This window comes from Panthera pardus, unplaced genomic scaffold, assembly GCF_024362965.1.
Source record: "Panthera pardus isolate Hobbes unplaced genomic scaffold, ASM2436296v1 HiC_scaffold_8, whole genome shotgun sequence".
Taxonomy (NCBI): domain Eukaryota; kingdom Metazoa; phylum Chordata; class Mammalia; order Carnivora; family Felidae; genus Panthera; species Panthera pardus.
Window position 1 is genome coordinate 6,323,334 of NW_026527013.1, and position 288,358 is coordinate 6,611,691.

The 288,358-nt window shown below is 47.3% G+C and overlaps 3 protein-coding genes and 2 long non-coding RNA genes across 10 annotated transcripts in view; 3 read left to right on the top strand and 2 right to left on the bottom strand.

Annotated features, from left to right (window-relative positions):
• Nucleotides 1–9,706: 9,706 nt before the first annotated feature.
• LOC109254181 (uncharacterized) lies at nucleotides 9,707–25,992 on the top strand. The gene is made up of 2 exons (XR_002074677.1): nucleotides 9,707–9,807; nucleotides 25,233–25,992. It is a non-coding gene; the product is annotated as an uncharacterized LOC109254181 (long non-coding RNA).
• Nucleotides 25,993–42,257: 16,265 nt separating this feature from the next.
• Nucleotides 42,258–179,746, top strand: INSR (insulin receptor). The gene is given in 24 exon segments (XM_053896637.1): nucleotides 42,258–42,724; nucleotides 61,676–61,806; nucleotides 61,809–62,195; nucleotides 62,197–62,236; nucleotides 125,194–125,515; nucleotides 132,031–132,179; nucleotides 133,226–133,370; nucleotides 137,189–137,403; nucleotides 138,345–138,471; nucleotides 140,033–140,283; nucleotides 141,777–141,944; nucleotides 146,403–146,604; nucleotides 148,294–148,329; nucleotides 153,153–153,424; nucleotides 155,028–155,167; nucleotides 161,183–161,342; nucleotides 165,565–165,667; nucleotides 166,950–167,017; nucleotides 168,970–169,214; nucleotides 170,152–170,262; nucleotides 170,354–170,513; nucleotides 171,894–172,023; nucleotides 172,345–172,479; nucleotides 174,827–179,746. Coding segments are annotated over 24 exon segments (4,152 nt in total). The 5' UTR covers nucleotides 42,258–42,624; the 3' UTR covers nucleotides 175,182–179,746.
• Nucleotides 179,747–196,570: 16,824 nt separating this feature from the next.
• The window catches only part of LOC109254168 (zinc finger protein 558-like), a 100,259-nt gene continuing 8,471 nt past the window's right edge, over nucleotides 196,571–288,358 (bottom strand). For 2 of the 6 annotated variants that reach the window (XM_053896653.1, XM_053896654.1), the window contains 6 exons: nucleotides 204,408–204,485; nucleotides 203,751–203,839; nucleotides 202,982–203,108; nucleotides 199,729–199,824; nucleotides 199,137–199,219; nucleotides 196,571–197,778 (listed from right to left, as the gene is read on the bottom strand). In XM_053896653.1, coding sequence (XP_053752628.1) covers nucleotides 197,002–197,778; nucleotides 199,137–199,219; nucleotides 199,729–199,824; nucleotides 202,982–203,108; nucleotides 203,751–203,839; nucleotides 204,408–204,438 — 1,203 coding nt within the window. In that variant the 5' untranslated portion in view covers nucleotides 204,439–204,485 and the 3' untranslated portion in view covers nucleotides 196,571–197,001. Of the gene's footprint in view, nucleotides 197,779–199,136; nucleotides 199,220–199,728; nucleotides 199,825–202,981; nucleotides 203,391–203,750; nucleotides 203,840–204,407; nucleotides 204,529–207,668; nucleotides 207,761–207,986; nucleotides 208,706–288,358 lie in introns of those variants that run through there. The other 4 variants (XM_019427860.2, XM_019427859.2, XM_019427861.2 and 1 more) reach the window with 4 other exon arrangements.
• Nucleotides 218,124–269,076, top strand: LOC109254179 (uncharacterized). The gene is made up of 3 exons (XR_008420139.1): nucleotides 218,124–218,242; nucleotides 266,767–266,882; nucleotides 267,252–269,076. It is a non-coding gene; the product is annotated as an uncharacterized LOC109254179 (long non-coding RNA).
• LOC109254167 (zinc finger protein 558) overlaps nucleotides 268,285–288,358 on the bottom strand; it is a 21,056-nt gene continuing 982 nt past the window's right edge. Inside the window, exons 3-6 of the mRNA XM_019427857.2 lie at nucleotides 287,848–287,974; nucleotides 272,707–272,802; nucleotides 271,975–272,057; nucleotides 268,285–271,493 (exon numbers count right to left, since the gene is read on the bottom strand). Coding sequence (XP_019283402.1) covers nucleotides 270,711–271,493; nucleotides 271,975–272,057; nucleotides 272,707–272,802; nucleotides 287,848–287,974 — 1,089 coding nt within the window. The 3' untranslated portion in view covers nucleotides 268,285–270,710. The remainder of the gene's footprint in view (nucleotides 271,494–271,974; nucleotides 272,058–272,706; nucleotides 272,803–287,847; nucleotides 287,975–288,358) is intronic.

The window sequence follows — 288,358 nt, forward strand, 5'->3', positions numbered from 1 at the left end:
CCCCCCCGCCCCCGCCACTGCCACTCTGTCTCTGTTGGTCACCGGTCCCCCAGGCCCCCGTGAAGGTCACTCACCAGAGAGAGGCTTGTCCTCGCTGCCGTGGGTACCCAGCCCGGCTACCAGCTCCTGTGGCCCCCACGACCCATGGCTAAGGCTCCCCGGCGGCCCAGGGGGAGCACTGGTGGGGCCCTCAGGAACCGCAGGGTGACCCAACTCTGCCTCAGCTTCCTCTTTCTCAACCGCCTGCCCGCCTGCCCGGTGCCTCTGTGGACCCCAGCCTTGGGGGGAGGCAGGGGTCTGAGGACAGCCCAGGCCAGGTTCTAGAAGCAGGGAGCCTCCCCGGCCGCACAGCTGGAGCACCCTGAGAAGTGGGGTGGGGAGCAGGGCGGGGAGTCTCAGCAGCCTCGCCCCCACCCCAGCGGCTTCCTGTGGAACCAAGTGCTGAAGAGGAACGGGGTGCCAGGGCCTCACCCGGGCACACGGGTGCACAGAGGTGCACAGGGCACACGGATCGTGTATGCACAGAGACACGGGTGCTCCGACCCCCAGGGACCCGCACTGGCTCGTGCGTGGGGACCCACGGGGTCACATGGACACACGGAGCGACCTGGGTCCCCGCGGCGTTCTGGTAAATGTTTAGCAACCACCTCTCCGGCAGAGAGAGAGGGAGAAGCCCTGATGTGTATGCAGCATGTGCTGACTCCTGTGGTGTAAATACTCCCCCGTAGCTGATTTCAACACCGACCTGATGCACTGAGCGTCCAGTCGGGAGGAAGCGCTCAGACACGGCTCCAGAGTGTCGCTGGAGTGGGTACTCGGGCACGAGGTGTCCTCAGAGACACGGGCCCCCTCGCGCATGGGTGTGTAGATACCCGCAGGTCCGGGGAGACTCGGTGGGGGGTGGAGAGAGAGCAGTGCACCTGCAGAGACCCTTGGGCGCACGCAGGGCTCACCCAGGCTCTTACACGCAGACACCGGGGGGGGTCCACAGGCACATGCACGGGTATGACCACAACATGATGAATGGGGCCACGCGGAACCGTGTGCCGGCACGCGAGAGCGCCCACCCGGAGGCCGGAGAGGGGCCCGTGAGGAGACCGGCTCCCAGAGCCCCTTGTTATGTGTTCTGGAAGTTTGCAGGCTGCCTGTTAACTGCTGTCATCCTAAAACATTTAATTATATAAACTTGCAGATACAGAAATCATGTTAAGACTGAAAGTACCGACCACTCAAACCCAGTACCGTGTGCCTGAGGCCACTGGGCTGCGCGCTTAGAAATGGTTAAAGTGGGGGCGCCTGGGTGGCCGAAGGCGGCTGAGCATCCGACTCTTGGTTTTGGCTCTGGTCACCATCTCACAGGTTGTGGGTTCGAGCCCCACACCCGGCTCCGCGCTGACAGCTCGGAGCCTGCTTGGGATTCTCTCTCTCTCTCTCTCTCTCTCTCTCTCCTTGTCTCTCTGACCCTCCCCGCTCACGCGCTCTTTCTCTCTCAAAATACATACATAAATAATCGAAAAAAAGGTTAGAGTGCTAAATTTTACGTCATGTGGGTTTGCTGTAGTAAAATGAAGACATTCAGCCCCTCCCTAATTATCTCGCTTCGTTATTCTCTCATCCGGGGCGGTCGAGGTCGTTTGTGGCCACCGAGCCTCCCTGGGGAAACTGCTGGAGAGCGGCACGCCCGCGTGCGCGTCTTTCCAAGCCCGAGCTCGCCATGCTGGTACCTGGAACCGGGCCACGGTGACAAGCGTGGATGCCGCGGGGACCAGCAAACACAGCCTGGTGCTCTCCAGCTGCCGTCAGACCCTGTCCCGCACACAGGCTGCACACGTGTGGCTCTGCGGGCGCTTGCACGGGGCGCAACAGGCCCGTGGACCCCTAGAAACGTGAAGCTGCCGGGACACGGCCGGAGAGGGCCACCCGTGGAGACACTCACACACCGGTTGCCAGGTGAGTCCCCCAAAGCCCAAACACACAAACCCCGGCTGGCCCAGGGCCCCGCACCCAGCACGCGACCGTCCGCAGAAACATACAAACACGAGACGCACACAGGACACGAGGAGGCAGGGAAGCACACAGAGTCACGTGCACAACACGTTCTGTCGCCATCGAGTGTGTACTTAATGCAACACGCATTTATTGAGCGCCTGCTGTATGCTGGGTCTTTTTGTAGGCGGGGGATTACGGGGACGGGATGAGGCAGGCACAACCCTCTGGAGCCCTGGAGGCAGACTGTGAACCAGGAAACAGACACCCACCCCCCCACCCCCCGGCCCCCCAGGTAATTGCAGATGGCATTGATTGCCATGAAAGGAAGCAGACATTGTGATGGGACAGAGGGTGGGTGGGGGAGGTGGCTACAGGAGCCAGGGTGTGTCTGGAAGGCCACAGGAGCTGAGACCTGAGTGCCCAGAAGGGGCCAGGTGTGTAAACGAAGATCTGGGGAAAGGACACTCCCCCGAGGCAGGAAGCGCAGGGGCAAAGGCTAGGAGGCAGGACTGAGTTTCCTGTGTCGCGAGTGTCTGTGTGGCCAACGTGGGGCCGGAGGGGCACAGGCTGGCAGTGCTCAGACCCCCCCAGACCGTAAGCATGGCGGATAGGCATCATCGGAGGGGCAGGGAAGGAAGCTTGGGGACAAGACGGCTCAGAGGGTGCAGGAGCCCCAGAGACCCACACAGACGCCATCACTGGGTGGTCCTAGGAGGGAAGGTGGGTCTACAGTCCTTTGCCTGGAGGGGAGGGGTCTGCTTTCTCTGTCTCTGCCTCGCTTCTTGTCTCCCTGTCGCTCCTGTCTCTTCTCCACCTCCTTGTCTCTCTGTCTCTCTTCTTGTCTCTCTGCTTCTTCTTCTGGGCTCCCCCCCCCCCCCCCCGTCAGAATTTCAATTCTCTCAGGCCTCTCATCCTCCCAGCCTCCTTGTCCTGCTCTCTCTGTGTGGTCCAATCGCTAGAGAAAGCTCTCCCCACTCTCAGTGTTCGATCCCTTGCCCCCTGCGCTGGCCACCGTCGTCACCGCCCTCCTCCCACTGCTGAGGTCCCTGGTGGCCTCCTGGACGCTGACCCCTCAGCTGTGTGTCCCTGGCTCTCCTGCCCTTCCACTACCCTGTGTCACCTCCAGGGAGGTCCCCTCTGCTTGCACTACCCTTTTCTGCTGTCTCTGCTGGTAAAATATACATAAAGTAACATTTACTATGGTATCGGCACGAAAACAAGACACAGAGATCAACGGAACAGGACCGAGAATCCAGAAACCAGACCCACGAATGTATGGCCGATTCTAACCATCTCTAAGTGCACAGCTCGGTAGCATCGAGCACATTTTCATTCTTTTGCAACCACCCCCACCATCCACCTCCAGAATTTTCTCACCTTCCCAAATTGAGACTCTGTCCCCATGAAACACTAAACTCCCCACCCCCTTCCCAGCCGCTGGTGTCTCGTATTTGACTTTCTGTGTCCCTGAATTTGCCTGGGCTGGGTACCTCGTGAATGGAGTGAAACGCTTTTTGTCCGTGTGTAGCCGGGGTTTTTTTGTTTTTTTGTTTTTTCAATTTTTTTTAATGTTTATTTTTGAGAGACAGAGAGAGACAGAGTGTGATCGGGTGAGGGGCAGAGAGAGGGGGAGACACAGAATCCAAAACAGGCTCCAGGCTCCGAGCTGTCAGCACGGAGCCCGACGCGGGGCTCGAACGCACGGACTGTGAGATCATGACCTGAGCGAAGTCGGACGCTTAACCAACTGAGCCACCCAGGCGCCCCTTTTGTAGCTGGTTTATTTCCCGGCCCTCAGGGTTCACCCACGTTGTAGCAAGTGCCAGAATGTCCTTTTTTTTTTTAAGGCTGAATAATACTGCGTTGTGTGGCTGGACCCATTTTGTTTATCCGTTCATCTGTCCGTGGACATTTAGGAGGTTTCCACCTTTTGGCCATCGTGAATAATGATGCTATGAGCATGCGTGTGCAAATATCTGAGATGAATTCCCCAGTTTTAGGCCGGGGGAAATGAACCCATTCAGCTTTTAGCTTTAGGAGGTGGCTTTCTTCAGACGGTAGCTGCTATCTCTGCAATGACCACCAGAGGAGAGTGCTTCTCCAGGGCTCCTCTGGACAAGCTGGGACCACAGCGAGCCGAAAAAACCCAAACACCAGGCTGGGAATTCAACACCCACTACCGAAGGGCGGGGCCCCAGCCTGAGCCAGTGAGGGATGTGGGTCTGGGACACAGGTGGCTGTCTCCCTTCCCTCCTCTCACTTTTGATAGAGATGTGGTTGACCGAGATAGTTTCTGTGCTGCAAGGAAAAAAAAAAAAAAATCCAGCTGGGCTAGAGAGCAGATGTAAAAAAACAAACAAAAACCTCAAAGTAATAGAAACTGTAGAAGGAACTTATAAGGCAATTTCTACAACTTTGGGTTGAAAAGCTGCTTTTTTAAAAAAAATTTGTTTTTTAAACTAAGAAAGGAAGCTCAGAAGGCTTGAATAAAATGACAGAAATATCTGGGGTCCCCGGGTGGCTCAATCGGTTGGTCGTCTGGCTTTGGCACAGGTCATGGTCTCGCGGTCCGTGAGTTCGAGCCCCGCGTCTGGCTCTGTGCTGACAGCTCAGAGCCTGGAGCCTGCTTCGGATTCTGTGTCTTTCTCTCTCTCTGCTCCTCCCTTGCTAGTCCTCTGTCTCTCAAAAACGAATAAAATCGTTGAAAAAAAAAAAAGACAGAAATATCTGATTATATATACATAAGCACAAATTTAGGGGGAAATGTTATAAACAAAACCAATAAGTAAAGACCAGTAAGTTGTCTGAGAAGGGTTAGTACCTTCACATACAAAGAATTTCTACACATGGATAAGAAAAAAGACAAACAACATAAATAGAAAACTGAGGAATCACATGAACAGGTACTTCTCGGAACCAAAAGCCAAAGAACATATGAAAATATAGTCCTCAGGAACCCAGAGAGTGTGAGTTTCAGTGACAATGAGCTGTTACCTCACACCCAAGAGGGTGTCAACAAAAACAGAAAAGAGTGAGAATGTATGTCTGATTATTATCTTTTTGCAGATGAAATTATAGTGGAAATCAGAAAATTTGTGAAATTCTGTATATTTAATTTATTTATGACTTCCCATATTTTGTACAATTGAACTAAAAATTTCAAGCTGTTATCATAGGGGCGCCTGGGTGGCTCGGTCAGTTAAGAGTCCGACTTCGGCTCAGGTCATGATCTCGCGGTTCATGAGTTCGAGCCCTGCGTCGGGCTCTGTGCCGACAGTTCAGAGCCTGGACCCTGCTTCGGAATCTGTGTCTCCCTTTCTCCTTGCCCCTCCCCTGCTCATAGTCTCTCTCTCTCTCTCTCTCTCTCTCAGAAATAAACATCAAAAAATAAAAATTTCAAGCTGTTGTCATAAAGCACATAAAAAAGTGACAAAAAACATAAAAAAATGATAACACTTACTGCTGGCAGAGATGCAGAGAAAAGAATACTGGTGCATATTGTCATATACAGATATTCCTTGACTTACAATGGGGTTACATCCAGGGGTTACACCAACATCATAAGTTGGAAATATCATAAGTCCAAATGCATTTAATACACCTAATCTATCGAATATCACGGCTTGGCTTCGACTACCTTGAACATACACAGAACACTTCCATTCACCTACCCTCGGGCAAAATCATCTAACACAAACCTATTTTATAATAAGACACTGAATAGCTCATACGATGTATTCCACACTGCATTGAACATTAAAACCAGAATGGTTGCCAGTGTATTGATTGTTTAAGCTTGTGGTCTCATGGCTGACTGAGATCTGATTTAAAAATTCGAAGTACGGTTTCTGCTGGACGCATATCGCTTTCACACCATTGCAAAGCTGAAAAACTGTGAGTGGAACCCTTGTTAAGTGAGGGACTGTCTGTATTTGGAAACTCTTCCCCTAACGTGGGGAAGCCATAAACGGTCCCAGCCTTTACAGCCCCCACTCTGTGTCTTCTTTTTTTAAAAAAAAGATTTTTTAATGTTTTTATTTATTTTTGAGACAGAGAGACACAGAGCATGAGCAGGGGAGGGGCAGAGAGAGAGGGAGACACAGAATCCGAAGCAGGTTCCAGGCTCTCTGAGCCGTCAGCACAGAGCCTGACGTGGGGCTCGAACTCATGGACTGTGAGATCGTGACCCAAGCTGGAGTCGGATACTTAACCGACTGAGCCACCCAAGGCGCCCCGGAACCATACAGATTTTTAACCTTCGAGTCTGAACTTCTTCCGCTCAGCATAATGCATTTCAGATTCATCCACGTTGCTCTATTTCTTTGAATCACTGTGGAACGTTCCATTGTAAGTTATTCCGCTCACCCACTGACGGTCACCCACTGACGGTCACGTAGACTGTATCTAGTTGTTGGCGATTACGAACAACACCACTGTAAACATTCGTGGGAACACGAGGTTTTTTCCCCTCGGGAAAATATCTAGAAGCGGATTACTGGGTCCTGTGGGAAGCGTTCCAAGATGGTGTTAAAAATGTACCATTTCTTGAAAAAGAAGAAAGATGAGGCAGAGGGCCGAGTGAACCGCTAGCCCGTGCACCTGCAGAGGCCACATGAGCAGAAATAAGGAAAGCCCGAGGCCCGGGACGCTGGTACGAACTGTTGGGCAGCACGCCCACTCTCTAGCACTTGACTCAAAGGATCTGGAGCACCCATCGCCACTTGATGGCAATGACCACCTTTGAGAGACCCACCTGGCTTGTACCAAAACAGTCCCTTTTGGTCCTCTGCCCTGGACCTGCGACTTTCAGGACTAATTCTGTTTGCGTTTGTGGCTGAATGTAACACGTGTCCGATAAACCACCTCCTCTGCTATCTTAGCTAAAGAAAAAAAAAACAAACCCCGATGCATTCCCTGCGGCAATGACAGCACTCGGTCTGTCATTGACACATTTTAGCTATTCTATTTAGTGCAGAGGGGTAACTCATTGTGTTAGGGCCCCTTGATGACATCAGAAACCCCTGCTGATTGCCCCTGGGGCTTATGCTATCCCTGGATGGGGAAAGGCACCTGTGGTGCCCTCGATTGGAATATTCTTCTGGTCCCTTTCAACTGCATAACTGTGTGTGTGCATGTGTGCGTGTGTGTGGGTGATAACTGTGTGTGTGCATGTGTGCGTGTGTGCGTGTGTGTGTGTGTGTGTGTGTGTGTGGGTGGGTATGGGCAGAAAGCCAGGGGGAGTTTATTAATGCCTCTAATCGGTTTGTATTCTCTTTAAAAATTTTTAATGTTTATTTATTTTTTGAGATAGAGATGGAGCGTGAGCAGGGGAGGGCCAGAGAGGGAGGGAGATACAGAATCCGAAGCAGGCCCCAGGCTCAGAGCCGTCGGCACAGAGCCTGACATGGGGCTCGAACCCACGAACCGTGAGATCGTGACCTGAGCCGAAGTCGGATGCTTCACCGGCTGAGCCACCCAGGGGCCCCTACTCGGTTTGTATTTTTAAAGCAAAAAGAGCACCTACCCACCTTGCCAAAATAGACCTACACGCAGGGAGGAGATAGTATTTATTCTGTCAGGAGAAGGTCCTTGGCTCACCCGGAGACTCAGGATGGCCAGAGAAAACACAGCCAACTGCACCTCATATGTTTTTATTCGCTAATGGTGGGAGTCTGGCGTAGGGACCCTTTGTGGCAACCCCCAAGGACCCGGGGCTGGTTTCCCAAGTTCAGGCAGCAACCAAAGTGCAGGAGGCCGGACCACCTTCTCCTGCCCACTCCTTGTTGGGGACCTACCTCTTCCCCTGCTGCTGAACCCCCAGAGAACCCACAGGGGATTTCAGAGGCTTGAACAGGAAAACCACATCTTAATATAACCCAAGAAACCAACGTTCTCATAACGAGATGCCCACAGCAGCACAGCCTTGTGTCTTTCCATATTTCCAATTGTTAAGATGCATCCTGAAGCGGCTCCCGGGGCTGGTTAATCATAAGGGAGGGGTCACCGCTCTCTGAGAACTTCCCAAACAGCTTATTTCTCTCATGAAACCTTCACGGCCATCCAGGGAAATGGGTTCCATCGGTCCCATTTTGCAGCTGAGGAAGCTGTGGGCTCAGTGAGGTGAGGCTCTGTGTCACGTGGCCCTGCCCCCCTCCCCCTTTCTGCGGTGTGCAGAAACCTTTAGAACGTCTGCCTGGTTAAGGACATGCTGAGAGGGACAGACCCTGGAAAGCCACTGCAGCCAGGTGCCGACCGTGCACCTCTGTGGCTGGCCCTGCCCGTCTCTGCTAGTGGCCGGGACTCATGTGGCTGGTGGAGTGGACAGCCCCCCCGTGCCCACCACCGCACCCAAGAGAGACATGTCAGGGGACACAAGGCCACCCCCAGCAGTTCCTTTCCCACCTTTGGATTCTTCGTGCACTCCGGCCTTCCTGGAAAACACTGAGCCACTGTTGTCCTTCATCAACGTCTCCCCTCTCTTGGCCCCCAGTCTGGTAGCTTCTTCTTCCAGCCAAAGCTCCCTCTGGGGACTTGCCTGGCGTGGGACAGGGGGTCATTCTCAGCTGCTGGGTGGGGGCACACAGAGGCTGGAGATGGATGGAGCCAAATGCTGCCTTCTAATGATCAGGATAATCACCAGTGAGAGGTAGTGAGCACCCCGACACCAGGGTCATCCAAGGCTCCTGTTAGGGAGAGTCAGGCTTTTTTTTCTTCTTCTTTAAAAAAATTTTTTTTAACATTTATTTATTTTTGAGAGAGAGAGAGAGAGAGAGAGTGCACGTGTGCCACTGCAAGTGGGGGAGGGGCAGAGAGAGAGGGAGACCCCAGAATCCAAAGCAGGCTCCAGGCTCCGAGCTGTTGGCACAGAGCTCAATGCGGGGCTTGAGCCCATGAACCACGAGATTATGACCTGAGCTGAAGTGGGATGCCCAACTGACTGAGCCACCCAGGTGCCCCGGGGGAGAGTCAGGCTTTTATCTTTAATTAATTTATTTTTTATTTTAAAATTATTTTTTAAATGTTTATTTATTTTTGAGAATGAGAGAGAGAAAGAGAGCATGAGCAGGGGAGGGGCAGAGAGAGAGGAGGACAGAGGATCTGAAGCGGGATCGGTGCTAACAGCCCAGAGCCCCGATGCGGGGCTTGAACTCACGAACCTCAAGACCATGACCCGATCCAAAGTCAGGTGCTTAACCAATTGAGCCATCCAGGCGCCCAGGCTTTTAACTTTTAGACTCTAATTCTGCCCTGGCCACCACAGGGCTTTCTTTTTTTATTTTTTTAAAATTTTTTTAAAACATTTATTTATTATTTAGAGACAGAGAGACAGAGTGTGAGCAGGGGAGGGGCTGAGAGAGAGAGGGAGACACAGAATCTGAAGCAGGCTCCAGGCTCTGAGCTGTCAGCACAGAGCCCGACGTGGGACTCGAACCCAAGAAAGATTGAGATCATGACCTGAGCCGAAGTCGGAGGCTTAATCGATGGAGCCACCCGGGCGCCCCAAGAAGGTTTCTTTTTCAGGCTCTGAGTCTTGTCTTGGCTGAGATCGCAGAAGAGGGGATCAGCTGTGCCCACCCCCCAGTGTGAGCCATGAAGGGCTGTTGGTAAGTAACCACCCACCCCGTCTGCCAGCCGCGGAACAGCCTAGCACGGCACGCTGCCCCCGCCCGGCACAGTCAGGCGAAACCCGCCCCCTGCACCTGACATCACCTGACATCACCTGCTCTCTGTGGCGCATCTGTTTGGGACCACGCACCGTGGCAGGCGTGGGAAGCCATTGCAGACCTCGGGTCTCTTGGGAGGCAGACAAAATCGTACGTACGAAGCAGTGTGGCCTGTGCTCCCTGGGGGGAGCCCGGGTGAACTTGGACTTAGAGTCCAGGAGGGTTTCCAGGAAGTGAGGCTCAGCAGACGCCCGCAAGATGCGTGAGGCCGGGGCACCCAGTGGCAAGCCCTGGGCTGCAGGGGGGACCGGAAGCGATTCCACGTGTCTGGGGCAAGGAGAGCCAATGGGCGGGGCGCGGGTGGGGGTGGGGAGGGGCCCTAATAAGGAAGCCAGAGATGGAGGCCGGTGTGGATTGGGTTCCAAGACCTGGGTTTAGAAAGAACTTTAGGTTTCGCTCCATGAGGAGCCATGGGAGGCTGTATGGGGGGGGGGGGGGGGGGGGCTGGTGGCAAGGACTGGGCTTTGTTTCTGGAAGATCTCTCTGGCTGGGCGGGGAGAGAATGGAAACGGGCTGCGCTCCTGGAGGTTGGAAGGCTGGTTAAGGGCGCTGCTGTTATCTGGGCCAGAGGGTGGTGGCCTAGCCCAGGCAGGGGAGGGAGAGCAGTGGGTGGCTTTGAGGGGGATTCGGAAGGAGAACGAGCTTGATTTGGGTCCACACGGGAGGTGGCGAGCGCGAGGATGCCTCCTGGCTCTCGGCCCGGTTCCCTGGTCCACAGGTGCTGGGGGAGGTTCCTTGGGGGGAGGGGGGGCTCCAGGGTCAGCACTTGGGACAAGAGGGCCTCAATGTCTGCTCACCTATGGGTGTGACGTCCCTGCCTGCTTCCCGCCATGTGCCCATTTTCATTTCCTGTGCCCGGAATTTTCCAGCGGCCTCTCGGGTTACCTGGAAGGAAGAGGGCGGGGAAGAAGTCCCCCCACCCCAGCAGCTGGCCCACAGGGCTGCCCCCCGCTGAAGCTCTTCCTTTTCCTCCGGGGGAGCCTGTGTCAGGGCGTCTGGGAACCCCGGAGGAAGGGCAGGGTGTCTCGGCCACGGGGGCCTCTCTTCCCATGCCCTCGTGGACTCAGGGGTCACGCAATCCCGGGTCCAGGTGGGGGGGGGGGCTGGGTCATCCGGTCACGTGTGCCTGCGTCTGTGTGTTCCTTCATTTATTCTTACGGCCGCAGGGTGAGAGCTTCAGTGTGAGCGGAGCTTGAAGCACCCGTCCCACCTGCCTGCAGCTGGTTCCTTCTCCTTAATTCTCAGCTGCAGCAGCACCTGCTTGGGGGGGGAACTCGGCCTCACCCCCGCCGCTCTGCAAAACTCCCGTTTTATTTTCTCTATTGTCCGTACTTTCTTGCTGTTGTCTGAAATCGTTTCTTGGTTCACACACTTGGAGCCTGCATTTGAAAGCAGATTTGGGGAGAGTGGGGATTTTTGTCTATTCCTTTGCTGCTGGGAACCTAGTAGGTCCTCAAGAAACGTTTGTTGACAGAAGGAGAAAGCCCTTGCCCCCAGAGAGACCACAGGGGACCGAGGGACAAATAATAGGCTGATTATAACAGCAATAATGTCTAACGTTTACTCAACCTTTAGGGAATATTGAGGGAACACCGACTGTGCACCTGCGCCATTTGGAACTGGGACTCCAGCAGGGGATGAAGCTCACAGACGTCCCTGTTTGGGGTGGCCTTTTCAAGTGGCAGGGGATCGAAAATAAAAATAAAGACCGGAAGGAGGTAAAGGAGTGAGGTGTGGGCATATCAGGGGGAAGAGCAGTTTGGACAGATGGAACAGCAGGTGCAAAGGTCCTGGGGTAGTACCCCGCCTGGCATGTTGGAGGAGCAGGGAGGAGGCCCCTGTAGCTGGAGCAGAGTGAGTGAGGGGCAGAATGGGAGGGGGCGAGGACAAGGAGGGGACAGGATGGGGTGCTGCACAATCTCGTGTGCCTTGAGACGAGTTGGGCTTTTACCAGGAGGGAGGTGGGCGCCCGGGACGGCCGTGGGCAGGAGGGAGGGGCCTGACTCCCCTTTGGAGGACACTGGGGGGAGGACAGATGGTAGGGGTGCGGGTGGGAGCAGGGGGACCAGGGGAAGGGGCGGGAGATGAGGGGGCTGACCAGATGAGGCAGCGGGAGGAGGGAAGGCGGTTGAATTCGGGGTATATTTTGCAGACCGGGCACGTGGTGAGATTTGAGATTGGGTAGAGTGGGAGACTGGACAGACTGTGTGGCGAGAGAAAGCTTGTGGGTGAGGATGCCCCGAGGGTGTTGGAGAAGGTGGAGAAGTGGAGGGGTCGCGGGGGGAGGGGAGGGGCAGGTCAGACGCGGGGTGTCACCGCCTGTGTGGGGGAGATGGCTGGATCTGCAGTTCCAGGGAGGGACCTGGAGGTGCCCCCCGGGGAAGCACCAGCTCCCGTGAGTCCTCCTGGCTTCTTCGCATTACTTTGGGGGTAAACGCCTTGTGGGGAAGGTGGGGGGGGAAGGAAGGGGGGGTGCAAATATGTGTGTGCCCCTGAGCTCGAGTGCCGGTGTCTGTGGAGGGCTCACTCTGAGGCCACCTTTTCTGGCTCCCTAGGCCGAGTTTGAGTCCCCACCCCCGCCCCACGCCCCCACGCTGGTGTCCCTCCCCCGCCAGCCTCTTGTTCTCCCTCGGGTCTGTGTCAGCAGCTGGCGGGGTTTGAGGAGCTGGTGTTCCCTCTGGTGTGTGGGGGGAAAGGCAGAGAGAGAGGCAGGGAGAGTGACCCCCAGACACGGGGCTCGGGCTCGAGCGAACAGCGAGGTCATGACCTGAGCCGAAATCAAGAGCTGGACGCTTAACCGACGGAGCCACCCAGGCGCACCACCCCCCCCCCCCCCCCCCCCCCGGGCTGGCTGTTAGTAGCTCCCGTGGGATCCCCGGAGCCGAGCCCAGAGCCCCCCACGTGCGCGAGGTGCTCCGTAGACATCGGCGGACACGGGGCTAAGTGTGTGCGGCGCTGGGGGCCGGGGATACAGGCGGGAGCACCCGAGGATACCGAAGACAGAGGACGCACAGCCACTGCGTGTGGGGGTCGACCACATCTCCGTGTGCGTCACACGTGTGCGCCCGCGGGCTGAGCGTGGCCGTGAGTGTTCCTGCAGCTAAGTGTGCACGTCCGCGTGAATCCCTGTGTGCCCTGAGCACACCTCTGCTTGCCGTCCCGCACGGGTACGCCTGTGCACACGTGGCTCTCTGGGTGTGTCTGCCCAGGGGGCACACGCGCGTGCCTGCACGGGTGTGTTAGAGCATATCCGTGACTGCGGGATCCCGCGGGTGTCCACGTGTACCCAGGCTTGTCTGTGTGTGTGTTTGCAGGGGTGTATTTGAATGCCTTCTTGCCTGTGTGCTAGAGACGTGCAAACGTGTGCTTGAACACGTGTGTGCAGGTGCCCATATGAATACACGCGTGTCCCCCACCTGCTAATGTACGTACCGCACGGGTGTGTCCAAGGGGGTCCACGCATGGTGCTGAGATGCCTTCAGACCGGGCTAGGCCTGATCCCAGGATCTCCTGACGCCCAGCACTGCTCTATGTCAGACCCAGAGAACAGCTTGGCCCACGGAGACTCCCTTCTCCTCCTAGCCTTGACCCCAGCCCCTCTAGCCTCCCCCCCCTCAAGCCAAATGTGCCTTCAAAGAACCAGGATGCAGTGGAGGAAATTCCTTCTGGCAGCTTCTGGGCCTCTGGGCCATTCCCAGGGAGGAATCCAGAACTGTCTGGAGTGGCTCCCAGGGACAGGAGCTGGGACCGCGCGTGGACAGGGGCTGGGACCGCACATGCTGGGTTGTTCGGAGGCTGGTTCTGCCAGCTGGACCCAGCTCCGTGCCTCCCCTGCCAAGTCCAGAGACAGAACTGGATCATGAACCTGCTCTATTGGCCAGCTGGTGTGTACCCGGCAGTGCGTCTGGGAGATGGCACCAAATTGTCAGCGTGCCTTGAGGGGCACTATCGATCGGGCCCCGTTTTCTGAGCTAGAGGGACGCAGAGGGGCAGGACGGACCCCAGGCCTGGGTGACTCTACCCTTGTGGCTCTGAAATGAGGGGCAGTCCCCCCGCCCCACCCCCTCCAGGGAACATCTGTCAGTGTCTGAAGCTATTTTTGTTTGCCACACCAGCCAGGGGGATGCGCTTCTGTTATCCAGTGCGTGGATATCAGCACTACATCCTACAAGGCACAGAAGGCCCCCCGCCCCCCTGCAAAGGAGGCTACGACCCCAAATGTCGACAGAGACGAGGCTGAGAAACTCTTGCGAAGCTTTTTGAGAGCGTCATGGGAAGCAGATAGGATCCTGAAGCACCTGGACGTTTAGAGACATAAAAGGTGTCTCAGGTGCAAAAACACCTGACAGATGCTTCAGAACATCAGAACGGATGACTAGCCGGGAGCCCACGAAAAGCTGCTCAGCGTCGTTTCTCATCAGGAAAACGCAAATCGGGACCACCGCGAGATTCCCGACTGCACGCCTGCCAGAATGGCCGAAATGGAAAATTCAAACAATACCAAGTGGTAGCACAATTACGGAGCCACTGGAACTCTCTGCTGTTGCCAGTGGGATGTCAGATGGTCCAGCCACACTCTGTGAGTCAAACCAGGGCGGGAAGTCGCGTGAGCAGCCCAGATTCCAGGCCGGATCTGATCGAGCAGAGGATCGCTTTCCAGGCTCGAGACCAGGGGGCCTGGGGCTCATGGTGCTTCCCACGGGAAGAAGGACCCTAGTTCGAATGATTCAGGATTTTCTGTCCCTGGTGGGTACAAACATCCAGTATAATGTCGGTGGCTTTGGCTTCTTGGGAACCCTGCACTGAGCATAGCTACTGTGTAAAAAAAAGGAGTCCTTGGGGCACCTGGGGGGCTCAGTCGGTTGGGCGTCCGACTTTGGCTCCGGTCATGATCTCACGGTTCGTGAGTTCGAGCCCCGCGTCGGGCTCTGTGCTGACACCTCGGAGCCTGGAGCCTGCTTCCGATTCTGTGTCTCCTTCTCTCTCTGCCCCTGCCCCGCCTGTGCTCTCTCTCTCTCTCTCAAACATAAATAAACCTTAAAAAATATTAAAAAAAAAAAAAAAAAAGGAGTCCTTGGCATCTGACAGGGGTTACTTGGTGCCGAATCTCCAGGCCTGTTCCCAGCAGGTGGGTGTGGGTGACGGCAGGGCCGTGTCTGAGGACCCAAGGAGGATGACGCACAGACAGGTCAGGGCCTTCCTGAGCGAGGCCCTGCCGAGGTTCCCACGGCCCACACTTGTACCGCGGCCAGGTCTGAAGGCCAGGGCACATCCGGAAGCTCAGCCTCCGGGGCAGCAAAGGCGCCCCAACTCCCGCTCTTTGCAGCCATCATAACAATTATTACATTTATTGAGCATGGGCCGGGCCCAGGTGCTGAGATGCTACAAATGCCGTTTTATATCCTCCTTCCAAGAAATGGGCTCCTGTCTGCAGCTCACCGCCCTCCCGCCCCACGGGCTGTCTTTCTGGTCTTCCGACAGACCGCTCCAACCTCAGGGCCTTTGCACTTGCTGTTACTTCTGCCTGGTGTCTCTTCCCTCCGAGACCTTCACGGTGGGGACCTTCTCATTCTCCAGGCCTTAGATCAAATGTTATCTCCTCTCTGAAGTGGAACCCCCTTCCCCCCCCAATACCCTCACTATTCCACCCCTTGGCTCCATTTTTTTTTTATTACATTCATGACACTCTTTTGAGTTTATTCGTTGTTTCTGTTTCCCCACCTCCTCACTGGCATGGGGTGTGATATTTTGCCAAACTTACAGGCAAGTAATGCAGCTCATTTGAATTTATAAACTTCTGATACCCAAAAAGGTGAATTTTTCATGGGTCTCTCAGCCTTGTGTTTTTCATATTTCTGATATTGATTTCTAGGATTCCCTTCTTCTTTCCTTCCTTCCTTCCTTCCTTCCTATGTATGTATGTATGTATGTATGTATTTTTGAGGGAAAGAGAGAGAGAGCCTGAGCAGGGGAGGGGCAGAGAGAGAAGGGGACACAGAATTGGAAGCAGGCTCCAGGCTCTGAGCTGTCAGCACAGAGCCCGACCTGGGGCTCAAACTCATGAACCGTGAGATCATGACCTGAGCCAAAGTTGGATGCTTAACCGACTGAGCTACCTAGGCGCCCCAATTTCTAAGATTTCTTACCTAAAAGGTCATCTTTTGTGGGGCACCTGGGTGGCTTAGTTGGTTAAGCATCTGACTCTTGGTTTCAGCTCAGGTCATGATCTCACAGTTTGTGGGTTTGAACCCCTGTGCATTGGCAGTGAGGAGCCTGATTGGGACTCTCTCTCTTCCTCTCTCTCTCTGCCCCTCCCTCACTTGTGCTGTCTCTGTCTCCCTCAAAATAAATAAATAAATTTAAAAATTAAAAAAAATAAAAAAGTATCCTTTTGCAAATGTGTTTCAAATATTTTTTAAAGGATTTTTTAAAAAAAAGTTTTTGTTTTTTATTTTGAGAGAGAGAGAGAGAGAGATCTTTTGACTGGGGTATGGGGAGAAAGAGAGAGTGGAGAGAGCATCCCAAGCAGGCTCCCAACTGTCAGAGCTGAGTCTGATGTGGAGCTCGATCTCACAAACTGAGATCATGACCTCAGCCGAAATCAGGAGTCAGACGCTTAACCAACTGAGCCACCCAGGCGCCCCTCGAATATTCTTTTCTAGGTTTTCTTTTCTCTTTTAAGTTAAAAACATTTTTTAAGTCCTATTTATTTAAGTAAAACCTCTACACCCAACGTGGGGCTCGAACTCATGACCCTGAGATCAAGAGTCACATGCTTCCAAACTCCACCGACTCAGCCAGCCTGGCGCTAGCCTGAGCAGGGGAGGGGCAGAGAGAGGGGGAGAGACAGAGAATCCCAAGCAGGCTCTTCACTGTCAGCAGGAGCCCGATGTGCGGCTTGATCTCAGGAACCATGAGATCACAGCCTGAGCCAAACACAAGAGTCGGATGCTCAACTGACTGAGCCACCCAGGCGCCCCTCTTTCAGCTTTTTAAAAGTGCTTTTTAGTCCCTAGAAGTTTAAATTTTTTATCTAGTCAAATGTACCAGTCTTTTCCTTTGTTATTTATACCATTCGTAAATATTCATCTCATACTTTCTTCTAGTGGTGTTTTACTGCAGTGTTTTTACATTTTACTTCTTTGTCCATCTGGAATTTATTTGGTTGTGAGGGTTGATGTGCGGGTCAGACTTTTTTTTTTTTTCCCCAAACGATTACTCACTTGTCCCAGGTCCGTTTATTGAATAAGTAGCTGTTTGCGTTCTGGTTTGAAGTTGCTCGTTTATAAATACCAAATAATTATCTTTATTTGGATCTGTATAAGGGTTTTCTGTTTTCTAGATTTTCTAGGATTTTCTAGAAATCCATCTTTTTTGTTACCTGTACCATAGTGACATCTTCATAATATTCTTCCCACCCAGGAATATCTATTTGTTTAGGGTTTTTTTATCCCTTAAAAATGTAGCGATTTTGAAAAAACAAGTTTAATGATTTGTTGCCGTTAACCCCATATAAACCCATTACGTTTCCTGGTACTTACAGGTCACTTCACATTTATGTTTTTATTTTGTATCCCGTTGCCTTCCTGAATTCTTATTAACGCTAATAGTTTTTTGGCTAGATTTTCTAGGGTCAATAAGGTTATTTCCTGTAGGGAAATATTAATTGATTTCCTTTTCTCTTGATGTTTATTTTTCCCCTCTTATTTTTTCTTGTTCTACTGTGATGGTTAGGGCATCAGAGTACTAATAATGGCAACATATTCTTTCCTTTAACTGTAACAAGAAAGCTTGTGTTTCCCTATTAAACGTGATGGAGTTATTGAGATAAAACAATTTCAGTTTAGGAAAGTACTTTATTCTTTTTTCATATTCGACAATTAATAGCAACAGCTACCATTGACTGGGTTCTTAATATTTGCTGGGTACTTTTCTAAGCATTTTTCCAGGGATTGTTTCTTTTAATTCCCAACAACAACCCCTTCTTCAGAAAGAAGCTTCAGCTCAGAAAATTCAAAGAAAATCAGCCAATGGAGGAGTCAGGATTTTAAACACAGGTAATAGATCTCCTGAGCCTGCGTGCGTAACTGAACGCTAGGTCGCCCTCCTAGACCATTAAAACCTCCTTCTGTTACTAACTTGCTACATTTTTACATCAGGGCTGGATCAGGTTTGGGCTGTTTATAGAATGATTGGAACGTTTTCCATCTATTTTGGAAATTTTTACCTACTTCTTGAACTTTTAAAGGTGGAATAATGATATAGCCTTTGAGATTGACCATTTTTTGGAGGGGTTATTTTTGATAATATCTTTCGGGTTTTTCATCATTATTTATTGATTCATTCAGATGTTCTACTCTTTCTCATTAAAAAAATTTTTTTTTTATTTTTAAGCGATCTCTAACACCCGACATGGGGCTCGAACTCACAACCATGAGATCAAGAGTTGTGTGCTCTAGGGACTGAGCCATCCGGGTGCCCTGGTGTTTTAATCCTTCTTGAGTTAATATTGGTAACATATATATCTGTAGGGACCTCAAATTCCATGGAGATTTTCAAATTTTTCAGCATAGTGTGGTATGCCATATTCTTTTATTGTAAAAAAGCCCCAGTTTGCCTGGGTGGCTCAGGTGGTTAAGCAACCGACTTCGGCTCAGGTCATGATCTCACAGTTTGTGAGTTCGAGCCCCACATCAGGCTCTGTGCTGACAGCTCGGAGCCTGGAGCCTGCTTTGGATTCTGTGTCTCCCTCTCTCTTTGCTCCTCCCCCACTCACGCTCTGTCTCTCTCCCTCTCTCTGTGTCTCAAAAATAAATAAAAACATTTTTTAAAAAGCCCCAGTAGATCTAGTTTTAGAGAATACTGCTTGTTTTCTTTCTATTTCTTGGACAAACTGGCTATTCAGTTCCCAAATCCCTTGTGTGTGTGTGTGTGTGTGTGTGTGTGTGTGTGTGTTCTAATTGATGAAGGTCTTTGAAACTCATTACAAATTTCTTTCTCAGCTTTTGTTGCTTTTTTACTGACCGCTTGAGTTGCATGCTTCAGAAGTTTATTTCTACAGTAGCACAGTAGAGAGAGGTGTTCATGTCATGAAATGTAGGAGGGAGAGGGGTCAGAGGAAGTAAACTTTAAGCTATGTTTTGATGGATGGACAGAAGTTTTCTAGGTGGAGAAGTCCTTTCCAGTTGAGACAGCGGCCACAGAGGGATGAAACTCCTGTGTTTGCTAGAAACGATTATCGGCGGTAATTATTGGCACGGCACAGTTGAACAAACGGATGAGTGACATTTGTAGCAATATATTGATCTATTGTATTTATAATGTATTATGATGTAATATATTAATACGTTTGTGGGATTGTTTGATTCAACTGTAAGCTCCAGGAGGCTTACAGAGACCACTGTTTTCTGGTGCCAATTCCAGGACCTGGCCCAAAGAGGGCGCTCCAGGGGTGCCTGGGTGGCTCAGTCGGTTAAGCGTCCGACTTCCGCTCAGGTCGTGATCTCACGGTTCGTGGGTTCGAGCCCCGCCCCGAGCTCTGTGCTGACAGCTCAGAGCCTGGAGCCTGCTTCGGATTCTGTGTCTCCCTCTCTCTCTGCCCCACCCCAGCTCGCACTCTGTCTCTGTCTCTCTGTCTCTCTCAAAAATAAATAAACATTTAAAAATTTTTTTAAAAAGAAGGGGCTCCATGAATATTTATTGAAGAAACAATAAATTCCCAAGATGCCTGCAGGGACCCGAGCCTTGTTCCAGGGACTGGGGACACAGTAGTGAAGAGAGCCTTTCTGATGGGTGGTGCTGAAAGATTTCATTTGGCTGAAACATAGGGAGCCAGAGAGTGTGGTGGGAGGTCAGCAGGGGCAACTATGAGGGGCCTTGCCAGTCCACTGAGCCCTGGACACCAGGTGAACTGTATTGTATTGAAGATAAGAAAAGCCCCCGGGCTGCAGTGCTGAGAATGGACTCTAGGGGGCAGGAGTGGAAGCTGGGAGGTCCGGGAGGAGGCGCCGCGCGGGACACAGGTGGGAGGGGAAGGGTCTGCAGAGCCTGAATGGGACCCGGCAGGTGCGTGTGTCCTAGAACTACTTTGGACTCAAAGGGACCGCATCGCTTTTATCTTCGGTGGCTTCGTTGAGGTGTAAGTGATCGTGGCCGATATTTTCGTTGGAAGCATCTTTGCTGCAAAGATTTCTGCCCCTTGACTAATTGACCTCGAGGCAATTTTGCCGTAAAATCACAAAAAATCGAAAGGGGACAGTGAAAAGGACGTAATGAAACATGAAAAATGAATAACAAAATTAGAAAGACTTTATTGCGAAATACAACATATTGGAATGCATTCCACACGTGCCGTGTAGATTCGTGGGCAAATAAATGAATCAGTTACTTGGGAGAGTAACTGACTTCCTTTTGTGGACGGTACCTAAGGCCTTGTCTCCGAAGTCTTTTGTTCATAGCGTTGTGCACGTACTTGTGGATTCTTCTCTTCATTTGGTATCCCAATTTTCTTTCTTTTCGTGAACATTCCTTCTTTCATTAAGAAAGGTGTCCTGTGCTCAGTCGCTAGAGCATCTGACTGTTGATCTCAGGATTTGGAGTTCGAGTCCCACGTGGGGTGTAGAGATTCCTTAAAAAAAAAAAAAAAAAAAAAAAGAAATGTATCCGTTTCCAAATACTGTCTGCATATTTGTAACAGATTTTTATTGCCCTGTGAGAGCCTTCTCCACTGTTGTTTGTTTCTGCCATATTTCACACGGCCATCCGTTGGTAGATGTTGCAAAGCTCTGTGGGTTACAGGGGCTCAACACTGTGCCACTGTATAGACCGTTGTGAGGGCTAAGATTCATACAGTGTGAATATGAGAGTGCTGTGTCAACGGAGAAATGAAACCAAACTGTTAACCAGTTATTTTTTTAATCTTTTATGGCAAAATTGCCTTATGGCCAATTAGTTAAGAGGCGAAAGTGTTTGCAGTGAAAACGTCCGTGGCGAAGACGTTTATGGCAAAAGTACCTAGAACCAAACTGACACCTGATACGTTGCACATATTTAAAGTAAAACATCTGATGAGTTCTAACGTTTCATACACCTGTAAGACCATCATCATAATTAAGATCATGCATGTATGGTCAGCCCCCTAAATTTCTGGGGTGCATGGGTGGCTCAGTGGGTTAAGTATCCGACTTAGGCTCAGGTCATAATCTTGCGGTTTGTAGATTCGAGCCCCTTGTTGGGCTCTGTGCTGACAGCTCAGAGCCTGGAGCCTGCTTCGGATTCTGTGTCTCCCTCTCTCTCTGTTCTTCCCTTGCCTGCGCTCTGTCTCTCTCTGTCTCTTGAAAATGAATAAATGTTAAAAATAATTAATTTCCTACTGTCCCCTGATATTGTTCCCTTCTGTCTCACCCCTGCCCCCACATCACCAATAAAAAAAACTGATACGTTTTCTTTTCGTTTTGTTTTTGCTTGTTGGTCTGAGCATGTGATCTCCCTCGACATGATGATTTTGAGATTCATTCAGGTTGTCCTGCGCGTCCAGAGTTTGTTCTCCGTTTCACCAGCAGGCGGATATAGCCTAACTTCATTATTTGCCCTCCTGAGAATGGGCGTTGGGTTTGTTTCCATTTTCTGGAGGTTACAGAAAGAGCGGTGGACGTTTCCGTTCAGATCTGCACGTGGACGTGGGCGTTCCCGTCTTCTGGGCGAATACTCAGGGATGCAGAGGCTGGCTGGTATGGGAAGTGCACCTGCGATTTCTCAGGAAACCACCAAACTGCTTCCCCAGTGTCGCTATCATTTCACGCCCCCGTCAGTAGTGTATCGAATTCTAGTTCCTCCAGCTCCTTGATGGCACCTGGCCTGGCCATTGGTTTTAATTTGGGCCATTCTGGTAGATAAGGAGTGGCATCTCACTCGCGCTCTGTCTCTCGCTCAAAAATAAATAAATAAACATTATAAAAAAATTATAAAACAAAAAAGGATCCAACTTTGGCTCAGGTCGTGATCTCATGATTCATGAGTTCGAGTCTTGGTTCGGGCTCTCAGCTCTCAGCATAGAACCCGCTTTGGATCCCCTCTCTCTCTCTCTGCCCATCCCTGCTTGTGCATGCTCTCTCTCTTTCTCTCTCAAAAATAAATAAAATCATTAAAAAAAAAATAAACAGAGGGGCGTCTGGGTGGCTCAATCGGTTAAGTGTCCGACTTCGGCTCAGGCTGTGGTCTCGTGGTTCGTGAGTTCGAGCCCCGCGTCGGGCTCTGTGCTGACAGCTCGGAGCCCGGAGCCTGCTTCGGATTCTGTGTCTCCCTCTTTCTCTGCTCCTCCCCTCCTCATGTCTGTCTCAAAAATAAATAAACATTAAAAAAATTTGTTTTGTGGGGCGCCTGGGTGGCGCAGTCGGTTAAGCGTCCGACTTCAGCCAGGTCACGATCTCGCGGTCCGTGAGTTCGAGCCCCGCGTCAGGCTCTGTGCTGACGGCTGGGAGCCTGGAGCCTGTTTCCGATTCTGTGTCTCCCTCTCTCTCTGCCCCTCCCCCGTTCATGCTCTATCTCTCTCTGTTCCAAAAATAAATAAAAAAAAAAAAACAAAAAAAAAAAAACAAAAAAAAAATTTGTTTTGAAAAAAATAAAAAGAGCATGTTTTTAGGGGGTAATTTTTACTGTATTTTTTGTACTTAAAATTTTATATAAGTAACATCAGAGTGTAATATCTTTAAAAATACCGTGCTAAAAAAATAACAAAAAATTTGCCATCTTAACCATTTCTAAGTGTACACTTCTCAGTGCAACCCAAATCCAGAACCTTCTAATCTCGTACAACTGGAAGTCTATTCTTTTTAAAGAGTTTTTTTTAATTGTGAAAAATGTTAAGCCTACAGAAAACTGCCTAGTTACTTCTAATTCCGTTACTTTATGTTATTCTCTGTCCAGCATTTGTCGCTCACACAATCTGAAAATTACTTATTTATTTATGTGCTTGTGGTCTGTCTTCCTCACTAAAACATAAATTCATGAGAGCGAGGACTGTGCCTGTCTTCGTCCTTACTGTGCTCAGTAAATTTTTCTTTTCTAAAATGTTACCAACGTGTAACGTTCATTTTGCTCAGAACAGAGGGTGGTGAGGGTGGATTTCATTTTATTTTATTATTTTTTTTTATTGTTTTAAATGTTTTTTATTTATTTTTGAAGGAGAGAGAGAGACAGAGCATTAGTGGGAGAGGAGCAGAGAGAGAGGGAGACACAGAATCGGAAGCAGGCTCCAGGCTCTGAGCTGTCCGCACAGAGCCCGATGTGGGGCTTGAACCCACAAACCGTGAGATCATGACCTGAGCCGAAGCCGGACGCTCAACAGACTGAGCCACCCAGGCGCCCCAAGATTTCATTTTTTCTTCTTCTTTTTTTTTTTAAACGTTTATTTATTTTTGAGACAGAGAGAGACAGAGCATGAACGAGGGAGGGCCAGAGAGAGAGGGAGAACAGAATCGGAAGCAGGCTCCAGGCTCTGAGCTGTCCGCACAGAGCCCGATGTGGGGCTTGAACCCACAAACCGTGAGATCATGACCTGAGCCGAAGCCGGACGCTCAACAGACTGAGCCACCCAGGCGCCCCAAGATTTCATTTTTTTTTTCTTCTTTTTTTTTTTAAACGTTTATTTATTTTTGAGACAGAGAGAGACAGAGCATGAACGAGGGAGGGCCAGAGAGAGAGGGAGAACAGAATCGGAAGCAGGCTCCAGGCTCTGAGCTGTCCGCACAGAGCCCGATGTGGGGCTTGAACCCACAAACCGTGAGATCATGACCTGAGCCGAAGCCGGACGCTCAACAGACTGAGCCACCCAGGCGCCCCAAGATTTCATTTTAAAAGCCATGTATTGCTGATAGGAATATGAACTCCCGCAGGCCCTGTGGAAAGCAGTATGGTGGTTTCTCAAAAAATTCAAAACAGAATTGCCACGTGACGTAGCAATTGCACTTATGGGTACATAGCCAAAGAAACTGAAGGCTGAGGCTTGAAGAGATACTTGCACACCCATGTTCATGGCGATAGTAGTCACGATAGCTGAAAGGCGGAAGCAGCCCGAGTGTCTGTGCACGGATGAATGGATAAAGAAAGTGTGGTCTGTCCACACAACGGAATAGCATTCAGCAAACCTGCAAGGCCATTCTGACAGCTGCTACAACATGGGTGAAACTTGAAGACCTTATTCTCGGCGAAACAAGCCACTCACAAAAGGACAGATAGTGTGGGATTGCACTCATATGAGGTCCCTACCACCAAATTCATCGAGATGGAATTCATAGATGTGGGGAGCCAGGGGCTGGGGAAGAGGGATGGGGAGTTGGTACTTAATGGGGGACGGAAGTTCAGTTTTGCAAGATGAGAATGTTCTGGAGATGGATGGTTGCACAACAATGTGAATGTACTGAATGCCACCGAGCTGTGCACTTAAAAATGGTCAAGATAGGGGCGCCTGGGTGGCTCAGTCGGTTGAGCGTCCGACTTCAACTCAGGTCACGATCTCGCGGTCCGTGAGTTCGAGCCCCACGTCGGGCTCTGTGCTGACAGCTCAGAGCCTGGAGCCTGCTTCGGATTCTGTGTCTCCCTCTCTCTCTGCCCCTTCCCCACTCACGCTCTGTCTCTCTCTGTCTCAGAAATAAATAAACGTTAAAAAAAATTTTAAAAAATGGTCAAGATGGCACATTTTTGTTGTGTGTATTTTGCCACAACACGACTCAACTTTTTTTAATTGCTTAATTGGAAAAGAGTAGTACGTATTGTAAACCAAAACAAAAACAACACAAAAATAGAGAATGTGGAAGTCCCCTGTAGTGATTCCAACCACAATAATTACCATTTGTATGGCCTCCCAGAATGTAATAAACACACATACACATCCGTATATATAATTTCTTATATCCTCCAATAAATAAATAATACCCATCTACTTTGCCAAAATGCAATTATACTATGCATAATTTTCTGCAACTTTTCTTTTGCTGTAATAATAGATCGTGTTCATCCTTCTAGGTCATTATCTGAAAAACAAGACTTTGCATGCTACTTAAAAGTAGCATGGTGGGGGGCGCCTGGGTGGCTCAGTCGGTTGAGCGTCCGACTTTGGCTCAGGTCATGATCTCGCGGTCCGTGAGTTCGAGCCCCATGTGGGGCTCTGTGCTGGGCTCTGCGCTGGGCTCTGTGCTGACAGCTCGGAGCCTGGAGCCTGCTTCGAGTCTGTGTCTCCCTGTCTCTGACCCTCCCCCGTTCATGCTCTGTCTCTCTCTGTCTCAAAAATAAATAAAAACATTAAAAAAAAATTTTTTTAAAGTAGCATGGTGGTATAATATTCTATATTCTATAATATTCTATGGCAGTGTTTGGCAAACTTTTTCTTAAAGGGCCAGAGAGTAAATATTTAGCTTTTGTAGATCCAATGGTCTCTGTGCCCAAAAAACTTTATTTACAAAAACCAACCCTTGTTCTACGGCGTGAAAGTTCTTTAGTGCTTATTTACTTGGTCCCCTGCAGATGGACAGTTGGGCTGTTTCCTCCCCCTCTTCAAGGATTGCAGCAGCAAACATGGGCAGACATTCCCGGGACGGCAGAGACACACGATGGAAGAAGCTGTCTCCGAATCATCCTTCATCAACTCAGAGCGCCCATTTCACGGATGTGGAAACTGAGGTCCAGAGACATCAATGAGTGAGAAGGGACTGGAGCCTTGGCGTTTATCTTGACTATCCTAACTGACCGAATTCCTCACTTGGGATCATTTTATTCCTTTTTTTCCCCCTGTGCCATTCAGCACGTTCCCACTTTTCAGCCGAGGAGAGAGAAGGGGGGCCAGGCAGGCTGGGTGTAGGAACCTGCTCACAATAGAGTCGTTTAATCAGCGCCTGCTTGTTTTGGCCTTGCCTGATGGGTGGGCAGAGGATGTGACTTCAATACTGACCTTGGGTTCTCCTGGGCTGGGACTGGGCACTGAGGTCTCAGACAGAGCGCCATTCCTTGGACCAGAGGTCAGGCCACATAGAACTGTCAGGCTGAGGCTGAGTTCTAAGGATTTTGTTGGCTGTTGATAGCCTGGTGGTGATGGTGGGAGACAATTATTTTTTAGGGGGACTGTTGAGGCGTTCCATTTTTCGTGGCAACTCACAGAAGGTTGCACTTTCTTTTCTGTTGATGGTCTCAAGAAATAGTCGTCGGCTAATCTTTCCTGGACATTTGCTGTATGTTAAGTGCATAGCCTGCCTCGTCTCATTTAATCCGCATTAAATGAATCCACAGACCCAGGAGTCAGATGTGAAGTTCTTACAAGGGGCTGTGAGCATCACCTCTTACCTGTCTGAACTTAGCCGCCTCTGGCTCTGCTTCAGCCACACCAGCCTCCTGCCATTCTTCCAACAAGCCAGGCATCATCCTGCTTCAGGACCTTTGCACTGCCCCCTCTTGCTAGAATGCCCTTCCTCTAGATGCCCGCATCGCTCCCTCTCTCACTCCTTTCCGATCTCTGCACTGATGTGGCCACATCACAGAGGCTCTCTGGGTCTTCTTATTTAAAAATTTTTTTATGTTTATTTATTTTTTGAAAGACAGAGAGTGAGCACAGGACGGGTAGAGAGAGAGAGGGAGGGAGAGACAGACAGACAGACAGAATCCGAAGCAGGCTCCAGGCTCTGAGCTGTCAGCATGAAGCCCGATGTGGGGCTCAGACTCATGAACCGTGAGATCGTGACCTGAGCCAAAGTCCAACACTTAACGAACTGAGCCATCCAGGCGCCCCTGGATCTTTCTGTTTAAAGTTTCACTCTTTAAACCACCTCCCTGGCAACATCTGTATTCCTGTTTTATTTTTCTCCGTGGTGTACATCCCAGCCCAATGGACTTTGTATATGTCAATTACTCATTTTGTTTATTGGGTGTCTCCCTCCACGGCCGCGTGAGAAAAGGAAGTTTTAACCGCTCTGTTCACCTCTGGACCCCGCCCCCCCCCACCTCGGCACCCGATAGACTCAGTAATATTTGCAGAATGAAGGTACAAGGTGGGTGCTGTTTTAAAGATGTTTTAAACGTCTGTGGATTTCAGTGCTGCCCTTGGCCCTGCTCTGGCTCCCCCAGAGGAGAGCTGGAAGCCCCTGGAAGCCTCCCCGCCTCCTTACCCGTCACGGCCCATAGCTAACGACCGACTGCTACAGAAGTACAGGGCTCAGCTCCCTTCCGTGGAGATAGCACAAAGTCTGAGACACAATTCACACACTGGTGCTCCCCGCAGGATGGGAGCTCCTCTTTAATACATCCTTGCATCCAAAGCCTTGGCTTGGAACCCACCCCACGGGACCCGAATCACCAGAGCCCAGTTAGTGCTGGCATGCGGTCGGTGTTTCACGAACGCAAGTGACCAAGGAGCTGCTGCTTCCAAGGCAAAGCCAGCTTCTCACTCCACACACCCTCCCGGGGGCTGCTCATCCTCTGTCGTGGCGTAGGGACAACTCCGTCTCCTGCTTCGCCCTGGGCTCTAATATCTAGCTGCCTCCTGGATATTCCTCCTGGGTATCCCCCTCCCCACCCCGCCAGACCCAGCACATCCCCAAACTGAGCCCAACATCGTCACTCACTGGACAGGCTGCAGACGGACGGGGGGAAACACGGAAAGAATCTGAATTCTGATTCTATGGAATTTAGGAGCCCTGGAGCCACCCAGTATTCAAAACTTCCTCGTTCCAAGACATGTTATGTCCCCTTAAGCCTTTCCTTTTTAATGAAGCATAATTGTGTAAATTTAAGGTGTACAACATGTTGATCTGATCTCCAGAACTGGTTTATCCACAGAGTTGCAAGGTTGTGCCCTTCAGTGTTATCCTCCCAATTTCCCCACCCAATTTCCCCACCCAGCCCCTGGCAATCACCATCCTATTCTGTTTCTAACAGTTTGTTTGTTTTTAGATTCCACATCTAAGGGAGATCTTACAGTACTTCTCCCTTAAGATTTAAGCAACTTGTTGGGGCACCCGGGTGGCTCAATCGGTTAAGCATCCGACTCTTGGTTTCAGCTCAGGTCACGAGCTCACGGTTCGTGGGTTCGAGTCCCGCATCGGGCTCCTCACTGGCAGTGAGGAGCCTGCTTGGGATTCTCTCTCTCTCCCTCTCTCTCTGCCCCTCTCTTACTCTCTCTCTCTCTAAATAAATAGGGTTTCTATCACCTGATAGTATCTGAATTCACTCGCACCTCTGCTCTTAGTTTACAATCCCAGTGGATATGCTAATGAAGGAGGTGCACAACGTTGCCGGGACGGAGGGTGAGCATTGGGGTTGCAAGAACAGCGAAGAGGGTCACCTAAACTGCGCTGTGGGTCCGGGGACGGTGGGGGAAGTCTTCTCCCAAGAGGTTAGCATTAGTCGGCAAAGGAGAGTGAGTTGGGCTGAAAAACAGAACTTTGCAGGTAGAAGAAAGAGCACGTGCAGAGGCTCTGAGGCTGTAAGAGTTTGTTCTGTCCCCCCCCCCCCCCTGCTGCAAAGCGTTGGGAACGGCCAGAGCAAAGGGGGCCTGTGCTATGGGGGGAGAGGTAAAGATGAGATTCTGAGATTATCAGGAGCCTTGAATGGGGTGCTCAGATTTCAGCCTGGGGGCAGCGGAGAGCCGCGGGAGGTGTCCAGCTGAGGGGTGAGGAGGCCAGAACCCCTGCGGAGGAGGCCATGGCCTCAGCTTACTCATCTGCAGGTTGGGGATAATATCCGCCACATATGGAAATTGGCAGGAATATATATATTAATGCCGGCAAAGGGTTTGATCCCACGCATGGCACGTAGGAAGCCTCCGATAATTTTAATTTTTTTTTAACACTTATTTATTTTTGAGACAGAGAGAGACAGAGCATGAACGGGGGAGGGTCACAGAGAGAGGGAGACACAGAAACCGAAACAGACTCCAGGCTCTGAGCTGTCAGCACAGAGCCCGATGCGGGGCTCGAACCCACGGACCGCGAGATCATGACCTGAGCCGACGTCGGACGTTTAACGGACCGAGCCACCCAGGCACCCCAGCCTCCGATAATTTTAGAACGAAAGTAGCAGGAGAAGAGAAGGGGAAGAAGGACCAGGGTATGGTGGTTCGGCACCTACCCTCCATACTCGCTCACTGGCCGGCTCTGTGGGCTGCACCTCTGTGCCTCGGCTTCCCCATCTGTAAGCGAGGACCAGCAGTAGGATGCTAGAACAGCATGCTGTTCGTGAGGAGTCAAGGTTCTAGCACCTGGGCACTATAAACTCCGGGAGAGTATTTGTTAGGGACCCTTCCCTCCTCGACTGTCACCGTGTGGTCTGCCACCATACCCTTATTTACCCAGTGACGCTTTCCTCACTCGAATTACTTAAACTTACTTCCATCTTTGCCTTGCAGTAAAATATACGTAACAGAAAAGTCACCAGTCAAACCCTTTTCAACTGTGTGGTTCTGTGCATGTTTCAACTGTGCACGTTCACACGGCGGTGCAAAGGTCACCGCCATCCGTCCCCAGAACTTTCTCGTCTCCGCCAACTGAGACTCTGCCCCCACGGAACACTGGCCCTCCACCCCTTCCTCCCCCCCCCCCCCCGGCCCCTGGCTCCCACCATCTACTCTCTGCGTCTGTGGACGCGACTCCTCAGGGACCTGCTGTGAGCGGAAGCCTGTGGTATCTGTCCTTCTGTGACGGGCTTGTTTCACTGAGCCCAATGTCCTCCAGGTTCACTCTGCCGTATAAGGTGTCAGAACGAGCTTCCTTTTCAAGGCTGATTGATATTCCATTGCATGACGGGCACCTGGGTGGCCCCGTCGGTGGAGCGTCCGACTTCGGCTCAGGTCACGATCTCACAGCTCATGAGTTCGAGCCCCGCGTCAGGCTCTTTGCTGACAGCTCGGAGCCTGGAGTCTGCTTCGGATTCTGTGTCTCCCTCTCTGCCTGACCCTTCCCTGCTTGCACTCCCTCTCCCTCTCTCTCTCTCAAAAATAAAATAAACATTAACAAAATATTCCATTGTATGAATGGGCCACGTTTTGTTTGTCCGTTCGCCTACTGACAGACATTTGACGCCTGCTATGAACATGGGTGTGCAGATAAATCCTCGATCCTTCTGGATCCCAGGAGTGGATTGCTGTGGATCCTACGTTACCTCTGTGTTTAAGTTCTGAGGAGCGTCCAGACTGTTTTCCACGGCGGCTACACCATTTGACCCACCATTCCACTCTTGCCCCGTAGTGCATTCTCCACCAACAGCCAGCCTGGTCTTAGGACAGAAACCGTCCATTCCCCAGGCACAAATACTCCAACTCACCTACTATGTTCTGGGATTAGCGGTGCCCAGCACAGGACACCGGCCTTCCTGTAGTTTATGGTTGAAATCCAGGCAGCAAACGATGTAAAGACACAACCGATAGCAAACTCAGGTGGTGATAACTACAGGGGGGGGAGAGAGAGAGAGAGGGTGGCAGAGATCCCTGGGGGTGAGGGTGTGATGCAGATTTTAAAACAGGGTGGTCAGAGAAGTTGTCGCGGAAGTGGACGTTTGAGCAGAGGTCAGAAGGGAGGGGGCCAGGTGGGTATCTGCGGGAAGAGTGTTCTAGGCAGAGGGCACAGCCCTGTGCAAAGGCCCTGGGGCAGCGCTGGGTCTGGTGTGTTGGAGGAACAGGGAGGAAGGTGTGTGTGTGTGTGTGTGTGTGTGTGTGTGTGTGTGTGTGTGTGTTTGGAACGGAGTGAGCCAGAGGACTCAGACCCCTTCCCCCCACTCCCAAGGTGGGAGCCCTGGGGGACCTGACTTGGGTGCTCACCGGCGCCCTCTGGTGGCGTCTTCAGGGAGGGCAACCCGTGGGGTTCAAGAAGGGGGATGGAGGGTGCAGGGGGAAAGGGGGTTGGTGTGGGTACCAGGGTGGACTGTGCTAGTCCCGCTGAGCAATGACAGAGTGAAGTAGGATGGGGACCGAGGACTTGGGGAGAAGTGTTCAGATGCCGGATGGACGGTGCACGGAGAACTGAGAGCATCTTCTCGGGCCTGGCGGTGACTGGCAGGGGGCTCCCCGGATTATTTGGGCCTGTGCACTGGCCCAGAAGGCAAAGACGACGCCGGGTCAGACGGAGCGTGGCGCACGGGGCTCTTCCGCGACTCTCCGGCGTGTAGTATTTTCATTCCTATCAGATCCCGCTGCTTTATTTTGTTCACAGCGCTCATTGTTACCTGCAATTATCTTTATCGTAACTCCTGCCCTCCCGGCCCAACCGCCGCCCACCCCACCCCCCAGCGTGTTTATGGCTGGTTTTCTACCACTCGACTGTCACCTCTCTAAACGAGGGCAGAGATCTTGTTTGTTTTACTTAAGGCCACATCCGCCACGCAGCAGGCAAGATAAGAGCCCGTCCAAAGATGTTCCCTTCCTCATCCCTGGAACTCTGACTATGTGAGATTGCATGGCGAGGGGCATTAAGGTTGTTAATCGGCTGACCCGGAGATGGGGAGATTATCCTGGATTATCTGTGTAATCCCAGTGTGATCACAAGTGTCCTTAAATGTGGAGGAGGGAGGCCGGGGAAAGAAAACCAGGGAGAAGGCAGCGGGAGAAGGACTTGGCTTGACGTTGCTGGGATGCATAAAGGCGGCCTCTAGAAGCCGAAAGGCAAAGAAAAGGATTTTCTCCTAGAGCCTCCAGAAGGAAGAGGAACCTTGATTTTTTGTTTAGCCAGACAGTTTTGGACTTACGACCCCCCAGAACCGTATGGTAATAAATGTGTTGTTTTGAGCTACCAAGTTCATGGTGATTTGTCACCGTAGCAGGTAGGAGGTAGATACACTCAGCATGGCACCTAGTAGATGCTCAATAAACATTTGTTAAATGGATGATCGGGAGGTGCCTGCAGGGCTCAGAACCGGAGATAGTATAGTCAACCTTAAATTAAAGGGGTTGCCAGGCAGTCAGGAGGGGGCTGGTGATCTTAGAGTCAATGGGGGGGACACCTTTGGGTTGGGCCAGCTCCTCAGCACTGGGCACGAGGGCGTGTGGAGTTCGAGGTCGGAGCTGGCAAAAGCCCTACATGGGAACAGTCCAGAAACAGGAAAGGGGTGGAGGTGGGGGGGCACCTGGGCCTCTCAGTTGGTTGAACGTCTGACTCTTGGTTTCAGCTCAGGTCATGATGTCACTGTTCGTGAGTTTGAGCCCGGAGCCCTGCATCAGGCTCTGTGCTGGACAGCTTGGAATCCTCTCTCTCTCCCTCTCTCTCTCTGCTCCTTACCTGATCTGCTCTAAATAAATAAATAAAACTCAAAAAAAAAAAAAAAGTAACAGGAAAGGGGGTTTCTTGATCACCGCCCCGTCCCACAACTGCTGTTTTCACTGCATCCCAGCGGCTAAGGTGTCTGAGGCGTGTTCTTTTACTTCTGTTCCCCTCCCCCCAAACCTTAAAACTTGAAATAATTTCATTGTAAAAAAAATTTTAGGGTGGTTTGAGGTTTACAGAAAAATTGAACAGAAAATACAGGGATTTCCCATATTATGAACATCTTGCATTAGGGTGCTACATTTGTCACGGCTAATGAGCCAACATTGATGCAATATTATAAACGGAAGTCTGTAGTTTACATAAGGTTCACTGTTGGTGTTGTATCATCCTTGGGCTTTGACAATGTATACAGACGTGGATTCACTGTTACAGAATTATGCAGAATAGTTTCACTGCCCCCCAAACCCCTGGGTTCCGCCTGTTCATCCCTTGGTCCCTTCTCCAGAGCCCCTGGCAACCACTGATCTTTTTACTTTCTCTGATTTCGTCTTTTTCAGGACGTCATATAGTTGGGATTATACAGTATGTAGGCTTTTCAGAGTGTGGTTTTGTTTGTTTTACTTAGCAATATGCATTTAAGTTCCCTCCTTTTTAGGTGGTTTTTGTTGCTTTAGAAAAATCATGATAAAATATCTGTAATACAAAACTTTTAACCATTTTTAAAGAGATTTGTTTGACGGTAATCTCCACACCCAACATGGGGTTCGAACCTACAACTCCGAGGTCAAGAGTCCCAGGCTCCACGGACTGAGCTGGCCAGGCGCCCCCGTTTTAACCATATTTAAATGTACAGTTCAGGGGTGCCTGGGTGGCTGAGTCTGTTGAGCGTCCAACTCGTGGTTTCGGCTCAGGTCATGATCTCATGGTTTGTGAGTTTGAGCCCCACGTCAGGCTCTGCCCGGACAGCATGGAGCCTGCTTGGGATTCTCTCTCTCTCCCTCTCTCTCTCTTTCTTCCACTCCCTAGCACGTGGTCACTCTCTCTCTCTCTCTCAAAAATAAACAAAAAAATAAATATTTAAATGCACAGTTCAATGGCACTAAATACATCACAATATTTTTTGTGCAAGCATCACCATTATCCATTTCCAGAACTTTTCCCCCAGCTTTACTGAAGTACAATTGGCAAGCAAATTGTACACACTTAAAGTACACATACATACATTCGACATATGTAAACTTTGTGAAACGGTCGCCAGGATCCGGGTAATTAACACAGCCATCATCGGCTTACGTTTTTTTTGTTTGTTTGTTTGTTTTGTTTTTTGTGGGGTTTTTTTTTTTGGGTTTTTTTGGAGGTGAGAATGCTTACATTCTACTCTCTTAGCGAATTCCCAGACCTTTTTTATCATCCCAAATGGAAACTCTGTACTGTTAAACAGCTCCCCATTATCCCCCCTTCTGCCTCCAGCCCCTGGTAACTTCTAATATACTTTCTGCCCATGTATTTGACTACTGTAGATACTTTGTACAAGCGGAATCATACAATCTTTGTCCTTTCGTGTCTGGCTTCTTTCATTCAGTATGATCTCTTTGAGGATCATCCCTGTGTCCCTGTTGTAGCCTGAGTCAGAATTTCATTCTTTTCTAAGGCTGAATAATATCACACGTATGGATGGACCACACTGTGTCTTATCCATTTACCCATCCGTGGACACTGGATTACTTTCACCTTTTGGCTACTGTGGACAACACTGCTGTGAAGCTTGGTTAAGACCATCTGTTTGAGGGGCACCTGGGTGGTTTAGTCGGTTAAGCGTCCGGCTTCAGCTCAGGTCATGATCTCGAAGTCTGTGAGTTCCAGCCCCGTGTGGGGCTCTGTGCTGACAGCTCAGAGCCTGGAGCCTGCTTCGGATTCTGTGTCTCCCTCTCTCTCTGACCCTCCCCAGTTCACGCTTTGTCTCTCTCTGTCTCAAAAATAAATAAATGTTTAAAAAAAAAAAAAAAGACCATCTGTTTGAGTTCCTGCCGTCGACTCTTTTTGGGTATGTATCTCACAGTGCAATTACTGGATCGTACAGGGATCGTGTCTTTTTTGTCTCCTATATTTAAACTGGCGAATTCACTAGGTGAAAAATGGTATCTACGTAAATTATTTTCACTCATGTTTCTTTGGTTAGAAGTAACCCTGAACGCCCGACCCATTGGGGGTTTTATTTTCTCTTGGAAACGGTCTCTTGATACTATTTGCTTGTTATCTAGAAGGTGGAACCTCATCAACTTGAAAACACCCTTTGTATACTAGAGATATGGACCTCTTTTGTGTGCTGCTTGTTGAATATGTGTCCCCATTCTGTTGCTTATATTTTCATTTTTGGCATTTCTTTTTGGATATGTAGACGTTTTTATTTTCATGGAGTGAAGCTTGATGTTGTTATTATCATGTTTTTGGTGATGTTATGCTTAATAAGTGCTTTCTGTTGGAAGATTGATACACACCTAATTCTACATTCATCTAGGTTTTTTCTAGAAGAATAGAAAATCGTAAGTTTAGCCAATTAGATTTAGACTCTCTTTAAGATGTAGCTTTTTTTTAAAGTTATTTTTTTTAGAGAGAGAGCGTGTGTGAGTGGGGGAGAGGGACAGGGAGAGAGAGGGAATCTCAAGCCCTATTGTGGGGCTCGATCCCATGACCCTGGGATCATGCCCTGAGCCAAAATCGAGAGTCGGATGCTCATCACCTGAGCCACACAGGGGCCCCTAGATCTAGCTTTTAAATACACATTTTAAAGACTTTACAAATTTCCTTCTCAAATTACCAGATAATTATCTCAGCCCCTCTTACTAAATGACAGAATCGAGAAAATTTTTTCTTTTTTCAAGTGATGGGGAGGCACCTTTGAAATTAATTTGTTTAAAAATGGGGGCGTATTTCTAGGTTAGTTCTTCTGATATATTGATTTAACTGCCTACCTATATTTGTGCCTATGTGAATTATTTTAGCTTAAAAAATTGTTTTTAAATGTTTATTTATTTTTGAGAGAAAGACTGAGCACGGGCGCGGGGCAGGAACAGAGAGAGAGGGAGACACAGAATTGGAAACAGGCTCCAGGCTCTGAGCTGTCAGCACAGAGTCCGACGCGGGGCTCGAATCCCCAAACCGTGAGGTCGTGACCTGAGCCGAAGCTGGACGCTTAACTGAGTCCCCCAGGCGCTCCTATTTTAGCTTTTTAATATTTTAATACCTGAGAATGTTATTGCTGTCCTGATTACCTTCTTTTCCATATTTTCTTCTTGGTGCTGATTTAATTATTTTTAGATCAGTGGTTCCCAGCCAGGATTACCTTCCAGGGAACACTTGGCAATGTCTGGAGACAATTTTGGTTGTCACAACTGGGGCAGTGTTACTGGCATAGGGACCAGGGGTGCTGCTAACATCCTACAGTAATAGGAGAGCCCCCGTGACAAAGAACGGTCTGGCTCTACATGTCCATAGCCCCAAGGATGAGAAACCCTCCTCTAGACGAACTTCAGGATAATTTCCATATATATTTTTTAGATATAAATTTTTTAGAAGATTTTTTAAGGTTTATTTATTTTTAATTAATTAATGTATGCATTTATGTATGTATTTATTTATTAATGTTTTTATTTTATTTTTGAGAGACAGAGAGAGACAGCATGAGTGGGGGAGGAGCAGAGAGAGAGGGAGACACAGAATCCGAAGCAGGCTCCAGGCTCCGAGCTGTCAGCACAGAGCCCAACGCCGGGCTCGAACCCGCAAACTGTGACATCATGACCTGAGCTGAAGTCGGACACCTAACCGACTAAGCCACCCAGGCACCCCTAAGGTTTATTTATTTTTGAGAGAGAGAGAGAGAGCACGAGTGAGGAGTGGTAGAGAGAGAGGGAGACAAAGAAAGCCAAGCAGGCTCTAGGCTCCTCACTGTCAGCACAGAGCCTGATGCAGGGCTTGAACTCACCAACCGTGAGATCATGACCTGAGCCGAAGTCGGATGCCTAACCGACTGAGCCCCCCAGGCGCCCCTCTTTCTTTTTTCTTTCTTTCTTTTTAAAAAAAAATTTTTTTTTTAACGTTTATTTATTTTTGAGACAGAGAGAGACAGAGCATGAACGGGGGAGGGTCAGAGAGAGGGAGACACAGAATCTGAAACAGGCTCCAAGCTCTGAGCCATCAGCCCAGATCCCGACGTGGGGCTCGAACTCGCGGACCACGAGATCGTGACCTGAGCCGAAGTCGGACGCTTAACCGACTGAGCCACCCAGGCGCCCCTTTCTTTCTTTTTTTTAAATAGCCTTCATGCCCAGCACCCTGAGATCAAGACGTGAACTGAGATCAGGAGCCGGATGCTTAACGGACTGAGCCACCCAGACACCCCCGGCTGTTCCATCTTCCAAGCATTTTGGTTGTTCAATCTAGTTACTCTCGAGATTCTCTGCAACTCGCTTGGTGGAAGCCTCAATCTCCACAAAGCTGCAGTGGCGTCACAAACCAGGAGAAGCCCCTCCCTCAGAGATTCCAAGGGGCGGTACCTCAGCTACACTGCAGGGGTCAGGAAAGCGTGTGTTCAAGTGTAGGTTCAAGACAGAAGCGTGGGGTGGGTCTGACGATTCAAAATCCGATGGATAATGGAGTATCATTCAGCCATAAAAAGGCATGAAGTGCTAATCCCTGCTACAATATGGATACAACTTGCAAGCATTATACTAAGTAGTGAACGTAGTCAGGCACAAAAGGTCACATGTTATATGATTCCATTTACATGGAATGTCCAGAATAGGCAAATCCAGGGAGACAGAAAGTAGATTAGTGGTTGCCAGCGGCTGGGGGGAGGGGAAATGAGAAGTGTCTGCTCAGTGGGTATGGGGTTTCCACTTGGGACAATGAAACAAAATTTGCAGTTAGCGTAATGGTTGTACAGCATTGTGCATATACTAAATATCCCTGAATTGTACACTGGAAAATGGTTAAAGTGGTAAATTCTGTGTTATGCGCATTTTACCACAATAAAAAAAATCAAAACAATAAACCATTGTATTTGAATAGGGGTCAGAAATGGAGATTTATTTTTTAAATTTTTTTAATGTTTATTCTTTTTTTTTTTTTTTTTTTTTTTTTTGAGAGACAGAGCACAAGCAGGGGAGGGGCAGAGAGAGAGGGAGACACAGAATCCCAAGCAGGATCCAGGCTCTGAGCTGTCAGCACAGAGGCCGATGCAGGGCTCGAACGAACTCACTGACCGTGAGATCATGACCTGGGCCGAAGTCGTCGGACCCCCAGCCGACTGAGCCACCCAAGCGCCCCACAATTAGAGCTTTTTTGTTTTGTAAAAAAATTTTTAATGTTTATTTTTGAAAGAGAGAGAGAGGCAGACAAAGCATGAGCAGGGGAGGGGCAGAGAGATGGGGAGACCCAGAATCCGAAGCAGGCTCCAGGCTCCGAGCGGTCAGCACAGAGCCCGAGGCGGGGCTCAAACTCACGAACTGTGAGATCGTGACCTGAGCCGAAGTCAGACGTTCAACCGACTGAGCCACCCAGGCGCCCCCATGTCCGTTTTCTTATACCAATGTCACACCCTGCCTTTATAGCCTCCAAATTAAAAAAAAAAAAAAAGGGAAAAAATACGTGACTGTTGTAAGTTACTATAACTTATTGATGCAAACGCTATGTGAATGGTACAAGAGATGAAAAAGAAAAGAGAAAGAACAAGAAAAATTTGAAATATTTGAATTGACTAGGTATTTTGAGGAGAACGGATAGGTCTCCCTGCTTCTCGGGGAAAAATTATTTAGGTTGGTTCCAGATTTTGTTACAATGAATAGCCTTCGTGTGTGTGTGTGTGTGTGTGTGTGTGTGTGTGTGTATACACACACACACACATATATATACATATACATATGTATATATATATACACACACACACACACACACACACACATATATATATATATATACACACACACACACATATATATTTACTCACGGGAGTCTATCTCCCACACACACACACATATACACACACACACACACACACACATATATATATATATACATACACACACATATATATTTACTCACAGGAGTCTATCTGTGCAACATATAAATTCCTGGAAAGGAGATGAAAGGCAGAAAGGGTCAGTGCAATTTACTTGTTGAAAGTCATTGCCAAATCACGTCCCATTGATTGACCTAATTTACAACAGTGATTGCGAGAGTGTCTGCTTTCTTACAAACATTCACACTGTGTTGCCCATTTTTCTGATTGTGGGCAAACTCAGTGAAAATGATGTGGCCATATCTCCAACTAGGAAGAAAGCTGAACATCTTTTTATATGTTTAAACACCTTTTGTATTCCGTTTTTTTTTTCCTTTTCATTAGTCTGTTTCTGTGGGCTCCCCGTTCATGTCCTTTGCCATTTTAATCTTGGCAAACAAGAGTTTGGATTTTTTTTCTTACTGAAAAATATTAATATTATGTTTTGCATATTTTGTAATATAACGTGTGTCCTTTATCTGTCATTTAATTTTTTTCCTCACTTAATTTTTTTTCTCACTTTTAAAAATCTGATTTTCGGCTTTATGTATGAATATTTTTTTGCTCTCCCTATAATCTGAGTTTTCACGTAGCCAAATTTGTTATTTTTGGATTTTTGATTTGGGACTCATGCCTTGCTTTAAGAAATATTCCCTACTTTGGAACTTTAAAACAGTATTTCCACATTGTAGAGTCTCATGGTTTCATTTTTGAGTGGCTGCGGAATTCATCAGATACATTTGTGGTATCATGGAGGGGCTCATGTGCCTTCTCTTCTTGGATCTATTAAAACAATGATCTCCATGACTCTAGACTCCCTAGCATTGAACCATCTTTGCACTCCTGGGCTGAGTCCCACTTGATCCTGGGGTTGGTGTTTTGTTTTGTTTTTTTTTTAATTTGCCTGGTTCTATTAGTAAATTCTCCATGCTGGGTTTTTGCAATGCTATTTACAAGTGAACTCATTCTCTAATTCTGCACCCCTCCCCTCCTAAATGTAATGTATTAAAGCAGGTTTCCATGAAAACACAGGAGTCTGGGTTTACGCTTGGTTTCCTGCTTCAATGCAATGGAGAGCAGCTAGATGGAGGAAGAATGCACCAGAGAGACCTAACAGAGGATGCTGGGCAGGTTGGTGGTGAGGTCTCCCCCGAGCCTTCTTTGATGGGCCACGAAGGGGTTCATTGCCTACATTCAAGAACAACGATGAACCAAGCTCACTTTCTCTCTAGATCACACCTTCAGAGCGCAATGTGTTTAAATGTCAAACCAAAGCCAACCGAACAAAAACAAAGTGAAATGAAAAGCCCTCAAATGAGTTTTTCAAAATTTAAAACTTTTCATTTTGCTATGACAGTGGGGCTCCGTGCAAAGCTGCACGGGAGAGTGCAGGGAATCCCTTTGTGCACACTCTTCACCGGATCCACACATTGTATCCAACGTCCTCGCATCCACACATTGTATCCAATGTCCTCGCATCTGCTTTGTTCTCTCTCTCTCTCTTTCTTTTTTCTAAACGATTTGAAAGTCGGTTGCAGACATTCTGCCCCTTTATCCCTATACATAACTTCATTCAGTAGGTCGTTCCTAAAACCAGAGACATTCTCTCCCGTCGCCTCAGCGCGACGATTAAATTAAAACGGATTCAACACTATTATATAATTGATGGCACTTTTTGAGTCTTCTCCTGGTCATTGTTACATGACAAAAGAAAATCCAGAAGCAACGTTGGTCACTTAACGAGGGTGATGTCTGCCAGCTTTCTCCTCTGTGAAGCTGTTTTTTCCTTTCCCTTATCATCCATCGACACTTAGTATCTTGCAGAGCAATACTTGGGGACCATAGAAGCCCTCTTTGACTCCCCTAATCTCCAACCATTAATTTTAACATTCATGGATGGTTCTCGCCTGAACGGATTATTTGGAGACTGCCAAATAGTGGTTTTTCTACTTCTGTTCCAATGATTTTAATAAAAGGCAGAGATTGACTTTCAATTTTTAGAAACCTGGGGTTTTTTTTGGGGGGGGGGACTGGGGGTGTTTACAAAAGAAAACGTGGTGTCACGAAGTGGTGATGTCTCCATTTTCTCTCAGCAAGTCACAGCTGAAATGGTTCTTTCGACTTATACCCAACACACAAGTCCTGTGTCCTGAAGGAGTTCCAGGGGACGGCGTGTCCCTTTCCACGCGTTTTCTAGGACACGCTGCCCGTCTGGAACCACAGTGGTTTTGGGGGCTTCCGTGGGTCAGAGGGAAGCCCACAGCTCTGCCCAGGTTTGCACAAGGAGGAAGGGGGACCTTTCTCGAACCCACAATTCTTCATACCCTCAGGCTGTACTACCTTCCATTCGTTCTCCTTGGGTTCACGCTTGGCCCACTGCAGACGGTGAGATATTATGGGAAAGACAATCAGATTATGTCAGCCCTTTTGTGTAAACCGTCTAGGGGCTCCGCATTGCTTTTAGGAAAAGGTGGTTTGGGAAGGGGCTTAACCGGGTATATTAAGGCTCTTCCCCTTCTCTGTCTGTGTTCTGGCTCAGGCAGATGGGAGATGCTGGTCTCCCCACCTGGATCACCTGCTCGAGCTTTCCTTGGCTTCCTTTCCTTCCTCACCTTCAGATTTCAGCTCCAACTCACTTTCTCAGAGGATCTTACCCTACCCCCCCCCCCCCCCCCCCCCCCCACTTTACGCCCCAGGATTGTCTCATCAAGGGCCCTCTCCGGGGTCCACACTGTGAGGAACCCAAGTGTGTTTATTTTGCTCACTGTAAATCCTCATTACTTACTGCATGTTGATTCTCCCATTCAACAAATATTTATGAAGCAACAGATACATTAGGCACTGGGTGTAAAGACTGACACGTAGCGAAGGTTGACAGATTCCTGCTGCACGGGGAGGGGAGAAGATACACGAAAAACCCCAAGGAATTTCAGGACGCGCTGGTGCGATGTAAATGACAGAAAAGGGAACAAAGGGATGAGGCGTGGGGGCATTTGCAAAGTGTGGTCTGGGAAGGTTCCTTGGAGCACCGTGGTGGAAACAGGCACTGGAGGGACAGGCGGAAGGAACAGCCAGGGTAGGAGCCTGGAGGCAGGAGTAGGTTTGGCGTGTTAGAGGGACCGTGGGCTCAGCTCCTGGCCAACGAATATTCGTTTCATAGACAAGAGGAAGAATGAGTGCCCGCCCCCCGCCCCGCTCCTGGAATTGCGCTGGGTGCTGTCTCGGGCTTTCTTTTCCCTTGCGCCTCCTCAAGTCTGACACGCAGGTATTGTTACATCCATTACGCAGCGGAGGCCAACCCGCCGAGAGTAAAGTCCCGAGTCCAAGGCCGCACAGGAAGTGAGGGGAGGGGGAGCCAGACTCCACTCGGTTCAGGCTTTCCTGTACTTAAGGCTCCTTCCCCCACCTCAGGGAGGCGGGCGGACCACCGTCGAGCCCTATTCGCGGACGGCATTTGCTGGACACGCAGACACCCCCGGACGCTGGGTCTGTGCGTTGAAAATCGGGCGTGTCCACCTGTGCTGTCACCGGGATCTGCAGGGCCCCGTTTGCTCTCTGGCGAGCTTCTGCACGTTCTCTCCAACTTCAACCACAGGCCGCACGCCTCAGGCCACCTCCCGTCACCCCTGCCACGGAGCACACCGAGCGCCCTGGGCGCGCGTGCACGCGGCTGTCCCCAGGGCCCTGGCGCTGGGCGGGGGCGCCCGCGCGCGTCTACTACGAGGCGCGCCGGCAGGACTGGGACCAGGGTGACGCGGGCGCAACATTTAAGGGAGTCCCGAAAACCGGAGCGACCAAGATAAATAGCATTTTAATGAAATAGTAAAAAAAAAAAAAAAAAAAAAAAAAAAAAAAATCAAAATGAGCCTCCCAAAGACCAAGGGAACGAGATAGCCATAGAAACATTAAAAAAAGGGCTCCGTGTCGCTGGGTCCGGCATGTGGGGCGCCCCCAAGCTCCGGGACGCGGGTCGCGGGGGGTCTGGGGCGCCCCCTCGGCTGGGACGCGCCGGGGGCCGTCCTGCGCGGGGGCCCGGGGCGGGGAGGCCGGCGGGCGGGGCGGGGCGGGGCCTCCCTCTCCCGGGCCTCCCCCCTCCCCTCCCGGGCCTCTCCAGGGCGCCGAGTCCCTTCCCGGTGCCGATCCGCGCCGCCTTTTCCCGCCACCCGCACGGGGCCCAGCTGACGGGCCGCGTTGTTTACGGCCGAGCAGCCCTCGCTCCCGCCGCCCGCCCGCCACTCGCCGGCCCAGGTGCCCGCCCGCCCGCCCGTCCGCGCGTCCGTCTGTCCGCGCGTCCGTCTGTCTCGGCGTTCGCAGATCGCGGCCCAGAGCGCTCGGGGCGCAGCGAGGGGGCTCCGGACCCGGAGGTCGCGGACGGGGCCCGGGCCGCCGCGGTCCGGGGTCGGGGCCGCCTCCGCCGGATCGGTAGCGGCCGAGGCCCCGCGCCCCTCCCGGGGCCGTTCCGAGGGCCCTCCCGGGCGGGGGCTGCGGCGCGCGGGGCCGCCGGCGTGGAAGAGAAGGACGCGCGTCCCCCAGCGCCGCTCGGGCGGCCGCCTCGGAGCATGACCCCCGCGGGCCGGCGCCGCGCGCTCTGAGCCGCCGGGACCCCCGCGCTCCAGCAGCCATGGGCGCCGGGGCTGGGCGGGGGGCGGCCACCGCGCCGCTGCTGGTGGCGGTGGCCGCGCTGCTGCTGGGCGCCGCGGGCCACCTGTACCCCGGAGAGGGTGAGTCTGGGGGTCCGGGAGCGGGCGGGGAACGGCGCGGTGGGGAGGGCGCCCCTTGCCAAAATGGAGCCCACCGCCGTGGACCCGGAGCCCTCCTCGGGGTGCGCGCGTGTGTCGGGCTGGGGGGGGGGGCGCGGTGCGCGTGGCCGGGAAGGTAGCTTGGGCCCCGCGCGGGGCGGGATGCCGCTGACCTTGGCCTTTGCCCGCCTGGGCTCGCGGTTCCGCGCGCCGTGTGCGGGCCCCGGGCCGGAGGAACCTTGCCCCAGTGCCCGTCCCGCTGCGGGTGCCTTTCCCGAGCGCGCCTCGGACCCGTGTGTGGCTCTCTGCGACCTCGGCTCGCTCCGGAGACGGGACACGCGTCCTCCTGGGTCCCCTGTGAAGTGGGGTCTCCGGGTCCAGGCGGCCGAATGCCGGCGGCGCACACGGTTTGGAGCCAGAGTCGAGGGTCCCTTGGGGTCCCCGCGGATCCTACCCCCCTCCTTAGACCTAGGCCCGCGGCCACCCGCACTTCAGATCCATGTTTACACTTTCGGGTGCCGTTTCCAGATGTCCGGAGGCAAACTCTAGCGCCTTGGCAACCGGGCCTTTGTTGTAGCAGAAGCCCTGGCGGCTCTATCACGATTATTATGGTGAGTGCCACCAAATACCCCGGGCTTATCTCCCTGGACCTTCACACTGGCCCCTGGAGGTTGGTACTGTTGTTTGCCCATTTCATAGAGGAGCAAACTGAGGCTCAGGTAGGAGACAGTTCAACTTGCCCTAAAGTCAGTGCCGGAGGGAGAACTGGAACCTTTCTGTTGGTGGCCTGGCTAGGCTAGGCTCTGGACTGCTGCTGGATGTCCCGTGTCTCCCCGTGACCCCCACCTCCCCCTCCAGGTCTGCCCTTCGTGAAGGAGTTGTACCTGCCAGCCCAGGGAGGTCTCTCACCTCAGGTGAGCCTCTCAGGCCCCGCCCTGCCCCGGGACTTCCCTCCTGGGCCTCCCCGTGCTGGTAGCAGATGGAGTGGAGGCAAAAACCAACTCCACTCTTTGGGCTTGATGGCAGTCCTTTCCGGCTGTGGGGCAAGGAATGAAGAATCCTTTCAGAGAACATGGCTGGAGTTTCCCGACTGGTGCCGGAGGCCCCACTTTAAAAATATCTGTTGGGTTATGTTTTCAGAATTTTCCATAAAAGGAAATCAATCATGATGAGGAAGGGTCGGGGAGGGAAGGAACAGAAGCTCCTGAGTTCCCTGGAAGGGAACGAGGTCCTTGAGAAAACACACACAGTCTCTGGGGGGGGTGGGGGGGGAACAACCCAGGTTTGCTGAGCACCTGTCTCAGCTATGCGGCGGCTCGGAGGCCTGGGTGCTCGGGGTACGGTGGGCTCTCAAGAAGGGTGACCATGGCTTTGGGTTCTTGTTCAGAAAATCCAAGACCAACGTTAGACCTGTTCCAGGTTTTGTGTATGTATGTGCATATGCACCCATGTACATGTGGTTCCCTGCTCTTCTGTTCCTTGTAGCTTTGGTAATTGTGGATTTGTGCCTGGGCTTCCAGGGGCCACTGGATGGATTTACCGCTTCTTTCCACGTTTGCAGTTTCTACAAGGGCGGAGGCTTATGTGTCTTTCTTTCTTATTTAGTGTTTATTTTTGAGAGAGAGAGGGAGGGAGGGAGAGGGAGAGGGAGAGAGAGAGAGAGAGGGTATGTGCGCATGCGTGCACAAGTTGGGGGTGGGGCGGGCAGAGAGAGAAGGGGACAGAGAATCCCAGGTGGGCGCTGTGCTGACAGCCCGACGTGGGGCTCGAACTCATGAACCGCGAGATCATGACCTAAGCCGAAGTCAGATGCTTACCCCACGGAACCACCCAGGCACCCTGAGGCTTCTGTTTCTTTCGTGAGCCCAGAACAGCGCCTGGCACGTAGAAGGTGTGTGGTTGAAATATTTGTTCTTGATTCAGCTCGTATTTATGTTCTCAGCAGGACTCCAAGCCATGGGTCTTTTATTCTTCAGCTAATACCTAACATGTACTAATGAGGGTAAACGCTTGGCAGGTGGTGTTCCATGTGCTTGGAATATATAATCTCCGTTAATCCTCACCACGGCCCTGTGAGGTAAGGTTTCGTATCCGTTTTTCCGCAGGTGAGGAAATTTGACCAGGACAGTAGAGGTGGGTTTAGTACCCCAGCTGGCCTGGCTTCAGAGCACTGATTTCTTAACAAAAGGTGGTTCTCTTGGGTTTGAGCCTCCCCACCCCAGCCTGTAGTAATGGTTAACAAAATCCTATCGAATCGATGAGATGTGATGCCCCCTCAGAGGTTTGGAAATGGCAAGAAACCCTACAGGTCATTAATCTCTAATGTCAACCAGTAGGGCATTTTGGCCGGAGTGGGGTGGGGGTGGGGGGTGTGCATGTGATTTTTTTAAGAAATGAAGGACTAGGGGGCGCCTGGGTGGCTCAGTCGGTTGAGCATCCGACTTCGGCTCAGGTCATGATCTCGCGGCTCGTGAGTTCGTGCCCCGCGTCGGGCTCTGTGCCGGCAGCTCGGAGCCTGGAGCCTGCTTCGGATTCTGTGTCTCCTTCTCTCTGCCCCTCCCCTGCTCACGCTCTGTGTCTCTCAGAAATAAATAAACATTAAAAAAAAAAAAAAAAGTCTATTCTCAACCTTTGCCTCTCTCCTGGGGACCTGCCCATTATCCCTGCCTCACTCACTCACTCACTCACTCATAGAGGTCATTGAGGTGAGCTCCTGGGAGTCCCCACTGTACCCCTCTCCATCATGGACTTCCGTTGTTATTATTATTTTCTAGTGTTTATTTTTGAGAGAGAGAGAGAATGCACAAGCAGGAGTGGCGTTGGGGGCGGGGGGCAGACAGATGATCTGAAGCGGGCCCTGTGCTGATGGTAGAGAGCCTGATGGGGGGCTCGAACCCACAAACCGCGAGATCATGACCTGAGCCGAAGTCGGATGCTCAACCGACTGAGCTACCCAGGTGCCCATTGGCTTCCCTTCTTAATCTGGCTAGAGTAGAGCCTCTCACCTTCAGTGCTCTTACCGTTTGGGCTGTGATGGGGCTTGGCTGTGGGGGGCTGTCCTGCGTATTGCGAGAAGCTGAGCAGGGTCCCTGGTCTCTCCACCCACAACGTGCCAGTGACCCCTCCTCTCTCCCTGTCGTGATGACTGAAAGTGTCTCTGGACATTGCCAGCCTGTCCCCAGTTGAGAACAGCCACATTCAGGGAGATAACCTTTACCTTGTCTAGGACATTTACTTGCTGGGGGTCCCAGCCCTCCTCTCTGTTCCGGGAGCCCCGTCTGCCCGGGAGCCTTTCCCTTTTTGACCTACAAACCCTCCATACTCCCTTGAACCTCATTCCCCACTGCTCACCTCCAGCCTTCCCCTGCCAGGCCTCCCCTGGTGGGCCCCCGCCACCCTCTCTCTCACCTTTTGCCCGCTGCACTGCCCACGGCACCTGGCTTGTTTCTCCATCGCTTTGTTTTGCCAGTGGCTCTGGTGAAGGTAATCCCTCACCTCCCAAGTGCTCTCCTGTCGCCTCACCCCAGCTGACCTCTCTGGGTCCTCCACTGCCTCCTCCCTCCCAGGAGAAGACCGTTTCCCGCCTGGCTTTTCACCTGCACCTGGCTCCCTCCATCCTCTCTGCTCCCTCTGGGGCTCAGATGTTAGTTCTTTCTTCATGGAGGGCCAATCCCCACTGCCAAGCACTCTCAGCCCTTTTTAAAAAAATAAATAAATAAAGTAGGTTCCATATCCAATGTGGGGCTTGAACTCATGATTCCAAGATCAGGAGTCAGATGCTCTATTGGCTGAGCCAGCCAGGCGCCCCCTCAGCCCAGTTTTTAATTTACGTATAGCCATAGTCCTTCTAGAACAGCGGCCAGCAAACTACAGCCTAATCCTGTCTGTCCACGCCTGGTTTTATAAAGTTTTATTGGCATCATCGATGGCTGCTTTTGTGCCCTAATGGCAGAGTTGAGGAGTTGCAATCACATGGCCCAGAAAGATAGTCATACTTTGGCCCTATACAGAGAAAGATGTATTAAAGAAAGCTAGGCTCCCTGAATACATGGGTTCCACTTTCTCCACTGAGAAAGTAACAGTGATGTTCCCTACTTAGCCACGTGTATGGTCTTAGGATTTATTTCTGTGAACAGTCATCTTGGCATTGAATGAGGATCCCTTGCTGTCGGCTTTGTGTCTAGAACTCAAAAGCGATGTCTGCTGTGAGATTTTCTTTCAAGACAACGTTGTGTTGATTTCTACTGAGAATACCTATATTGGCTTATGATTTGCAGTCAGACCCTATTTATGGTTTTTTAAAATAACAAGTGGGGCGCCTGGGTGACTCAGTCGCTTAAGCCTCCGACTTCGGCTCAGGTCGTGATCTCACAGTTGGTGAGTTTGGCGAGTACGGGCCCCACGTCGGGTTCTGTGCTGACAGCACGGAGCCTGGAGCCTGCTTTAGATTCTGTGTGTCCCTCTCTCTGCCCCTCCCCTGCTCATGCTCTCTCTCTCTCTCAAAAATAAAACAAACATTAAAAAAAAAAAAAGACAAATAATGCATGCTCATTGCAAAGAAATTTACAAAAACATAGAGGGGGAAGAAACAGTGTTTCATCTTAGTGTTTTTTTTTGTTGTTGTTGTTGTTTTTGTGCACAATTATGTGATTTTTAACCCACGCATAGAGTTTTGTGTGGCCAACCCCTCAACTAGGGTACAGAACAGTCCCATCACCCAAATTCCCTCCAGACACCCCTTTATTACTACGTTATCTCCATCCCGAATCCTGCCAACACTGATCTGTTCTCCATGTTACCATTTTCTCTTTAGACTTTAAAACATATCTTGTAATTGAATTCATATTCTTAAGATTGACTTTTTTTCCCCAAGTTTATTTATTGTGAGAGAGCAGGAGAGGGGCAGAGAGAGAGGGACAGAGAGAGAGGGACAGAGAGAGAATCCCGAGGCAGCGGGAGAGGAGCAGAGAGAGAGGGACAGAGAGAGAATCCGAGGCAAGCTCTCCACTGTCAGTGTAGAGCTTAACGCGGGGCTCGAACTCACAAACCATGAGATGATGCTCTGAGCTGAAATCGAGAGTCGGGCGCTCAACCGAATCAGCCACCCTGGCGCCCCTAACATTGGTCGGTGGTCTTAATTTGCGCGCTCATAGCTCCTCATTGGTCACGGATTCCCTATTTGGGAATTTGCCTGGTCGCTAAAATTGACTCGTCACCCTACAATCAAGACCCAGTGCACTCTTGTGGTTCCTCCTGGACCTGCACGGAGCACCCAACCGTTCGAATCGCCGAACCAGCCCATTCGCAGCTGATTAGCTCTGGTATTGTGGATTCATACGATCCTCGAAGATGAAACCAAGTGTCTTTTTTTTTTTTCCGCGACGTATTTTAGTGCCACACTTTCCCACATTTTTGTGCTTTTCGTTGGAGATTTTGCCGTTGAAAAGGGCCTTGCCCATGGCGTTGACGTGCTATTTCGTGTAAGTGCAGGAGTGAATGCAAGAAGGCTTGATACGCCTCATGGAGAAAATATGTGGCTATATGAGCTCAGCTCAGGCAGGCGCTGTGGTGCTTTGTGCTGTTGGCTGTGATTCATACAGGCAGCCGATCAACACCGTATATTATGTAAGATGTATTTAAGGAGAAACGTATGTAAAACAAGGTTGTGTTTTGATCAGTTGACAAAAGCATACGGGGCCGGAGGCTTGCAGGAGCCTGACCCTACTGTGTTTCCCCTGGGGACAATGGTGTTGGCCAATTCTGTGTTCCAGGGGACTCCTCAGACATGCTGAGGATGGCCTGTGGGTGGTTTCCTATCACGACACTTCAGAATTTGTGCATTTGGGTTTCTCAGGGCCCGTGTGGAATCTTGTGGAACGCATATGCCCCTTGGGTCCTGTTTTTTTTTTTTTTTTTAATCTGTACAGAAATCCTTGGTTACATCTTGGAAAGTTTGTGAGATGGCCCCAGCCCCCTGGCCCTTGCTTCAAGGAGGGGGTCTCTCCTGTTCCGTTAAGCCTGGTGCCAGCGTGCGCTCTTGGGATTTTGTTTCTAGCACGGCAAGATTTGCTGTTCTGCGTTGCCACGTGCACACTGGATAGGAATTCCAGTCGGAGCTCGAGGCAGACGCAGGAGGATTAAAATTTGATTTCGGATCTGGGTTTTTCTTCCGATCCCGTAAGGGCAGGGTGTCACCTCAGGTTTGTGTTCGGGGAACAGCCCAGCCTGGTAGCGGGAAGATTCTTGCTTCTCTCCTGTGCCTTTGTGGGAGACTGGAAAACGTAGGTACTTTCCAAAAACTGTCTGCTACCAGCGTGGAAAAAGGTAGTGCTCGGACACAAAGGGGTAAAGAGAGGAGGGCTACCACTGTTTTCCTGTAGGCTCTCTGTGATTCTTGTTGCCAGTCTGTTTCCCCTGGTTCCTTGCAGACGATGGGAAGGGGGATGGGTTCTGAAATGTTCCTCTCGAATTATATGAGCTTATATTGTATCAAAGCCACCTGCTGCCTTTTTTTTTTTTTTTTTTTTACAAAGTGCCTTTTGTCTTGCCAAGACTTCTTGACTTCTTTTGGTTTTCTTTCCTGGGTCTTCTGTGGCACGATCCTTCCCATCTGGGAGGTAGAACTCCCAAGGGGCGTGGAAGCTTCCTAGGACCCTCTGAGTTGACGCGCGATGCCCTCCCTGGGATTGCGAAGCTACGACTGCAAAGCTAATGCCTGGATGTCCCGGAGCTTTTGGGCGTACAGAAGGTGGTGTCAGGGTGGGCATGAACCTTTGGTCCTCTAGTCACCTGTCCTTAAATATTGTGCTTTCTGCCTCCACCCTCTTCTCCTCTTGGTTGCCCCATCTCCTGCCGGTTATGTCACCAAACGTCACCTGTGTCTGCCCCTCTTTTCCCAAGCTCCGGACCGGTATCTGGGCACACTCCAAAGTCCTCACGGACTCAACACGCCCCACACTGTGCCTCTTGTCCTCACTACCCCAAGCCGGCCCTGTCTCGGTCTCTCCACGTTCACCGGGGACTGTCTCTCACTTCTCTCTTCTCTCCTCCCCCTCCCTGGGTACCAGTTCCCCAGTGTCTCCGTGGCCCCGCCTCTGTCCTTGCACCCACTCCCACGGTAGACCCCCTTTCTTCTAGGCCAGTGTGCCCCGTTCGGTTCTTCCTCTGTTTTGCTGCCACTGGGATTTCTCTGCTTCCTACTTGGGTGCTTCTGCAGCTGCCAGCTAGATCCCTTCCCCGGGTACATGAGCCGCCGCCGCTCTGGGCTGCTGTCCCTTGGGGCTCCTCATATGCCTCAGCGTTCTTGCATGTGCTTCCTGCACCCCAAGCACACTTTGTCCCCCCCTTCTGCCCATGGTCACCCATGCTTCTTCCTCCCAGGACCGGGTCAGAGGCTCCATCCTTCCTTCTCTAGCTGCATCATCCACCCCTCCCCCTTCCCTTTCACTACAGACTGGAGGTATCCGTCTGGGTGCCCACAGACACTGGTCTGTCCGTTGGAGACGCGTTCTAGCGAAGCATTGACTATACGGGTAAATGAAGTCACGCTCAAAGTGTAGGTTCCAGAAGGGCTTTGGATGTGTCTGTCCAGAGCAGGAAGCAGAGTCCTGGAGCCCCCACCTCTGCAAATTCGTGTGTTGAAGCCCTCACTCCCCAGTGTGACTGTATTTGAAGATCAAGCTTTTGGGAGGTAATTTAGGTTAAATGAGGTCGTAAGAGTAGCGCCCTAACGCGATGGGATTGGTGGCCTTCTAAGGACAGGAGGAGAGAGATCTCTTTCTTTTTTTTTGCATGAATGCAGCAAGGGGAGACCACGTGAGGCAGAGAGAGAGCCTGCCAGCTAGGAAGAGGGCTCTCCCTGCACACTGGCCATGCTGGCTACCTTGATCTTGGACTCTCAGCCTCCAGAACTGTGAGAAGCAAATTTCTGTTGTTTAAGCTTCCCAGTCCGTGGTCTTTTCGAAGGGCAGCCCTAGCTGACTGAGGTGAGAATTGGGATCAGAATTGGCTCTGAAACACAGCAGCCAGGGACACAGGCGGATAAAATGGGTGTGGGTCCGGCTTTCTTTGAAATTGCTGGGGGCGGCCCACCATGCTTATGGGGTTCTTTCCAGCAACAGTCGATGGCCCCAAAGAAGGCATCCGACGGTGTTGGTTCTGGGGTGCAGGGCTCAGTGGGGCAGGTGGGGCAGAAGAATGGGGACTCATTGTGGGGGGAGCCCTGCTGGGGAGGTGGGGCCAGGGGTAGGTTGTATGTCTGTCCGACTTGAGTACCCACCCCCCGCATACCTTGCGGACCTTGTTTAAAATGCAGGTTTCTGGGGCCTGGCTCCCGGACATAATTGATTTCTTTGGTCTAGAGCCGGGCCTAGGAATCTGCATTTCCCTCCTTTAGCGATTCTCAGGCTGGCGGTCTAGAAGGCACACTTTGAGAAACCCTATGTGATGGCTAAGGGCACAGGTGCAGGTGTTGGTGGCCTAGAGACCTGTGTGTGACGGGCTGTTATGTTCCTCTTTCCCCAAGGTTGTGTGTTGAAGCCAACTCCCAGAGGGTGACTATTTGGAGTCTTTATTTAAAATTTTTTTTAGCGTTTATTTATTTTTGAGACAGAGAGAGACAGAGCATGAATGGGGGAGGGACAGAGAGAGAGGGAGACACAGAATCGGAGGCAGGCTCCAGGCTCTGAGCCATCAGCCCAGAGCCCGATGCAGGGCTCGAACTCACGGACCGCGAGATTGTGACCTGAGCTGAAGTCGGACACTCAACCGACTGAGCCACCCAGGCGCCCCTGGAGTCTTTAAAGAAGTAATCAGAACGAGGGCATTGGGGCAGTGGGGTAAGCATTCGACTCTTTATCTCGGCTCAGGTTGTGATCTCATGGTTTGTGAGTTCGAGCCCTGAGCCTGCTTGGGATTCTCTCTCTCTCTCTCTCTCTCTCTCTCTCTCTCTGTGTCTCTGTCTCTGCCCCTCCCCTACTCTCTCGCTCATGCGCTCTCTGTCTCTCAAAATAAATAAACTTTAAAAAAAGGTTCATTTGAAAATAGTATTCTTTTAAAAAAAATTTTTTTTTAACGTTTATTTATTTTTGAGACAGAGAGAGACAGAGCATGAATGGGGGAGGGTCAGAGAGAGAGGGAGACACAGAATCCGAAACAGGCTCCAGGCTCTGAGCGGTCAGCACAGAGCCCGATGCGGGGCTCGAACTCACAGACCGCGAGATCGTGACCTGAGCCGAAGTCGGCCGCTTAACTGACTGAACCACCCAGGCGCCCCAGTAATGTATTCTTAAAAAAAAAAAAAAGAAAGAGCATTACAGCGGGCCCTAATCCAATATGCCTGGTGTCCCTCAAAGAAGAGGAGGTTAGGACACAGACCTGTGCGCCCACAGAGGGGCAGCTGTAAGGACAGAGGGAGAAAGCAGGCATCTGTGAGCCAAAGAGAGGCCTCAGGAGAAGCTGACGCGGCTGACACCTTGAGTTTGGACTCGAAGATTGTGAGAACTTCCTGTGTGCCGTCGAAGGCCCCTGGCCTGCGGTTCTGTGTGATGACGGGCCGAGCGAACCAATGTCCTGGGTTCAAGTCCCAGCTCTGTCTCCTCTTTGCTGTGTGGCCTTGAGGCAGACACAGTCCTCTCTGAGCCTCCGCCACTTTCCTCTTCTGGAGAATCTGTCTGGGCCACACGTGCGCTGTGTTTTGTCCGTGCTCCAGCCTCGTGCACCCCCACCCCTCAGGGCACTTAGCGCCCCTGTGCCTCCAGCAATTTCCAGCAGTGTCTGACTCACATGCTGCCCACCGCGGTCCCTTCTTCCAGATGTGGCCTCCGCCGTTACCCTCCCCAGGCCTGTTTTCCAGAGCTTAATCTTCCCCGGTGGACCCGGGGTCTCAGGAATTTGCAGGTCTCCTCCGGCCTTTTGATGTCCCTGCCTTGCGAACGTCACAGGCCAGGCGTCTGCCCTTCTCCCGGGGAGGGAGGACCTGCACGTCCATCTTTCCCAGGGCTTCCTTCCACTTCTCCGTCTCCCGCGGCGCCTTGTGGGCTCTTGGTTTGTTCAGAAGATCCCCTTGGCGTGTCCTCCAAGATGGTGAGAAGTTTCCAGAAGGATTATGGTCTGGATGGCGAGTGTCCCCTTCGGGGCCTTCTCTCCCCCTCTGGGCTTCTGCGTACACGATTTTCTCCTCCATCTTCCATATGCGATGGTCTGCTGTTGTTACCCGCTTCCTCTGTCCTCGAGTCCCCGAGCACCCACCTCGGGGCCCCTGACCACTGTGGAGGTGCAGTGACCCTCCTGTTTCCAGAGGGACCTTCCATCTGGGCTTGAGAACCACCTTCCTCAAGTCTCCTCTCTGGGGGCTGTTTCTTCTCTCACTGGTATTTTTTACCAGGAACTTGCAGGAAAACACTACAATGCCTGGGTCCCCGCCCCCACCCCCGGTCCACCCTCAGACCTCCCTGAGTGCACGTGTGAACCTATCTGCAGCAGGGATCTCTGGGTCCAGGGACATCTGTGTTTATAAAATTGCCCCTGACCCTGGGTGGTTTCATCACTCACCCAGGCCTCTTGAAGGCCCTTAGATCTTGTCTGAGCCTGCTTCTCTGTGATGTTTATTCTGCTCCCTGTTGCTACTGGCTCATGTGCCTTCTGTGCACCTGCTTTCCCGCTCAAGGGGGCCAGGAAAAGCGAAGCCCAGAGAGGTTACATCGCTCACTCGAGGTCACCCAGCGCCCAGTCGACAAAGCTGAGATTCGCGCCCGGGGCCATCAGGATTTCTGGTCTGTGCAGCTCATTGCTTTAGTGTTTGTCTCTTTACTCTGATGGCACCTTGTCACAGCTTTGAGCCTTCAACCTTTTCTGTCTTGCTAATCCCCGTGCCCAGCACAATGCCTGGTGCCGAGGTGCCCAGCAGACGTTGGCTGAATGAGTACAGCAGTTATTTCCATGTGGGCGATTTGTTGGTTCTGGAACCTGGCCTCCTGATTCTGCCTCGCACCTGCTGTAGTCCCCCCCCCCCACCCCCATTTCTCCTTCTTTGAGGAAGTCATTTGCAAGAGCCGGCCTCTTGGGCAGGCGGAGAATCTTCAGGATGCCTGATTCTGCCGTGTGCCCAAATTCTAAATTCTGCAGCTCATAAATCTAGGTATTGGTTCCGTGAGCTCGGGGCGGAGAACTAACACGGGTTCAGAGCTTTGATCACGCTGCTGCCCTCGTTCACAGAGAGGAGGAGGAGGCCCAGGATGACACGGCGGGAGGTGCTGGAGTAGGAAGCCGATCTGTTGTGTTTCCAGCGTGGCCCGGAACCCGTGTGGGTGGTGGCCGGACGCCTAAACCCAAGGCTTGTTGGCACGGGACTCCTGAATTTCGGGGGGTTAAGACTGGTAAGGAGGCAGAGAAGAATGTGTGGCCCCAGAATAGGCCACCAGGGAGCATTTGAAGAATGTGGAGACTAAGGATCAAGTACATTCATGATCAAACGCAGAATGCGTTCGATCTCAGCGTTGCGAAGCGTTGCCAGAACCTTCTAGACACCTCCTTCCCTGCCCCTCCACACTTTCTCCTTGCCTGCTTTGATGGGTGAGAAAACCAGGGAGAAGGGACTCTCTCCCTCCCTCCCCCCTCCTTCCCTTCCTCCTTTCCTTCCTTTTCTTTCTTTTTTTTTCTTTTTTATTCTTTCCTTCTTTTTCTTTTTTCTTTCTTTCTTTCTTTCTTTCTTTCTTTCTTTCTTTCTTTCTTTCTTTCTTTCTTTCTTTCTTTCTTTCTTTCAAGAGTGACAGAGAGCAAGCGGGGGGAGGGGCAGAGAGAGAGGGAGACAGAATCCCAAGCAGGCTCCCCAGTGACAGTGCAGGGCCCCAGTGGGGCTCTGTCTCATGAACCATGAGATCGTGACCCAAGCCAAAATCAAGAGTCAGATGCTTAACCAACTGAGCCACCCAGGCACCCCAGAAAGGACACTTTCTAAGAGACTGCTCTCATGTTAAGTCTTCTCTCCTGGAAAATCCTCAGATCCCTCTGGCTGGGCAGGAAATTCTAGACCAGCACTGTTCAAAAGAACGTGTTGCTCTGAGGGGAATGTTCCGTGGCTGTTTAATGTGGTGGCCATTGTCCACATGGGGCTCTTGAAGTTGTGGCTGGTATGGCTGAATCTTTATTTTTATCTTATTTCAATCCATTTTAGTTTAAAAAAAAAAAAAAAGGTCAGCACTCGATTCTGTTGTTGGAAAACTCTTTAGTGTGTTTGAACAGGTTGGGGAAATGAACCTATGTGTTAGATGATACACTTTATGAAATCTACATGTACAGGTCGAGTATTTCTGAAAATTTAGCATCTGAATGGAGACATTGCTACATGGCATTTTGGAAGCTTTCTTCCAAAAGAATCTTGTAGAGTATCTCATTAATAATTTTTTTAGTATTATGGGGCTCCCAGTTGGGTCGGTTGGAAGAACATGGGACTCTTGACCTTGGGGTCATGAGTTTGAGCCCCACATTGGGTGTAAAGACTACTTAAATAAAACTTAAAAAAATAAATTTTTTTGAATTCATTGTAAATATATATAGATGTAATCTATCTACCTCTATATATATTTACATCCAAGTTAGCATATGGTGCAACAATGATTTCAGGAGCAGATTCCTTAATGCCCCTGACCCACTTAGCCCCTCCCCCCTCCCCCCAGCCCCTCCCATAATCCTCAGTTTGTTCTCCATATTTATGAGTCTCTTCTGTTTTGGGCCCCCTCCCTGTTTTGATATTGTTTTTGCTTCCCTTCCCTTATGTTCATCTGTTCTGTGTCTTAAAGTCCTCATATGTGTGACGTCATATGATATTTGTCTTTCTCTAATTTCGCTTAGCGTAATACCCTCTAATTCCATCCACGTAGTTGCAAATGGCAAGATTTCATTCTTTTTGATTGCCGAGTAATACTCCATTGTATATGTGTGTGTGTGTGTGTATACACATACATACATATATATATGTATACATACATACATATGTACGTATGTGTATGTACATATATATACGTATACATATACCCCACATCTTCCTTATCCATTCATCCATCGATGGTCATTTGGGCTCTTTCCATACTTTGTTGTTGATAGTGCTGCTATAAACATGGGGGTGCATGTGCCCCTTCGAAACAGCACGCCTGTGTCCCTTGGATAAATACCTAGTAGTGTAATTGCTGAGCCATAGGGTAGTTCTATTTTTAACTTTTTGAGGAACCTCCATACTGTTTTCCAGAGTGGCTGCACCAGTTTGCATTCCCCACCCCCCCCAGAATAATTTTTCTTAGTATAGCTTACACATTGAAGTGAAATTTTTAGATACATTGCATTAATTAAAATATATGTACTTTTGTCTTCCTTTTCTTTTTTTTTTTTTTTACCTTATTAGAGAAAATTTAAAATGCCTGAGGGCATCCTCTCCCGTTACACGTTAACTCAGGTAGTTGATAGTGACTTATTAGTCTGAGAGAAGAATCTGGATCTGTCCTTTTCCCGGTGGCACTTTCCTACCTGGAATGGTGTTGGGCACAGACCAGGTCTTCTGTAGATATGTGCTGAAGGAGAGGACAAAGGGAATTATCTTGAACAACCTTTCTCTAGGCTGTCACTGCATGAAAACTGTTTCACTGTTTCCTTATTTAAGTCACATGCACCTGCTTCCTTAGGTATGTTTTTGAAAAAACGAAGATGGTTCTTCCTCCCCGCCCCCCCCCCCCCCCCCCCCCCCCCCGCACCGCTATCCGCAGGGGATATGTTCCAAGACCCCCAGTGGATGCATGAAACCGTAATAGCACTGAGTCCTATATATGCTATGTTTATTTTCTGTACGCAAATAGCTATATTATGTCACTAACAGGCGTGTAGTGCACGCAGCTTGGATGAAGGGATGATTCACCTACTGGGCGAGGCAGGATGGCGGGAGATTTCATCACGCTACTCAGAACGGTGGGCAATCCAAAACTTATGATTGTTTATTTCAGGAATTTTCCATTTAATATTTTCTGACCGCAGTTGACCGCGGGTAACTGAAACCGTGGATAACGGGATAATTGTATTAGCTGTTGCTGGACCCCCCCCCCCCACTTCCTCTGCCCCCCATTGTTCTTCTCTACCAGTGTACGGAGTGGGGATTCGTCAGGTACCACTTACTGAAAACTTGAAGCATTTTTCATTTCCACCCAGAGGTATTAAGAGCCAACAGAAGGCCCTGCGTTTATTTCTGGCACCATTTCTAACATCCTCGGGATATTTTCTGTCCCAACAGTAAATTGCTCTATTGTTGAGGCTAATAGGCACACACACAGCCTTAATGAATTGAGTTAGATTCATTGGAGGTTTTTAAAAAGCAATTCTTTATTGTTCCCTACTGTTACAGTTGTCTAATTTTTTATTTTTTTAAATATTTATTTTGAGAGAGAGAGAGCTCTCGAGAGAACACAGGGACGGGGGAGGGGCAGAAAGAGAGAGGGAAGAGGGAAAGAGAGAATCCCAAGCAGGCTCTGTGCTGTCACTGCAGAACCCGATGCAGGGCTCGATCTCACACACCATGAGATAATGACCTGAGCCGAAATCAAGAGTCTGATGCTCAACTGACTGAGCCATCCAGGCGCCCCCCCTATGGTCATCAAATTTTTAAAGATTTTTTTTTTAATGTTTATTTATTTTGAGAGAGAGAGAGAGAGTGAGCATAGGCAGGGGAGGGGCAGAGAGAGAGGGAGACACAGAATCCGAAGCAGGCTCCAGGCTCCGAGCTGTCAGCACAGAGCCCGACACAGGGCTCAAACCCATGAACCGCAAGATCATGACCTGAGCCGAAGTCGGATGCTTAACCGACTGAGCCACACAGGTGCCTGTGGTCATTAAATTTTTTTATAACAACTTTATTGAGCTATAATCCAATGCCATACAATTCACCTCTTTAAAGTTTACAATTCAGTAAATTACATCCGCAGGGTTGTGCAGCCATCACTACAATCAATTTTATTTATTTTTAATTTTAAGAAATGTTTTCATTTTTGAAAGAGAGAGAGAGACAGAGTGCGAGCAGGGGAGGGGCAGAGAGAGGGAGACACAGAATCCAAAGCAGGTTCCAGGCTCCAGGCTGTCGGCACAGAGCCTGATGTGGGGCTTGAACCCACGGACCCTGAGATCATGACCTGAGCTGAAGTCGGACGCTTAACCGACTGAGCCACCCAGGCGCTCTGCTACAGTCAATTTTAGAACATTTTTCATCACTCCAAAGAGAAACTGCAGCCTGAGTAGCTGTCGCTTCTCATTGCCTCTTCCCCAGCCCCTTGGAACCACGAAACTGCTTTCTGTCTCTATCTGTAAATTTGCCCATTCTGGATATTTCATGTAAATGGAGTCGTACTACATGTCGTCTGTGGTGCCTGACTTCTCTCACCTCGCCTTGCGTTTTCAGGCTGCATGGGTGATCATTAGCATTTTTTTTTCTTTTTTTAGTAATGAAGTATTTTTAATTAAGGGTCGTACATTTTTTTTTAGTTATCATGCTCGTGCACACTTAATACCCTATAGTGTAGTGTGGCTATAACTTTGACATGCACTGGGAAACCAAGAAATTCGTTTGATGAAAAAATTTTTAAGTTTATTTACTTTGAGATAGAGCACAAGCAGGGGAGGGGCAGAGAGAGGGAGACAGAGAATCCCAAGCAGGTTCCGTGTTATCAGCATAGAACCCAATGCGGGGCTCCATCCCATGAACCATGAGATCATGATCTGAGCCCAAATCAAGAGTCGGATACTCAACCAACTGAGTCACCCCGGTGCCCTCATTTGATGCATTTTATCGAGGTACTTGCTTTATTGCGGTGGTCTGGAACCGAGCCCGCAGCATCTCCCAGGTGTGCCTGTGGTTGTGTTTTCATTTCTCTTGGTTATCTACCTGGGAGTGGAACTGCTGGGCCATGTGGTAACTCATGGCTTAGTGGTTTGAAGAATTGCCAGACCATTTTCCACGGTAGTGGCATCGTTGTATGTTCCCACCGGTGATGTACGAGGGTTCCAGTTTCTCTGCATCCTTGCCAACACTTGTAATTGTCCATCCCTTTGATTTTAGCCATCCTAGTGGGAGTGAAGTGGATGTTACCAGATAAAAGACAGGGCACCTGGCTAAATATGAATACTCGGTGCTTATCTGACATTTAGATTTAACTGGGCATCCTGCATTTTTTTTTTTTTTTTTGATGTTTATTCATTTTTGAGACAGAGAGAGACAGAGCATGAACGGGGGAGGGGCAGAGAGAGAGGGAGACACAGAATCGGAAGCAGGCTCCAGGCTCTGAGCCATCAGCCCAGAGCCGGACGCGGGGCTCGAACTCACGGACGGCGAGATCGTGACCTGAGCTGAAGTCGGACGCTCAACCGACTGAGCCACCCAGGCGCCCCCATCCTGCATTTTTATTTGCCAGATCTGGTGCGCCTGCCTGCCTGCCACTGGTCAGGTGGGGATGGGGCTTGTGGGAGGCACAGTGGCCTCGGATGTGACCACAGCTGGGAGTCTTGGGCGGGGCTTGGGTGCCGCGAGCGAGTGTGCAGGGCTGGAACCCAGACCCTCGTTCTCCCCAGGCAGCCTCCCAACTTCCCAGTGAGTGGGTCAGCGTGTTTCTGTGTTTTCCCTTGCCTTAGCCTAATCCGCACAGAACGTGGCTGAGGAACATTGTAGCTTTATTTCCTCAATTGTTTGCTTTGCTGGTTGTTTTTTTCCCCCACCTAATGTGCGCTTCTTTTGAGATTTGTTTTCAGGGTGGATTTTTAAGCGAATGTTCTAGTATTCTTTAGAATCATGTGTTTTGCCTCAAAGATATTGGGGGGAAGGTTTAGTGTCCTGGAATACAGTAAGTAGAGATTGTGTGCTAAGCATATTCCTGGTGCTGAGGGATGTGGAGTGTGTGTGTGTGTGCGTGCATGTGCGTGTGTGTGTTTTGGCAAGGAGAAGCTGTCTAAAGAGTTTGATTATGATGACTGTTAACTTGGGTATAAGGGGCACAAGGAAAAGGGGAAAGAAACTTCAAAGAGGTATACGGAGGAAAGGAAATCAGAGAAGGGTGCCTGGAGGAGGTGGCGTTTGAGCTGGATCTTGAAGGATGATGGGCTAGATTTCGAAACAGGGAGCTAAGGTCGAAAGGGCTTTGGTAGCCGACAGGGCCAGGGCTCCCCTGTCCAGGACAGTAGCCGCTAGCCACATGTGTCTATTTCCATTTAAATGAACTAGAGTAAAATTAAATATTCAGTTTCTCAGTCTCGTTAGCCACAGGTGAAACCACGAATGGCGGCTGCCTTCCACGGTGGACAGCACAGATTTAGAACATGTGTATCAGTGCAGAAAGTTCTGTTGGACAGCCGTGGACTAGGGCAAGGGTCACCAAACTACAGCCCCAGGACAGAACTCCAGGCTACCACCTGTTCTTGTAAATAAAGTTTTATTGGAACACAGCCACGTCCACTCATTCACATTTGAGCTGCGGTGGCAGAGTAGAACGGCTTCTGCACGGACCCTCTGACCACAAAGCCGAACGTGCTCACTGTCTGAGCGTTGATAGAATATGGTTGCCCGCGCCTGGTCTAGGGACGTGAAGGCACAGAGCCTAGAGGTGATGGTGATACGTTTGTGGGAGAAATCAGCAACCACAAAATAGCTGGCATTAACTGAGCACCTACTGTGTGCTGGGCACTGCTTGAGTGCTTGGATTACTTCACTCACTGCTTCTCCTAGGTCATGTTACCGGGGGTGGGGGGGCAGCGATGGGGAGGAGCCCTGCGAGCTGGGAGGGAGGAGTGCAGGGTCACGGGGAGCCAGGAAGGGTGCTGGAGCCTGGGAAGGACCACCTTCAGGAAATGGGCACGCAGGGTGTTTGTGCAGGGGAGATCAGATCCAGCCCTTGCCACAGGTAGAGGTAAGGAGGCTGTTTTGTGGATGTCTGCCTGGGAAGGAGAGTCCTTGAGGTAGGAGAATTGTCAAAACAAATTCAGCCCTCCTTGCCCCGTTTTGGCGTGGGCACCTTTATCCTTGCAAATCTATCTCCTGAAGATTGCCAGTGTTGACTCACCCGGGCCGGCTCCCCTTTCCCTTCCACACCTGCCGTATTACTCAATCCCGTGTAATCCCAACGTCTCCGTCGCATCTCGTTCGATGTGATGGTTTTTAAAGGCTTCTAACAAGGACTGCGAAAGGAATTTTTTCTTTGCCTTTTGGAGGTGATCACTTGGGCACGGACCCTATGGAGAAAACCACGAATCAGGGGCTCGCTATGGAATCGGTGGGGGAGCCCAGCACAGAATGAAAACATGGGGCCCCTTTGTCGAAAACGATCGAGGGTTTAAAAATGGATAGAAGAGCCTTAAGCCATGACTCAAGATGCACACCTGTGAAGCTGGCCCTGCTGCTGATTTAAAACAAAAATTTTTTGGGCGCCTGGGTGGTGCAGTCGGTTAAGCGTCCGACTTCAGCCAGGCCACGATCTCACGGTCCGTGAGTTCGAGCCCCGCGTCAGGCTCTGGGCTGATGGCTCAGAGCCTGGAGCCTGTTTCCGATTCTGTGTCTCCCTCTCTCTCTGTCCCTCCCCCGTTCATGCTCTGTCTCTCTCTGTCCCACAAATAAATAAAAAAACGTTGAAAAAAAAAAAATTAAAAAAAAAAAAAAAACAAAAATTTTTTTTAATGTTTATTTCTTTTTGAGAGAGAGAGAGAGAGAGACAGAGTGTGAGCGGGGGAAGGGGCAGAGAGAGAGAGAGAGAGGGAGGCACAGAGTCCGAAGCAGGCTCCGGGCTCCTGGCTCCGAGCCGGCAGCACAGAGCCCGACGCGGGCTCTGAGCCAGCCCGGCGCCCCATCTGCCGCTGACTCTTATCACCCACCCGTGATGTGCGTGCTCACCTGTCTTGCCTTGTGCTTGTTTTCGCCTCTAGTGTGCCCTGGCATGGATATCCGGAACAACCTGACGAGGCTGCACGAACTGGCCAACTGCTCGGTCATTGAAGGTCATTTGCAGATACTGCTCATGTTCAAAACGAGGCCCGAGGACTTCCGAGACCTCAGTTTCCCCAATTCCCCAAACTCGTCATGATCACTGATTACTTGCTGCTCTTTCGGGTGTACGGGCTGGAGAGCCTGAAGGACCTCTTCCCCAACCTCACGGTCATCCGGGGCTCGCGCCTCTTCTTCAACTACGCGCTGGTCATCTTCGAGATGGTGCACCTGAAGGAGCTTGGCCTCTACAGCTTGATGAACATTACCCGGGGCTCCGTCCGCATCGAGAAGAACAATGAGCTGTGCTACCTGGCCACCATCGACTGGTCACGCATCCTGGATTCGGTGGAGGATAATTACATTGTGTTGAACAAAGACGACAACGAGGAGTGTGGGGACATTTGTCCAGGCACCGCAAAGGGCAAGACCAACTGCCCTGCCACTGTCATCAACGGGCAGTTTTGTGGAGCGATGTTGGACACACAGCCATTGCCAGAAAGGTATGCTGGGGTACGTGGGGCTCTCAGCTGTTTCTTCACTGTGTTTGTTTAGCAGCTGCAGGCGTTTGCTGGACGAGGGGGTGGCCCCTTTTATCTGCAGAGGCTCTGATATTAAATACTTCCGGCTTTGCAGGCTGCGTGGCCTCCCGTGACAGCTACTCAGCACTGCCATCGTAGCGGGAAGGCAGCCACGGGCAACCCAGAAAGAAATGGGCACGGCTATGTTTCAATAAAACTTTATTTACAAGCCAAGCTGTGGGCCAGCGTTTGCCAATTGCTGTGCTAGACCGTCGAATGTTCCTCTTGCTTGGGGGGGGGGGGGTAGAGGTGGGCAAGTATGGACTTTGCTGTAGAAAAAGAAAGTTTATTTCTTGAGTGACGAAAGAAGTAAGATTGCTCAGTGTAGACATTTGGCAAAAGAAATGGGTAGAGGAAGGAAGCGAAACAACAATCCTTATCCCACATTTAGTGGAGTACTTCCTTCTCGTGGTTCTGTTGTTGTGTTTATTTTATTTACCTACCTTTCCCTGTCTCTGGGCATTTAGATCATTTCCGGTTATTCTAAAGAGAAGGATGAGCATTTTCGGGTCAAAGCTTTATTGAGCATTTTTGTTTCTCTAGGCTTTGCTTTTCCAGAAGTGAAATTTCTGGGGCCAAAGGTTCTTGATACTGATTGCCAAATGGCTTTCCGGAAATGTTGTACTGATGGGCGCTCCTCCTAGCATTGGCTGAGAGGGAGCACCTTGGCCAGCTTTGCATGTTGTTTGAAAAATCTTTTATAATTTACCGGAGGGAGGAGCCGATGTGTTGTCATTGTTTCTGTTTGCATTTCTTTGATTGCTATCGGGGTTGAACCTTCTGAAACATGTTTATTTATCATTTGGGTTTTCTCTTCCTGTTCATATCCTTTGTCCGTTTATCTTTTAGTACTTTAGTGGTTTTTGAAATACTAGTCTCCTTGCGGTTTTCAACACGAAGGCTGTTAACCCTTTGCCAACTGTGTCTTCAGACGCTTTTGTTCGGTGGTCAAGATGCTCTGGATGTCGGCTTCCAGAGAAGCTTAAAATGTTTGGGGAGTCCGGGGGCGCCTGGGTGGCTCAGTCGGTTGAGCGTCCGACTTCGGCTCAGGTCACCATCTCACGGTTCGTGAGTTCGAGCCCCGCGTCGCGCTCTGGGCTGATGGCTCAGAGCCTGGAGCCTGCTTCGGATTCTGTGTCTCCCTCTCTCTCTCTCTGCCCCTTCCCCCGCTCACAGCTTTGTCTCTCTCTGTCTCTGAAAGCTGAATAAACCTTAAAAAAAATATATATTTAAAAATGTTTGTGGAGTCCAGAGTTGGATGTTTGCATGCCTGTCCTGTTACTCTATGTTTAGAAAGTCCTTTTCCCCCCCGTAAAATGAATGTGGTTTTTTCCCCCCAAATTTCCTATTTTAATTTTAATTATCAATAAAACTCATCCTGGACATTTGGAATCAGTTTTGTGTGCGTGATTCAAAGGGATGTTCCTCTCCCCGCAAATAACTTGTTGGGGTCTCAATGCCTTTTATTGATGAAATTTACTCCTTTGTCATGATTTGGGGTCTGTTTCTGGGTATCGGTAAACCAGTTCCTTGCGTTGGGGCCGCTACCATTCTAATCATTGTGGTTTTATAATGTTTTGATAACCAGGAAGGCAAGTTCCAAACACACCCCCGTTACTTTTTCTATTGTTTTGACTCTTTCGTACTTTGTGAAATTCCCTGGGAAGAATTAGCGAATGTGAGATCGAGGTGGGAGAAAGGGAGTGGATGCTTTATGGGTGGGTCGTATCATAAAAGATAGGGCACGGGGGGGGGGGGGGGGGGAAGGGAGGGTCTTCTTGCCTGAGCCCAAAGGCTACTTGGGTGAGTCCTGAGTAGAATCCATGGGAGCCGTGGGGAGCATAACAGAAGGTGAGGGCAGAGGCCACACCTCTTCTGAGAGGTTGGGCAGTGAAGGCAAAGAGAGCCTTGTTTGAGGATGGGCGTGGGTAGGATGATTATTATATTGTGGAGCAATCTTGGGGACGTTGGCCGGTCAGGGACAGAGAGAACGGAGCTGAACGACAAAGTTGGGGCGAAATCTCAGCACAAGTAGAATGACCACCTGTGGGTCTGGGATTTGGTAGAACAAGGAAGCTGCTGAGGTGGGGGTGGGGAGCAGGTGGGGGGGGAATAAGCTGTGGGAGCGACAGTCTAGATGGATTGGGGGGCAGCTGGTATTCACAATGGTGAGGGGAGAAGAGGCTGTTTTCGGATCTGTGTCCCGAGAGCATCTGGCTACAAGGGGAGCACTGTTATCCTCATTTTAGAGACCAGAGGGGTTACTTAACTTACCTAAGGCCACACAGCTCATAAGACCGCTGGGGTTTGTGCCAAGTCTGCGACACAAAAAAGGCATGTGGTATTTTTTTTGTGGGGGCGGGGGGACCGTCCCCTCTGTTTAGAGCCACTTGTAGGTGGGGCACCGGAGAAATGGAACATGCTTTCGTTATTTCAATGCCGAGGTCTCCACATTTAGGTGCCTTTTTGAAATGCTCTGGGCTCTCGGGTCTTGACATATTATTTAAGACATTCCTCTGTGGATTTATTTCTGTACACATTTTACTCAAAATATCCAGAGTGGTATTATCTGCAGAAATGTCCCTGATGCGAGCAGTTGTTTTCTTCCCTCATCTTTTGTTTTTGAGAACAGGCTTGTTTTTCTAACGCTGGGGGTTCTGCCGTGGGGGAGGGGGGTGGCTGTGCACCTGCTGCTGTGACTGACAATACCTGATTCCCGGCATCTGGCATTGATGTTCGCTGCTCCTGGTGTGTAATCGGTGCTGAGGTCCCCTAGGCAAGGCATTGTCCTGTCCTGGTAACAGGTGTTGAAATGATTGTTTTTGTTTGTTTGTTTGTTTATTTATTTATTTATTTTAATGTTTATTTATATTTGAGAGAGAGACAGTGCGTGAGCAGGGAAGGGGCAGAGAGGGAGAGAGAGACAGAGACACAGAATCCGAAGCAGGCTCCAGGCTCCGAGCTGTCAGCATAGAGCCCGACACGGGGATCGAGCCCACGAACCGCGAGATTGTGACCTGAGACGAAGTCGGATGCTTAACTGACTGAGTCACCCAGGTGCCCCTGTTTACTTAGTGTTTAAATGTTTATTTATTTTGAGTGAGAAAGAGAGAGAGCCTGAGGGGGGAAAGGGGCAGAGAGAGAGAGAGAGAGAGAGAGAGAGAGGGAGAGAGAATCCCAAGCAGGCTCTGTGCGGTCAGCATGGGGCTCAAGGCAGGGCTTGATCCCATGAACCATGAGATCGTGACCTGAGCCAAAATCAAGAGCTTTAACTGACGGAACCACCCAGGTGCCCCGAAATGATCGCTCTTTGAACAGGTGCCCCCGTCTGCTGAGTACAACTCCACTCTGGCCTTTTTCTCCCTTCCTCAGTTTCTTTTATTGTGGTAAAATACACGTAAGATAAAATTCACCATCTTAAATTTCTTTTTAAAGATTTGATATTTTTATTTGTTTGTTATTATTTTGAAGAGTAAGCTCTGTGCCGGACGTGGGGCTCAAACTCACAACCCTGAGACCAAGAGTTGCACGCTGCACCACGTCAGCCAGCCAGGCGCCTGCCATCGTAAACATTTTTAAGTATCCAGTTCAGTGGCATCAGTCACCCTCGCACTGTTGTGCAACAACACCCCCACCATTCGTCTCTAGAACTTTCCCCGTCTTCCCAGACTGAAACTCCGTCCCCCGTGGAACACTGACTGCCCCCCCACCCCCCGCCATCCCTGGTGCCCACGTCTACTCTCTGTCTCTATGCTTGGGAGTCCTCTAGAGACCTCATAGAGGTGGAATCAGTGTTTGGACTTTTGTCATTGGTTTATTCCACGGAGCATAACGTCTTCAAGGTTCGCCATGTGGTGGTGGGTGTCAGAACTTCCTTTTTAAGGCTGGTGGGTGGATATTCCATCGTGTGGATGGACCACATTTACGTATCCATTCATCTATGGATGGACACTTGGGGGGCTTCCACAGCAGCTAATAAGGCTGCTGTGAACGATGGTGAGCCTCTCTGGCTTTTTGGGTGCTTATGTTACCTTGTTGCCGTGGGCTCTGGAAGGCTTATCTGAAGTCGTGTGAGACTTGAACACAGAACAGACCGAAATGAACCTTTAGGGGTGCTCCCCTCTCTTCGGTGATGGACACAGGCCTGTGAATACTACCCAACAACTCTTTCAGCTCTCTAGAACCCTCTCAAATACTTCCCGGGGCCTCCAGAACCATTGTCTTTTTCTTATGTAATTATCAGGATCTGGAAGCTTCTGGGGTCTGGTCAGCATTTGGACGAAAGTGTGGGTTGTTCTCTGGACCCAGTTTGTATGCATTCTCTACAGTGTCCCTTCTTATACCCATTCCCCAAAGAACGATGCTTTAAGCAGAGAAAGCAAAGGAAGGTTAAAGGAAGGTTAAGGTAATTAAAAGGGAAAAAAAAAAATCACTGTGGTGTGTGTGGCTTGAGATGCCACCTCTCCATCACCCTGCTCACGATTTGGGGTCAAAGGAGAGGCCAAATGCAAGAGGCCTCAGAGGGACAGAGAACATGGAGTCTATGCAAGCTGGGTCATGGATAGCATTCATTGAGAGCCTACCATGGCCAGGCATTGGGGTCCCAGGGGCCACGGGAGGGACCAGCCCCACCTGCTTGGAGAGGACCTTCTGGTGGCAAATACTGACCTTGAGTATGTGATGAGGCAGCTCGGCCGGGAGAGTCACAGGAGAAGGATCTCTGTGGGTAGAGGCACCAGTCGGAGCCCCAAACTTGCCGTCAGGTTCGGAGTGTATCTCCCCCTCCCCCCCCAAATCGGTGCGTATCAGGACCCCAAAGGTCGGCCTCACTGACCCTTTTCCAGGTGCTTACAAGAATTACTTGGAGTCCTGTTCACTGGTCTTGAGCCGGATCAAGCCTCTGTCTTCCGATCTGAAAGACGGGGACAGTTGCGGGACCTGCTTGTCAGAACTGTGGTTTAGGGGTAGGTGAGACGGTGCGGGGGTTGGGGAGGGTGCATTTAGCCCAGCGCCTGGCACTCTGTGTGTTCTGGAAGCTTCCTGTGAGTGCCATGGGTCTACTCCCCTTCTGGGGAGACCAGCCGCTGGGTGCATACCTGCTGAGTTTGGCTCTAATTCTGATTTGGGGCTTGGGGCGGGCAGAGGGGAGCCCACTGCATGACCTGTGGATGAGGGGTGGGTGTTGGACCCATGGCCCCAGAGGGAAGACCACTTTGCTCACCCAGTGCCTCCAGTGCTCTGGAGACCCCCCAGCTCTGGGCTTTGGGGGGCATCAGAAGCCACAGAGCTTGCTTGACCAGCTGCTGGAGCCAAACCCAGTGGCATTTTTTTTTTCCCCCTGGGAGGCCACCCCAGCTGCTCGCTGCCAGTCAGAGGGGTGGGCGAGGCCGGGCGCGCAGGGTGCCAGGAAACTGGCCATAGTGCCACGTTACGGGGATCCGGCCAGAGAGTAGAAGCAGGAGGGCAGAAAGGAGGCAGGGTTCTCCTCCCCGGGTTTGGACATACATCCTTGTTCCAGCGTCTCTGAGCATGGGGGGTGGGTGGGGGGGCTCTGTTTAGATCAAATATTAAATACTTACTTCTGCCTTTGACATTTCAATAATCAGAATCTTCTTGGTGGCAAATGCTTCTTTTGTGCCGGGCGCTGTTCGATGCACGTCGCTTCTGACACCCGCGTCGAATCCTCCCCGCAATTCCTGCTCACAGGTGAGGCCGTGGAGGCCCCGTAGAGGTTAAGCCACTTGCCCCGGATCACATGGCTAGTGAGCAGTGGAGCCGGGATCCCCCCTGGAACCCTGGGTGTTCTGGCTCAGAATTTGAGGTATTAACCTTTGTGCTTTCCTGAGCTCAACGTGGAAAGCTGGTGAAGTATTGAAAAGAAAGAAATGGAGGGGAGGGGGGACACCCCCTAGAATTTGTCCCTGCCAGCATCCTGGCTGCCTTTCCATATAGCTCTTTTCGTGCCACCTTGCATTAGCCGCCTCCTCTGTCAGGCTAAGCTCGCTCTCTTTATCTCTCTCTCGTGTGTGCAATATGGGTGGGGGTAGAGGAAGAGAGAAAGAGACTCTTACACAGGCTTCACGCCCAGAGCAGAGGAGGGTGCAGGGCTCGATCTCACAGTCCTGAGATCATGACCTGAGCCTAAATCAAGAGTCAGAAGCTTGCTTGACTGACTGAGCGATCCAGGTGCCCCAGGCTAAGATCTCTTGAAGATAGGGACTGTGGAATTTATTGGTGTGTCCCCAGCACCTATCATGTAGATACGCAATGGCCTTTGACCACTCATTCCTAGCTAACGTTTATTGAGCACTTACTAAGCGTTGAGCATTTGACAAGCTACCTCATGGAATCGTCACCACAGCCAGCCTATGAGAGGACGCTACTCCCATTTTACAGAAGGGGACACTGAGGCTAGAGTACTAATTAAGAAACTTACTCTAGGAGGAGACCTTTCTGGAAGTGGTTTGACCTCAGGCTTGCCAGTGCGCTTGACCAGAGGTCAGCAAACTGACCCATGGGCCAAATCCAACCCATCAGTGATTTTTGTGTGGGCTGTGAGCTAAGAATGCTTTCTATATGTTAAAAAGATTGTGTGTGTGTGCGTGTGTGTGTGTGTGGAAATCTAGAGGATAATATTTTATAAGAGGTGAAAATGATATGAAATTAACATTTCAGCGTCCCAAAATAAAGTTTCATTGGAACCAGGCCGCGCTGGCTCATTTATTCATTTACATAACGCCTGTGGCCGTTTTAGTGCTAAGAGTAGTTGCAACAGAGACTGTATCGCTCTTTACAGAAAAAAAAAAAAAAAAAAAGATGGGCCAACCTCTGTTTTTGGCTCTGCACCTTATAAAGATGAGGGGAGCGTTGGGGGGTAGAGGCTGTTTTCATCGGAAATTGGGAACATCCTAGCATCAGGCTGACACAGCCCCCCTACCCCTTGTTGGCACTGAGGGGAGGGGGCTATGAAGTCTCCCCTACCCCCTTGTTGGCACTGCGGGGAGGGGGCTATGAAGTATGGGATGCCATGCCTTGCACCAGGAGCTCTTGGTTTGGCTGGGGAGTCAAAGGGCAGGAGTGAATTAACCATTCAAGGCAGCCCAGCTGGCAGAGGATGTCACAAGGCAGGTAGGTGCCCCTCCCCCTCCCCATTCCTCTCCAAGTGAGTCATCTGATCGGTGGTTCTGCACATGTCTGGAGCCAGAGCACCTGGAAATCACAATGTTCTCTAGATAACATCGCCGCAGAATATTGATAAATTAAATTCCTTTGTGGCTGTGTCACTGTAGTCCCTGCAGAAAATAGGGAGATCTGACATGTGCTCGCGGGGATCGAATAACAATAATAACAAAAGACAATACATCGCGTAGCAGGACGGGCCATTTGAATTTTTCATTCGTACTCCTTTCTGTTTTGGCGACGATCTTTTAAAAAGGTCTGGGAGAGCCGCACCAAACTGAAAAAAAATTCCACGGTCATGGTGATTTCCTTATCACCGGGGATGCTTGGAATTTTTGAGATGAACGTCTGGTGTTGGAGCCGGTTGGATAGTGTGTGGCAGGAAAGAGCGAGTGATGATGCCTCCCGTCCCCAGCCTTGATGACAGGTTGCCACTGGCATTTGTGGAAGGTGGTTCCAGGTTGGAGCGGTTTGATTCAGCTGGCGAATGATGCTTAGAAAGAGGGTAAGAAGGAAGGGTGTTCTGGGTGGGCAGAACGGCAAGGGCAAAAAAAGCCACAGACAGGTGCCTGTTCTGGGCCAGGCTGCCTCGTGCTGGGCAGAGGCTCGGACCAGCACGGGTAATGGATGTCGGATGTTTTCCCCGGGGCACGAGGCACCTTGGGGCTGCATTCCGGATGGGACCCCCGGAGCCCTTGCTGAGTCGGACAAAAAGTGGAAGGACCTCACTGTTAAGGTTGTAAGCTGGGTAGGCAGCACGTGTTTTAGAAGGCTCGAGGATGCCCTGAAGGGAAGGGAGACCAGTTGACCCCCGTGGTCACCGGGCACCTGGGGACACTAGTAGACCCAGACTGAAGTTTGCACGAGTGCCTGGCTTCCTGGAGGGAGCTTGAGGGATTCCGATTAACCACTTTTTCGCCTGGAGAAGTAAATCGGCCCAGTCCCGTTGGCAGAAGGTGGGTAGAGTTAAATCCGCAATTATGGAACGGTAGCTTGTTTGGTTAACTGGTCGGACGAGTTTTTCTTTTGTTCCCTCCTCCTTGACGAAATTCATTGACCAGTTATTTCCCACCGTGTCACCAGACCCCTTTGTCAGAGTCAAACTCTGTTCTTTGTGACTCTGCGTCTGAAGTGCCCCAGGGGGGTCCCAAGGACCTCAGGTCCTGTGGGGCTGGGAAGCCAGGGCACACCGTGCGGTCTCTCCAGGCACCTGTCCGGGATAGAACATTCCCTTTTGCAGCGGAGGGTTTCAAAATTGTGTCTCCCGCCCCTCTCCTCCTGCTCCCCATTCTTCCCCTCTCTCCTTTCTCTTTCCCTCTCTCTCAGGCTTGGAGAGAGTCTGTGCTAGCTCAGACTTACAGATAAATAACGTTAAGTAGGAAAAAAAAATTGCTTTCCTTTGGGGCCCCATTGTCTGTCATGGGGCGGGGGCCCTACGGGTAGCAGCAAATTGGGCTGATTTCCCCCAATTCTAGGTTTGGGGAAGCGACCCAAGATCCCCAACCCCAACCTCAAGCCCCGGGACACAGAGGCAGGGTTCCAATGGCGCTGGGGGCGGGTGGGGGGTGGGCTGGGCATCTGCTAGATAAAAGTCCCAAACTGTCAAGTGCCTGGAGGGTTTTCGGTAGAGGGTCCTTTGGCCTTTTTAGGAGACAAGTTTCTTTGCTTCTCGTTTTCTCCCATCGAGGGTCTTGGGTCTTTAGTGAGCCCCAGGCTTGCTGGCTGCTGTCTGGAGAGGGAGGTTGCTCGATGGGCTTTTTCTAGAGTGTTTCCAAGCGCTCGCCTATGAGAAACTGTTCACGTTGGAAGATCTGATAAGGACAGGGTTGCTGGTGCCTACAGTGAGTCACCCAGGCACAGAGCATGTGGAGCACCAGTGTTCCTTACGGACCACCTGCAACGCTTGTCCGCAGGGGCAACTGGCGTTCCCGCCACAGGTGATCTCCTTGGTGTGGAGGCAAATGGCTTTCACCTTTGCAAAAAAACTGGCGGGAGATATGCAAAGCAAGACAGGCTCGATCCGAAGCAGTCAGGATTTCTCTTCTGTAAAGAGCGATGTGTTTTGGGGCGCCTGGGTGGCTCAGTCGGTTGAGGGCCCGACTTCGGCTCAGGCCGTGATCTTGGGGTTCGTGAGTCCGAGCCCCTCATCGGGCTGTTTGCTGTCAGCCCAGAGCCCGCTTGGGATCCTGTGTCCCCCCCACCCCTCCCCTGCTTGCACGCTCTCTCTCAAAAGTAAATAAACCTGAAAAAAATAAAAATAAAAACCAACGTATTTTTATTGTGGTAAAATACACATAAGATTTCCTAGTGACATAAGATTTATTAGTGACATTGGGTACATTCACAGTGCTGTGTCACCGTCATCACCATATACGTTTCAACATCATGGCACGAAGGAACCGTGCCCATGAGTGGTCACTCACTGTTCCCTGCTGCTGCCCGACCCCCCCACCCCGCCCCAGTCCCCAACACCCACTAGTCTGCTCTCTACCTCTGTGGGTTGACCTACTCTGGATGTTTCAATATAAATGGAATCGTTGATATATGGCTTTTTACGTCTTGTTTCTTTCACCAGACACGATTTCGTGGTTCATCTGTGTTGTAGCATATATCAGGACCCCATCCCTCTTTTTGCTGAATAATACTCATTACGTGGATATACCAGCCTTGTTTTATCTGTTTACCAACAGATGAACATTTGAGCTGTTTCCCGCCTTTTGGCTATTGTGAATAGTGCAGCTACGAACATTCGTGTACAATCTTTTGTTTGAATAATTATTTTCAATCCCTTGGGGGATTGCTGGGCCATTTAGTGATTCTGTGTTTAACAGATTAAGCCAAGATTTCTTTTTGCTTTTTCTGCTTTTGGTGTTATTAAAAAAAATAAATAAATAAACTCTTGTATTATCAAAGAACACACAGATTTGGAAAACCACACAAAACGAACATAGCCTTTGGCTGCTCCTTGCCCTGGCCTCTTTGATTATTTTTTTCTTTTCTAAACTCTGAAAATTCTGTCATGCAGTAAAATGGTACTCCCTGGTCTCCTGTTTTTAGCATATGGTAAACAAGACACAGACTGAACTTCGTAAGCAAACTTCGTGTTCTTTACGGAGGCAACTTTTGCTAAGAAAATTATTTTTATAAGTGAACGAGGTCTGAGGGTTATTTGCAAAGGAATTTTACAAGGGTAAGAAAAAAATAAACAACCGAGAAGTTGATCTTAGGGTGCGTGGTTCTACAAAGACAGAGTGGATAAGACCTCGAGACACATGCCAGAGAGCAAACAGCAGGTGAATCTGAGAAAGGAAAGGTTTTCCAAGTGGGGATGAATTTGATAAAGAAAGAAAAAATTGAATCGGAGAATTATCTTAGAAATGCCCCTGTGGCTCAGAGAAGGGCATAAGTTTTCACAGACTTTCTTCACAGTTTTTGAAAAGATGCCTTTGAAAGACAGCCACAAGCCTGGGGTACTGCTTGACTTGATTCTGGGACTTCTGGCCATTGGGAGTTTATAAGCGTCTCGTGTTGGGAATGGCAAATAACAGCAGTGGGCATTGGCAGGATGAAAAATAGGAGTTAGGGACACGAGAAAGTGAGGGACACAGTGGCACATTGGCCTTGAAGTCTTGGAGGAGGGGTGAAGCAAACTAAAGTAGACCCAGGTCATAAAAGTTACACATTCTGAATCAAAGAAGTCAGAAAATGACAGTGATTCCCCCCTTGACCCACAGTGCAAATGTTGGCTACACAGAGGCCAAAAAAAAAAAAAAATTCTGTTTTTTCTCTACTTGGTGAAGAAGATCTTGTAAAGGTTCTAGCCAGCCAGGGATGGTCAATTGGAATCTATTCTCAAATTTTTAAAAAATGTTTTTTCTTATTTATTTTTTGAGAGAGAGAGCGAGAGCGAGAGCGAGTGTGAGCAGGGGAGGGGCAGAGAGAGAGGGAGACACAGAATCAGAAACAGGCTCCAGGCTCTGAGCTGTCAGCACAGAGCCAATGTGGGCTCGAACCCATGAACCGTGAGATCATGCATGACCTGAGCTGAAGTCGGACGCTTAACCACTGAGCCACCCAGGTGCCCCAACTGGGAATCCATTCTTAAGGGTCTGTTCTTTCTAAACGAGTAAGGGTAAAATGGCACAGGCTATTTTATTTTAGAGGACATTAGAGTATTTATGATATACATATTATTTACTTATTTATTTTGAGAGAGACAGAGACAGTCTGAGCGGGGGAGGGATAGAGAGAGAGAGAGGAGAGAGAGAATCTCAAGCATGTTCCACACTGTCAGTGCAGAGCACCTTGAACTCACGTAACCGTGAGATCGTGACCTGAGCCGAAACTGAGAGTCCGACGCTTACCGGACTGAGCCACCCAGGCGTCCTGACATTAGAGTATTTATAGAAGGCTTTCAGAGGTTTGGGTGTAACCCTGTTGCCCTCACGCTATTTTCTTACATCTTTCAGTTGCCGCTTCTCTTGGATGGGTAGGTGGGCTTCGGCAAGGGTAATGATGGTGAAGGTCCCCCCTCTGGTGGCAGTGGAGAATCAACGTGGTAAAATCCAGAGCTGGGCCATCCATAAGGTAGCCCCACTGGTCACATGTGGCTAAGTTGGAATGAGTTAAAGTTAAATAATATTAAACATTTGTCCCCTGGTTGTACTCCCCCACATTCGGAGAATGCAACGTAGAACATTTCCATCATTCCAGAAAGCTCTGTCGGGCAGCATTGATCTAGAGCATTTCATTGCATGGTTAAAGATAGGTCTGGGGTCAGACACACTTGGATTTGACTCCTGTGTCTGTTGTGTGACCTTGGACAAGTTGGTTCTTCTGAGCCTCCGGGTCCTTATCTGAAATAAGAAAATGGTAAAGGACCCAGTCTCATCATTTTTTCTCAACTTTTAACTGACATCGCCTCTTTTCATAAAAACAAAAATCTCATTTCTCTTTTTTGATTTTTTTTCCTTTCAATATGAAATGGAAGGTTGAATTTTTCTTTTTTCAGCCTTTTACCTCCTTGAGAGTCTGGAATATAGGAAGGAGAGGCTTGGGAAAGTTGCATACAACGAAGAGGCTATTCTAGGTACCTCTGACCAAGAAGAGGAACAAGGAAGGGGTAGGTGTGGTGAGTGGGGGCACGAAAGTGTCATCAAGAAGGAGAAATATGTCAGCTCCTTCCTGGCTTCTCTTCTCTCTCTGAGGAACAGGGAATAGAGTGCTTTTTATTGCAAGCAGAACAGAATGGGTGTAGCAGAGAGGAAGTAGGCTCCAGATGGGGAAGGGACTGAGGCAGGGAACCTCAGTCTCATTTTGTCTTCCTGGCTCAGCATGGAGTGCCCTAGTCAACTCGTGACTGCTGATAACAGGAATCTACTCAGACCAACTTAAACTACAGTGAGGAGGGGTGGTTTATTGGGAGGACATAGGGCCTTCTCTTGGAACTTGTATCAGCTAGCTTTTGCCGTGTAACAGCCCAGCCTGAAACATAATGGCTTTTACACAGCTGTCATTTATTTTTGCTCACGATTCTGTGGGTTAGCTGGGCAGGTTTTCTGGGGCTGGACCCCTCAGCTGACCACAGACACGGGCTTGGCTTTCCCGAATCTGGGCTCAGCTGGTGGGATGGCCCCAGTCACATGGCTGGCAGGCAGTGCTGGGCTGTCAGCTGGGATGCTTTGGTTTTCTTCCCTGTGGCCGCCCATCCTGCAGTAGGCTAGCTTATACTTGGATCACATGATGGGCTGGAGGTTCCAAAGTAGCCAGAGATTAATCCCTAGTGCACAAGTGTTTTCCAAGTCTCTGCTTCATGTGTGCTACCTTCCTATTGGTCAGAGCAAGTCACATGGCTAAGGCAAGCTTGAAGGAGGAGCCAGGATAGGTTCCACCTGTTGATTGGAGGACAGGAGTTTGTGGAGAGTTTTGGCATCTGGCACAGAACCCCAGGGTGGGAAATACAGTGGCATTCATGAAACATTGTAGCCAGGACTCAGAGCAAGACTGTGTATGGTGTCACTGACAACCTAAAATGATTTTCCTGAGCCTTTATTTAATTTCCTGAATTCCAGTGACTGAATAATCAGTTCCTTTCCCCAAATGACTCTTGATATTTTCTTTATCACTTGTGAAATTCAACAAAACACCATGGCCTGCTTCTGGGATACCAATTCGGTTTCATTTGTCTGTGCCTGTTCTTGTACCAGTACCATACTGATTGAATTATCATAGATTTAGAACATGTTTTATTAATGGTAGATCCAACATTTCCTGTTGCAGTTTTTCAAAGTGTTTCTTTTTCTCCTTGAACTTCAGAGTCTTTAAATCTACCTCCTCCAGCATGCGTAAAACCCATTGAGATTTTTTATTTAAAAAAAAAAATTTTTTTTTTTCAACGTTTTTTATTTTATTTTTGGGACAGAGAGAGACAGAGCATGAACGGGGGAGGGGCAGAGAGAGAGGGAGAGAGAGAATCCCAAGCAGGCTCTGTGCTGTCAGCGTGGAGCCCAACACAGGACTAGATCTCACGAACCGTGAGATCATGACCTGAGGCGAAACCAGGAGTTTAACCAACTGAGCCACCCAGGCACTCTCCCCCCCCCCCCCCCAATTCAGATTTGGGTTAAAAATTGTATTAGATTGGGGCGCCAGGGTGGTTCAGTCGGTTAAGCGTCTGACTTCAGCTGAGGTCATATCTCACAGTTTGTGAGTTCAAGCCCCGCATCGGGCTCCATGCTGACACCTCGGGGCCTGGAGCCAGCTTCTGATTCTGTGTCTCCCTCTCTCTCTCTCTCTGCCTCTCCATAGCTCATGCTCTGTCTCTGTCTCTCTCAAAAATAAATACACATTTAAAAAAATTGTATTGCCTGTAAATTAATTTGAGAAAATATACCTTAATATTTTTCCTTTCCAAGCAGGTGTGTGATCAATTTCTCCATTTATTCACATATTTTCATGTTGTTCTTTTAAAAATATTTATCCTGCACATTTCTTGCTATGATGATTCCTATATCTTAGAGTTTTTGTTGTTCATTGTTGCTGCTTTGAATGGACATATTTATCCTGAATCCCGATCCTTTAATGGAATGGATTAGTAGGTTTTCACTTTTTTTTTTTTATTCATTGTGTGCAATTTTATCCTCTACACATTTTGGCCATTAAAAAAAAATCCCATCTAAATGCTATACCTCTCACTTCACTTTTATTTTTTTTTTTATTTTTATTTTTCCAATATATGAAATTTATTGTCAAATTGGTTTCCATACAACACCCAGTGCTCATCCCAAAAGGTGCCCCCCCTCAATACCCATCACCCACCCTCCCCTCTCACTTCACTTTTAAATCTTATTCTATTGACTTGGGCTTCAAGACTAGTATTAAATATTTAACAATAGTATTCCGGGACATCCATGTTTGATAGATTTCCTAAGATAAAATCATCCTTACTTTCCTGTGGTAAACCCTAGTTGGTCGTGATGACTTGATATTTTGAATTTGATTTGCTGGGTTTGCTTTGTCTTGGTTAGTTTTTTATTTTTTTTTATTTTTTTGGATTTCTGCCTTCTGTGTTCATGAGTGAAATCGTGCTATATTTTGGTCTGTTTTCTTTTGCAATCTTTTCATTAGGTTTTATTATATGATATTCTAGCCATGTAATATGAACTAGGCAAGTTTCCATTTTAAATATTCTAGAATTGTGGCATCAGGACTAACACTTGAAGAACGAATTATTTGTTGGAAAAATCATATGGTGCTATAAACTTCTGGGCGAGTAATTCTTTGATAACCTTTGAAAAATTTCATATGAGGTTGTTAGGGAATTCAGCTTAAATTTTTTTTTAACCTCTGGAAAGATCTTTTTTGAGTCAGCTTTTGAAATTTGTATTTTCTTAGTAGTCATTTCATTGAGATTTTTGGATTTAATAGCATGATTTTATGCTTGCTATAATCTTGTTTATATATTCTACTTACATTTATTTAGATTTACCAGGGTTGGTTTTTTTGTTTTTTGTTATTTTTTTACCCCTCTGGTGTGTAAAATGTTTAGATGACTCACCAGACACCGAAATCCTTTTTGGACTAAACTGGGGGGAATGAATGAATGAATGAAGAATTTAATAACATTCTTCTTCTTTTTTTAATGTTTATTTTTGAGAGAGAGACAGAAACAGAGTGCGAGCAGGGGAGGGGCAGAGAGAGAGGGAGACCCAGAATCCGAAGCAGGCTCCAGGCTCTGAACTGTCAGCATGGAGCCCGACGCAGGGCTCGAACTCACAGACTGGGAGATAATGACCTGAGCTGAAGTCGGATGCTCAACTGACTGAGCCACCCAGGTGCCCCAGTAACATTCTTTTAATACAGTTAAAGGTTTTAAAGCCATGAATTCAACCCCTGAATGCGACTTTGGCTGCCCTCCAAGGTTTTGGCTATATAACATTTTTGTTTTCTAAAGAGTCTGGGAACATGATTTTGATTAGTTATTTTTGAGAATCATTATCACAAAAGCTGCTCTTGAGGGCTGACTCTCTTTCAGTTTCTTTATATGAATGATCTGCCTTAATCTTCTGGACAACCTAGGAATTATAATGCCACAGGAGGGAAAGTGACTTGCCCAAGGTGGCCCAGATAGTAGGGTGGGGGCGGGGCTAGGACTGGCACCTAGCCCACGGTCTGTTTTGATTGGGAACCACATGCCTTTGTGACTGCTACACTGCCTCTCCAGTTGAGTGAGTTTTAATCACTAGCTGTTAGGGTTTAAAAAAAAATTAACTTTATTTTAATAGGTTGTCTCAATGTCCAGTCGTTGGGATTAAAAATTTAACTTGTTGTGACCTGCAGGGTTTCTGCATTTTATAACTGCGGGTGGCCTCTCGGTAGCCGAGCGACCGTTCGATGGGCTTCTAGAAACGATGCTTGGACGCTGCCACAACAGGCACATTTGGGGTCAGAGCTCACAACCTCCCGTCCCACAAGACAAGCTGCCCCCCAGGACTGACATGCACGTGGGGTGTGGACATAAAGGCTTAACTTCGCTGGCGAAACGTCTCTGTCCTACCAGAGCTAGGAAGACTTGTCATCCCTCACGTGTTCTGTTATCCCCGCTGCCCTAACTCCCGAGACAGCTGGAGCTGGTTTTTCCAAAGGCACTTTCTCTCTCTCCTTCCCTCATCATGTGCTTACGGTTTTGCGATGCTGGCTTTGAGGAGCGTGGGCTGGGCCAGCGCTGAACTTGACCTGTGAGCTGCCCCGCTGTTTGGCCCTTGTTTCTATTTTTGGGTCTTGCTCTCAGCCTAAGGATAAGTCAGTGTGAGTTGTTGTGACGTCATGTGGTCAAACCTTTCCTTGAAAATGGTCTGTGATTCATCTTTATTTTTATGGGGCTGTATCATGTTAGAAGGATTACAGTAGGAGTTTTCGTTTGAAATCTAATAAAGGTTTTCATCTGCCATCTGGAGTCTGTGTTTCTTACGCTTTTTTATTGTTCGTGACTAAGACTGGTGTTGGGGTTGGTGGGGGGGGGGGTAGTTTGGCTGTTGTGTTAACATCCGTCCAGAGGATTCGTCCATCATCCAAAACCTTGTTTTCTCTGTCTTGGCTGCAGGCGGAGGCTGAGAGCAGAGACCTAAAACGTCCTCCCTTGGATTTCTTTTCTTTTCCTTTTTTATTTTTTATATATATTTTTTTCTTTTACATTTATTTATTTTTGAGAGACAGGGAGAGCTAGAGCGTGAGCAGGGGAGGGGCAGAAAGAGAGGGAGACACAATCGGAAGCAGGCTCCGGGCTCTGAGCTGTCAGCACAGAGCCCGACGCGGGGCTCGAACTCACGGATCGTGAGATCATGACCTGAGCTGAAGTTGGACGCTTAACCGACTGAGCTGCCCAGGCGCCCCCCAAAATTTTTAAATTAAATATTGAACACAGAGGGAAGGATGAAATGGATAAGGACTATTTGTTTTCTAAAGCAATTAACAATGAAAAAACATTTTACATTGTTACATCAGTAGATACTAAAAATCACTGTTTCCCCCCCCCCCCCCCCCACACCTTTTCCCCAAGTTAATCAGGTCAGGCTTTTCCATTTGGGTCAGAGTGGCGTGGGAAGGTGTATCATTAGAGCCTTAACATGCATTTTCTGGATCACGAAGAAAGTTGGTCCTCTATTATGTTTCTTGGTCACGAATGCTGTCTCTCATATTTTTTTCTTTTTGAAACGTAATGAGTTCAGGCAGTGTCGCCTGTGTGACATCACATAGGCATTTTATTATCTCCTCCCATCGCGAGAAGGGTGAATATATGTACATATAGGAGAAACATAAAATGTATAGAGGTCAGGACCATCCGCGGCTTCAGGCATCCTTTTGGGGTCTTGGAATGTATCTCCTCTGGATAAGAGCAGGAGGGCTACCTTAGTTTTAGACACAAATTGCATCCCTAGATTCTTGTCCCTTTAGAAAACATTCATTAGGTCTTTAAAAAAATGTCTATTCTTTATTTCATAAATTATCCATGCTTTATTTTAGAGAAATATAGTTAAAAAGGAAAGAACTATAGATAATCACCCTGAAATCTACCCCCACCCCCGAGCGTGGCTTCTTAATTTTGACGAGAAATCTTTCATAATTGTCTCTGCAAACATATGTATCAACTGGAATCAACATGTTGAAGAAAACGAGGTTATATGATGCTACCTGATGCCTCTGTTGCAAACTGCTTTTTCCTCCCGCCTTAAATCTATTAAAACTCTGTGTAGATATAAATCTGTATCATACTTTTAATTCCTGTATGGGCGGCATTGTAAGGTTGTTTCCAGTTTATCATTGGCATGAGATCATGCTGTGGCAACGATTTTGATATTTATTTTTGTTTATTTCTCTGATTGCTCTCAACTTTTATTTTTTCGTAGTTTTATTGAGATATAAGTTACCAACAACAGAATGTACACATGTGAAGAGAGTTTTGGCAAAAATACATTCCTGGTGCTCACTAGAATAACGTTTTGGACACTATTCTTAGAGCTTTATAGGTATTGATACATTCTATCCTCTTGACGACCTAAAGAAGTAGGGAATGTTATTCCCATTCTATAGATGGAGAAACTGAGCACCGAGAGGCTAAGTAGTTACCCGGGATCACACAGCCAGTACCTGGAATCTTCCTTCTTATCTCCATGCTCTCCTAGTTCTAATACTTCTCACACTTCTTGGGTAAGAACAGCCTTAGCTTCCCCATCTGTAAAATGGGATAGCGGTGCCTCCATAAGCGTGTTGTTAAGGTCAGTTGATAATGTGCGTGGTGCCCGGCAGTTAATTTCTAACCCCTTGGTTCCTGACTGGAAGCATCTCTGCATCTGAAAGCTCTGTGCTCCCCTCCCCTCCCCCCAAGCCCCCACTTGGTTCCAATCCCAAATACCTCCATGAGACTGTCCCCGAGCAGTTCTGTTTTTAGCATCAATTTCCCCGTAGATGTTTTCTTCCGGGGAAGTTGCCAGTGTCCCCCTATTTAGCCAGTTTGAGCTAGGGATTGGATGGATTCTCTTCTGCGGCCCCTCTTTCAGCCCAGTTTGGGGCTGAGCATTCCACCAGCACCCCGTGAATGTTGGAATGCACTGGCACCTGGGCGGTGTCTCATTCAGGGCACTGATCCAGGTAGGTCAGACCTTGATTCTGTATGTTGATATCTGGGAAGGTAGCTTAACGGATGAACTTTGTTTCCTCCTGTTTTCTAAGACTGTTCTCTTGTGATTGCTGGGGTTTGAAGGGGCTTTTGGGGTTTGAAGGACTTGTATAGGGTTTGAAGTCAGAAAGAAAAAAACCACAGCAACAGGATTCAAAGCCCTGACATTTACTTGATCTTTACTGTGTGCTAATAAGCACAGCATTCCTCATGACAGCCCTCTGGGGGACAAGATTTTAGCCTCCCCGTTTTATAGAAGAGGAAACTGAGGCAGGGAGAGGGTGGCCTGAGCCCCCCACCCTCCCCCTCTGTGCAGTGTGGTGTGTGCTTATCGTGGGCAATGCTTGGTGGCCGCCTATACCCACGGTGAGTTCCAGTGACTCCCCTCCGCTGGTGTCCCCATCCGAACTGCCCCTGCCCCCTGGCTGAGTCCCCACCTGACCCGCAGGGCTGTCGCTGGAGTCCCTCCTTGCGGTGGGGAGCATGAAGCTGTTTTGTCAGCTCTGTGACACCCTGTATAAATGCGAGCCGAAACCCAACAGGGCTCCTGGCCTCTCACTTTATACTGTTTTCTTTCTAACCGAACAAAGTACGGTTTGCGCAACCTCTCTCTGAGATGGAGGTGATAGGATCTGAGGGTGGGTATCAGGGCCTCTGGATGTCTGTGGGAGTCCACGTGTGCCCTGTGGCACGTTGGGGGTGTGTGTTCTGCAAACGTGGTGGGTCGGGCAGGTCTGTGATCTGCAGGTGCCTTTGTCACATTGGTTTGGGACGTCACATGGAGGCGTGGACCTGTTACTCTAGGTCACCAACGCCTGGGGCTCTCCCAGATGGGTTTTCTGAATCCTCCACTGGGTGCTGCCCTCTGACACATGCCTGCCTTGCTCTCCCCATGCCCTGGGGTCCTTGTTGAGAAAATTCAAAGCTAACAGAGCCAGGAGGGAGGCAGCAGCATTGTCCTTGGGTGGGTGGGATTTTGGCATCCCCTGGCATTTGACCCTAGCATTTTGGGTGAAGCAAGTCAGGATTTTCCATATGGGCAGAGCAAATGTCTGCTGACCTCGGGTAGGTGTCTTAGTAGCTTGGGCTGCTTTAACAACGTACCATAGAGCGAGGGGATTAAACAACACACATTTGATCCGTCTGTTACGATCCGCTTTTTTTTTTCCTTCTTAAATCTGTTAAAATTCTGTGTAGATGTAAATCTGTATCATACTTTTAATTCCTGTATGGACACATTTACTTCGCACGGCTCTGGAGGCAGGTAAATCCAAGATCAAGGCACTGGCAGATTCTGTTCATGGTGAGAGCCCACTTCTTGGCTTTTAGACAAGCTGTCCTCGCCGTGCCTCGTATGGCCTTTCCTTGGTGTGCACTCCTGGAGAGAGATCTCATGTTTTGAGATTCATGCACGTTGTTGCGTTTACTGATAGCTTATCCCTTAAAAGAAAATGTTTATTTATTTATTTTGAGAGAGAGAGAGAGAGAGAGCACGTGTGTGCAAGTCGGGGAGGGGCAGAGAGAGAAGAAGGCAGAGAGAGAGAGAGAATCCCAAGCAGCCTCCACACTCAGCACAGAGCCCGACGTGGGGCTTGATCCCACAAACTGTGAGATCGTGACCTGAGCCGAAATCAAGAGTTGGACGCTTAACCGACTGAGCCCCCCCAGGTGCCCTGACAGCTTATTAAAATTGCTGAGGAGTATTTTGTTGTGTGGGCCTATGGTATTTTATATTTGCCTGTTAAGGAACATTTGGGTTGTTTGGAATCTTTGGCTATTATGCATCAGCCTGCTATGAACATTTGTACGTGAGCCCTTGTGTGAACGGATGTTTTCATTTCTCTTGGATGCATACCTAGGAGTGGTGTGCATGCATTGACATATGTTTAACTTTAAGAAACTGTCAGCCCTTTTCCTAACTGTTTGGACCACAGTATGATTCTACCAGCAACGTACGAGAGTTCCAGGGGCTCCGCATCCTCATCAGCACTTGGTGATGTCAGTTTTTTTAATATCAGCCATTCGAGTGTGTGTGAACTGACTTCTCCTTGTGGCTCTAATTTGCATTTATTTGTCTGATGACCAGTGATGGTGCACATCTTTTCACAGGTGTATTGGGGATCTGTATATGCTTTGTGGAATGACTGTTAAAATCCTTTGCCCTTCCCCCCCCCCCAACCTTCGGGGGTGGTTTGTTTCATTATTTATCCATTTTGCAATCCAGAATGATGTCAGAGGTATTGTGAATATTTTCTCCCATTCAGGGGCTAACCCTTTTATTTTCTTAAGAGCATCTTTTTCTGAAAAGCAGCTAGTTTTTAACAGGGTGATATTATTAATTCAATTAGGTCCAAGTTGGTGGCTCTGAAAATCTTCCTGAAGCCTAACCCCAGATATATGACATTTGCAGAATTTTATTCTTTTTTTTTTCTTTTAATGTTTATTTATTTTTGAGAGAGACGGAGACAGTGTGTGAGCAGGGGAAGGACAGAGAGAGAGGGAGACAAGGAATCCAAAGCAGGCTCCAGGCTCTGAGCTGTCAGCACAGAGCCTGATGTGAGGCTCAAACCCACGAAACCTTGAGATCCTGACCTGAGCTGAAGTCAGATGCTTAACCAACTCAACCCACCCAGGTGCCCCAGAATAGCAATTATTTTTAAGGCCAGTTTGAGGCTTACAGAAAGCAAAAAAAAATTCTCATAGCGTTCCTTACCCTCCCCAACACAGACTCCCTTATTATTAACATTTTGCATTAATGTGCTACAACAGTCCCCCCATTATCCATGGGGGTTTTGTTCCAAGACCCCCAGTGGATGCCTGAAACCGCGGATAGCACTAAACCCTGTCTATGCAATGCCTTTTCTGGTACATGAGTACCTATGGTAAAGGGTAACTTACAAATTATGCACAGTAAGAGGTTAACAACAAAATAGAGCACTTAGAACAATATAATGTAAGACAAGTTACGTGAATGTCATGTCTGTCTCAAAACCCTTGTCCTGTACTTGCCCTTCTTGTGATGACCTGAGATGATAAATTGTGTGGGAGGCTGTGACGTCACATTTGGCTGCCACAGGCCTGCCTGTGGTGGGGCAGAAGGAGGACCCTTGACTGCTTGACTGGGGGTAACGGCAACTGTGGCTGGGAGAGGGGCAGGGACTACTCCGCGGTGGTTGTAATTGACGAGCCAATATTGATCCAGCATTAACTAAAGTCCTTAGTTTACACTTGAGTTCACATGTTGTGTGGACAGTCTCTGGGTCGTGACATAGAGTTTAATGGCACGTGTTAAAGACAATGGTTTCGCAGCCTGTAGGTTCCCTGTGCTCTGCCTGTTCATCCCTCCCTTCTTCCCAGAACTTTATTCTTCAGAGAACTAGAAATTCTCAGGGTGCCTGGGTGGCTCAGTTGGTTAAGCACCTGACTTTGGCTCAGATCATGATCTCACAGTTTGTGGGTTCGAGGCCCGCGTCGGGCTGTGTGCTCACAGCTCGGAACCTGGATCCTGCTGTGGATTCTGTGTCTCCCTCTCTCTTTGCCCCTACCCCACTTGTGCTCTCTCTCTGTCTCTCAAAAATAAATAAATGTAAAAATAAAAAAAAAGAGAACTAGAAATCCTCTTCCGTGTGAGTTTACGGCAAACATGTTAGGATGGTTTTCCCTCTATAAGTACAAGGAGTCAGAATTTAAGAAGTTAAAGGCTCTCTTTGGAGAGGGAGAAGCATAATCCTGGGCTGATGACCTTCTCAGGATCTTTCAAGGTGGGGGAAGCTGGACGTTGAACTTGCCTTGTTTTTTAGACTGTGGACCAGGTTTAAAGTTCGGCAGACATTAGGGCTGACTGGTCAGGAGTGATGATCTGATTCTGGTATGTTCTCTCAGGAAAATTTGTGAAAAATCTATTTCCAGAAATATTTTAAAGAAGGAGAGGAGAACTTCTCCCCCCCCCCCCCCCCCCCCGGGCCAAACCCTCGTTTCCATGATTTGAATGGATGAAAACATATTTTGAATCCTATCCTAAGGTCCTAATCCTCTGAATTGCCAGTTTTCTCAGTGTCTTTCCTCCTGACGACCTTGTAGCATGGAACAGGGCCACACGGCAGTGCAGAGGACAATTGCATGGTTTACGAGCCATTGTAAAGAGAGTCAGACTCAGGTCGAGTAGGGGAACATTCTGGGCTCCCTGAAAATTCCCCTACATTAACTGCCTTCTCCCCAGAGATAACTTTTTTTTTAAATGATCGCCAAGACCATATTTTTAACTAAATGCTGATCCCTACACAGTGCTGCATACTTTTGTATAAAGCAGTAGTATTTTACTTACTGTACAGAACCCTGCAAGTGGATTTTCTGGTGTTTTTTCTTTTTGCCTGTCAGGTTCTGGGTTTCTGCAAGAGCATCACCTGTTAACAGTGACTTCAGTCACATCTCAAACACAGAGTGCTGTCATATGAAAAGGGTCCACCGTGCTGGGGCCCAGGGACATCTCAGGCAAAGATATAAAGTAGGGAGCCCTGATACGTAAGGGGGCTGGTGAGGATACAAGGCTCTGTTTTGTAAAGATTATTCAGGAGTTTCCATCAGCAGGTTTGTGTCCACAGACATCAAATGACCAAAATTAAAGATTAAAAGCAAAACAACTTGGAAGTCATGTTGGAGGAAACACTTTGTCATCGTGATTGAGGGCCCATGTGAGTTTAAATCTCAACCCCCCTGCTAACTGACAATACCCCCAGGCAGGTTGTTTATCCTTTCGGGAATTAAACAACAACAACAACAACAACCACCACCTTTGGGGTGCCCTGGGTGGCTCAGTTGGTTAAGCGTCCGACTTCAGCTTAGGTCATGATCTCGTGGGTCGTGAGTTCGAGCCCTGCGTCCGGCTCTGTGCTGACAGCTTGGAGCCTGGAGCCTGCTTCGGATTCTATCTCCTTCTCCCTCTGCCTTTCGCCTGTTCATGCTCTGTTTCTCTCTCTCTCTTTCTCTTTCAAAAATGAATAAACATTAAAAAAAAAAAAACCCAGTTGTCTATATTTGTTTTGTTAAGAACAAAATATCACACATACATATACTCTCTAGCTTTGGATTACTAAAGAACTTTGTTAAGAGCCAGAATAAACAGATCTTCCAGCAGTTAGGAGAGAAAAAAAAAAAGAAGATGTTTCGCTTTCCTGAAATGCTCAAAGTTGCAGGGACTCGCCATCCTTGGTTTGAAAGTGTTGGATAGTCAGGTGGCAGGTTAGTTCAGTAGGCAGCGTGCGCGCGCACGCGTGTGCGTGTGCATGTGTGCGTGCGTGTGCGTGTGTCCGTGCGTGCGCGCGCGTGCGCGTGTGTGTGCGTGCGTGTGTGTGTGTGCACGTGTGCGTGTGCACGCGCCCGTGTGCATATGGGGTTTCTGGATTGATAGTGGCTCACAGTGCTTTGCCTTAGGGTTTCATTGTGGAAGTTCCTTCCTTCCTTCCTTCCTTCCTTCCTTCCTTCCTTCCTTCCTTCCTTCCTTCCTTCTTTCTTAAATTTATTTTGGCAAAGAGAGGGCAGAGAGGGAAGGAGAGAGAGAATCCCAAGCAGACCCCATGCCACCAGTGCAGAGCCAGACGCAGGGCTCGATCCCACATCCTTGAGTCATGACCGGAGCCAAAATCAAGTCGGATGCTTAACTGATGGAGCCATCCAGGTGCCTCCGTTATGGAAGTGTCTTGGAAAGCTGTCATCAAATAAGACGCATGCCAGCACATCCCTGGGCACACAAGGAGCTACTATGATCTGTAACCTGGCCCGACCGCTTACTAACTGTGGGAAGCCAGGCGAGTTACTGGAATTCTCCAAAGTCCCTCAACTTCCTCATCTGTAAGATGGGAATAGAAACCTGTCATAAAGGTGTAAGGGTCAAATAAGAAAAGGCAGGCCTGAGATCCATTGCAGTTACACCGTTGCTCTTATTGGAGCTTTATTATAGTTATAAATGTATTCACCTCGTTGCTGTTGTGTTATTCTTTTTAGTGAATTTTCGTAATCGAGACATTTCACACGCTCTAAAATGTGCCGATCCTAAGTGGTCGGTTCAGCAATTTGGACAGAACTCACTCGTATGGCCACCACCAGAACCAACATGGAACCCAGTGCCGTCGTCCCCTGCAGCCATCTTGTGTCTCTTCCCAATGACTTCCTCCCACCCCTGGGCACGATGTGTCGTTGTGATCACCATCATCATCATCGATCCTTGTTGTTCAGTTTATTTTTTGGAGGAGAGGAGAGTGGAGGAGGGCATGGGTAAATGGTGGTGGTGGTGGGGGCCCAGCTAGGACCCTGGACTTGTCACCCTTTTCATGCAAAAAGAGCAGGACGTAGGGGCGCCTGGGTGGCTCAGTCTGTTAAGCATCTAACTTCGGCTCAGGTCATGATCTTGTGGTTCATGAGTTCGAGCCCCGCGTCGGGCTCTGTGCTGACGGCTCAGAGCCTGGAACCTGCTTCAGATTCTGTGTCTCCCCCTCTCTCTCTCTCTCTGCCCCTCCCCTGCTCATGCTGTGTTTCTCTCTCTCTGTCTCACAAAAATAAATAAAATGTTAAAAAAAAATCATCAAAAAAAAAGAAAAGATCAAGACTGAGCCCACGACGAGGCCTAGGAAAAGTTTTGTCGGAAAAGCTTAAGAGACGTGGGCAGGTTGCGGTAAAGAGACTCAGCCACCGGCTGTTAGGATTCGAAACCTAGGAATTCGGTGGAGGCGGGAGAAGGCTGTATGGCAGAATGCTGGGTGGCACATATACACCCCGGAGGCCCAGTGGCTTTGAACTTTCTCAAGGCAACGTGGAGCCTTTTAACCCAAACAGCATTCGCAGAAGCAAGCGTGGGATCTGGAACGTTTTCCCCTCCTGGCTTGCTTTCCAGGTTCCTCCGCACTGTGCAGGTTGTGTGAACGCTTCCGAGTTTCTGGGATTCAGCAGGCCGGTGCGGCTCTCCACATGGCAGAGGCCGCCCAAGGTCTCGGGCAGCCAAGGGAGTGAGCGTCCCGCGTCCCGAGCCAGGCGGGGAAGCTGGAGGCTTTTAAAGGCCACAGCTCCGCTGTAGACACGTGTTCCTTTGGCGTTGGCTTTGTTGAAAACACATTCCCTAGATAGTTTCTGTTCCGCACAGACCTCTGGGGCTCTCGGGCCTGCTGGAGGGCCTTGCCGTGTGAGGAGAAACCTGATTTAGTCTCTCCTAGGGGAGGCTGTGAGCGAACGTTTGTGGAAGGTGCCGTGCCTTCCTGTAAGCAAGCATTTTGCACGGCTTCTCTTTCTCTTGGGTGACTTCGCGAGGCAGATGCCCTTATCATTTCCATTTCACAGAGGAAGAAGTTGAGGCTTGGACAAAAGTTGGTACCACACCCCGGCCCCCCCCCCCCCCCCCCAGCTCACAGCCTGACTGAGCCTGGGGCTGCGAACCTTTCCCCCACTTGTCTCTCCAGGCAGCCCTTGAGGCCTGTCCCTTGAAGTCCTCAAATGGCCCCCAAATCCCTCCACCTTGCCCAAGCTGCTTGTTAGTTGGCGTTTACTTCCAATCCACCTGCTAAGTGCCAGGTACTGTTCTAGGCTCTGAGGATGTGGCCCGTCAGCGGAGATGAGCTCTTGACCTTGTGAGGCCGCCACTCCCTCAGGGGAAGGATGGATGTCAGCAATAAGCTAGAGGTCAGTGGGATACCGCCTCACATCCGGCTACTATCAAAAACCAGGTGGCTCAGTCGGATGAGTGCCCGACTCTTGATTTCAGCTCCGGTCACAATCCCAGGGGCTTGGGATTGAGCCCCGTGTCAGCGGGGAGCCTGCTTGGGATTCTCTCCCCCACTTGCCCTCCTTCTCTCTAAAATAATAATAATAATAATAATAATAATAATAATAATAATAATAGTAATAATAACAAAAACAGAAGATAATCAGTGTTGGGGAGGACGTGGGGAGATCAGAACGCTTGTGCACCGTTGATGGGAACATGACAGGGTGCAGCCAGTGTGGGGAGGCAGTATGGCAGGTCCTCAAGAAAGTAAACATAGAATCACCACGTGACCCAGAAATTCCACTCCTGAGGATACACCCCAAAGAATTGAAAGCAGAGGCTAGAAGAGATGTTCATACACCTATGTTTACGGCAGCACTGTCCACAGGGGCCAAAACATGAAAGCAACCCACGCGTCACAGCCGAATGGATACACGAAACGTGGACTATATCCATACACCAGAATATGATCCAGCCTTGAGAAGGAAGGACATTGTGGCACCTGCTACAGCATGGATGAACCTGGGGGACATTATGCTCGGTGAAATAAAGCCAGACTCAAAGGGACAAGTCCTGCATGATCTCACCCACAGGAGGTCCCTAGAGGAGCCCCGTCCACAGAGACAGAGAGTAGACGGTGGGAGCCAGGGGTGGGGAAGGGGGCGGGGAGTCCGTGCTTCATGGGGACTGAGTCTCAGTCTGGGGTGATGGAAGGTTCTGGAGACGGACGGTGGGGACGGCTGCACGACGGCGTGAGTGTGCTTGAGGTCCCCGAGCTGTACCTAAAAAAGGATTAAAATGGTAAATGTTATATATGTTTTATCACCATCTAAAAAAGAAACAAGAGAAAGAAAATAAGATTAGGCTGTGGGAAGACATAGGGATTTCATTCCAGTGTGTTGTGACGTCCTTGGCAGGCTGGGGAGTGTCTTGTCCCACTTGGAGAGCTGTGCGGCTTTTTCATCTTTTGTGTCTTCTGTATCTGCTTGGTGGCTGCAACGTGGCAAGCAGCAGTGGCATTCAGTGCATGAAAGCCTAGGGAATTTGGGTCTGTTGGGGGAAAGAGGTGGGTGCTGGTAAGTGTGCTGAGGGCAAGGGGGCCCCGGCGAGACAGGGGAGTGGAGGAGAGAGGTGGGTTCTTGTGTTTCGCCACGGGTGGGCTTGCTGTGGCCGAGAGGTGGCGTCTCCCACACCCCGGGACCGTACTTACCGCGGTTATGGGTTAGATTGTGTGCCCCCGCCCCCACAAAAAAAGAGATGTTGGAGTCATAACCCCCCATGACCTTAGAATGTGACCTTATTTGGAAATAGATTGTTTACAGAGGTAATCAAGTCAAAATGAGGTCATTAGGGTGGGCCCTGCTCGGGATGACTGGTGTCCTTAAAAGAAGAGGAAAGTCAGATACAGAGACTAATAGGTACAGAGGGGCGATGATGTGAAGATACACGAGGTGGGATGGTGGGGGTGGAAGTCACCTGTAAATGGAGGGGACACGCCTGGAACAGACCCTTCCCTCACAGCCGTCCAAGGAGCCAGCTCTGTGGACACCTTGATTTTGGACTTCCCGTGTGTTTCTGATGTAGCCACACAGCTGTGGTCCTTTGTTACAGCAGCCCCAGCACAAGGTCCGTCTCTAGACAGAAGCGGGTCGAAAGCCCCAAAAGGGCTTATGTGATGGGGGGGTCTGCGGTTTGCACTGCCAGCCCCCTTGGGCTCCTAAATTTAGACCCGTGCCCCCACCAGCCTTCCAATTTGTGATTCCCCCACAGCCTTTATTCTGAAAAGTGTTTCTCCTGCCACGCGTAAGAAACATCCATGTATATGTTAGCTTTTAGAATTTTAAAAAAATTTTTATTTTTTACTGTAATTAAAACAATTTTTTTAACATTTTTATTTATTTTTGGGGCAGAGAGAGAAGGAGACAGGAACCGAAGTGGGCTCTGCACCGACAGCAGAGAGCCTCCTGATGTGGGGTTTGAACTCAGGAGCCATGACATCATGACCTGAGCCAAAGTCAGATGCTTAACTGACTGAGCCACCCAGGCACCCCTGTTAGTTTTTTTTTTTTTTTTTAAAGTTTTATGCCTTTCACACACATCTGGGGTTTACTACACTTTGTCGAGAGGTGAGACCATGATGTAGTCAAATTTGTCAGCATCTTGTGTTGAATGGTCCATGTCGTGGACAGGAGGTCGTATTTCCTTGGTTTGATTGATTGACTGACTGTACTTCTAAAGCGGAATCTGATGTTAGAGCCACTGACCCTAAGCCATCAGTCTTTTCATTCTTTTTGCCTTCACGTCACAGTTCAAACGAGTGTAAAATTATCATTAAATATCTTGCACATGTTCCTTCCTAATTTTTGAAAGCACCCAGCTTTATCTGGTCTTCTTATGATATAGAAAATGTAACCAAGTTCCAGGAAAGAAGAAGGAGAGGAAGAAGGGGGTGGGGGTGGGGGACCAGAAACAGACTTGGAAGCTCTGTGTGGGTTTTATTGTGGGATGGTAAGTCTGTAAACTGATTTGGAGAGAAGTGGCATCTTGACAATATTTATTTGCACCCTTCCACTTTTCCAAGGGTTCTTTTCTATTCTTAGGAATGTTTTATTTTTCTTCAGACAGAATATGAGTCTTGTGAGCGTTGTTCTTAGGTAGAATGGCTTTCTCTCTGTCTCTCCATCCAGCCATCCAACTACCTATTCACACATCCATCCATCCATCCATCCATCCATCCATCCATCCATTCACTCATTCATTCACTCATCCTATCTATGTATCTATGTATCTATCTATCATCCATCCATCCAACTATCCACTATCCCTCTATCCATCTATCTATCATCTATCTATGTATCTATGTATGTATGTATGTATCTATCTATCTATCTACCTGCCTACCTGTCCTGTCTACCTGTCTACCTGTCTACCTGTCTACCTGTCTGTCTCATCTATCCATCGATCCATCCATCCATCCATCCACCCACCCATTCATCTATCCATCCGTCCATCCATCCATCCATCCATCCATCCATCCATCCATCTATTCATTCATTCACCCTATCTATCTATCTATCTATCTATCTATCTATCTATCTATCTATCTATCTATCCATCCATCCATCTATCTGCCTACCTGCCTACCTGTCTACCTGTCTGTCTCATCTATCCATCCATCCATCCATCCATCCACCCACCCATTCTTTCATCCACCCATCCACCTATGTACCTTTTCATCCACCAATTTATCTGTATGTCTGACATGGGAGAGATTTTTAAAAAGCATTCAATGTGGCAACTTTCCAGAATATGGGGCAGGTATTGTGTTTTCTCTGTTCACTGCTACTTTACTAGATGCACACTAATTCTAAGAGTCACGTCGATTTCCTTCCATTTTCCAACTCTGTAATCATGGCACCCGCAGATAATGATTTGCTGCCCTTTACCAGTAATTATGCCAGTTCCTACTGTTAACCTTGTTACAGCAGGAACTTTCAGAACTGTGTTAAATGACAGAGTTGAACGTGGTCAGCTGGGCTCACTCCTCATTGGAGTGGAATGCTTCAATTGCTTTACTGCAGCGGATAATTATATAATTGTTAAGACTCTCGACCTTCCTGTTTTTAGCCTCACTTAGTAAATGGGGTGTGATCATGCCTCTTGACTGTCTCATATATCCAAGAGATACCACTGGCGTTTGTCCATTTCTAAGGACAGCGGATTCAATGTGTTAAGCCGTTAAGCTGCTAAAACAGCCTTTAAGCCCCCGCCCCAGTTCTCAAGCAGAGTGGAGTGTTGGTTTGTCACGTCTGGCCAAACGGCCACGTTCCTTCTGGAGCGGCTGTTCACGGAGGGTCCTCATGCCCGTGTGGTGGGCTTTACACCTGGGAACTCTTGGGACCCTGTGCCTTCATTGGGGTTAAGGTGGTCTTGGAACCGCCAGAGAAGAGCTGGCTTTGTGAGCAGGACCCGTGGGCGCTTTGTGGGGCTATTTCTTGTGCCCTCAGTGAGGCCCCAGGTTTGAGATCGTCTGGAAGCCTTCTCCAGGTGATGGTCACGCCACTTCCTGTGTTGAAATAGGACCTTCCTTGGGGCGCCTGGGTGGTTCAGTCGGTTGAGCATCCGGCTTCGGCTCAGGTCAGGTCACGATCTCACAGTTTGTGAGTTCGAGCCCCGCGTCGGGCTCTGTGCTGACAGCTCAGAGCCTGGAGCCTGCTTCGGATTCCGTGTCTCCCTCTTTCTGCTCCCACCCCCCTTCTCGTGCTCGGTCTCTCTCTCTGTCTCTCAAAAATAAATAAACATTAAAAAAAAAAGAATTTGAAATAGGACCTTCCTGTGAAGGTCCTGTGGGTCTCAGACTACTTTATTCCAGGTATGCTAAGCAGGAGAGCACCTTTCAGCATATAATGTTAATAATTGGCGATACATGTCAAATTTTTTTTTTTTTTTTTTTAAATTTTTTTTTCAACGTTTTTTATTTATTTTTGGGACAGAGAGAGACAGAGCATGAACGGGGGAGGGGCAGAGAGAGAGGGAGACACAGAATCGGAAACAGGCTCCAGGCTCCGAGCCATCAGCCCAGAGCCTGACGCGGGGCTCGAACTCACGGACCGCGAGATCGTGACCTGGCTGAAGTCGGACGCTTAACCGACTGCGCCACCCAGGCGCCCCTACATGTCAAATTTTTAGGGGGGGAAAAAAAACCCCTCAAAACCCAAACCAAAATGATGGTATGGCCGCTGCGGTCTTCACTGAGGTAGGCTGCTTTTCCAGTCCGCGACCGTGCGTGCATGCGTGGCTCAGCAGAGACATTGTTGGGTAACTGGTAAGGGAATATGTAGTAACCCCTGGTCCTCGTGGTGAAAGCCGGGCTCGATGCTAGGAATTGTGCTGAGCCGGCTGGAATCGACACAGACCTCTTACCGTGCTTTTGAAAACACAAGTGATTTTTATTTCATTTATTTATTTTTTATGTTTATTTATTTATTTTTATTTTTATTAAAAAAAATTTTTTTTAACGTTTTGTTTATTTTTGAGACAGAGAGAGACAGAGCATGAACGGGGGAGGGGCAGAGAGAGAGAGGGAGACACAGAATCAGAAGCAGGCTCTAGGCTCTCAGCCATCAGCCCAGAGCCCGACACGGGGCTCGAACTCACGGACCGCGAGATCGTGACCTGAGCCGAAGTCGGACGCTTAACCAACCGAGCCACCCAGGCGCCCCTATGTTTATTTATTTAATTTTGAGAGACAGAATGCAAGAACACAAGTGGCAGAGGGGCAGAGAGAGAGACACACACGGAATCCGAAGCAGGCTCCAGGCTCCGAGCTGTCAGCGCAGAGCCCCGACCCGGGGCTCGAACCCACGAACTGTGAGATCATGACCTGAGCCGACGGAGTCCCCCGGGCGCCCCTGAAAATGCAGGTGATCTTTAGGCAGAACCGCAAGTGTTGGCCGGGTGAGGAGCAGGTTATCCCACAACCACAACCCTGCTCACTGTGTCCCCAGAGCGGGCTGTGTGCATTTGTAGATTTTCTGGATCTTCTCTGTTGCTGCTTACGTCCTGGTCACCTGATCTATGACACCAAGCCTGTTGAACTTAAATGAAACATGTACATGCCGGAAAGCCCAAGCCATCCCAGTCACCTCCACGTCTACCGCTTTAGGAGTAAGAGGCACAGAACATCTGACAGCTAGTGTTGAGGGGAAGGGACTTCACGTGGCCCCGTGGCCAGCCTTCCTTGTCTCCATGGTTTCCAAGGTAAGATTTGAGCCGTTTGCTGAGGGAAATTAGCGTAATAAGTCTCCTCTGGCATATATTTCCAGTGTCCAAGTGGAAGTGCTGAGACATTGCTCAAGAGTAGCACAGGGGTGGGGGTGGGGAGTGTGCGTCACGTCAGCCCGAGGGGTTTTTACCCCGTGGTTTTGCAATATGGAAACCTGGTCTGGACTGTGGGTGCGTGGAGGGAACACTGGGCTGGTTTCTAGGATTTATCTTTCCTTGGGGCATTTCAAATTTTTGTTTTAAGTTTTATTTAATATTAGTATTATTAGTATTATTGCTATTATTGTTGTTGTTATTTTCGTGTTGTAGCCAGCCACTGGAAAGGGCAAGACTTTTCCCCTGAATTTGGGTCCAAGTTAGAGACATTTTGATCTTGGCTTGGAGGCGGTTGAGAGGGGAGGGTCTTCTCGCTCTGGGCGGAGTTTCTCTGCCCTGGCCCTTTGGACGTTCAAGGCTGGACCGTTCTCTGTGGTGGCACCTGTCTCGTGCACTGTGGGGTGTTAGGCAGCATCCCTGGCCTCCCCCCTGTCTGTACCGGTAGCTCCCCCCCCTCCCCCCCGCCCAGTGTTGGGACAACTACAAACGTCCCCAGACACTGCCAGTGTCCCCTGAGGGGGGGAGGCAGAACTCTCCCCCATTTGGGGACTCCTGGGCCAGGGTGATGGCATCTGGGGGAGAGAGGGCGCTCCACAATTGTTCTCTCCTTTTCGTGGCAGAATGGGAACCCGGAGCCAGCTGTCGGCCACGTGTGTGCAGAATCAGTGGTTTGGCCATCGCAGCTCTGTCTGCCGACAGAAACCGCATTCCGCCCCCCACCCCCCAACCCCAGGGGACCAGAGAATCCGAGGAAATGTGACTGCAGTCCACGGCGGGTGGGTTTATGGATCTCCCAGGTGCCGAGCTAGGAGGAGAGGACAAAGCGACGGGGGCGGGGGCGGGGGCGGGGGGGAAGGGGGCAGATCCGTTAAACACCTGAATCCTGACCTCATAGACCAGAAGAAAGCACAGGACGCCATGCAAGTTTATTTGGTTTGGGGTGCGGGCTGGGGACTCGGTGTCCCTAAGCCAATCTGGAGGAAGAGCCAGGGAAGGGAACGTTCAGCATTTTCCCCTGAGTGCTTCACACACAGTAGGACAGAATACAAAGGAATCATCTCCTACCTCTGATGGCAACTGGCCCACAGCAACACGGAGGGTCTCACTGTGGCTCGGCCGCTCGCCAGCTAGCTGTGCGACCACAGGCAGGTTGCTTCAGTTCTCTGCGCCTGGGTTTTTCTCATCCGTGAAGGTGCGGGGTGGGGGGGGGGGGGACAACAGTAATGCGTAAGGTTGTCGTCTTTCTGCTCAGTCCCCGCGTCTCTGTGAGAAAGGCCCCCGGGTTTATTTGTGCGCAAGCCCACCTGAGACTGGTTAGCGGGGACCGTCTCCACTCGCGGACTCCAGCTTCATTAAAACACACCCCCTGCTATATTTAGCCACATGCGTTTCCTCGGGACCACACGTCTCTCAGCTGCTTCGCCCCTTGCCGGGCACCGGCCGGGACCTCCGTCCTCCCTCCGGTGGCGACAGTGTCTTTCTTTGTGCGTTCTCGCTCCTCTGGTTGAGATGTGGCTTGGTCGCCTGGAGTGGGGCCGTCGGCAAGTCTCCTCGGCTTCACGGAGGCTCCTTGTCCCCGCGGCTGAAAACTTGGCTGCACACCCCTGGCCGACTTGACACCTTTGAGCTGCCCGTGAATGGGTTTTCAGAGCCTTCTCTTGTTTGCTTCACTGCACGCCTCTCTGTGGGCTCTTGTGAAATCATCGGGGGAGGGAAAGCCAAGTGGAAAACAGCCCTTCTTGGTGTCAGGGCTTGAGGGTGATGGAGACAGACCGTGATGGAGATTTGCATTAACCGGTCTGCACATGTTACAAGATTTTATCTTTTTTTTTTTTTTTTTTTTTTAAATTGTGTGCTGGTCTGTTCTGGTGGCTCAGAGAAGGGAAATAGTGAACTCTGGGTCTAATGAAGGACAAGGACAGATAACAGATATAGCAGATTAAGGGCTCCTGAGCACCTGGAAATGGCACAAGCCATTACTTATTAGGCACCACCTACTAGATACGTGGCCCTTGTAACCATGGAGAGAGGTAGCATTTGAGCCTAAAGTCTGGCCCCGGAAACCCAGCCTTTTCTGCTCTACTCTGTGGTACAGAGGAAGGGGCCTTTTGGGCTGGGTTTTGAAGGTTGAATAGGAGTTTGTTGAAGAGGAACCCCGATCCTGTACTGACTTTGGCCACCTGTTCTTCCTAGAATTGGCCAGAGGCTAATATCTTGGAGGCCATAATTAGGTTACTAGGGTGACCAACTCGTTTTGGTTTTCCCAGCACTTTCTTACTTTTAGTAAGCCCCGCTTCCTGGGAAACCCATCAGTGCCAGACAAACCAGAACTGTTGGTCACCCTAGGTTTCACCCAGCAGCAGAATTTTACACCCAAGCCTGGAGACCCACTGAATTCTCTTTAACGCACCCCCTCACCCCCCAACAAGGGTCTTCTCTCAAAATGCTCCCTTGTATCTTCATCCTGGGGTTCTTTCTCTAGACCCTTCCACTTCTTGGCTTGGGTGAGAATTCAGTGAGGTAATTAATGCTTGTGATGAGCAAAGCAAAGTAGCTGGCATGTGGTAACCCCCTTTGGTTTTGCGATTTTAGCCCTCTTTCCTCTCTTTGTCTGCACGGGAGCTGGCGCCCCTGTCCCTGATGGGACCAGGCTTCCTTGTCCCCTTCGCTGAGGGAACACAGTCACCCCAGCCTGGCCCTCCCCGAGGACGTGGCTGTTTGCCCCCAGGATCCAGGGCAGAGCCCAGTCACCATCAATTAGGGAAGCTACAGGCCTGCCGGAGTTACGGGGCAGCATGGGAGTGTTGAGTGTCAGGTCTTAGCAGAGCAAGTAGGAAACAGGTTCAGGGTTAGGATTCAGGGCCAAGGCAACTGAAGGTCATCGGAGGCCGGCATTTGAGTTCTGGCGGTGGCCCAAAGGGTCAAGCTGGGCCAGGTGTTAGTCAAGAGTCCCTCGTCCTTCCAACTGCTGCCACCATCAGCAGCATCTCTGCTGCTCGCAGAGCACCGGTCACCCCCGCCCCCCCTCCCCCCTACTGTTCGTTGACTGAGAACACCTGCTCAGACGCCCACCCGCCCTGGACTCTGATGCAGCCTTTCTTAACCGGTGTCGTGCAGAAAAGTGATGGTGATGAATATTCATCGGGCGCGAAGTCTGTGCCAAGCACAGGGCTCACTGTGTTCTCCACCACTTTCCCATAAGATGTGGCCGTGGGCTTTGGGAACCCGTTCCAGTTTTCATTCAAATTTCCAACCCGGCTGGGCCTTGCGACTTGAGTGTGTCCGGGAAGGAAGACAGGGAAGCAGAAATGGGGAATGTTATCAGGAAAGGAGGCTCAGTGTCTCTGGGGCTCACCGCCGCCCCAGAGCACTACGCGCTGAGTCTTTGGGGTCCTGACGCACTGGAGAGGATAAAGAGGTATCGGGTAAGCACACGTGGGTGGTGGGGGCGGCAGCTGCCTGTTCGGCCCGGATCGAGAATCTGGGAGATTATTCTGGTGGTTTGGTTGTGATGTTTTCCCCCAGATTTAGACAATGACACAGGGGACAAATACGAGCAACCATGACCTTCCCCGTGTCCTTGCTGGAAGCATCTGACACTGCAGAAGAGGGCTGGGTGTGCCTGAGGTCACTGGTGTCCACGTGAACACGCGTGGACGGGAGCCCACAGTCCTGGGTTCTAATTCTGGTTCTGCTTGCTGTGTGACCTTGGGATTCACTTAACATCTCTGTTCTTCTGTAACATCGGGCGGGGCGGTGGGGGGGCAGGGAATGCTTGCATCTGCCTCTTATGGTTGTTGAGCGGATTACACGAGACAATGTCTGCAGATCCCCTAACACGGGTGCCTGATACGGAGCTGGCCTCCGTTATTTCTCCTCGGGCTCCAGTAATGGCAGGTTTTAAACCCCCACGCTTTTGCCCATCTATAGGGAAGGACATTTTTTAACCTGGGTAAGCACCATAGCAAAGAACGAAGACCTCAAGCCAGGTTGGGGAGACCTGGCTCCGTGACCTTGAGGAGGCTTTTAACTTTTAACTTCAGTCCTGACGGCCGGTTCCCTCTGGTCGGGTGACCCAGGCGTCTTGAGGTTTCTGTTGCTTCCAACCCGTTTTGGTTTATTCACTAACCGTTCACGGAGGGCGGGCACGGGCGAATATGACCCTGCCTTCTCAGGCGCTACGGTGGACGGTGGGCATAAATGAAAGGTCGTTGGAAGAAATGGGCTTAGGGTCAGCAGAGGGAAGGGGGTCACCGCCTGCCTCCCTCCTGGGGGGAAGCTTTCCTCTCCCACCTGGTTTGCTTCTTACACTGTATTTCCCCCTTTGAATGAGTACGTAGTTTAATTACAGACAGAAAATACCTTCATCGGTTTGACATCCTTAAAAGGAGCTGATTTGTATAATGTTTGGCCAGACTGTTAATAGCTGACCAGCCTGGGTTTTAGAAAGTTCAAGTGCCTCTGTCCTATGCATTAGCCGTTAAAAACCCCACCTTCACAGGTACCTCTTCTAGAATGCCTTCTCAGACTTCCAGAATTATCTGTTCTTGGTCTCATTTTAGCTCGTATGTTTCTCTAACTAGGACTGTTAGAGATTTTTACTTTTGTGATACGATACATGAAAGACAGTAGCATCTTCTGTTTATTGAGGGCTCCTGATTTTCCAGGACCCGAGTTAGTCATTTTCCGTGCATCAGCACGTTTAATTTGCTAACCAGTTGTCATGTAGGGATTGTGTTACTCATTAACCCCTGTTTACAGACGGGGAAACTGAGGCCCAAGGATGTTGGCTCCCTTGCCCGGTTTCATGTAAGGGCCGAGTTGGTCGTTGACCTTGGGTCTGCCCGACCTCAGAGTCTGAGCTCTGAGCTCTAGTCTAGTTGCTGGCCATTCTGCCCTGCTCACGGGGTCGGGAAACCTGTGTTCCTGCACCCCCCTCCCCTCCGCCGCACCGTGTACCCCAGGGCCCAGCCCGAGGACAGCCAGAGGAGTGTTTGTGGTTTGGCTAGGGGTCATGTGACCAAGTGGTTCCCACCTGTCATCTTGGTGAGCATCAGCAGAAAGGCAGCGTTTGCAGATTCACGTGGGGAAATGGAAGGAATTTACTGGAAGGCAGGGGGTTGGGGCAGAAATTCAGAGTTAGGAATCCGAAATTTGAAGACCCTTACCGTGTGAACATTAAAAGTCTGGACTCTGGCGCCCGGCTCCTTGGGTTCAAATCCTGGCTACACCTTCATCCACCACGCCCTTGATGTGTGACCTTGAGCAAATGACTGAACCTTCCGTTTCCTTATTTACAAAATAAGGATAATTTTATACCTGATGTGGTTAGCAGGAGGGTGCAGATCTCATTATACAATGCTGGCATGGGGCTGGCTACCGTTATTTTTATTCCTCCTTGAGGTGGTTTTTTTTTTTAAGTTTGTAAACGTTTTGTTTCTTTTTGAGAGAGAGCTCATGAGCAGGGGAGGGGCAGAGAGAGAGAGGGAGACAGAGGATCTGAAGCGGGCTCTGTGCTGACAGCAGAGAGCCTGATGTGGGGCTTGAACTCACAAACTGTGAGATCATGACCTGAGCTGAAGTTGGACGCTTAACCAACTGAACCACCCAGGTGTCTCGCTCCTTGAGTTTGTGTGTGTGTGTGTGTGTGTGTGTGTGTGCGTGTGTGTGTGTGTGGTAAAATATACATAATGTGAAATTAATCATTTTAGCTATTGTTATGTGGCCAGTTCAGTGACATTCAGCACATTCACACTGTCATGCAGCCACCCCCACCATCCATCTCCAGAACTTTCTCATCTCCCAAAACTGAGACTCTGTCCCCACGAAGCACTGACTCCCCACCCCCTGCCCCACCCCTGGCTCCCTCCTTCTACTCTCTGTCTCTGTAGACGGGACTCCTCTAGGGACCCCCTGTGGGTGGGATCGTGCAGGACGTGTCCTTCTGTGTCTGGCTTCTCTCACTACACACAGTGTCCTTAGGGTCCGTCCGTGTGGTGGCAGGGGGCAGGATGTCTTTCCTTTTTAGGCTGACTATATTCCATTGTATGGATGGACCACATCGTGTCTATCCTTTCATCCATTAATGGTGCACCTTGGGTTTTAAAACCCATGTTCACACTGACCTCTTGTACGAGGGCACCCAGGTCACGGACAGCGAATGGGTTTTCCATCATGCGTAGGTGCGGTTGAAAGCTTGCTTTTCCATGTCTGGGCCGTATGTGTCTTCAGTCAAGTCTGTCTATGAGAAATGAGCAAATCTAACCTGTGTCACTAGATGTCTGTGGGGATGCAATGAAACAAGGCACGGGAAATTGCCCTGAACACGTCCAACAAAGAGACCCTGGAGGGCGGGCTCCGTTCCTCTCGGCCGCGGTTCTGAGTATTCAGCCTGCGGTTTGACACGTTCTGTTGTGCGTGTCTCCCTGCTGGCCCTGCGTTGATGAAGGTGTTGCTTTTCTTTGTGAGTGATGTTGGTGCGCCGGGCTGTGTGGATTATCCAACTTTAAACCTGGGCGAATCCTTCGCTTCTGAAATCGACCTCTCTGAGACACTCTTTGTCTTGAGACGTTAGGACCCCATAAAGGCGGACTGGCCCTGAGTATTCTCTGGTGAGAGAAGCAGAAGGAAGGTGGACATTTAATACGAATTCTTTGCAGGATTCACCAAGGGTGGGCTCTTACAGGGCCCTGTAGTGGTTTAAGAAATCCTCAGTATGGTTCGAAGCCTCACATTTTTATCTATCTACCCATCTATTTATTTATTTTTAATTTTTAAAAATTATTTATGGGGCGCCTGGGTGGCTCAGTCGGTTAAGCGTCTGACTTTGGCTCAGTTCATGACCTCGCGGTCCGTGAGTTCAAGCCCCGCGTCGGGCTCTGGGCTGACTGCTCAGAGCCTGGAGCCTGTTTCAGATTCTGTGTCTCCCTCTCTCTCTGCCCCTCCCCTGTTCATGCTCTGTCTCTCTCTGTCTCAAAAATTAATAAAAAAAAAAAAAAAAAAAGTTAAAAAAAATTATTTATGTTTGAGAGAGAGAGAGTGCATGAGCCAGTGGGGAAGGGGCAGAGAGAGGGAGACACAGAATCCGAAGCAGGTTCCAGGCTCCGAGCCGTCAGCCCTGAGCCCGACGCGGGGCTCGAACTCACAAGCTGTGAGATTGTGACCTGAGCCAAAGTCGGATGGCCGCTTAACTGACTGAGCCTTCCAGGTGTCCCCAAGCCTCACATTTTAAATGGATCTGAGAAATGACCCTCACTGCTGGCCTGGGGCTCTCCTGTGCTTCAGGGATTCACAGAGGGACCAGGGCCGGTGGGCTGGCAGAGAGTGTCACGGAAGCAGATGGAAACTTCTCTCTGGCTCTGCCTGCCCGTAGGCTGGTGGCACGGTGAGGGCAGTGGTGGCAGGACCCCCAGGGCCTGGCACATGGCAGACCCTCAGTGACACTTGGGCAGGTGGATGGTACAGTGGGTTGTGTGCGCACATCCAGGGTGAGAGCTGAGCTCCAGACGCAAGACTTGGGTTGTGGGGCCTCTGGCATCGGCAGTGTGACCCTGGGGTGGGGTGCTGGAGCCTCTGCAGCTGGAACCCAGGACTGGATGGACAGATAGACGACCTTTGTCATTTCGGCCCCGTTCACTCTTGTGATTTCCCTCTGTCTTCGCCTCGGGTCGCGTTCTAAAGCGGTGGTTCTCACAGGACGGTGATTCTAGCGATATCTGGGGATGCCTGGAGGAGAGGGGGGTGCTCCTGGCCTCTAGAAGGGGGAGGCCACCGTCCTCCCTCGACAGAGAACGATCCGGCTGCAGATGTCCCCGGCGCTGAGGTTGAGAAACCAGCCCTGGTCATGGTGGAAGTGGCAGTCCCAGATCAGTCCCAGATCTCCCGTATCTGTGACTTGAGAAGGCGCCCCAGAGTTAACTGGGTGTGCGCCTGGCAAGGGTGGGAAGAGAAGGAGGGGCTGGTAGGTGGTCGTGTCCTGCCTCACACAAACGAACATTCCCTCCAAGGCTCTCCTTGGCAACAGATCGCTTGTCGCCTCTTGCCCAGGGTGTCTCTCATGATAAGCTTTGTGGATCCTTCCGGATCGTGTTGATGGGGACAGCTCCCTGCTGGCTCTGTCGGTGGGAGAGGAGACAGGTGCCTAGCTCATGACTGTGCTCCTGGGTAAATGAGCTTGCGCGTGTTTGGGTTCAGAGGGTCACCGGGTTGTGTGCTTTCCTTTTGTTGTGAGTCAATTTAATTTGTTACTGCTAATAAAATCCGGAGCTTACCTGGCCCTGAAGCCCCAGCTCATTGAGAAAGCTTTGATGGCGTATTGTTTTCAGAGGCTGGCTTTGGAAAAAGTGGAGGATAGAGTAAAATCCTCTCCTGTTCCAGGACAGGAGCATCTCCCAAAAACTGAATTTACCTTATTACTGACTAAACTGGCAACTTGATCCCAAGGGGTCAGTTTTTCTAGAATTACCTCCTTCTATATCAAGAACACTTTGACTAAGGTCTCTGGATAGGGGCCCTGGGGCACAAAATATAAGGCAACGTCAAAAAACAGTAATTTATTTATTTATTTATTTATTTATTTATTTATTTATTTATTTATTTATTGAAAAGTGTGTTTTAGGCAGTTTTTAAAAAGTTTATTTGTTTCGAAAAGAAAAATGTTTATTTATTTTGAAAGAGAGAGAGCACGAGCAGGGGAGGGGCAGAGAGAGAGAGGGAGTCACAGAATCGGAAGCAGGCTCCAGGCTCCCAGCTGTCAGCACAGAGCCCAACGCGGGGCTCGAACTCACCGCGAGATCATGACCTGAGCCGAAGTCGGACACTTAACCGACTGAGCCACCTGGTGCCCCCGAAATTCAGTACTTTAATGTGGTATTTAGTTTTTATTTTTTGTTGTTGTTAGAGAGAGAATGCGGGGGGGGGGGGGAGGGAGGGAGGGAGGGAGAGAGAGAGAGAATCTCAAGCAGGCTCTGTGCTCATCAGGGAGCCTGATTTGGGGCTCGATCCCATGACCTGGGGGTCACGACCTGAGCCGAAATCACGAGTCTGGCGCTCAACTGACTGAGCCACTCAGACCCCCCTTTAATGCGGTATTTTTTTTTTAAGTGCAATTTATGGCCCAAACATTCATGATGAATGAAATTTCAAAATTTTATTTTATTTTATTTAAAAAAAAATGTTTTTTAACGTTTATTTATTTTTGAGACAGAGAGAGACAGAGCATGAACGGGGGAGGGGCAGAGAGAGAGGGAGACACAGAATCCGAAGCAGGCTCCAGGCTCTGAGCTGTCATTACAGAGCCCGACGCGGGGCTCGAACCCACGGACCGTGAGATCGTGACCTGAGCCGAAGTCGGATGCTCAGCCGACTGAGCCACCCAGGCGCCCCTATCCTACCCATTTTTAAAAAAGAGTATTTTACATGCTATGGTCCAAACTGACTTAAAGAGGTGTAGAGGGAAAAAGAAGGTCTTTCCATGTCGACCCCCTTCCCAGAAGCCATCGCTCCTGTGAGTTTCTTGTTCACCCCGGAGAGGAATTATATGCACACACGTGTGTGGATGCCACTCACGTCTGCCTGCCCCCCTTTGTGCACAGATACGCTCTCCTCATTGCTCTGTGCCCTGACTTTCTCCTCTGATAACATTTCTTGGAAGTCATCTGCATCTTTTTCTCTTGTGGCCATGTCATGCGCACTGTCCTTGTGCAGCCTGCAATCTGTGGACGTTTCCAGCCCTTTGTTGTTACCAACAGTGAAGCACTAGGCTGTCCTCATACTTGAAATGCACAGGATTTTTCTTCAGGAGGGGCTGTCCCGGAGTGCTGGGAGCATCCTTGCCCTTGCTCATGACGTTGGGCGGGTGAAGTACTAGTCACAGGTGGGGCGGAGCAGAACATTCTGTGTTTCAACCTGTGCGTTATTCACACGTTATTTTTATCCTCAGTCCCACACGGATCTTTTCTGGAGTAAAAACACACAACTTTTACAGAGTTGATCTCAACGTCTGCATACACTTGAGAGCAGAAGCTAGAGGTTTCAAATAAATGTCTGGTTGGTTCAGGCTTTGGGGAGGGAGGTGTGAGTTCTACGTTCATTGCTCTCTGTGCGGTGGAAGAACAAAGCCTTAGTTATTGAGGTGATGCCCGGGCTCAGGTGGGTTTACCGGCACCTCCGGGTGTAGACCATTACCTTCCACGGTCCTCCTGGTCTCACCTGTCCCCGAGGCTGTACGGTCAGCATTGCTGTTAGGCTCCATTCCAAGCCTCCAAGGAAGATGGGATGGCCAACAGTGGAACCATTTGAGCAGGATGCACGTTTTTGTTTTTTTTTTTTTCCCAATGTTTATTTTTCTTAGAGAGAGAGAGCATGAGCGGGGGTTCGGGCAGAGAGAGAGGGAGACACAGAATCCGAAGCAGCCTCCAGGCTCCGAGCTGTCAGCACAGAGCCCGACGCGGGGCTTGAACTCACAGACCGTGAGATCACGACCTGAGCCGAAGTTGGACGTTTAACCGACGGAGCCCCCCCAGGCTCCCCGAGCAAGTTTGATGTTTGCTTCCGCACGATCTTGTTGTGAACTGAACTCAGAAAGCCGCAGCTGGCAGAACGAAGCCGCTTAGGCTTACACAAATGTGTGCCTGCGTCTGCGACATCGGCCGGCTCCTCCTGGCCCACCTGGAGGCTGTCAGCCGCCACCGAGGCTCCTCCCCTCGGCCGCTTCACAACCACGTGCACTCCACCCCTCTGCCACCCTCTTCCACACAAGCGAACTTGGGACCCTTTGCAAGGGCCAGTGTCTTCTATTTTGCAGTACTTGTGAATTTCTTAACCAATTAGCGTGTGGAAAACGGTGTGACTCTTTTCTGGTAGATTCCTCTTTTGCGTTGTGTCATCAGTGATGTAAGTTTGAGCGCTGTGGCCCTAACCCTGTGTCCACACGCCCTCGCCCCTGCCCCCAAAGGTGACGAGCTTTAGGAATGCGTATGTCACACTGTCTGCACGTAGAATGGACTCTACTCCATTTCCCAGAGAGTAATAGGGAGTTGAGACCTGGCATCAGCCCGTGGCCCAGCCAGTCACTCGAGCCCTCAGTCTCGTCACCTCCCGGCTCAGGACTGGCCCAAACTCACTGTGGCCAGGCAGAGCTCCCAGCCCATGCACGTGAGGATGTCATCCTATGAGCAGTAGCCACTGCTGGTACAGCATTACTCTTTGCTGGGCACTGGTGTGGGACAGTGGATAAAAGAGCCAGGGGCCTGCTGTCCTGCTGCCCGTACTCAGTGGGCCTGATGTTCAGTAAACATGTCCACAAATAGATGGCCCAGATAATTTCAGGTCAGTGATACGTCCTAGGAAGGACTTATGCCAGGGTGGTGACGAGACAGGCCAGGGGGAGTGGGGGCTCCGTTAGGTAGAGAGGTCAGGGGGCCCCTTTGGAAGGGAGGCTGTAATGGGATGCACTGGGGAGCAAAGTGAATTCCGGGTGGATGCGACTGCATGTGCAAAGGCCCTGAGGTGGCCTGGTGTTTTGTTTTTTTTTAAGGAATAGATTTGTGTTGCCTGGTTATTCAGTGCCACAACTTGAGGCACGGAATGAACCTCAGAGCAACTTTGCAAAATGGGTGGCCACGTGGTCTTCCGTTTTACAAAGGGGGAAATGGCCTCAGAGGGGCCAAGATACTTGCCGAGGTGCTGTGGATCTTATTCTCTGCCCTAAGCTTCTAGCCACTGGTGTGCATGCCCTGAACAGAATGTCGTGTGAGGGGCGCCACGGTGGCTCAGTCGGCGGAGCGTCCGACTCCGGCTCAGGTCATGATCTTGTGGTTCGTGAGTTCGAGCCCCGCGTCGGGCTCTGTGCCGATGGCTCAGAGCCCGGAGCCTGCTTCGGATTCTGGGTCTCCCTCTCTGTCTGCCCCTCCCCAGCTCGCACGCTGTCTCTCTCTCTCTCAATAATGAATAAACATTAAACAAAATTACAGAAAAAGAATGCTGTGTGGGGTACAAGGGCAGCAGCAGTTAACATCCCTCCGTTAGACCCCCTCACCTTGGCAGCTGCCTCCAAGGGGTCTCTGGCTCTGGCAGCCATGGCCCAGGGCTTGTCTTGGCCGCTTCCCACCTGTTTCCCCGGAGCTCTGGCTGTTGCCTTCTCACACATGTGAGAATTGTTCTCCGAAGCTAGTCAAGGTTAGGACGCTTGTGTGTGTGTGTGTGTGTTAGACCCCGTTTTTCTGATGCAGAGTTTCTATTTGGGTACCTGCTGTTGAGTTTTCCAAGGTGGTTTATTTTATTTTATTTTTTGGTTGCTAAGGAAAAGTGCCTTAAATTTTCTCTCTGCATCCTGTGGAACTCTGTGAATAATGGGTAGCCGGGGGCAAGGAGCTGCCAGGGAAACACAGAGGAAGGAAATTCTGGGGGGTGGGGGGAGGGTGTCTGTTTGAGAACCAAGATGCACCTTTGATCTTCAGAGTTCACGGAGGGAAACTCAGGGTGAGCTGGGGGTGAGGGCGAGGGGCGGGCCCAGGAAGGCCAAGCCCGCACATAGTTCCGACCAGTGGCCGCGCAGGGATCTGTGGCACGCGGTCAGTGACCTCTCGGAGGGGTGGTGGTCATTGCCTGAGAGCAGTTCCAAGAACTGTAGGTCTGTGAGCCAAATATGAGGTGTTTTCCTGGGGGGTGCGAAGGGCAGATCTTCACCCTAAATCCCTTTCCATGTCCACACACTCTGAGCAGCTGGGGAGACCCCCCCTGGCCGGACCTCAGTCTCTTTGTTCAGACTAGTTTTCTCTCTCTGCATGAGAATTCCCCGCTTTCCAACCTCTTTCTCTCAGGGTCTGTGCGCGCGCGAAGGGGACATACTCTTGCTTTGGGTCTTACTCATTTGAAGTTTGAGCCCAACGTCACTCAAGGCCCAGATCCCCAACCTTCCCAGCATTCCGTAATCACAGGCCTCGGGGAGGAATGTGCCCCAGAGCCCTCCAATTATGGTTTCCTTAGGAAGCTATTAAATCTTGATTTCTGAGAGGAAAATTGGGCATTCTGTGTTTTCCCTTTCAGTCGCCAGTGTTCTGCCACCGTGGGTGAGCTCTTCTAGAAGCTTCCAAGTGGTTTCGAAGGCCGTTTAGGTACCGTCTGGAAGTGCGGTTACTTTACGGCATAGTTGGGCTTTAGAAAGAGCACGTCGTGTGTTTGATTTAGATCCCTGGACAATCATGTTAGCTGTTTCCTTTGAGTGTGGGGCTCCTGGGGACCCGGAGGGGCTGTGGATTTGGATCCAAGCAGACACCTAGGCGCGTCTGGCGAGGACCCTCCGGTGCTGGCCTGTGGGGATCCTAGAAAGCAGGGACAGCCGCAGTTGTTTCTGCCTTGGGTGCCTGGCTTGGGGCTCACGTGTGTTTGCACAGTGGCCGGCTGGATTTTCAGGGTCAGACGTTAGTCCAGGGTCCCCGGTGATCCCAGCTCTCAGGCTGCCTCCCCACCCCCACCCCACACTCGGCAGATTGAGGACTGACAGACAAAAGTGTGGATGAACACACTCTCCCTGAGAATACTTGGGGGGGGGGCAGGATAGGAAAGTTCCATGGAGCATGCTTTAAATTTGGTCACTTAATCCATCCAATGCCTCCCCGCCAGTGGGATTCAGGAGGGCTGCTATTTTGTGCAGGAGTCAAGGCCGACAAAGGAGATAGCTGAGGTGGTTGCTGGTGCCGAGGACACCTTGGAAGCCCCTTTCTTGGGCTCTGCAAGGGGCCAGATGCTGTGCAGAGAGCGTTTCGTGAATCTTCCCATCTGGTCCTCAAGACAGCCCAAGCTATTACTGTCCCCACCTACACATGGGGAAACCGAGACACGGAAAGCCGAGTCAGGAGACTAGGAGGTAGCAGCCATCCACTCGAGACCACTTGAGGTCTTCCTGAAGTCATAAGTCTTCGTGCTTCACACTGGGGTGATTTGAAGCCGTGGACTCCAGATGTGACGAGAAAGCCCCAGAGAGCAGATATGGACAAGAGAGAACTTCTCCAAGCCTGTTCGTTTTGCAGGAGGGATGGGGACCCGTGGCCCACTGTCCGTCTGTGTATCAGCTTGTTGCCTGGCGGTGAAGATGGAAGGAGAAGCTGTGGGGACAAAGGGTTCTGCCAGAAGGTGGCATCGGGCTCTCTGGTTGGTCAGTGCAAGAAAGAAACACTTTAGCTTTTACAGAATAACCTTCTGGGGAAATTAACAAGTCCCTGTGAAATTGCCTGGAGTATCAGAGTCATTGGTAGCTAAATGTTCTTGATTTGTAACTAAATGTTCCTGTTTCGGAGCCATCTGTCTGTCTCCCCAAGAGGGTGGATTTGTGTCTGTTCTACTCACCAGAGTTTAGGATGGTGTCTGTCACCCAATAGGGGCTCAGATCTGTGGCCTGAGGGGGTTGTGTTTTGCTACCTAGTGAATTTTTTTGATTTATTTTTTTTGGTGTTTATTCATTTTTGAGAGACAGAGACAGAGTGCAAGCAGGGGAGGGGCAGAGAGAGAGGGAGATACAGAATCCAAAGCAGGCTCCGGGCTCCGAGCTGTCAGCACCGAGCCTGACACGGGGCTCGAACTCATGAACCACAAGATCATGACTTCACGGGGCTCGAACTCATGAACCGCGAGATCATAACTTGAGCCGAAGTCAGACGTTTAACCAAGTGAGCCATTCAGGTGCCCCCACCTAGTGATTTTTTTAAGTTTATTTATGAGAGAGAGAGAGAGAGAGAGAGAGAGAGAGAGAGAGAGAGAGAGAGAGCGCGCGCGCCAGAGCCTGAGCAGGGGAGGAGCAGAGAGAGAGGGACAGAAAATCTCAAGCAGGCTCTGTGTCGTCAGCACAGAGCCCAACATAGGTCTTGACCACACAAAGTGTCAGATCATGACCTGAGCTGAAATAAAGAGTTGGATGCTTAACCGACTGAGCCACCCAGGTGCCCCACCTAGTGAGCTTTTTAATTAAGAAACCAAGAGTTCGTAGACCCTGTCTGTAAAGGTCAAAGGGGTCTCTAGGGTATCTCCATGGTGCAGAAAACAATCCGCCTGTCAATAAATACTGACCAGAGAGCGAGGGTATGGACGCTGTTGATCCTGGCGGGGAAGCAGAATTCCTCCGTGGTCATAGTCTGCGTGTACAAGAGGCCAGTAAGCTTTCTTGCCATCAAGCGAGAAGGTGACTTCGCTTGGGTGTGGAAAAACTGCCCATCTTTTCCGATGCTACCTGGCATCCAGTCTGATGGGAAAGCATTTCCGTGGCTTTATTTTCCTTCATGCGTTTTCCCAAAGTGTGTGCCTGGAGGCAGCATAGTTTGAAGTTCCAGGAAGTTCCAGGTGTATGGGCTGTTGGCTCAGGTAGATGGAGGGCTGCAAAGTGCATCTGGAGAGCTAGTGAGGTCTGAGGATCCGGTGGCAAAGGGGCAAACTCATTCTTTTCTCTGGTTGAAATTAACATGGGCAGGAAATGGGTCCCCTCCCCTCCCCCCCAATCAGAGAACTCCGTCTTTTTCTAATAGAGTAGCAGTGTCTGAGCCGTATACACTGTAGTGTCCCAAGAAAAGAACAGCCATGGGGCTTTGGGTGTGGAGGTGACATGTGGAGCTTCTGGTCCTTCCTAGACAGAAAATAAAGCAGCCAGACTGGCTTTAGGAACCAACTCAATAAAGAAATAAGCTGGAAGTTGTCTCCCTTTGGTCACAATGAAGTTGAAACGAGTATATTTTCTTTCTTTTCTTTTCTTTTCTTTTCTTTTCTTTTCTTTTCTTTTCTTTTCTTTTCTTTTCTTTTCTCTCTTCTCTTTTCTTTTCCTCTCCTCCCCTCCCCTCCCCTCCCCTCCCCTCTCCTTTCTCTTCTCTTCTCTTCTCTTCTCTTCTCTTCTCTTCTCCTTTGCTTTGCTTTCCTTTCCTTTGCTTTCCTTTGCTTTCCTTTGCTTTCCTTTCCTTTCCTTTCCTTTCCTTTCCTTTCCTTTCCTTTCCTTTCTTCTCTTCTCTTCTCTTCTCCTTTCCTTTCCTTTCTTTTTTCTTCTCTTCTCTTCTCCTTTCCTTTTTCTTTTCCTTTCCTTTCTTTCCCTTCCCTTCCCTTCTCTTTTCTTTAATTTTCTTTTCTTTCCCATCCCTTTTTCTTTCTTTCTTTCTTTCTTTCTTTCTTTCTTTCTTTCTTTCTTTCTTTCTCTGTTTCTTTCTTTCTTTTTCTTGAAGTAAACTGTATTTTATTTCATGGTATATCTGCAGAAATGTAGTACATTCTACTGTTTGCTTTTGTCCTGGAGAAGCTGAGGAGATTTTCTCCACTCCCTGTCACTGTGTCTAAACTCCACTATCTCATGGATGTAGCAGCTCCTGGGACATCAGCTTCTATTGACCTGTGTACATTCAAGACCACCGTGTACTTGTTGTTGAAAAGCCATCTGTCATGTGAGCAAGCATTCCTTTTTATGGTGGAGATTCAGACCTTCACAGTGGCAGATTTCAAACTCCCACATTCCCCATTTACACCTCCTTGTTCCCTAGGAGTCTGTGGTTTCTTTCTCTGTCTCCCCACCGCTAGAAAATGGTTATACCTAATCCCAAAAATGACACCCCGAACTTGACCACGTGTGTAAATATGAACAAAGAAAAATAGGCAAAGAACTCAAGGCCAAAGGCATTATTAGGGAGTAAAGGAGATGTTTTGCATTGTGTGAAGGGATAATTCTTTTTTTTTTAATTTTTTTAACATTTATTTATTTTTGAGACAGAGAGAGACAGAGCATGAATGGGGGAGGGTCAGAGAGAGGGAGACACAGAATCCGAAACAGGCTCCAGGCTCTGAGCTGTCAGCACAGAGCCTGACGCGGGGCTCGAACTCACGGACCGCGAGATCATGACCTGAGCTGAAGTCGGCCGCTTAACCGACTGAGCCACCCAGGCGTCCCAGGGATAATTGTTAATGAGGGCCCACCAGCATAGTATCAAACTTTAGAGAGTAAATTGTAGGAAATACAAGAATTGAGAAACCATTGGGGAACTTCAAATACAGTCTTGCTCATGTAGATAAACCTCGATTAGGCAACAAGGAGTTTGGATAATATGGTTAATAAGATTGTGGTAATAACAGATACAGACTGAACTTTGTACTCTGCAAATAATACACATTTTAAAGTGCTCTTGGAATATTTAGAAAAATTAATCATCTGTTAAATCTCCAAAAAAAAAAAAAAAAAAAAAAAAAAAAACCAGCCCCAACACAATCTAGTCCAAAAAGCAGACGTTGCACTGGCCCTAATCTCTTGCTGCAAGTGAACGTAAGTGGAAATTAATTTTTAAAAGCTTAACTGATCAAGCATGCAAGACAGACGCCTACCATGTGATAATTAAAAGCAAAACATAGCTCTTTGGTGAGGGAGGATCTCAATCTATAAGTATAGACTCTTTAGAAGGCAGTGGAGTAGGGATGCCTGGGTGGCTCAGTTGATTAAGTGTCCGACTTAGGCTCAAGTCCTGATCTCACGGTTCATGGTTCGAGCCCTGCGTCAGGCTCTGTGCTGACAGCTTGGAGCCTGGATGCTGCTTTGGATTCTGTGTCTCCCGCTCTCTGCCCCTCCCCTGCTTGTACTCTGTCTCTCTCTCTTTCAAAGATAAATAAACATTTTAAAAAATCATAGAAGGCAGTGGAGCGGATACAGAGACCAGTGCAGGGCTGTAAGTGATCACGCAGAGAAATCACAAAAATGAGACGATGAATAATAGAACAAATCTATATGGGAAGAAGGAAATACTAAATTAACAGGGACTAACTGATTTAGGAAACAAATAGAATGGACAAACCCAAGAACTGGGTCTTTCAGAGCTGCAGTGCCCGGTAAGGTAGCAACTAGCCTCATGAATATTGCTTCTCAGTCACGTTAGCCAGATTTCCAGCTCTCAGTGGCTACGTGTGGCTTGTGAATTTGGACAGCACAGATACAGAACTTTTCTATCAATGTAGAAAGTTTATAGGACAGTGCTGCTTTCCAAAGAATTTATAAAGTAATGTAAGAAAAAAATTGGGGGAGGGGGAAGAGCAAATATTGTACATAAAATTAAGAATGAAAATAGAAATTTAATTTAAAACCCACTAAAAATTAGGTCTGGTAATACTTTTGGAAATATTAGTGAAATTACTTAGTGTTTTAAGTGCTTATTTTATTTAGATTGATCCATACACTGTGGAAGAACCGAAGGCTGTGAATTTGCCCCAAGAGCAGCAATGCCTGCATCTCATAAGCTGTGCCATTACTATTGTTAATTTCTAAGTAGCCTGTAAAGTGTACCTTGGTCCAAGAAGCAGAAAACATGAGTAGGTAGAAACAACTTTTAAAAAGTTAACTTTTACAGTAACTGCCTAACACATGTATGTATTACATACACAAATGAAGAAAACTTTAAAAATTGTCCACAACAAACAAACAGGGGTTCTTGCACCTTGCAAGAGTGGTTTTTAGGATCAGACTGGGGTGGGCTGAGGAGGGACTTAGCAAACACAAAGACAATCGAGTGCAGAAACCTTGACGTTCTAGACTCCACACCTCAAACCCAGGCCAGGCAAGTCTGAGCACCCAGCTTCCTTGTTTGTCATTTGTCTTGTGAGTCGTGTCCAGCTGCCCAAGGTGAAAACTTGCGACCCAGCTGGGAGATAAGTCCTGAAGGCTCCACCTCCCTGGTGGTTTCAGAAGCCAGCCTCTTCCTTCCTGTCTCCTCTGCCCTTGCCTTCCTCAGCTGTCCACCAGAGAGCTAGAAAATTGCCCCACACATGGATCTGATGGTGTCTTTTCTGGTTGAAGCCCTTCTTTGGCTCCTCCTGAGGTGCATAGTCCAAGCCCCTCCGCTCCCTAACCTTCCTGTCTGCCCTGACCTCCCATGCTTCTTCACCTGTACTTTGCCCTTCATCAACTCTGAACTGTTTATAGTTCCCTAAAGGCAGCTCTGATGATTCATGCATTTGCACATACTGTACCTCTCCTGATGGGATAAAGCCAGTATCCCACTTGCTCTCCCATCTTTTTTTTCCCCCCTGTGAGCTTTACTGTGCACCTACTGTGTGCATTGCTCTGGGATGCAGTAATAAGACAGGCAAGGTCCTTCCTTTCACAGGGCTCACCTGTCTCTTGTGCATGTTGGGAAAGAAGAAACCGTGTCTGCATTCATTTCTGCATACCAGTGCCTAGAAGGGGCCAGGTCTGGATGGGCCGGGGTGGGGAACAGGTGAATAAAACCCACAGTAGAACTCAGTGATACCACACCCAGTCCCATTCTCCTTGGGAGATCCGGGTTCGAGTTTTGATCCTGCTGCCTGCTAGCTGAGTTGGCATTAGCAAAGCGGCTTTTCTGTGCCTCAAAAGGAGATGTGGGTTGAACGTTGTATTCTGCAAACGGAATACATACACATTTTAAAGTGTATTCTTGGTCCGGTGTGGTTAGAGATAACGCCCATTCATTGCCTCGGTTTACCGGAATTGGAAATACACATTGAGCACACAGTCTTCAAATCTACAGGGAACACTGGCTAGAGGGTACCCCCAAGATAGCCTGTAGATTTTCTTAAAAGTGTAACTTATGAGTATGGTCCTTGGTCTTCTGGGTGAGTGGTGGGTGGAAATATCGGGAGTAGGGTCCGAGAGAGCACAGTCCCTGTTGTGTGGGCTCTGCCCTTGCCACTACCCCTGGCCCCCGACTTGGGGGATTTTGCTGTGTGACCCTGGAGAACCGCTGCCCTCCTCTGGGCCCCTCCCGAGGGAGGCCCGCGGCCAGGGCGCCCCTCGGCCATCCCAGGCGGTGCCACGCGGTGACCCGATCTCCTCCCGGGCACACGCCCAACTCGCGCGCAGCCCAAGACGCGCAGTCGTGCTTGGGGCCGCCCGCACACTCGGTTTCATCCTTTCTTTAACTTCTTCCGAAGTTCCATTCTTTGCAGGCCCGCCCTGCAGGGTCTGCATCCTCGAGAGGACCCCCCCCCCCCCCACCGCTGCCTCCCAAGACACACACCCTCCCCGGGGCCCCCGGCGCGGACCGCCTAGCGGCGGTCACAGCCGCGAGCACCAGTCCGCCGACCGAGCCCCGCGCGCCCCGGGGGCGGGGCCAGAACTCCGGCAGCACGCCCGTTTATTGGCTGAGCGCGAGGGCGGCGCTGCGGCCGCCGCCACTGCCCGGCCCGGATTCCACGGAACGGAACGCGCCTCGGGCTTTGTACTGCGCGGCTGCCGCTGGCTCGAGGGGGCGGGGCCCGCCCTTGGACCGCCTGTCCGTTAGGAACTACACACACGCAGATACCTGCAACCGACCAATCCTGAGGCTGCCTTCACGGGGAGCCACCGCCCCCCCTTCCCCAGGCCCACCCCCTTCCTGGCCTGCGTGCGACGCCGTATGTCTCCGAAGAGCCTCGCAAGTCAATAACACACGCATCTGGAAAGCGAATCGGTTCGCGCGCGCGTGGGGGCGGCATTGTTAGGGAAAGAAAAGGGAGCGTCCCTGGTTCAAGGACACGCGTCCTTGCGGCGTCGCTTCTCGTGGGTCGCGGACTCGAAAGGGTGTCTGCTGACCCTCCCCGGCCCCACCCTCCACCCCCCACCCCCGCCGCCAGCTGTCAGAAGGTCGCCCCAGGCCCTCACACCACCGTTAGATCATCCTCTGGATTGCGGCGGGAGGGATTTCCCGGGGTGGGGGTGTGCCCGCGCCCGGGGGGCTCTGGGATCCGGGCCGGGTGTGGGGGAGAAGGGCTGTGAAACCGAGTAAATGACTCTGCAGAGTTTATAAAATTCACACTTGCAAAGAGCCGCGGGGCCCTGCGGGGAATGTGTCTGCAGGCCCATGACGCAACTGTTCCGTTTGGAAATTTCTGGAAAGCAGCAATTTCGGGGATAATAAATCTTGAAAAAAATTTTTTTTAAACTACAGGCTTTGGAGAGAAATGTAACAAAATGTTATTAACATATGTCGTGCTATGGAAACATACCTTTGGCTTTCTTTTGCTTTTTACCATACAGCTTCTTAATGAAGAAAACCCAAACCGATTTGAACTTTAAAAGGCAAAGAGAAAAAGAAGGTGGCTGTATTTTTCTAAGCCTGTCGCTGCGCTAGTCTTTCTCACTCTTCCAGGGTTTAAATGTTATTTTGGATTTTTTTTTTTTTAACCTTTTTGTTTTGATGTAGCTTTTAAGTTTACAGATGGGATGCAAGGATTGTATTCGGATTCATTAGTTGTTACGTTCTCACCGTATTTTATCTCTAAAGTATTTATGTACAAACCTTATGCACATTTTTTTCTTTTTCCTAAACCATTTGGGACGATTGTAGGCATACTGCCCCTTTACCCTTAATTCTTAAGCCTACACAGCAGCAGTACAATGATAAGAATCAGAAAATCAACACTGAGGCAGTATTTTAATCCACAGCCTCGTGTATAAACCTCATCTCTTGTGCCAGCGTTGTCCTCCTCATCAATACTATTTTTTTCCTGGCCCGGTTTCAGATCTATGACCACATTTCTTATTTAGTCGCTTTGACTGTTGATTTTGTAATAACACAAAAACGATCTTCACCTTCTGAAAAGCTCTCAGTGATACCTGGCAGCTCTACATAGTTCTGCTGGAACTATTGAGGATAGAATTATATAATTGATCAATAACACTTATTAATTGTCTACCAGAGGCTTTTTAAAACTGTGTGTTCAAATAGATGTCAGGGTAGTACACATACATACAGTGAAAAAAAAATCAAATTTGCTGGTAGGTAAGGATATTACTATCTACTCTCCAAGCTCATTTCCCTCCCTCCCAGAGGGACATATGTTGCATTTGTCCTTTTCTCTCCCCCTCCCTGTTTATTTTTAATTTAATTTAATTTTTTATTAGAGAGAGAGTGGGAGAGGGGCAGAGGGAGAGAGAGAGAATCTTAAGCAGGTTCCACGCTCAGCACACAGCCTGACACAGGGCTCGATCCCGTGACCCTGGGATCATGACCTGAGCCGAAATCAAGAGTCAGATCCTCAGCCACCCAGGCGCCCCATTCCTTCCCACCCCCCATTTAAAGGTATAATTTATATACAGCAGAATCCACTCTTTTTTGGTATAAAGTTGTGCGGATTCTGACCACCATCACAGTCAAGATACGGAATGGTTCCTCATCCCCCAAATTCCCCTGGGCCCCTTTCCACTGCTTCCTCGGTTTCAGCCCCTGGTGACCACTGATGTGTCCACAGTCCCTGGATATCCTGTGAAAGGAATCCATTCGTGTGTAGCACCTGAGACTGGCTTCTTACCCTCAATACAGTGCATTTGGAATCCCTCCACGGTGTAGACATCAACACTTCATTCTTTGTTGATTGCTCAGTAGTGCTCATTGTGCGCAGGTATAATGTTTATCCGTTCCCCAGTCAAGGGATATTTGGGTTGTTTCCAGTTTTGGGTGATTACCAACGCAGCCACTATAAACACCTGAATACAGGTCTTTGTGTGAACATGGGTTGTTTGTTTGTTTCTATTTCACTTGGGTAAACCCCTAGGTTGTGTGGTAAGGATAAGAGTATGTATTTATAAGAAACTACCAGACTGGGGCACCTGGGTGGCTCAGTGGGTTACGCGTCCAACTTTGGCTCAGGTCGTGATCTCGTGGTTTGTGAGTTCGAGCCCTGCATTGGGCTCTCTGCTGTCAGTACAGAGCCTGGTTCCGGGCCTCTGCCCCACCCTCTCTCTTACCCTCCCCTGCTGGTTCTCTCTCTTTCTCTCTTTCTCAAAATAAGTAAACTTTAAATACATCACTCTTTAATCTAAAACCTTAAAATTCTTTAAAAAAAGAAGAGGAGAAACTTCTAGACGGTTTAATAAACTAGCTGTCCTGTTTTGCGTCCCCGCTGTGTTTGTGCCTTTCCTTTCTCCACAAACGTGTTACGTTCTTCAGACACTGCTCTGCACCTTGCTTATGTCGCTTATTGCCATCTCGGAAGTGACTCCAACCTCGGAATGCATCGAGCTGCCCTCTCTGTTTATGGCTGCGTACTATTCCACTCCTCAATCCACAGAAATGTATTCACGTGGGCTCTTGCTATGGACCTTCAGGTTGTTTCCAGTCCTTTACTGTTATAAACCCAACTGGTAATGTCCTGTAGGGTGTAGACTTCTTGTCCAGGTGTCTGTGTGTACATATTCTCTCTGGTCTGTGGGGTGACTCCTAGGAGAGGAAATACTGGGTCAAATTGCACTTGCCTCCTTTGCTTCGAATCTCCTCCTCCTCCTCCTCTTCTTCTGTTTAATTTTTTTAAACATTTATTCATTCATTTACTTATTTATTTATTCTTTGAGAGAGAGAGTGAGTAAGCATGAACAGGGGAGGGGCAGAGAGAGAGGGAGACCCAGAATCCGAAGAAGGCTCCAACTCTGAGCTGTCAGCACAGAGTCCAGTGCAGGGCTTGAACTCACGAACCATAAGACGATGACATGGGCCAAAGTCGGACGCTCAACCTGACTGAGCCCCCCAGGTGCCCTTGAATCACCTCTTCTTAAGTAAGTTGACATTCTGGTTGTTCTCTCTCTCTACGGGAGGCATCATTTGGTGGGGAGCATTGCACGCTTGAGAGGGTCCGGCCAGAGGGTTCCGACACGGCGGGCTTCTCACTCTGTGGATTTGTTTTGGGGTCCATTATCAATCTTCCTGACAGGGTATAGTGGAAAAACCACCTGAGATAAAGTTTCAGGAAGGTTGTGGCTGCTTTTGCTAGGGTAACTGGAGGCCAGGGGTTTGGGGAACCTTTAGGGAGAAGTGGGAGGGCACAGGGCCAACAGCCCAAGGCACCTTGTGGGGCGAAAGGGAGATGGTTGGACAAGGAACTTGTGTGTTTGCAAGACAGGACTGACTGGTGCTGGTCTCTAGGAGGTCTGGGTGGATGTTCCCTACACAGCATGCACCTGTCCTGGGAAAGTGGGCAGACCCCGGACCGCTTGGAGGTTTCTCGAAGAGGCTGCCATTGTCTTTGGCTGTCTTTGGCAGAAAGAGCCCAGGGTAGTGGCCCTCTGAGCCTGGGCAGCTGGGACGGCTGGGGCTCGACTGGTGTCTACGAGAGGGGGCGGGTCGAAGTGCCTGGGAAGAGAAAGTCAGCCCCCTCCTCCATCTGGTCGTTTTCCATCTTGCACAACCTGTGGTTTTCATAATTCAGCCTGGGGAGGGGGGCAGGGGCCAGCCCAGTGGCATTTCTATTAAATAAGATGAAAGTACTCGGAAACAGAATGGGAGACACCCAGAGGTGGCTTATCACTATCAAAGCATAGCCTTCAAAAGTTTAACAACACAACTTTTATGTAAAAAGGAAAAAAAAAGGGAAAGAACACCCAGAAACACATTTCTTGTAACCCTTTAGTGAGGGGGGCCCACAGGATGTCAATGCCAAAGCATTTGTGGTCACTAAAATAGGATTGCCCGCTTAGGTTCGGGGCCACTTAAGGTCCCCTGGGGCCACACCATTGTCATCTGTGAGAGGTCATGTCTTCTGTTGGATAAACGTCATTTACAGCATATCCATCTATGATGTTTTATTTATTTACCTTTTACAATTTTAAAGTTTTTTTATTTTTACAATTTTTAAATTTTTTTTATTTTTGAGAGAGACAGAGACAGAGCGTGAGCGGGGGGGAGGGTCAGAGAGAGAGGGAGACACAGAATCCGAAGCAGGCTCCGGGCTCTGAGCCATCAGCACAGAGCCCGACGCGGGGCTCGAACTCACGGACCGTGAGATCATGACCTGAGCCGAAGTCGGACGCTCAACCGACTGAGCCCCCCAGGCGCCCCTGCAGGGTATCCATCTATGAGATGATGTCTGACTCCCCAGAGCCTAGGCCCTGACAGAAATAGTGACGCAGTCACAGGTATGTGTCCCTGAGCAGAGGCCAGTAAGCCATCCAGCCCCTTGCCTGCTTCTGTAAATAAAGTTTTATTGGGCATAGCCCGGCCGGTGCTTGCGTGACTTCTCTGGGGCCGCTTTGCAGGAAAAGCTGGCCAGCTGTGCCGGAGAATGAGCTGCTTCTCAGGTGGGCTCCAGGGTGAAATTGAAAACCCCAGCAGTCCGCCTCCGGCCTTGTGCGCAAGTGTTGAGTATTTTTTCTTGGCATTGTCTAGGCCGGAAGGCTTATGTGTTTGGGAAGTTTTTGTTGGGCCTTTGCTAATGCTTCTTTTGAACTCAAGGGCTGACCCTTAGACACAGCCCCAGCCCAGGAAATAGAGCCTTTCCTGCCTGTTCTCACATATGCCTTCCCGGAGGGTGGGGTCTTTGTGGGTCCGAGATAATAATTGTCTGCCTTCTATATTGCTTCCTGCCCTTGAGTTTCGGCCCTTGGGTTCCTACAAACAGGTCGTTAGTGATGATAGCGATCATAATAATAGCACCCATAGCAGCTAACTTGTATCAAACTGACGTGTGGATGGAAGGATTCTGTGCCTTTTCCACATCATCTTATTGTGAGAAATTAAGTGATTGTTGTCCCCATTTTACAGACAAGAAAACTGAGGCTGTTGCTTTAAAGACATCTTTGTGGTGTGCCTGTGGGGTGGTGGGTGCTGTGTTGCCAAAGGTGAGTGTAGGTCACTTCTTCCCTGGGCCGCATGGACCCTGTGGGTGGCCGTGGTGATTCTTTATTTCTATTTTTTAATTTAAATCCACGTTAGTTAACATATAGTGTAATAATGATTTCAGGAATAGAACCTCGTGATTCATCACTTACATATAACACCCAGTGCTCATCTGAACAAACGCTCTCCTTAATGCCCATCCCCCAGTTAGCTCATCTCCCCACCCAACACCCCCTCCAGCAACCCGCAGTTTGTTCTCTGTATTTGAGAATCTCTTATGGTTTGTCTCCCTCTCTCTTTTTATCCTATTTTTGCTTCCCTTCTCTGACGTTCGTCTGTTTTGTTTCTTAAGTTCCACATACGAGTGAAATCATGTTTGTCTTTCTCTGATTTATCTCGCTTAGCACAAAACCCTCTAGTTCCATCCACGTTGTTGCAAATGGCAAGATTTTGTTCTTTTTGATTGCCGAGTAATGCTCCGTTGTGTATATATACCACATCTTCTTTATCCATTCATCCATCGATGGCCATTTGGGCTCTTTCCATACTTTGGCTGTTGTCGATGGTGCTGCTATAAACATGGGGGTGCATGTGTCCCTTCGAAACAGCACACCTGTGTCCCTTGGATAAATGCCTAGTAGTGCAATTGCTGGGTCGTAGGGTAGTTCTATTTTTAACTTTTTGAGGAACCTCCATATTGTTTTCCAGAGTGGCTGCACCAGTTTGCATTCCCACCTGGTGATTCTTTAGACCCAGGAATATCAGATTCAGAGCCTAAAGATCAAGGTTTAACTTTGGCCCTGCTGCTTCTCAAAAGGGCCTGTCTTCTTGCCTCTGTGAAATGGAGATAATGAGGGGGGGACCTGGGTGGCTCAGTCAGTTAAGCGTCTGACTCTTGGTTTCAGCTCAGGGCATGATCTCACAGTTTGTGAGTTCGAGTCCCGCATCGGGCTCTGTGCCAATAGCACGGAGCCTGCCTGGGATTCTCTCTCTCCCTCTCTCTGCCCCTCCCCTGCTTGCTCTCAAAATAAACAAAAAAACAATATAAAAAAAAAAAAAGAAATGGAGATAATGGCACTTACCCTGTGTCCCTGCTTTATTAGAATTAAGTGAGATTCTAACGGGTGATATGTAATCCCTAAAAAAAACCTACACAGACATTCCCCCATCACCCCACTTTGCTCCTATTAGAGCTTCTTAGTTCTTTTTGGGTCCGTGACACAAAAAATCCGAATATGCACCCATGCATCGATGCTCCAATTTTTGCGTGTAAATTTTCACCATTTGTGGGGCACCTGTGGCAGGGGATGGGTCTTAGATGCCCTCTTGAGCCAGTGGCTAAAAGTTGGGTGCTTGGAACTTCTCCAAAGCTGTTGCTTTATGCCTCCTCTCTGGCTTGTCGGAGATGTGTCTGCTGGCCTGCAGGTGCGAGCCTCGTTCGGGGTGAGTGTCGTGGCAGCTGGTGTAGCGGGTGGAGACGTGGCCTGTCTCTAGCCTTCCCTCTAGACTCACAGTCAGCAAGCGGCCAGGATCGTTTCTGAGAGCGAGAAATACTACAAGAAAAATGTCATCACATAAGGTGCTGGCACACGGTTGGGAAGGAGGGAGTGACTTCCAGCGGGAAGGTCGGAGAAGGTCTTTCAAGAGTCCTGGGGCGGGGAGGACGGGAAGGAGTCAGTCACGGGAGGATCACAGCCAGGGTGCTTCAGCCAGTCGTAACAGCAGATGCAAAGGTCCTCAGGCAGGACCGTGCAGGGGCGGCGGGGTGGAGGAAGCAGGGGGTGGGGGCGTTGGTGGGGGGGGGGGGGAAGAGAGGAGATTCAAGTGGCTGCTGTCTGGGCCCCGGGGGAAGGACTCTGAGAGGCCAGTGCAGGCTAGACCTCTCAGCCTTGGTGAGGAGTTCACTTTCATTCTCGAAGCCTGTGCGGTCCGGTGCACGACCCAGTGGCTACTGTGGCTGGTAAAATTAAAAGCAAAGAATGAACAGTGAAAAGTTTAGTCCCCCAGTGGCACTTGGAACCCCTGTGCCTTCTTGGTAGGACAGTAAAATGGTGCAGCTGCTGTGGAAACCAGTATGGCGATTCCTCAAGAAATTACAGATAGAATTACCGTGTGATTCAGCAACTCTGCTTCTGGGTATATGCATAAGAGAATTGAAGGCTGAGTCTTGAAGAGATGTTTGGGTAGCCGTGATCTTTTTTTTTTTTTTTTTTTTTTTTTTTTTTTTTTTATTTTTGGGACAGAGAGAGACAGAGCATGAATGGGGGAGGGGCAGAGAGAGAGGGAGACACAGAATCGGAAACAGGCTCCAGGCTCCGAGCCATCAGCCCAGAGCCTGACGCGGGGCTCGAACTCACGGACCGCGAGATCGTGACCTGGCTGAAGTCGGACGCTTAACCGACTGCGCCACCCAGGCGCCCCAAGGTAGCCGTGATCTTAACAGCAGTATTTACAGTGCACCACAGGTGGAAACATCCCCAGTCAGTGCCGACTGATGGATGAGGGAATCAAGAAAATGGTATATACACACAACAGAATGCTTTTCACCCTTAAGAAGGAAGGAAATTCTGACAGTTGCTACAACATGGATGAATCTTGAAGACCGTATGCGCAGTGGAAGAAGCCAGTCACAAAAAAGCCAGTCCTATGATTCCACTTTCAGGATTCCTGTGCACAGAGATCGAGAGTAGATGGTGGGAGCTGGGGGTGGGGAAGGAGGTGGGGAGGCAGTGTTTCATGGGGACAGAGTCTCAGTTTGGGGAACGTGAGAAAGTTCTGGAGACAGGTGGTAGGAGTGGTCGCATGACAGTGTGAATATACCTGGTGCCTCTGAGCCGTGCCCTTAAAAATGGTTTTAAGATGGTCAGGGCGCCTGGGTGGCTCAGTCCGTTACGCATCTGACTTCGGCTCAGGTCATGATCTCATGGTTCGTGAATCTGAGCCCCGCATCGGGCTCTGTGCTGACAGCTCAGAGCCTGGAGCCTGCTTCGGATTCCGCGTCTCCCTCTCTGCCTCTCCCCAGCTTGCGTGCACTCGCTCTCTCTCTCTCTCTCTCTCAAAAATAAGCAAACGTGACAAAAATGCTTAAGATCGTCAGTTTTATGCTATGTGTACTTTGCCACGATTAAAAAAAAAATCGGTTCCTCATTGCACTAACCGCACACGACAGCCACAGGGAAGAGGTAGCTACCGCGTTGGACAGTGCAGCCTGAGAGCATTACTGTCCTCGTAGGAAGTTCCAGCCGACAGTGCTGCCCCTGTGTGAACGCGGCTTCCGGGGCCACTTCTGTTTCCCAGGGCGGGTCGTTGGGGTCCCGCGGGGCCGTGAAGTGGCTGCAACAACAAGTCTGAGGGCTGGGGGGAGGGGGTCAGGAACACTCCCCAGCGTCCAGACCTTGTCTCAGGCCACACGGAGTGCGTGAGCCGAACAGGCTGTGCCGGCGGGGGGGGGGGGGGGGGGTCCTGTCCAGCCTCAGGGAAGCCTCCTGTCCACGGACAGATCTGCCGGCAGCCTGGGAAGGGAGGGACTGAAATCAAGGGGTAATTAGGAAGCGACGTGTGGCCAGACGTGGGGAGAGAAGGGATAGGTGATGAGCCGCTGTGGGAAGCCAGGGCAGAGTCCAGCCTTTGGTGGAGAAGCTCACTTGCGAGGGACAAGAAACTGCCCCAGCCACAAAATCTATGCAAGCCTCTGACCTCCCCATCTGCAGGGCCTTCCCCTTTCTTCCTGTTCATTATCTCCCTCATTTGCAACCGAAACGTCCCCCTCCCCTTACCTCCAGCCAGGAGCTCAGTACCTTCTACCTTCGAATTACCCATTTGTGTGTTTAGGTAACTAATCTGCCTCCGCCGTTAACCTGCCTCCCCTCCGGCAGGTGGGTCTGCGGCCACCTTGTCCCTTGGCTGCGGTATCTAGATCGGGGTGGTCAGATGGCCGTTGAAGCGATAAATGACCGCTGGCCCGTTAACTTCACCTTCTCGTACCTTGGTTTCCCCATTTGTAACATGGAGAAAATGGACACAACGATAGATCTGGTCACATGGCGGTATTAAAGCCGCATGCCGGCGCCGGCTGGCCAGAACCCGATGATCACGTTTTCAGGAGATGTGTGCCCTGGTGATTGAGGAAGTGGTGATCAAAACGTGCATGGTGCAGACTTAACAAATTACGTTACAAACAAAGGGAATGGATCCTCACCACTTCCTATGCTCTCACGGCATTTTTCTGTTCCTTGTGCTCTTGAGGTTATTTGCTGCTGTTACCGCTCTATGGCGGATACGCTGTTTAATGCTCTGCTACAGTGTGTATCTCTTTGTTTTTTAAGTTTCTTTATCCCGAGAGAGAGCGCCTGCGAAGGGGGAGGGGACAGAGAGAGAGAATCCCAAGCAGGCTCTGCACTGACGGTGCGGAGCCCCACGCGGGGCTGGAACTCACAAACCCGTGAGATCGTGACCCGAGCTGAGATCAGGAGTCGGATGCTTCACCGACTGAGCCACCCAGGCACCCTGATAGTTAGTACTGTCTCTTACTGGTTCCATGTGCAACAGTATCTCTGGTACCTTCAAATGGACCGAGGCGGGGGTGTTTACACCGTGGAAATTTGCAGAGGCTGCAGGTGGGAACCTCTCTGCCTTCCTCCCCAGGGCGGTCTTAAATGTTTACGAGCACGCCGCAGGTTTGGGGGACTGGTGTGGAGCAAGCATGGTAGACGTGAGACTCTCGCTGTTATTATTTTGTTTGGCTTCCCCCTCCCTCCTCCAGACTCTCTGTCTGTGCAGACGGCACCCGGGCAAAGCTGTTGACCAGCTGTTTTTCCTCTCCCTCCAGTTTGTCCGACCATCTGCAAGTCGCACGGCTGCACGGCCGACGGCCTCTGCTGCCACAGCGAGTGTCTGGGCAACTGCTCCGAGCCCGACGACCCCACCAAGTGCGTGGCCTGTCGCAACTTCTACCTGGACGGCAGGTGCGTGGAGACCTGCCCGCCCCCCTACTACCACTTCCAAGACTGGCGCTGCGTGAACTTCAGCTTCTGCCGGGACCTGCACAATAAATGCAAGAACTCCCGGAGACAGGGTTGCCACCAGTATGTCATTCACAACAACAGGTGCATCCCTGAGTGCCCCTCGGGGTACACGATGAATTCCAGCAAGTGAGTCCTGGGCGCGGGTTCTGGGGAGGGGGCGGCGAAGAGGGGAGGCCACGTGCGGTTAGCACTGTGTGAGAAACACGAGTTAACGGGCTATGAGTGAGGGGGCGGCTGGCGACTGGTTCACATATGTACATATGTACACACACACACACACACACACACACACACACATACACTTGGATCTATGCCAGTTCTGCCTCCTGTTTTTGGTCCTGGCCTTTGGAACAGGAATCGACAAACCTTCTATAAAGGACTGGAGAGCAGATGTTTTTCAGTGTCTTACCCACCATTAAAATTTTTTTTTAATTTTAATTTTATTTTAGTTTTAAATTAAAAAAAATTTTTTTTAAGTTGGGGTGTCTGGGTGGATCAGTCAGTTAAGGGTCCGACTTCGGCTCGGGTCATGATCTCACGGTTCGTGGGTTCGAGCCCCGCGTCGGGCTCTGTGCTGACAGCTCAGAGCCTGGAGCCTGCTTTGGATTCTGTGTCTCCCTCTCTCTCTGCCCTTCCGCTGCTCAGGCTCTGTCTCTCTCTCTCAAAAATAAATGAACATTAAATTATTTTTTAAGTTTATTCATTTTGAAAGCAAGAGAGAGAGACACAGAGTATGAGTGGGGGGCGGGGGCAGAGAGCGAGGGAAAGAGAGAGTCCCAAGCAGGATCCGAACTGTCAGTGCAGAGCCTGATGTGGGACTGGAACTCACGAACCATGAGATCATGACCTGAGCTGAAATGAGGAGTCAAACACTTAACTGACTGAGCCACCCAGGCACCCCCTCTTACCCACCCTGTTAACGGTTTTCTGGGCTTAGCTTTGGTAATAGAAGACATAAAGACAGAGGTCCTTGGTTTCCCCTAGAATCCTTCCCACGGACAGGACTGTCCCAAATGATGTAGCCGCCCAGATGTTACAACCAAGAACAGAGCTGAGGTTTTTATGTTTTCCCCAACTGGAGCCAGACAGCATGCTGAGATTAGCCTGGAGCACAAGGAGGAGAGAGACTCCGTTCTAGACTGTTCCCAGGGCTTTGTTACGTTTTGAAGGACACTGCCATGAAACCATTTCCTACTGTTTGGGTGAGAAATAGGGTTTTCTCTTTTCGGAGGTGAGTCAGATTTCCTATACACATTGCAGACTTTTTGTTCATGATGTTAGATTTTTAGATGAGCTATTTCAGTGTCTCAGGGCCATAACCAAGTTTAAAAAATCTGTTTCCTGGCTTTTGTGTTGAGGTTGGAACCCCCCCTCCCCGCCGCCCCCCGCAAAACAACAAAAAAACAAATCAGAAACAGACGCACGTCCAGGGACCTTGAGCTGATCTGCTTACGTAAAAAATCTTCCTCTTCAGACTTGAGAATTAGCCAAGCAAGCGTGTTCTGGTGGGAAATTTTATTTCCCCGGGTGGAGTGGGTGGGAAGGAAAACAGTCTTTATTTCAGTTCTTATGAGCCTCTCTTTGAGTGTTTGTGAAACCTGCAAGTACAAAATGTTTTGTTTTACTTGTTTTTGATAGAACCTATCAAGTAGCTTTGTTGACCAAAAATAGGCTTCTATAAATCAACTTTGCACGCCAGACAGGGTTTGTTTTTTTTTTTTTTTCCTGGCCAGTTTATCAGTCAGGTTGGGAAAATGACCATAGTCCTTTTGATTCATTTCTGTTTTTTGTGTTTTTTCCATGTTTGAAATACAGCATGGATATTAACATCTTCCGGTGAGATGTTTGTTTCAGAGACATTGGCTTTAAATAAAAGGTCTTTTGTTTTTTTTTTTCCCTGACCGTAACTGAGACCTGAGACATAGACGAGACTTCTTTGTTGTGCTTGCTGATGGCTCAGTGGCCCCCCCCTAGAACCAAAGCCCCAAGGAACCGGCAGCCTGCCCTGTGATGTCTGGGTCCTTTACCAAGGGGAAGAGGGCAGAGGGGACAATGCCAATTGTGACTCGTCATAGCAATATTTTACTTCGTTGGCTTCAAAAAAAAAATCAATGGGGGCGCCTGGGTGGCGCAGTCGGTTAAGCGTCCGACTTCAGCCAGGTCACGATCTCGCGGCCCGTGAGTTCGAGCCCCGCGTCAGGCTCTGGGCTGATGGCTCGGAGCCTGGAGCCTGTTTCCGATTCTGTGTCTCCCTCTCTCTCTCTGCCCCTCCCCCGTTCATGCTCTGTCTCTCTCTGTCCCAAAAATAAATAAAAAACGTTGAAAAAAAAAAAAAATTAAAAAAAAAAAAAAATCAATGGCTTTCCGTCTGAAGTTATTATTATTATTTTTAACGTTTATTTATTATTGAGAGACAGAGAGACAGTGCATGAGCATGGGAGGGTCAGAGAGAGGGGGAGACACAGAATCCGAAGCAGGTCCCAGGCCCTGAGCTGTCAGCACAGAGCCCGATGCAGGGCTCAAACTCACAGGCTGCGAGATCATGACCTGAGCCAAAGTCAGATGCTCAGCTGACTGAGCCACCCAGGTGCCCCTGAAGTTTTTATTTTATGAAAGACTTTAGCTCGCTCGCCCTTCCTTCCTTCCTTCCTTCCTTCCTTCCTTCCTTCCTTCCTTCCTTCCTTTCTTTCTTTCTTTCTTTCTTTCTTTCTCTTTCTTTCATCTTTATTTTTTGAGAGAGAGACAGAGTGTGAGCAGGGGAGGGGCAGAGAGAGAGGGAGACACAGAATCAGTCTCCAGGCTCTCAATTGTCAGCATGGAGCCCGACGCGGGGCTCGAACTCACGAACCGCGAGATCACTGCCTGAGCCGAAGTGGGACGCTCAGCTGACTCAGCCACCCAGGCGCCCCTAGTGCTTTTATTTCTAATGTGGTTTGATATCAAATAAGGCCAGATATAGTTTCTTCCATTCTTGTGGTTTATCTGGGAAATGGTTTTTGGTATTTTCAGAACTGAGGTCTGGGAACCTACATGATTCATTAAAAAGCTTTAGATCACTATCTACGGTCACTTTGAAGTCCATGGTGCGAGCACCTGCGTGCTCTTTCCTGGGATGAGGAGAGTGAATATTTGCGATGAATATTAAGAGTGCAGTGGGTGTGGGGCATCCCTGTTCCCTCCCCCTAGAATACTCTGCCCCTTGATCTTTGCATGGCTCACTTCTCCTCGTCCAGGTCCCAGCCTAAAAGTCACTTCCTTTGAGAACCCTCCCCTATTTGACGGCCCTGTCTGAATTAGCATCTGAGTACTCCTGGGCACATCACACAACTGTCACTCTTTTCACAGCATTTACCACTAATTGATGTTCTAATTGCCAATATGTTCATTTTACCCAACCTGACTATAATGTTTCACAAGTGTATCGGTTGGCTCCTGCCGTGTAACAAACCGGCCAGCACTTAGTAATGTAAAACAGCACTCATTTCTGATTTTTAATGATTTTTGTGGGTTGACTGGTGGTTTGTCCGGCCTGGGCCGAGCCAGCCATGACGGATGGTATCCGATAGCCTCTCATATCTTAGATGGGCAGTCAGGGCCTCTCTCTCCACGTGGTTTCTCAGCCAAGTAGCCAAGAAGGGCCTGGCCCCAATGTACAAGTACTTTTCAAGCCTCTGCTTGCATTACATCTGTTACTGTCCCATTGGCCAAAGCAGGTCACAGGGCCAAGCCCAGATTCAGTGAATGGGGAAATCGACACCGCTTCTTGGTGGGACGGGCAAACGACCTGTGGCCACTTGTAATCTCCCACAGGCAAAGTAGATCATCTGTTTTGTTCACTCCTGTGCGCCTGCAGCTTAGAACAGGCATTGGCAAGGGGCCAGATAGTAAATATTTTCAGTTCTGAGGGCCATATGGTCTCTTCGCAGCTACACAACTCAGCCCCTATAGCGTGAGAACAGCCTTAGATGATACACAGACCCATGGGTGAGGCTGTGCTCCAACATAATGCTATTTACCGTGACAGGTGGCCTGCTGGATTTGGCCCGCGGGCCGCGGTTTGCCGCCCTCTGGCTTAGAGTATCACCTGTCACATAATAGGTGCTCTGTGAATATTTGCAGAATCAACAAAAGAGCCCAAACATTTGGTCACTATTCCATTTCTGCCCCAGCTGTTCTGATATCACCTGGGAGTCTGTGATACAATTCTGACACTGAGCACCTGGCGTGAACATCGGGCCCCGTCCTCCACGAGACTGCCCTCGCTCCAGATATCAGCCACACTTTTGGGGGACCCAGGCCACCCATAGTTCTGATCGGCTGGCTATGAACTTGGGGGTTCTCACGTAGCCTAATTCAGGTTCAATAATCTGCAACAAGTCACCGTATTAAAAAAATAAAAGCCATACTGTTCTGTGAGTCCTGAGCCTGTTAAGGGTAGTGCCCTTGGTTAGGAATGCCTGCAGGGCTCACCCAGGCTGTGGTGAGCTCCAGACGCGTCCCCACCAGGGCTGGGCTGGCCCTTGTCGTTCTTATTATGATCACAGGACACATTTCAGCAAAGACTCTCTGAGAACTTTTTTTTTTTTTAATGTTTATTTATTTTTGAGAGAGAGACAGAGAGAGAGAGAGCGTAAGCAGGGGAGGGAGAGAGAGAGAAGGAGACGCAGAATCCGAAGCAGGCTCCAGGCTCTGAGCCATCAGCACAGAGCCCAGCGCCGGGCTCCGACCCACGAACCGCGAGATCACGACCTGAGCCGAAGTCGGACGCTCAACCCACTGAGCTCCTCAGGCACCCCAGGACTATCTGAGAACTTTGAGGAGCAAGGGTGATGACTCACAAGTCCTGGAGGTTACATGGCACCCTTGCGGGCCACACAGTGAGATCACGGATAGAGAGTGTGGACTGGGGCTCCGCCGTTACTGGGGTCCTGGCCAGGGGTTGGTCCCGGCCAGGGGGTTTGCGGGTTCACTCGTTGGTATATTTAAAGCATACGAAGAGGAATTAGGGCAGGAAGGGAGGAGTGGTGTCACTCGAGAGGTCAGTTATCTAGGTCTCCCAGGGCTTTCTGACAGAGGGAGCTTCATGAGTGGGGGCATCCGAGTTCCTTATCTGGCTGTGTTGTTCGGAACGTGGGCAGAGGGATGACTTTTGAAATGGATGCCTTGACGGTCAAAGCTTACCGCCAGGCACTTACGCTACTCACACTTACAAGGACAGCATTATCACTAAAGATGCACACGTTGTCAAGGACGGTCCGAGCTCTGCCCTGTGGAGTCAGGGACGCGGCCCTCCCAGCATTCGCTGTCCAGGAAACGTCACTGAGCTGCTGTCCAGAATTTTTCCTGCGGGGGGCGGGGGGGGTCTCATCACACGGCTGTGATCAGTTGAATCCTCGTCCGTCCGTCCATGTGATTGAACTCCCATCTTCAGTGGCTGAACGACCCACACATCTAACCCCATCCTTGGTCTTTTTGGTGACCAGCCCCCTTCCTAAAGCCACCTTGGGACCACCTCATTAGCATAACAAAGATGCTCCCACCTCTCAGGACATTCCAAGGGCGCCTGAAGCCAGGGCTGGGACCGGACCGGATGTGTTCTTTGTGGCACTATCATCACAGAGGTGTCCCCAAAGAATGAATGTGCCCCGGTGTGTAACTAAGAACAATGGCAACACTGATGCTGCTACTAAAAAGTCGCCATCAGAGCAAAGACGCATGTTCTTGTTTTCCATGTGCCAAGCACTTGAGTCAAACCCCCGCTGGACTGACTTGGCCGTGTGCCCACTTCCGACCCCCTCCTGGGGGATAGAAGGTAGTGCCCGGCCTGGCCTGGATCTTGCCTGGACCTAAGGGGGCTGTGCCAGCCTAGACCGACCTCAGACCCTGCAGGGGTGGGGCGCAGGGGAGGGCTGGTTCCCAAAGGACTCCCAGGGGCTGTGTATTCTATTCGATGACCTGGGCTACAGGCAACCGAGGCAAAGGCTGCCCCCATCGCACACGATCCCGTGTGAGGTTGTGTTCTAGATGTGGGCTCGTCAAACCCACACAACAGGAAGCACCCCTTCTTCTTGGGGCGGCAGGAGGGGTCCTCCTCCCACAGGCCCATCAGCTCGGAATAATTCCCATCACCATGGTAACACCCAAGTCCCACCCCTTCAGTGTGATGGGAGACAGGGAGTCCTGTCTCTGCGGGGTAGAACGGGATCCTCCATGGGGTGCAGTGTGGATCCCCACTGATTTGGGGTATGGCAGGGGCCCCATCGTTTTGGGGTACAAGCGTGAGTCTCCTGACTTCAGGGCAGTGCTGTAGGACCTACCACCATGAAGCACTGCCATGCACCTGCACATTAGACCGTGGTTCTTACTGTCCCCACAGGGGACCATGTCTGGACATTCTTGGCTGTCATGCCGAGGGGCAGGTGCTGCTGGGGGCCAGGGATGTGGCTTAACACCCTCCAGGTGTGGGCCACCCGCACCACAGAGAATTCCCCAGCCCTAGATGTCAGCCGTGCTGTGGTCGAAGCCCCCTGCCTTAGGGTGACAGCATAGGTCCAGTCACTTGGGACCCTGTGCAGTGTGGTATCTGCCACGCTTGTGGGGTTCTGTGTGTCCTGAGCCCCCTCTCTCCGCTCTTTCTTCAGCCTGATGTGTACTCCCTGCCTGGGCCCCTGTCCCAAGGTCTGCCACATCCTGGAAGGCGAGAAGACCATCGACTCGGTGACATCTGCCCAGGAGCTCCGAGGCTGCACCGTCGTCAACGGAAGCCTAATCATCAACATTCGAGGGGGCAGTGAGTGCTCTGGGGGTGGGGGCGGCAGCCGGCGGGGACCCACCTTCCCAGACACTCATCAGTGGAGCCACCCCGAGAAGTCGGCTTGCAGACCTGAAATTCACAGCTCAGCCCTGGCCCCACCCACCCTTCGATTCTCATTTTCCGAGTTGGAAATTTGCATTCTTAGGCAGGAATCTGTGTTTTTAGCAAGTAGGAACCGGTCCCTGTTGCAGGTCTGGGGACCTTGTGTTCAGGAATACTGTCACAGGCAAAAAGGCACCCCCGTGTTTATTTATTCAGGAAACATTTATTGAATACTGACAGTGAACAAAGCAAAACCCATGCATGATGGATCTTACAAATAAACACATCCACACATAATAATGTACACTTGGGGTGGACCCTGCTATGAAGGGAAGTACAGCAGGGTAACAAAGGGAGCGGAGATTGGCGACTTTTTCTTATAAAGGGCCCTATAATAAATATATTCAGGTTTGCAGGCCAGATGGTCGCTGTCATAACTACTCAGCTCTGCTGTTGTGGACTTGAAAAAGGCCACAGAGAACGTGCGGACAAAGGGGCGTGGCTCTTTTCCAACTGAACTTTAATTACAAAACAGACTGAATTTGGCCCCTGGGCTGTCATTTGGCAGCCCCCGAAATAGAGAATAAAGGGGTTTGCTCTTTTTGAAGAGTTTCTGGTCTCGGGAGGCATATACTTTGAGCTGGAGATGAAGCAAACCAAGCAGGGAATATCCTGGGCAAAGGAGGGAGCCAGTGTAAAGGTCCTGAGGCAGGAATGTGCCTAGCTTGTGGGGAGGCCTATGTGTCTGGAGGAGGGCAAAGAAGGTAAAAGATGAGAAAAAATAAAAGCACTGGTCACTGAGAGAGGGACTTGCAGACCCTGAAGTTAAAGGCTGCGGATCATATTCTAAGGATGATGCGTTTTGAGCAGGTTATGTTGGAGTCGTTTGCAGCCTGTAGGTTGACTCCTCACTGTGGGAAATTATGAGAGGGTAAACATATTTCTGTCGCAACTCACTGGATATTCTCTCCTTTCCTTAGACAACCTGGCAGCTGAGCTGGAGGCCAACCTCGGACTCATTGAAGAAATTTCTGGGTACCTGAAGATCCGAAGGTCCTATGCTCTTGTGTCACTTTCCTTTTTCCGGAAGTTACGGCTGATTCGGGGAGAGACCTTGGAAATCGGGTACGTGGCCCGGTTCTGTGTCTGTGGCCCCAGTGCTCACCAGGAAGTTCACGAGTTAAAACAACGTAGGGGTTTTTGCCAAGACACGGAAACACCCGTGTCCACGGACGGATGAGGGGATAAAGGTGTGGTACGTGCATGCAACAGAATGTCACTCGGTCGTAAAAAGGAAGAGAATCCTGCCATTTGCGACAACATGGAGGGTGTTACACTAAGTGAAATAAGTCTGAGGAAGGCAGATGCTATAGGATCTCTCATATAAGGAATTCCCAAAACAGAACAAAACCAAGCTTAAAGCTTACAGAGACAGAGAACAGATTGGTGGACGTCAGAGACGGGGAGAAGGGGGTGAGGGAACGGGTGGTCTAAAGGTACAAACTTCCGGGGCGCCTGGGTGGCTCAGTCGGTTGAGCGTCCAACTTTGGTTCAGGTCACGATCTCGCGGTCTGTGAGTTCGAGCCCTGTGTCGGGCTCTGGGCTGACGGCTCAGAGCCTGGAGCCTGCTTCCGATTCTGTGTCTCCCTCTCTCTCTGCCCCTCCCCCGTTCATGCTCTGTCTCTCTCTGTCTCAAAAATAAATAAACATTAAAAAAAATTTTTTTTGGGGCGCCTGGGTGGCGCAGTCGGTTAAGCGTCCGACTTCAGCCAGGTCACGATCTCGCGGTCTGTGAGTTCGAGCCCCGCGTCAGGCTCTGGGCTGATGGCTCGGAGCCTGGAGCCTGTTTCCGATTCTGTGTCTCCCTCTCTCTCTGCCCCTCCCCCGTTCATGCTATGTCTCTCTCTGTCCCAAAAATAAATAAAAAACGTTGAAAAAAAAAAATTAAAAAAAAAAAAAATAAATAAAAAAAAAAAAATTTTTTTTAAAGGTACAAACTTCCAGTTGTAAAATAAATCAATCCTGGGCTGTAATGTACTGCACGGTGACTGTAATGAACAATACTGTACTCTTTATTTGAAAGTTGCTGAGAGAGAAAATCTTAAAAAAGTTCTCGTCATAAGAGACAACTTTTGTTTAAAGCCTGTGAGGTGATGGATGTGAACTTACTATGTGATCGTTTCATAATATTTACAAGTCTCAAATCATTATGTTGTATGCCTGAAACTAACAGTGTTATAAATCTGTTACATCTCAATAAAACTGAAGGGGAAGAAAAACAGTTTTTTTTCGTAATTGAGGTATATAATTGATATATTAGTTTCAGGTGTATAAGATGATTCTATATTTGCATATATTGCCAAATGATCTTCACAAATTTAGTTAACAGCCACCATCACATACAGTTACAAACTTTTTTTCTTACGACGAGAACTTTTTTAACATCTACTCTCTTGGCAGCTTTTAAGTATGTGATACGGTATTATTAACTGTAGTTATAAGGATATAACTTAGCCCCCAAAGAATCTGTTAGGAGAAAGTATCCAGAGAAGCCTGGAGAAGAAAGAATGTGCCAGAACCTGTCCAGAGACCCAGCTGAGGAAAATGATATAGTCACTCTTGGGAAATGGCAGTCCAGCTCAAACTTTGTGCCCTCCAAGGGTGCTGTCTGGGCTTCGTTATGAGTTGGAATGCAGGCTTGACCAGGGCCCTGTGATTTCTGTGTCCTGTGCCTTCTCACTTCTTGGTCCCCTCTGACATTGGCTGCACCTGCTCCTTCCTTGCTGAAATTCTCATCGGTGGCCCATAGGATTCTACTACTTGGGGATACGCTGCCTGCTTCCTTATCTCCCTCCCTTTCTCCGCCTGCCTTTGGGAGTTGGTGTTCTGGGTTCCCAGCCTTGGCCGTCTCTCTAGCAATCTTCTGCTTGTGCTGAGACCCCCAGCCCTGGCTTACCCTCAAGCCCGCCTCTAGCTGGCTGACCCCCAGAAACCTCAAACGCAACATGTACAAAATGGAACTCCTCTCCTTGCCCCAGCTGTCATTTTCTCATTTCTCAGATCCACCCCCCTCCAGGTCTGCTGACTCTATTTAGGTCAGTAAAATAACAGAAAGCTAGACTAGCTGTGTTTCATGCAGGTGGAGATGGACTGATAAGCGAGAAGTTTGAGGAAGGCTGTCCAACGAGTGCCGTCCTGTCCAACAGGAAGGTTCTGTCCATCTTTGTGCCCCTCATGGTCACAAGATGGCTGCCTCACCCCCAGCCTCATGGCTGTGGAACTGACGAGCAAAGGGGGAAGGACAAAGGCCCAGGCCAACTGACTGTCTCCTTAAAACAACCTGCCTGGAACCTCCCACACTCTCGCCCCCAACACTGATTCCTGCTTTTGTCTCCTTGGGTCACCTGGCTATTGTCAGTTGCGAGGGAGGCTGGATAAGTGAATGCCAGGAAAAGGGGGCTGTGAATGGCTTTTTGAGAAGCCAACTCACTGAACTGTTTATTTTATTTAAAAAAAAAATTTTTTTTTAATGCTTATTTATTTCTGAGACAGGGAGAGACAGAGCATGAGTGAGGGAGGGGCAGAGAGAGAGGGAGACACAGTATCAGAAGCAGGCTCCAGGCTCTGAGCTGTCAGCACAGAGCCCGACGCAGGGCTCGAACTCACAAACCATGAGATCGTGACCTGAGCCGAAGTCGGTCTCTCAACCGACTGAGCCACCCAGGCGCCCCATCACCGAACTGTTTAGACTACCTTCTTGAATCACTTACCAGCTCACTCTGGTTTTTCTGCCATAAAACTGCCTTTTTGCTGAGGCTCAGACCTTTCATTTGGATTGTACCAATGACTTCCTAGCTGGGCATCCTAGCATCAGACCAGTGCTGTCCAGCAGATATATGATACAAGTCACATGTGTGGCTTTAAATGTTCTAGTAGCCACTGTGTGAAAACTTTAAAAGAGAGAGGTGAAGTGAATTTTAGTAGTGCATTTTACTTTTTTTTTTTTAATGTTTATTTATTTTTGAGAGAGAGAGGGAGAGAGTATGTGAGTGGGCAAGGGACAGAGAGAGAGGGAGGCACGGAATCAGAAGCAGGCTTCAGGCTCTGAGCTGTCAGCACAGAGCCCGACACAGGGTTTGAACCCACGAACTGTGAGATCATGACCTGAGCTGAAGTTGGACGCCCGACTGACTGAGCCACCCAGGAGCCCCAGTAGTGCATTTTACTTAACGCATTCCATCTGAAATGTTATTTTGACGTGGACTCAATACAGGACAATGATAAACAAGATTTTTTACATCCTTAATTTGCATGTGAAGTCTTCAAAGTTTGTGTTTTTTGCTTCTGGTACAGTCAGAATGGCCACGTTTCAGATGCTCAGTAGCCAGATGTGACTAGTGACTTCTGTCTTGACAGCACAGGTCCAGATGCTTCCCTTTTCCCATCTGTCATGTGCTGGTGGCCCACTGATCTTCTAAGACACAGATCTAACCCAGTTAGTGAACTGTTCTAGAACCTTCCTTTGCTGAGGAAGGTTAAGTGTTCTTGGTTGTGTTCTGGAATGCCATGTGCTAGAGGGTTGGGCCCACTGTAGTCTTGTGGCCTGTCACCTGTTGGCCAGAGAGGCTATTTTTCTCTTCCCTGGGTCCTCCTCAGGTGCCACTGTGTCTTCCTTTCTTCCCCTCTGCAAAACCGTATCTCAGCCCATCGCTTACCCTCCTCCCCCACACGACTGAGCACAGACACCTTCCTGGCCATGGAGACTTCCTCACCTTCCCCTGTTCCTCCCACCCTTCATTTAACACTTAACAGGCACGTGCCAGGCAAGTGCTAAGGACTGGGGACGTAGCACCGAACACGATCAGCTCCAGCCATGGCCCCCCAGCCTTGGCGGTTGGAGGTGACAAACCCATGTATGACTGGGTTTGTGTGTGTTTCCATAGGAACTACTCTTTCTATGCCTTGGACAACCAGAACCTGAGGCAGCTATGGGACTGGAGCAAACACAACCTCACCATCACTCAGGGGAAACTCTTCTTCCACTATAATCCCAAACTCTGCTTGTCGGAAATTCACAAGATGGAGGAGGTTTCAGGAACCAAGGGGCGCCAGGAGCGGAACGACATTGCCCTGAAGACCAATGGGGACCAGGCGTCTTGTGAGTGGTGATGCCCTTGTCCTTCCAGCCCCTGGGCCAGATAGCATGGCTTGCCTCCCCCTTCAACATGGCAGTGGCCTCCAGGGGGTGTGCCACTGCCCCCCAGTGAGCTAGAACAACTCTGTGTGTTATAGGCTTTGTGAGGACAGGTATATCTTATCTCTTGACTACAGAGGTACAGTGCCTGATACTGGAAGATGCCACATAGGCATTGAATGAATGAATGAATGAATGATACCTCCTTATATATGGCCTCGGCTCAAATGCTCTAGCAGACCCTGCAGTTGTTATAGCTGGAGAGTGTTAGGTGACTACTCTCCTCCGACAGGTTCTTTCTTGAAGGAATGTCTGAGCATTGAAGTGCCAAGGTTTCCACTAATATCCACCTATGCAGTTGGTTCCTTGTGGCAGAATGTGGGAATCCAGGGTGGGGTGAGGAGAGCAAGGTTGGGGTGGAGGTTACGGGAGGGCTTGCGTCGCAGGCAGAGGGAATTAGTCTTTCCAAGGCCCGGTCTCTCCAAGATCTGCATGCTCTCTAGACTTATGTGGCATGTGTGCATTTGCCCTGGAGTTATGTCTTCGGACACGGAAGGCTTGCAGGGCCACATGTGTGACAGAATTGCATCAGGACAGATGTTACTCTTGAAAATCACTTTTCCCAGTAACTATTGGACAGTTGTCCTTAGTTTGGTGCTGATGCTGTTACTCAGTTAAGCATCTGGCCAAGTCGCTGGCTTGTGGTAGGGATAGTAGGGGCCACCTTGCACGACCAGTTCTTGCCTCTAAACCCTGGGAGAAGACACATGGGAATGAGACCCATCAAGGGAACAGTGGGTTGACATCTCCTTCCTCATGGATGCTCTTGGAAATGTAGGATTACCTGCTTTGGGCTGAAACAAGTTTTTAGTACTGATATTGCTGTTGTTTTTAAACTTTCCTAGGTGAAAATGAACTACTTAAATTTTCTTACATTCGGACATCTTACGACAAGATCTTGCTGAAATGGGAGCCGTACTGGCCCCCTGACTTCCGAGACCTCCTGGGCTTCATGCTCTTCTACAAAGAGGCGTAAGTTGAAAGGTTAAGAGGTGTGCAGGTGGTGTGTGTGTTCAGATGTTCCCCTCTGAGATTCCTCGATCTCTCTCCTCCTTCTGGAATAACCATCATAGGTTCCTTTAGACCATCTCACAAGTTGATGGCGTGTGAAGTTGCTAACATCTCCATCTGTCAAAACCAGGAATTGAAACAGGGTTCATTTGAAGGTCCAGATTGGCCAGTTTCCTACAGCAATATTCCATTTGGCCGCATAGACGTACATCTCACCAAGATATATCCTTAACAGAATTTGCTCAGTCTACTCCATGGGCGTTTAAAAATTTATTTTTTAAATCTATTTGGCATTTTCCCCAACATTTAAAGAATTGTGGTAAAGCATACATAATATAAAATGGACCGCTTAATTATGTCTAAGTGTACATACAGCTCAGTGGCATTAAATCCATTCACAGTATTATGCAACTGTCTAGAAATTTCTAGTCTTCCCAAACTGAAACTCTATCCCCATTAAACAACACCTGGTCATTTTAAAGCATAATTGACCCTTGAACAATGCAGGGGTGAGGGGTGCTGACCTCCCTGCCACCCATGTAGTCAAAAATCCATGTATACCTTTTGACTCCCCAAACACTTAGCTACTAGTAAGAGCCTCCTATTGACCAGATAGTAGGCTTACCGATAACGTAAACTGTCAATTAACACGTATTTTGTATATGTATTATAGACTGTATTTTCATGATAAAGTAAGCTAGAGAAAAGAAAATGCTATTAGGAAAATCATAAGGAAGAGAAAATGCATTTATAGTCCTATGCTGTAAAGAATCTGCATGTAGGTGGGTCCATGCAGTTTAGCCTGTATTGTTCAAGGGTCCACTGTATACGACTGTGCTGAAAAGAAAAAAATTTTTTTAAGATGTTATTTTCTTTTAAAGTTTACTCATTTATTTTTGAGGGAGGGAGAGAGAAAGAACATGGGGAAGGGGCAGAGAAAGGGAGAGAAAGAGAATCCCAAGCAGGCTGCACTTTGCCCGTGTGGAGTCCTATGAACTCACATACCATGAGATCATGACCTGACGGCTCAGATCAGATGCTTAACCGACTGAGCCATCCAGGTGCCCCTAAAGATTTTATTTTTAAGTAATCTCCATAGCCAATGTGGGCTTTGAACTTACAACCCTGAGATCAAGAGTTTCTTTCTCCACTGACCGAGGGGAGCCAGCCAGGTGTGCCCCTGACTGTCCTGAAATTTTAAAGGGAGATAATGGAAGTGGTGATCATGTTCATATTAATCATTATTCCATCTCTGAAGATTTATCATGTGTCAAAATGTGTGCCGAGAAGTAGTCTCTCTTACAGTCTTATCAATAAGCCATCAAGTGTTAATTGGAAAATGAGCTATAAGGGAAGTAAGTGGTCCCTTCTCTTTGGGACCTGAGTCATTTTTCCTTGTGGCATAAGATTGTTGATGAACAGGACGCAACCTTATAGGATGTCACTGTTCCCGCCGCATCTCTCCGTGCTCAGAGCGATAGTCAAGAAATGATAACCGTCTTGTCCTGCTTTGTCTTGGAAGCCCTTATCAGAATGTGACCGAGTTCGACGGGCAGGACGCGTGTGGCTCCAACAGCTGGACGGTGGTGGACATTGACCCGCCTCTGAGGTCCAATGACCCCAAGTCGCAGAACCACCCAGGGTGGCTGATGCGGGGTCTCAAGCCCTGGACCCAGTATGCTGTCTTTGTCAAGACCTTGGTCACCTTTTCTGATGAGCGCCGCACGTATGGGGCCAAGAGTGACATCATCTATGTCCAGACCGATGCCACCAGTAAGTGTTCGTCATATGAGTTGGAAATCTTGCCTTTAACAGGTTGACACGGTGATGGAAGAAGTGCTCTTTTCTGTGGCCATTGGCTTCTTTTTTAAAAAATTTAATTAATTTATTTATTAGATATTCACATATTTTTGAGAGAGAGAGAGAGAGAATGAGCGGGAGAAGGGCAGAGAGAGAGAGAGGACAGGTGATCTGTGCTGACGGCGAAGAGTCTGATGCGGAGCTCGAACTCACCACCTGTGAGATCATGACCTGAGCTGAAACCAAGAGTCGGATGCTCAACCGACTGAGCCACCCAGGCGCCCTGTGTTTATTGGCTTCTTAAAAGAGCCGGGTGCTGGGCTTTATAATTTCAAAAGACAAGACAATAGCAACAAGTCACTTGAAGGGTGTATATATATGTATACACATTCTTCCCGTTATGGAAAACTTTCAAATATTCACCAAAGTAGAAGAAAAATGAGCCCCATGAACCATTCATTTCCCAGCTTCGACAATTACAGTGTTTTGCCGTTTTTACTTCATCGCTGTGTCCCTTCCCCTTCCATTCTGGGGGGGTGGGGGGTAGTTGGGGCGGGCTGGAGTATTTCCTAGCGATTTAGTTGTATTTTCGTAAAGCCCAAGTCCTTCTCCTGTTGTGGGGGTTCTCAGCCTGGGGTGATTTGCTCCACCCACCCATCGCCGCCCGGGGATGCTTGGTGATGCCTGGAGACAGTTTTGGTTGTCGTGACGGTGGACGTGGGGCTGTGGGTGGAGGCCAGCGATGCTTTCCCTACATCCTGCACAGCAACAACAACAGAGAATTATGTGGCCCCAAATGTCCATAGTACTGGGGGTGAGAAGCCCTGTCCCAGGGGACACAGCCCAAATTTCATGAGCCAGCCCCGGCCTTTTTGGCTGGTGCCCCTCATCTTGTGTCCTCCAATGATACCAAATGACTTAACAGTTTCTGGAAACTTCTAGCTTCCTCTGCCTTGAGTCCCCCCCAACCCCCCACTGAGGGATCAGCCACCTGCATTGTTGAGGGGTAGGTTTTGTGGGGCCCAAAGGTAGTGCATTTTGGGGGACTCTTAGATGAGCCGCCACTCCAGTGATGAGGACGACTGGGATCCAAGAGCTGACGGTTGCCCCACGGCTGGGTTCCATTTGGGGCGCACGTTAACCAGAAAAACGTGAGTTTATTTGTCTCTTCCCGCTATCTTCCTTTTCCCCAGCGTCTTCCCAGTGCCCAGGACAGAGCTTGGAGCCCGGCTGGAGCCCCGTAAATGCCTGTTGCGTAAATGAATGAATGGCCATGTGATGTGTGGTGTGAGTGGACAAGTGTGCCTGCCGGGTGAACGTCGACAGGCCTGCAGCGTCCTCTGAGGTTCAGTCATCACTGCGGCGAAAATCCGCGTGACTTCTCCAACACGTGTGTCCTCCTCGCGCCCGCCCGACAGCCAGTCGCCTCCTGCTCACGGTGGACCTGTCTCCTTTCTCCTTTGCAGACCCTTCCGTCCCCCTGGATCCTATCTCGGTTTCGAATTCCTCCTCTCAGATCATTCTGAAGTGGAAGCCTCCCTCGGACCCCAATGGCAACATCACGCACTACCTGGTGTTCTGGGAGAGGCAGGCGGAGGACAGTGAGCTGTATGAGTTGGATTATTGCCTCAAAGGTGAGTGCGGGCGGGGTGTGTGGGAGCAGACGATGTGCTTTGTCCCGCTTCGAGGGAAACATCTCCCCACATCCTGGTTCTCCCAGGGTACGTGTGGGTGTGTGTGCACGCTCACACACTCCACAGCCTCTCATACAAGAACGTGCACACACGTTTCTCAACCTGACGACACCCTGGAGACTCACGTCAAAACCAGATAGCTCTTATCCCTTGCCACCATTTCCTTCTGCAATTTTCTCCTCCTCCCCCTTTTCCCTGTGGGGATGCGGCTGTGTCAACCCGCTGGGTTTTTGCGCTGAGCTAGGAATGGAGAGGCTCTTGACAAAGTCAGGGAAGAGTTCTAGCCCCTAAATTTAGACCCTTACGTTTTAAGGACTGGAGACAGCAAGGAGTGACAATCAGTTCTCTTCTGTGCTTTCCATTAAAAATTTATACTAGTGATGATTTCCCCCCTCAGTCTATAATCTTGTTTACTTAATAGGCTTCATCCATTTGTAGAAAAATAGGAAATTATTTGTGCTTCAAACTAGTTGGTATAAATTAGTTTAAAATTAAAAAAAAATTTTTTTAATGTTTTTACTTATTTTTGAGAGAGAGAGAGAGAGAAGAGACAGAGCGTGCACAGGGGAAGGGCAGAGAGAGAGGGAGACACAGAATCCTAAGCAGGATCCGGCCTCTGAGCTGTCAGCACAGAGCCTGACACAGGGCTCGAACCCACAGACTGAGAGATCATGACCTGAGCCGAAGCCAGATGCTTAACTGACTGAACTACCCAGGCGCCCCTTTAACATTTTACTTTTGCAAATTTTTTTTTAATGTTTATTTATTTTTGAGAGAGACAGAGACAGAGTGTGAGTGGGTTGGGGGCAGAGAGAGAGGGAGACACAGAATCCTAAGCAGGATCCAGGCTCTAAGCTGTCAGCACAGAGCCCAATGTGGGGCTTGAACCCATGAACCACGAGATCATGACCTGAGCAGAAGTTGGATGCTTAACTGACTGAGCCACCCAGGCGCCCCAAATTAGCTTAGAATTTTAATTAAAATTGGATTTAAAAACAAAACAAAGCAAAAAAAACCCATTATACTGGAGAAACAGATGTCATTTTCCCCCATTAGTTTTTTTTTTTTTTTTTTTGGTCAGTTTGTTTCTATGTTTGTCTGTATTTATTTTTCTCTAGATTGTTTTAAGTTAGTGATTTCCTCAGTGATTGACCTCGGGGGCAGAGGCTCAGGGACGGCTGGTGAGGCCTGGCCGAGGCCCTGAGCCCACGGGCTGCTCTTGGCTGGACCTCTCGCTCCGGCTGTAGGGCTTTGGGCAAGTCACTGAGCTTGCTTCTGGCTGCCTCCTTTTTGGGAGAAGGGGCAGGAGGCCAGATGATCTCCGGGAGCTGTCCCAGCTCTAAGATCATGTGCTATATGTATGCCTGTGACCTCATTCCCCGCCTGAGCTGAGGGTTGCAAACGTGATTTATCTCCTTCGATGCTTTATATAACTCAAGAGCAAGCACATTCCTCGGCTTAGCTGTGAGCTCTTGGCCCTGCATTCGAGTAACTGAAACCACCAGCTTGAACAACCACCGGCAGTGGCCCCTGATACTTTCTTTGCTGTTTCTTTCTTTCTTTTTTTTTTTTTTTTAAAGGGTAACCACTTTTATTCTGGAAGTCTAAATCTGTCATTACAATGTGGCTATTTAAACACGGCTTGGGGGGCCTGGGTGGCTCAGCCAGTTAAGCGTGGACTTCGGCCCAGGTCGTGATCTCACGGTTCATGGGTTCAAGCCCCGTGTCGGGCTCTGTGCTGACGGCTCGGAGCCCGGAGCCTGCTTTGGATTCTGTGTCTCCCTCTCTCTCTGCCCCTCCCCCACTCGTGCTCTGTTTCTCTCTCTCTCTGTCTCAAAAATAAATAAACATTAAAAAAAATGGCTTAATTTGTAATGATCACAAAGTTTATGTAATTAAAAATAAACTTACTAAGGAGCAGATTTTGTATGATTCCACTCATTGGAGGTCCCTAGAGGAGTCCCATCCATGGAGACAGAGAGTAGATGGTGGGCCCCAGGGGTGGGGGAGGGGACGGGGAAATCCCTGTTTCATGGGGACAGAGTTTCAGTTTGGGGAAGATGGAAGGTTCTGGCGGTGGATGGTGGGGGTGGGAGCATGACAGTGTGAATGTGCTTAATGCCCCTGAGCTGTACGTTTTTAAAAACGACTAAGATGGTAAGTTTTATGTTATGTGTATTTTACCACAATTAAAAAAATACACACAATAAGTGAGCTTGCTCCCCGCGACCAGAACTGGTTTCCTATTAGTATCAGCTATGTTTTTCCCTCCCACTCGGCTTTATTGAGGTATGTTTGAGTTGTAAGATATTTAAAGGCAAAATCAGAAGGTAGTGAAAGTGTCCATTGGGATGATTTTGATATACATACATGCTGTAAAGGGATTTTTCCCAGGTAGTTAGTTAATACATCCATTACCTCCTGTCTTTATCTTTTTTGTCTGTGTGTCTGAGAACATTTAAGTTCTGTTCCCCTAGCATATTTCAGTTATACACTGCAGTGTTATCAACTGCATTTTTATTGGGGGGCGGGGAGGGGAGGGCGCAAGTGAGCGAGGGGCGGAGAGAGAGAAGTGGGACTCGCCTGAAGTGAGGCTCGAGCTCTACCCAGCGCGGGGGTAGAACCCACGAACTGTAAGATCATGACCTGAGCCGAAGTCAGATGCTTAACCGACTGAGCCACCCAGGCGCCCTCAACTGCATTTTAAAAAATTATGGTAAAGTATATATAACATAAAATGGACCATCTTAGCCTTTTCTAAGTGTCCAGGTCTGTGGCATTAAAGCCCATTCGCACTGTTGGGTGACCATCGTGACCATCCAGCTCTAGAACTTTCTCATCTCCCCAAACTCTGTCCCCATGAAACACTGACTCCCCCAGGCCCTGGCTCCCACCATCTGCCTCCCGTCTCTGTGGACGGGACTGTCCCTAGGTGCCCCGTCACCCAGACTTTTACTGCGTAGTCAGAGAAAAACCACGCGGCACTAAGTGCCCTGCCGTGGGTGCCAGAAAGGGTAACGGGGGGTGAGGAGCTGTGTCTGACCTCATGAAAGGTCCTTTCCTCTCCAGAAAATTCTTAGCAGCCTCCCTCACTCAGGAAATCCTACCTTTTTCTTCCATTTATAATGCCATTACCAGTCCCTTTAATGGTTAACCCAGCCAGGTCAGTCCGTGTCTATTAATACACGTCCCAAGTATTTTTAAGAGTCCCTTGTAGGCTTTCACAGCTGTATAAATACTTGGGCTTCCGAATGGATACTCACCATTCACGGGAAGGTACTTCGAGCCCATTGTCTCCAGGACGCATTCAGGGGGAGAAGAAAAATGCTCAGGAGCTCCTGGGAGGCTGCAGGCACCAGGGCTGGCTGCAGGATAGGTGAATCCCAGGGCCCTTCGTGGATTGTGCCTGGAGAAAGTAGCTTTTATGTGCCTGGTTGCATCAGAAGTGTGGCTGTGCCCACCCGATGGATGGCAGGCACCCCTGGGACTGGACTCGGGTCAAGACACAGCCAGTGTGGCACTTAGCAACTTTGGGGGCACCTGGGTGACTTAGTAGGTTAAGGATGCAACTTCAGTCCCAGTCGTGATCTCGCGGTCTGTGGGTTTGAGCCCTGCGTCGGGCGCGGTGCTGACAGCTCAGAGCATGGAACCTGCTTCGGATTCTGTGTCTCCCTCTCTTTTGGCCCCTTGCCTGCTCATGCTCGCTCTCTCTCTCTCTCTCTCTCTCAAAAATAAATAAATTTCCAAAAAAATTAAAAAAAAAAAACCTTTGTGTTTTTAGGACACTACCTTCCAGCAGTTGGTGTTCTCTCTCTCTCTTTTTTTTTTCTGATTCCTTTTTCTGTGCTTATTTTTTTTAAATTTTTAAAAAATGCTTTTATTTATTTTTGAGAAAGAGAGAGAGACAATGCAAGCAGGTGGGGGGGGGGGCTGTCTTTCGGCATGCCAAGGAAATTCCTACCACAGGGCCTTTGCACTTGCTTTTTGCACCATCTGAACTGCTTGCACCAAGGTATGTGCATAGCTCACTCCTTTACTTAGTTTGGAACTGCTCAGCGGTCGCTTTCTCTGAGACCACCTCATGAAAAACAGCACCCCCAGGCATCCTCTGTCCTTTTACCCTGCCAGCTGACTCATGACATACGTATTTATTAGTTTACTGTGGAGCCCTCCATCCACATTCACTAGATTGTAAGTCCCATGAGGCAGGGTCATGCCTAGTTACCTTATGGTCTCCAGCCTGATGGGATTATGGTGTCTCACAGTTTCTGGAACGCACGGACCTGTATGGCTGCCCCGTGTGCCCAGCCCCTCTGAGAAGACCCCCCCCTTGGCTGCGTGTGTGTTGTGGGGTCAGGCGGGGAGAGATCTCAGGCCACCTGCTCTGCCCGTCTCTAGGGTTGAAGCTGCCTTCCCGGACCTGGTCCCCGCCGTTCGAGTCCGAGGGCTCCCAGAAGCACAATCAGAGTGAGTACGAGGAGTCCGCTGGCGAATGCTGCTCGTGTCCCAAGACCGACTCTCAGATCCTGAAGGAGCTGGAGGAGTCCTCTTTCAGGAAGACGTTCGAGGATTACCTGCACAATGTGGTTTTCGTGCCCAGGTCAGGACCTTTCATTGGCTTGGTGTTGGGGGTCATTCCCTGGGGAACAAGATGAAGCGGGCGCCCAGAGGGTGGGCAGGTAAAGAGGGAGATTCAGGAGAAGCCTTTTCAGGAATAGTCACCCCAAACGGCGAAAAGTTAAAACAAAAACAAAAACAAAAAAACCCTCAGCATTTGCTCCCCGACGTGGCCCAAACCCTTCGTCCCACCCGTGGGCTGCCATCTGACTTCTCAAACGAGCTCCGTTAGATTATTGAGGCACACCCCTGAGGAGGGCCCCCCCGGGCCCATGCTCCTTGTTCATCTATGCAGCTGTCTCATCCTTCTGGAAATTTCTACGGCATCTTCAAAACCTGGAGGCTTCTCCTGTTTAAGGTTGGGTTTCCTTCGGTGAATGAAGGGACTTATTGACATCCCATCCGATGTGAGAGGGTTTGCAGCGAAAATGACTCGAGGCTAGTCGGCTGTCTGCACAGACATTTAGGTACACGGCACGTTTCTTTCGAGGCCTCAAGCTTACTTGTCTGGCAAGTGCAGATAATCACGGTTCCTATTTCCTAGGACGCTGAGAGCACGTGAGTCACCCAGGCTTCTCAGCCTTGACACTCTCGGTGTTTGGAGCCAGCCCCCTCCTTTGCCGTGGGGCCGTCCCGTGTGCTGGGGGATGACAAACAGTATCCCTGCCTCCACCCCCCTAACCCCAGCAGTGCTGCGTGCATCACAGGGTTTCGTGACTCTTTGCAGTCACTTCGTTTATTTTTGAGAGAGAGAGAGAGAGAGAGAGAGAGCACAAATGGGGAAGGGACAGAGAGAGACACACACACAGAATCGGAAGCAGGCTCTAGGTTCTGAGGTGTCAGCACAGAGTCCGACGCGGGGCTTGAACCCACACACCGTGAGATCGTGACCTGAGCGGAAGTCGGACGCTCAACTGACAGAGCCTCCCAGGGGCCCCCAGTCGCTTCCTCTTTTTTGGATCCAAAGCCTGGGTTTCTCAGCTGGAGAGTCCTCTGCCCCAGGTTACGGCAGCCAGTGAGCGACCGTAGGCTGTGAGCCACGTCCTGCCTCACTCCCCTTACAGACCTCGGCAGATGGACTACCCAGAAATATCTGAGGCACAGGGCCATTTCCAAAGTGGATCGAAACCCCAGAACGCTGACACTGGGATAAAGGAAGACTCTAAAACGGCTCCTTTCAAATGCCTGCCGTCGCTCCTCACGCAAATAGATGTGTCCCCAGAACCATCGAGATGTGACATTTAAAAAAAAAAAAAATTCTTTCTTGTGTTTTTCCTCGGTGACCTTGAGTCCAAAAGAGCGCTTCACGGCACAGCCCAGGCATTGAGGCAGCTACTCTTTTACTGGTTAAAAACAAAACGCTGCTGGGCTCGAGCAAACGGCCAAGTCACCTGTGATGTTTAAATGTGATCACGTTTGACATCCGAGGGGGATCCCGGCTGGCCGGGTCTCTGGCGGGTACTTTCTCTGATTCCTGCCCCCGCCCCCCTTTCTGTGTTCTCTGCACCTGCTGGAGAAGATGTGATTCGGTTGTTGGGATGAGTGGTCCACGGCGAAGGGCAGGGCGCCCTTGGTCTGCTCGGAGGAAGTGTGGCTCCCAGAGTATCGGAAGGAAGAGGTCTCTCTGAAGGAGTTCTGTCTGTCCTCAAAGTGGTTGGTTTTGTTTCCACAGAAAATCCTTTTCAAGCCCTGGTGCTGAGGACAGTAGGTACGACTCACGTGCAGAATGTCTGCGTGGCCACTGGCAGCTTCTCGGTGCAGGGCCAGCCGGCCAGACAGGGCAGGAAGCATGCTGTGTGCCTTTGAGACTCCAGGGGCTTCTGTGGCTTGATGCATGTGACAGTCTGCTCTGCCCTTACCAGAGGCTTCATGAGTCCATACGTCAGCTGCCTTCACCCTGAAATGGGATCTGGGCATGAGTGTCGGGGAAAAAAATCTTCACTAACACACTCTTACTAAAACACAGAATCAAGGGGCGCCTGGCTGGTTCAGTCTGTAGAGCATGCGACTCTTGATCTCCGGGTTGGGAGTTCAAACCCCACATTGGGCACAGAGTTTTACTTAAAACACACACACACACACACACACACACAGGAGGGAAGGGGTAATTTGTGGGTACCTCTGAGATGCCAAACATCCCCCTCCGTGCATCCACCTGCGAAATGTTAATTTCTTAACATCTACGGTGTAGACAGAGCGTTTTGATCTGGGGTGACAGGTGCAGCATTGCGGGCGTGAGCAGAGGTGTGCCGTATCACAGAACCCCACTGAGGACAGGCGGAGAGATGCCAGGGAAGGGCAGGGCCTCAGGATGAGTCACGGGCTCTTGGGGGGCAGGGGGAGACCAGAGGGGAGGCTAGAAAGGCAGATCAGGGCCATGTGGAGGGATTTCATTGTCTCACAGTGGGTTCCCTTGTTTATTTTCGGGCATGTGTGTGTGGCGCTGGTCTGACCTCTAGCGGCCACTTGGGATATAATCTATAGAAAAGAAAGGCCTAGAAATTTGAGGCTTTGGTCCAGACCCAGGTTTCTCAAGCTCAGATGTACTCACATTTAGGGCCAGATCGCTGTCCGCTGTGGGGCCCGCCCTGTGCATGGTGGGGTGTTGAGCGGCATCTCTGGTCTCTGGGCTCACAACGCCAGGAGCGCACTTGTCCCTGAGCAGTGACCAGGGGACCAGTGTGAGCCTGTGGGGTGTGTAGGCAGTGGACACTGAGGGCCCAGACTGTGGGTAAAGGGGAACCACTGTGTATACATTCGGCTCATTTGATGACAACCTTCCATGTTTCCCATTGTTCAGACACCCATTTCTCAGTAGTTACTCATGAGGCACCAGCGTCCTGGTCAGCTGGCCCGTTTGTGCCTGGATGGAAGGAAGTGTTCTGAATCTTGCTGACATGGGTCTATCTTTGGTTTTCACCCAAGAATTTCACTGGTCTTTTGGCCCAACAGAAAATCATAACACGTGCGCCCCCAAGGAGGGTTCGTTTTCTGACCACACGTTTTCTGACTACGGTAAAGACTAAAAATTGACCTCAAGCATTTGAGCAGAGAACTTCTTCCTGGTGATTGAAAGTCAATCACTTTGATACCTTTTGGGAGAAGCAGACGTGGAGAGACTTTCATTAAAGTCCATTTGGACAAGAGTGCAAATGAGAGTATCACATACCTTGAACTCATAGAATATCGCCAACACTGGGCGTCGATGCAAGTCAGTAGCCTTCAGTGATTTTGGAAGTTAAGAAACAACTTAAAAAGGTGAAAATACAAATTGTAGGGGAGGGGAAATCAAGATCGCTGAACTTGTAAATCTAAGGATGAAAATCACAAATAATTAGAAGTAAGGCAGGAGACAGAAAACTAGGGTCGAAGGAAGATTTTCATGTTGAATTTCCTGGACAGTGTTGTGTTCTTCAATTTGAAGCTTTCGGTGAAGAGGGAAGTTTTAATTTGATCTGATTCTAGAAGAAGTTGAAAAAATTAAATATTCTAATAACCTTGGAAAATGACTAAAAATTACAGGTCAACACCTTAAAAAAATTATGTCACAAAAAGGCCCTAGACCCAGAGAGTTTTACAGGTGAGTTATTTGAAATTCTGAAAGAGCAACTATTTGCTGTAATATAGAAACTTCTCAGAGCATACCAATTTATGGAACTCTTTCCAGGTTGTTTTATGAAACTAACATGATACCCCTTAGCAGACACAGGTGAAGATGCTACATTAACAGAAACCCCAGGACCAGCTAACGTGAGACTTTAGATCCGTATGTCCTGATTGAAACAGCATGCTGACAATTTTGTTTAACTCAGAAGTGTGACGATGGTTTATGATCAGGAGATAGGGTAATTCATCAAGAGGTCCAAAGAGGAAAATCGTATGATAATCTCATTCAACAGTGTTAATTAAAAATTCCTAACCGAGGGGCGCCTGGGTGGCTCAGTCGGTTGAGCGTCCGACTTTGGCTCAGGTCATGATCTTACGGCTCGTGGGTTCGAGCCCCGCGTCGAGCTCTGCGCTGACCGCTCAGAGCCTGGAGCCTGCTTCTGATTCTGTGTCTCCCTCTCTCTCTGCCCCTAACCCACTTGCATTCTGTCTCTGTCTCTCTCAAAAATAAATAAACATTAAAAAAAAAAAATTTCTAACTGAGGGAAACAAGAAGAGGCCTCGTATAAAAGTAGGAGTGGAATGCTTCTGCTACAAGGTAAATATTATCTAGATGAAACCAACAGCCGAGGTAACATTGTACTGAAGCGCTCCCAGTCATAGTTAGAAGGAAGCTCTGTGTCATCGTTACTAATTAACATTTTCCTGGGTATCCAGCCAATGCAATAAGATACAAAATAGAAATTAGAATAGTAAAGAATGGATTGTGGGAAATAAGGTCACTTGTGTTTGCGGATAGCCTAGGGCAGGGGTAGACGAGCTAGGTGTGCAGGCTGGCTGCCCGTTTTTGTCAATGAAGTTTCATTGGAATGCAGCCACACCCATCTTTATATTTTGTCTATGGCTGCTTCCAAGCCACAATAGCTGGGAAGCCATTGAAAGTTGAGTAGAGAGGTGGACCGTGTGTCCTACAAAATCCAAAATATTTACTTTCTAGCATTTGCAGGAAGAGTTTGCTGACTCTTTTTCTAGTGTGTTCCTTGAAAACCCAAGAATATCAACTCTGACGCTCTTAGAGCAGAGCTTGGGAAAGAGAGTTACAATGTAAATAAACAAAAAGCCAGTAGGTATACTAGCAATAGTTAGACTATAAAAACAGAATATGAAAAAAAAATATGGAGTCTCTTGGTTCAAAATCTGAAACGAAACAAAACCCCAGGAAACCCTGTAACCCTCAGCATTGATGTGGTGGTCCTGAGATGCAGTTTTGAGGGGCTGCTGGGGAGACCCCAGGTCAATACAAAGCTCCTGGAGAGCAGTTTCGCCATAGGGATGAACAGATACAGCCTAGTGATTTCTAAGAGTCTACTTTTAGGATCTAATAAGACAATCAGACAACGATCGAAGCAATATTTACAATAACCAAAAAAAGAAAAGAAAAAAAAAAACCTGGGACACTTACGCAGGCATGCCTCGGGGGCATTGCGGGTTTGGTTCCAGACCCCTGTGGTAAACGGATATCGCAATAAAGCAGGTCACGTGAATTTTTTGGTTTCTCCATGTGTGTAAATGTTATGTTTATACCACACTGTAGTCTGTTGGGTGTGTGCAGGGGCATTATGTCTGACAAAACGACGTACATACCTTCATTTACAAACCTTGCTAGAAGACACAAACCATCATGTGGGCTTTCCCCAAGTAGTAAGCACTGATCATCGATCCCTGTAACAAATATAAGAATACTGAGAACCTTTGAAACATACCATGATGAGAATCACCCGAAGGTGACACAGAGACCCAAAGTGAGGAAGCGCTGTTGGCAAAAAAATGGTGCCAGTAGACCCGCCTGTTACAGGGACGCCCCAACCCGTCAATCGGTAAAAGAGCTGAATCTTGTGAAACGCAGTGATGCAAAAACGTAATACCATGAGGTAGGTCTGTATTAGGTAACATAGGAGGACGGTTAGTAAATTCTGGCTCACGCATCCAATTGAATATTTTCCAGTGTTCCAAGTTTTCTGCCGTGAGCAGGCAGCGCTTGGGTAGCAAGGAGGGGAAAACCTTCACGTTGAAAAAGAAAAAATCATAAATTCTGTGCTCAGTACTTAAGGCATTATGTTCGAAGGAAAGTATTTGAGGAATGTGTTCGATACAAGAAGGGAACAAAGGGTCATAAAGCCAGCTCTTTATACCTGCACATAATATTTCCAGAAAAAAAAAAATTGCCCACAGGAAACAGCGGACGGTGGGATGGTGAATAATTTGAATTTTCTTTATGCTTTTGTTTGGTGTGTGTTTATAAATTTTTAGGCAATTGCGTTTCTTATATCCTCTTAAATGGGGGGAAAACGTGTGTCGACTGCATTTTTTTTTGTTTTGGGGGGCTTTTTTTTGGAGTTCCCCTTACCAACTTGAGTGATAAGATTTTTTTTCTTTAACCCAAGAATGAAAAATCAGTCGCTCATATTATGCAGACGCCCTAAACGGAAAATAAGAACTAGAAGATGCATTTTTCCCCGTTTACACTGCTGATGCTGGCCGGTAGTTGGAGGTGTTGGGTCCATGCTGTGTGACAGGGTTCCCGAAAACCTAGACTCTCACATGCTTCGGGCATCTTATTCTTAACACTGAGCCTGGGTGGCTGAGCCATCGGCACAGTGAAAACCTGAAATCAAGCACATGCAGGGGAATGTTGGTGTGGGGCTGCCGCTCGTGGTCCTGGGGCGCCCTGCTCCCCACCCCCTCACCCCGAGGGCAGCCGCTCCGGGTTGTAATTCCTGGCAACCTGCATTTGATCTGTGTGCCTGCTCGCATCTCCGCTGCACCGCGGTCTTTGATTTTGAGCCTTTGATGCTCCAGCATCCACGGTTTTCTCTTTTTAAACATGGGGATCGTGTGACCGCCTGTGTCCCGCTGTCGTGACAGGCCGTCGCGGAAGCGCAGGGCCCTCGCCGACGCTGGGAACGTGACCGCCGCCGTGCCCACGGTGCCTGGTTTCCCCAACACTTCCAGCAGCGTGCCCACGAGCCCGGAAGAGCACAAGCCCTTCGAGAAGGTGGTGAACAAAGAGTCTCTGGTCATCTCCGGCCTGCGTCACTTCACTGGCTACCGCATCGAGCTGCAGGCTTGCAACCAAGATGCCCCCGAGGAGAGGTGCAGCGTGGCCGCCTACGTCAGCGCCAGGACCATGCCCGAAGGTGGGTGGTGGTGCCCAGAGCCCCAGGCTGAAGCCCTCTGCCTGCTGGAGCGGATTTGCCTTCATCGTTTCTGAGTTTACTTATTTTAAAAATTTTTTTATGCGTTTACTTCTTTTTGAGAGAGAGAGAGAGAAAGACAGAGTGCAAGCAGGGGAGGGTCAGACAGAGAGGAGACATAGAATCCAAAGCAGGTTCCAGGCTCCGAGGTGTCAGCACAGAGCCTGACACAGGGCTCAAATTCATGAACTGCGAGATCATGACCTGAGCCGAAGTCTGGCACTCAGCCGACTGAGCCACCCAGACGCCCCTTTTATTTTTATTTTTATTTACTTATTTATAGTTTTATTTCTTTTTGAAGCGAGAGAGAGACAGAGCGTGAGCAGGGGAGGGGCAGAGAGAGAAGGAGACACAGGATCCAAAGCAGGCTCCAGGCTCCAAGCTGTCAGCCCAGAGCCCGACATGGGGCTCGAACTCACGAACCACGAGGTCGTGATCTGAGCCCAAGTCAGACGCTTAACCAACCGAGTCACCCAGGCAGCCCTGTCATTTGTATTTGTGCCCAGCTTTATTGAGCTACAGTTGACATACAACATTGTGTAAGTTGAAGGCGTACTTGTGTGTTGATTCGATACTCGTACGTATGGCAGGACGATTACCACCAGAGGGGCAGCTGACGTCTGCATCACGATACGTGATTGCCATTTCTTCTTTCGTAGTGAGGACACTTCAGGTCTACTCTCTTAGCAGCTTCAGAGTAGGTACTAGAGTGTTGTTAACTGTAGTCACCATGCTACGCGTTACCTCTCTACCACTTAATTCCTCTCCTAAGCTGGAAGTTTGTCCCTTTTGACTAATATCTTTGCATTACTCCCCAGCCCCTGGTAACCACCATTCTGGTCTCTGTTCTCTGTGAGTTCTCCTTTTTTAGATTCCGCATATGCGTGAGATCATACAGTATTTGTCTTTCTCTGCCTGGCTTATTTCACTTAGCATAATGCCCTGAGGGTCCATCGGTATTTACCTTTATTATTATTATTTTTTCATGTTTATTCATTTTTGAGAGGGCATGAGTGGAGGAAGTGCAGAGAGAGAGAGAGAGAGAGAGAGAGAGAGAGAGAGAGAGGGAGAGGGACAGAGGATCTGAAGCGGGTTCTGCACTAACAGCAGTGAGCCTGATGCAGGGTTGGAACTCACGAAACTGAGATCATGACCTGAGCCAAAGTTAGGTGGTTGACTGACTCACCCAGGCGCCCCTGCTGTTACTATTTTTTTTGATTACACGAGTCATACGTAGCCACTATGGAAACTAGCAAATGCACACAGCCATAAGGGAAATAAAGTAAAATTAAGAAATGCATATACGTATTGTATTAATCAGGGTTCTCCAGAGAAGCAGAACCAGTGGGATATGAGATAGACGGATAGATGGATAGATAGATATGTGGACGGTCCTGCAAAGTGAGTTTGAAGTGTCCCTTCTCCCACATGGCAAATGGAACATGGGAAAGTTATGCGAGTGGCTTGAGGTTGCTCAGCTGGGGGCGGTGGGGGTGGGATTTGATCCAGAGGTCAGGTGCCTGCCTCTAACCACTGCTCCTTACAGCCAAGGCAGACGACATTGTTGGCCCTGTGACCCATGAAATCTTCGAGAACAACGTGGTTCACTTGATGTGGCAAGAGCCTAAAGAACCCAATGGATTGATCGTGCTGTATGAAGTGAGTTACCGACGGTATGGTGATGAGGTAAGACCCTTGATGCTTGGACATGTGCTTCCGAGCTGTCATTGGTACTCCCTTTGTCTTTTTTATTTATTTATTTTGAGAGCGACAAAAATAGCACAAATGGGAGGAGAGAGAGAGAGAGAGAGAGAGAGAGAGAGAGAGAGAGAGAATCCCAAGTAGGCTCCAAGCTGCCAGCACTCGGGGCTCGAACCCACCAAGGGATCACGACATGAGCTGAAACCAATGTTTCAGCCCCCCAGGTGCCCCACCCTCTTCTTCTTCTTAAATTTTAGCCCAAGGCTTTTCCTATTCGATGCTTTGTCATTAGGACTCAAAGCCTTGATTTATAGCTTTCCAGGGAGGTGGGATAGAAATGCCAGTCTACAAACTCACTTATTTCCTCAGTCTCTCACATTGCTTTCTCAGCTCTGTCCTTCAAGGGGACAGGAGACCCGTTTCGCTTTAGACAGAGTTACCTGCGACTGGGGAGAAATCACGTCGAACCTTAATAAGTAACTTTTTGTTTACACCCAGACACCGGGCAGGGTGACGGGTGACCGCACAAGATGTGGAATCTCAGGAGATCAAAAAAGTAGCCAAGGATGCACATATTAAGCGCTTAACACACAGGCGTGTCTCATTTATCATAGTTTATCACGTCTGAGACGGGATTAGGCAACCCCGTTATTTTTGTGGCTGCTGAAAAAGAAAACGATGCTGCCGGGTCTCACTGTAAGTTGGTGCGGCTTGTCAGACGCATCCCCGTTTCAGACATGTCAAACGCATGTAATGCCGTGCCTCTCAGGACCCGTGAAACAGTGGGCCGGAATTGGCCAGCCCCTGCTCTAAGCCACGCCTGCAATACCGTGGGGGTAGATCTGTGTCCCCAGAAGGGCTCGCGGGCTGCTCCTGCTGGGAGATGCCCTGGCCGGGGCTTGCCTCTGACCGGGGACAGTTCTCCCCTTTACCGTGTGTCTTCAGAGAAATCGCGTCACCTCCCTGGCTTTGACTGAGCCCTTCCCCTGTCCCAGACATTGTGCTGAGTCCTTTGCAATCATCCATTCAAACTGCACGGTGACCCGACCCGGTGGGATCCGTTAGCGTCTCCGCTTACGGCCAGAAGCGTGGACAGCGCAGCAGCCAGTGGAGTTGGTCAGGGTCACACGTGCAGCACTTAAATCCAGACTGTTGGGCCCTGGAATCAACCGTCTACAGTTGAGGACAACCACTTAGGTCAGAGGTCATTTTCTTTCCTTCATCTTTTTTTTTTTTTTTAATGGAGAAATGTTAACATTTATTATCATTTTTTTAATCTAATTTATTGTCAAATTGGCTAACATGCGGGGTGCATACCGTGTGCTCTTGGTTTCGGGAGTAGATTCCCGTGGTTCATCGCTTATGTACAACACGCAGTGCTCATCCCGACAAGTGCCCTCCTCAATGCCCACCACCCACTCCCCTCTCCCCGCTCCCCCCCATCAACCCTCAGTTTGTTTATACTTAAAAGTCTCTTACGGGGTGCCTGGGTGGCTCAGTTGGTTGGGCGTCCGACTTCGGCTCAGGTCATGATCTCACGGTCCCTGAGTTCGGGCCCCACGTCGGGCTCTGTGCTGACCGCTCGGAGCCTGGAGCCTGTTTCGGATTCTGCGTCTCCCCCTCTCTCTGCCCCTAACCCACTCGCATTCTGTCTCTGTCTCTCAAAAATAATAAAATAGGTAAACATTATTAAAAAAAAAAAAAGAAAAAGAAAAGAAATATCAGTTCAAGTGAAAAAAAAATGAAAATAAAAATAAAAGTCTCTTACGGTTTGCCTCCCTCTCTGTCTGGATAGTTTGGAACTATTTTTTCCCCTCCCCCTCCCCCATGGTCTTCTGTTAAGTGTCTCAAGTTCCACATATGAGTGAAAACATATGATCTCTATCTTTTTCTAACTGACTTATTTCACTTAGCATCACACCCTCCAATTCGATGGCCAGACAGTCAGTATTTTTAGTTTTGGGAGCCGTAACGTCAGGCATGGGCATGAAGGTTGTTTTTGTTTTTGTTTTTGTTTCTTCCTTTTTTTCCTTTTCAAAAAAATTTTTTATAACAGCTTTACTGTGATCTGGTCACATACCATAAAATACATCCGTTTAAGAACTACAACTCAATGGCGGGTTTTTGAAAGGATTTTTTAGGTTTTTAAGTAATCTGTACATCTACACCCAGCATGGGGCTCAGACTCACACCCCGAAATCAAGAGTCTCACACTCTGCTGACTGGGCCCACCAGGGTCCCCTACAATTCGGTGGTTTTTAGTAGTTCGCAGAGTTGTGCAGCCATCATCATGACCCATTTCAGAGTATTTTCATCACCCTAAAGAGACCCTCCCCCCCCCTCCCCCTCCCCAATCTTCCCTGCCTCCCCTCCAGCCTGTTTTCTGCTTCCTGTTTCTATGAATTTGCCCGTTCTGGGCACTTCCTATAAATGAATCATAGCATATATAGCCTTTTGTTACTGGTTTCAGATAGATGGACCACATTTTGTTATTCACTCATCTGTAGATGGACATTTGGGTCGTTTCCACCATATGGCCATTGTGAATAATGTTGGTCAGAACACTGATGTGCAAGTTTTTGTGTGGACGTATGGTTTCAGTTCTCTTGGGTGCATGTCAAGGGATGGGTTCTGTGCTAACTCTGCATTTAACTTAACATTTTTGTATGTTTATTTATTTTTGAGAGCGAGACAGACAGAACAACAAGTGGGGAAGGGGCAGATTAAGAGAGAGAGAGAGAGAGGGAGGGAGACACAGAATCCGAAGCAGGCTGCAGGTTCCGAGCTGTCTGCACAGAGCCCGACATGGGGCTCGAACCCACAAACCGTGAGATCATGACCTGAGCCGCGCTCAGCTGCCTGAGCCACCCAGGCGCCCCGTGTCTGCATTTAACTTTTAAAGGAAATGCCCACTCTTTCCCAAAGGGGCTGCACCATTTTCTGTCCCCGTCAGTAGTGTGTGAGGGTTCCAGTTTCTCCACATTGGTGGCCAACACTTGTTCTGGGCTATCTTTCGAAGAGCCATGCTGGTGCGTGTGACTGGTATCTCACCGTGGTCGCGATTTGCGTTTTCTTGGATGGCTCATTTGGGCCTGAGTTTTGTGTTCTTCCCCGAACCCATGGGGCTCTTCCGCTTGGGGCAGCTGCAGGCAGTTAGGGTCATTCCTGGAACCGGGGTGGGGTTGAGGGTGGGAGACAAGAGCCACTCCAGAGGGAGGTGCGGCTTCCCAAGGAAGTTGGGGATGTTGCTGGCAGCGAGGAAGAGAATGTGGATTGTGTGCAGTGAGCAAGATATCTGCAACGCAGTCCCTCCTTGATTTTCTTCTTGCTGCTCTCTTTTCCCATTTGCCTGGAGTTTACCTACATTCTAGGAAGCCCTTGGTCCTGGGTAAACTGAGGCAGTCGGTTACCCTGTTGGCATTGGACCTAACCCTAAATTCTCCCAGCTTCTTGTGGCTGGACCGCCTCCCCTGTTCCTGGAGCCCAGCGGTCACCGGCAGGAATCCCCACTGCGAATCCCCACCAGAGCCTCTGCCCCACATGGCCCCACACCAATCCCAGACAAATTAGCCCCATTTGCCCTTTATGGGAACAGAGAGACGGGGAAAAATAAGAGAGACTGAGAGATTACAACCATCTTTTAAAAAACCTTTTTAGGGGTGCCTGGGTGGCTCAGTGGGTTAAGCGTCTGACTTTGGCTTAGGTCGTGATCTCACAGTTTGTGGATTTGAGCCCCGCGTTGGGCTCTGTGCTGACACCTCGGAGCCTGGAGCCTACTTCAGATTCTGTGTCTCCCCATCTCTCTACCCCTCCCCTGCTCATGCTCTGTCTCTCTCTCTCTCAAAAATAAATAAATGTTTTAAAAAAATCAAGTGAGAAAATAATGTAAAACTTTTTTTTTTTTTTTAACACCATCTATACTGTTACGGTATGATTTTGCCAGTCCTGCAAAATTCTCTCCAGCATTTGGTGGGAGGTCATTTTCTTTTTTCTTTTTTGTGTTTTTGGGGGCTTTTTTTGGTATTTGCTAGTTGAATAGCTGACATCAGCCCCAGCTGCATCATTCTTGAATCTCTGTCTCCTTGGGCCTTGAATCCAAGCCATTCGCCCTCTTACCGCGTCCCCCCTCCGCCCCGGGAGACCCTGGCCCCAAGGACCACCCCTGCCAGGGAGGAGCATGGATTTTTCATGGTGGCTGGCTCCTTCCTTTGCGTCAGTATCTTTCAGTTTTGAGCTTTTCTTCTTGTTCGCACAGACTTTTACGTCATTGGCTTCTTTGCTCTTTATCAGGTTTTTGCGTCCTGTCTCGCTTTTTGTTTTTGTTTCCTGGTGTCTGTGGAGACAGCTGCCTGAAGCTTCTGGTTCCTTCCAGCACACCCCTTGCAGTGCCTGGGGTCCGTGGCCGGTCGTGGAGGATGCATTTCCCCTTTGTCCCGGATAGCAGCTACCTTTGGTTTCTATATTTGCTTATTTGTCCCTTTCTACTTGGTGACTCATCCTACTTGGAAGAACCTTTGGACCAGAGCCTCCGCCCCTGCCGCCAGCCTGATCCGGCCCGATCTGTTTTCTTGCTGTTATTGTCACATGATAAGCACGGGGGTTTTTACATTTCTTTCTCTCCCCGCTAAAATTTTCCAGTCCAGCTCTCTGCATGCACTATTAACTTGGAGCTGTTTTGGAAAGTTTTTAATATTTGGCCCGATGCGTGCAGGTTTCATGGTCTCGTTTTCCCAGGGAGCCTCGTGCCTCTCCCAGTAAGCTCGGGGTTGATCTCTGTTTATGTGGTTATCACTGGGGTGTGTATGCTTTACTTACCTCCTCTCTGTTTTCAGAGATTTGGGTAGATCCCAACTCTTTTAGTAATGGTACAATGAATCAAATCAAATCAAAAGGCTGCACCCTGGGAAGGAAGGAGCTTTAAAATTTGTGCTTAAGACATTAAGCCCACGCATGTGTTTGGTTCTGAGAGCAGGGGGTGTGGGGCAAAGCCTGAAATTCGATTTAGGTGATGTAGGTGTTTTCTTTCCCGGCCCTCTCGGACTTTCTGGAGGCCTGGTGACAACGTCCCACGGTGGTTTTGTAGAGTTTGGGAGCCGGATGGTTCTGGATTGAAGGATTGGTCCTGCCACTTACCAGCCACGAGATCCCCCCCCTCCCCGCAGCATTGTGTCTCTTCAACCAGGGGTCGGCCCACTGTTTTTGTACGCCTGTTTGTACAGCCCGAGATCGAAAAATCACTTTCACCTCTTAAGATGGTCGGGGAAAACAATTCCAAACATCGAGAGAAGAGTAACGTCATGACGCGTGTCCACTTAGCGTGGAGTCCAGCGTTCAGCGTCCACCAGGCTCCGTGGGCACGCAGCCACGCCTGTCTGTGGACGGACGCGAACTGATTTGGGAGCGGTCCCTGGCTGCTGAGTTGAGTGGGTCACAGTGAGTGGCCGCTTGAGGCCATACACATTGACCGTCTGGCCCTTTATAGCCGAAGTTCACCGACCTCTGCCCGAAGCCTCTGTTTCCTGTCTGTAACAAGAGGCTAAGCCCTGGTGGGGTAAGAAGGAAATGACACGATCCAGGTCAAATGCTTGGCTTGTGGCTCAGGAAGGGTTATCGGTAACGATAGCTTCTGTGTCTGCTTCCTTATCCCAAGAACTAGGGCGCTGAGATTCCGAGGTTCCTAATGTCGCTCACGCGTGTTGCCCAGTGATTGTCCCTTACTCCCTGTGTGTCATCTCTTTTTTTCTTTAAGTTCATTTTTATTTATTTTGAGAGAAAGAGAGAGAGAGAGAGAGCAGGGGAGGGGCAGAGAGAGAGGGAGACAGAATCCCAAGCAGGCTCCGTGCTGTCCGTGCAGAGCCCGATGTGGGGCTCGAACTCACGAACCGTGAGATCCTTAACCGACTGAGCCACCCAGGCGCCCCTCCTCTGTGTCATTTCTGACATTCCTGCCAGGGGACGGACACCCCCCACACCTGCCCTCTCTCCTCCCCTGTCTTCCAGGAGCTGCACCTCTGTGTCTCCCGTAGACACTTTGCTCTGGAGCGGGGCTGCAGGCTGCGAGGGCTGCCGCCGGGGAATTACAGTGTGCGAGTTCGGGCCACCTCCCTGGCGGGCAACGGCTCCTGGACAGAAGCCACTTATTTCTATGTGACAGACTATTGTAAGTGTGCACGGCAACTCTGGCTGGGTCTGCTCTGGGGAACATCTCAGAGGATGGTCGGGGAAGCGTGGAGGCTACACCCGCCGGCCCTGGACTTGACCTCTGGGTCTGTCGGCTGCTACTGTGTGACCTGGGAAGGGTGCTTGCCCTCTCTGAGCCTGCACTTCCTCATCTGACCGTGGGATAATAAGAGGATCCCCCTGGAAACGAAAGGAGGTTTCAGTGGCATTAGGAATGCCAAGTGGCTGACACAGGGCATGTCTGATTAACACATTAGCTCCTGTTACTAGGGTCTCAGTATTTGTTTCTAATGTTTATTTACTTTTGAGAGAGAGAGAGAGAGACAGAGTGTGAGCAGGGGAGGGGCAGAGAGAGAGGGAGACACAGAATCTGAAGCAGGTTCCAGGTTCTGAGCTGGCAGCACGGAGCCCGTCACGGGGCTCAAACCCATGAACCATGAGATCATGACCTGAGCTGCAGTCGGGTGCTTAACCGACTGAGCCACCCAGGCGCCCCTCAGTATTTGTTTCTAGATGGGCTGTGTCCTCCAAGGGAGGATGGGGGAACTCACCTACTTGGTCTCAGATGTGCTCTTGATACGCAGGCAGTAAGTGCTGCCCCTGGGTGAGCACAGTAAGGTGGGAGGGTGGGGAAGGCTGAGCTGATCAGGGAAGGCTTCCTGGAGGTGGTGACCTCTTGACCGAGACCTGGAAGAATGTACAAGTGGGAACAAAAGAGGAAGGTTATCCTGAGATGCGTGGCAGGAGCCCAGACGCTTGAATGAGTGAACAAACAAATAACTTGGAAGGAGGGGAGATTCTAGAACAGGAGGAGCGGGAGCTTGGGTGGGAGGAGTGAGACAAGCCTTCTGCTTGGCTGGCTGGATTCTCACACCCCAGGCATGGTGGACTTCGGAGAGTGGGAAGGCTCTGGCCGGGGTCAGGGCAGGGAAAAGCGTCCTGACCCCAGCTGGGAGGGCTACACAGTGAATCTGATGCTGCCTGGTAGAGTTCATACAGACCTTGCCGGCTTAGGAGCAGGGTTCCCAGCAAGACTGCCCTCCCTTCCAAAGCCAGATGCAAGTTGGGGGTTCTCCAAGCCCCCCACGCTCCTGACCAACTGGCAACAAACTCAGAGCTTCCCATGGCCCCCCCAGATTCAATCATCTGCTGGATCAGCTCACAGAACTCAGGCAAGTGCCATCTTACAAGGACGGTTTTCTTATAAAGGCTGTAGGTGAGGACCACGCAAATGAAGAGACACATAGGGGAGGGTCCAGGACACTGAGCTGTGTCTCCTCCCCCTGGAATCAGGACGTGTTGCGTCACCCTCCTGGCATGTGGCTGTCTTCACAGCCAGGAAGCTCCTCTGAGCTAAGGTGCTGAGAGTTGCATTACGCAGGCGGTACCAATCGCATCGTTGGTTGTGTGATAGAAGTCCTTCCCCGGCCCCTCCGTACTCTGGAGGTCAGGCTGGCTGAAGTCCCAGCCTTCTGATCACGTGCTTGGTCTGCTGGTGACCAACCCCCGTCCTGGGTCAGCCCATCTCGTAGCATAAGCTCAGGTATGTTCCCAGGGGCTCGTCAATAACAAAGACACTTCCTGTTACCCAGGTCAGCTCAAGGATTTGGGGTCTCTCTCTTAAGAACCAGGGATGCCGTGAATAAAATTCCAAGGAAAATATCAAAGTGGGAAAAACATTGGTAACATCATTGACAAAGAGTTACTATCAAATGAATATCCATGTAGTATATGAGTAATACACACACACACACACACACACACACACACACACACACACAAGAATACGCAAAGAACATAAATAGCCAATTTAAAAAGAAATAGAAAAGATAGAAGATATAAGGAAAAAAGTCCAACCTCAAAACCACACCCCCCCAAGAGCAAATTAAACAAAACGTAATTAAATTAAATTAATTTAATTAAACAAACAAAACGTAATTTTTAAAACAAAACGTAATTTTTAACTTATCAAATTGGTAAGGCTTTTTGTTTCCGGGTTGTTAAAAATATAAATATATATTCTTAAATATAAACATATTATAAATATATAAATATAAATATGTAAATATATTTTAATATGAATATATGTATATTTTAATTTCAATTTTAGTTAACATGCAGTGCGATACTGGTTTCAGGGGTAGAATTCAGTGACTCATCATTTCCAAACAACAACACCCAGTGCTCAGCACAACAAGTACCCTCCTCTGTTTTTTAATTATAGTGCTTAGTGTTGTCTGAGAGCAGACACATAGATGTTCTTTATTCCTATGTATCAAACATTTTGTTAAAGCTCTTACTATCGGAGCCAATAGTTCTGGTTCTAGAAATTTATCCTGAGGAAATTATCAGGGATGTCCAAAAAAGATACATGTTCAAGGAAAGGTAGCCCAGCATTACTAGAGATAGCAAAAAGTCTGGAGAATTACATGACTAACACAGTAGATTACTTAAAAAGGATTCTTTTCTCCCTCCTTTCCTCCTTCCTTTTCTCTTCCTTTCTCTCTTCTTTTCTTCTTTCTTCCTTCCTTCCTCTTTCTTTCTTTCTTCCTTCCTTCCTTCCTTCCTTCCTTCCTTCCTTCCTTCCTTCCTTCCTTCCTTCCTTATTTTGAGAGAGAGAGAGAATGCACAAGTGGGAGAGGGGCAGAGAGAAGGAGAGACAGAATCCCAAGCAGGCTCTGCCCTATCAGCCCAGAGCCCGACACAGGGCTCGAACTCACGAACCCTAAGATCATGGCCTGAGCTGAGATCAGGAGGTGGACGCTTAACTGACTGAGCCGCTCAGGCACCCTGAGTGATTTTTTATTTTATAACAAGCAAGCAAGGTGCAGATTTTAAGGAGGCGCTCACCCCCAGGGGCTGACCTTACCCTTCTGTGACTCAGAGCAAGAGTTCTTAAATTTCCGTTTCTTTACCCTGGTTCCCGTGGCCACTGGAATCGGAGTGTGAGCCCAACTGTGGTGTCCAGGAAGCAGAGGTGGGGTTGGCAGGGTGCAGCCTGCCTCTCCGATTATGTCCTGAGACACTGTGAGTCCTGGCCACTTGGTGGCCTCCAGCTCCCCTGTTCCTAAGGAAAAAGGGACAGGAAGGAGGGACATGCAGACATCCACCTGCACGTGACCAGTAGGTGTCCATCTCTCATGGCCCGTTCGGCCACCAGATATTCATGGAGACTTTCTGTGGCCAGGAGCTGTGGGAGGGGGGATGAGGCAGTTCGCTGCCAATTCAGGGAGGGGTACAGGAAGACAGGATGTCTCAGGGCAGCGCTGGCCACCGAAGGCAGCGTGGGGTAGTGGTCAAGAACTCACTCAGATCACCCGGGTTGAAATCCCTGCTCCACCGTGGATCGGCTCTGGGATTTGGGGCAAGACCCGCCTCCAGTCTCTGAGCCTCTTTTCCCAATCTGTTAACTGGCCTCAGTCACGGCACCTCCCACTTTGGCTTATGTGACAATTAAATAAAAACACTGGCGCAAAGCTCTTCAAACAGCACCTGGTACTTTTAGTAAGTGTTCAGTAAACCGCTGTGGATGTTGAAGAGCCCAGGGACCGGGTTCCCTCCCTGATTCCTTAGGACCCATTTTCCTCCTCGGCTCGGGAGAGTCTGAATACATGGGCGTGTGTATAATTGCAGACAACTGGGCCTCACGTGCAAATTTAACAGAACGTTTCTTCGGTCGATTTAAAAGGATATTTTGGGGAAGACCCCCTAGCACACACAGGGCACTTCCTGGTGAAATTTTCACCTGCCGGAGGTGCTGTTGGGATTCAAATAGGCTATTTAATTTGTGGGGCAAATTAAAATTTCATTTCTGTAAAATGAAAACGCAAGATCGTTTGCTTACAAATTATTAAGACTTTCAAGATGGCGACAGCAGAGTGTTAAGGAGCAGGGCCCTTCCAAGTGTGGGGACTGGGGTGATGGCCAGGCTTACATGCCTGTGAAGCTGGCCCTGGGCTGGGGGGGAGGGAGAAGGCAGTGGGCAGTGGTCTGGAGGTCAGGGCCTCTGAGCCCACTGCCCAGGCCCATGGAGCCAACTGGTGATTCAAGATGACTGGAAAAGAACGGCCCAGGAGACCAGCAGAGAGGCTCGGGGACAAGAGAGGGGGCAGGTGTGTGTGGCCCGCCATTACAGGCATAGGTGTGATTTGTGATGTGAATACATTTTGGTGCGAAACATATATTTTCTTACTCTATTTCAGTAGATGTCCCATCGAACATTGCAAAAATTATCATCGGGCCTCTCATCTTTGTCTTTCTCTTCAGTGTTGTGATTGGAAGTATTTATCTATTCCTGAGAAAGAGGTGGGTACAATGGTGTGCTGGTAAATGGTTAAAAACTGGCTCTCCAGAAAAGAAAGTGTGCCTAGATACAGAGAGAGCTATATCTAAGTTTATTATAAGTTTTACTGTCATAGGGATGTGCATAGCATGCAATTTACAGGTAGTGATCATAATACAATATACATTGCTTGTTACCGTAAATTCCCTCTAGCTGGTTGATTCTCACCAAATGTTTTGGTTGACTTTTTCCCCCTGAACCTTTGTATCTATAGCCAACTTATGGTTGCAAGTGATGAATGAGTATAGTTCCAACCTGGATGTTGGTTGATATCTTGTTTTCATTAAAGAGTAAGGTAAAAATGAGATAAGGTGTATGGGTTCATCAATGAACAAGTGACTTCAGTCAATCAGGTAATAATTCATAAATGCAGAGGAACATTTTCTTAAGTTTTTTTTTTTTTTTTTTCTGTTTGCAATATCATGGCTACGGAGATGACAGACTTTTTTTTTTTAATTTTAATTTTTAAATGTTCATTTATTTTTGAGAGAGACAGAGAGAGAGTGAGCTGGGGAGGGGCAGAGAGAGAGGGAGACACAGAATCCGAAGCAGTCTCCTGGCTCTGAGCTGTCAGCACAGAGCCCGACACGGGGCTTGAACTCATGAACCGAGAGAGGTCATGACCTGAGCTGAAGTCGGATGCTCAACCGACTGAGCCACCCAGGCGCCCCAGTGCTGACAGACTTTGAAGCTTAATCTGCATTGGTAACATTTTTGCCATCACTTTCTTAAGCCTGCGCAAACAACAGAACAATAGATCAAGTCTTGGTTTGTATCATTCCTGTTTCTATCATGTAAATATTCCTACCGTGGCCAATTTCAAGCTCCAGATGGTCACCAATGATAGTAAGATAATGAGGAAATGGTGAGTTTGCTTTTGATACCATTTTATTTCATTGTAAACCTGTGCCCTGTAACTTTAAATGATGGCTGTATTAACAACCTGCTCTCAAATTTCCTGAAAATGTAACACTTGTTTCTCGTGAGCTGGGATGAGAACAGCAACGGGTGAGTGGCTCTTGGGTGTCCCACGGACCCATGAGTTACAGCTTATGGTTCCATGTTGATGCACTTCAGTAGCCATCTGATGGGCTTCCGTTCATAACCCCAGGCTGTATCCAGGATTATTACACGGATGCTGCTGGTAAGGGTTGCGTTTGCCCTGGGGAGCTCGTAGCCCCCTTGCGAGTGACCCAGGGCCTCGTGAGAATACCAAGCTGGAATGTCTTCCTTTTTCCCTTCCAGGCAGCCGGATGGGCCACTGGGGCCGCTGTATGCTTCTTCAAACCCTGAGTACCTCAGTGCCAGTGATGGTGAGTACCATCCCCTGACCTCTGGGTGGCCGGAATCCTGCCTTTTGGTGCCCTTTCCCATTACTGTCCAGTGGAAGTCGGGGGTTGATACCCTGGGAGGCTGAGATGAGCCCTCTCGCTCACTGGAGACCTGTCCCTGGCTGCGGAGACCCCGATGCTGGGAGGAGCCGGACACCTGCTGTCTGGCGCCTGTTGGATGGGCTGATCTAGCGGGGCTGGGAGGCTGAGAATCTGGTGCCCCAGCTGTGGGGTTGTGGCATCTGCGGCCTGTGCCCGAGACCGCGCCGAGGGTCAGAGCCAGAGAGCCATGTACGGACTTGCTGTCCAAACTGGCAGGTGGGAGTCGGAAGCCAGAGTGAGACACTGGGGGTCAGGGGGTGGGGAAGACAAGAATGAAGGATAAAATGGGGTGAACAGGAGGCTGTATGTGTGGCAGGGACACATCTGCCATTGGTGGCACCTGAACACAGATGTGATGCTGATGCTGGTAGTCGCGTAGGACCGACACCTGTGTTTCCCTTGATTGTACCAAAGGGCATCGGGCAGCCCCTAGAGATGAGGCTTGCTTGTTCCATCAGAGGGGAAAGCATCTGCCGCAGGACAAGTTTCCAAAGTGCTTCATGCAGCAAAAAGCAGAAAAAGTGACTTTCAAGGCATGAGCGCTGTCGATGATCCCAAGGATACTACTGCCTTGGGATACAGGGGTGATGCTTTTAAGGATCCCCAGGATTTGTTTTAATCAGATCTGATAAGACATGCACAGAGGGGGGGCAGTACCACACAGGGGAGCCCCAGGGTCGGGCAGGAGGCAGAGGGAGCACGGAAGGAATGCGGACAAGAACCGTTATTGTGGTTTCTTGGGGAGGCGTGGCAAGGCAGGGGAAGACTGAGGATTGGCTAGTTTGAATGATTTCCGTGGGTTCTGGGGTGTAGGGCCTGGCCCTGGGTGATCAGGGGAAGGGGATAGAGCCCAGAGGGTGCGGGCCCCACAGAGGGAGGGGTTATGGTTTGGGCTCTGGATTAGTTGTTTTGCATACAGAAGGTATACTCACTGGCAGGTCACTTACTGTCTCTAGGAACTGGCCGCCCTGGGCAGGGGCAGCCCCTTTAGGGCCATCGAGGGCCTAGATGCCAAAGCATCACGACAGAGAAAGTAGTGGTCATTCCGGGTGGAACTGTGTGGGGGGAACGGGAGCGGGAGGGAACGAACGCGGGTGACGGCATTGTTACCGCACACCGGAGGTGGGGAAGCTGAACCTCAGGGCTGCCTCTCCACCCTACCGCCCTGCTTCCCTCCAGGAATGAAGTAATGGGTGTATTCAGCCTGTAACGGGTGCAGGGGACGCAGGAACCATTTCGGCTTTTCTTATGAGGTCTTTGTGCATTCATCTGCAAATCGTTTGTTGTGTAACAAACCACCCCAGCTCTAGTGACTTAAGACGACCTCCCTTTATTAGCACACAGTTTTTGGTGGGTCCGCCACCTGTGATCTGATCAGCTGGGCAAATCCTTTGATCTCATCCGGGCTCGTTCACATGGCTGCAGCCTGCCTGGGGATCAGCTGGTGCTGGGTGGTCCTGGATGGGTTCATTCACATGCCAGTGGTTGGCAGGCAGAGTTGTCCCCATCCCCTTGGCCCTTTGCAGAGACCACAGCCTCCGACCCAGGAGGCTCTGAGATCAGACAGAAAGGATGTGGAGGCAGGCTCGGTGCGGCACTTACTGGCCAGGACCCTGGGCTGACAGTGGCTCCTTCCCAAGCCTCTGCTGTCCCCCCCTGTGAGGGCAGGGACCCACACCTGTCCTGTCCTCGGCTCTACGCCCGGGGCCTGGCACAGGTTCTGGACCGCAGAAATCACTTAACAAACGTTTGCCAGGGGTGCTCAGGTGGGTGGTTGGCTGGGGGGCCCCCAGGGGTCTGTCAAGGATGCTGTGTAGATAAGTGAGGAGTAGTGTTTCCCTGCTCTGTGTATGTGCCGGACGAGTGGGAGGTGCCTCGGGAGAAGATCACTCTCCTGCGCGAGCTGGGGCAGGGCTCCTTCGGCATGGTGTACGAGGGCAATGCCAGGGACATCGTCAAGGGCGAGGCGGAGACCCGCGTGGCGGTGAAGACGGTCAACGAGTCCGCCAGTCTGCGAGAGAGGATCGAGTTTCTCAACGAGGCCTCAGTCATGAAGGGCTTCACCTGTCATCACGTGGTGAGTCCTGCGTTTGCCCCCAGAGCAGACAGAGGCTTCCTCTGGTGCCAGCTCCCCTGTTCCAGCTCCCCTGTCCCTCCTCCTCCTCCTGCACGGGGTGGGAGGACCCTAGGTGTGGACCCTGGCCTGTCCCCCACTCTGCAGTATCCTCAAGGTGTGGGGGAGGGCCCCCCTCCTTGTCCCTCCTCTAATCTCATCCTCTCCCACCTTGCCTGGAGCCAGACTCATCCCGTTGCTTTCCAGAATGTTGTCTCTTCCCTCTTCCTGGCTCCTTTATAACCCTTAAACACATGAGTGTTCACCCCATCCCTGCCTACCCTTTCCCACTTACCTTCTCCTGGAGCCTAGTGCTAAGGGGATCGGCTGTGTGCTAAGCCTCATTTCTCGTCTCTTTGATGCATCGGATTCCCGCCCTGATGGAGCTTCCTGTACAGCCGCGGAGGCAGACCCTAAAACCGCTAAGTTCCTTAGGGAAGACATTGGAGGCTGATGCTATGGCAGAATGGAACAAGAGAAGCAGAGTCAGGGGACTGGGAATTCAGGACTGGGAAAAGGTGTATTTGCGCCAAGACTTAAGGATGGAGGGACTGAGCCATGTGGACCTGTTAGGGCACAGAGAGCCAGGCAGAGGGAACAGCAGGTGCAAAGGCTTCGAGATGGGAATGTGCCTTATGTGTTCAGAGACACCAAGGAGATATCCAAGTGTCTGTGTCGGATGTTGCTCTCTGTAGGCATGTCTGTCTGCTCCCCCACCCACCAGACCCTGAGTCCCGAATTCTCCCTCCTTCCTCCGACTCCCCTGTCCCAGCAAGGCATCGACCCTGGCATTTGAGCCAGACAGACCAGGGCTCATCACACAGGGTGCTGTGCGCCACCTTGACGAGTGGACACCTTCCCCCAGACCCTCACCCTACCACGTGCTGCACCTGCTCCACAGGTCCGCCTCCTGGGGGTGGTGTCCAAAGGCCAGCCGACGCTGGTGGTGATGGAGCTGATGGTTCACGGAGACCTGAAGAGCTACCTCCGCTCCCTGCGGCCGGAGGCTGAGGTGAGCTGCCTCTGGGGACCCGGCAGGGCACCCGCTCCCGGCCGCAGGAGCCCACGTTGCTGAACACACGACCCCATGTTTCGATTCTCAGAATAACCCTGGCCGCCCTCCCCCTACTCTGCAAGAGATGATTCAGATGGCGGCGGAGATCGCCGACGGGATGGCGTACCTGAATGCCAAGAAGTTTGTGCACCGGGATCTCGCAGCTCGAAATTGCATGGTGGCCCACGACTTCACCGTCAAAATTGGAGGTGCGTCCGGCTTTCTGCTTTGAGACACGGGGCCCAGGCCCAGTTTGATTTTTGGAAGGAGTTGTCTAGACTGAACAGTCTTTTCCAATAGCGCAAAGAGGGCGGGCTTGAACCTCAAACTGTAATGGAACCGCATTTGCTCGTGAACTTGCTCATTTACGGCTCTGGATAATATTCGTGTTCCCTGTTGGTGGAAGCCACTGCACCAGGAGCCGAGAGGTGTGATGGTGGATAAGTCACCACGAGTTTTCTGCCCTCGGCATGCAGTCTTTACCCGCACCAGTAGGAACCGTAAGAGAATGCTTTTATAAACAAGATAATGAAGCCTAAAGAAATAAAGAGCTTTCTTTATTTGATGATAAAATAAATATGATTTTATCATATTAATGATAGCGAGGAGAGGCCTCTCTCTGTAGGGAGGCAGCGTTTCAGCCAAAACTTGCAGGATGAATTGACCTGAGTGACAGCACGCCAGGGGGAGTTATGGCAAATGTGAGGCCAGGAGGCCGGAAGGATGGCTGATGTGATAGGAATAAAAGGAATGTAGAGGGGAGTAGAGCAGCGTGAGATGTGAGGTGAGGGAGAGGGGCAGGAGCCAGACCCGGGGAGGGAGGCTAGAAGGCAAGAAGTAACACGAGTCTACTTACGATCCCCAAAGACGTTATCTTATATCAGCAAGGGAAGCCGGAAGTGATGTCATTCTGCTTATAGTCCCGAAAGACCTCGTCCCCCATTAGCCACGGAAAGCAAGGAACAGCATGATCCTCCTTATGTAGCTTTTCTTGGGCAGTGAGCTGCCAGGGTCCAGCTGGAGGGAAGGTCCTGCAGGGGAGAGGTGGCCGTGGGCCTGGGTGGGGCCGGAGTGATGGAGAAGAATAGCTTGACTAGAGGGGAATGTGGGAGGAGAGTGGGCAGGACTTAGATGTGTCTTAGATGTGGGTGTAAGGAAAGGGGGTGGGTCAAAAGAGGACCCGACCCTGGGTTTTGAACTGGGCACTGGGTAGCGGTGGAGCCACATCTAGTGGAGAATAGAAGGTTGGCTGCAGAGACTCAAAGCTTCGGTTTGGGAAGCCTGCAAGGTCGTGGGTGGGAAGGAAGTGCTGCTAGAAACAGGATTCCCAGGCTGCGGGCCGGAACATTGCTTCCTTACCACTTGGTGCTTCCGTTTCCTTCCCTTTACGTGGCGGCCCATCCTTTCCCTCCACATCCCCATAAGTACCCTCAGAATCCATTCTCGGTGGATTTGGCCGCCACGCAGGTGAGCCCACACCTGGGACAGGTGAGCCCATCTGCGGGCTCTTCGAGGCGTGGGGCTCTGAGGGTGGAGACGCCTGGGCTGCAGGCTGAAAGTTAAGACGATGTTGAACCATTTGTTGTCAGACTTCGGAATGACCAGAGACATCTATGAAACGGATTACTACCGGAAAGGAGGCAAGGGTCTGCTCCCCGTGCGGTGGATGGCACCGGAATCCCTGAAGGACGGGGTCTTCACCACTTCTTCTGACATGTGGTGAGTCATGCACGCACGGATCGGCAGACAGAACGCTGGGCCCGAATCCCGGGTCATTCCCTGTGTTCCTGCAAGCGGGGGGCCCGTTAAAGCCTGCCTTCCTCGTAGCCTCGTAATCAAGAAAACGAAGGGGATGTCATGTCTGAGGACGCTTGCACAGCTACCTGTGTTCCGACTGAGACTAATGTAGACGTTTCTGGATGCAGCATGAATTGTTGAATGAACTGGCCAACCACATTCTAGTAGACTAAGAAGGGGTGTGTGTGTGTGTGTGTGTGTTTTAATGGCTTCTTTGTTACTACGTTCAACTGTCATTGGCAGGTCCTTTGGTGTGGTCCTTTGGGAAATCACCAGCTTGGCGGAACAACCTTACCAAGGCCTGTCTAATGAACAGGTGTTGAAATTTGTCATGGACGGAGGATATTTGGACCAACCTGACAACTGTCCGGAGAGAGTGTAAGTGTGCAGCGTCCGGGCTCTTCCTTAAAAAGGCATTAGTGCCCTTTGGTTCGCTGTCATATGTCTACACAGGTGGTTGTGTTTGCACACTGTGTCTGGGCACGGGCACTTTTTTGCACGTTGTATCTACATATGTGCTCGTGTTTGAATGTCACACCTTCACAGGTATGCTTTCTTGCCTATCATGTGTGTGGAAGGTTCTACAAGAAACCCCACCTCAGTGGTTACCACGGGAGAAGGAAACTGGGTGGCTGGGGTGGCGTATTTATGTTGAACTGTCTATTTATATACTTACCGGGTTGTCAGGAGATGAATACAATATTGCCTGTCAATTACACCTCTGTAGAATGGGGAAAAAAAAACAAATCCTAAGCATAAACATTAAAATTATTTTGGGTTCCAGGGATATGTGTTATGTATCTCCCCAATACTCCCCAGTTTTTGTTTTACATTTTTTTTGCTGAAAAGAAATAGTAAATGTTTGTTAGGGGACCAAATGGACAACACACATGCACAAGCCATTTAAACACTTGCAAACTTGTCCTTCCTCACTTAGAGTCCAAGAAACATAAAGTGAAATGAAATACCGTCTTCCTAAGTTAGCAAAAAAAGGAAGGAAGAAAGGAGGAAAGAAAGAGGTTTTTTTTTTTTTTTAAGTTAATTTATTTATTTTGAGAGAGAGAACCAGTGGGGGGAGGGCAGAGAGAGAAGGGGACAGAGGATCCGAAGCAGGCTCTATGCTGACAGCAGAGAGCCCAGGGTGGGGCTCAAACTCACAAACTGCAAGATCATGACCCGAGCCGAAGTCGGATGCTTAACCAACTGAGGCACCCGGGTGCCCCTAAGAAAAGAGAGTTTTAATACTCAGGGCTGACAACAGTTTGGTGATAATCATTCTTACCCCCCTGTTGTTAACAGCTACTCAAAGCAATGTTTTTTTAAAGTCTCAAAAAAAAAAATTGACATGATCTAAATACCCAACAATATGAGAATTGCCAAGTAAATTTATAAATTAAGATGATGTAGCCATTGAAATCTCAAACGAAATTTGCAAAATATTATTTTTTCCAAAATAAAATACGTTGAAAATATTTCAACGTATTTTATGAAAATATTTTATAACTTGGTGAATAAGCCTACGTTAAATATCAAGGGTAAAAAGTATATATTATGCTTCCAAATGTCTTCAGATAGAAAAATGAGGTTAGATCTGAAGGGAAGTTGTATGCAAGCTGTATTTTCTCTATGTTGTGGTGTTTTATTTCGACAATGAACATTTATTAAATATAAAGTCCTTTATTAGTGTTTCTTTGGAAAAAGTTTTCCCTCCTGAAGGGGGAAAGGCTATTTTGACACTTCATCCCCCGAAGAAAATGACGTTAATTTAGAAAACCCAGTTGCAAGGGACCTCATAGGAAAAAGAGTACGAAGCAGAGTTGTTCAGAAACTCTGAGCAAAGTATTTCTAGACGTTGCTTCATGAAAGTCCTTCACTAAGTCATGCCAGTAAGCAGCTGGCTGTAGTTCCAGGACCAGGGAAATCGAGTAGGCCCTAGGGTAGAGGTCCACAGACTCTCTACAAAGGGCCATATTGTAAATATTTTCAGCTTTGTGGGCTGTGTGGCCCTCTGTGGCAGCTACTCAGCTCTGCGTATAGACTGAAGGCAGCCATCAACAGTACGTAAATGAACAGGTGTGGCTGTGTGCCAATAAAACTTTATTTACAAAAACACTTCAGGGGGCCACATTTAGTCCGCGGGTGGAAATTTGCCAACCCCTGCCTTAGAAATTACAGCGGGGCGAGGAAGAGGTAAAATGGAAATCCCAGGCCCTCGGCACCTGCCCTTGGCTGAGTCAGGTTGTAACCCCCCCTGCTACCGCCCTGGAGCGCGTGAGTGCTGGGCCTGCAGGATGGCTGCTTACGGCTGGTCCTCCTGATGCCCCATCAGGCCTCAAGCATCTAGATCCTGAGGGATCTCTGGCCCTAGAAAGATTGCCTACTGGCACAGGGAAGCCTTTCAAGCAGCCCCAGTAGAAATTAAAGTTTACAAAAACCAGGAACGTATAAAATTTATAAACCTTGTTCAACGTGTGGCTGTGTCAGAAGGGGCCCTTCTGGATCTGCCCTGGGAATGAGGCAGCCCCTTTGGCTGTCTTTCCAAAACCATTTTTTTTAGCATCGGTAGAAATGCTGTTTCTGTCTTGACTGTTGCCTGCGCTGGTGGCCACCGTCTGGTGCTGGTACTTGTCACCTGTGGGGGCGGCCCGCCGGGACAAGGGGGGGAGTGGGGATTGCATGGCTGGATCCCCCGGACTCCTTCCTGACGCGTCCCTCTGTCCTGCAGCACCGACCTGATGCACATGTGCTGGCAGTTCAATCCCAAGATGCGGCCCACCTTCCTGGAGATCGTTGACCTGCTCAAGGACGACCTGCACCCCAGCTTTCCAGAAGTTTCCTTCTTCCACAGCGAGGAGAACAAGGCGCCTGAGAGTGAGGAGTTGGAAATGGAGTTTGAGGACATGGAGAGTGTCCCCCTGGATCGGGCCTCACACTCACAGAGGGAAGAGGCCGGGGGCCGGGATGGAGTGTCCTCGCTGGGCCTCAAGCGGAACTACGAGGACCACATCCCCTACACCCACATGAACGGGGGCAAGAAAAACGGACGGATTCTGACCCTGCCGAGGTCGAATCCTTCCTAACGGCGCCTGTTTTGGGGGAGGGGTTCTCCAAACCCCTCTGGTTCACTTTCCTCTGGTTTGAAGGCCTCCAGAAAACTCAGGATTCTCCTATGAATCTGCCACAGCATCACACGGAGCTCAGAGATCATTGCTATCCATTGCTGTTCATTGATGACTTAAAACACATTTGTTTGATTGCCAAGTTGACTAGCTGTCAGAGAATTTAACTGTGACCCTAGAGGAGAAGGGGTTTCCTCGGCTGCTGTCCCTACAGGCAACTGCGGTTTTAAGCCAGAATGTTACTATTTTTTCAAGTAGATTGAAAGCAAGGACTTGTTTTTAAAAATCTTCTTCTTTTTTTTTTTTCTGGTGTCTGAGCTACAGTATAAAGCATAAAACTTGTTTGTGGAACAAAAGTTTGAAAGAAAGAAAAAAAAAACCCACCCTGTTCCAGTAGAATCTCAGACTTTACGGAGTGGGCTTCGGGAAGAGTCTTCTCATCCAGGCTGAAGGATTTTTTTTTTTTCTTCTTCTTCTTCTTCACAAAATCAGTTCCTCAAATTGACCAATAGCTACTGCTTTTATACTTTTGATAAGAATCTGCAGTCCCGGTGTGTGGTTCACGTGTGTCCACGTGCGTGCGTGTGTGTGTGTGTGTCCAGGCTAGATATGGCTGGTGTGCGTATGTGTGTGTGTGTGCGCACGCGCACAGAGTATTCATGCTGCGTTGACGCTTTGGGGGTCTGCTCTTCTCGAGCTCCTGATCCCTCCCATCTCCTTCCTTCTTATTTACTGGGAGACTGTGCCCTCCACAGATTTTTCTGCCCCAAGCCTAGTCTCAGGAGTCTTTTCTCCCTTAACTTTGGTGAAAAATGTTTTCCGGGAGCCAAGGGAGTAGTTTGGAGTGATAGTGGATCTTTTCAAGACCAAACAAAGCTAGGACATAAAAAAAGAAAAAGAAAAAAAAAAAAAGAACTAAGGTGATTAAGAGTTTTGAGAATATATTTGTAACATATTTAATTTTTAAAAAAAATCTCCAGCATCAGCCTTATAAGTTATTAACTGTTTCCCGGGGGGGGGGGGGGCGGGGAGGGGAGGGCTTGTGGGTTGCTTGGTTGATCTGCCTGTGTGCAGAGGGGGAGCGAGGCACCAGTGGCTGATTTGTTTGGTCTTAAAGGCATCCATTTTTCTGGGAATAAAGCCACATTAGCTGCTAACCCTTTTGGACATCGTGAGGCCATGGGTGTGGGTGATTGGGTTTGGTGGATGGCTCGTTTTCTGCTTGGGTAAGCTGGTAGGCGCCTGGAGCTGAGTCCTGCCTTCAGACACACTTGTGGCTCTTGGATCTTTTGGTTCCTTGTGTGTACCTCGCACGCTTCCTCAACTGGGTGTGCACATCCTATGATTACTGTGCAAACAACAAAATCAAATCCCAAAGTGCGACAGCCCAGATGGACTTTGAGAACACTAAGCAATATGAAGCGAGATGCACCTGTCGGTCGCCTCCACCCTCAGGGCATCCAGCTGTCCTCAGAGTTGACCTCCCAGAAGCTGCTCTGCACCCAGTGACCTCAGCTGGGCCAGGTGTGGGGCCTGAGCAGAACTCTCAGGTGCTTATGATGTCGCAGTCCCCAAGAGAGTAGAGTCTGGAGGAGAAACCGCTAAGGATCGTCGCGCCACCAAGAACTTCCGAGTGGGCGTGAATTCAGTTTCTTCCCTTTGGGGAAAGAATCACAGCTGCTCAAATAAAGAACATGGTGAACTCATTACTTTGGTTCATCAAAATCGTCACCCACGGGTTATCCCTGAGAGCATTTGCTCATGAGTTTTCGATTGCTTCCTTCTCCCCTTCTCTTAAAAGTTGTGGGCTTAAGAACAGGATAGAGACAATGGCGACCTCTGAACCTTCTCAATTCTTGGTTAAGAACACAGGTAGACACAAATCCCAATTGCCTATTACTATCTTATTTATATGATTTGAGAAATCACAGCACATGAAATATTTCTGGGGAGCCTCAATGATTGGTTGGGTATAAGGAACAAGAGAACAGAAATTATTTTCGCCAAATTTATTTTGTACATATAAGAGGGTCTGTACGTAAATTAAAAATACATAGATCTAGGTATTTTGTTCTTTTCATAGTAAATTTGTAGTGGCCGTATATGACACTAGCAACAATTTTCACATTTTTCTAATTCAGAAAGGTTTTCTTATATTAGGGGGAAATTATTTATTTTAATATATAAAAATCACTGTAAAAATCACTTTCGTAAAAAATGGAGTGCATGTAAATTTTTATCAACGAGAAATAAACAGGTGAATGTGGGGTAATGATTTTTTTTTTTTCCAGCACAGTCTACCTCAGTGTATCATTAAGATGTGGTTCAATAATGGACATCTTTGAGACTTCAGAATTCTGCCTGGATCCAATCTGAATCAGGGAAAATCTGTATCAGCTGATTCCAAATGCCAGGGACCAGTAAGAATTTTGAGGGAGGGAGTTGGGATAAAGTGTGGCTTTCGTGTGAGCATAGATCCTTTTTCTGGCTGATAATAGTCTTCTCTGAGTTCAATCTTCCCCACCCCCACTTTTTTTGATCCTGCATCCATTGGCACCATGCTTCCAAACATGAACTGAAATTTCAGGTCATCATGACGTATCTGATGTGTGGGGTGCCCAGGCCTGAGCTAGCTTCCTTTGGTGAGGAGAGAATACTCCGTCTCCTGCTGGGGCGAAGATAGGTTTTGGTGCAAAGCTAGCATCCCCGCTGCCCTACTGCATCCCCCTGCAGTGAGCACCGAGGTGCCCTGGACTCTCCATGGCTTCTTCCTACTCCTTTTAAGCTCAGATGCTTTGGGGAAGTGGAACAAATTGCACTGTGGGCACCTCACACACAAATACCCAATGCAGCGTCTCTATCCTCCGAGTGGAAAAGGGGACTGTAGAGAAATTCCAATCCCAAATCTACCAGCATGCTGAGTATATTTTTTAGCCACAGAACCTTGGACCCCTGTGTGAGAATGCTGGGCTCACCTGCACAAATGGGATATCACCTATTTCTTTTAGTTTGTCTCTGCCACTGCAGTGAGAAGAGAAAGCAGCCATTGGGTCATAAACCTTTTTCATCACACAATGTTGTGTCTAACAACAACTTTGGTCCTAGAAAGTCATGATTGACCTGGCAGTGTTGTAGTGACGGGCTCTAAAAAGAGCAACAAAGCCAGCTTAGATGGGTACTTTCTGTTGTTTGTTTTTAAAGATGTCTCATTATTATTAAAATCCTTTTCATTAATGTGGCATAATCGACAGAGTAGTTTCTTCTTCCGGGAGGAGAATAGCAAGCACATTACTTTCTCCCGGGACCAGTGATGTCAAGCACACGTCTGGAAACGTTTGTATTCTGGGAGCTGTCCTTGGTGCTTTCCTGTAATGTCAAGCTAGTAGGGAGGAATGCTGCTGGTTCTCGTGGAGAGATATTGAGCACAACAGAGAAAATGTGGGAATTGATGCAAGGGTCTGCACATACAATCCTGTGATCATTGGAGACTGCTGCCAATTGATGGACAAATCTTCCACTATCTCCCACCAGAGCAGACAATCTGCCATAAAATGTGCTGGTTGAGTTGGGAGGTGTTAATTCGCAGCTGTCGTAACAGTGGGCAGTGGGCAGGAATGCTGTCAGAGCATGGCCCATGCCAGCCATCTGAGTAGTTCGTGGATGTGCTGTAGTTCCAGTGACAATCATTTTTCTACTTCATGGTGGGTGGAAATTTGGGGTTAAATGTCTTCTGGATGCCACTTGGTGAGCCCTTGACACCTCGGGCTCTTCAGAAATTACGGTTTTGTTCGATGGGGGGAACAGGGAAATGCTGATTGTGTATAAATGGTGCACATAGAATGGTGTCCCTTCAGAAGACCTTCCAGAAGGTTGTTTAGACTATTGATTTACACCAGAGGTGAGGTTGAAATGGAAAGAACAAATGCTGATTTGTTCTTTCAAACACATGAAAGAATGTCATGGACTTTCAGGGGCTACAGCTGAAGGTGAATGTTTCCTGAGGGGTCCCCCAGAAGCAGAGGGAAACGTTGACTTTGTGAGCTCACTGTCACCTCATACCAGTCAGGGTCCAGAACCAACCTCCAGCCAAATTCTTATTCGGGTGTGGGCCCTAAAAGTCCTTGTTAAAAACCAGATCACGAATCTGAGGCTCTTTGTCCCCTTTGAGAAGGAAGGAACAACGTCCAAGACAAGTGTGTGTCTATGCACACATTCAGGAATGGCTTGTTTAGTCTCTCTACTTTTTGTGCCTCGGGGGGTCCTGGCCCTGCGTGTCAGCCGCAGACACTTTCCATCCGCTGTCAGCTGCACAGGATCAAATGTGCCTCAGCTTATGGGGAAAACAACTCAGAAACACAAAACCCACCAAAAGCTCAATTATTATTTTTTCAACGTTTTCCTACAAGAGCCAAGTAGCGCCATGTACAGAATATGCCTTTTTCTTTGAATATTGAAATTGCTCTGCATGTAAAATATGGGATAATTACCTGTTTATATGAAAATTCTGAATAAATTATCGGAGAATATTCTTGTTTTTGTGTGGTGTTCGAGCAAGGACCCGTGAACTGTGTGGGGTGGGCTGTGTTAAGGGAAATCTGGAAATCACGGGTATCTGTTTTCAGAGGGAACAAACCTTCATTGTTTCTTCAGAACAATGAAGCGGGAGGTTAAATATTGTTACAATCAGGGCTGATCTGCTGGTACATACCTGTATGCTTGAACTGGTGGTTTAAATATTGAGCTATTTCCATAACGGTTGGTAACTGCTATCCTAAAGATCCTCAGACTTTCCCATGACGCAAGCACTAAGGGGTTCACTCCAGGGATACCAGGGGACCTCCGGGGTCTTGCTCTATTTCACCATGTATATACTGAATACTTTTAATGTCATCCTGACAGGATGGCAGTGCCCCCAGGTTGGGTGGTCAGTGGGGGACCACAGATTGAAAGAGGATTTTGAACAGCCTTGCATGAGCTATACACGGAGCGTAGTGGGCAAGGAGACAGACTCCCTGCCTTCAGCTCCGTATGTGACTTTGAGTGAGTCACATGACTTCACGTTAGTTGTTGCTTGTAACAAATATCCTAAAAACTTTGTAGCTTGAAACAGCAAACACTTATTTCTCACAGTTCTGTGTGTTGGCCGGGTGGGTCCTCTGGTCCCAGTCTGACTCCATCCATCCATCCATCCATCCGTCCATGAAGTCATCTTTCTGCCTTTCCTTCCTTCCTTCTATCCATTCAACCACCCGTTTGTACACCCATCTGTTTATCCATCCACCTGTTTGTCCATTCAGCCATCTATCTATCCATCTGTCCATCCGTCTGTCCATCCATGCAAGACTTCCGGCCTTCGGTGAGAACCTAGCAAAGCTGAGGAGAAGCACATCTTTGGGTGGGCTTTCTAGGCCACAATCTTGCAACCAGAGAAGGAGCTCCAGCTGGGCTCTGGGTTGGACTGGGGATGTGAGTGGTTGAAATGCTCAGGGTTCGGGGCCAGGAAACCCTGATCCCTGCCCCAAGTGTGTGCCATATGGCCAAAGATTGAGCCAGTGGCCACCAGCATGGTGAGAGGAAGGAAGCACATGAAAGCTTTGGTATCTCCAAAGTACTCCACAGAAAAGGGAAGTGATAGCAGGTGGTCTAGACGATGTGTGATGAGGTCCACGTTTTCTAGCTGTTGGTCTCTAACCTCCTTAGGTGCTCCTGACCCATCTCCTGGGGCACGGTTTCAACCCCGAAGCTGACCGTGCAGCTTGAGATTGTGCCCTCAAGGTGACTCACCCAGAGTCTTACACCCCAATCGCCTCTAGAAGCCCTTGTTGTGACCAGAACTACATTAGATCCACGGGGGTAGACGTAGTGCATGCCGTGATGAACACACTGCTGTGGTCGCTGTAGTGGGTCCATTGTAGTTGACGGGGGCATTGTCTTCTGGGGGCTCACAACTGAGCCCCTGTGCCAGCACTTTCCTAGGCTTTGGGGACCTGCTTTGCCCACAGTTAGACTCCCTCGCTCAGGGTAGCCACATCTAACGACTGTTTTATGTGGGGACACCAAGGCCTGGCCCCTGTGCCTAGATGCATGTTACAGGTTTGATCGTGTCCCCCACGCCCCATCCAAAAAAGAGATGTTCAAATCCTAACTGCCAGTACCTCAGAATGTGACTTTAATTTGGACATAGGGTCACTGTAGATATAACTAGTTAAGGTGGAGTCATGCCGGAGTAGGGCGGGGCCCCAATCCGATATGACTGGTGTCCTTATGAAAGGTCTCCCTGGACACAGATGCACAGGGAGAACGCCATGTGACGATAAAGGCAGAAACTGGGACGACACATCTACAAGCCAGGGAACGCCAGAGATTGCCAGTGAACCATCAGAACCTAGGAGACAAGCAAGGGACAGATTCTCCCTCACAACCTCAGGAGGAACCAGCCTGGCTGACATCTTGATCTTGTACTTCCAGCCCCCAGAACTGTGGGAGGATGCCTTTCTGTGCAGCCCCCTGGCCCGTGGTACTTTGGTACAGCAGCCCTAGCGAAGTGGTACAGTGTGGGACAGCTCCGAGACGCCACCACGGTTAGAGTGCTCCCCGTTGGATGGGGTAAGGCGTCAGTGGCAGCTGCATTGCAGTATAATTTTTCCCTTTGCTCAGACCCACGCCCCTCCCTTACAGATACTGATCCCAAGTTATCCCGGATAAAACTCCCCCATGTGAACCTTTATCTCTATTTGTTGCTGTGTGACAAGCTCTCCCACACAAAGCGGCTTAAAACAACAAACCGCTATTCTTTCTCACCATTCCATGAGCCAGGCCAGCGCGTGTTGAAATCCACGCCGTGGGTCAGCCGATGGCTTGCCTGGGCTGAACGATTCGACATGGTTTCACTCATCTGTGTGATGGTGGCAGGCTAAAAGATTTCAGAGTCTTTTTCTCCAGGAACCCCCATCCACCACAACCAGAGATGTTAGGACCTCAGGGAGACTCATTGGCAGCTTTAGAAAATGAATCAGAGAGGGACAGTGAAGTCCCAAAGCTCACACAGCAATGGTTCTTTGTTCCCCTGTGCTCTGGTTGGTGGACCTACAGGTTCATCTGGCTTTCCAGCATTAAGGAGGAATAAAAGAGGAATAAAAGAGGAATAAAACCTTGTGAGGTTTCTGAGCACAGTCCCTCCATGGCTGCCCTGAAAAATACGGAACAGCAACCCACAGAGGAAGAATGCAAAGCTCGCAGGGTTAAGGGTAGTGCGGAGATGCTAACTGGTTCACAACAAGGCTTCAAAGTCAGGGATTTGTGAATTTTCCAGTTGTTAGCCAGGCCATCTGAGACAACTCATCAGGCCTCCCTAAGCCTCAGTTTCCTCATTTTTAGAAAAAGATAATCACAGAACTTCTACTGCGGAGTCATTCTGAGATTAAATTGGATAAGACCGAAAAAGGAGTAAGCACTGAGCCCAGCATGTGGTATAAGCTTAATGCAGATTAGTAGCTTTACTTGTTTTTTTTTTATTATTGTAAATACGCATTTTCACCCCCCACCCCCACCCCCAGGGAATGCCGTGGCGTGTGGGGTCGTTTCGTGGACCTTACATGGCAGAATGCTCAGGACAACCTTGTGTTTCACAGATGTGGCACCTGAGTTTCAGGGAGTTGAAGGAGCATCACTGATCTTCCTTTCTGTCCTGTTGTGTCAGAGAAAACTGTGGTGGACACGCTTTAGGGTGACCCCCCCCCCCAATAATTCCCATTTCATGGTGTCCACCACTTTGTAGGATCCCCTCACCCTGAGTCTGGGCAGCATACGTGACTTGTTTCTAACTCATTGACCATGGAGAAGATGATGGAATGTCAAGACCATGTTTACGGAATTTTATAGAATTTATAGTAGCAGGTTGGAGTGAGAGATTTTACCGGAGGCCTCCAAGAGCAAACCGTTCTGTTGTGAGCTACGAAAGGGGCCACGTGAAGGGAACTGTGGCTGCCCCTAGGGTCTGAGGGTGGCCTCCAGCCAAGGCCAGTATAAAGCTGGTGTCGTGAGTCCTACAACCACAGGAAATTGACTTTGCCAACAACCTGGATGAACATGGAGGCATATCCTTCTCCAGGTGAGAACGTGGGCTGGAAGACGCCTTGACTGCAGTCCTGAGAGACTCCGAGACCCGGCTTAATGACGTCCAGACTCCCGGCGCACAGAAAGTGTGAGATAATGAATGAATGTGCTTTTAAGGTGTTAAATTTATTGCCCAGCAAAAGAAAACTGATAAAATAGCATAGTGACCCGATCTGAGGTATTGGGCAGGTGAAGAGTCATGTGTAGCCCAGAGAGTGTCTTTAAGTGTTAGCTAACACGCGTCACCAGCATTGACATCATCACGATGCTCGTGCTCCTGGTGGAAGGCATCCTTGTGGATCTATGTCTATGTTTATATCTCTATCATCTATATCTGTATTTATTTCTATCTATGTATCTCCTAGTTTCTCTTTTCTTTTTAAAACTGAGGTACATATAACGTATAACATTATGTTAGGTTCAGGTATACAACCTATTTTGATATCTGTATGTATTCAAAAATTGTCTCCGAGAGGAGTGTAGTTAATTAACATCCATCACTATACATAGTTACATTTCTTCTCTTGTCATGAGAACGTTTCAGATTTACGGTCTTAGCAACTTTCAAATGCATGATGCAGTATTCTTAACTCCAGTCACCTTGCTGTGTGTTACGTCCCCATGACTTATTTATAACTGGAAGTTTGTACCTTTTGACCCCGTTCACCCCCTGCCTCGGACAACCATCGATATGTTTTCTGTACCTAGGAACTGAGTTTTGCTTTTGTTTTTGCTTTAGATTCCACATATAAGTAAAATCATATATTTGTCTTTTAAAAAATATTTTTATTTATTTTTAAATGGTTTATTTATTTTTGAGAGAGAGAAAGAGAGAGTGCAAGCAGGGGAGGGGCAGAGAGAGAGGAGGATCTGACGTGGGCTCTGCACTGAGAGCAGTGAGCCCAATGTGGGGCTCAAACCCACAAACTGTGAGATCATGACCTGGGCAAAGTCAGGCACTCAACTGACTGAGCCCCAGGCGCCCTATTATTTACCTTTATCTGTCTGACTTACTTCACTTAACATAATGCCTTCAAGGTCCATCTATGTTGTTGCAAATGGAAAGATTTTACTCTTTTTATGGCTGAGTAATATTCCATTTATATCTATACCACATTTTCTTTATCCATTCACCCATCAACGGACACCTGGATTGTTTCAGTATCTTGGCTATTGTGAATAATGTTGCAGTGAACACAGGGATGGCGTGTGCCTTCTACTGTCCCCAGCCCCCCAAAGAGTGACCCACAGGTGCAGGATGCTACGTGTGCAAACCCAGGATGCCCCTGCCTTGGGCCGTCCCAGCACATATCCCTTAAATATTCAGAAACAAAGCCCTGGATAAACTTGGAAGTCTCCAACACCAACATTCTGGTGCCATCTAGTCTCATTTGTGAATGAGTCTCATTTGGCAAATTGTATTTTTCTAGGAATTTGTCCTTTTTGTGTAAGTTTTCCAAATTTGGGACTGGGGTTCAAAATAATCTTTCATCATCTTTTTAATCCTTGCAGTTCTGTCTCATTTTCCATTTCTCCCTCCCTTCTTTCTTCTTTTTTTGAGGGGGCATTTTTTCTTCCCTAATCAGTCATGTTAAAAGTTTGTCAATTTCTTTCTTTCTTTTTTTAATGTTTATCTATTCATTTATTTTTGAGAGGGAGGGAGAGAGAAGGTGCGTGCATGTGCGCAGGGGTAGGGGAGGAGGAGCAAAAAGGGAGGGACGCAGAGAATCCCAAGCAGGCTCCACACTGTCAGTTTGGAGCCCCATGTGGGGCTCGAACTCATGAACCATGAGATGGTGACCTGAACTGAAACCAAGAGTCAGATGCTCAATGGCCTGAGCCACCCAGGCGCCCCAGCAGTTTGTCAATTTCACCATCTGTTTTTCAGAGTCACCTTTCATCATTGTTAATCCTCTATGTGGCATCTTTGTTTTAAATTTTGGTGCTTTATGCTCTTTATTATTGCCTTCATTCTACTTGCTTATTGTGTTGTTCTGTTTCTAATCTCTTAATTACATTTCCAACTGTGAGAAAATAAAACTATATGGTGTGTTAGAAATGATCTGTGCTAGAAGCAAAATAGAGGACAAGTGGATAGGGAGTGTATTAGTCTGTTCAGGCCATCATAACAAAATGCCGCAGGGGTGCTGGGTGACTCAGTAGGTGAAGTGTCTGACTCTCGATTTCGGCTCAGGTCATGATCTCACGGTTCATGAGTTCGACCCCCACATCCGGCTCTTTGCTGACAGTGTGGAGCCTGCTCTTGGGAGTCTCTATTTCTCTCCCTCTATCTCTACCCCTCATGCTCTCTCTCTCTCTCAAAAAATAGATAAACTATAAACAATGCCACAGACTGGGTGGTTTAAACAATAGAGGTTTATTTCTCACAGTTCTGGAGGCTGGGAGTCCCCGACCCAGATGCTGGCTGATTCAGATCCTGGGGAGAGCTCTCCTCCTGGCTCGCAGACAGCTACTTTCTTGCTTCAGCCTCACATGGACTTCCCTCTGCGGAGCTTGGTGACAGAGCGTGAGCCATGCCATGAGGGTACCCAGGCAGCCAGGGGAGAGGTCCACGTGGAGATGACCAACTAATTAATCACCTCCCTGTTAGTGTGTTATGGGAGTGCCACTTTCCCACACCCTGACCATCACATGATGTTATTAAACTTAAAGTTCTCACTCGGGTGGGGGGCGGGGGGCGCCTGGGTGGCTCAGTCGGTTGAGCGTCAGACCTCGGCTCAGGTCATGAGCTCGCGATTTGTGAGTTCGAGCCCGGCGTCAGGCTCTGTGCTGACAACTCGGTGCCTGGAGCCTGCTTCGGATTCTGTGTCTCCTTTTCTCTCTGCCCCTCCCCAACTTGTGCTCTGTCTATGTCTCTCAAAAAAATAAATAAATGTAAAAAAAAAAATTAAAAAAAAAGTTCTCACTCTGATGAATGAAAAAAGGAATTTTGGTATTTTCCTTTGTATTTTTCTTTTTTTATGAGAATCATTTGTATTTTCTGTGAGTTGTGTGCCCATCTCTCTAATGGATATTTATATTTTTCTTATTATTTGGTAGGAATTCTTTAATATTAATAAATCAGCCATCATGGTATGTTTCCAACATTTTCCTCTCTCTCTTGTCTTTGCCATGCAGCCTTTTTAAAATGAAGATACATTTATTAATTTTTAATTTGTGGCTGCTTGTTTCATTGAGGGTGTTGCTTGCCGATGTTTCTGTCAATTCTTATTTTAGGACAAGGGAAAGAGACAGTATCCTTTTTGTCACTTATGTTGGAGAACCCGGTGGGTTACCTGTTGAGATTCTAGTTATTGCTTGTCTTGGGAGGATATTGGGGTGTCACTGCTGGGGATACTCAGATCTAATTTTGGGAAGACAAGGGATGTAGGCTGGAGTCTGTGCTGAATGAGAATGGTGTGGCATTTGCTGGGTGTCCTTTCTTCTCTAGTGTATAGGGCATTGAGGGTTGCTATTTGGAGTTTCTATCATCATTAATATTGGAGGGATATGGGAGGTCATTTGCTAAGCTCCCCTGGTCTCTGATGTTGGGTTAACTTGAGGGGTAACAGATTCCTATTGTTTCTCGTATGGAGATCTGGGAAGGGGTCACCGGATGGAGATCCTATTGTCTCTAGTTTTGGGGTCATTGGATATAGCTTCACTTACACAAGTCACTTTCTGGGACTCCCCTTCTCTGTCTTGTTGGTATAGACTGAGTGGGTCATTGGGATTGGGCTCCCCATTCTCTACTGTTGCAGGGAAGCTGAAGGAGTCCCTTCTGGGCCTGCTGTCATTGCTAGAATTGGAAGGGACTGGGGTGCTTGTTGGAGTTTCCATCATCTCTAACTTGGGGTGTTGCTTGTTCAGACCTCATTGTTTGTGCTTAGGGGTGGGTTGGGGATTACGCTTTGAGGTTCTGCTGTCTCTAGTGTTGGAGGAGGCTGGGAGTCTCTTGCTTAGGACTTCTGTCAGCTTGACTGTTGGACACAGACTGTGAGCATCACTTGCTGGGGGTCCCATAAGCTCTAGTCTTGGAGGACAGACTGAAGGATCACTTGCTGTGCCTTCTCTCATCTCTAGTTTTGGGGGGCTCAGCTCAACATTTTTTAAAACCTTTTTATTTAGAAACAAAATTTAAATTTCTAAGAAAGTTACAAAACTGTATTGATTTTAAAAAATACGTCAATAGTCATTTATATTTACTCACATGTATGTTTCCTATTGGTCTTCATGCATTCCTGGAGTTATGTGTCTCCATATGGAAAAATTTCCCTTCAGCTTGAAGAACTCACTTTAGTGTGTCTATACTATGTCAACAGTATAGTTCTGTTGGTGATTAGTTCTTTCAGCTCTTTAAAAAACCCTGTTGGAAAACATTTCATTTCATCTCCACTTTTGAGGAACGTTTTGTCAAGTTATACAATTTTAGGCCGAGAAGTTTTTTAAAACCTATTTGTTTTTATGATTGAAGTTTATTTTTATTATTTTAAAGTTTATTTTTATTATTATTATTTTTTTCAACGCTTTTTTATTTATTTTTGGGACAGAGAGAGACAGAGCATGAATGGGGGAGGGGCAGAGAGAGAGGGAGACACAGAATCGGAAACAGGCTCCAGGCTCCGAGCCATCAGCCCAGAGCCTGACGCGGGGCTCGAACTCACGGACCACGAGATCGTGACCTGGCTGAAGTCGGACGCTCAACCGACTGCGCCACCCAGGCGCCCCAATTTTTATTATTATTTTGAGAGAGACAAGTGGGAGAGGGGCAGAGAGAGGGACAGAGAGAATCCCAAGCAGGTTCCTTGCCCAGCATGGAGCCCAACGCAGAGATCAATCTCATGACCTTGGGATCATGACCTGAGCTGTAATCAAGAGTCAGACACTTAACCAACCGAGCCACCCAAGTGCCCCTCAACATAACCGTTTAGATGTCATTTACTGTCTTTCTGTTTCTGTAGTTTCCTTTAAAAAGTCATTATTAGACTTATTATTGCTCTCTTGAAAGTAATGTGGCCCTTTTCTTTGGTTGCTTTGAAGCTTTGCAGTTTGCTTTCAATTTTCTACAATTTGGCTATGTTTCCTTCATTTTTAAAAAATGTATTTTTCATAGTTATTTTGAAAAAACAGTCTTGTCTGCTGACTCCAGTACCTGGATTGTTTCTGGATCAGCCTCTATTGATTTATATTTTCCCAATTTGTAACTTCTCCTATTTCTTTGCATGTCTAGTAATTTTTTATTGTTTGCTGGATATTGTTAATGACACTTTGTAGATGCTCTTGATTATTCTTCTGACTATTAAGTTTTGTAATGGCAGACAGTTATAGGGCTAATCACCTTGATCCCATGAAGGGTAGGTTTTAAATTTTATAAGGGCAGGTCTATTTCAATTTTTCACTTACTCCTAAGGTGTAACTCTTCCTCTTAGTGCATGATACATATCATGGTGTGGAATTTCAAGGGTATTGGTTGAAAACAGGTTTTTCCCAAGGTCACTCCACTATGGATAAGTCCAAAAACCAACCTTCAATTCTTAGAATGTGTGTCTTCTGAAACTTTTCGTGCAAACCCTCACCTTTCAGTAGCTATTCTCTGCTAATCCTCCTAGTGACTTCTGCATAGGTGCAGGTTAGGTGTTATTCAAAGACCTGAGGGAAATTTTTAGGCAGATTTTGTGGACTTTTCTGGGACTCTTTCCTTTCCATTAAAAGAGCATTAAGGTTAGCACCTGTGTTCTTTCAACATGCACCCAGCACTTTTTCAGGCTTTCCTTACTTTATGGCACCACAAGACATTCCATGACCATCTTGTATTTTCTCTGCCCTAGCCCTAGAATTAGCCACTTTCCCAGGGAGCCCTGGTTACAACCCTTCCCCCACCCCATTTTTGAGAACGGTGTTTAAAAACCAAGATCTACCATGTTGATTGATTTGTGAATATTGAACCAGTCCTCCAGCCCACGAATAACTCCTACTTGATGATGGTGAATAATTCTTTTAATGTACTTGAATTTGATTTGCTAGTATCTTGTGGAGAATTTCTGCATCCAGGTTCATCAGGGATATTGGCCTGTAATTCTCCTTTTGAGTGAGGCCTTTGTCTAGTTTTGGAATCAAGGTAATGCTGGCTTCGTAGAATGAGTTTGGAAGCTTTCCTTCCATTTCTTTCTTTTTTTTGGGGGGGGGGAACAGTTTGAGAGTAAAGGTATTAACTCTTTTTCTTTGTTTGTCTTTTCTCCCCTCAGAGAGTCCCCCTTAAAATTTCTTGCAGGGCTCGTGTAGTGGTCATGAATTCCTTTAATTTTTGTTTGTCTGGGAAACTTTTAATCTCTCCTGCTATTTCGAATGATAGCCTTGCTGGATAAAGAATTCTTGGCTCCATATTTTTCCAATTCAGCACATTGAATATATCCCGCCACTGCTTTCTGGCCTGCCAAGTTTCTGTGGACAGGGCTGCTACAAACCTGATTTGTCTTCCCTTGTAGGTTAAGGACATTTTTTTCCCCCTTGCTGCTTTCATGATTCTTTCCTTGCCTGAGTATTTTGTGAATTTGACTATGATATGCCTTGCTGATGGTCGGTTTTTGTTGAATCTTATGGGAGTCCTCTGTGCTTCCTGGATTTTGATGTCTGTGTCTTTCCCCAGGTTAGGAAAGTTTTCTGCTATGATTTGCTCACATAACCCTTCTATCCCTATTTCTCTCTCTTCTTCTTCTGGGACCCCTATGATTCTGATGTTGTTCCTTTTTAATGAGTCACTGATTTCTCTGAATCTTAAATCGTGCTCTTTTGCCTTAGTTTCCCTCTTTTTTTCTGCTTCATTATTCTCCGTAAGATTGTCCTCTATATCACTGATTTGTTGTTCTGCCTCATCTATCTTTGCTGCTGTGGCATCCATTGGAGATTGCAGCTCAGTTATAGAATTTTTTTTATTTCATCCTGACTAGCTTTTACTTCTTTTATCTCCACAGAGAGGGATTCTAATCTATTTTCACCCCCAGCTAGTATTCTTATTATCGTGATTCTAAATTCTGGTTCAGACATCTTGCTTGTATCTGTGTTGATTAATTCCCTGTCTGTCATTTCTTCCTGTTCTTTCTTTTGGGGTGAATTCCTTCGTTTTGCCATTTTGAAGAAAGAAAAAGAATTAAGGTAAAAACAAATTAAAATTAAAAATTAAAAACAAAACACACACACACACAAATCAAATAAATGATGCTAGATCCTAGGTGTGTTTTGGTCTGGTTGTTGAAAGGTGCTTGATAGATTAGAGAAAAAAGGGGAGAAAATAAAAAAGGAAAATGTTTGAAAATTTGAGAAAATGAATACAATAAAATAGAATAAAATGAAATGATGGAAGTAAAATAGAATTTGAAAATTTACAAAAAAGTAAAAAATATGGTAGAAAAAATAAAGAAAATATTTTTTTTTAAATTTTTTTTTCAACGTTTTTTATTTATTTTGGGACAGAGAGAGAGACAGAGCATGAACGGGGGAGGGGCAGAGAGAGAGGGAGACACAGAATCGGAAACAGGCTCCAGGCTCCGAGCCATCAGCCCAGAGCCTGACGCGGGGCTCGAACTCACGGACTGCGAGATCGTGACCTGGCTGAAGTCGGACGCTTAACCGACTGCGCCACCCAGGCGCCCCAAGAAAATATTTTAATAAAAATTGAAAATAAAAATAAATTTTTTCTTTCTGTATTCAAAAAAAGAAAAGAAACGAAAAGAAAAAAAAAAAAGAAAACTGAATAGATGGACCAGTGAACAGACTAAAATATGATTGAAATTACATCGTTTTCTCCTAAAAGTCACTATGAAGCATTTTATAGTCCGTAAACTTAGGTGGAGAGACTTGTGTGTGGTTCCTGAAGAGCGAGGTTGGCCCTGTTGGGCGGGGCTTGGTGTGACGGCTCGGTTCTCCACTAGGTGGTGCTGCTTAGTTTACTGGGGTGAATTGTGGCGCTCGTAGGTGTGTATGCGCATGCGCGGGAGGGGTGAAAAAAATGGCATCTACCCAGGCTCTAGTATTGGAATTCTGTGTCTCCCCCAGCAGCAATCGCCCGCCTGTCCTTTGTCTTCGGCTTCCATCCACTCCCCGCTCTTTCCCTGTCCGTGAGCAAGCCATCAGGCTGCAGGTGGCACCTCCCTGCTGAGTTTTATCTCAGATGCGGCTTTGTTTCCCGACCCCTCGCTTCTGAGGGGCTGCGGTTTTGTCCCGCTCACACCTTCTGGGGGAGGGTCTCACCGAGCAATGGCCGGTGCCGGCCACACCCAGGACCGTTCGCGGAACTGTGCCGCCCCCGATGCCCAGAGACTGCGGCTGGGCGCCACCCCATCCCGGAAAAAGCTCCCATGATCTGTAGCAGCTGCGTTTCAGGGATTACGGAAAATCGCGACACGCGTCTGGCACCAGGTGTCCCCTTAACGCCCTTGTTCCAGCACCAGCGAATGTGGCTGTTCTCCGGTCTGCCGGCACCTTTGCCTGTGTGGGGGCCGCACGGCCTCTACCGGCTGTCCTCCCAGCAGGGGAACCGCCTCTCCCCGTGTGGCCCGAAGCCCCCCCGGACTCCACTCTGCTCCTGGGGATTCGCCCTTCCCACCAGAGCACCCCCAGGTATGGAACTGGAGAGTTTCAGACTCTGCGCTCCCCCTGTTTGTAGATTCGTATTGGCATTTAAACCCTCTCCTTTCTCCCTTTTTAGTTCAGCCCCTGCGGCTGTTTCCACTTTTCCACTTTCTCTCCAGCTGCTTTGGGGGTGGGGGTGCTTTTCCCGTATTCTCCCCCCATCTCCGTCCCTTCTCTGCAAGCAAAAGCAGTTCCCTGCCCTCTGTGGCTTCTTTCTCCCCCAGTTCACCTCTCTGTGCCATGTACCTGGTGAATTCTGTGGTTCAGGTCGTGCAGATTGTTGTGTTAATCCTCGAGTCAGTTTTCTAGATGTGCAGAATGGTTTAGAGTTGGTCTGGCTGATTTCATGGATGTGAGATGCAAAAAAAAACCCACCAAAAAACCAACTTCCATGCTGTTCCGCCATCTTGGCTCCTCCCCGGTATTAACTCTTTTTTTAAATGTCTGGTAGAATTCCCATGGGAAGCCATCTGGCCCAGGACTCTTGTTTGTTGGGAGATTTTTGATTACTGATTCAATTTCTTTGCTAGTTATGGGTCTCTTCAAATTTTCTACATCTTCCTGTTTCAGTTTTGGTAGTTTGTGAGTTTCTAGGAATTTGTCCATGTCTTCAAGGTTGCACATATGTATATGTTGGCGTCTCCTTTTTCATAATATTCTCTTACGAATTGTTTATATTTCTATGGTATTTGTTGTGATCTCTCCTCTTTCACTCATGGTTTTATCTGTTTGCTTCCTTTGTCTTTTCTTTTTGATGAGTCTAGCTAAGGGTTTATCGATTTTGTTTATTCTTTCAAAGAACCAGCTCTTAGTTTCACTGATCTGTTCTAAAGGAAGCCTGTGGAATGGGAGAAGATATTTGCAAACAACATATCTGATAAAGGATTAGTATACAAAATCTATAAAGAACTTATCAAACTCAACACCCAAAACCAAACAACCCAGTTAAGAAATGGGCAGAAGACACGAATAGACACTTTTCCAAAGACATCCAGATGCTAACAGACACATAAAAGATGCTCAACATCACTCATCATCGGGGAAAAACAAATCAAAACCGTGATGAGATGCCACCTCACAGCTGTCAGAATGGCTACAATTAACAACATGAGGAACAACAGGTGTTGGCGAGGATGCAGAGAAAGGGGAACCCTCTTGCACTGCTGGTGAGATGCAAACTGGTGCAGTCACTCTGGAAAACAGTGTGGAGGTTCCTCAAAAAAACTAAAACTAGCACTACCCTACACTCCAGCAATTTCACTATTAGGTATTTACCCAAAGGATACAAAAAATACAGATTTGAATGGGGTATATGTACCCCAGTGTTTATAGTAGCATTATCAACTATAGCCAAACTATGGAGAGAGTCAAAATGTCCATCAACTGAAGAATGGATACAGAAGGTGGTGGTGTGTGTGTGTGTGTGTGTGTGTGTGTGTGTGTGTGTGTTTGTAGTGGAGTATTATTCAGCCATCGTTTGTAATGATGTGGATCGAGCTGGGATGTGTTATGCGAAGTAAAATAAGTCAATCAGAGAATGACGAATAAATGATTTCACTCATATGTGGAATTTAAGAATCAAAATAGATGAACACATGTGAAGGGAGGGAAAAGAGAAGAAAGGGAAACAAACCATAAGACTCTTAATGATAGAGAACAAACTGAGGGTTGATGGAGGGAGGCGGGTAGGAGATGGGCTGGATGGGTGATGGGTATTGAGGAGGGCACTTGTGATGAGCACCAAGTGTTATATGTAAGTGATGAATCACTGGATTCTACTTCTAAAACCAATATTCCGCTGTATATTAACGAATTCAGATTTAAGTTAAAAGAAAGAAAACCCAAGATCTAGGTGCTATACCTCCAATTTGAATTCATTACCCCAAGCAAGGAAAGAAAAAGGTCCATTCTAGCCTTTCTCTTTCCTTGCTTGTACTATCTTTGGCAGTGACCATGAGAAACTGGCTTTAATGATCTTTAATGACCTATAATATATATACTTAGTTGTCCAACTTTAGTATATATATAAAGCGGTCTCAGAATTGCTAACCCGTACCCTTGAGAGAAACAAATTTATTAACTCTAGTACAGAATTTGTGTACAGTTATTTTTGCTTTTAGTCTTATAGTATCAGGTCAAAATATATTTTTCCTAAGTAAGTTAGATTTCCTCTCCACACCCTTCAGTGTTGTTTGGTTATTCATTTGTAATACAGTGAGCTGCATTCATCATAGCCTGCATTCCATTTTGTGTTCCCTCTGCTACCTAGTGATTATATTTTGTTCTAACCTATAATAATATTCACTCTTTGTGCTGTAATGTTCCACATGTAATGTAATGTTTTGAAAAATACAGAGATATTTGTATCCATCAACACAGTCATGCTATTGGGTAGTTCCAAAATTTCCAAATTCCCTTGTGCTGTGTCTTTGTAGTAATCCTATTTCCACCTCTTACCCCTAGTAACTCCTGATTTGTTGTCCTTCCCTACAGTCATGTCTTTTCCAGAATGTCATACAATGGAATCATACATGTGGCTTTTTGTCTTTTTCACTTAGCAAATTGAGTTTGATTAAAATTGAGGTATAATTTACATGCAATGCAACGTACAAATCTTAAGTGTACAGTTCAATGCATTTTGACAAATGCATATATCTGTGTAACTTATACTCCTGCCAAGACATAGAATATTTGTCTCAACCTGTAAAGTTCCTGGTTGTCCTTTCCCAGTCAATCCCAGCTACTGCCTCACCTCCCCGCCTCAAATTTAGATGCAACCACTCTTCTTCCCCCCAAACCCCCTCACAGATTAGATTCTGCCTGTTCTAGAAATCTGTATAAATAGAATCATACAGTATTTACTCTTCTGTGTCCGGCTTGTTTTGCTTGGTATAATTCTCAATTAAGTTTAATTCACAATAAAAAACGAGATACATATATAGTGTTTCCTATATACCAGGCAGTCTCTCAAGTGCTTACATATTTTAACTAATTGGATCCTCAGTACAAGTTTACAAAGCACTCTCATTGTTTCCATCTTACAAATGAAAAAAACTTGGGCACAAAATGTTTGTTACTTGTCTGAGGTAACCAGGCAATTAAGTGGTAAGGTCTAGACTTGACCTCAAATGGTCTCTCTCCAGAGTCCATACTCTTAATCTCTATGCAATAGAACAGAACACTGCCTTTGTACCAGGCATGGCTTGTGGCACAGGATCTACGGTGATGAATCAAATGCACAGTCCTTGCTTTCATGGTGTTTATAATTTAGTGAGGGTTGGGATGGGGAATAAGTATTAGTCAAATAAAGAAGTATATATAGAAAGTCAGATGATAATAAGTGCTACTGAGATAAAGAACTCCTAATAAAGATAGAAATGTGGGAATTGGTGACTTGCTCATTATATATGGAGTGGGAATGAAAGCCTTTCAGTCAGGAGACATTTTGGCAGAAACCTAAGTGAACTGAAAGAGTGAGCTACGTAGCTACGTTGGGAATATGAGTCTAGGCAGTACAGAGACCCTGATATTGAACTGTGCTGGGGTGATGGGGCTACAGCAAGACAAGTGTGACTAGAGTATAGGAAGTAAACAGGACTGGTGGAAGGGGGGGGGGGTGTCAGATCTACAGTGGATCCTGATTGTTTGGGGCCTTGTAGGAAATGGTAAAGACCATTCATTATACTCTTAGTACCTTGGTGTGTCACTATACCAGAACAATTGCAGGCAGGATGCAGGGAAACCAAAAGGTACTAGTGCATATTCAGTGACTGGAAGAAGAACAAGGAAGAAGAGGAAAGAGGAGGGAGTGATTATTGAAGTTTTGGAGCATAGTGGGAAGAGGGGAGAAGGCTGCACTACATGGGCTGAGAAGAGGCCCGGGATAGCACCCAGGTCCCAGTTCTCTTGTGGGGAAATGGTGTGGTATGTACTCATTCTCCTCCATCCCTCTGATCTCCTACCTGGGCTCTCCACTGACCAACCCAAACAGAAGCCCAAAGGCAAATGAGCCCAAGGATATAGCCCATTAACCTCTCTAGGCACAGAGAGGGAAGAGTAGGGTACCAATGGTTTCCATTCCGTGTTTCTTATACACAGTGCTCCTCTACAGTGTGATTCCTTATGCACGCCTCAAAGGGTGTGTGTCTTCTGAAGAGGTTCCATTTTGTGATATTCCTAGGGCTTTCCCTTAGTGTGAATTGTCATACTATTGTGATAATTGTGATTCACTGGAGATATCATGACAGGCTTCCCTTTAGCCAATGCATTCCTCCTGTTGCTCCCCAGTAGGTAATTTTTTTCTGTGAGAGTTTTACCACATAGGCTGCACTTGATAGGGCTTCTCTCCACAGTTAGTTAACATGTGGGCTATTGAATATTACTCCATGTTGATTAGATTAGAAGGAGGGCCTGCTGAAGGCCTTCCCTCACTGAGTCATGGCCAGGCTCCAAGATGGTCCCCAGTAGTTTCCGTCTCCTTTTATGCATACCTTGTGTAGTTCCCTCCCACATCGAGTCAGGATTGGTCCAGGTGACCAACACAATATAGATGAAGAGACAATATATCCTTCTGAGACTAGGTCATAAAAGACATTATGGCTTCTGCATTGGCTCTTTTGGATCACTTTATTTGGAGAGAACCTGCAGCCATATTGTAAAGACACTCATCACTGTGGAGAGGCCTACATGGTGAGGGACTGCAGGTCCCATGCCAACAACTGGCACTAGTTTGTCAGGCATGTGAATAATCAACCTTCAAAGTGGACCCTTCATTCCTAAAGACTTCAGATGATGGTAGTTCTAGTTGGCATATTGATTGCCACCTCATGAGGGAGCTAGAATTAGAATTACGTAGCTAATCCATTTCTGAACTCCTGACCTACATAAATTGTGAGATAATAAAGGTTTGTTGCTTTAAAGGACTACGTTTTGGGGTTAATTTGTTATGCAAAGATAATTTCTGCATCCAGTATGAATTGCCAAGATGTCTGAGGTTGAGAAATCAATGGATTCTTTCCCATAGTCACTGCATTCCTATCTACCTATTATGAATTCTCTTGTGCACAGAAAGGTAAGAGTTAGTGGTGAAAGATTTTCCGCAATGACTACATTTGTAGGGTTTCTCTCCAGTGTGAGTCCTCACATGTTTCTTAACAGACGAGAGATTGTTAAATGCTTTCCCACAGTCACTACATTCATAAGGTTTCTCTCCATTATGTATTCTCTTGTGCACAGTAAGAGAAAAGCTACTGCTGAAGGACTTTCCACACTGATCACACTCATAGGGTTTTTCTCCAGTATGAGTTCTCACATGCTGTGTCAGATGTGAGCTCTTCCTAAAGGCTTTCCCACAGTCGTGGCACTCATAGGGTTTCTCCCCCGTATGAATTCTGTGATGCACAGTAAGGGAGGACCTTGTGCTGAAGGCCTTCCCACACTGCTTACACTCATAATGATTCTCCCCGGTATGAACTCCCTTGTGCCTTTTGAGGATACACCTAGTGCGGAAGACGTGGAAACACTGATTACATTCGTAGGGTTTTTCTCCAGTGTGAATTCTCACGTGCAGCCTCAGGGATGAGGGATCATTGAAGGCTTTGCCACAGTCCGTGCATTCATAGGGCTTCTCCCCATTGTGTATCCTCTTGTGAATGGTCAGGTAGGATCTACTGCTGAAGGACTTGCCACACTGATTACAGTCATAGGGTTTTTCTCCAGTATGAATTCTCTTGTGCTGAGTGAGGTTAGATTTTGTGCTGAAGACTTTAAAGCACTGATTACATTCATTGACTTTCACTCCGAGATGATTTCTTTCCTGTTAAGAGACGAATGATAACTATAACTTGTATTATTTTATTTTTTAAAGTTTTGTTTATTTATTTTGAGACAGAGAACAAATGGGGGAGGGGCAGAGAGGGAGAGAGAGGATCCTAAGCAGGCTCTGTGCTGTCAGCAGAGCCCGATGCAGGGCTCAAACTCATAAACTGTGAAATCATGACCTGAGCCGAAATCCAGAGTCTGATGCTTAACTGCCTGAGCCACCCAGGTGCCCCTAATTTGTAATATTTTATTTTATTTTATTTTTTATTACTTTTAATGTTTATTTGTTTTTGAGAGACAGAGTGTGAGTGAGAGAGCAGCAGAGAGAGAGAGAGGGAGACAGAGGATCTGAAGAGGGCTCTGTGCTGTCATCAGTGAGCTCGATGCGGGGCTTGATCTCACAAACCATGAGATCATGACCTGAGCTGAAGCTGGATGCTCAACCAACTGAGCCACCCGGGCACCCATAATTTGTAATGTTTTTTTAACGTTTGTTTATTTTTTTGAGAGGCAGAGAGAGAGAGAGACAGTGTGTGAGCAGGGGAGGGGCAGAGAGAGAGGGAGACACAGAAACCTAAGCAGGCTCCAGGCTCTGAGCTGTCAGCACAGAGCCTGACGTGGGGCTCGAACTCACAAACTGCAAGATCATGACCTGAGCTGAAGTCAGACGCTTAACCGACTGAGCCACCCAGGCACCCCTGTAATATTTTAAATATTCAAGACTATTGTAGGAATTCTCTCTCCCAGCAATTCAGTCATATATAACATTATTATAATTGGTGTTTTTGCTACTTTGAGTATTTGTATAGGGTTCCTGCTAGTTTGAATGATTAGAAGCTAAAAAACATGGCTGTGGTGCCATAGGCCTTATCATATTCAGAGAGCATTTTTCTGATAGGCTTAATACCAGCTTATGTTTGAAACCTCAATATCTGAGTCACATTTATGGAAACAGAGATGCTCAGGGAAGAAATAGTTGTGGAGATAACTTATATTTTTCTCCAAATTCACAATAGTTTCATGGTATTTCTCCAGAGGCACCACTTTTTCTTTAGAGAATGACTCTCTTGGGAACTTTGTAGTTTTTCTAATTTATGGCATTTTCCTACTGTGGAAAATCGGCAATCTTACCATTTAAAAAAAAGTTATTTATGTATTTTGAGAGAGAGAGAGTACAAGCAGGGGAGGACCATAGAGAGAAGGAGAGAGAGAAAACCCCAAGCAGGCTCCACACTGACAGAGCAGAGCCCATTGTGGGGCTCAAACTCACGAACCGTGAGATCGTGACCCGAGCCGAAATCAAGCGTCGGATGCTTAACCGACTGAGCCACCCAGGCACCCCAGCAGTCTTACCATTTTTACACCTTTGTGTTGTTCTTGTCTGAAAACATGCTGCTTAGAAGTTAACACTTTGGCTCTAAGCAGAGTCTCCAAATCTGAAACAAATTGAAAAGAAATTTCAGTCTGTGGAGAAAATAATAGATAAAATGCACATATTAGTGAAGGCAGACCCTAAGGGATTAGGGTTTTTCAGAAGGTTTGCAATGAAAGGGTCACAGGTATAAACATTGTAGGTATTAAAAAAAAAAAAAAGACTCTAGGAAGGTTGAGACTGATGCTGACAGAGGAAGGAATTGTCAGGAATGTAAAGTGGGAAGGGACTGAACAAGGATCTCATGTGACACATGTAATAAGGAAAATAGACGTGCTTTTGTTCTTCCTCTGAGGCTAAGGTGTGAGGTGATGAAAAGAGAATTAAAGAGGAAGCAGAGAAGGTGCACAAGGAGGCTTATCCCAAAGGCTTTGGATCTTGTCAGAAAAAAAAAAGGGGGGGGGTGATTTTCCAAAGCTCCCTGATTGGCATTTCCTAACATAATACTCCAAATTCCCAAGCCACAGGTCAGAGATGATCCTCATGAGGACTCATAATCCAGCTGGTGCTCACCTGGAAAGCTGCCTGGGAGAATTCCAGTCTCCTCTGTCACCACTTTACCTTTTTGCTCCAATCTGGAGACCACACCAGGCTTACCAACTTGATTTCCTACACATAAAGGAAAGACACAGTATGAAGGGGGACTCTCCAGGGGAAAATGAGCCCCACCATGGAACTGAAGCCCATACTTCTGAGGATAAGCAGGTGCAGCTTTAGGAACACTGGGGTAATGATCCCTAAATTCTAATAAATAGAGTAACTCCTCTTTCATAGTGAAAAAACAAATTAAGCATCCTCAGTCAATATCCAGGGTGTCTGGGGGAATAATGAGTCCCAGAGGCTAATGCCCAAGCTGAAATACAGATTTAAGAGCCCCAAAGCTTTCATGCACAGAGAATATAAAGTTAGGGCCAGGAATATATCTTTAGTTCATAGGGAAGGCATTAGACTGTAAGCTCCGCAACGGTAGGGACCACTCTATCTGGTTCACCACTGTATGCCTAACTCTTAGGATAGACCTAGGAACATGAAGGTGCTTAAGGAAGACTTCTGCGAGGTGATGCCAGCAAAAATGGTGGGGTAGGGAACTCCACAAAAAGTAGCAAATAAAGGGGTAAAAACTGTTCGAATTAACTTTGATGGAACTCTGGAAAGTTATCAAAAGCTTCCAGCAATGAGGAGAATGCTTAATTAAGACAACACGGCTGAATCTGTAAGAGAGCCCTGTGGCCTCTGAGCTGACCATCGCCCCATCTGCTTCCCCCCTCAGCAGCCACCTTAAAGACAATAAGCTGTGCTCCTAGTACTAGTGGAAGGAAGACCAGGACAAATGTTATTTTGAGAGAACTTTGGTTGTCTATTTTGACCTTCCTGGTGGCTCCCAGAAGGACTGGCTCAGAGGGCTTGCCTTTATTTTGTCTAACTCCAAACTCTCCCGGAGTTGAAGTGCTATGGGGGTGGAGGGCTGGGGCATGTGCTGAATACATTTAAATGTATTAGCTACTGCTGCCTGGGGCAAAGGAAAATTGCTGAATAAGACTAACCAGAAAGTCTCAGAGGAAAAGTAGGGAACAAGATACTTTGGGGGAAAGGGGCTTTGACATGCTCCCATGTAGTCCTAGGAATGTGGAAGGCCATGTGCATACCCAGGGTTGGGTGTATGCTCAGAAAACATCTGAAAAGGTAGTAGACCTTCACCGTTGACTGGCCTTCAGGCTTTGTACAAGCAGGAAGTGAAGGCTAAGGCCACGTTGTAACCTGATTGGTTTTTAAAGGCATGCTCCTACATACACAGAGACCGTGTGCAAAGACTGGGAGTTTGGGGGTTCCAGGAATTTAAGGAAATCTCTGATAAAACACTAACTGACCATTAGCCTAACAAAATGGAGATTGCAGTGGCCACACATGGCAAATACAGACATAACAAAATTCGTTCAGAAAATGTCACCAAACAACACCAACTACAACAGGTGACAACAACAAACCATGGGGATGCGGGAATCTCTGATTTACAGAATTTCCAGGACATTCCAAACGTAGAGTTTTCAACAATTTATGAGACATGCAAAGACACAAAAAAGCATGGCCTGTTATAGGGAAAGGAAATTAATAGAAACTGTCCCTGAGGAAGAGACTCACTGGACAAAGATTTCAACTATTTTAAGCATGCACAAAGAGCTAAAGGAAACCGTGAGAACGGGTTCTCAAGAAATAGTGAAAGAAATTGTAAAAAGGAACCAAACAGAAATTATGGAGTTGAAAAGTACAATAAATTGAAATGAAATATTCACTACTGAAATTTATTGGCAGACTTGATCTGGTGGGAAAAAGAATCAGTGAACTTGAAGATAGATCAATTGAGATCGCCCAATTTGAAGCCCACAGAGGAAAAAAGAAAACAAAAATAGAGCAGAGCATAAGAAACCTGTGGGACAACATCCAACTTTCCAACATATGCATAATGGAGTTCTTGAAGGAGAGGACACAGAGAGAGGCAGAAACATTGTTTTAAAAAGCAAATGGCCAAAATATTCCCTGAACTGCAGAAAGTCATGAATCTACACACTGAAGAAACTTAACACCAAAGAGGATCAATTCAAAGAGACCAAACTGAGACACATTATAATCAAACTGTTGAAAGCTCAAGACTAAGAGAGTAGCCTGAAAGTAGCAAGAGAATTTTTGGTTTTTCACATACATGGGATCATCTTTGATAAGATCAACAGCTGATTTCTTGCCAGAAATTGTAGAGGCCGTAAAGCAACAGGATGACATATTCCAAGTGCTGAAAGAAAAAACCTGTCATCATTAATTCTATACACAGCAAAACTATCCTTCAAGAATATGAAAAGACAATACACAGAAGGGGTGAAGATATTTGCAAACCAGGTATTTGATAAGGGTCTAGCATCCAGAATATATCAGGAACTCTTAGAAGTCCACAATAAAAAGGCAAACGACCCCACCCTCCACTCTCCAGGATGGGCAAAGGACATGTATACAAATTTTTTCCAAAAAAGATATACACATGGCTAACAAGCACATCAAAAGATGACCTGTGTCATTATTCTTTAGGGAAATGCAAATGAAAACCAAGCATTCCCACATTACTTGTGCACCAGTACCATGGAGAAAATGTGGGAAGCTCCTCAAAAAGTTAATCATAGAATGACCATATGACCCAGAAATTCCATTTCTAGGTATACATACAAGAGAACTGAAAACAAGTGTTCAAGCAAAAATGTACATGAATGTTCATAGCACAGCACTCTTCACAATAGCCAAAAGGTGGCCGCAACACAAATGTCCATCGACTGATGAGTGGGGACACAAACAGTGTCCACACACACAACGGAATGATGTTCAGCCAGAAAAAGGAATAACGTTCTGATACAAGCTACCACATGGCTGAACCCTGAAAACATTCTGCTAAGCCAAAGAAGCCAGATCCAAAAGGCTATGGATTGTAGGATTCCATTTACATGCAACATCCAGAAGAGGTAACACCATAGAGACAGAAAGTAGATCAGCGGTAGCCAGCGGCTGGAGTAGGTGGGAAAGGGGAGTGGCCACTTAATGATTACAGGGTTTATTTTGGTGCAATAAATGTTCTGGAGTTAGAGATGGTTGCACAACACTGTGGCATTACCAAAAATCACTGAATTGCACACTAAAAACGTTTTCTGTTCTGTGAGTGTTACAGGGATCCAAAAAAAAGACCTGTTATGGGACTCATAAGTAAACGCAGGGATGAGGTCAGGCTTACCGAGCGAGGCCAGGTTCCTGCAGTTCTCCTGCATCACGTCTCTGTACAGTGTTCTCTGAGAAGGGTCCAGCAGGGCCCACTCCTCCTGGGTGAACTCCACGGCCACATCCTCGAAGGTCACCGAGTGCTGAACCGTCACAAACATCACGGCTTAGGCAAGGACCATCCCCACCAAGTGGCCAGGAAAAGGGCAGAGGACGATGGGACCGGGGGCCGGGAACCCAAAGCGCAAGATGTGTGGGCGGGGTTCTGAGCTCTGCTCTCAACCGCTTCTGGGCTCAGCCTGCGGTGCTCCTCCCTGTCTGCTTATGCCCGCTCCCACGGTGAACGTGCCCCTAACACAGAGGTGATTCTCTTATTCCAGTGAGACTGTGGAGTCCTGCAAGCTGATCTCCCTCCATCTGCAGGGCTGAGTATAGGCCGGGGACATGGCGGAGATCAGAGAAACACCTGGTAAATGGGTGAGCGATTCCCCCACAGCTGTCACCAAGGACTTGAGTTTAGGACACAGTCAGGTCTTCCTCAGTCTCCCCTAAAAACCTCTCTGCGGAACGTGATGGAGACGGTGACCCTGGAGGAACCTCGGCAACGTAGAAAACGTTGACCAACACGACATTGCCTGGGGGGCCCCTGACCCTCCATCAGATGCCCGGAGACCCGGGGCCCTCTGGACACCTGGTTTGGCCAAGAGGCTCCGGGTCACTGGAGGAGAACAAATTCAGCTTCTGGTCAAAGGAACAATGACTTGGAAAAAAGAGTAGTGACTCACCGGTAACCAGCCGGTCAGGAAGCCCTTAGCCAACCCTTCCTCCTCCGTGCATCCGTTCCGAGGAGAGGCTGAGTACAGGGAAGGCTGAGCTGGAGAAGAAGAAATGAGTCAGGAGAGCCCAGGACAGCTCTGTATGCCAGCAGTCATCAGTCTGGGGGCTTCCCCACCCACCTGCACGTGACCACACCCCGACACGCACACGCACGGCCACACCCATGACCACCCCACACAGTGTGGGTGGACACACACACACACACACACACACACACAGCTTTGACAGGACACGTGTCAGAGTGGCCGGTCTCACCCAGGACCCAGGCCCAGGAAATAGGGCCAAGGGTCTTACTGACCTGGAGGAAGAGATTATTAGTCCCATTTCACAGATGAAGAAACTGAAGTTCAAGGGACACCACTGTTACTTTTCCAAGTTTATAGAAAGAATCAGAGATACGGTTCAGAGGCTCTCCCATACTCACCACACAGGTGACATCTCCACAGACACTCAAACCACCAAAATCCCAAATCCCAAGAACCACATCGGGGACCGGTGACCCCCGGGCATCTGGCTCCGCTCCGGCCTCACCGCTCGGCCCCTCCTTTCCCGCTCCGTGGTGCAGGGGCCTTTACCGCCTGGACTCTGAGGGCCCCCCGACTTACCACAAGTGGGGGGCAGAACCACGGCCGCCATCCTGTGACTCAGACAGGAATTTCCCCGGACAACGGGCAGCGGAAGAACCCGGACGCTCCTCTGGTCGGCACAGCGCGCTCAGGCCGGGCCCTGGTGGAAACGGGACAACAGGAAGCCTTCACAGCCTCTCTCCCACCGCGGGCTTCCGCGGACCAACCCATCTTAGCCTGCCCGTTGTGCCCTCCTTCAACATGCAGGTGGGGTCCCCAGTATTGGGTCTTTACTTAGCAGGTGATGAACCAGGGCTGGCGAAGCCAGAGCTCGTCCTCTTGGGTCCTAACGGTTCGACCGGGACACGCCTCCGCCGCCCCACCTAAATCCCCAGCTTCCCTGAGTCTCAGGGCACATTCTTCCCATGCAGGTGGCTGTCACAAACACATTCCCAGGTCCGACCCTTTAGTTACTGGAGATGATGACGGCTGATACTAGTCTTTGCCTCCCCCAGCCCCACCGCCCTCAGATGACAGGTGACGTCAGGGTGCGTGAGGAGGACCCTCGGTGTTATGAGTTCGTCCCCTTCCACCTTGGGCGCCACCCTAGACCCTGTCATCACCTGACACTATTCTGCCACCTAAAACAATAGCTGAGAAAGGTCTCTCTGAATCCAGCCTCCCAAACGTTGTCCTTGTTCATGTTTTCTTTCCCTACATGTGTTTTATTTATTTATTTATTTATTTTTTTTTAGAGAGAGAGAGAGAGGGCAAGTGTGAGTTGGGGGCGGGGGTGCAGAGGGAGACATAGGATCTCAAGCAGGATCCACACCCAGCCCAATGCGGGGCTGGAACCACAAACCACGAGATTGTGACCTGAGCTGAAACCAAGACCCAGGTGCTTAACTGACTGAGCCACCCAGTCACCCCTAGAAAGTTCCTTTTTATAAAAAGGGAAAGGCCAGGAAAGATACATATCCACCCCCACATCGGGCTCTATGGTGACAGCTCAGAGCCTGAAGCCTGTTTCAGATTCTGTGTCTCCCTCTCTCTGCCTCTCTCCTGCTCATGTGTGCTCTCTCTCAAAAATCAATAAACGTTACAAAAAAAAATTTAAAACTCCCCAAACAATTGCAATCCTCAAAACTGAAAACAAATAATGAAACAAACCTAACTGCATATCAAGTTGGAAGCATGACCATACAGAATCTGGAAAACCATGAGTCAAGCCTTCACATGACTTTAAAACAAAGTATATCGTCAATTCTGCCCGTTTCCTACTACTGATGGACATTTGAGTTGCTTCGCATCTTTTGCTGTTGGAAGTAATGCTCCCATGAGTAACCGCACGTGTACATATTGTTTTGCATTTTGGGAGGTTTACGTTCAGAGTGTATTTCCAGAGACATGGACAGCAATGCTTTCGAGTGTCAGTTTTTACATACCGTGAAGGAGAATACCATTAAGTAGATAAATCAATGTTGTTAGGAGTCAATATTTTTTGTATAACACATAAAAGATCAATATAAAATCAAAGAAGTTAAGGGAAAAAAAAACACTGCAAAATTAAATTAAATTAGAAACATCATGTTAAACTCATGATTTAAAAAACATGTATGTCTTGGGCACTGGCTGCCTCAGTTGGTGGAGTGTGCCACTCTTGATCTCCAGGTTGTAAGTTCGAGCTCCATGTTTGGTGTAGAGATTACTTAAAAATAAAATCTTAAAAACAAACAAACAAACCCCAATACACATATATTTCCTAGTTATATCCAGAGAAAGGTCCTAGAAGTAATGCTACTCCAGGGGCACTTAGCACATCCAGTGTCTAGATCTCGGTTTTTATTTACTTTTAATTTTTTAAACTTTATTTATTTATTTATTTAAAATTTTTTTTAACGTTTATTTATTTTTGAGACAGAGAGAGACAGAGCATGAACGGGGGAGGGTCAGAGAGAGGGAGACACGGAATCTGAAACAGGCTCCAGGCTCTGAGCTGTCAGCACAGAGCCCGACGCGGGGCTCGAACTCACGGACCCCGAGATCATGACCTGAGCCGAAGTCGGCCGCCTAACCGACTGAGCCACCCAGGCGCCCCAAAGTTTATTTATTTTTGACAGAGAGACAGAGCATGAGTGGGGGAAGGGCAGAGACACACACAGAATCGGAAACAGGCTCCAGGCTCTGAGCTGTCAGCACAGAGCCCGACGCGGGCCTCAAACTCGCGAACCGTTAGATCATGACCTGAGCTGAAGTCAGACGTTTAAACTGACTGAGCCGCCTAGGTGCCCCTAGATCTTGGTTTTTAATATGATTCACCATGATAAGGAGCAAAGTATGCAGTAATAATGGAAAATCTCCAGTTTATGTTAAGGGGGAAAAAAAGTAAGATAAAGAAAAACGCATATAGTACTACAATGTTTTGTGGAGGCAAAGTGGAAACAAGAATATATTTGCTTGTATTTACTTAATTAAAACCTGGAAGGATAAGAATGCATGATAAACCGTGACAAGTAATTACCAGGGCGCCTGGGGAGCTCAGTTGGTTGAGCAGCCCACTCTTGATTTTAGCTCAGGTCATGATCCCAGGGTTTTGGAACCGAGCCCCACATCAGGCTCCGCTCTGAGTGTCGAGCCTGCTTGGGATTTTTCTCCCTCCCTCCCTCCCTCTCTCCCTCTTTCTCTTACTCTAAAAAAAAAAAAACAAAAAAAAACAAACAACAACAACAACAACAACAACAACTAAACTAAAAAAAAGTAATTACCTGTAAGTCGTTCAGGGAAGAATAGGATTTTAGAACACGTGAGGACAAGATTTTATAATATATACTTTTTCATGTCGTCTTGGTTTTGCAAAGATGCAAAGAAAATGCAAAGAAAAATTTTAACGAGAATTTTAAACATTTGAGTATTTTATAAGAAAATTGAGTAATTTAGGGGCGCCTGGGTGGCTCAGTCGGTTGAGCTTCCGACTTCGGCTCAGGTCATGATCTCACAGGTTGTGAGTTCGAGCCCCGCGTCAGGCTCTGTGCTGACAGCTCAGAGCCTGGAGCCTGCTCCACATTCTGTGTCTCCCCGTCTCTCTGCCCCTCCCCTGCTCATGCTCTGTCTCTCTCTGTCTCTCAATAATAAATAAACGTTAAAAAAATTTTTTTTTATTAAAAAAAAAAGAAAATCGAGTAATTTATTTTTTAACCTTCACTCTTAGAGACTCCTGGTGTTTACAGCTTGAGCACAGGAAGGGTCCTGCCCAGTGGAGGCTGCCCAGACCTATTATTACCAGTTCCACAGGGTACTCACCTGATCACACAGAAATCCACGGATCCCTGAGGGCAGGTGAACCTTGAGGCTGGTTTCAATACAAACTTGAAATGGAGAGATGCTTTTCTTGCCTGGGGGGGAAAAAAAAAGGCACAAAGATTGCTTTTGAGCCATTTTTATAGGAAGTAATAGTTGTTGGATAGAAAGGCCGCCCATTCACAATTCATTTTTTTTTTTTTCTTTTTTTTAACTGATTTAAGATGGGTCCCGAGGGTCCCAGCCTGTTGGCCGGGACTGAATGTGCCCGATTCCCATCCAGCATCTGCTCCCGAATGGGAGGAAGCAGCCTTGCTCAACTCATTCCGCAGGATTAAGCTTCTGGGGCTCGTCACTTAGGGATCCCTCGGATGAGTGACTCAGCTGGCTCTGAAACAATTTCCACAGTGGATTCGGGACTTCAGGGATTTTAAGGTCCTAGATGGAGCAGGGCTGGGGCCGGTTAAGTTTCCGTAGTGGGGGGCGGTCCCGTGCATTGGAGGGCGGTGAGCAGCATCCCCGGCCCGTATCCTCTAGATGCCGTACGTGACAATCACACAGTCCCCAGATGTGGCCGGAAGTCCGGGGGAGCAGGTGGTAGAGTGGCCCGCAGGGGAGGTGACAGGACCGTGCTTTCGGAGTAGGGGACGGCGGTGTCCGGAGCTAGAGGCTGACCTGAGGAACAGCCTGAGGCCCCAGGGAAGGACTGGGGCTCGCGTGAGGGACAGAGGGATGTCGGCGTGACCCGGGGCTGCCCGAGGCCCAGCCCCTCCCTCCTGGATCGGACCCAAGATCCCCGCGGCGCATCGAGTCCCGCTCCTCACGCGGGTTCCGGCGCGCACCGGCCGGGAAGACCGGACTCGCAGCCCTGGTGCCAGACCCGCGGCTGCTCCCCGGCCGCACTTCCGCTTCCGGCCTCGGGATAGCGGCGGGAGACCCGGGCGTTCGGGGTCTCCGGGCGGTGGGCTGTGGCGGCGAGGAGGGAACAGGGCCGGGATGGGCGGAGGCGGGGAGCGAGGAGCGAGGTAATGGGGAGGGCTGCGGCGGGGGCGGGGTAAGGGGGAGTGGTTAAGGGGTGGGGCAAGGGGGCAGGGCGAAGGGATGCGCTGCGGTGGGGGCGTGGTTAGGGGCGTGGTTAGGGTGGGCTGTGGCAGGGGCGGGGTGAAGGGGTGGGCTGAGGCGGGGACGGGGTAGGAGGTGTGGTTAAGAGGTGGGGGGCGGGGTAAGGGGTGGGCTGTGGTAGGGAGGGGTTGGGGGTGGGGTTGGGGCGTGGTTAAGGGGTGGCCTGCGGCGGAGGCGGGGTTGGGGCGGGTTGAAGGCGAGGACTTCGGCGGGGATAGGGTAGGAGGCGTGGTTAAGGGGTGGGCGGGGGCGGGGTTGGGGGCGGGGTGAAGGGGGGACTTCGGCGGAGACGGGGTAGGAGGCAGGGTTAAGGGGTAGGCGGCGGGGGGCGGGGTAGGCTGTGGCAGGGAGGGGTTTGGGGGCGGGGTTAAGGGGTGGGCGGTTCCGGGGTTGGGGCCGGTTGAAGGGGAGGACTTGGGCGGGGACGGGGTAGGAGGCGTGGTTAAGGGGGGAGGTGGCGGGGTTGGGGCGGGTTGAAGGGGAGGGCTTCGGCGGGGATGGGGTAGGAGGCGTGGTTAAGGGGTGGGCGGGTTCGGGGAAGGGGTGAAGGGGTGGGCTGCGGCGGGGGCGGGAGGAGGCCGGGCCTCAGGCAGAGGTGCTTTAGTTTGCTTAGTTGACAAGGAAAGATGACTTTTTTGACAAATCAAAGTCCGTGAGAGGACTATGGAAAAAGTGATATACCGAAGCATTCTCTAACTTTTGTTATTGGAGAAAAAAAATCCAATGAAAATAACCAATTGAGGGAGGAATACAGTGGGTGCAGAGACAATCCTTGTATCTTAGTATGTGGTAAAGTTAGCATTTCAAATGAGCTGGAAAATGATGACTTAATAATGATTTGAGGGGAATATAGTACACATTTAAAAATTAACTGGGGGCGCCTGGGTGGCCCAGTCGTTTGAGCCTCCGACTTAGGCTCAGGTCACGATCTCCCGGTTAGTGGGTTTGAGCCCCACGTGGGGCTCTGTGCTGATAGCTCAGAGCCCAGAGGCTGCTTCAGATTCTGTGTTCTGCTCTCTCTCTGCCCCACCCCTGCTTGTGGTCTGTCTCTCTCTGTCTTTCAAAAATGAGTAAACATAAAAAATTCTTCTCAAATAAAAAGTAAAAATTAACTGAAGTATTCAGGAAAAAGTTCCAACTATATTCGAAAGGTAAAATTAAAAACTCTAAAAGTCAGAAGAAAACATGGAGGGATTTGTGTATAACCTAGGTATTTTACCTAAATATGAATCTTTATAGTAACTGTCACTTGGTGAAAAAAAAAAACAGAGAAGGTACAATGGAAGATGACCTGAATATTTCTAAATTATGAAATGAATTTTTCAGGCTAAAGAGGTGGCAGAAGACATAGAGAATGTGCTTACTGTATATGTAACAGTGGAAGAACTAGCTAGATTCAACGGCAAAAACTTTGAGGATAGCTGTTAATCCAAAGTAGGACTCCTGTTTGTGAGCTTTGATGGCTGAGTGAGGTATACATAGGGACTCTTAAAAACAGAGGAGAGAACTCCTTGATAAATAGATTAAAGAGATAAAGATAATAGTTTTGTAACTTCTGAATGAAAAACCAGAGTGGTTTATTGTTTAAAGACCTAAAAATACGTTGTGGAGACTTATGAGATAAAACCTAAGAAAGCCTGTTTCTCCTATGACCTATTTTATTCCTTAAACCTTTTGAAGAGTGCTTGGTGGATCTTAGGAGAATGATGTAGCACTTTGGGGCAAAGATGCCACCTAACCCTAACTTGAAACCAAGATGGAGACCATGACCTTGCCCTTGGTGCTGTAGTAGACAGGGAGGAGGGTGGCCCAGACACTGCAGAACACTTCTCTCTTCTAGTCTTCACGTCCAACCCCAACACACACACACACACACACACACACACACACACACACACACACACCAGCACTACAGCACTACCACCACAAATATACCTTCAGCAAAAGCATCATCAACACCAATGCCTACAACAGGGGTGCATGGATTACTCAGATGGACAACACATATCCTGCAGTTTAGGAGAATAAAAGAAGACGACAGGCTTCCTAACAACTGCCTTTTAGGATCAGTATTTTATCTGTAGGTTTGAACTACATATTAGACTTTTTTTCTGTTAGAGGAGAGAATAAGCTAGACTCCGGAAAAACAAGACTCCACTTGTACCCATAGTTTTAAAGCTGCTATTTGGGGCGCCTGGGTGGCTCAGTCGGTTAAGCGTCCGACTTCAGCTCAGGTCACGATCTCACGGTCCATGAGTTCGAGCCCCGCGTCGGGCTCTGGGCTGATGGCTCAGAGCCTGGAGCCTGCTTCCGATTCTGTGTCTCCCTCTCTCTCTGCCCCTCCCCCGTTCATGCTCTGTCTCTCTCTGTCTCAAAAATAAAATAAACGTTAAAAAAAATTAAAAAAAAAATAAAGCTGCTATTTGACAGAAGTCAGGACATGCGTGGTCCTTTCTTTATCTCTCCCTCATGTTTTATCAGAAATGTCAAGGTTTATGATCTAGTTATAGAAAGCGATACACAATTTTCCTCATCACAAAGATTATGTGATCATTCTACTAGAAAAACAGATAAACAAGGAAAGAAAAAAAAAAAGAAAACGAAGTCAACTATAAGTTAGTTCATCTCTGAGAGATATTCACTATTGACATCATGGTGCATCTTCTAGCCAATTTTCCTGTTATGTGTATAAGCAGACATTATCTCACATTGATATTGCATAACAACTAAACTTAGTTTTTGCTCACAGACTCTGAACTTTCCCCCATATTCATAAATATGTAATTTTTCAAAGTTTGTTTGAGATAGAGAGAGAGAGAGGGAGGGAGGGAGAATCCTAAGCAGGATCCATACTGTCAGCTCGGACAGAGCTTGATCAGGGGCTGGAATCCACAGAACTATGAGATCATGACCCGAACTGAAACCAGGAATCGGATGCTTAACTGACTCAGCCACCCAGGCACCCATAAATATGTAATTTCTACTGTCTGGAATCCTTTGAGTTTATCATGGTTACTTTAACCAGCATCCTATCAATAGTTGGGGTTTTGAAAAATTTTCAGTATTATACATAGGTTGTAATGAACATCAGTGTGCTTCCATTTCTGCTCATTTGTTGGATTATTTTCTTTGGACAAGCCCCTAGGAGAGGAATTCCTTGATAGAGGGTATGCTTAGTTTAAGACTTCTGATAAATATATTTCTAAAATTGTCTTCCAAAATTACTGTTTAAATCTAGATTCCCATCAGGAATGAAAATTAGTGAACCTGTCCCCATACTTTCTTCACAAAGGGGTATTATCACTATTTTTAATATTTGCAAATGGTTGAAGGTATTTCTTCAAGGATAAGTGTATTTTAATATATTCACAGGTGAGTTATATTTCCTCTCTGTCCATTCTTTGGGAGACTTTAACTCATCCTTGTTAATTTGTAAGCGTCCAAAAAACACATCAAGTCTATTAATCCTTGCATTTCATGTTTACCAGAAGATTTTTAGCCAAGATGTCATTTGCCTATTAATTTTGTCATGGGACTTTCTGGCAAAGGAAGTCTTTAGATTTTACGGAATCAAATTTTGCTTATATTTGCCTCAATGGCTTATGGATTTCATGTCAAATTTAGATCTTATAAAACCCACGACTATCTAAAGAATCACTTTTGGAATACCTGGGTGGCTCAGTTGGTTGGGCATCCAACTTTGGCTCAGGTCATGATTTCATCGCGAGTTCGAGTCCCGCATCGGGCTCTGTGCTGACAGCTCAGAGCCTGGAGCCTGTTTCGGGTTCTGTGTCTCCCTCTCTGTCCGCCCCTTCCCTGTTCGCGCTCTCTCTCAAAAATAAACATTAAAATAATAATAATAATAATAATAATAATAATAATAATAAAGAAACACTTTTTTCCTCTAGAAAATTGTGAATACATTTCTTAGATTTGAGTTTTTAATTTATCTGGAGTAGAGATGTAATTTCAACAGTTTAGTATTCTATGACAGGAAAGTGCCATTATATAAATTATGCTAGGGAAATGATCTACACAAAAGAAGATGAACCCAGAGGGTAATTGGAATCATAAGCAAATATCACAAAATATGTGTCAGATTACAGGTAACTTGTGAGCTGAATTAAATGAGAAACAAAGTGGTTCAGTGACAACAAAATAGCAAAGAAAAAATACTCAAGAAAGTATGAAGAAATTGAGAAAAACCCATGATAATCCAACCATTCAAAGTTAAGTCATTTGAGACCATTTTTGCAGTGTGCATTTATTATATTTCTAAATGCACACATATTTTCAAGTATTCATTTTTCAATGAAAATTCATATTTTCAATATATTTTGTAGTGGATATCCACAATCACAGGATTAAGTTAGAAATTTAGGGAACTGCTGACAAAAATAGGATAGCAAATCTCCAGACCTGGAGGGTAACTAGGGGCCACCTGGAGTCATTAACTCATCAGATGAAGAAATGAGTCTTCAGAGATGAACGGTTTCAACTAATTAAGGTTACTGTGTGTTCCTTTTTCTTTCCTTCTTTCTTTTAAAAAAATTTTAATGTTTATTTATTTTTGAGAGAGAGAGAGAGAGAGAGACAGATCGTGAGCAGGGGAGGGGCAGAGAGAGAGGGAGACACAGAGTCCCAAGCAGGCTCCAGGCTCCGAGCTGTCAGCACAGAGCCCAACGCGGGGCAGGAACCCAAACCACAAGCCGTGAGATGGTGACCTGAGCCGAATTCGGACACTCAACCGACTGAGCCACCCAGGCGCCCTACCTTTTTCTTTCTCATGCTGAATTGGTGTATTGCTTCATATTTTTTGCAAAACAATACAAATCTATAGTATTTGTTTATAATAGCAATCTTTCTAGGTAAGCAAGGTGAGTGGTCAAATATTAGCTTGCTTATTTTATAAATCATTAAACTTAAACATAAATATTAATTTATGTTTAATAAATTAATTATTAAACATAATTATTGAACATAATTATTAAACATAATTAATTATGTTTAAATATTGATTAATTTAGAAGTTTGAGAAGATCTACTTCTGTAAGACATTTTGTTAAATTTTCCTGAAGGGAGAGGAAGCAGTCTGCTCTCCAGAAGGGCAGCGTTTATGTGAAAACAATTTTGGGCAAAATTATAGTGCAAGGGGAAATCAGCCCACTACTCCGAAGGGCAAAGTGCAGTGCTCTTACCATTCCAAAAAGGGAGGTTAAATTTCACTGGGGACAGACTAGGACACACTTCTGAAAGAGGTATTACAATGTGGTTTAATCACTTCATGCAAATATTAATGATATAACTTAAATTATTTGATATAAAAAGTATACAATGAAATCTGAAATAGTTCGTCGCGTGCTCACATGGTCAAATGTTTCATAAAATGTGCAAAAGTAGGGGCGCCTGGGTGACTCAGTCGGTTGAGCATCTGACTTCGGCTCAGGTCATGATCTCACAGCTCTTGAGTTCGAGCCCCGTGTCCGTCTCTGTGCTGACAGCTCGGAGCCTGGAGCCTGCTTCCGATTCTGTGTCTCCCTCTTTCTCTGCCCCCAACCCACTCACATTCTGCCTCTGTCTCTCTCAAAATAAATAAACATTAAAAAAAATTGCAAAAGTAAAATGTTAAAGGGGCACCTGGGTAGTTAGTTCAGTCGGTTAAGCATCTGGCTTCGGCTCAGGTCATGATCTCTCAGTTTGTGAGTTCGAGCCTTGCGTCAGGCTCTGTGCTGACAGCTCGGAGCCTGGAGCCTGCTTCCGATTCTTTGACTCCCTCTCTTTCTGCCCCTCCCCTGCTCATGCTCTGTCTCTATCTCTCTCTCTTTCAAAAATAAATAAGCATTAAAATTTTTTTTTAAAAAGTAAAATGTTAGACCCTTCTTTCCCCCAGCTTTGTTACAGTATAACTGACAAAAATTGTATGTATTTAACTTGATGATTTGATATACATATACATTGTGATTAATCACCACAGTCAAGCTAATTTACATATTCATCACCTCACCTGCTTCCCATCTTCTTGTGTGTGTGTGTGTGTGTGTGTGTGTGTGTGTTAAGAACACTAAAGATCTGCCTTCTTAGCAAATTCCAATATGCAATTCAGCATCGTTAACTATAGTCACAGCGCTGAACTTTAGGTCTCCAGATCTGTTCATCTTGCATAACTGAAACTTGTACCCCTTGATCAACATCTCCCCCTTTGCCCTTCCTCCCACCTCCTGAAAACCACCATCATATGCTGCTTCTGTGAATTTGAATACTTTTCAGATTCCATGTGTAAGTGAGATTGTGCAGCATTTGTCTTTCTGCATTTGGTTTATTTCACTTAGATAATGTCCTTCAGATTCATCCACATTGTCTCAAATGGCAGGATTTCCTTCTTTTTTTTAAGGCTGAATAATATTCCATTTAAATATATCACACTTTCTTTATCCATTTGTCCATTGACAGAAGTTTTGGTTGTTTCCATACCTTGGCTATTGTAAACAATGTTAAAACGAACACAGGTGTATAGATATCTCTTAGAGATCTTGATTTTATTTTCTTTGGACATGTACCTAGAAATGAGATTGCTAGAAATAGACATTATACCTAGAATAGACATATACCTAGAAATAGACATTATGGTGGTTCAGTTTTTAATTTGGGGAGGAAATTCCACACAGTTTTTCTTCGTGGCTGCACCAATGTGCATTCCCACCAACAGTGCACAAGGGTTCACTTCCCTCCACATCCTTGCCAACACTTGTTATTCCTTATCTTTTTGATGATAGCCATTCTATCAGGTGTGGGTCTCCAGCCCCTTGTGAAGCACCTTTTACACTCTTGAAAGGCACAAAAAACAGGTATCAAAGCGAACCTAGAGTCACACCTTCGGACCTCTGTATCATAATGTTACAATAAGATCTTTAAACTTAAACTTCCAAATTTTGAGATCTATAGATTCTTTTGCAGTTGTAAGAAATCATACAGAGAGATCTCGCAGAGGCTTTCCCTGGTTTCCCCCAATGGCAACATCTTGCAAAACTGTAGTACAAATACCACAGCTAGAAAATTGGCATGGGCATTGTCAAGATACAGAAGAGGTTTTTTTTTTAATTTTTTAAAATGTTTTTATTTACTTTTGAGACACAGAGAGACAGACCATGCGCAGGGGAGGAGCAGAGAGAGAGGGAGACACAGAATCCAAAGCAGGCTCCAGGCTCTGAGCTGTCAGCACAGAGCCCGACGTGGGGCTCCAACTCACAGACTGTGAGATCATAACCTGAGCCGAAGTCAGACGCCCGACCAACTGAACCACCCAGGCCCCCCTTGATACAGAAGAGTTTAATCACCACAGAGATCCCTTCTTTTTCCCTCTTGTAGACACGCCCACCTCCCCTCTCTGGCCATTTTTGTCCTTTACCCCTGGAAACCACTAACTCGCTTTCCTTCGGCATAATTTTACCATTTAAACAGTGTTATACAAATAGAACCACACAGTATGTACCCTTTTGGAATTGGCTTTTTTTCACCCCCCACTAAACATAATATTCTGGAGATGGATCTAGGTCATTGCATGCATCAACAGTTTGTTTCTTTCTGTGGTTGAGTGGTGTTCAATGGTATATGCACCATATTACTCTATTTAACCATTCACCCCCTGAAGTATATTGTTTTGTTTCTTGGCTATTAAGAATAAAGATTTTCGATAAACACTTGTGTACATATTTTTGTGTGAACGTACATCTGAATTTCTTTGGGACACATGGAGATTAAATTTTTGTTGTTGTTGAAATAATTATAGACTCCAGCAGTTATGGAAAGAGTAGAGAGTTCCATGCACTCATCACTCAGTAAGTCTCATTGTCCCTCTGTTTCAGGGTCAAGCAGAGGGGACAGAATGAATGCCAGATGGGTGACAGGTCACCAGCCCGTGTAACTTCTGGCATTAAAGGGTAACACTTCACATGCCTGTCGTCTTCCACTATTTTTAATATTTGTAAACGGTTGGGGAATGCATTTCTCCAAGGCTGAATAAGGCAATCAAGTGCTTCTGGCAACTTCCTACATCCTGAATTCAATGCCAACTTTTTCTTCTTTTTTTTAAAAAAAAAAAAAAAAAAATTTTTTTAATGTTTATTTATTTTTGAGACAGAGAGAGACAGAGCATGAATCGGGGAGGGGCAGAGAGAGAGGGAGACACAGAATCGGAAGCAGGCTCCAGGCTCTGAGCCATCAGCCCAGAGCCCGACACGGGGCTCAAACTCACGGACCGCAAGATCGTGACCTGAGCTGAAGTCGGACGCTTAACCACCTGAGCCACCCAGGCGCCCCGCTTCTTTTTTAACTTTCTTACTCTTTGACATTTTGTAGGTAATCTGTCTTATCTCTGTGGTTGCTGTGGGGAAGAAAAAAAACACTCTGCAAATTTACCACCATATACCTGTGGGTGGATTGATTTTTATTCTACTTAGCACTCCCTGGGCGTCTTAAAACTGAAACAAACAAATGACGGCTCCAGTTTTGGAAATGTCACTCCTGTAATTTTTTTTTTTTTTTTGAATTTGGATATTCTTTCACTCATTCTCTTGTTTCCTTCTGGAACTTCCTTGAGTGGTGCCAACCACTCCGTATCTTATTTTCTTCTCTTTCTTCACTCTTCTGTGTTCATGGTACATGTCTTACTATTTTCCAGCTTGCCATTTCTCCAATCACTGTGTTCAGTTTGGGTCCTAGTATTCTGTGTATTTAATTTATGTAATGTATTTCCATTAATATATATTTGGCTTGCATATTTTTTTAAGTTTATTTATTTTGAGAGAGAGAGAGACAGCGAGAGCACTTGAGCAGGCGAAAGGCAGAGAGAAAGGAGAGAGAGAGAATCCCAAGCAGGATCCACACTGTCAGTGCAGAGCCCGGTGCCGGGCTTGAACTCCCAAAATGTGAGATTGTGACCCGAGCTGGAACCAAGAATCGGAGACTTAATTGACTGAGCCACCCAGGTGCCCCTGTTTTCATACACCTAATGTTACGGATCATACACGCACCTTCTACGCCTGGCCCACACCTCACGAGACAGGGCTTTGCAGCCGCTTCTGAGATGCCCCCTTTGATTTTTCATTTTCTTACTCCTGCAGTTTCCTCTGTGTGCAGTTTGGCTGATCCCAGCTGCGTTTTGAGATGGTAGCCAGTGTATACAAGGATGGAGACGTGCTCGTTGGTGGGTTTTTCTCCCCTTCACACATTTCTCCCATATAGTGGGAACAATGGGCCTAGCAAGGATGTCATTTTCCAGCAGTAAGTGCCTTTTATTTATTTTCTGCTTGATTATTATGATGGAAGGTACCTAGGTGGTTTGTAGATGGATGGACCGAGGCTCTACACATCACCTTCCTGTCCTTCCCCCTGCACCCCCACATCCCAGACCATCCATATTTCCTCTCTTCCCGCTGACCTTGTTTCCTTCAAAGGAGGTAAGAGAGATTTTCTGTTTTCTGTTTCTTTTTTTTTCTCTTAGTTCTCCCTTTCCAGGGCCGGAGGCTTTGCGAGAGAGTGCTGCCCACCAACGAGTACGCTCTACCTCCCTGCCCCCTATCCCGCCTCAGCTTCCAACACTCAAACACTCTTTCGACTTGGGGTAAAGCTCTTGTTATGGGCTCAATCGTGCCCCCTGCCCCACCAAGATATAGTGCCCCAAATGCACACGAGAAGTATCTGTGGAACAGATGGATTCTTAATGGGCCCTTCCTGATGGGAAGTCAGAACTTGCCATGTAATAGAGGAAGTGAAGGGTCACCACCCTGCTCTGGACACCCCCTACTCTGTCAGTCTGTGTCAGTGCCTGGGGGGGGGTCCCGTTCCTGCGTAGACGAAGGAAGGTTCTGTGTAGGGGAATGTGCTGAGGAGATCCTAGGGAGGGGAGGCCTTTGGCATGACCCTGGGCCTTGGCTGGGGTTAGAGACCCGTGGGGGTGCTGGGGCAAGCGGGAGCCACTCAACCAAGTAGTTGACACGTAGTCCCTCTCCCTCCATGGCTAGGCCTGGCTGGGGGCCTGGACACCCACCAAGAGACCAGAGGAGGGGAACCCTCGTCAGTGGTGGGGCCGGGGGTAGGTGAAGGCAACGGGACAGGGCCTGTAGCTGTGAGAGGGGGTGACCTCTCCTCTGGGGTACTCAGCACCTAACTGCCCCTTTGGATGTCTACCTCCTCATGGGGGCCACGAAGTGAGATGATCCCCTGGGGCAGGCCTCACGGGGGTGATGAAGTTCAGGGGTGGTAAGGAATGTGTGGGAGCAGCGATGACAGTCAGATGACACTGAATCCTCGGGAGACCCAGCGAGGCAGGGGTTCGTTACACTTTCCAGATGAGGAGAGTCTCAGGGAGGCCAGGCCACAGGCGCAAGCCCACGCACTAGTGAGTGCTGGAGCTGGGAGAGTTCCAGAATCAGCCTGCTAGAGTTAACCTGGTACCTCTGCTGCTCCACAACCCCCCCTCCCCCCCCTCCCCCCCCCCGGCAGATGTCCGGAGCCCCCAGTCTGGGTTCTGGGGGGAGACATGTTGGGGGGGAGACTGGACCGACTGGTCCCATCCTCCACCCTGCAGGTGACCTCCTGTTGGCCACCCCAGACCCTAGGGAGCCCAGGGGAAGAGCAGCAGGAGGCGAGAGTGTCTGCGGGGAGGGGCCCGGGTCTGGGGGGGGGGGGGCTCCTCGCTCCCAGCTGGAGGCCTCCACCAGTCCAGGGGCCTTCCTTCTTCAGCCGCTCCTGGAGCGCAGAGCCTAGAATGCCTGCACTGGGAGTGACGGGGGGAGGGCCTGGAGAGCTGGGTGCAGGATGGAATTGGGGTGGGGAGGGCCAGGACCCGAGTACCCTGGGATTGGCCAAAAGCCGCCTGGAGGGAGAAGTGTTCCTGGAGGGCAGGGGAGGGGCTCTGCGGGGAGGCTGCTAAGACTCCTAGCTTCTCCACTGGGAGCCTGGGGGGGGGGGGGGGCGGGCAGGAGGCTGAGGGTTTCGGGAAAGGGCCCACGGGGGGGGGGGGGCACCTGAGAACAGGGCTCGTCACCCGCCCCCTCCCCCGCGATGGCACAGGGTGTCATCCCCTCCTGAGTTCTGAGGGCTGGCACAACTCCTCACGACCCGTCCTGGGAGTTGGGGCATCCTGCCCATGTTGGGGGTAAGGGGAGAGTGCACGGAAGCCGGGAAGCCGGGGCTCAGGGCTGCCGGACTCGGAGCTGCAGGAGGCCGTGGCTGGGCCAGACAGCCTCTCCCTCAGGCCCTGCCGCAGGGGGAGTGAAGCCAGCCCCCTCCGAGTCGGGAAGCACACCCTTGGGGAGCATTGCCTTCCAGCCTGAGGCCTCGGTCTCCCCGGCGGAGAGGGCTGGGCTGCGATGTCCCCGCCCCTGTCTTGCTCCGCTTCTCTGGAGCCCGGCCTGTCTCTGCGCGTGCCTGCCCCCTGGTGGGCCCTGGCGGTAGCGCAACAGGAGAGGCGGTGGGGATGCGGGGGAGTGACGGGCTCGGGGACTGTTTCCGGTGGGATTTGGCTGCTGCGTTCAGAGGAGAGGAGTGAGGTCAGCAGCTGTGGCCTCACGGCAGGGACGGTGGCGGGGGGAAAGCAGAGACCCTCCTGGGAAGGGTCCTCTCTGGCCCCCTACCTTGGGTCTGCATCCTGACCTCTGCCCCTGGAATAGTTGGGGAGGCCCAGCTGTTCCGGGAGACTACAAATCACTACCGCCTGGGGGCCTGAGAAGCGACTGGGGGCCTGGTTCCAGGCCCTGGAGCCCCTTAGCGAGGATGAGAGGGGAGGCCGAGCGGGAGCCAGGGGGCAGGTTCCTTTCAGGGCCCTTCACCTGGTTCAGGAGCAGAGACAGCCCCTCAGAACTCCCAGGATTTCGAGGTCGGAGGCAATTCCGCGGGGAGAGCAGCGACCACTGAGACGGGGGTGTCTTTTAAAAAAAATGTTTATTTTTGAGAGAGAGAGAGAGAGAGAGAGCATGAGCGAGTGGGGGAGGGACAGAGAGGGGGAACAGAAGATCCGAGGCAGGCTCTGTGCTGACAGCCACGAGCCCGATGTGGGGCCCGGGGCTCGAACTCATGAACCCAGAGGTCATGACCTGAGCCGAAGTCTGCCGCTTAACTGACCCGACGGCCCAGGGGCCCTGAAACGCGGTTGTTTTCAAAAGTAGCACTTGCCAGGGCCATGCCCTGCACCAGGACAGGGACTGCCTTGCAACAGCTCTGGAGGCAGAGGAACTTTTTCTGCTTCTCTTGTTGACGTTGCTTTTGACCAGACGTCAGGAACGTCTACTTTTCTAGTTCAGCCTCTAGAAGCACATCAGCAATCAGTGGGGGAAACAATATAGAAAAGTCGGAATGTGCGGGTGGAAAGGATACGGCCAGAGGAAGATCATTTGCAAATGAGCTTGCAAATGAGCCAAGGGCCCGAAGGACTTTCCAGCCTCGGGCCCCCTCAAGGGGCTTCTTGGTTGACCCGTTACCTAGATTTGAGTCTCCTGGGATCCCTGTCCATGACCTCTGAATTCCTTTTCCCGTTTGTTTCCTACCAGAGGAAATGATTTGTGATGTAGCTTTTAAGGCCAAAGCTGGGCCTCGGTCCTTAAACATCACAGCCCCCCGTGAATTAGGGCTTCTGGCATTCCTACACTTTCTTAATCAATTCCTTTTAGGGCAGAAATTCCCTAGAAGGCCCTACCTATCAGGTACATCATGGTCCCGCCTCTCTGGCTGGGGCCTGATGGATCATGGGTGAACTCCGGTTTGCAAGGATAAGGGGATCGTAATCCTTGTCAGTGAATGACCCCCATACTCCCCTTTGCTGCCAAGGGTGACTTCTAGCCCCGTGTGGTTCTGAGGTCACTGGTTTCAGCAATCACAGTTTGTTTATTTTAAATTTATTTATTTATTTTGAGAGGGAGAGAGAAAGAAGAAATGAGGGGGGAGGAGCAGAGAGAGGGGGAGACAGAGGATCTGAAGTGGGCTCTGCTCGGACAGTAGAGAGAGAGGTCGAACCCATGAACCGTGAGATCATGCCCTGAGCCAAAGTCTGCCGCTTAACCGAGTGAGCCACCCAGGTGTCCCCAGTTTATACACTCAGTCGTGTTGTTACCAATTTGTCCTAAAGGGGCAGCTGGGCCCCAGCCTCTGTAGCGTGTAGCCTCTGGGACGGCTGTGTTGCCTTCCATGGGCTCGTGCTATGGTTATGGCATGGGCGGGTGAAGCCTTCCTGTTGGGAGCTTTGAAAGGTGAGACGTGAGGGGGTAAGGTGGGGGCCCAGCAGGGGAAGGCCACCAAACAGATGATCCGTGGACAAGCGTGGACACAGCCTTACCAATTAGAATCCTGAGATGCTTCCAATCTGGGCTGGAAACTATACTGCTCTGCGCCCAGCCTCACCTGAGCCCATAACCAGGAGCTAAAGGGTTACCACCTGGCAATTTAAATATCACCACTTGGAAACACCCAGCAAGAGCAAGGCCCAGATGAACTGACAGACCACTGGGTTATCTGCCGCTTCTGTGATGGCTGCAAGCTTTACCCAGAGACACAGCAAGCTGGACTCTGCCAGGAGGCCTTTGGGTATAGCCAGCAGGAAAGATGAACCTGGGCTCCTGGCATCCCGGACCCTTCCTGACACGGCACAGCCATCCAGGAAACTGATTTGCTTAAGGATAGTTGGTAAGTCTGTATTTTCCCTCCAAAGAGAAAGAGAAAGAGAAGGGCCAGGTCCCAGGGCTAATCTAGGGCTGGGAGGAGGGCACGGGTGTCAGAAGGGTTTTTCCTCCAGGACCGTGAGGCTTCTGAGAGCAGACCCAGCATGTAAGAATAGTTTATAAGTCTTGTGTCTACCATATGGCTGGGAGGGACAGTCTGTTGCACCCTTGGAAATCCATTGGCTAATAGTGCACTGGCCGGCACCCGAAAGAGACCCATGGTTGCAGGGAGGGGGCATTATCTGTATCGTACATTCATGTAAATTAAATACATGTACACAATACACACTCAAACTTATTCATACCAGGATAAGGGAGAAATATAACAAATGCACATTTTAGCAACTGATTACCTTGGTGGGATTGATGCCTCCTTTTGTTACCTATTTTATATTTGCTTTGTTCTCAGCTGGTTGTGGTTTGCTGCCTGATGAGGGAGCCTAGTCCTCATTGCTGAAGGGTCTCAGCCATTAGTCCCACCCGGACTGGTTTCTTGTAGTTTTCCAGAGACTTAAATCACAGGGCATGGTGCTACTAAGAAAGCCTTAAGAAATTTCCTTTAGACTTAGGCTTCCTTATCTGCACTGCAGAGCAGCAAACCACTTTCCCTTTGGGAATCAGCATCAGTCACCTCAGCCAGTAGCGAAGAAAAATTCTTTCTTTGCCTGTAAGTTCACAGGCAGCCTTAACGTGGGCCGGTCACCCCAGGGACCCAGGGAGTGGCACCTTCTCACGGACTCCGCTCTGGCCTCTCAATGCAGGGAAACGCTCCTACTTCACCTCCCCTCCTGTTTGCCACTCTCCCCAGTATAATTTGTTGGAAAACTGTCCTTTTCCTCATTGAATGGTCTTGGTACCCTTGTTGGAAATTACTTGACCGTGTATATCAGGGTTTATTTCTGGGCCCTAGATTCGATTCCACTGGTCTATCTATGTGCCAGGACCCCACTGTTTTAATAACTGTAGCTTTGTAGTAAGTTTTGAGATTAGGAAGTGTGATGCCTCCAGTTTTGGTCTTCTTTTTCAAGATTGCTGTGGCTATGCAGAATCCCTTGAGATTCGATACGAATTTTAGAATGGATTTTTCTGTTTCTGTAAAAAACACCATTGGAGTTTTGATAGGGATTGCATTGAATTCGTAGATCACTTTGGGTACTAGGGTGGTTTTAACAATACAGAGTCTTCCAGTCCATGACATGGAATGTTTTCCCATTTATTTATGTCTACTTCATTTTTTTTTTTCCAGCAATGTTTTATAGCTTTCAGTGTTCAAGACTCTTGCTTCTTTGGCTAAGTTTATTCCTAAGAACTTTATTCTTTTTGATGCTACTGTGGATAGAATTTTTAAAATTAAAAAAAAATTTATTGTGTGCATAGAAACACAAATAATTTTTGTACGTTGATTTTGTATCTTGCAACTTTGCTGAATTAATTTACTAGTGCACAGTGTGTGTGTGTGTGTGTGTGTGTGTGTGTGTGTGTGTGTGTGAGATCTTCAGGGGTTTCTACATGTGGGATCATGTCATCTGTGAACAGGAATAATTTTACTTCTTCCTTTACAGTTTATACGCTTTTTTATTTCTTTTTCTTGCCACATAATTGCTTGGTTAGGATTTACAATATAATGTTAACTAGAAGTGGCAAAAGCAGGTATCCTTGTCTTGTTCCTGATGTTAAGGAAAACACTTTCAGACTTTTACCATTGAGTCTGATGATAGCCTTGGGCTTTTCATATATGGCCTTTATTATGTTGAGTGTTTTTATCATGAAAGGGTGTTGAGTTTTTTAAAAACGCACTTTCTGTATCAATAGAAATGATCCTGTGGGTTTTTTCCCCATCATTTTGTCAATGTTGTATATTACATCGATTGATTTTCATAAGTTGGGTCATCCTTGGATTCCAGCAATAAATCCCCCTTGGCTGTGGTGTATGATCTTTTTAATATGCTGCTGAATTTGGTTTGCTAGCGTTTTGTTGAGGATATTTCCACTAATATTCATGAGAGATATTGGTCTGCAGCTTTCTTTTCTTGTATTGTCTTTGTCTGACTCTGTGATCAGGGTGATACTGGCCTTTGAAGAACGAGGAAGAAAGTGTTCCCTCCTCTTTAATTTTTTGGAGGCATTTGACAAGGGTTGATATTAACCATTTCTGTAAATGGTTGGTAGAATTCAACAGTGAAGTCATGTGGTCCAAGGCTTTTCTTTTGTTGAAAAGTTTTTGATTACCAATTCAATCCTCTTGCTAGTTAAAGGTCTATCCAGATTTTTCTGGTTCATTGTGATTCGGTTTTGGTAGGCTGTGTGTCTAGGAGTTTGGACAACGTTGATGAAATGGACAATCTGGGCATAAACTGCTTATATTACTCATAATTTTTTTTTTTTTACTTCTGCAAAATCAGTGGTAACATCCCCACATTCATTTTTTATCTTAGTAATTTGAGTCTTCATTCCTTTTTTTTCTTAGTCAGAATAACTAAAGTCTTGTCAATTTGGTTGATTTTTCCAAGAATCAATATTGTTGACTTTCTGTTTTGCTTTCTCTTGACTATTTTATTTATCTCCATTCTAATCTACATTATTTCCTTCCATTTGATAGCTTTGGATTTAGTTTGTCTTTCTTTTCCCACTTTTTTAGGATGTAAGTTCAGGTTGTTGACAGGAGATAAATAAAATTGAGTTAATGAATATTTGTTTGAAATAAAGTGCCCTCTGTGGGTGGTACAGGTCATTATCAATAACTGATGCTTATCTTTTATCTTGTTGCTAAAGCATCAGATGAAATGATGCTGCAAGGTTCTTTGTTGATTCAGACACCAGCTTGTTCAAACTTTACCAAATCCTTTAGAGCAGTAGTCTGACAACTACCCTGAGCTCTTTTTAGGCACAGGAATTATGGGCACAGGATTATGGAGCTCTCTGTCTCAGGATGGATTTGTCTCCGACCACCACCTTGGAAGTTATACTGGTCACATAACATGATTATATCATAGAGGTATGAGGAACAACATGTTTTTCCTAATTGTTTTTCACCTGGATGGAGGGAGTCAGGTGCACAGCCCCAGGACAAGAGTTTCCCCAGAGCTTTTCGATAAGGTGCACAGCTCCTATCTCTTTTCTCTTCTCGATGGGGTACCTCTATCCATAACAGTTTTGGGGAGAGATTACTTCGCACTTGTCATTTCAGTAGATGCCCTTGCACTGGAGGGAAGGGACAGCCAGGATGCTGATCTTTGGGGTTAGAATTTCAGTCTTACTTTCTCTCATCCGCGTGAGGACCTCCCTTCTAGCTATCTCATTTCATGTTTCCTTCTCGCTTTCCCCCCCTCTATCTTTAACCACAATATGAAATGGGGTATTTTATGCAAATGATCTCATAAAGTAGAGACGAATGTAATTTATGGCAATGTAGCAAGCTCCATGACACTTGGCATGATGGCAGAATCCTATTTAACCTTGGAGAAGGTGTGGGTGATGGTAGCAGAGTGGGATATGTCTTGTGTGAGACACATATTGTATTCTTTCCGTGGAACTCTCACATTTCACACCAGAAGAGGGACATCCCTCCTTTTACATACTTTCTCAAGACATTTAATCCTTCCCAGTACCTAGAAGACTTTTACTTCAGTAAATTTTGACTTGAAAAAAAAAATTTAAGAGAGAGAGCATGAGCGGGGGAGAGGGAGGGAGGATCTTAAGCAGGCTCCATGCTCAGCATGGACACGGGGCTTGATTCCACAACCCTGGGATTGTGACCTGAGCCAAAATCAAGAGTCAGATGCTTAACCAACTGAGCCAGCAAGGTGTCTCTCGCTTGAAATTTTTTATTGTTCACTTGCTAGATCACTATGTGGAAAAGTTGGAGACTGCCCACCAAATTCTTTGTTAGAGCTTATGCCAGATATTGACATAATTACCATGTCTGATTCCAGTTACTTCATCTATGATGCCATGTATGCCATGGCCCAAGCCCTCTGTGAAATACTTTTGGTGGAAACAGAAATGGGTTCTTTTTTCTAATTTAAATCTAAGTTAGTGAACATATAATGTAATAATGATTTCAGGAATAGACTTTAGTGATTCATCACTAATTCACAATTCCAGATTTCAAGTTATAGTACAAAGCAGTAGAAATCAAAACAGTTAAGATACTGGATTAATGGAATAGAATAGAAAACCCGGAAATAAACCCATTATTATATCATCAATTAATATTTGACAAAGGAGGAATGAATATAAAATGAGAAAGAGTCTCTTCAGCAGATGGTGTTGGGAAAACTGGACACCTACATGCAAAATAATGAAACTGGACCACTTTCTTTCACCATACACAAAAATAAACTCAAAATGGATTAAAGACCTAAATGTGAAACCTGGAACTATAAAAATCCTTGAAGAATGCACAGGCAATAATTTCTTTGACATCAGCCATAGTGACATATTTTTTTTTTTTTAGATAGGTCTCCCCTGAGTTCAGGGAAATAAAGGCAAAAATAAACTACTGGGACTACATCAAAATAACTTTTCTGCACAGCAAAGGAAACAATCAACAAAACAAAGGCACTACTGAATGGGAGGAGATATTTGCAAATGACATATCCGATAAAGGGTTAGTATCCAAAATATATTACGAACACAACTCAATACCCCAAAACCAGATAATTCAATAAAAAATGGGCAGAAGACAAACAGCTGGCCAACAGACACACAAAAAGATGCTCAACATCACTCATCAGAGAACTACAAATCAAAACCACAATGACACATCACCTCACACCAGATGGAAGGACTAAAATATAAACAAAAGAGGAAGACCTGGGTAGCTCAGTTGGTTGAGCATCCAACTCTTGATTTCGGCTCATCCAACTCTTGATTATCTCATGGTTTGTGAGCTCGAGCGCTGCGTTGGGCTCCATGTTGACAGTGTGGAGCCTGCTTGGGATTCTCTCTCTCCCTCTCTCTCTGCCCCACTCCCCCGCTCATGCTCTCTCAAAATAAATAGATAAATAAATAAAAAATAAATAAATAAATAAGCAAGCTTAAAAAAAAAACAAGTATTGGTGAGGATGTGGAGAAAAAGGAAACTTTGTGCATTGTTGATAGGAATGCAGACTGGTGCAGCCACTGTGGAAAACAGTATGGAAGTTCTTCAAAAACTTAAAAATAGAGCTACCCTATTATCTAGTAATCACACTGCTGGATATTTACCCAAACATACAAAAGCACTAATTTAAAGGCATATATGTACCCTTCGTTTATTGCAGCATTATTTACAATAGCCAAACTATGGAAGCAGCCCAAGTGTTCGATAGATAAATGGATAAAAATGTGGTATCTATTTACAATGGAATATTATTCAGCCATAAGAATGCAGTATTTCTATTTGTAACACCACGGATAGAGCTAGAATGCATAATGCTAAGTGAAATAAGACAGAGAAAGACAAATGCCATATGATCTCACTTATATGTGTAATTTAAGACACAAAACAAATGAACAAAAGAAAAAAAGACAAACCAAGAAACAGATTCCTAAGTATAGATAACAAACTGGTAGTTACCAAAAAGAGGATGTGTGTGGGGGGGTGGGTGGGTGGGGAAAATAGGTGATGGGGATTAGAGAGTGCACGTGTCATGATAAAAAAATTTAAAAAATTAAAAAAAGAATCCTGTATAATCTCACATGTGGAATCTTTAAAAGAAACAAAACAACTCACAGAAGAAGAAATCAGACATATGGCTGCCAGAGGATGTGCAGGGAGGGAGAATTGGAGGAAGGGAGTCAGAAGGTACAAACTTCCAGTTATAAGTCAGTACTAGAGGTGCAAAGTACAACACAAGGATTCTAGCTTACACTGCTATATTATATATATTTGGTTTTTTAAAAAAATTTTACAAGATGTTTATTTTTAAAAAAATTTTAATGCTTACTTTTGATAGAGACCGAGTGTGAACCATAGGAGGGGCAGGGAGAGAGGGAGACACAGAATCCGAAGCAGGCTCCAAGCTGTCAGCACAGAGCCCGACACAGGGCTTGAACTCCGCAACTGTGAGATCATGACCTGAGCCAAAGTTGGACGCTTAACCAACTGAGCCACCCAGGCACCTCATGATGTTTATTTTTGAAAGAGAGAGACAGAGCACAAATGGGGGAAGGGTAGAGAGAGGGAAACACAGAATCCTAAGCAGGCTCCAGGCTCTGAGCTGTCAGCACAGAGCCTGACATGGGGCTTGAACTCACAAAAGATTATGAGATCATGATCTGAGCCGAAGTCAGACGCTTAACTGACTGAGCCATCCAGGCGCCCCAAGATATTTGTTAAGAGAGTAAATCCTAAGAGTTCTATTCACAAGGAAAAAAAAAATTATTGTATCTATATGATGGATGTTAGCTGAACTCAATGTGATAATCATTTCACAATATATGTAAATCAAACTTTCACAATGTATACTTTAAACTTCTACAGTGATGTATATCAATTATTTCTCAACAAAACTGGGGAAAACCCCCATTAAAAAATACGTAAAAATAGAATTTCCATATGACCCAATAATTTCACTACTGGGTATTTGCCCAAAGAATACCAAGACACTAATTTGAAAAGATATATGCACCCCTATTTATAATAGCCAAATTAAGGAAGGAATCCAAGTGTCCATCAGTAAATGAATGGATAAAGAAGAATGGAAAATTCCATTGTATATATATTACACACACACACACACACACACACACACACCAGAATATGACTCAGCCATAAAAAGAATGAGCCTAGAGTCCCAGCTGATTCCTACTGCAGTCCTGCAGTCACCCACATCCTGTTTCCTTTCAACATGACAGATGCCTCTGTGTCCTTTGCCAACAACTTCCTGGCAGGTTGAGTGGCTGAGGCCATCTCCAAGACTGTGGCGGTGCCTACTGAGCAGGTCAGGCTGCCCCTACAGGTGCAGCACGCCGGCAAGCAAATCCTCAGATAAGCAATACAAGGGCATTATAAACCGCCGAACTGTGTGGTTCATATCTCCAACGAGCAGGGATCCCTGTCTTTCTGGCCAATGTCATTAGATACTTCCCCACCCAGTCTCTCAACTTTGTCTTCTAAGGTAAATACAAGCAGATCTTGGGTGGTGTGAACGAGAGAACCCAGTTTGGCACTACTCTGCAGGGAATCTGGCATCAGGCCATGCCACTGGGGCCACATCCTTGTGTTTTGTGTATTCCCTTAATTTTGCCCATACCCTCCCCAGGAGGGTGACCCCTGGATATGGTGACCCCAGGATCTCTTCTTCAAAAGGCCACTACTCTCATGATCAGGATACATAGCTGACTTATCTAATGCATAGAAATAAACATAAAGAGATAGACAAAATGAGACAGAGGAATATGTCTCAAATGAAAGAAAAAGGACAAAAGAGCTAAATGAAACAGAGATGAGCAATATGCCTGATAAAAATTCAGAATAGTGGTCATAAAGGTACTTCCCGGACTTGAGAAAAGAGTGGAGGATCTCAGTGAGGTCTTCAAAAAGAAATAAAAAATAAAAAAGCAGCCACAGATTAATAATTCAATAATTGGAAGGAATCAATAGTAGATTAGAGGAGACAGAAAAATGGATCAGTGACCTGGAAGACAGGGTAATGGGAAGTAACCAAGCTGAACAGCAAAAATAAAAATGAATAATAAAAAATGAGAATAGGTGAAGGGAACTCAGCAACATCACCAGATGTAACAGCATTCACATTATAGGATCCTAGAAGGAGAGGAGAGATAAAAGGGGCAGAAAATGCATTTGAAGTAATAATAGTGGAAAACTTCCCTAATCTGGGGAAGGAATCGGACATCCACATCCAGGAGGCACAGAGAGCACCCAACAAAGTCAACCCAAGGAGGTCCACACCAAGACACATAGTAACTAAAATGGCAAAAAGAATAAAAAGAGAATTTTAAAAGCATCAAGAGAAAAGAAACAGTTACATACAAAGGAAAAGCCCATAAGGCTATCAGGTGATTTTTCAGCAGAAACTTTGCAGGTTAGAAGGGAGTGGCATGATATATTCAAAGTGCTAAAAGGAAAATAAAACAAAGAATACTCAGCAAGCTTATCTTTCAGAATAGAAGAAGAGATAAAGAATTTCCTAGACAAACAAAAGATAAAGGAGTTCATGACCACTAAAGCAGCCTTACAAGAAATGTTAAAGGAGGGGTACATGGGTGGCTTAGTGGTTAAGTGTCTGACTCTTGATTTTGGCTCAGGTCATGATCTCATGGTTCATGAGATCAAGCCCCATGCTAGGGCCCATGCTGACTGCATGGAGCTTCTTGGGATTCTCTCTCTCTGCCCCTCCCCTGCACATATGTGCATGCTCTCTTTCTCTCTCTCCCTCAAATATATAAATAAATAAGCTTAAGAAAAAAAAGAAATTATAAAGGGAATTCTTTGAGTGGAAAGACAGGCCACAATCAGGAGTTAGAAAATTAGGAAAGGAAAAAAAAAATCACTGCTAAATGCAAACATAATAAAAGTAGTAGATTAATCAATTATAAAAGAAGTACAGAGGTTTAAGTACAAAAACAGTAAATTCAATTATATCTATAAATATCAGTCAAATAATTCACAAAAGTGTCGTAGACTCTGGGTCTAAAGTTCTCTCTTGTCTAGCAAGAGAGCGGGATGCAGGATGACAGATGAGAGATGGCAAATGTCCGGGAAAAGACAAGAGCCCCGAATAAGGGTCCTTGCCCCATTTTTATTAGGATCAGAAGGCTTAGGAACATGGCGATGGAAGTGCACAAAGAGACGATGAATCTATGAATGTTAACTTGTGGATGTGAGGGAAAGGGGGTCTTGAGGATATTTGTGGTTAGGGGCTTGGGTTAATACAAAACAAAATCTGGGTGCCTGGCAGTCAGGAGGAAGGTTGTTTACAGCGGACATGAGGCAGCACCTCTGTTTACCTTAGCTACCTAGGGGATGAGACAGGGGAAATAACCTCAGGGTTGAGAAGGCACCTTTTCTTTTGTTAACCATCTGTGCTCTGGGCTGCTTCACCTGCAGCGCAGCAGGTCTATAGGCCAATTTACCTGTTTACCTAACTTGGTCCTTTCTTCCTGTGAAAGCAGCTTTCTGCTATAGTACTAAATTGGGGGTGCTTCCACCCTGAATATCTAATCTTGTTCATTTCATATACCTATGTATTGGACACCTTTGCATTCATTCCTATTTTAGGCCTTTGCCCCTCCCTCTCTATTCTGGGAGCTCTTCACCCCCTCTCTATTTTGGGGTGCCTTTGCACCTCCCTATTCCTGGCACCTTTGTGCCTCCCTATTCTCGGGGTGCCTTTGCACCCCCTATTCTTAGGGTACCAATCTGGTTTACCCAAACTTGGGTGTGAATATTTTATGACTTTGCATTTCTTTATGCCTTGTTAACCCATTGGTGTAAGCACGGGGGATTCCTAAGCTTATCCACCACAGCTCCCCCTTTTTGTTTTTCTTGGTTCTTTTAGTCTTGTGTTTGAGGACCATCATGATGAGCTCCTGGTCCTTATTTTGCTTTTGGGTGGCCTGAAGAGTGATTCTGCAAAGACATAAAAGGAGACATAGTAGAAAGATTCTGCTCCCCAGAGTTATCCAGAATTTGAGATGGGTGCTAGCCATAAGTGAGAAAGGATTTAGGTTGTGCCACATTTCCCAGGAATCAGCCCATTCTTTTTTAAGCTGATCCTCTGCATACTGTAGCTGTTGGTGCAATGTCATATCTAAATTTTTTATATTGTCAGGTTGGAAGAAAAGACAGTGCAAAGGTATGTCTGGACAGCATCCCAAGCTTGGGAGTGATGATAAGGAATGCCAGTCATGCAGATATGCTGGTAGTTAGGGTCACAGAGCAGTTTAGAGTGGAGGAACAAGGCCTCCTGTCTCTTTCCAATAAATTCTACTGCGGCATCAAGAGCTTTGAGGCAGGACAAGACTTGTTTATCAGTGGAAGTCTGGCTCATGAGTTCTTTGGTGGTGTTCACCATAAATTTATTAAGGACATGGGCTCTCTGGATAATATGATGCAGGCTGATTCCAGCTACAGTGGCAGAGGTGATAATGCCTGCTCCTTCTAGGATGCCCATGATTAACAGGCCAACAAATCTTTTCTGCCTTGCAGCAGAGTGCCAGTGTCAAATAAGCTTGGAAAGCGTGCCTAGTCCTGACAGATGCATATAGGGTTCAGAGCTATTAACAGGAACCAGGCTGAGATGTGCTAAGTACTAATAAGGAGGAGATGTTTAATTGGGTGATGTTATCATTACTTACACAGGACATAAACCAACCTTGGGAGGTAGACATTACAATTATTTCCTAGTTGTCGGATCTGTAAGGTGGAGGTAGCAAAGAGAACATAGGGAGAAGGAACGCAAATAGTGGTCCATGTGAACTGGTCATTGTACAGGGAGGTCCAAGTTAGGTTAGCACGTTGTTTTACATGAATCTCACTGTGGCCAATAGTAGGAGTGAAGAAGGGAAGACCTAGCTTCCAAAGGTTAGCAAGCCAAGGTTCTTTTAATTTCCCTTTATGTGCAGAAATTATAGGACCAGACAAGCCTCCATTTTTCCAAAGAATATCCTCCCTACTAGCCTGGCCAAAGGGTATGGTCTTATTAGAATATTTTGTTTCAAGATGTCCTCTAGGACCCCTGTCAATAATAGTCCAATTGCCCCCAGTGAAGGTTATGCTCAGTTTCTCCATAACAGGTTGTCCAGGGGTAATGTTCCAGGGATGGTCTGAATATTTGAGATTAGAGCAAGCCACAACATTAGAAGTGTGAGATATGTTTGGTTTTTGAGGTATATCAAAGCTTGCAGCTTTGAAAAAGGTAAGGTTTTCTGCTGTTGTAGAGGTTTTGGGCTGTACATGGAAAAGCCAGTTGAGTTTTAGTTTCAGGCAAGCAGATAAGTTATTGAGTTTAGTAACACACATAGGAGGTGCTGGAGGAAGCCACCATTGAGGCCTTGGCATAGAAAGCCAATGGTTTTGTTCCATTTGGAAGGGCGGGTTAAGATTGGCTCCTCCCATGAACTCAGTGTCATTATTGCTAATAGGAATATCCCGGTACAGGAGTGTTAGGCTGTCAAATATAGGTGGGTTAAGGAGATGAGCCCAATATGAATATTGAGCTTGACCTGGACAAATGAGGGCAAGGAATATAACCAGGGTTACCCGCATCAAATTTCTGTTAGTTATGGAGATCATGGCCATCAGGTGCGAGTCAGGGGTGTATGCAATACCACTGTGCTGTAAGAGGGTGCTGGCCTGGTTAGACAGGTGCTTAAGGCTTCCCCATGTTATATCAGGAGGAAGGACTTGCATTTGTAGAGTGGCTTCAGGGTGGGGAGTCCACGAAGAGGCTTCTTCCATATTGAAGAAGAGGGGCATGGCTGCTCACTCAGAGTCATTCTCTGGAAGTCTTGGTTCATTGGAAGATGTCTTGGGGGTCTCCACCATGCTCTGGTACAGCTTCACCAACCGAGAGGGGATCCACAGAGGTCCGGAATCTGAAAGAACACAAGTATATTCTCTACCCCAGGTGAGAAGTCTAGTGGGCCCAGACCATGTGGGCCCCCCTTTGGGGGTTTTGTACAGCACCAGAGGGTGAGAGGGCTTATCTGGTTTTGAAGAATTCCATTCAGCTGCAGTCAGTCCTTGAGAGTCAAGATTTAAGAAATTAAGAGTAATCATAGCATGGTCGATGAGAAGTTGAGGTTGTAACGTAGACAGCCATGGTTATGTTCCCCCCCTTTTTTTGTTTTTGTTTTTAACATGTTTTTTAATGTCCTAAGGGCTCGTTCTATAATAGCTTGGCCTTGTGGGTTGTAAGGAATACCTGTAATATGTCGGATATTCCATAAGGCACAGAAGTCACGAAATGAAGAGGAGACCTAGGCTGGGCCATCATTCATCTTAATTGTGTGGGGGAAACCCCAGGCTGCAATAGCACGCAGATGTTGAATACCACTTTGGTGTTTTCTTTTGTATGAGCTGAGGCAAATATAACACTTGAGTAAGTATCTATAGATGCATGGATATATTTATGTTTACCAAATGTAGGGTAAACGGTAACATCAGTTTGCCAAATCTCATTAGGCTTGAGGCCCTGGGGTTCCTTCCTGCTGAGAAGGAAACAGGGGATAGTAATTGACAGTCTGATCAGGAGTGAATGATTTGTTTGGCCTCATTTACAGTAAGGTTAAATTGTTTGCTTAGAGCCAGTTTTGATGGTAAAGATTATGGGAGGCTCTGGCTTCAAAGAGGGGATAACATTCTTGGGAAACAATGTTGTCAACTAAGGCATTACCTTCAACAATGGGCCCAGGAAGGGACGTATGGGAGCCAATGTGAATGAAAAAGAGAGGGAGGTGCGACAGATTAGAGCTAACTGAATACTTTGGAGAAGTATAGCAAAGGCAGGGTCTGGAGGGAGGCAAAGAATATGAAAAGGGAAATTTTCCATTAAACTCACTGCATATTGAGAATCAGAAGTAATGTTTAAAGGGTAGAGGAAAGTTTCTACCGCTAATAATATGGCTTGTAATTCTACATGCTGGATGGAGCCATATTTCTGGTATAAGAAATATGTTCCCAGTTTTCCTCAACTCTCCAAAGTCAAGAAGCCTTGTGAGTTTTTCCGGAGGCATCTGTAAAACCGTGAGGGCATTCTTAATAGGTTGTTTTGTTGGAGAAGTGGATAAAGTACACCAAAGATGGCTGATTGGACTAAAACCAACTCTGGTCTCTAGCTTAGAGACCCCTCCTCTGGTTTCTTCTTCTTCTGTTTGCTGTGCGCCCGAAAACCCCCACAGATATGGAGGCTGTCGGTTATAAATCACCCTCCCCACTGGCATTCCAGGCTCAGACCTTTGGAGAAACAGTCTCCTCTGAGCCCGCCGGTATAAAATAAATCTCCAATCCATCAAGATCTCCGAGTGCTGCTTGGTTTTTCCGCCAGCGTTCCAGCCTGGTTCCGTAACAGTTTTAGCGTGATTCCCTCAGGAATGATGTGAATCTCCTGGTGAGTCTTAAACCAAGAGTGAGAGGGGAACCCATAAATAGTATTGCCCACGTAGTCTGCCAGAGCCAGCTGCAGCTCTAGCGAATGAGAGATGGCCTTGTCGAAGAAAGTGCTGCCAGTTGGCAAGTGGATGTTTGCAGGATCCTGACCTAACAATTCCCAGCATCTTAGACATCCCTTTGGGATTAATTGTGCTATGTTGAATATGAAGGGGGTGAGAGTGTGTTTAAGACTAATGAGGATAAAGAACCATTCTATTTTTAAAACTTTTTTTTAGCAGTGGCTTGTCCAATTAATGTGGTAGAAAAATCCTTAGTGTTAAGAATACATAGCTGCAGTGGAAGGTTGGGATCTTGCCTATCATAGCTACAAGAGGTGATAATGGACTGAATATCGTCCAGCTCCTTCTTTGCTGCCAGGGTGAGCTGGCGTGGTGATGTTAAGTTAGGATCACCAGAAAGCAGCGCTAGGAGGTTGGTTAGGTGGGCATTAGTAATGCCTAGGAGAGGAAGAACCCAGTTAATGGTGCCCAACAGTTTTTGTACATCCTTAAGAGTATGAACATTATTAGGAATGGTCTAAAGGATGGGGGGGGGGAGGGATTTGAGTATTAAACATTTGTAGCCCTACGTAAGAAAAAGGGGTCGACCTTTGTATTTTTTGGGGGGGCTATTTTTAAACCCTGTCGGTTTAGTAGGGGGGAGTGGATAACAAAGAGTTCATCTAGAGGTCGCTGATGCTGGGCACAAAAAAGGATATCATCCATACAGTGATAAACGAAGAAGGAAACTGCACCCTAATTGGCTCTAATGCTTCATTAACATAAAATTGGCACATAGTTGGGCTATTAAGCATCCCTTGGGGGAGGACCTTCCAATGGTAACAGGGTGTTGGCCGGCAGTGATTGAGAACAGGAACGGTAAAGGCAAATTTTTCTCTATCTTGTTCAGCTAAGGGGATAGTGAAAAAGCAATCTTTCAAATCAATGATAAGAATCGGCCAATTTTGAGGCAACGTTGAGGGAGAGGGAGTTCCTGGCTGCAAGGGGCCAAAAGGCTCAAATACTGCATTAATAGCTCTGAGATTATGAAGAAATCGCCACTTGCCAGTTTTTTTGTTTTTGTTTTTGCATTTATTGTTTTTTGGGTTTTTTTTTTTTTTTTAGGAACACAAAACATAGTATTCCAAGTATGCCCGCTTTTTAATTGTTCGTCCACTAATTGTTGGAGATGAACCAATCGGTCCCCTTTTATTGGCCACTGCTCAACCCATACAGGTTTGTTAGTTTTCCATTTCAATGGGAGGGGCTCAGTTTGAGCAGTGGCTAGGAAAAACTTGTTTTAAGCGGAATATTCCGTTGACTCAGTAAGTCTCTTCCCCACAAATTGATAGGGATATTTGTCATGTAGGGCTGTATGTAGGCTATTTGGTCATCAGGCCCTAAACATCTGCATAAGCTGAGGCTTTGTTGGGAAGGCTGGGTGCCCCCACCTCCTACCAGGGTGGCTGTAGGGGTGATGGCCCAGGGAGAAGGTCATTGGGAGGAGGATATAACGGTTACATCAGCCCCTGTGTCAATCGACCCTGAGACAAGTTTATCTCTGACTTTTATTTGCAAGAGAGGTTTGTCTTGAGAAATGTTGGCGAGGCTGTATTGCTCTAAAGGTGAGTTGGTTCTCCCAAACCTGCCTTCTTTTTGAGGTTTGTCCACCGTTCTGGGGACCCAATAAGGAAGGATAAGAAGCTGAGCCAGTTGCTACCCTTTGTTAATGGTGATTAACCTAGAGGCCTGTGCCATAATTTTAATTTCCCCAGTAAAGCCACTATCAGTCACCCCCGGAAGAACTAGGAGTCTGGCTTTACTAGTGCTATATCCTCCAAGAAGGACACCAACCTAGCCTTTAGGAAGTGGGCCAAATATGCCAGTAGGGATGAGGTATACATGCTCAAGCTGATTAAGCCTGATGGTCTCCTGGGATTCTAAATCGAACCCTGTGCTTCCTCTGGTGGTGGCACGTAGGGATCCCACGGATCCTGGGTAGCCCATGCCTTGGTGGGGGGAGGGTGACTTTTCTTGTGAGCAGAAAGGAGCCATCCCCTCTCTTTGTTGTCCTGGGTGTGGAGGGGGGCACCCACTTGGGAGTTTTCTGAACTGAGGGGACAGCTGTCTTTATCAAATTCGGATCTACAGGCATTGCCCATTGATTTCCTTTTTTGCATCGAGGGCACAATCCCAGCAAGCGGGAGGGTTGGGGAGCTTTTACAAAGGGACAGTCCTTTTTGAAGTGTCCCACTTTTCCACGGCCGAAACAGGTTGGATCAGATTGTCTAAGGGCCAAGGCAAGTAACTTTGTTTTGTGGGATTCAGTTCTCACGTTTTGACAGGCTTTAACATATTCACTGATAGTGGCTGTGGGGCTGCTTTGGGTTGAACTTAAGAACTCTTTTGCAATCGTCATTAGCATTCTCAACAGCCAGGGAGAGAAGTATTGTTTCGGTTGCTTCCATATTATCAAGCTGTCTTTGAATAGCCTCTTGGAGGCGATTGATAACATCCATATAGTTTTCAGCGGGCCCCTTGTCGGACATTAGTAAAGGACCCTGATGATTTTCCTGAAATGGAGATTTAATGAAAACCACGTCACACGATATCAGTGCATTGCTCGCTGACAATGATCGGGAGTGGAGGTTACTGCCTTGGTTGGACATATTGCCCTGGGCTAGATAACTGTTCAGAAGTCACTGGAATAGCAGCGTCATGTTCTGCACAGCATGAGTGACGCAAACATCATGAAATTCCCGAGCAAAGACAGCATATTGGGCCGGGGTCGCGGTGATTTTCATGCGAGAGCCCCAGTCCCAGGCACACATGGAATAAGTGCCGCAAATGGTTTCCAAGATACTGATCATAAAAGGGCTGTGGAGGCCGTATGGCCGAACTGCTTTCTGCAATTCCTTTACTATTTGGAAGGCCAGGCTTTCATGGACATGCCGTCCATTTTGCCTGACAACGGGAAACGGCTGGAGCTCATCGGCCTTATGGGCTTCTTTAAGGCATTTTTGCATTGGGGTAAGGACCTTATCAGAGCCGGTTGATGAGGTTTTTTGAGGCTCCATGTTGTCCCATCCTCTTGGGGGAGGGGGAGTATCTTTTGGCTGTAAAGGTGCTAGAGACACAGCCAGATTATAGGGAGACCGAGGTTTCTCCTCCTTTTTAGATAACTCCTACGTCTTCACATGCACCGAGCTCCAGGGGAGAAGGGCAGTGTGGATGGACCAGGTGAGGATTACCTGAGGGGGGACACTAGCCCCCTCAGAATGCCTGGCCTTCAGTGTTTTCCCTACTCGTTCCCACATGTCAAGATCGTAAGTTCCTTGTTCTGGGAACTAAGGGCAATTTTGTTGGACAGCCAGCAATAATCTAAGGAGATCCTTATAATTTAGAGTCATCCCTGCTGTCTCTCCTGGGGACTGAAGAATTCGAATATAGTGCTTTCGTTCCAGGGCTAGAGAGTTTCCCATGATAGATCTCTCAAAAAAGTTCCATGGCAGTGGATACTAATACAGTTTTGCTTTATCGCTTACCTCGTCAGGTAGAGACTGTACCCAGTGCGTTTTTTTTTTTTTCCCTTGGCGCTCCTTGATCATTCTGTGGCATCCTGCAGTCCTTGTGTCACACCGCCTGGCCATGTCGGCTCCTTGTCCACGTCGGCCTGTAGTCCCCTTCTCCTCTGTCACGTCGGGGTCACCATCTGTCATAGACTCTGGGTCTAAAGTTCTCTCTTGTCTAGCAAGAGAACAGGATGCAGGATGACCGATGAGAGATGGCGAATGTCCGGGAAAAGACAAGAGCCCCGAATAAGGGTCCTTGCCCCATTTTTATTAGGATCAGAAGGCTTACAAACATGGCAATGGATGTGCACGAAGAGATGATGAATCTGTGAACATTAACCGTGAACATTAATGTGAGGGAAAGGGGGTCTTGAGGAATTTGGGGTTAGGGATTTGGGTTAATACAAAACAAAATCCGGGTGCCTGGCAGTCAGGAGGAAGGTTGTTTACAGCGGACATGAGGCAGCACCTATGTTTACCTTAGCTAGCCTAGGGGATGAGACAGGTAGGGTGAGTAACCTCAGGGTTGACAAGGAACCTTTTCTTTTGTTAACCATCTCTGCTCTGGGCTGCTTCACCTGCAGCACAGCGGGTCTATAGACCAACTTACCTGCTCACCTAACTTGGTCCTTTCTTCCTGTGAAAGCAGCTTTCTGCTATAGTACTGAAGTGGGGGTGCTTCCACCCTGAATATCTAATCTTGTTCATTTCATAGTCCTATATATTGGGCACCTTTGCATTCATTCCTATTTTAGGCCTTTGCCCCTCCCTCTCTATTCCGGGGGCTCTTCACCCCCTCTCTATTTTAGGGTACCTTTCACCTCCCCATTATGGTAACTTTGCACCTCCCTATTCTCAGGGTCCCTTTGCACCCCCCCTATTCTTAGGGTGCCAATCTGATTTACCCAAACTCGGGTGTGAGCATTTTGTGACTTTGTATTTCTTTATGCCTTGTTAACCCATTGGTGTAAACCTGGGGGATTCCTAAACTTATCCCCCACACAAAAGGATGCAAAATATGACACCATATATATAAACAGGCTGAGTAAAAAATTAAGTGCTTTTAGAAAGGGTTCAAACTTAACCATCAACTTAACACAGACTGTTACATGCATAAGATGTTGCATACAAATCTAAGGGTAACCGTAAATCAGAACCTATAATTTAAAAAAACCACAATAAATACACAAAAATAAAGAGAAAGTAATCCAAGCATAACACTAAAGAAAGCCATCAAACCACAAGGGAAGAGAGCAAGGAAAGAATAGAGAAGAACTACATAATCTATAAAACAAATAACAAAATGACAATAAGTACATACCTATCAATAACTACTTTGAATGTAAGTGCACTAAATGCTCCAATCAAGACATAGGGTAACTCAATGAATATAAAAGCAAGACCCATCTATATGCTACCTACAAGAGATGGGTACATGCAAATTGAAAGTGATGGGAATGGAAAAAATATAAACCATGCAAATGGGAGTGAAAAGAAAGTTGGGGAACTAATACTCCTATTGGACGAAATAGACTTTAAAAGAAAGACTCTAGCAAGAGGCACTACATAATGATAAAGGCAACCATCTAACACGAGGATAAAGCAATTGTAAATACTTATGCACCCAACATGCAAGCACTTAAATATGTTATGCAAGTATTAACAAACATTTAAAAAAGAAATGGACAGTAATACCTGTCCAAGTGCACATGGAACATTCTCTGGTATAGATCACCTGTTAAGCCACAAAACAAGTCTGAATAAATTTAGGAATACTGAAATCATATCATGCATATTTTCCAACCACAATGGTATAAAACTAGAAAGCAGTTATAAGAAAAAATCCGGGAAGAACACAAACACATGAGGCTAACCAACATGATACTGAACAACCAATGAATGGTTCAAAGATACCAAAGAGGAAAATTTTAAAGTATCTGGAAACAAAGGAAAAAGCAGTGATCCAAACTTTTGGGGGCACAGCAAAAGCAGTTCTAAGAGGGAAGTTTACAATGACACAAATCTGCCTCAAGAAGTAAAAATCTGAACCTAACCTGATGCCTAAAGGAGCTGAAAAAGAAGAACTAAGAACAAAACTAGTAAAAGGAAGGAAGTAATAACAGAGCAGAAATAAATGAAATAGCGACTTAGTCGAAAAGATCAATGAAACCAAGAGCTGGTTCTTTGAAAAGATAAACAAAACCTCTAGCCAAATTCAATGAGAAAAAAGAGGACTCAAAATCAGAAATGAAGGAAGAGAAATAACAATCATCACATAAGTAAGGAGTATAAGAAAATACTATAAAAATTTGTATGTTAACAATTGGACAACCTAGAAATAGATAAATTCCTAGAAACATTCAATCTTCCAAAGTTAAATCAGGAATAAATAGAAAATTTGAAACATTAAGAGTAATAAAATTGAATTTGTAATAAAAAAAACTTCCAACAAACAAAAGTCCAGGGTCAGATGGCTTCACAGGTGAATTCTACCAAACATTTAAAGGCGTCGATACCTATTCTTCTCAAACTATTCCAAAAATAGAAGAGGAAGGAAAATTTCCAACCCATTCTATGTGATCAGCATTACCCTGATACTAAAACCAGATGAAGGCACTACAAAAAGGGAAAACTGCAGGCCAGGATCTCTGATGAAAATAGATGTAAAAATCCTCAACAAAGCATTAGCAAACCAAATTCAACAACACATTAAAAAAATCATTCACTACAATCAAGTGGGATCTATTTCAGAGATGCAAGTGTGGTTCAATATTCACAAATCAATGTGATACATCACATTAACAAGAGAAAAGATAAAAACTGTATGATGTAAAAACTATAGATGCAGAAAAAGCATTTCAGAAAATACAATATCCATTCCTGATAGAAGCTCTCAACAAAGAGGGTTTAGAAAGAATATACCACAACATAGTAAAAGCCACATATGAAAAACCCACAGCTAAAATCGTACTCAATGGTGAAAAACTGAAAGCTTTTCCCCTAAGAACAGGAACGAGACAAGAAAAGTTCACTCTCACCATTTTTATTCAACACAGTATTGAAAATCCTAGCTGAAGCAGATAAGAAAAATAAAAGACATCGAAATTGGCAATGAAGAAAACTGTCAGTATTGCAGATGACATGATACTATATATAGAAAACCCCAATGTTTCTACCAGAATTAGAACTGATAAATGAATTCAGGAAAGTTGCAGAATACAAAATTATCATACAGAAATCTTTTATATTGTATACACTAACAACAAAGTATTGGAAAAGGAAATTAAGAAAACCATCGCATTTATAATTGCACCAAAAGGAATAACATCTAGGAGTAATTTAACCAAGGAGTTGAAAGACATATATTATGAAAGCTATAAGATACTGATGAAAGAAACTAAAAATGACACAAATGGAAAGGTAAATTTTGCTCATAGTTTCAAAGAATTAATATTGTTAAGATGTCCCTACTACCCAAATCCATCTACAAAGATAACATAATCCCTATCAAAATACCAATAGCACTTTCCACTGAACTAGAACAAATAATGTTAAAATTTGTATGGAGGAAGATGGCCGTGTAGGAGGACTCTGGGCTCACCTCGTCCTGCTGATCACTTAGATTCCACCCACATCTGCCTAAATAACCCAGAAAACTGCCAGAAGACTAGCAGAACGGACTCTCCAGAGCCAAACATAGACAAGAGGCCCATGGAAAGAGGGTAGGAAGGGCGGAGAGGCAGTGCGCGCTACACGGACTGGCGGGAGGGAGCCGGGGCCATGGAGGGGCAGCCCGCTGGGCAAGGCAGAGCCCCTGAGTCTGGCTTGCAAAAGTGGAGGGGCCAGACTGCATGAGTTATGACAGCCAGCAGGACTTAACATCTGGAATGTTAAAAGTCAACAGCTCTGCTCTCAGAGATCAGGGAGGGTGAGAGGACACCGGGAGGGAGAGTTGCTGAGCCCAGTTCGACAGAGCTCAGCTCGGCGAGGAACAAAGGCGCTGGCCAGTGCCATCTCCCTCTCCCATCCCCCAGCCAAAATTCCAAAGGGAACCAGTTCCCACCACCAAACTTACTTACACTGCACAAACGCCCAAAGCTGTGCTTCTGTGGATCCATCCCTCCGACGGGTCTGCCTCCCTCCTGGTGCTGCAGGGCCCCTCTGGCAGGGGACCACCAACAGCAAAGTGAGCTAAACCTGCCCCTCCCACCCCTGTGCACCTTGCAGATCCACCCCAGCTAATACACCAGATCCCACTGAAGCAGCACCACAAGCCTGGCAGTGTGCAAGTAGCCCAGACAGGGGCCACACCACTCCACAGTGAGTCCTGCCCCTGGGAGAGGGGAAGATAAGGTACACACCAGTTTGACTGTGGCCCCAGTGGTGGGCTGGGGGCAGACATCGGGTCTGACTGTGGCCCCGCCCACCAACACATGTTACTCCAGACAGCACAGGGGAAGTGCCCTGCAGCTTGGAGCCACTGCAGGGACTACCCAAAATGATGAAACAGAAGAATTCTCAAAAGAAACTCCAGGAAGTAGTGACAGCTAATGAATTGATTAAAAATGATTTAAGCAATATAATGGAACAAGAATTTAGAATAATAGTCATAAAATTAATCGCTGGGCTTGAAAAAAGCATAGAGGACAGCAGAGAATCTATTGCTACAGAGATCAAGGGACTAAGAAATAGTCATGAGGAAATAAAAAAATGCTATAAATGAGGTGCAAAATAAAATGGAGGTGGCCATAGCACAGATTGAAGAGGCAGAGGAGCAAAAAGGTGAATTAGATGATAAAATTATGGAAAAAGAGGAAACTGAGAAAAAGATAAAAAAAATCCAGGAGTATGAGGGGAGAATTAGAGAACTAAGTGATGCAATCAAACGGATCCATATCATAGGAATTCCAGAAGAAGAAGAGAGAGAGAAAGCAGCTGCAGGTGTACTTGAACAAATCATAGCTGAGAACTTCCCTGATCTGGGGAAGGAAACAGGCATTGAAATCCAAGAGGCACAGAGAACTCCCTTCAGACATAACTTGAATTGGTCTTCTGCATGACATATCATAGTGAAACTGGAAAAACACAAGGATAAAGAGAGAATTCTGAAAGCAGCTAGGGATAAACAGGCCCTAACATACAAAGGTAGACAGACACATAAAGGTAGTAGCAGACCTATCTACTGAAACTTGGCAGGCCAGAAAGGAATGGCAGGACATCTTCAATGTGGTGAACAGAAAAAAATAAGCAGCCAAGAATCCTTTACCCAGCAAGCCTGTCATTCAGAATAGGAGAGATACAGGTTTTCCCAAACAAACAAAAACTGAAGGACTTCATCACCACTAAACCAGCCCTGCAAGAGATCCTCACGGGGACTCTGTGAGTGAAATGTTGCAAGGACCACAAAGTACCAGAGACACCACTACAAGCATGAAGCCTACAGACATCACAATGACTCTAAACCCGTATCTTTCAATAACAACACAATGTAAATGGACTAAATGCTCCAACCAAAAGACATAGGGTATCAGAATGGATAAAAAACAAGACCCGTCTATTGGCTGTCTACAAGAGACTCATTTTAGACCTGAGGACACCTTCAGATTGAAAGTGAGGGGATGGAGAACTATCTACCATGCTACGGGAAGTCAAAAGAAAGCTGGAGTAGCCATACTTAGACAAACGAGACTTTAAATTAAAGGCGGTAACAAGAGATGAAGAAGGGCATTATATAATAATTACAGGGTCTATCCATCAGGAAGAGCTAACAATTATACATGTCTACATGCCAAATACGGGAGCCCCCAAATATATAAAACAATCACAAACATAAGGAACCTTATTGATAAGAATGTGGTAATTGCAGGGGACTTTAATACCCCACTTACAACAATGGGTAGATCAGCTAGACACAGGATCAATAAAGAAACAAGGGCCCTGACTGAAACATTGGATCAGATGGACTTGAAAGATATATTTAGAACTCTGCATCCCAAAGCAACAGAATATACTTTCTTCTCAAGTGTGCATGGAACATTCTCCAAGAGCTCACATACTGGGTCACAAAACAGCCCTTAATAAGTATAAAAGAATTGAGATCATACCATGCACACTTGCAGACCACAATGCTATGAAACTTGAAATCAACCACAGGAAAAAGTCTGGAAACCCTCCAAAAGCATGGAGGTTAAAGAACATCCTACTAAAGAATGAATGGGTCAACCAGGCAATTAGAGAAGAAATAAAAAAAATATATGGAAACAAATGAAAATGAAAATACAACAATCCAAACGCTTTGGGATGCAGCAAAGGCAGTCCTGAGAGGAAAATACATTGTAATCCAGGCCTATCTCAAGAAACAAGAAAAATCCCAAATACAAAATCTAACAGCACACCTAAAGGAACCAGAAGCAGACCAGCAAAGACACCCCAAACCCAGCAGAGGAAGAGAAATAATAAAGAGCAGAGCAGAAATAATATAGAATCCAAAAAAGCAGTAGAGCAGATCAATGAAACCAAGAGTTGGTTTTTAAAAAAAATAAAATTGATAAACCTCTAGCCAGGCTTCTCAAAAAGAAAAGAGAGAGGACCCAAATAGATAAAATCACAAATGAAAATGGAATGATTACAACCAATCCCTCAGAAATACAAGCAATTATCAGGGAATACTATGAAAAATTATATGCCAACAAACTGGACAACCTGGAAGAAATGGACAAATTCCTAAGTACCCACACACTCCCAAAACTCAAACAGGAAGAAATAGAAAACTTGAATAGACCCATACCCAGCGAAGAAATTGAATCAGTTATCAAAAATCTCCCAACAAATGAGAGTCCAGGACCAGATGGCTTCCCTGGGGAGTTCTACCAGACATTTAAACAGAGATAATACCTATTCTTCTCAAGCTGTTCCAAAAAATAGAAAGGGAAGGAAAACTTCCAGACTCATTCTATGAAGCCAGCATTACTTTGATTCCCAAACCAGACAGAGACCCAGCAAAAAAAGAGAACTACAGGCCAATATCCCTGGCAAATATGGATGCAAAACTTCTCAACAAGATACTAGCAAATCGAATTCAACAGCATACAAAAAGAATTATTCACCACGATCAAGTGGGATTCATTCCTGGGCTGCAGGGCTGGTTCAACATTAGCAAATCAATCAATGTGACACATCACATTAATAAAAGAAAAGATAAGAACCATGTGATCCTGTCAATCGATGCAGAAAAAAGCATTTGACAAAATTCAGCATCGTTTCTTAATAAAAATCCTCGAGAAAGTTGGGATAGAAGGAACATACTTAAATATCATAAAAGCCATTTATGAAAAGCCCACAGCTAATATCATCCTCAATGGGGAAAAACTGAGAGCTTTTTCCCTGAGATCAGGAACATGACAGGGATGTCCACTCTCACCAACATACTGTTGGAAGTTCTAGCATCAGCAATCAGACAACAAAATGAAATCAAAGGCATCAAAATTGGCAATGATGAAGTCAAGTTTTCACTTTTTGCAGGTGACATGATATTGTACATGGAAAACCCGATAGACTCCACCATAAGTCTGCTAGAACTGATACATGAATTCAGCAAAGTCACAAGATAGGAAATTAATGTACAGAAATAAGTTGCATTCTTATATATTAATAATGAAGCAACAGTAAGACAAATAAAGAAACTGATCCCATTCACAATTGCACCAAGGACCATAAAATACCTAGGAATAAACCTAACCAAAGATGTAAAAGATCTGTATGCTGAAAACTATAGAAAGCTTATGAAGAAAATTGAAGAAGATACAAAGAAATGGAAAAACATTCCGTGCTCATGGATTGGAAGAATATTGTTAAAATGTCAATACTACCCAAAGCAATCTACACATTCAATGCAATTCCAATCAAAATTGCACCAGCATTCTTCTTGAAGCTAGTACAAGCAATCCTAAAATTTGTATAGAACCACAAAAGACCCCAAATAGCCAAAGTAATATTGAAGACGAAAACCAAAGCGGGAGGCATCACAATCCCAGACTTTAGCTTCTACTACAAAGCTGTAATCATCAAGACAGCATGGTATTGGCACAAAAACAGACACATAGACCAATGGAATAGAATAGAGACTCCAGAATTGGACCCACAATTGTATGGCCATCTAATCTTTGACAAAGCAGGAAAGAATACCCAATGGAAAAAAGACAGTCTCTTTATCAAATGGTGCTGGGAGAACTAGACAGCAACATGCAGCAGAATGAAACTAGACCACTTTCTTACACCATTCACAAAAATAAATGCAAAATGGATGCAGGACCTGAATGTGAGACAGGAAACCATCAAAACCCTAGAGGGGAAAGCAGGAAAAACCTCTCTGACCTCAGCTGCAGCAATTTCTTACTTGACACATCTCCAAAGGCAAGGGAATTAAAAGCAAACATGAACTATTGGGACCTCATGAAGATGAAAAGCTTCTGCACAGCAAAGGAAACAGTCAACAAAACTAAAAGGCAGTCGATGGAATGGGAAAAGATATTTGCAAATGACAGACATATCAGACAAGGGCTAGTAACCAAAATCTATAAAGAACTCACCAAACTCCACACCCAAAACAAACAAACAAACAAACAAACAAACAATCCAGTGAAGAAATGGGCAGAAGACATGAATAGGCACTTTTCTAAAGAAGACATCCAGATGGCCAACAGGCACATGAAAAGATGCTCAACGTCACTCCTCATCAGGGAAATACAAATCAAAACCACACTGAGATATCACCTCACACCCATCAGAGTGGCTAAAATGAATAAATCAGGAGACTATAGATGCTGGAGAGGATGTGGAGAAACGGGAACCCTCTTGCGCTGCTGGTGGGAATGCAAACTGGTGCAGCCGCTCTGGAAAACCGTGTGAAGTTTCCTCAAAAAATTAAAAATAGAACTACTCTGTGACCCAGCAATAGCACTGCTAGGAATTTACCCAAGGGATACAGGAGTGCTGATGCATAGGGGCACATGTACCACATGTTTATAGCAGCACTTTCAACAATAGTCAAATTATGGAAAGAGCCTAAATGTCCATCAACTGATGAATGGATAAAGAAGATGGGTTTCAGCAAAGGAAACAACCAACAAAACTAAAAGGCAACCAACAGAATGGGAAAAAATATTTGCAAATGACATATCAGACAAAGGGCTAGTACCCAAAATCTATAAAGAGCACACCAAACTCCACACCCGAAACACAAATAACCCAGGGAAGAAATGGGCAGAAAACATGAATAGACACTTCTCTAAAGAAGACATCTGGATGGCCAACAGGCACATGAAAAGATGCTCAACGTCGCTCCTCATCAGGGAAATACAAATCAAAACCACACCCAGATATCACCTCACGCCAGTCAGAGTGGCCAAAATGAACAAATCAGGAGACTATAGATGCTGGAGAGGATGTGGAGAAACGGGAACCCTCTTGCACTGTTGGTGGGAATGCAAATTGGTGCAGCCACTCTACAAAACAGTGTGGATGTTCCTCAAAAAATTAAAAGTAGACCTACCCTATGACCCAGCAATAGCACTGCTAGGAATTTACCCAAGGGATACAGGAGTACTGATGCATAGGGGCACTTGTACCCCAATGTGTATAGCAGCACTCTCAACAATAGCCAAATTATGGAAAGAGCCTAAATGTCCATCAACTGATGAATGGATAAAGAAATTGTGGTTTATATACACAATGGAGTACTACATGGCAATGAGAAAGAACGAAATATGGCCTTTTGTAGCAACGTGGATGGAACTGGAGAGTGTTATGCTAAGTGAAATAAACCATACAGAGAAAGACAGATACCATACGTTTTCACTCTTATGTGAATCCTGAGAAACTTAACAGAAACCCATGGGGGAGGGGAAGGAAAAAAAAAAAAGAGGTTAGAGTGGGAGAGAGCCACAGCATAAGAGACTCTTAAAAACTGAGAACAAACTGAGGGTTGGTGGGGGGTGGGAGGGAGGGGAGGGTGGGTGATGGGTATTGAGGAGGGCACATTTTGGGATGAGCACTGGGTGTTGTATGGAAACCAGTTTGACAATAAACTTCATGTATTGAAAAAAAAAGAAGATGTGGTTTACATATACAATGGAATACCACTTGGCAACGAGAAAGAATGAAATCTGGCCATTTACAGCAATGTGGATAGAACTGGAGGGTATTATGTTAAGTGAAATAAGTCAGGCAGATAAAGACAGATACTGTATGGTTTCACTCTTATGTGGATCCTGAGAAACTTAACAGAAGACCATGGGGGAGGGGAAGGAAAAAAAAAGCTAGGGAGGGAGGCAAACCATAAGAGACTCTTAAAAACTGAGAATAAACTGAGGGTTGATGGGGGGTGGGAGGGAGGGGAAAGTGGGTGATGGGCAATGAGGAGGGCACCTGTTGGGATGAGCACTGGGTGTTGTATGGAAACCAATTTGACAATAAATTATATATATATAATTATATATATATTTTATATATAATATATATATAATTTTATATATATAGAACATATATTATATATATATAAATATATATAATATATAATATAAATATAAATATTTATGACCTCTCCTAAATATAAATATATATATATATATAAATATATATATAAATATATATATTTATATATATATAAATATATATAAATATATATATATTTATATATATATAAATATATATAAATATATATGACCTCTCCTAAGGAAAAACTCAGCAATTCAAAGAAATATTCGTGCAGGAGGATTTTCATTGCGATATTACACAAAATAAGCAAATAATCAGAAACAATATCTCAATAATATAGAAATGCTTAATAAATGACTATGCATGCATAAAATTAAATGTTCTAGAAACATTAGAAAAACTAAATGGTATAAAAAGGTTTACAAGATTGTATAAAGAAAATGTAAAATATAAAAAACTATACAAGGAACATCTATCTACCATCTATGTATATCTAGCGTCTGTCTATCCATCCATCCATCACCTGTCTTCTGTCACCTTAGAAAAGAGAATAAAAATAAGTTAATAGTGCCTAAAAAAATAGGCACTTGTATACATTTAAATTTGGAATGATAAAAGTTTTAGATGCTACACACCAAAATATATATTAAAGTTTGGAAGGGAATAAATGGAGGAGGACTGAAAGATGCATTCAACATTTGATCACAGGTACTTGTATCCTGGAATAGTTCATGGACTATGTATGCCCTTACACGCATGAAATCCTGTCCCCAAATGCAGCCAAAAAGAGTGTGCATACACTACAAAATGGGCATTTCAAGCGATTCACTTCTTCACACAGCTTACAGCACTTTTATTATTATTTTTTAAATAGTTTCCCCATTTGTCTTGTTTGTTCCCTGGTTTTTACATTTTATTTGATTAAGGATCTTTGTAAAATCCACAGTTTGCAACTGATTGATCTGTATGTGAAGTCTCTTCAATCTCCATAGCTTGTTGGGGTGGGGGTGGAGAGGGATGATGATGATGATGATGATGATGAGTATGTTAACTGTTTCTAGAAGGAATGGGATTGTATGTCTTGCAGAGTTTTATACAGTTTTCATTTGGTTTATTGCAATTCCACGGTTTCACTTAACATTTCAGTCTGGCATCTGTTGTTCCAAGGGAAATAATAGTTGGAAATGAAGTCTTGATCGGGTTCGTGTTTTGTTTTACAGAAAGATACATTCTAAGGTGGTTTTGTGACCACCCATCAGCAGGCAACTGTTATCTTGGAAGAATCTATTTTTGAAGTTAACAAGCACTCTTATCTTCCATGGATCCAGTATCATTTGTAGTTGCAAATAGTGATATTAAAGTTATATTTTCCTGTCATTTATTACACGGAGCTCTTATACTGTTCTTTATGCCTTCAACCTTCCATAGTAGAAACACAAATTTTAGTATAAATTTGAGTTAACATTTCAACTGTTTGAACGTATTTTTTAAAAAGCAGGTAGGATAGGAAGTTGCCTACAATTCGGAGCCACAAGCTGGCAAATTAACCGGCATCTGGATGCCTCTCCAAAGATAAAGCCAGGAACGCCTGTGGAAGGAAACTATCGTGAGAAGTAATAAAAAAGACCAGAGAACCAGCTGTAGGATGAGAGGCTATGGAGATAGTTTTTGTGAGGCGGGAATTTGCTGCAGCCTGCCGGTGGGCCGGAGCTGGAATTATGGCTGAGGAAGCAGAAAGGAAGCTGTTTAGGGACCCACCTACTCTCCCCTTGCCCACTGCGTGCCTTCCAGGGAAATTAAATTCTTGCCTCTAGCTGTGGACTTTGGTGGAGGCTGTTGTGAAAAACAGCAGTTGATGAAAGTGTTGTCTCTTGAAATCTGAAAAGAGGATAAGGCCTGGATCTCTACTTAATTCCCGTCTCCCAGGGCAAAGCTGCGGCATCTGATGAGGGTGTGCACATGGGGGCACCACTGGGCCAAGATCCAGGAGCAAGAGCTGTGCTAGAAGAGAGAGGGGTGAACAATGAAGGACTGCAGTTGCCCAAGATAGGACTTTATTTAAAAAAAAAAAAAAAAAAAAAAAAAAAAAAAAAAGATGTTTATTTGAGAGAGCGAGAGAGCATGAAGAGGGAAGGGGCAGATACAGAATCCGAAGCAGGCTCCTGGCTCTGAGCTGTCAGCACGGAGCCCGATGTGGGGCTCGAACTCAGGAGCTGTGAGATCATGACCCCAGCAGGTCTGCCACCCAACCCACTGAGCGACTGAGCCACCCAGGCGCCCCTCAAGATAGGACTTTAAGATGATTCTAAGCAGGGGCACCTGGATGGCCTTGAACTTTGGCTCAGGTCATGATCTCAGAGTTCGTAGGTTTGAGCCCCACCTTGGGCTCTGTGCTGACAGCTCAGAATCTGGAGCCTGCTTTAAGATTCTGTCTCTCCCTCTCTCTTTGTCCCTCCCCTGCTCGTGCTCTGTCTCCCAAAAATAAATGCTAAAAAACAAATAAAACTATTCTAAGCGTAAAACCTCGGTATGTAGCTCAGAAAATAGCTAGTCTAGGTCATTGGTGGCCACGAGAGAACAAATTTGTACCCCAGTGGACATTTGTCAATGACCGAAGACATTTGTCCTTGTCAAAGAGTTGAAGGAAGAGGACCCAATTTGTCTTTGTCTCCAAGTTAGGCGGAAGAGGATTGGTCCTGGCCTCTAGCCGGTGGAGGCCAGTATTCTCAAACATCCTACAAAGCAGTCACCCAGCCCCAAATGTCCGTAGTGCCGGGACTGAGAATACCAAGCCAAGGCCAAGGGTTAAAACACCAGCTCTGCTCAATGCAAACGCTGACAAAGCCCGCAGCAAGGGCCCTAAGAGACAGAAGCTGGGAAAGGTAACGGCCACCTCGCCGAAGACGGCGTTGGTGTTGGAAGTGGACAGACGGTCAGGAGTGGGACCATAATCTGTCTCGGGCTCGGGGTCTCCTCCCAGACCCCCCCCCCCCCGGCCGGCTGGCGTGGGGCCCCTGGCACCCCGGCCGGCTTTCCCCAGGGGCTGGGTCGCGGGCGCAGGGCAGGCCAGACGCTGCACCCGGGGGCAACAGTCTCGTCGACGGACATCAGCGTCAGACCCCACGGGGTGATCGAGCCCGGAGGGGTCAGGCCGGGCGGGGTCCGCGCGTCCTCGTCGCGGGCGGAGAACACGCTGCGGCGTCGGATCGAAGGGCAGCAGCAGAGAGAAGGGCAGCGGGAGGACGGCATCCGGGACCCCTGCGCGCGGCGCCCCAGGAAGGCCCGGGGACCGGGCTCCAGGGCTCCTCCCGCCCGGCACAGCCACCCCGTTCTCCGCCACCCTCGCCTCGGCCTCGCGCTCCTGTGCCGCCAGCCTCTCCCCTTTCTGCCCCCCCCCCCCCCCACGACCTGTCTGTTCTTCCCCGTGAGGCCCCGGCTCGGCTCCTTCCGCCCGCCTTGGGCTCCTTTCCTATAACGCCGCCTCGCCGCCTCTCCCGCTCCTCCGTTCCGCTCCTTCCGTCGGGCTCTCCCGGCCTCGCCTCTGCATTCCGGTTTCCGGCTACGGTTCGGCTCTTTCCGCCTCTCCCCGCCACCCTGGGCTCTGGCGGACTGTCACTGTCGGGTCGGGTTCCTGTGTGTGTAGGCAGACGTCGTTCAGATTCAAGGCCCAGCCATAGATAGAGGTGTGGGAGCGCCACTTCCCACATCCTGGCTAGTAACATAATGAACTTGAAAAATGAAAAGAGGAATCTCCGTATTTTACTTCGTAGTTTTCTTTTGAAGGGTTGTTGGGAATCATCTCGTCTGTTGAGACTGTTCTGCATTTTCTGTGAGCTCTGTTCCAGCATTTACCTATTTCTCCAATGGATTCTTGGTCTTTTTCTTTGGTTTGGTAAGATCTCTAATATTAATAAATTAGCTCTTGGTGATGAGTTGCCAACATTTTCCTTTTTTTTTTTTTGGCCTCAAGTTGTTGCCATGCAGATTTTTAAAAATGAAATCAAATGTATTAATTTTTGTTTCTTCTTGTTTTATGTATAGTTTAAAAAGACCATCTCTCCTTTGAGATTATATATAAAATATTTATGCCTTGGTTTCTTCTAGGACTTTAATCGCTTCCCATTTTCACATCAAATCAAATCAAATGCTCATTTCACAGACCAACTAGTGGTTCTGACATGATTTCTTACTTTATTTTTATTTTTTTTCAATATATGAAATTTATTGTCAAATTGGTTTCCATACAACACCCAATGCTCATCTCAAAAGGTGCCCTCCTCAATACCCATCATCCACCCTCTCCTCCCTCCCACCCCCCATCAACCCTCAGTTTGTTCTCAGTTTTTAAGAGTCTCTTATGCTTTGGCTCTCTCCCACTCTAACCTCTTTTTTTTTTTTTTTCCTTCCCCTCCTCCATGGGTTTCTGTTAAGTTTCTCAGGATCCACATAAGAGTGAAAACATATGGTACCTGTCTTTCTCTGTATGGCTTATTTCACTTAGCATCACACTCTCCAGTTGCATCCACGTTGCTACAAAGGGCCATATTTCGTTCTTTCTCATTGCCACGTAGTACTCCGTTGTGTATATAAACCACAATTTCTTTATCCATTCATCAGTTGATGGACATTTAGGCTCTTTCGATAATGTGGCTATTGTTGAGAGTGCTGCTATTGTTGAGAGTGTGGCTATTGTTGAGAGTGTGGCTATTGTTGAGAGTGCTGTTGAGAGTGCTGTTACCCTGTATCCCTTGGGTAACTTCCTAGCAGTGCTATTGCTGGGTCATAGGGTAGGTCTACTTTTAATTTTTTGAGGAACCTCCACACTGTTTTGCAGAGTGGCTGCACCAATTTGCATTCCCACCAACAGTGCAAGAGGGTTCCCGTTTCTCCACATCCTCTCCAGCATCTATAGTCTCCTGATATGTTCATTTTGGCCACTCTGACTGGCGTGGGGTGATATCTGAATGTGGTTTTGATTTGTATTTCCCTGATGAGGAGCGACGTTGAGCATCTTTTCATGTGCCTGTTGGCCATCCGGATGTCTTCTTTAGAGAAGTGTCTATTCATGTTTTCTGCCCATTTCTTCCCTGGGTTATTTGTTTCTCGGCTGTGGAGTTTGGTGAGCTCTTTATAGATTTTGGATACTAGCCCTTTGTCTGATATGTCATTTGCAAATATCTTTTCCCATTCCGTTGGTTGCCTTTTAGTTTTGTTGGTTGTTTCCTTTGCTGTGCAGAAGCTTTTTATCTCCATAAGGTCCCAGTAGTTCATTTTTGCCTTTAATTCCCTTGCCTTTGGGGATGTGTCAAGTAAGAAATTGCTACGGCTGAGGTCAGAGAGGTGTTTTCTTGCTTTCTCCTCTAGGGTTTTGATGGTTTCCTGTCTCACATTCAGGTCCTGCACCCATTTTGCATTTATTTTTGTGAATGGTGTGAGAAAGTGGTCTAGTTTCAATCTTCTGCATGTTGCTGTCCAGTTCTCCCAGCAACATTTGTTAAAGAGACTGTCTTCTGTTGGATGTTCTTTCCTGCTTTGTCAAAGATTAATTGGCCATACGTTTGTGGGTCTAGTTCTGGGGTTTCTATTCTGTTCCATTGGTCTATGTGTCTGTTTTTGTGCCAATACCATGCTGTCTTGATATTACAGCTTTGTAGTAGAGGCTAAAGTCTGAGATTGTGATGCCTCCTGCTTTGGTCTTCTTCAAAATTACTTTGGCTATTCGGGGCCTTTTGTGGTTCCATATGAATTTTAGGATTGCTTGTTCTAGTTTCGAGAAGAATGCTGGTGCAATTTTGATTGGGATTGCATTGAATGTGTAGATTGCTTTGGGTAGTATTGACATTTTGACAATATTTATTCTTCCAATCCATGAGCACGGGATGTTTTTCCATTTCTTTGTATCTTCTTCAATTTCCTTCATAAGCTTTCTATAGTTTTCAGCATACAGATCTTTTACATCTTTGGTTAGGTTTATTCCTAGGTATTTTATGCTTCTTGGTGCAATTGTGAATGGGATCAGTTTCTTTATTTGTCTTTCTGTTGCTTCATTATTAGTGTATAAGAATGCAACTGATTTCTGTACATTGCTCTTGTATTCTGCAACTTTGCTGAATTCATGTATCAGTTCTAGCAGACTTTTGGTGGAGTCTATTGGATTTTCCATGTATAATATCATGTCATCTGCAAAAAGTGAAAGCTTGACTTCATCTTTGCCAATTTTGATGCCTTTGATTTCATTTTGTTGTCTGATTGCTGATGCTAGAACTTCCAACACTATGTTAAACAACAGCGGTGAGAGTGGACATCCCTGTCATGTTCCTGATCTCAGGGAAATCTCTCAGTTTTTCCCCATTGAGGATGATATTAGCTGTGGGCTTTTCATAAATGGCTTTTACGATCTTTAAGTATGTTCCTTCTATCCCGACTTTCTCAAGGGTTTTTATTAAGAAACGATGCTGAATTTTGTTACGCCTTTTCTGCATCAATTGACAGGATCATATGGTTCTTATCTTTTCTTTTATTAATGTGATGTATCACGTTGATTGATTTGCGAATGTTGAACCAGCCCTGCAGCCCAGGAATGAATCCCACTTGATTGTGGTGAATAATTCTTTTTATATGCTGTTGAATTCGATTTGCTAGTATCTTGTTGAGAAGTTTCGCATCCATATTCATCAGGGATATTGGCCTGTAGTTCTCTTTTTTTGCTGGGTCTCTGTCTGGTTTGGGAATCAAAGTAATGCTGGCTTCATAGAATGAGTCTGGAAGTTTTCCTTCCCTTTCTATTTTTTGGAACAGCTTGAGAAGGATAGGTATTATTTCTGCTTTAAACTTCTGGTAGAACTCCCCAGGGAAGCCATCTGGCCCTGGACTCTCATTTGTTGGGAGATTTTTGATAACTGATTCAATTTCTTCACTGGTTATGGGTCTGTTCAAGCTTTCTATTTCCTCCTGATTGAGTTTTGGAAGTGTGTGGGTGTTTAGGAATTTGTCCATTTCTTCCAGGTTGTCTGGTTTGTTGGCATATAATTTTTCATAGTATTCCCTGATAATTGCTTGTATTTCTCAGGGATTGGTTGTAATCATTCCATTTTCATTCGTGATTTTATCTATTTGGGTCCTATCTCTTTTCTTTTTGAGAAGCCTGGCTAGAGGTTTATCAATTTTATTTATTTTTTCAAAAAACCAACTCTTGGTTTTGTTGATCTGCTCTACAGTTTTTTTAGATTCTATATTGTTTATTTCTGCTCTGATCTTTATTATTTCTCTTCTTCTGCTGGGTTTAGGCTGTCTTTGCTGTTCTGCTTCTATTTCCTTTAGGTGTGCTGTTAGATTTTGTATTTGGGATTTTTCTTGTTTCTTGAGATAGGCCTGGATTGCAATGTATTTTCCTCTCAGGACTGCCTTCGCTGCATCCCAAAGCATTTGGATTGTTGTATTTTCATTTTCATTTGTTTCCATATATTTTTAAATTTCTTCTCTAATTGCCTGGTTGACCCACTCATTCTTTAGTAGGGTGTTCTTTAACCCCCATGCTTTTGGAGGGTTTCCAGACTTTTTCCTGTGGTTGATTTCAAGTTTCATAGCATTGAGGTCTGAAAGTATGCATGGTATGATTTCAATTCTTGTACACTTATGAAGGGCTATTTTGTGACCCAGTATGTGATCTATCTTGGAGAATGTTCCATGTGCACTCGAGAAGACAGTATATTCTGTTGCTTTGGGATGCAGAGTTCTAAATATATCTGTCAAGTCCATCTGATCCAATGTATCATTCAGGGCCCTTGTTTCTTTATTGACTGTGTGTCTAGATGATCTATCCATTTCTGTAAGTGGAGTGTTAAAGTCCCCTGCAATTACCACATTCTTATCAATAAGGTTGCTTATGTTTATGAGTAATTGTTTTATATATTTGGGGGCTCCTGTATTCGGTGCATAGACATTTATAATTGTTAGCTCTTCCTGATGGATAGACCCTGTAATTATTATATAATGCCCTTCTTCATCTCTTGTTACAGCCTTTAATTTAAAGTCTAGTTTGTCTAAGTATGTCTACTCCAGCTTTCTTTTGACTTCCAGTAGCATGATAAATAGTTCTCCATCCCCTCACTCTCAATCTGAAGGTGTACTCAGGTCTAAAATGAGTCTCTTGTAGACAGCAAATAGATGGGTCTTGTTTTTTATCCATTGTGATACCCTATGACTTTTGGTTGGCGCATTTAGTCCATTTACATTCAGTGTTATTATAGAAAGATATGGGTTTAGAGTCATTGTGATGTCTGTATGTTTTATGTTTGTAGCGATGTCTCTGGTACTTTGTCTCACAGGATCCCTCTTAGGATCTCTTGTAGGGCTGGTTTAGTGGTGATGAATTCCTTCAGTTTTTGTTTGTTTGGGAAGACCTTTATCTCTCCTTCTATTCTAAATGACAGACTTGCTGGATAAAGGATTCTTGGCTGCATATTTTTTCTGTTCATCACATTGAAGATCTCCTGCCATTCCTTTCTGGCCTGCCAAGTTTCAGTAGAGAGATCGGTCACGAGTCTTATAGGTTTCCCTTTATATGTTAGAGCGCGTTTATCCCTTGTTGCTTTCAGAATTTTCTCTTTATCCTTGTATTTTGCCAGTTTCACTATGATATGTCGTGCAGAAGATCGATTCAAGTTATGTCTGAAGGGAGTTCTCTGTGCCTCTTGGATTTCAATGCCATTTTCCTTCCCCAGATCAGGGAAGTTCTCAGCTATTATTTCTTCAAGTACACCTTCAGCACCTTTCCCTCTCTCTTCCTCCTCTGGAATACCAATTATGCGTAGATTATTTCTCTTTAGTACATCACTTAGTTCTCTAATTTTCCCCCTCATACTCCTGGATTCTTTTTATCTCTCTTTTTCCCAGCTTCCTCTTTTTCCATAATTTTATCTTCTCATTCACCTATTCTCTCCTCTGCCTCTTCAATCCGAGACATGGTTGTTTCCATTTTATTTTGCAGCTCGTTTATAGCATTTTTTAGCTCCTCCTGACTATTCCTTAGACACTTGATCTCTGTAGCAATAGATTCTCTGCTGTCCTCTGTACTGTTTTCATGCCCAGAGATTAATTTTATGACTATTATTCTAAATTCACTTTCTGTTATATTGTTTAAATCCTTTTTGATCAGTTCGTTAGCTGTTGTTATTTCCTGGAGATTCTTTTGAGGGGAATTCTTCCATTTGGTCATTTTGGATAGTCCCTGGAGTGGTGCGGAACTGCAGGGCACTTCCCCTGTGCTGTCTTGAATAACTCGCGTTGGTGGGCGGGGCCACAGTCAGGCCTGATGTCTGCCCCCAGCCCACCGCTGGGGCCACAGTCAGACTGGTGTGACTTCTCTTCCCCTCCCCTAGGGCAGGATTCACTGTGGGGTGGCATGGCCTGTCTGGGCTACTTGCACACTGCCAGGCTTGTGGTGCTGGGGATCTGGTGTATTAGCTGGGGTGGATCGGCAAGGTGCACGGGGGCGGGAGGGGCAGGCTCAGCTCGCTTCTCCTTTGGTGATCTGCTTTGGGAGGGGCCTCTCTTCTGTGGGCCTCTCGTCTGTGCTTGGCTCTGGAGACTCTGTTCTGCTAGTCTTCTGGCGGTTTTCTGGGTTATTTAGGCAGGTATAGTTGGAATCTAAATGATCAGCAGGACGTGGTGAGCCCAGCGTCCTCCTACGCTGCCATCTTCCCCAGGTCCCCCTGACATGATTTTTTAAAACAATCCATTTTTCCTTTAGTGACTTAGCACATCACCTGCGCCCAATTTATTATGAAAAAATTTCAAGTATGGGGATAATTTGAAAGAGTTTTACAGTGAACACTCATGTTGTGGGCTGAATTCTGTCCCCTCACATTCACATGTTGAAGCCCAAATCACTGGCACCTCCTCACATGACCATATTCTGAGGTTGAGCCTTTCAAGAATTAAGGTTAAATGAGGCCATTATGGTGTCCTTATGAGGAGAGGAGATTAAAACATATGGACCAAGAGATGGCAGGAGGACACACACTCAGAGGGATGACCACCACACAGAGAGGCAACAAGAGGGTGGTCATCTGCAAGCCAAGGAGAGAAGCCTCAGAAGAAGCCAACTTTGCTGGCATCTTGAGCTTGGACTTCCAGAACTGTGGGAAAGTAAATTTCTGTTGCTTAAGTCCCCCAGTCTGTGGTGTTTTGTTTAGGCGGTCCTAATGAACTAATATCCACCCCTAGATTCTACAGCATTTTTCTATACGTGCTTTGCTACTTTCATTCCTCTATCATCCATCGATCCACCATTAAAAAAAAAAAAAAGCAGGGGTGGGCGCCTGGGTGGCTCAGTTGGTTAAACATCTGACTTTGGCTCAGGTCATGATCTCACGGTTCGAGCCCCACATCGGGCTGTGTGCTGACAGCTTGGAGCCTGGAGCCTGCTTCGGATTCTGTGTTTCCTTCTCTCTCTGCCCCTCCCCAGATCACACTCTGTCTCTCTCTCTCTCTCTCTCAAAAATAAACATTAACAAAAATTAAAAAAAAAAAACAACATGTTGAAGTAGGTTGCAGACAGCAGTAACTTCATCCCCAAACATTTTATTTTTTATTTTTATTTTTTTTTAATTTTTTTTCAACGTTTTTTATTTATTTTTGGGACAGAGAGAGACAGAGCATGAACGGGGGAGGGGCAGAGAGAGAGGGAGACACAGAATCGGAAACAGGCTCCAGGCTCCGAGCCATCAGCCCAGAGCCTGACCCAGGGCTCGAACTCACGGACCGCGAGATCGTGACCTGGCTGAAGTCGGACGCTTAACCGACTGCGCCACCTAGGCGCCCCCATCCCCAAACATTTTAGCACACAGAGTTCAAAAATCAGGGCTGGGAGATCTTTCAACGCAGCTTGGTGAATGGCTAGCTCTTTGCCGCTGAGTTGGTTCTTCTCACGTGGATATCTCCCTGGGGTTGCTTGGGTACCTTCATGGGATGGCCGATGGCTTCTCCCATAGAGGAAGCAACCTAGGAGACTAAGGAGGGAGCTCCACTGTGTTTTAGGACATAGCCCCAGATATGACATACTGTCACTTCTGTAACGTTGTGTTGCTCACTTGGGTCATGTCTGATTCAGTGTGGGAGGAGACCGCACAGGGCATGGGTACCAAGTGCAAGGACCCTTGGTGGCCATCTTGGAGGCTAGCAGATGCACCCACCTCTCCTCTAGGCCACTTCTCTTCATCAGCCCAGAATTTCTTTGTTCTGCTCATTTTTCTCCTGAGAGCCTGGTTTCTGGTCATTGTAGCTGTTTGGAGCCTCATGAATTCATATGTGGCATTGGACCAACTTAGAAGGTCTCCTTTCTTCCTTTACTTCTTTTACTCCTCTCCCCTCTCTATCCCTCTCAGCCTTGACCCCAGCTCCAGCCTTTCTCATTCACTAGTGCCTCTTTGCGGAGATGATCTGAGGGTCAGCTGGGAATGGGTCCGCTAGGGCAGGAAATGTTGGAGGAAGTTTTGCTTCCTGAGCTCATGCCTCTTGGAAAATGAGAGCTTGGGGTCTCTGCTGGCTTATCAGGACTACGATTGCCTTCCTTCTTCTTCTTTTTAATGTTTATTGATTATGAGAGAGAGAAGGGTAGAGAGGGAGTGGGAGGGAAAGAGGGAGAAAGAGAAGGGGAGAGGGGCAGAGGGAGAGGGAGGGAAAGAAGGAGGGAGGGAAAGAGAGAGAAAGGAGGGGATATGGGAGGAGGGAGGGAGGGAGGCAGAGAGGAGAGAGAGAGAGAGAGAGAGAGAGAGAGAGAGAGAGAGAGAGAGAGAAAGTCCTAGCAGTCTCCACACTGAGTATGAAGCTTTATGCAGGGTTCAATCGCATGACTGTGATGTCATGACCCAAGCTGAAATCAAGAGTCAGACACTTAACCAACTGAGCCACCCAGGTGCCCTGACTGTCTTCCTTGTTCTGAGATGGGTCCTCAACATTCCCTAAGACGAGGGACATTTGGTTTGATGGGGCTCTACCTATCCACTATAACTTGGGGACAGAGATCTCTGTATTGCACGAAGAGGCTGAGAAGTTACCTGCTGGGGCTCAGATGATTCTGTGCTTGGGATAAAGGAGGGTCCCCACAGGGGCAGTCATCTCATGCTGGGGGGACTTGAGGGATTTACACTGTGGGCTTCCCTCCTCATTCGGTTGAGGGTGCTGCTTGCTGACCCTTCCATCAACTTTATTTTGTGACCATGGGAATAGATGCAGTTTTCTGGGACTGCCTGACACCTGTGTTGGAGAACCTGGAGTCTTGCCTGTTGAAACTGGTATTGCTTCCCTTGGGGGAGACGGGTTGCTCTTTGCTGGGGATATTCGTCTACCTGGTCTGGGGGAGTCAAGGGAGGCAAGCTGTGACTCGTGCTGAGTGAGAATGGTGAGGCATTTGCTGGGGCTCCTGTCTCCTTTCGTGTGTGGGGATTACAAGTTGCTTTTTGGGATTTCCATCATCACGAATCTTGGAGGGATATGGGGGAATCACTTGTTGAGACTTGTATCATCAGATGAAACCCTCATGATGCTGGAGGTAACTGGGAAGTATGAGGCTGGGGCTCCTATTGTGTCTGGTGCCAGGGGACTGTGAGGTCACTGCCTGCCTGGGGATCCCATTTTTCAAGTGTTGGTGCGACAGGGAGGGGCCATGAAGAGGTTCCATGGTCTCTAATGTGAGGAGAGGATCAGGGGGATATTTGCATGGGATTCCATGTATCTCTAGTGATGGGGACTAGGGGAGTCTTTATATAGGTCATTCTTATCCAGTTTGGGGGTAGAACAAGAAGAGTCACTTTCTGGGTCTCCCCTTGCCTGTACTGTTGGTAGAGACTGGGGGGGGCGGTCAGTGGACTGGGGATCCCCACTGCCTAGTGTTGAGCAGCTGAAGGAGTCACTGCTGGGGCTGCCGTCGCTTCTAGAATTAAAGCTACTGAAGGGGGTACTTGGAGTTCCTCTCGTTCCTAGTTTTGAGGGGACTGGGGGGGGGGCTTGCTTGCTCAGACCCCGTCATTTGTGTTTGGGTAATGACAGTTGATATCTGAGGTCCCGTTGTCTCTAGTCCTGGGATGGAACTGGTGGTCCTCGGCTAGGGCGTCTGTCGTCTTGCCTGGGATGTCGACCGTGAGCAGCACTTGCTGGGGTTCCCATAATGTCTGGCCTTGTGGGGGCGGACTGGGAGCTCTCTTGCAGCGGCTTACATCATCTCTAGCTTTGGGCAATCAGTTCAATGTGTTTTAAAAGTATTTTATTTTGAAAAAGTTTAGGCTTACATAAAAGTTGTGAAACTATACAGGGTTGTTTTACACAGTCAACATACATTTATATTTACTTACATTTTGTCTCCTGCTGATCTTGATTCTTGGAGTTATTTGTCTTCACGTGAACTGATTTCCCTTCACCTGAAAACTCTCTTTAGTTTTTCTTGAGGTGCATTTCTGCCGTTATTTCAGCTTTTGCTTTTTTAACACCCCCCCCCCCCCCCCCCCGTTGGAACACGTCTTCCATTTTCTGCATTTTCAAAGAATATTTTTCTTAGGTCATTGAGTTTTACATTCGTGGTTAATACCCAACCCCCCCCCCCCCCCCATTCAACCCTTTGGATGTTGGATGTTATTTTTTTGCTTCCATAGTTTCTTTTGAAAAATCGTCAGTCTTACTGTTGCTCCTTTGAAGGCAACATGTCCTTTCTTCAGTTGGTTTGAAGATTTGCAGCTTGTCTTTCTTTTTCTACAATTTTTCCACGTTTTCTCCATTTTTAAAAAACATATTATTCATAGTTGTTTTGAAGTCCTTGTCTGCTAACTCCAATATCTGGTCTCTGGGCCTGCTCCTATGGATTTCTATATTCTTCTTCTTTTTTTAATGTTTATCTTTGAGAGAGAGAGAGAGAGAGAGAGAGACAGAGACAGAGACAGAGTGAGAGTAGGGGGGGGGGGGGCAGAAAGAGAGAGGGAGACACAGAATCCAGGCTCGGAGCTGTCAGCACAGAGCCCAATGCGGGGCTCGAACTCACAAACTGTGAGATCATGACCTGAGCTGAAGTCAGACGTTTAACCGACTGAGCCACCCAGGTGCCCCTAGATTTCTATATTCTTAATTGACAACATCTTCCTGCAGACTTTGCGTGTCTATTCTCTTGTTTGCTGGATCTTGTGAACAATATACTTGGTAGAGGTTCTTAATTATGGTACCTTCCTCTAAAGATTAGGTTTCGTTATGACACAGTTATGATACTAATGGGCCACCTTGAGTCTCTGAAGTCTAGATTTTAGCCTCTAAAAGCACAGATGTATTTCAGTTTTGCACTGACTTCTAAGATGCAGTCCTTACTTGTAGTGCATGGTACTTACTGTCAGGGTGTGACATTTGTAGGGGCATAATTAAAAACCTTTCTTTTTTTCCCTCTTTTTCTCTTTTTTCTTTCCTTCCCTCCCTCCCTGTTTCTTTTCCTTTCTTTCTCCCTCTTTTCTCTTTTCCTTTCCTTTCCCTTCCCTTCCTCTCCCCTCATCTTCCCTTTCCTTCTCCTGTCTCTTTCTCTCTTTTCTTCTCTCATCATTCCACTCCAGATGGGTCCAAAAACCAACCTCTGACTACTGGCATGTATGATCTCTGAATTTTCTGCACAATCTTCAGCTTTCTCTAGCTACTCTCTTCTAAGCCTCCTACAGTCTTTCTCTGTACATGCACAGCTTAGGTGTTATTTAAGGACCTGAGGGGAATTTTTAGGCAGATTTTTGGGGCTTCTTCTTTGTCAACCTTTATGTTCCATGAAAAGAAATTCAGACATTTTAGGATCAGGTTCTATATTCCCTGTGACAGCCCCCTATTTCTCCAAAGAGTGCTGTTTTTTTTGTTTTTGTTTTTTGTTTTTTTAAGAATATTACTTTAGAAACCAAGATCTCAGTGGGTGATATTCTCATTGCTACTAGGCCTCCTGAGCTGATAGGCCTTGAAAATACATGTAAGTGTACTATCCTATGCACATGCGTGTGCGTGCACACAAACACCTATCCATCCACCTATCAAAAAGCATGAATTCATACTGATACCTCCAATTCCAATCCACTCCAACGCCACTGTGTTTATTCTAGCCTTCTCTCTTTCCTTGTTTGCAACCTATCTCTTTGAGAGTAAGAAACTGGCTTTCATAATTTACCACATATTTACTTGTTCAACTCTAGTACACACATAAAGTAGTTTCACAATCGCTAATCCACACCATTGTAAGAAACCCATTTTCAACCAGAGGGTTTCCAGACAGTTCTTTTCATAGTCAGCCTTACATCTCTTGTCAAAATATACAGTTTTCCAGACTAAATTTGGTTTTCTTCCTTGTGATTATGTTATTCATTTGTATAGTTAGGCTCCTGTATTATAGTTTATTCTATTTTGCATTCCCTCTGCTACCTGGTGGATTTTTTTAACCGACAGTAACAGTCACTCTTTATGCTGTCTAGTTCTATGGGTTTTGGCAAGCGTCTAGAGCTGTGTCCATCAACACAGCCACGAGAGAACAATTCCATCACTCCCAAATTCCTTTCAGTTGCCCCTTTGTGGTCATTCCCCCCTCTCTCTTACTCCTTGTCCCTGAAAACCGCTGATTTGTTGTCCTTCCCTACAGTTTTGCCTTTTACTAAATGTCATACAATGTAATCATACAAGAAATGGCTTTTCATGTCTGGCTTCTTTCACTTAGCAAAATAAATCAAGTTGAGGCAGGAGTTGCATCCAGTTCAATGTACGTATCTTGAGTGTATCATTCAATACATTTTGACAATTGCATATACTTATGTAACCTACACTCCAATTGAGATATAGAACATTCTCCTCCATGAAGTTCCTTCCTGTCACATCTCAGTGTGTTTAGATACAACCACCATTCTGATTTTTTTTTATCACAGATTTTTTTTTTTTTGTTGCTATTCTTGGAATTTAGAGTCTCATATAATATTTACTCTTTTTTTGTGTGTGGCTTATTTTGCTCAGTACATTCCTATGATGTTTCAATTAGGTTATAATAAAAGGTAAAATAATGTTTCCTATATATATACACTAGAAGCCCCATAAATGCTTTACATATGTTAACTAATTGAATACTTAACACAAGTCTACAAAGTAGGCCTTCTATCATTTCTATTTGACAGATGAAGAAATAAAACTTTGGGACAAGAAGTTTGTCACTTGCTTGAGGTAACCATCTCTAAAGGAGAGAACCAAGATTGGGCAGGACAAGAGACTGAACTCTGATAAGGTCAAAACGGAGATGACAGTTGATCTCACGGGGAGTTCCAGGGCTGAGGTGGCCTTTCAGGGTATCACAAATCGAGGCAAAGGAATCTGGGCATTTGCACTCCCCGTAGGAACCAGTCATTGGAAGTGGGCTACCCCGGGGCGGGGGCGGACTTAGCCTTAGGTGTGGTACTTTCCTTTGGCCCAAGAGAATTCCTGAGAGCATGGCGGCACAAGCCATTAGAACACTTCCAGCAGCTGGGGGCATGAGTGCCTTAAAGAGTCCTGAAAGAAGGATCTGAGAACTATTCCACCGTCTCCATTATGGCGCAACACTCAGGCCACTCAGAGGCACTTGCTTCTTGGAAGTGAACGCACACGGGATTCTGGTTAGTCCTCTTGCTTGGAGAAACTTACAAGAGGAAGATCGGTGAACAAATTACAGATCGCTCTCGACAGCAGCTTTTCGCGGTGCTGCAACGGATACTTAATCGCCACACTTCTACCATCCCATCCTCGATTCCCTTCACCCGTGACTACGACCTCTGCTGGACTTGGAGGGCTGGTCTGGATCCTCAGCCCTGAGGAGTCTGAACATCTGGCCAACAGGCCCTTCTCAGGCTACAGCTGCTACATTTATTTATCAAAAACAAACAAAAACCTGGGGTAAGAGACATGCCAAAGGATTGCCTGAGTGCCAAATGTCCTCTGCCCTTACTGTGTAACAGAAGCCCCACGTCAGCTGGCATAGGGTTACCTATGCAGTCATAAAGCTCCATGGGACCCTTACTTTGCTGGTAAAAAGCCCTCTGGTAACTCGGGCTTTTAGGTTAATTATTTTTGTGATTTCCTCCCAAGAGTCCCCTGACCTACCTTATATGAAGAACACGTGTGAAGGCAACTGTTCTAGACTATGGGTGGGAGCATCAGTGCTTTGACAATACCCAGATGGTACAGCGGCTGCTACAATTCAGGTATGTGAACTTTCTACGCAGGTGACTGACAAAAGTAGATTCTGAGAAGCAAACGGGGTGAAAAGTTCTGGATAGCTTCCATTTGCCCCAGTGGACCCACTTTCTCTACCTTTGAGTCTAGTAACATTAATCAATATGAACTACATCAGTGGGATTCCTTGCCTTGTGGCCTTTGGTTGGGTTTGGTCAATGGGGACCCTAGGCATGAAATCAGAAGGATGAAAGAAGGGGACGTCTAGCTCTGGCTATTTCTTGCAGAACGTGGAGCCGGATGCTACCCCCGACCCCCTCCCCCCAGCTCCTGGAATGCAGTTCTTTCCTCTCTTGTCTGTGGATTTCAGTAATTGTCCCCTTCTCTTATCCTTTCAGGGGTAGGGATGTTAATAGAACCCTGGCCTTACCCGCTACTGGGTACCAACGACTTCTTGTGGTTTTCCTCCATCCTGTCCACAACTCTGTGAGTAGCCTCTTTATGAAAACTCTCCTTGAAGTGTCCTAGTCTGTGTCAGTTGCTTCCTGCTGGGACTCTGACTGGCATGCCAGCTCATTCAAAGTATAAGAAAAAGCCCTAATGGGACAATAAAATCCAACAAGATCAAGATCTACCACATCTCTGACCACATCATCCTCTATCACACCCTCACTACACCCCCAGCTCGTTCTACGCTCATCTCCGTTGGCTGCTCTGCGGCAGGACGTTGCATGAAAAGCCTGCTCTTGCCACACACTTTGACTCACTGTCCCAACTCGTTAAGGTCTCTGCTCAAGTGTCTCTTGGCTAAGAGGCCTTCCCTTCCTATTTTATATACAATGGTAAGATCCCAATCCCCCCTTAACTATTTTATCATGTTTTTCTGATCAACACTTAAAATAGCAACTCTTATTGATTTTTCTATAATCTGTCTTCCCCCATTAGAATGTAAGTGCTTCAATAGCAAAACGTACATTTCATGCATTGCTATAAACACCAGTGTCTCAAACAGGGCCTGGCATATAGAATATACTCAGTAGATAGATTAGTGGTTAAGAGCACAGATGGGGTTCAAACCTGGGCTCTACTATTTACTAGCCAGTGAGTTCAGGCAAGTTACCAGTATATCATGTTAGTTTTCTCATCTGTAAAATGGGAATAATAATAGTACATACTTCTTAAGCTTATACTGAGTACTCAGTAAGTTCGTATTTTCATAAGGCATTCAGAAAAGTGCCTCAGCTATAGGAAGGGCTACATAAATGTTTAGTCATTTATTAATGTACTGAAATATTTCATTATAAAAAAAATGACCCCTACATAAAAAGGAACAATTCACAAGGAAAAAAAACTAATCCTGAATGTATTTAGTCATACATCCAAATATATAAAGAAAAAAATGACAGAAATGACAAAAAAAAACCCCGTTAATCCATATCCTTAGAAGAGGACTTTAATAGACATCTACCACTAAATAAGTTTGAGGACAAAAACCTGAAGGTACATACTATATCTGAAAACACAATTAACTTGAGTTAATGGGCACATAGTCTACATCGAAAACTTAGAGAATATACATTATTTTCAAAGAAATATGGAACACTTATCAAATGGGACCAACTAATAGGTTTCCTAGTTAGATATTGCATTCGGCTGGACATGAACAGAACACCACCTCAAAAACAAACCCCCCGAGAAAAAGACTTTGGCTTCAACCAGTTAGAGGTTACTTTTAATCATGTAAGGAGTAGTCTGGGCATGAGCAGTCCAGAGCTGAGACCGCCAATCAGAGGTCCGGGGGGAGCCCATGTCACTGTCATTTTGTGCTGCACTATGGTGTCCGGCATCATGATCAAAATAGAGCGCTTCCGACTCTTGGCCTTGAGTCGACTTTCAAGAGAAAGCACGGGTAAGATGAACAGGATACAGGTGGGGAACGAGCCGGATGGTGTTCTCCCCAGTGACTTCTACCTACTCCTCATGGTCAGCAGAGCCAGGCAATACCTCTCTGGGCCTCAGAGAAGCCTTATAAGTTGCGCATTTTTAATCCTGCTCATTGACAACTTGAATGACAACGAAAACATTTTTTACATAAATGAGTGGGGGACGATGGGCATTGGGAAAGAAGCTAAACAAAATGCCATACTAGAGGAGAAAAGATAAAAAACAATCAGCATCGTAAAGTCCGCTTACCTGACAAAAATGCCATTAAACTAGAAAAAGTATATAGTAAATAAGGTCTAATTTCCACTAATGATAAACTAATTCACTCAGGAGATATTCAGAAATGTCTTTTTGGATATGCTATGTACTGATGTTTTTAAAGAGTAAATTAGAGTTAACATGTTACATACAAAACTATGGAACATAATTTAAGGTTTATTTTAGGTATGGCTATAGACGTGTTTATACTAAAACAAAAAGACTGAAAATTAATGAACTAGTGGCCCGATCTTAGGATGAGATAAAGGTAAACCCACACTCAAATTGATAATTTCCATTCCCAGTTTAACTTATTTTGTGGCCCCTCAGTAAAGAGCTGAGGCATCACTTTTCTAGGGTTTCCCTACAATGTGAGTTCTCACAAACCAACAAAGAATCACTGAAAGATTTTTTCCAAATTGATACACTCACAACTTTTGCCTCCAAAGAAAACTTCCTATTTTTCCTAACGTAAGAGGTATCATCAAAGGTATTCCCTCAGTCTTTATATTCACAAGTGTCTTTGCAGTGAATTCTCAGTTTCCTAAGGAATGTGGAAAAATGACTTTCCAGTACTGATGACAGTCGAAGGGAATTTCTCTCCAGAATAAACCCTCGTGCCTCTTAAAAACTAAGAGAACATTCGAGGCTCTCCCACAGTAATTGTATTCGGAATCTCTCCCCATCTTTCGCTCAGTAACGCAAACGCTTGTGCTCAAGGGTTTCCCACATTCCTTTTAGGATTCCTCTGTAGTGATTTCTCACATGTGCTCTATGGGATGAGTGTCGCTGAAGGCTTTTGCATTCTGAGGATAGTCATGAGGTTTTTCCCCTAGTGTGAACTGTTATGTGACTCCCTAGAGATATCACTGAAGGCTTTCCTGTAGCTACTGCGCTCCTCAGGTTTCTCTCCACACATAAGCTTCTGTGCACATTAGGGTGACTTTGAGCTGAAAGCTTACCACAAAGATTGCACTCGTGAGGTTTCTCTCCAGAGGGAATTGACATACGTTACCGAGGGCTACTTCATATACAATAGATTGACAGAATGAGAGTCTGCTAAAGGCTTTTCTTCACTGATTTCATGGAAACTCCTCAGATGGTTCCTTATGATCTGTCTCCTTATATATATATATACCCTGTGTTGTTTCTTCCCACTCTGTAAGCAATACAGTACGGAAGAAATGATAGTATGTCCTCCTGAGGATGGGTCAAAAAAGACAATGTGGCTTCTGCATTAGCTCTCCTGTAGATCAAATGCTTTGGGAGGAACCTGATGCTACGTCGTGAAGATACTTGGCCCTCTGGAGAGTGAAGTAATGAAGATTCTCTGCCAACAACTGGCATTAACTTGCTAGACCTGTGAGTGAGCCATTCTGGAAGCAGATTCTGTATCAGTAAAGACTCCGATGATTGATTGTGGCTCCAGCAGACATCTTGATCTCACCTCAGGACAGATTCTGCGCCAGGACTACACAGCTAGGACGCTTCCAGATTCCCGACCTACAGAAATTATAATAAATGTATGAGGTTTGAAGCCACTGTGTTTTGGAGGGAAATTTTTTAGGCAGCAGCAGATAACTCACCCATCTAGTGAGTTACCGTCAGTTGTCTGAGGCTTAAGAGATCAATGAACGCTTTCCTAACTACTGTACTCATATCCACCTATTATGAATTCTCTTGTGCACAGAAAGGTAAGAGTTAGTGGTGAAAGATTTCCCACAATGATTACATTCGTAGGGTTTCTCTCCAGTGTGAGTCCTCACGTGTTTCTTAACAGCGGAGAGATTATTGAATGCTTTCCCACAGTTACTGCATTCATAGGGTTTCTCCCCAGTGTGAATTCTCTTGTGCACAGTAAGAGAAAAGCTACTGCTGAAGGATTTTCCACACTGATCACACTCATAGGGTTTTTCTCCAGTATGAGTTCTCATGTGCTGGGTCAGATAGGAGCTCTTCCTGAAGGCTTTCCCACAGTCGTGGCACTCATAAGGTTTCTCCCCCGTATGAATACTATTATGCCCAGTGAGGGAGGACCTCGTGCTGAAGGCCTTGCCACATTGATTACATTCATGGTGATTCTCTCTCGTATGAATTCTCTTGTGGCTTTTGAGGTTACAACTGGTGCGGAAGACGTGGAAACACTGATTACATTCATAGGGTTTTTCTCCAGTGTGAATTCTCACGTGCAGCCTCAGGGATGAGGGATCATTGAAGGCTTTGCCACAGTCCGTGCATTCATAGGGCTTCTCCCCATTGTGTATCCTCTTGTGAATGGTCAGGTAGGATCTACTGCTGAAGGACTTGCCACACTGATTACAGTCATAGGGTTTTTCTCCAGTATGAATTCTCTTGTGCTGAGTGAGGTTAGATTTTGTGCTGAAGACTTTAAAGCACTGATTACATTCATTGACTTTCACTCCGAGATGATTTCTTTCCTGTTAAGAGACGAATGATAACTATCATTTATAGTATTTTTAATATTTAATGAATTTTATGTCATAGGAATTCTCTTTTTCAGGAATTCTGTTACATTATTACAATTGACGTTTTGGCTATTTTCAGTGCTTGTATGTGGCTTCTGCCAAGTTTGAGCTGTTAGAAGTTAAAAAAGAAGGATGCTTTGCCACAAATCCTTATCATATTCACAGAGCATCTTCTGATAAACTTAAGACCACTTTATATTTCAACAATCAATATCGTAGTCACGTTTAAGGAAATATTTACAAGTGGAAACTCCCAGTGAGGAAACAAGTTTGGAGCTAACTTATGGTTTTCTCCAAATTCACAACTTTTCACAGTATCTCTCCAGAGACAAAATTTCCTCATCTGTAAATGATACTATGACTGTTTACTTTGTGACTTTTCTAACTTACTTTCCTACTGTAAAAAACCAGAAATCAGCCAGGTTAGTCTTACCGCTTTAATACCATTGGAATGTTCTTTTCTAAAAACGTGCTTCTTAGGAGTTAACCATTTGGCTTTAAGTACAGTCTCCAAACCTGAAACAAATTGAAAAGAAATTTAAGTTGATGGAGGAAAGGAATAGTAAAGTACATACATGAGTAAAGGCAGACTCTGAGGGATCAGGGTTTTTGAGGAAGTTTGCCATGAAAGGGATGTGAGTATGAAAACTATAGGTATTAAAGGATTCTAGAAGGATGAAGATTGATCAGAGATTTACAAAAGAAGGGATTATCAGGAATGCAAAGTAGGAAGGAATTGGATAAAGTGCTCCTATGAGATTTAAACTTAAAAAGGAAAAGAAATGTATTAGCATTGTCCGATGACAGACAGCAGCTACACTTGTGGTGAGCACAGTATAACTTATAAACTTATCAAATCACTACGTTGTGCACCTGAAACTGATGTAACACTATATGTTAAGTACACTTCAAAGGAAAAGAGATACGTCTTTTTCCCCCCTCTGAGTCCAAGGTAACGCATGAGATGTTGAACAGAAAGGTAAAAAGAAGGAACATACACGAAGAAGCTCATACCAAATGTTCTTGACCATCTCTGCCAGAAAAAAGGACATGTTACAAACTTTCCTGATTGACGTTTCCTGAATGTACTATTCCCATGCCCCAAATCGCTGGCCAGACCTATTCCTTAAGAAGACTCCTATCCGCCTGTCCACCTGGTGCTCACCTGGACAGGTGCCGGGAAGAATTCCTCGCTCCTGTGTCATCACTTTGTCTTCTTGCTCCAGCTGGGAGGTCAGACTGGGTTTATCAACATGACACCCTATTTGTGGAGAAAAGACGCATGATGTAGGGGGACTGTGCAGGTGACAAGCAACTCCATGAAACTGGAGCCAACAATTCTGAAGATGAGCCACTATGACGTCTGCAACAGTGGAGTAACCACGCATAAATTCTAATGGGTATAGTAACTCTCCAGAAACAAAAATTCAAGCATCCTCAATGTCCAGGTGACAGGATATAAACAGTCCCAAAGTCCATGTCCAAGTTTACATAACATACTTCAAAAGCTCTAAAGCTTTTAACCACAGAGAATATAAAGTCAGGGTAAGGAACAGCTATTCAGTTCACAGGGAAGGCATCAGACAGAAAGCTCCAGGAGGGTGGGGACCACGTCTGTCTATCACTATATTCCTAAACCCAGCACAGACCCAGGAACATCGAAGTGCCTCGGAAAGACTTGTGAGAAGTGACAACAGTGAAAATTAAGGGCTGTTAAACCAAAAGTCCATAACTCCACAAAAACAGTGACTAAACTGGGGAACACCATCAGAACCAACTTTATCAGAACTTTGGAAACTTATCAAAAGTTTACAGCAACTGGAAAAATGTTTAATCAAGGACAACAACCAGCTGACATTTTAACTGACCCCTGTCTAATCTATTCACTGCTTTGGCTGTGACCTTGCAGATGACAGCCCACATTCCTAGTACTGCAGGGAGCAGGGGGGACCTATTTATTGTCAAAGATCTGTGGTTGTCTGATTTGACTTTTCTGGCTTGCCTTTATCTTTTTTTTAAATTTTTAATTATTTTTTTTTACTTTATAAACTTTTTCTTCCAGTTACTTTTTTTTTTTCAATATATGAAATTTATTGTCAAATTGGTTTCCATATTGCCTTTATTTATCTAATCCCACTCTCCAGGGGCTGAGCTGTCTACCCACGAGGCATGTGCTGAACACATTTAAAGGCAAATATCTCAGCCATCACCACCAGAGGCAAGTGAAATAGTAGAGGAAAACAAAAAACTAACCAAGAAGCCTGGGAGGAAAACTATGGAATGAGATGTTTGGGGGAATTTTTAAAAAATTTCCCTCATATTTCTTTGAATCTAGAAAGCCAGGGTCGGGCACATGGTCAGAAAAGACCTGAAATTGCACTAAGTCCTCAAGTCTGGCTGACCTTCAGGTCCTCAAGTCTGGCTGACCTTCAGGTCCTCAAGTCTGTCTGACCTTCAGGTCCTCAAGTCTGGCTGACCTTCAGGTCCTCAAGTCTGGCTGACCTTCAGGTCCTCAAGTCTGGCTGACCTTCAGGTTCTGCACAAGCAGAAAGTAAAGATTATGGAGAGTCGCCAATTGCCTGCTGATTTTGAAGGTAGGCCCTGGACACCCACACACAACACATCTGCAGAGACTACAGGTGTTTTACTTTTGGTTCCAGGCCCCCAAGAAAACCTCTGACCAACCACTAGCTAACCACGAAACCAACGTAACAGTCTTCAGGGACCACACGTGACAAATACAGATTACAAAATTAGTATACAGGCATCACTAAACATACATTCAACAGCAACGATAACAAATTCTGGTGGAGAGAAATTGGATTCCAGAATTGCTGTATAATAATGTTCCAAATGCCCAGTTTTAACACTAAAAGTATGAGGCAGGCAAAGAAACAAATGTATGGCCCACTGCAAGAAAAAAAATGAGTAGAAACTGCTCCGAAGGAAGCCCAAACATCAGACTCACTAGTCAAAGAATTTAAATTTTTTATTTAGTTTTTGAGAGCGAGAGTGTAAGCAGAAAGAGCCGAACTGGGCTCCGCACTGACAGGCTGACTACAATGAGCCCGATGGGGGGCTCAAACTCGTGAACCAAGAGATCATGACCTGAACTGAAGTCAGACGCTCAATCAACTGGGCCACCCAGGCGCCCCTCAAAGGATTTAAGTCAACTCTTTTAAGTATGCTCAAAGACCTAAAGAAAACCGTGACAATTCTGATGAACTAGAACCCACGTGAAAGAGACAGAAATTACAAAGAGAAACTACACAGAAATTTTGGAGCTGAAAAGTACAATAACTGAAATGAAAAGTTCACAAGGAGAGTTCAACAGCAGATGTGAGCAGGCAGAAGAATCAATAACCATGAAGACAGGATGATTTACATTACCTCCCTGGAAGAACAGAAAGAAAAAAGAAGGAAAAAAAATAAGAACAGAGCCCAAGAGACCTGTGGGATCCCATCAAACATACCAATATACACATCATGGGAATTCCTTAAGTGGAGAAGAGAATGAGGTAGAAAGAATATTTGAAGAAATACGGGCAAAAATTTCCCCAAATTTGACAAAGACACAAATGTACACAGCCAAGAAGCTTAAGAAACCCCAAGTATAAGGTTACACTGAGAGGCACAGAGCTCACGAGCACATCTGCCCTACAAGAAATGCTAATGGGAGACTTTCAGGCTGAAATGAAAGGATAATGGATATTAATGCAAATCCACAAAAAGAAATAACCTGATAATTGAAAATACACAGGCTAGTAGTAATTGGCTATTTTTGGTTTATAATGCTTATCTTTTTGGTTTGAAACTCTTATATGATTTAAAAGATAAATGCCTACACCAGTAATTGTAAATCTATGTTAATGGGCACACAAGGTATAAAGGTGTAATTTGTGGCAAAACAAAAGAAAGCAGGTGTGTGTGTGTGCACAGGTACATAAGAGCAAAAATTTTATATACTATCAAAACAAAGTTGGTATTAAATCAAAATAGGCTGCTATGAATTAAAATGTTAATTGCCGGACTTTAAGCTGTATTACAAGCTGTCATCATCAAGAAAGTATGGCACTGGCATAAGAACACTCAGATAAATGGAACAGAATAGAGAACCCAGAAATGGACCCACAAACGTATGGCCAACTAACCCTTGACAAAGCAGGAAAGAATATCCAATGGAATAAAGACAGTCACTTCAGCAAGTGGTGCTGGGAAAACTAGACAGCGACAGGCAGAAAAATGAAACTGGACCACTTTCTTACACCAGACACAAAAATAAACTCAAAATGGATGAAAGACCTAAATGGAAGACAGGAAGGCATCAAAATCTGAGGAGAAAGCAGGCAAAAACCTCTTTGATCTTGGCCACAGCAACTTCTTACTCAACACGTCTCCAGAGGCAAGGGAAACAAAAGCAAAAATGAACTACTGGGACCTAATCAAAATGAAAAGCTCCTGCACAGCAAAGGAAACAATCGGCAAAACTAAAAGGCAACCGACAGAATGGGAGAAGACAGCTGCAAATGACATATCCGATAAAGAGTTAGTATCCAAAATCTATAAACAACTTCTCAAACTCAGCACCCAAAAAACAAATAATCCAGTGAAGAAATGGGCAAAAGACATGAAGAGACACTTTTCCAAAGAAGACATCCAGATGGCCAACCGACACCTGAAAAAATGCTCAACATGACTCATCATCAGGGAAATAGAAATCAAAACCACAATGAGATACCACCTCACACCTGTCAGAATGGCTAACATTAACAACTCAGGCAACAACAGATGTTGGCGAGGATGCGGAGAAAGAGGATCTCTTCTGCACTGCTGGTGGGAATGCAAATTGGTGCAGCCACTCTGGAAAACAGTCTGGAGGTTCCCCCCAAAATTAAAAATAGAACTACCCTATGACCCAGCAATTGCACTACTAGGTATCTATCCAAGGGATACAGGTGTGCTATTTCGAAGGGACACATGCACCCCCATCTTTATAGCAGCACTATCAACAATAGCCAAAGCATGGAAAGAGCCCAAATGTCCATCGATGGATGAATGGATAAAGATGTGGTGTATATGTATATATCACATTATAACACACACACACACACATATATATATATATATATAAAATGGAATAATATATATATATATATATATATATACATATATATTTATATAAAATGGAATATTACTCGGCAATCAAAAAATGAAATCTTGCCATTTGCAACTACGTGGATGGAATTAGAGGGTAGTATGCTAAGCAAAATTAGAGAAAGACAAATATCATATGACTTCACACATATGAGGACTTTAAGACACAGAACAGATGAACATAAGGGAAGGGAAGCAAAAATAATATAAAAACAGGAAAGGGGACAAACCATAAGAGACTCTTAGATATCGAGAACAAACTGAGGGTTACTGGAGGGGTTGTGGGAGGGGGATGGGCTAAATGGGTAAGTGGCATTAAGGAATCTACTCCTGAAATCATTGTTGCACTATATGCTAACTTGGATCTAAATTAAAAAATTAAATAAAAATTAAAAAAAAAATAAAATGTTAACTGTAATCCCCAGGACAACCATTAAAACAAATAAATAAAAAGAAATGACAGGGAATCAAAATGGTCCATGAGAAAACATTTCACACACACACACACACACACACACACACACACACACACACACACAATGAAAGAATTGAGGAACAAAAATGATAGAAAACATGTAGAAAATAACAAAATGGCATAAGTAGGTCTTTATCAATAATAACCTTAAATGTTAATGGATTAATCTGTCCAACTAAAAGGCAGATTTGGGCAGAACAGATAAAGAATATCCAATTATATGCTCTCCGTAAGAGACTCAACTTACATCTAAACACACTAAGAGGGAGGTAGGGAGGGGTCAACACGGCAGAGAAGTAGGGGGATCCTTACTTCCCGCCTCTCTCAAAGAAGTGCTGAAGCCAAAGGACTCTGAACCCCAAGAGTCTGGGAGGAAAAGAGACTGAATCTACCAGGAAGAAAATGGGACAACGTGAGAAAGGATAGGCGGGTGACTGTGAACTGGGGGAGATAGAACAGGGTGGGTAGGCACAGAGGGGAGGGGTCCCCTTCTGCGGAGAGACAAAGGGAAGAGGATGGCTAGGGAACTGTAGGACTGTATCTGCACAGGAAAATGACCTCGTACTGAGACTCAGAGGGATCCCATCTCTGACGGCAGGACTTTCTTCGGACTGGGGCCGGCTCCCTGTTCACGCACCTGGGGAGGAGGGGAGCCAGCCCTGGGTTCGGTGGTAGGTCAGGGGCGCAGGCTGCAGTGGGAGAAAGCGGCCACTTCTCCAGAGTGCGGTGGGACAGAACAAAGCCTGCCTGTGTCCACCACCCCCGGGGCTCAGTGGCGAGGTCACCGACGCAGTCTGCAGCAGGAGATGGAAGTCCTCCTTGAAGTGCGGTGGCACAAAGCCAGCCGGGACCACCTATTGGGCTGCACTGAGAGGCACTTCCCCAGTGCCAGAGCGCATGGGAACGGGACTGTGAATCTTAGCCAAGCGCAGGGTCAGGGGAGTTGGTGGAGCGAGAAGGACCGTCCCGTCTGCACCCGCGACACAGTGAGGAAGACTCAAACTGAGTCCACCGGTCGGGGTCTGTGGAGAAGAGACTGGGGGAATCACCATTGCCGCCCCCCAGCACCAAGGTGGGCCCACAGTGGAGGTGGGTCCAGATGACGCCAAGCCACGCCCCTTTGCACTGGGTAACTGCGTCTCCACCGAGGGGCACAGACCCTGTGGACAGCTACTCCCCACAAGTGATGCAGCATTGCCTGGATTAACTCTAGGTCAATTCTGGAGAGAGAGATATATTCTCCCTCCCACTTCTGCTGCTTATCTCTTTCCTTCCCTAGGCTGGTTACTCTGGTTATTGGTCTGTCTAAACAGACATATTTAATCCATTGTCTTGATACATGTTCTACACCTCCTTCTTCTTCTTTACACTCCTTTCTCTCTCTCTGGAATAATTGAGCTGTATAGTTTCTCTGTCTGGGTAACTTTATCTTCGTTTCATTTTCCCCGCCTCCTTCTTTATTTTCCTTTCTCTATGGATTAAGCCTTTTAGTCTCTCTGCCTGGTCAATGTTTATTTTTTCTTTCTCCTCCGCTCCTGTCGTTTCTCTTCGTATCTGCTCTTCCGTCAGCACCGCCTCCACCCTGTTCTTTACTTGTAGTCGGTGTTTTGGGTTTTTTCTTTTGGTTTATTTGTGTGTTTACATGTTTTTGTCTCCTGTTTTCCTTTCCAGGGCGATTCCAAGGAACAAATCAAAGCACACCTGGAGAGGGTCCAAAACATCACTACGAGTAGGGAAATAAAATAACCAAAGTCACAACAACAGAGAGCAAGTAACACTCTCCAAAAAACACCTCCTGAAGGGCCAGGCCCTGGACAGTGTATGACCCCCCACCACCCTCCCTTTAATATAGCGGTGCTTGCAGGTACAAAGCACACAGCAAGCTTTTAAAACTCATCAGGGACAGAAAACTAGCCAAAATGATGAAACGGAAGAATTCTCCACAAAAGAAATTCCAGGAAGGAGTGACAGCTAACAAATTGATCAAAACCAACTTAAGCAATATAACGGAGCAAGAGTTGAGAATAGTCATAAAACTAATTGCTAGGCTTGAAAAAAGCATAGAGGACAGCAGAGAATCTATTGCTAGAGAGATCAAGGGACTAAGAAATAGTCATGAGGAACAAAAAATGTTGTAAGTGAGGTGCAAAATAAAATGAAGACAGCCAAAGCACAGATTGAAGAGGCAGAGGGGAGAATAGGTGAATTAGAAGATAAAATTATGGAAAAAGAGGAAGCTGAGAAAAAGATTAAAAAATCCATGAGTATGAGGGGAGAGTTAGGGAATTAAGTGATGCAATCAAACGGAATAATATCCATATCATAGGAATTCCAGAAGAAGAAGAGAGAGAAAGGAGCTGAAGGAGTACTTGAACAAATCATAGCTGAGAACTTCCCTGACCTGGAGAAGGAAAAAGGCATTAAAATCCAAGAGGCACAGGGAACTCCCTTCAGACGTAACTTGAATTGATCATCTGCACGACATACCATAGTGAGACTGGCAAAACACAAGGATAAAGAGAGAATTCTGAAAGCAGCTAGGAATAAACGGGTCCTAACATACAAAGGTAGACAGACACATAAGGGTAGTGGCAGACCTCTCTACTGAAACTTGGCAGGCCAGAAAGGAATGGCAGGACATCTTCAATGTGATGAACAGAAAAAAATATGCAGCCAAGAATCCTTTACCCAGCAAGCCTGTCATTCAGAATAGGAGAGATACAGGTTTTCCCAAGCAAACAAAAACTGAAGGACTTCATCACCACTAAACCAGCCCTACAAGAGATCCTCACGGGGACTCTGTGAGTGAAATGTTGCAAGGACCACAAAGTACCAGAGACACCACTACAAGCATGAAACCTACAGACATCACAATGACTCTAAACCCGTATCTTTCAATAACAACACAATGTAAATGGACTAAATGCTCCAACCAAAAGACATAGGGTATCAGAATGGATAAAAAACAAGACCCGTCTATTGGCTATCTACAAGAGACTTATTTTAGACCTGAGGACACCTTCAGATTGAAAGTAAGGGGATGGAGAACTATCTATCATGCTACGGGAAGTCAAAAGAAAGCTGGAGTAGCCATACTTAGATAAACTAGACTTTAAATTAAAGGCGGTAACAAGAGATGAAGAAGGGCATTATATAATAATTACAGGGTCTATCCATCAGAAAGAGCTAACAATTATACATGTTTATACGCCAAATACAGGAGCCCCCAAATACATAAAACAATCACAAACATAAGGAACCTTATTGATAAGAATGTGGTAATTGCAGGGGACTTTAATACTCCACTTACAACAATGGATAGATCAGCTAGACACAGGATCAATAAAGAAACAAGGGCCCTGAATGAAACATTGGATCATATGGACTTGACAGATATATTTAGAACTCTGCATCCCAAAGCAACAGAATACACTTTCCTCTTGAGTGCACATGGAACATTCTCCAAGATAGATCACATACTAGGTTACAGACAGTCCTTAATAAGTATAAAAAACTGAGATCATACCATGCATGATGCATACCATACTTTCAGATAACAATGCTATGAAACTTGAAATCAACCACAGGAAAAAGTCTGAAAAACCTCCAAAGGCATAGAGGTTAAAGAACATCCTACTAAATAATGAATGGGTCAACCAGGCAGTTAGAGAAGAAATTAAAAAAATATATGGAAACAAATGAAAATGAAAATACAACAATCCAAATGCTTTGGGATGCAGCAAAGGCAGTCCTGAGAGGAAAATACATTGCAATCCAGGCCTATCTCAAGAAACAAGAAAAATCCCAAATACAAAATCTAACAACACACCTAAAGGAACCAGAAGCAGACCAGCAAAGACACCCCAAACCCAGCAGAGGAAGAGAAATAATAAAGAGCAGAGCAGAAATAAACAATATAGAATCCAAAAAAGCAGTAGAGCAGATCAATGAAACCAAGAGTTGGTTTTTCGAAAAAATAAACAAAATTGATAAACCTTAAGCCAGGCTTCTCAAAAAGAAAAGAGAGAGGACCCAAATAGATAAAATCACAAATGAAAATGGAATGATTACAACCAATCCCTGAGAAATACAAGCAATTATCAGGGAATACTATGAAAAATTATATGCCAACAAAACAGACAACCTGGAAGAAATGGACAAATTCCTAAACACCCACACACTTCCAAAACTCAATCAGGAGGAAATAGAAAGCTTGAACAGACCCATAACCAGTGAAGAAATTGAATCAGTTATCAAAAATCTCCCAACAAATAAGAGTCCAGGACCAGATGGCTTCCCTGGGGAGTTCTACCAGACGTTTAAAGCAGAGATAATACCTATCCTTCTCCAGCTGTTCCAAGAAATAGAAAGGGAAGAAAAGCTTCCAGACTCATTTTATGAAGCCAGCATTACTTTGATTTCAAACCAGACAGAGACCCACCAAAAAACAAGAAAGAACTACAGTCCAATATCCCTGATGAATATGGATGCAAAACTTCTCAACAAGATACTAGCAAATCGAATTCAACAGCATATAAAAAGAATTATTCACCACAATCAAGTGGGATTCATTCCTGGGATGCAGGGCTGGTTCAACATTAGCAAATCAAGCAATGTGATACATCACATTAATAAAAGAAAAGAACCATATGATCCTGTCAATCGATGCAGAAAAAGCATTTGACAAAATTCAGCATACTTTCTTAATAAAAACCCTTGAGAAAGTCAGGATAGAAGGAACATACTTAAATATCATAAAAGCCATTTATGAAAGGCCCCCAGCTAATACCAGCCTCAATGGGGAAAAACTGAGAGCCTTCCCCCTGAGATCAGGAACACGACAGGGATGTCCACTCTCACCGCTGTTGTTTAACATAGTGTTGGAAGTTCTAGCATCAGGAATCAGAAAACAAAAGGAAATCAAAGGCATCAAAATTGGCAAAGATGAAGTCAAGTTTTCACTTTTTGCAGGTGACATGATATTATACATGGAAAACCTGACAGATTCCACCAAAAGTCTGCTAGAACTGATACATGAATTCAGCAAAGTCGCATGGTACAAAATTAATGTACAGCAATCGGTTTCATTTTTATACACCAATGATGAAGCAACAGAAAGACAAATAAAGAAACTGATCCCATTCACAATTGTACCAAGGACCATAAAATATCTAGGAATAAACCTAACCAAAGATGTAAAAGATCTGTGTGCTGAAAACTATAGAATGCTTATGAAGGAAATTGAAGAAGATACAAAGAAATGGAAAAACATTCCATGCTCATAGATTGGAAGAATATTGTTAAAATGTCAATACTACCCAAAGCAATCTACACATTCAATGCAATTCCAATCAAAATTGCACCAGCTATCTTCTCAAAGCTAAAACAATCAATCCTAAAACCTGTATGGAACTACAAAAGCCCCTGAGTAGCCAAAGTAATAAGTAATAAGTAATAAGTAATTTGCTTCTGCACCGCAAAGGAAACAATCAACAAAACTAAAAGGCAACCAACGGAATGGGAAAAGATATTTGCAAATGACATATCAGACAAAGGGCTAGTATCCAAAATCTATAAAGAACTCACCAAACTCCACACCCAAAAAACAAATAATCCTGTGAAGAAATGAGAAGACATGAATAGACATTTCTAAAGAAGAGTATCCAGATGGCCAATAGGCACATGAAAAAATGCTCGACGTCACTCCTCATCAGGAAAATACAAATCAAAACCACACTCAGATATCACCTCACACCCATCAGAGTGGCTGAAATGAATAAATCAGGAGACTATAGATGCTGGAGAGGATGTGGAGAAATGGGAACCCTCCTGCACTGCTGGTGGGAATGCAAACTGGTGCAGCTGCTCTGGAAAACAGTGTGAAGGTTCCTCAGAAAATTAAAAATAGAACTACCCTATGACCCAGCAATAGCACTGCTAGGAATTTACCCAAGGAATACAGGAGTGCTGATGCATAGGGGCACATGTACCACATGTTTATAGCAGCACTTTCAACAACAGCCAAATTATGGAAAGAGCCTAAATGTCCATCAACTGACAAATGGATAAAGAAGATGTGGTTTATACATACAATGGAATACTACTTGGCAACGATAAAGAATGAAATCTGGCCATTTGCAGCAACATGGATGGAACTGGAGGATATTATGTTAAGTGAAATAAGTCAGGCAGATAAAGACAGATACCGTATGTTTTCACTCATATGTGGATCCTCAGAAAGTTAACAGAAGACCATGGGGGAGGGGAAGGGAGAAAAAAGTTAGAGAGGGAGGGAGGAAAACCATAAGAGACTCTTAAAAACTGACAATAAACTGAGGGTTGATGGGGGGTGGGAGGGAGGGGAAAGTGGGTGATGGGCAATGAGGAGGGCACCTGTTGGGATGAGCACTGGGTGTGGTATGGAAACCAATTTGACAATAAATTATATTTAATATACAAAAAAAAGGTAAGCAAAAACAAACAAACAAACATACTAAGAGGTTGAAAGTCAATAGATGGAAAAATAGATTCCATGTAAACAGCAGCCAAAAGAGAGTGTGGCTATGTTAATTTCAGGCAAAATAGACTTTAAGACAAAATCTGCTACAAGACACAAAGAATGATCTTATTTAGTGATTAAAAGGTCAAATTATCTAGAAGATGTAACAATTACAGACCAATTACAACAGAATTGTAAATTTTTTTAAATATAGTTTATTGTCAAGTTGGCTAACATACAGTATGCAAGTGTGCTCTTGGTTTTCGGGGTAGATTCCCGTGGTTCATAGCTTCCATACAACCAAAGCAATCGACAGATTCAGTGCAATTGTTACCAAAATTCCAACAGCTTTTATTTGCAAAATGGACAAACTGATCCTTTTTTTAAAAAAAATTTTTTTTAACGTTTATTTATTTTTGAGACAGAGAGAGACAGAGCATGAACAGGGGAGGGTCAGAGAGAGAGGGAGACACAGAATCTGAAACAGGCCCCAGGCTCTGAGCTGTCAGTATAGAGCCCGACGCGGGGCTCGAACTCACAGAGTGTGAGATCATGACCCAAGCTGAAGTCGGACGCTCAACCGACTGAGGCACCCAGGCGCCCCTGGACAAACTGATCCTTAAACTCACATGGATTTGCAAGGGATGCTGAACAGACAAAACAGTCTTGAGAAAGAACGAATTAGGAATTCTCACACCTCCTGACATCAAAGCTTACTTCAAAGCAATAGTAAAGAACACACTACAGTACTTGCACAAGGAGAGATGCAGAGATCAATGGACGAGAACTGAGTGAGTGTAAACTCGTAAAGTCTGTGGTCACACAACTTTGGGCAAGGCAGCAAAACAATTCACTGGGGGAAAGAATAGTCTTCTACAGCAATGCTGGGCAACTGGGTAAACAGAGATAAAAGAAAGAAGCCACATAAAAAATTATCTCCAAAAGGACCAAAGACCTAATTGAAGAGAACTAGAAAATTCCTGGAAGAAAACACAGGGGTAAATGTTCATAGCCTTGGTGGATTTGGCAAGAATTTTTGAGGTATGATAGCAAAGGACAAGCAAAAAAAGAAAAAAAAAAAGGAGATAAATTGGACTTCATAAAAATTAAAACTCTCTCTGACTTAGTTCACTTAGCATAATACTCTCTAGCTCCATCCACTTCGTTACAAGTGGCAAGATTTCATTCTTTATGGCTGAGTAATATTCCATTGTGTGTCTACATACACACACACACACACCACGTCTTTTTCATCCATTCATCTGTCCATGGACATTTAGGCTGTTTCCATAATTCGGGAATTGTAGATAGTGTTGCTATAAACATTGGGGTGTGTGTGCTCCTTCGAAATCAGTATTTTTTTTTTATCCTCTGGGTAAATGCTTAGTAGAGCAATTGCTGGATTATGGGGTAGTTCTATTTTTAAGGAACCTCCGAATTGTTTTCCAGGTGGGCTGCGCCACTTTGCCTTCCCACCATCAGCGCACGAGGGTCCCCTTTCTCCACATCCTCCCCAACACCTGTTGTTTCTTGTGTCGTTGGTTTCAGCCATTCTGACAGGTGTGAGGTGGTGTCTCATCATGGTTCTGACTTGTATTTCCCTGATGGTGAGTGACGCTGAGCATCTTTCCGTGGGTCTGTTGGCCATCTGGATGTCTTCTTTGGAAAAACATGATTTTACTCACACGTGGAATTTAAGAAACAAAACAAATGAGCAAAAGGAAAAAAAGAGACAAGGAGAGAAAGAGGGGAAAACCAAGAAACAGACTCTTAACCACAGAGAACAAACTCATGGTTACCAGAAGGGTGGTGAGCACGTGTGTTGTGGGTCGGGGGGCGGTTTGGATGGGGATTAAGAGGCACACTTGTCGTGATGAGTACCGGGTGTGGTATGAAAGTGTTGAATCAATACACTGTACACCTGAAACTAATATTACACCGTATGTTAACTAACTGGAATTCAAACACAAACTTAAAAAAAATTAAAACTGTTGTGTGTCAAAGGACACTACCAAGAAAATGAAAATACGCCACCAACTGGGAGAAATTATTTCCGAATCATATTCTGGACAAGGGACCAGTATTCACGACATATAATGAATGTGTATAATCCAAGAACAAAGACAAGCAACCGAATTTCAAACCGGGCCAAGGACTTGAACAGACGTTCTCCACAGAAGATCCAGAACAGCCGACACATGAAAAAGTGCTCAATGTCATCAGTCATGAGGGAAACGCAAATCAGGGCGACAACGAAAAGAAATACTGCCTCATAACCGTGAAGACGGCTACCATCAGAGGCACAAACGTTGGGGCAGATGTGGGGCAATCGGAACCCTCCCACCTTGGCGCAGCTCCTGGGGAAGACAGTTCAGCAGTTCCTCAAAAAGCTAAACCTACTGATATATGACCCAGCATTCCGCTCCGACACATACCCAAGAAAGCCGAAAGCGCATGTTTGCACAAACCGTGCACCAATATTCTCAGCAGCAAGGTTTGTAACAGCCAGTAAATGGAAACCACCCAAATGTGTATCAACCCATGAGTGAATTTTAAAGACGTGGCCAATCCACAAAATGGTGCAACACTGCTAGACCTTCGAACCTTAATTCCGCTGCCTGAAAGGAGCCAGACCAAAGAGATCACAATGCTGCTGGCAGGAAATGTTCTGAGCAGGCAAACCCAGAGAAATGGAAGGCAAATGGGTGGTTGGCAGCAGGGGGCTGTGGGGAAGGTAACGGGTCCTGGCCACTTCCCGGGGAGGGGGTGAGGGGTGATGACAATGTTCTGACATTAGATAGCGTTGATGGTTGCACAACAATACTACTATGTCAAAAGTTACTGAATTGTGCACTTAGAAACAGCTAAAACAGGGGCTCCTGGGTGGCTCAGTCGGTTAAGCATCTGACTTCGGCTCAGGTCATGATCTCACGGTTTGTGAGTTCGAGCCCTGCGTCGGGCTCTGTGCTGACGGCTCGGAGCCTGGAGCCTGCTTCGGATTCTGTGTGTCCCTTTCTCTCTGCCCCTCCCCTGCTTGTGTTCTGTCTCTCAATCTCTGTAAAATAAATAAACACTTAAAAATTAAAAAAAAAAAATAGCTAAAACAGGGGCACCTGGGTAGCTCAGTAGGTTGAGTGTCCTTGGCTCAGGTCACGATCTCACAGTTCTGTGAGTTCCAGCCCCGCATCGGGCTCTGTGCTGACAGCTCAGAACCTGGGGCCTGACACAGAGCCTGATTCTGTGTGTGTGTCTCTCTCTGCCCCTCCCCCACTCACACTCTGTCTCTCTCTCTCTCTCTCTCTCAAAAATAAACAAACATTAAAGGAGTTTTTAATAATTAAAACAGTGACTTTTATGTTATGTGAATGTCACCTCAATTTAAAATAAAAAAAAGGACAATAATGTGGGGAATATTGTGGGGAATAAGCTTAGGAATTCCCTGGGCTTGCACCAATGGGTTAACAAGGCAGAAAGAATTAGAAAGCCATAGGATGTTCACACCCAAGTTTGGGTAAACAAGATTAGGTAAATAGGTATAGAGAGGGCGGGGCAAAGGCTCCAGGATAGACCAAAGGTGTATGAGGTAAACAAGATTATATGTTCAGGGCGGAAGCGCCCCCCAAGGTAGTACTGTAGCAGAAAGCTGCTTTCACTGGAAGGAAGGGTAAAAACAGGAAAACAGGACTTTAGACCAGTGCTGGGCCAAGTTGCCCAGAGCGGAGCTAATTAGCAAAAGAAAGGTGCCTTGGTGACCCTGAGGTAGCATGCTCTCTCTGTCTTGTCCCCCTCGGCAAGTTTAGGTAAACAGAGGTGGGGCCTCACATCTGCTGTAAACAACCTTCAGCCAGGTGCCAGGACTTTGTTTTGTATCAACCCAAACCCCTAACCCCGCATATCTTCAAGACCCCGTTTCCCTCACGCCCATGAGTTAATGTTGACAGATTCACGGTCTCCTTGTGCACGTCCATTGCCACGTTTGTAAGCCTTCTGATCCTAATAAAAATGGAGCAAGGACCCTTAATCGGGGCTCTTGGCGTCTCCTGGACATGAGCCATCTCTCTCGCATTTTTAATCCTGTGTCCCGCTCTCTTGCTGGACGAGAAAGAACTCTAGACCCAGAGTCTACGACAAAGTCTCGTTACGGGACTAAGTAAACGCAGGGATGAGGTCAGGCTTACCGAGCGAGGCCAGGTTCCTGCAGTTCTCCTGCATCACGTCTCTGTACAGTGTTCTCTGAGAAGGGTCCAGCAGGGCCCACTCCTCCTGGGTGAACTCCACGGCCACATCCTCGAAGGTCACCGAGTGCTGAACCGTCACAAACATCACGGCTTAGGCAAGGACCATCCCCACCAAGTGGCCAGGAAAAGGGCAGAGGACGATGGGACCGGGGGCCGGGAACCCAAAGCGCAAGATGTGTGGGCGGGGTTCTGAGCTCTGCTCTCAACCGCTTCTGGGCTCAGCCTGCGGTGCTCCTCCCTGTCTGCTTATGCCCGCTCCCACGGTGAACGTGCCCCTAACACAGAGGTGATTCTCTTATTCCAGTGAGACTGTGGGGTCCTGCAAGCTGATCTCCCTCCATCTGCAGGGCTGAGTATAGGCCGGGGACATGGCGGAGATCAGAGAAACACCTGGTAAATGGGTGAGCGATTCCCCCACAGCTGTCACCAACTACTTGAGTTTAGGACACAG